Here is a 243793-nt window from a genome sequence, read left to right as displayed (position 1 = left end):
TCGAGTCAGCTGGGATAGATGGGAGTGATGTGTGTCGTCTGTGACCTGACAGAGATAGAAAAACGAGTGTGCGTGTGTGTGTGTGTGTGTGTGTGTGTGTGTGTGTGTGTGTGTGTGTGTGTGTGTGTGTGTGTGTTTTGGAAAGCAGAGCCAAACGAAGCACAACTACAGTTTATGAGGCCGTATTAATAGAAGTGAGACAGGGAAAACGATACTTGATTCATTTAAACACTCGTGCGCGTTTCCAGCTGCCCCGGCGACCTGCAACATTCTGAATTTAAAAGTGACTCCAAATGTGCCTGTTATTAATTTTTGGTGAAGCTTCCATACATTGTAATAACCCAGTCGTACGCGCTTGTTTTGGGGTGTTTCCTCCTGTGCGTATGTCTACAAAGAGAAGATGGAAAATCAGATATTCAGCAGATTCTCGGGCTTGATGACGCCATTGACCTGTCCGGAATGTCACCTTTTGTCCACAGCCAGCAGAAGCATTCCTCGTTTCGACCTGCAAAGACTCGTTTTTGGGGGTTTTGCGTGCATAGCTCTGGGCAGGTATGCCTGAGTTTTAGGGCCTCAGATCTGCCCAGCAGCTGGGAAACTCAGATAAGCGTTCTGGAATCCCATCTGATACGTAACGAGTGACGGGATCCGACACTTAATGGCTTCAGGTTCGGGAAACCTGAATTCCTGCCTAATTTTAAATGCATGTGGACGGCTTAGCTCGATTAAAACCAGCCCAAAAAGGTCCACTGAAGTCCACAAGTGAGGAGAGTAATCAGAAGATCCATGGCAACGTATGTTTGGAGACCGTCGTGATGCTAATTCACAGACGAATTTACCACCATGCTGCCGTCGATTTAGCTGGGGCTGCTAGCTCGCTGGCTAATGTCTCTATTTATTGCTGCTCTTGGGCCACACCTGTTTTTGGTTTGTTTTTTACTTTCTTCAGGGCAACACTCTTTCCAAAATAAGACTCAATGGAACACAGCTGCTCCCCGTGAATCATAGAGGACCAGAGCCGGGTACCGGTTTTTCTTTTAGCGGGCGACTTAGCTCAGAGATAATTATGTCCACAATGAGTGACAGGAAGTCTTCGCCACGCTGACATGAAGATTGCGCAATAAATCCACAACAAAGACTCCGACCTGCCGAGAAAATAGATCTTTGCAGGGTAGAAATGCGCGGCTACATCTACCCTACGCATGACTACTCGGTTATATAAACCCTTTCAAAGCGAGCTCATGGCTCTTGATCATGAAATAAAACTGAGCAACATCTGCACTTTGCCCATCTGGCCGTTCCCACTTGGTCCAGAAGAGTGTCCTCAGATGCCCCATAATACATTTTGATCAGCCGACCAAGTTTAAACTGTTATTATTGCTGCTCGTGTTTATCTGATGAAGGGAAGGTGGCGAGGAAGCGCCTGGTTCTCTGACGCCTCCCTGCAGGTGAGAGCTTTCACAGCCCTTTAATGTTCTGAAATGAAGCCGCTTCAAGGCTCGCGACTCTTCCTGTGTTGTTCATTCTTCTCGCTGAACCACTGCGCGACGCGTCGGGTCCTCCCCCTTCTGTGTTCCAGGGCGGGGGAGTTTGGAGCCAAAGGAAGAGGTCCTGGAGGGGACAGATGAGTATCAGAGCTGCTGCACACAGGGCAGGAGCCTTCGCCTCCTTCTAACCAGCAGTTGTTGCATTCATGCTGCACCTCCGCTGCATCTCCTGGTGAACGTCACTGGTGTGAGCGGTCCCACGCGCGCAGGGAGAAGATCTGGGATTGTACCAGCCGGTAAGTCCAAGTTATTCTTTCAACTAAGGAGCGAATTTGTGCTTTTATCGTGTTGCCTTTGAAGCAGAGGATTAACTTCATGCATGCGATCTTTTTAAGTGACTCTAAATGGCCATTTAAGGGAAAATGGCAGAGACTTGAGCAAATCATCCACCCCCATCCCAAAAAGAGTGAAACTTCTGTTCTTGATTATTGGATCTCAATCACCCACCTCTCGCTGTGGCGTGGTGACCGTGAGGCGTAAAGGCATCGCTCTCATTGATCCCATCACTCACCGCTCCGATGACAATCAGCCTACGTTCCAGTCGTTTTCCAACCCCGGCGGTCGTTCCCACACACGAACAACTGCTTTAATAAGGTCGACAACAAGAAGGACTCGCGATAGCAACTCACAAAAACAGCAATGAGAGAATTTTTGCAGGCTCAAGTTATCGGAGGACCTCAGAAAGGTGACATGTCGTTCACCAAAGATTCCACTTTCCTCCCAGGGTCCAAAAAACAGGTGCATTTGTTGACTGGAAACTTTGAGTTGCTCCTCGGTGTGAGTGTGTGATGACTGGTGCCCGGTCCAGGGTGTGTTCCCGGCCCATCGCCATCCCAAACCCTGCTTTAATTGTTGTTTGAACCGCAGCTGAAGCGGTTTTTCGTCAGGTCAACTTGTTTATACGGAGAGGAGAAATCCATTTGGGGGGGCAGAAAAGCAATTCCAAATGAGCAGTATTGATTTTTACAGCGGCAGGGACTAATGGTGCTGCAAAGTGGTTGTACAGGTCACAAACAAGCCGGCGCCGAGCCCCCGTCTACCTCATCCCGGGTTCCTCTGCAGGGTGGAAGGACCAGAAAAAGCTGTAATTGGCCTCAAGTGCAAGTTTCAATCAATCAGTCGCACAATAATCCAGATGGGAAGCTTTCGTTTTCCATTTTTTATTGTTAAAATTGACATTCGGATAATTGGGACAGGCGCTCAGAGGCGATGTGGCGAGGAGAGTTTGTCGCGGAATTTTTAGCCGTTTTGAGAAGTAAACAATGAATCTAAGTTACTGCGTAGGAGATGGTTTTAATCCAGTCGGTCGGTCAGGATACACGCACGGAAGCATGCGGAGAGATCTCTACTAAATGTACACAGTTCTGATCTTATATAGTTGAAGACCCGCCTCTGAGGCGCGGACGTCTGCACAGGACACAGGACGCCAACACAGGAGGTGTGCACTGTATGCACCTCAGGAGTTTGGTGCCTTCACAGCAGGTGTCCCGGCTGGCGCAAGAAGTTGAATGACTGAGGATGTCCACCCCCCCCCCCCCCCCCCCCGCCCCCGCCCCCAGTCGTTTGACGCTGGTCTTCTTTCAACCTTTGTTTCCTTGTAAATGAATGAGGAACCAAATGGACTTCATCTGCTCTCCCAGTCTCCACCACACCCTTCCTAAATTTCCATTTCAACCCTTCATTTTGCACTCAATTTACATTTCACAATAAAATACCATTTCAGGGATTCACCCTGAACAGGTGGAAACGGGCCCATCCGGGTGTGCAGTTCTGTCCTCCACTGAAAAGGTGGGACAGGATTGGAAATCACAATCTCATTTTCTCCCCCTCCGTTTCCCTGATGTTACAGTAACGCCAGCTGTCTGTTAAGGAACCGACTGCTCTCATTAGCTTGTGTGGCTGTCGTTTCCTGGCAGGAAATGCAGCGCTCGACGCCTCCTCTGTCTATTTCTGTTTGTGTCGGTCTGGCTGTGGCGTGCTGATATAAGTGTGCGTGACGTGTGCTCAGCGTCAACGGCAGTTTACGCAGGTGATAGGTTTTGTGCCCATTTTCAACAACTAACCAACAGCTAGCTTGTTTTTTCTTAGATTTCTCGCAGCTGTAACGACACAGAACCCCCCAGAACTTATTTCCCCTCTTCTCATCTTCAGGGTTTGGGAGCGAAATGAAACACATCACGCCCAAATGATGCTCGAGTCCTCCCACGCCGCCGCCATGAACGCCTCTACCCCCGCCAATGACACCCCGTTCTGCTACTCCATCAACAGCCCCCCCTTCAAACGACAGAGCGTCATCTCCTCGGTTTACTTTTCGGCCACCTTCAGCGCTCTGGGCCTCATCTCCAACTTCGTTGCTTTCATAGTTCTGGCCAAGTCCTTCCACCGGACCCACAACCGATCCCGATCCTCTTTCCTGATTTTCTTGGGTGGCCTGGTGGTCACGGACTTTTCCGGTCTCCTGGTCACGGGGTCCATCGTGATTTCCTTCCATCTGACGGGCTTCAACTGGCGTAGCTTGGACCCACACTGCCACTTCTGCAACTTCATGGGGATGTCCATGGTGTTTTATGGCCTTTGCCCGCTGCTGCTCGGCGCCACCATGGCCGTGGAGCGTTTCATCGGCATCAATCGCCCATTTGCGCGCTTCACCGCCATGCCCAAGAGTCGGACCGTCTCCATGGTGCTGACGGTGTGGTTGCTCGCCGGCCTCATCGCTCTGCTGCCCGTCGTGGGCTTGGGAAGCTACCACATCCAGTTCCCGGGCTCCTGGTGTTTCTTCAACGTTAGCTTCGAGGGGAGCGACCAGGTCTTCTCCCTGCTCTTCTCCCTGACGGGGCTCTTGTCCATCGGCGTGTCGTTTCTGCTAAACACGGTGAGCGTCGTCACTTTGATCAAGGTGTGTTGCAAGCAGGACAGGACGCAGCGTCGCAGAGATCACGAGATCGAAATGATGGTCCAGCTCCTCCTCATCATGGTCATCGCGTCTATCTGCTGGTGCCCTCTGCTGGTGAGTTAGCCGGGTCAGTGCAAGTGAGACGGGTTTGGGGTTTTCTGAAGATTAAACACCGGAACCGCAGATGAGTTATCAGCAGCATACCCGGTGTGTTTGGTAAGCCAAAGGTGCAGTTTGGGAAATCAAAAATACACTATTTAGCTTAATTGCTTTGTTTTTGAGAAGAGAAAAATCCTCCTTCCAGGCAACTTCAAACAACTTTTTCGTGTTTTCTGACGGCTGAATGTGACTGAATCAAATGCCAACGGCAGAACATGAGACAGGGTCTTAAGCTCATTTTCTTTCAGCCATGCTTCATTTATCCTCAGCAATGTGGCATCTCCACTTGAAGTGGATCAGGAAAAAAGCCTTCCAGGCCTCGTTACAGCTTTAGGGAATTTAGAGCCTTTAATAGTCACAGATAGCATCTCCTGCTCCCACAGAAGCTTCCAAGTGTAAAAGGCTCCGTGTTGCTTTGACATCACACACACACACACACGCACACACACGCGCACGCTCAGAGCTGACCAAACACATCTTTCTGCACAGATATATATTCTGATGATGAGTGGGGTGCCCACAGATGCTGCACACGGGAAAAAAGTTTTGTTCTACGTAAGAATGGCCTCCAGCAATCAGATATTTGACCCCTGGATTTACATCATGTGTCAGGTGTCCCGACTGAGGCGAGTAAAATGTAAATCCGAACCTCAAAGTTGTAACCACAACGTGGCTTTTCCCCACTGTGCTGCCCACATGTGTCTGCGCTGTCAGCACGCTGTTGCCGCCGATGTACATCGGGTACATCGTACGATGCAAATTTTTGCATTGGCGTCACGCTTCATAGTCCCGCTGGAATGCTCCCTTTCTGTTACTGCTGCTCGCATGCTGGTGTGATTTTTGATTTTGAACACATGACTGAATCTCTGATGAGTATTTCACTTGTTTTGTCACAACTGATCATGTGGTTTTACTTAGCTGATTCCTGAAAACATCGTTAACATCATCGTTAGCAGAGCTTGACGGTCACCATGACCAGGTGTATAGGGTATGTAGTAATCCTATAGTGGACACCAATGGCAATGTACTTCTCACAGCTTAAACTAGAAGACAATTTGTCATCCCTAAAGGAGCTTGATAGCACATTTTGCCCCCATGAGAGGCTGTAGGGCTAATGCTGAGAATGGGCTAATGCTAAAGCTAATTATGCACCTCTATGTAGGCAGTGGGGATTGTTAGATGGCAGGAACCTCTACATCCAGAGGACCATGACAAATGTAGCTCAACCCTCAGCGGATCATCTGTGCGCATTCTGGTTATGTAGAAAATGAATAAATAAATCTGCTTTTTTCCATCACCACCAGGTCTTTATTGCGCAAGCCGTGCTGTCCAGGCAACCGTTCCAGGTCGTGAGGCTACTGATCGGCATACGCTTCGCCACTTGGAACCAGATCCTCGATCCATGGGTGTACATCCTGTTCCGCAGGGCGGTCATTAAGAGAATCTACCCTCGCTTCAACTGGTCCCGGGACTCCATCATGTCGAAGTACTCGTCTTTCAGTGACACCATCCGCAGGTTTACCAGCTCTTCAAATCGGGGCTCCCTGAACTGATGGACAGAGGACTGAAAGTTCTGTCACAGCAGGCTGGATCTGAGGCTTCAGCGGCATCACACCAACACACCCGCGTTCACACCCGGAAAAGTAGTGACAGACCTGTTATTTGTGCACCAGGACTGAAAAGAACAGCATTTAAATACTTATTTAAATACTTGTTCCTGCTTGAAAATGGTGCTGAATGAATAATTAAGCCCTGATTTAGATACTTTTTTTCTTAAAAGTCCACTCTTATTTGCAATTCAATTGTTTATGCTCTGTTTTAAAACTGTTCTCGGCCCTTTCCTCTGGTTTCATTTTATATCTCTACCAAACGAAGCTGTAACCACACGACAAATCTGAATTCATGTTAAAGTTCGCCCTGTTTGGAATCACATAACGTGCATGTGGGGACGAGCCCGAAAAAAGGAAACATGTGAAACTGGAAGCAACGTTTCCGCCTTCAGTCATCAGTCATGTGACACACTATTTATTCCACTGCATGGAAGTCGTAGCATGTAAACAAACATACCTGATCCAGTCGTATCTGTCAAATGAAGGTTTGAGTTGCTCGAGTCCTTCACAGTATTTAGTCTGAAGGAATAAATTCCTGTTACGTGAAAAGTACCACGAGATCTGGGTGATCCAACATTGCTGAATATGGGTTTGATGTGTGTCTATGTGATCAAATCCCCAACAAAAAGGATGGTCTCTGTTTCTGGTAAAGCACATGTAAATGATGAGGATAACACCTAAGTGAAATAAAAGGATCAATGATTATGGTTTTAAACACGTGACACGCGTGGTTTCAGCGCCCCGCGTCGACCCGGAAACACCTGCCGTGGATGCAGATGAGTCTGATGGATTTCCTTTTCAGGAAAGGGATTATGTTCTGTGCTGTTCTTGGAAATTATTGAGGAACGGCCGCAGTTCCTCCTTTCCAGTAATAAGTGTTTTGGAAAATTTGACACAGACAACACTGGCGTCCTATTTTCAGCAGATTTCCGCACACATTCTAAAAAAATATATGCTTTTTTGACAATTTGAGAGGTCCAGAGTGACTGTCTACAGGTGGCTGAAGGAGATATTTTATAGGAGATATTTCTAGGAGATATTTTATATATAAGTGGTGATGGAGAAGCACACTCGTGACCCAGGATGTTTCTCTTTTCCTTTCCTGTTTCTTTTTCACTGGGTTTTTAACAGAGGAAAAAGCTTGACTGGAGCTTATCTGACTTCCTTTATTTCCAAAAGGGTGGGTGATTGTTTTACAGCTACATTTCCTGATGGATGAAAAGTGTTCACATCCTTAACTTGTAAAATCCAACGGATGCTCTGGAGAAGCAATGCAAGACCTTAAAATTAACATCGGGGAGCCAAGTTCTTAACATTAGTGAATAAATCCCAAAAACAACGAACATGATGTCATGAAAAGCTACAACACGTAAATAAAGCCTCTGTCTGGTTAATGAGCGACATTAAAAATAAGCAGAAGGAGAGGGAGACCAAAATAAAGGCTGCTGTACACACGTCTGTAACCTATGAAATGTTTACATTCTCCCGTTCTTGACATCCCCAATGGCTCCCCACACGTCGTAAAGAAAGACGTCGGGGAAGGCGAAGTCTCCCAGAACCGAGTCCAGAGCTTCTGCAAAGTCCTGGGGATTCTTCTTGTCCTTTCCTGCCTCCACGATGGTGGTTGCTGGGGCGAAGAAAGAGTCGGATCAGAATCCATACATATTTGTAACACTTCATTTACGTTTTGGTTTACTTTCCAAGGTAAAAGGGCACATTTTTGTAAAATTGTGACATCACATATTTGAATTTTCACTAAGGCTGAATGCATTTTAAGTCAGTGTTAAATGGAGACAGTCATAAATTTCTCTTCCGTCTACAATAATCTCACGAGACCTCGATTTTTATCATACAAAAACTAACAGAAGTCAAGGAATTCAAATGTGTATTATTAGAGCAGATTCACATTTTCATGAATTATTCCTGAAGGAATAATGGATACAGGAGCGGTTTCTCAGCTGTTCCCTTGAAACCTGATATTATGACATTTACAATGACAAATTACTCCAAAGAATTTGTAATCTCAACTAGAGGCATTCTGTGATTTGTTTTTTTTGTGGGGGGGGGCAAGGGTTGCAGATGAAAGTACAGAACGTAAACAAGCCAAGGGCTCGAACTGTCATCCTCCTCTAACAGTTCTAATCACTTCCTCCGTTTCGCTGAGGATCAGTCCGGCCGGAGCAGATGCCAGCCCCCACGTCTCGGGGGGAATTCCTCAAAAATGGCAGAGACAAAAAAAGGGCAATTAGCCGCGCTGGGGCTCGTATGCTCGTTCAGTCACCGTTAACCTCAGGCAGCACGTGGTGGACAGCCCCCCTGTGGGAGCGCCGTTTGCTCTTTTAGAGTGGCACAAGTGTGAGGTTACCCAGCTCCAGGTCTCTGATGCCCATGTAGCTCTCCAGCAGGTCGTCCACTTTCTTGGTGGCCTGCTCTTCAAACTCGCTCTGCTGGCAGACGCAGTGGGAAAGTATGCAAATGTTAGTAGAACTTTAGAGCGGCCAACACATCGTCCCCTACCAGGACTTTTTATTTAGGACCTGTGTTTATGTTGGGCACAACTATCATTCCTGGACCTCTAATCTATCAGCGTGTGCCACTCATGGGTTCTTTTTTCATAGGTAGCTGTTGGAAAAGTTCAAAATTCAAGCTAATACACACATCCTGTATTGACATCTGGGAAATAAGAATTACTTCGTTTACAGAGGCCGCTTCCTGTAATCAATCACTGATGTGTGTTCCAGGCACAACAACGTCTTATCGGCTGTAAAAATATGCCTCTCCATCAGTACAGTTCTGTTTGTCTGGACTGGGCCGGGTTCTCACACAAAGCGTGAACTGGGGTCCACACGAGTGGCCTTTTCCCCAGCGGGACTCACCACTTCCTGAACCGTGGCGGCGCCCTTGGAGCGAAGACGCAGCGTCTCTCTCCCGTTGGCCATCTTGCCCTCGCTGGACTTTGGCGCCCTGGTTCTCATGCCGATCATGTCTGACCACAAAGCCCACACAGATGCAGGGTTTAGCTCATCTCGCCCACGTTGACAGGCTCATTTTGGTGGCACGCACTAGCAGGACTGTAAAACTTGCATGAAATCTCTCATCAGATGCTCAACTGATGCACACAAAGATAACCTTCTCCTCAGAGGTGATTACTTCCTCGCTAACCACCAGCTCCGGCGCACCGTGACTCTGATTAGCGTAATAAATCATTTTGCCCACAAAATCAAATTCAGACGATGCAGCGGGCTGTTGCACTTATTAAGAAAAATCCAATTTACATCCATTAAAATTGAAAACGGCAGCTTGATGCGGCGGAATAAGAACGCAAGCTGATCATGGCATGTGTGAGACGCCACCAGAGAAGGATTATTTCAAAATTAGACTCTAGTGTTGCCCTCAGGACAACAATCATTTAGAAACGTGCTTAAAACTGTTAAAGAGAATTTCCTTTGGGTCCCATACTGAACCAGGAAATCCACATCTGAGACACCAGAGGATGAGGATGAGGTGGCAAAGGTGCATTTTGCTCTTTTGTAATTGTTTTGCTGTGATGTTGACAGCCTGTTTGCGGGAAATCAGGCTAAGCAGTCACCAATCAGATAAGTCAGCTTCCTATTTTGAGCACTTGGGCGGACTCATCGACCCTCTTATCGTTTGTGGGATGGAGCGTTTCTTGGAAAAGACGCACAAACATGCATCTCTGTGTTCATGTGCAATCCATATTCCCATTTATGACCAATACTGACAGTGGGGGAAATAGAATTTCAATAAACAACAGCTGATTGGTCACTTGTGAGCCTCTGTTTCAGTGGCCAACACAGAGCACCAGTGTTAAAAACGCTGGAACGCGACCCAACGCTGGAATGTCTTCCCAGAAATAATAAAATGAGATCAACTCTTTTAAGGTCTGTTATGGAAAATTCAAACAAACTGGCCAATATAACACAAATCAGATGGATAAGTGTTTGTTGTTTAATTCGACGCAGGCCGCCGACAAAACCTGCACGCGTTCATATTTCATGCCGATAAATTTACTGTTGTCTAGCAACAGTGAGCGCTTGGATCAAATATTTACAGTTTCTCTGGCAGCGGCTGCTGTCCGCCTCTCTCTGTTAGTGTTCCCATCACACTGAGCTAAACACCCCAGAGACCTCAGATATAATTTATGGGACCTTTGATTCCATATCACAGGCTATGGAAGCTTAACGCGGCAATACGAACAGACGTCCAAGCTGACCGGGGGACGTTTCGGGTTTGTTTTTGGTCTGTGAGTTTCTCGAGTGTTGCCAGTCAACTGCAGCGGTTCAAGAACTTCCCACGACTTCGATGACGCTGAGATTTATGTCGCCACACCCTGGAAATTAATTCTATAAACACTTGGAGTGGAGAGTGACCTCCAGTGTGACCTTGTCCTTCAACTAATGCACACCACGAGCTGCTTTTGTGCCAGTCTTGTGAGGGTGTGCTAAGAGAAACAGGATCTTTCTTTATTGTGCATCTCGCTTGAGTTACATGATGGAATTCACAGGATTTTGCCCAACGCGCCTGAGCGGCTGATTATTCTGCACTCCTAAGGCATCAATGTGAGCCCTCAGCTGGGAGCCATATCACCATCACACCACATTACTGTCTGTTATTGCAAATCTCACTCATTTTTGTACGGCGCACTGAAGCCAGCGCATATTTTCCACTCACCGAAGGCTTTCTTGGGCCCCACCAGGCGGAGAGTGAAGGGAACGCCCCTCGGCTGCTCCTTTAACATCTTGGCCACCTCGTAGTGTCGACAGCCCACGATGCTCTGGTCATTGATGGCCTCTATGTGGTCCCCGACACACACGCTCTTCAGGCGGTCTATGGTGCTGCCCTCCTTTATTCTCTGCAAACACAAACAGTGAATAATGGGAGACATTTCGATGGAGCTCAGTAAGGGAGCCTTCACCTTGATGAAGGCATATCCGGCTCCGTTGTCTGTGATGGTGAGCCCCAGAGCGTCCTCCGTCTTCGTCACCTCCACCTCCTTCGTCTCGCCTCTGACGTGAGCGAAGATGAAGTCTTCCAGTCCGATCTGGCCCCCCAGCAGTTTCTGCATGTCCACTTTATGAGAGTTGAGCGTGCAGAACAGGATCTAAACACGGGAGCAGGGATATAAAAGTTTATGGGGTCTTCTTCACTGCAGTTTAGACTCATGTCAGAATTAAAAAAAATCACAAAATAGATTCTGGCAAAAAAAATGTAATTTTTTTTGTTTGCTAATTACATTGTTACGCCATTTAAAACATATTTAAGTGTGAATCCTGAAATTCCTTAGGTGTGCTTTAAACAGATTAAACAGCAGAGGGCGGTAGAGGCGAACGGTGATTCTGCTGCCTCCTTTGTCAGGAATATGACGTTGTCATGTTCCAGGCTCGATACGTCACTCATGATCCCGCATGCTCATTGAAGAATCAATTGCTTATCTTGATAAGTGGATCAGCCCACAACTGCGGTCCAAGGTCGTCCCAGAACTGCAACTCCCTGCAGCTGCTGGAGCTCCAAGGTCAAGGAAACTTTGCCACCGCTGTCATAACTGCCATTATCATTAACCACTTTCCTTTGAAAATCTCAGACAAGTGGTCTCAAGGTCTTAAGGTCCAGTTAGAGGCCAGGGTTTTTCAGATACTACACTTAACAGGAAAAGGTCCTGCTAATTCTGTTGATTCATTTTTGTAAGAGCCAGTGTTTCGTGTCTACTAGTAATAGAGTAAAGAGATCGTTCTTCACACGCTGGCAACGCTAGGCTAACCTAAGAGTCTTCACACAGAGAGAAGCTCCTATTTTCACTGAAATTTTAAAACACAAATCACAAGGTGCTTTTCTGAAAGGGCTTATTATTAATTGTTTTTTTAAACTTTTAAGTAAATTTTAAAAATGCGCAGCCATCATCAATTACCAAGGATTCATCAAGCTCAGCTAAAATGAAAACTTTGTATCCATCACTGCATTGCAGCTCGGTGACAGACAGATAGGAAAGGTGTTTATGGTGGACTTCATATCACTGCTGATAAGAAGAGTTATTCTTCTGTTGCTAAGTAAATCTGGAGGAGCATCATCTTAAACAATCCTTCTAGGGTTGAGGGAAATGATTAAATATACCATCCATTCAAAATAAACCAATCAATCACATCCAAACCTTTTCAACTGATAACATCTACAATGGTGGTTTTATTATAATTATTTTGGAAGCCTCCTATGTCTCCACCTCCACCTGCCTCCAGGCTGCTCTGAAGGACATTCAATCATAAGAAGACGCTGATAAGTTCTTCAGCCATATCTGATGTGAGTCTTTTCCAACCTGTGGCTTTTGCTCGTGATATCGGTATCTCTCCCCTGACCTGTGAAGAGTCAATGCCGACTTCTCAAGGCTTCTCAAGGTCTTGTGAGCGTCCGATGGCTTTTGATTCTGCACGGTGCTCGACAGAGTGGTGAAACCTGAAGGCCATTTGCAACAGGGCTTAAACCCTCTGTGTTTAGTCTCACTAAAATCCAGACTGGGGACATTTTTAACACAGAGGTGTCGGATCCCAAGTCTCTTTTTTAGCCTTATGGGCCCATTCTGTCTGTAGGATCTGAAATAAATGATGAAATGATGGACAGCGTGTCCTCTGAGGCAGTTGTGTTCCGGCTGCTTGCATCACTGTACCCCAGCGCCTGTTATCTGTTTGCTGTTTTGCAAAGATCAATACGTGTTCGTCCGTAACTGCGTTGCGTGTAGTGATTACTGATAATGCTGTCTGCTTATTTGCTCCCATTATTGATCCAGAGCAGAACAAGTCTGGCCAACAGCGGAGGCTGATCCTCAGAGCATGATGGCAGAAAAAGGAGAAGAACGGATCCTATTTACAGCCGCTGTGTCTGATTGTGAATCAAGAAAGAAAGTCAATCCTTTTTAATTCATTAACCCCCCCACTATGAATCATTCGCACCATATCTGGGTTTGTTTGGTACCTCTGAGGGGGAGATGTTGAAAACTTCAGCGATCTTGCTGTACAGCTCCCTGACGTTAGTGAAGCCGTGGATCCGGCCCGTGGGACTCCCGTGAGCCAGCTGGGTGTGGAAGATGAGCTTCGGCCTCGGGTAGTCCGGCGGCCCAGTCGGCGGGGGTGAAGGAGGCGGTGGCGGAGGCGCCGTGGGCTCGGCGCAGCCCTGACTCTGCCTCTGGTTTTGGGTCTTCTGGTCATCCATGACCTCAGCCCCCGCTACCTTGGAGTTAAGCGGGCTCATAGCCTGCCCGTTCTGCATCAGGCTCCAGCTCAGGTCTCCCGAGAGCCTCGAAGGTGCACCGCAACTGCAACGAGAGGAACTCTGTCCTTGGTCAGCCAGGCGGGCACCCGGAGCGTTGAGGTGAAGACAAGAAATGAATTAGTGATGAGAGGAGCCCGGTAACAGTAGCTGGAAGAGGCCAGTCAGACACTGGCTGCTAGAAACCAAACACCCTCTGAGACCCAGAGATGAGGATTATATGTGTTCTACCTGAGCCTCTGGCAGCTCACGCACAGCACGCACATACACACCACCTGAAACCGCCTTCATAATCCCTCATCTCCCCCACACCTGCAGGATGCCCCACGCCTGAAAGAGGCAGGAGTCCTTGTGATTTGTGAAACAATGCAGAAAACTGTGAGATTTTCATTAAGAGCGGCTAATAAAGTCGCAGGTAATACGATCCCCCTGGCTAAAGTTCACAATCCCCCTCCACACACACACACACACACACACACACACACTCATACCCTACCTCTACCCTTCCCCGCTGCACACCTCACTGACAGATGCTCGCTGATCCCTCGGTGATCCGCCGACCTTTGCAGCCCCGAGGTTCACAGGTCGGTGAACAGGTGTCTCATTTGGATGTTGGTACCAATTTCAGATGCCAGGAAACCCCAAACACCCCAGGTGAACGTCAACATGGAACCATTTTGAATAAAATCCCCCACTCCTGGAGCCAAAAGGTGAGGTGACAAACACAGGTGATGAGGAGAGGCTTGTAAACCTCCTCTTACCCATCAGCAGAGGCTTTTCATGCATGAGCGGAACCAAAGTGTGAATATCCACATTTAGGGCCACTATTTAGCGCTTCAGCTCCCCACCAATGAGTGTAATTGATTTTAATGAATAATTTTTCCACTTTGTTCCACTTTCTGTTTTTTTTTTTTTTTTTAAATCAAAATCAATATGATCCACAAAAGCTCCCTATTTGTTTCTCTCCCACTCTGGAAATTCTGTGGAAATTCCATTTAAAAACCATCTAACGGTGGGTCACCAACACTCTGAGTACATTGTAGATGGCAAACCTCTATTATTGCTGCGGAGAACCCGAGATGCTAAACGCTAAAGTTAAACTGATTAGCAACAGGATTATTCAATTTTTGTTGCTGAAGACTCACGTCTGTTGAAGTCTTTCAGGTTTAGGCTGCTTCTGTCTGTCAGCGAAGGCCTTTTTTATAGGCCAAGGTATTGTTAGCTATACTCAAGGTCAGACTTTACTCCTGCAGCCGATAATGCAGCTCTGTCTCGTGAAACCTCCCATTGTAGATAACAAACGCTCTCTTGAGCTAAGGCGTACCCACCAACACTTATGTGACAGTATATCTTAAAACACACGTCTAGCTAAGGAGAATTCCGATTACAGAGGAGGTCTTTTTCAGCTCAAAACGGCCTTTCCCTCTTCCAGGAACACCTCCTCAACAGTATATTACAATGAAATGGTCAAACTCCTGAAAAAGGAAGCGTTTATGCAGCTCAACTTGTCGAGTGCCTGGAGGGAAAAAACACGCTAATGTTTTAAATTGCTAATTCTTAGCCTTCTCACGCCGTCCAGGTGCAGTTTCAGCATCAATCAGATGCAAAAGCTTTGCTTGCAGATTTTCTAGACAGCCTAAAGAGGCTTTGAGTGTCAGGACTGAGACGAGGGACCGTACACTGGCTAGCTTTGCTAACGGTGCACTCATGAAACATGAAGAATTCATAACAGTTGGTCGCTCCTCCTGACTCTGCAGTGATTATGATGCATGAGAAAATAGTGTAATCAAGCACTGATAGCCACAGAAATGTGGTTTCATAAAAGGAAATTAAATGCGCCCATGTTTAACCCATCGGTGCGCCGAAGAATACGGGTTATTTTCATTCAAGAATGTTGAAGGCCGTTAAATATAGGTCTGTGGTTTCAAAGCATTTGCTGTGACTAATAGAAATTACTGTTCTTTTCTGAATGCTTCGTGTTCACGTATGTGGATTGAATGTAATTCTTTATTTTTAATCTGCTGCGTTACGCTGAACACAGCCACCACAGAAGCTCGTGATATTTACGCACGGCTCATATTCCCACTGAAAAGATGAGCCTCAATCCACAAACTCTGGCCTTTGTGAGCGGTCTTTCCCCGCGTTCTTGGCTTATTCAACCGCCACACTGATGAATCAATTGAGAGACACGCGTTACGGCCTACGCCGCCGCGTCACCCCCTCCTCGCGTCACGGGTTCCCTCACAAAGCGTCATTTCCACCTCTTCATCTGCTTTTGTTTCCTCCCAGAAGGAGATAGGAAGCATGGATCTTGCTGTGCATATTTTGTGGAGGCTGGTGTGTTTGCTGCGTCATTCTTTGTTCTCTCCCAAAGCTTGAAAGCAGCAGGACAGCGACGGTAAACAGGCTGTAGAAACAGCTGGGCCTGGCTATAAAACTATAACAGTTGAAAAGTAGAATAGTTGTCACACTCGTTCAAACCATCAAAAGAGGTCAAACACAATAACAGTGGCCTGTGACATGTTTTCTTTCTTTATGGAGTTTAAAAAGTGACTCAAACAATCTGAAACTTCCATTTTTACATCCTAAAGGGTGCAGCAGTCGGGCATCAGCGTGACTACAATGTGACTCTTTCCAAGCTAAACTTTGGCCCTGCGTCCTCTTCTGTTTGAGCTTGAACCACACGTTGTTTATAGGAGGTGTGTGTGTGGGGGGGTGTGGGTGTTAAATCTTTGCCCGTTGTTGCATATTTGTCACAAGTTTGCATTCATGTAAAAACCCCAAACGGGCAGACAACGAGCTTCACCTCCCTTGTGTGAACACCAGAAATGCAGTTGCTGCCTTCCTCATTTTGAGTCTCATTTCCTACTGAAGGGTGCCCGCATACATTTTATACTGGTGTGCAAATGGATAAATGTATTGGGGACATGGCCTAAGGAAACTTTCTGTGCAAATCTATAGTATTAGCATGCAAAATACAGGCCCAAACTGTATTGCCCCACCCAATAGAATTTTTTTCTGTCATTTTCTGCTAAATACACAGTATGACGTGGCACAAATAAATGCTGTGGGGGTCTTACTAAATCCTTGTTTTGTACATATACTACACGTTTATCTTACGCGTTAATTATTGATTAAAAGCCCTTGTAAAGCAACAATAACAAGGTGCACAAGGTTGTATTGGTTTTTAAAGGGACCACCCCAGTGCCATATAAGGTAATGGGCGGTCGCGGTGGGCCAACTGCTTCCTTCCTATTGGCCAGCTTGTCTGACATGACGGTTTTTCGTCGCGTTGTTCTCAGCGCTGATTGGCTGAGAGACTTGGTCCGATTTGGGCTCATTATGGTAATCAGGCGGGATGTGGTAAGGAGGGGAGAAGGGGTCCAAAGCCGAGGCTACGCAAGAGCGGCGGAGTTTGGCGTGGAGCGTCGTTTCTTCAGGAGCCGACGACTCTGGCTGAGGGAAGGATGCTTGAAAACAAGAGGGAGAGGTTGAAAACCTTCCTCAGGAAGATCGACGAGAAGGCCGTTATCAGGATCAAGCACTTCATGAAGGAGAGGTGAGGGAATGAGTGTGCCTAGCACAGCCGCTATCTGCCGGCGAGCATCATCAACAGGGTGGATGCTAATGGTTAGCACTGCGATCTTTTCACCCTCTTTCCGGTAACTGGGTTGCATTTACATTAATGCAATTTGTGAACCCAATGACTGACATATATATATACGTGGGGGTGTATATTGCGCTTTCATTTTTAAAATGTGTGCAATGGTAGAAAGCGTCTTTCAATTGAAAGCTAGTGTTAGCATGCTACCCGTCCGTACGTCATGTGATGATGCCATTGAAAGGCACTTTAGCTAACGCTGAGCAATATTTAACTCTAGAAGCATTTATAATGGAGATCCAAACGGCGAAGGTCTCAGAATAAAGCCACGGCATCTTCAGATGACGTTTGCTGTGGGTGTCACTGCCATTTTAAGGCTCTTTTTGTTTCATTAAACTTGTTACGTCGTTGGCGGATGTAGTCATTGATCAGGCTGCTGATGACGTCCGCGTTTGATATAATCGATTTAACACGATGACACATGAGCTGCCTTCATCGCACATCTTGCCAAAATTGGAATTAACCCCAGAGTGGGCCACATATCAGGGGATTCTTTTCACGGGTTGTCTATTTAAATGTAGTGCTTGCTACATACGTCTCGATTCTTTGGCTTTTACCTGTTTTAGAATGCTAAGGGCCACTTCTGATCCGGCCTGTGCACAATTCCTCTCATTATCATGGATGATCTTGGCTTTGGGAATCCAGGGCCTGAAGCACCACATTAAGTCAGTCTGCAGGTCCTCTCTCTGGCCTCAGTGAAACCCTTTGGCACAGCATCAGTTTTCTCAGAAAACTCTATTTTTAGCCACCACCATTTGACCACAGGTGATACAGTGTTATAGAGATGTTCACAGTGGGTGCTCTTCATCCTTTGAGCTTTTTGTTTCATTTTCCTCCCCTTAGACAGCAGCTGAAGGACTTTGAGAGCCCCCGCTAATTGGCCGCGGCCTTGTTGTTATCAGTATAGCTGTATTATGGTATGTGAGGAGATTAGCTCTTTCTCCAACAGACACATGAGATAGGAGGTCCTTGGTGAGTGCTGAGTCTATAAATACAGCTGTCGTCCAAGGGGGTGCATGTTGCATATGGACATTGCTTCATGGAGAAGCTAATTCACCGTTTCACGCGGCGTGTGTATTTAAGTAGAGAAGAACCTGGTATTGCTGGACGGTTTGTTGAGATAGAGCTTCCTGGAATAGTCTGGGCGGGGCAGCTCCGCAGGCGTTCTGTTGGATCCAGGATGAGGTTCCCGGACGGGGGAAATTTGCTGCTGTGGGCCCGGAATGTCATGTTTAAAATATGAGATTTAGAGAAGCACGTGTGCAGCGCCACTAAACGAAGCGTCCCCTGCTGAACCGCTGCCCGCGGTGGCTATCGCAGGTCGGCGTTATCGACCGCACCTCTGGCCTTGTCACGCAGCCCGGTCAAAGGTTGCACGGCTGCACGGCGCTTTCACCGGGACAAATGCCAGGAAATATTTCGGTTTCATTTGCCCCGAGCGGTTGTTTGCAATCTTATCTTAACGTGTGACGTGAAGCATGTCGGTGTTCTGGTTGAATAGCATGCTAACGCTTGATATCCTGGTGAGTGGGAGCTCTCTGGACAGGAAGCCGCGCGTGGAACCCAGAGTTAAACACTCCGACTATAACCTCAGTTGCGGTTATCCTGTCTTTTGGCTTGGCCTACTTTCGACTGAACCAAACGCTGTCTGAGTCAGGCGAGAGTTTTCCTGTCTTTGTCAGACCGGATCGGCCTCTCTCGGCTTCACTTTGCCTGGTCGCTTCGAAGAAAAACCTCTTTCAGCGGGCGCAGAGGAAGTGGAGGGAGCTGCTGCGCACACCAGGCCACATGACCCACCACTCAGGCACACACAGTCTCATTTGCTAACACACACATGCACACACACGCACACACACACACACACACACACACACACACACACACACACACACACACACACACACACACACACACACTGTTCCACTTGGCGAATGCACATGCCGATCGAGTCCTGGCGGTGAGTGGGGCACAGAGCCCTCCTTTTTGGACCGCTCTCTTCATGCTGACACACATATAAAGGCATAATCCTGCACAGTCTAGCCATTAAAATGTGGGTTAGCCTCCCTCGTCTGTGTTTGTGGTCGTTTAGGATTCTAACTTCTCCCCCAGTCTGATTTACACAAAAATACGTCAACTTGACAAAGAAATATTCCGCTCTAGAGGGTGGGACCCTCCTGCGAGGTAATGGGATGGAGATTGTAGCAGGCGTACGCCCTTAAGACTTCGGAAGACTTCAGTCTTGCTGACGTCGCCTCAGGGCACCAAATAAATCCATCATAACTCCAGGAAATTTAAGCTATTGGGAGGAACCCCCCCCCCCCCATAAACGAATGATTTTGGCTAGCTTCAGCAATGGTTGTGTGTTCATGTGACCCGGTTCCTGTGACGGGGGTTAGAACCACGCAGGACTTGTGACTGCAGGTCTATATCTGGCACAGCGGCTGGTGTGGTGACGTCACGCGCACAGAAAGAGTTGATGATCTCTCAGCTGATGAAACAAGCTGCACGTAGCGCCCGCAGCGCCAACGTATCGACTGTTTAAGCTTTTATCCACAGCTTCCCCTACTCCCAGTCTAACGCAAACATTCGGCTGCGATGGGCCCATTTACACCAAGCACAAAGACCCTGAACACAACAGTTGTCATGGGTATTGTGCCGTCAACTTTAAAAGCCGTCCCCTGGTTTTTAATGACAATAGGCCATTGTTGCTTCTCCTCCAGTCAGAGTGACCTGGCAGTGTAACCCTTTCCCCCCGCGTTTCCACTGGTTACCCCCAGCTGTTGTAGCATTTAAACGCAAAAAGGGTGAACAAAGCCTGGGAGGGCCTTCCAGGCTCCAACAGCCCCCCCCCCCCTCCGAACCCCAGCCAGCCATTATTTCCTCTCCTTGTTCTCACCCGCATTCCTGCTGCACTTCAGGCACTATCTTTACCTTTAGCTCATCCGGACGTGGAACCCTGGCAGTAAAACAGACCTTTACACCCCGTCCAAGACGGCTGGCGGTCAGACGCGGCTACAAAAGCTCAGCTTGGCGGCTGCAGCGGCCAGCAAAGGCATCATCCAGGCGGCGGAGGATGAAATTTTGATCATGGAGAAAGGGAAGGAGTTGTTAAACAGGGAGAACGCTGGGGCTAGCGAGGCCCACCGGCCCCGGGATCAGGGGAGGTAAGAGAAATAGCCCGTTTCTGCTTTTCATACAGAGCGCCCGGTGTTTGGAGAACGCTCTTAAATAGTTTCTCGCCACCCTGTGGAGGGGCCAGTCTGTTAAAAGCTACTTTCTCTCCAATTGTCACCTGATCCTCTTATAAAAGTTATAAATTATGAAGCTGCAGAGTGGTGACGGATCAAAGCTCACGATCACCAGACCCTGCTTAGGTAATCCAGTTATATCCAGATCTGGGGGAGATAAGGACGCGCGTCGCGTTAATCAGTAAAGGAGAAAACATCGTATGCGGCCGTATTAGCCAAGAATGAGCGGATTGTGATGCCAGCGTGGCCTCGGGGGGCCTGTTTTTGACCCCTTTTCAGACATTTCTCATCTGGCTTCCCGTCAGATGTTGTGATACGATGCTGAATGTGGAAACGTGTCAAAGGTCAAGGTCTCCGCAGGCCAATAAACGTCTGTTCCCGGCAGTCCTCCTCCCGCTGTAAACGCAGCAGCGTCATAGGCGGCCCGCTTTTGTTCTCCACACCGTAAACATTTATGAGGATTTTTTATTTTAAACCGTCCTTAAACATCGGCCATTTTTCTCCCTCTCACTTTTTTCAGCTGTGTTTCAGCATCGTTATATCGCATCCCCGGCCATAAATGACGGAGGACTTTCCGGTGTAATTAGTGTCTGGGTCGGTCGCTGGTGCAGCACAGACGTTTTCAGGTACCAATTAATCAAAGTTCCAGCCTGCGTGGGAAAATCTCAACCGTTTCATTTGCTATTCCTCTGTAAAGAACAGGAAGTGGCTTCGGCGCGACCTTGTGAAGGGTGAAACCTGCTGTGCAGGAAGTCACCAGGAAACGGGTCGCGCCTATATTGCTCTATACGTAAAGTTTTATCAGCAGGCCGAGAGGTCATTGATTATGAAAGACGTTGCGTCAGCGCGTTTGTAAAAGTCAAATCTCCCAGATGAGGTTAATCTAACGCAACGCTAATAGAACAAAGTGAGAGTGAACAAAGAGCACCAGATCATATAACGCGGGTGTGTGTGTGTGTGTAATTTCTCATAAGTCAGCCTGACTGGACACCTGAGAGACGTCTCAGCGGGTCCTGAGGACACTGTCCTGACGCGGAGACGAGCTCTGAGTGGAAGATTTTCACACATCACTGCTTTGTTTTTCTTTTTTCTAACAAGTCTCTGCCTGTGTGTGTGTGTGTGTGTGTGTCACGCTTGTTTGCCTCCGGGGGCGTGGTCTGGAGCTTGACGTCACTCGCTACGGAGTGTCACACCATTCTCAACGTGCAGCAGCTTCCTCTTTCCCTGGCAGAGTCGTGCAGCAGCAACAGGAAGCGTTTTCTTCTGACAGGATGGGAGGGAGGACTTGACCAAGTCTCTTTAGAGGTCCGGCCGGCTGGCAGCTTCCTGCGTCGCGTTTTGCTCAGGTGGATTTCAGACTGCAGATAACAGAGTTTGGGTTTGGGCCCCCCCACCTCGGAGGGAAATGCCTACCGTCAGTAGGTACATGAGTCTGCGCTCATCGAAGCGGTTTAAAGTTACCAGGTGAGCTTGATTCTGCCTCGCTCAGATGGTCGGCTTTCTTCTTTAGTGGGTTGTGTTGTTGTTTGTTGTCTTTAGTGGCAGGTTTGTTTTCTTTTAAACGGTTTTTGAATGAGGGCAGAGTTTGTTTTACAAATGTGGCTGTAGACAAATGGCGTTGTCAGTTTGACGGGCAGGAATGTAGGTCGGCTTACTGGAAACGCTCCCGTTTCCCATCAGTCCGCCGAAACCGGACCGGACCAGTCGGATCAGAGCAAGCCCTGGACAACGTTATGTCTTTCTTTTTTTTTTTTTAAACGTGTCCCCCCCTCCCTCTCTGGGTTCTCCAGCAGCTACCCTGTGGAAAGCGGCGGTGGCGGGCTGCCAGCCAAGGTGAAGAAAAGCAGGACCAGCAATGGCAGCGTCAAGACAGTGGAGACGAGGAAATCTCTGAGCCTGGAGGCGGCCCAGCTGGAGCTCCAGCAGCAGCAGAAAACCCTCAGCAGACAAGTGGCCGTCAGGTAGGACGTCTAGAACAAAGCTGTTTCAACGTCACAAGACCCGACGCGCGCCCCAGCTGCTGTGTTGTGACTCGCACATGATGGCGCATTTCCACATGCTGGAGGAGCGCGTCTGCAGCGGCCCTCGAAAAGAATCGCTGCGCAGCGTGACCTCCGTGGCATGAGATGAGAGTCATGTGACCACCCATTCTTTTTTTTTTTCCGTTCCCATGAGTCTGACTGCAGCCAAATTTAGTGCTGAGTTCACCAGCGTGCAGCTGGACGCCCGAGTCGGGGTTCCTGTGTTCAGATGGAAGCGCTCTCTTCCATTAGGAGACACGGTTTTAAAGTGACGGCTGTTTGTTCTTGTTTACTTCCAGCAGGTCTCAGACGTTCGAAGTGGACAGCAGAAGCTTGGAGAGGAGCGAGAGCACCGGCACCAATAGCGTGAGTCGTCCTCGCCGCCCGCCGGGCTCCTGCTTCTCGCCACGTCTGACTCTTCCGCTGTGTCGTCTCTTTTTAGAGTTTCATCAAGCACCAGAAAACGTTCCAGCAGCTGTTTCCCGACATCGGCAAAGAAGAAGAGTTGATACACTGTAAGTTGAGCGGCGGAGCGGCTGATTTCTGCGGGCGGCGTGACACTAAGCGTCCTTCTCTCCCCTCAGCGTACGTGTGCGCCCTGCAGAAGGAGGTGCCCTACCACGGCCGGCTCTACGTCACCGAGGCCCACGCCTGCTTCTACTCCTCCGTTTTGCTCAAGGACACGAAGGTAAACTGAGGTTTCGCGTGCTGCGATTGAGGCGCCGCCTCCATCTTTGACCCAGGTGACCTTTGACCTGGCCTACATCTTCCCGTTGCCCCCTGCAGGTCGTTATTCCACTTTGTTCCATCCACATCGTGAAGAAGCAGAACACGGCGCTGCTGGTCCCCAACGCCTTGTCCATCCGCACCTCCAACGGAGACAAGGTGAGTTTGGCGTTGCCGAGCAACGGCAGGCTGCTTCTGGTCGCCGTGGCTAATTCCTTCTGACTCCCTTTTGATCGTTTAGTTCCTGTTTATGTCGCTGCGGAACAGAGAGAACTGCTTCCAGCTGCTGCGCTCGTTATGTCCGCAGATAGAGGTGAGTTACCCGCCCGTCGCCGCGGCGACATGTCCCCGACGCTCCCGTGCAGCATGCTCATTCATGAAATTGTCCCTGCAGGACCGCAGCACCAACAGCAGCCCCGTCTTCTCCCCTGAGAACAGCTTCGACAAGAGCAAACTCGTGGTACGAGTCCCCCGACAGTATGTAGCAGAGGGTTCGACCCGCTCGCACGGGGTGACGTCATTCTGTCCGTGTCCCCACAGAACACCAGCCTGTCCAGTCTGGACGACAGCGTGGACCAGTTCGACGGCTCCGAGTCGCAGTCTTCGCAGCACCAGCCTCTGCAAAAAGCACACAGAGGTCAGAGGTCACGCCGGTTGTTTCTAACCCACCTCCTTAATTCATAGTAGTAGCGCGCTAACGCCCCGTCCCCGTCTCGTCCCGTCCCTCCTGCAGTGTCCAGTGCCAACGGCTCGGCTTTTAGGAGCTTCCCCGCGCAGCGGAGCGACACCTCGTCCTCGGAGGAGCTGTCGGTATCAGGTAAGGAGCCCAAAAAGACGCGGCGGTCGAAGGGTCCGTGGACGCGTCCTCACAGCGTCTCCGCTTGCTCCCCCAGGGTCCAGTGGATCGTGGGTTTGGAATGTGACGGAAAAGGCCAAATCCCTGCTGGTTCAGAGAGAGGCCAGCACCCTCAACACTTTACTCTTCATTTACTTGATTCTGTGAGTTGCAGCCGCGTCCTGTCCTCGCCTTCCTGCCCTTTATTCCATCACGTTATCTCCCCGCGTGCTAATCTGCTGATCTGTTTCAGGGTTGTGCTGCTGCTCTTGTCTTCTGGCTACATCGGGTTACGCATCGTAGCCCTGGAGGAGCAGTTGACGTTGCTGGGGGCTCTACCCGAGTTCACCTTACAGAGCGGGTAAAAGCTCTTTTCCCATATTGCCGTGTTTCAGACACACCCTCAACGGCGGTGGCGAGAATGCGAATGTCGTTTAATTGCATCATCGCTGCCAAACAGGGTTTGGTTTGTTTTTGTTAGCCGCCGCTCAGCTGCGTCTCTCCTGCTCTTTGCCCGCAGGTGCCACCAAGACACATAGCAGCGGGGGGGGACGGAAGCAGAGATGGGCTGACTCCTGCCCGGAGGAAGGATCGGGCCTTTTTCCGCCAGAACACAGCGGGAGAACAGTCCCGTCCCCGGAATACCGCGCACCCGGCTCGGCCTCTTCTGTTGGCCAGAGGACAAAGAGCCAACCTGTGCAATTTCAGAGGCGACACGTTAACTCGAAGGGCTCTCCTTCCTACGCGGTTTCGCACGGAGCGACGCCAAAAACGCGCGCGCACACACACACACACACACACGCTGCCTGGCTGCAGCGTCTCGTCTCTTTGAAACCAAAGCCACCTGGCTCTAATGTACGTGACCCGCGCTGGTGTCGCTGTCCCCCGTCCCTGGGACACACTCTCCTCCCTGAGCATGCGCTCTGAACAGGGCTCCACCAACCAGCATCAGCCTGCTTTAGCGCTTCTGATTATACCTCAACACCAGACGCAGTGCGACGCACAGCCAAAGATGCACACGGTGCACGTCTTTTGCACGAGCGCACAGATTCTCTCTTTCCGCTCTGATCTCTGGGGCCTGTACCGGCCCGTCTGTCCTTTTCACCGCTGAGGCTCTTTGAGTCGAAATGACGACGGCGGCTGAAACGTGTCGGATCCGACCGCCTCGATTTTCTTGTTCTTTCTCTCAATGCTTACAATATGCCAGTTTCATGCTTTTGGGGGGGGCGTTTCCCAGCGCCGTCAATGCACAAAAGCGTAGTACACTAGGTCGGAAGCATGTTGCCTCGGAGACGTGTTGTGTATTTTTTATGGCTTTTTTAAAGGGTAGATTTAAGACTCGGTGCAGGCGTGACGTGCGATCCGGCGCCGCACCTGCTAACGGCCGATGTTCCTCTCTGACAGGCCAACTGACCCTTCCAGAAATTTCAGTTCAAGTACTGTAGCACCAATAATGTGTGTTTAATATTTATGTACGTGCCACACTTGCCTGATGCTCGTTCTTCTCGCCAAAGGAGGAGAACATCAGGTCCAAGTCAGGTTCTGAACTAGCGGTCCCGAAATTTCAGTATGCAAGAATTTATAAGAAAATATAAAGTTATGTGTCTGATTTTTTTGGGGGATTTTTTTTAATAGGAGCTTAATGTTTGTGGGAAAGAATAAGTGTGGGCTAAAATATTTGATGGATGAAACTCGAGAAAGAGCGCACTTTAAAAAGAGAATGTGAGGTGCCTGACGCGGTCCGAGAACCCGTTTCGGGTTAAATGGCAAAGCTGGAGTTGTTTGGGTTCCGGTGGTGCTAAAGATTTCTTTTAATGTCTTCACTCAGGGGTGATGGGTGCTGACCCGCCACGCGGTATTAAGTTGTCGTCATTTCAAAGTCCAATGTTCTGCATTGCAGGTTGTACGTTTGGGCCCAGTTGGTTTCCCAGAAGCCCCTTTTGTTTCAGTCATGGTCCATCTGACTTCACTCATTTGCATTTCAGAATCCTTTTTAAAAAAAATTTTGACCTGATAAGCATATCTACATCCAACGGTTCCACTCTAGACCTGACCGTTGGGTTTAATTTTGCTGCATCCAGTTTCCAGAATCACAAGAAGACGTTGAAAGTTTTCGTTGACGTGCTGTAGTGTCAGTTCTCATAGCGCCCCAGCAGGGGGCAGCACACACCCACTGTCATAGCAGAATCTAAATGACGAGGGCAGTATTTGTGTGGGTTTGCACTATTCAAAGTGTTGTAAATAATTTTGTATCGATTGTTATTGTCCTTAATTCTGCTATTGTCCTATATTTATTTGCATTCTGTGACAAAGTCATCTCTGTGAGAGGACTTTGCTATTGTTCAAAATAAATCCAATGTTGAAGTAACAGTTTGGCCACTTGGACTTTCTCAATAAAACCTTCGCAAGTTCAGACCCTAAGAAATACCCCCAATTATTAACACAAATAAATTTTCAGGGTGTTACTTCATTTGCATCTTAATTTTAGGCTATAAGCTAGTTATAAAATTAATTGCATATACGTACTTTATTGGTAACGATTTAAACATTTAGCTCAAAGGTGCTCGAATTTAATTGTGGCGCATTGGCTCCATCTAGTGGCCACTCTTGGTTACAAACGGGAAGACATTGTTTAACATACATATTCAGATTTTTGTTAATTCATTGGCTTGAATCTCGTAAATGAAAGCGTTTGTCGCTTCCGTGTTATGGTGGTTAATTTCTTTTTTTAAAGAAACACCTCCATTAACTGTGATTCTATTTATTGATTGATTTATTCTGCATTCAGTAGCAGCTCTTGGTTCCTGCGCTCCTCGTTCAGCTGTCTGGGCTGTTTGAAGGAGCGGGTTCTGCAGTCGTCCGCTGGTACGCGCACAGCTGGAAAACACCTGCAAGACAGTTGTTAAACTCATTCCGAGTCCCCCCCCCCCCCCCCCCCCCCCCCTTTGAAAAGCCCCAATTACACCCAGCACTTGAATGCAACATTTTTCGGGAAATTGATCATTTTTAAAAATAAAATAAATAAAGAAATACCTGCTGCGAAAGCCAATATGATGGCCACCCAGCCAATAATGTAAGACCAAGAAAAGCGCCAGTCCAAGAAGCGTTTTCCAAAAAAAGTGACGGTCACCCCGGTGTAGATCGCCAGCGCCAGAAGGGCGAGAAAACCTAGAAAGGGGGAGAAAGGGTCATCAGTGATCCTAAAACTGATGACGCAGCCGTCTCGGTTGCTGATGACGGTGCACCAGGTGTGTTACCTGACAGGAGCAGGGCGATGCCACCTGTGCGGACCCTCCTGTTCTTGGTGCCGTTGGTGAAGGCGCTCAGGCCGAGCACCACGCCGGCGAAGCAGCTCAGCACCGCCAGCAGCATGAAGGCCCGGGTGGCGTCCCAGAAGGCTGGACACGACAGAGATGAGGAGCACAAACGCCAAACACACGGGCACACACGGGCTCACCAAAACGGGCCTCCGCTCCTTGCGCATGCGCAAAGGTGCCCGCTCACATCGGTTTATGTCAATAATTTTGCGTTTGATGATTCGATGCCTGTTCTCGGCAACTGCTTTCAAATATCCTCTTTTTTTTAAACATTTTTGGAATCATTCCTTATTTCCGGCTGCAGTTGATCGTTTCTCCACTCACCGACAGTTATGGTGTGAGCGTGGCACTTGTGGTTGATGCAGAACCTCCAGAGCCCCTGGTTGGCGGAGCTGCCCGAGTACCGGTACTGCATCCAGAAGTCCGTTGCCGTGGAAACGATGAGAAGCACCAGGGCAGCCACGCCGCAGAGGGTGCCCCCTCCTGCCAAAGTGTAGAGCATCGCGGAGAAGCCGTGGGGAGCTCGGACCTCCTGAGCATTCAGCAACTGGACGGGACACAAAACGGGTCAAACCTTCACTGAGTGGATCAATCGATCGTCATGGATGATCAGAAATAAAGTGATCAGGGTGCATCAGCCAACGGCGTCAGACTATTCAGTGCTGTAAGTAACAGCGCAGTGAGCGACTCTTTCTTAGAATTCCTGTTTAAAAGTGACCAAACGCCAGGAATCAGCTCTCTTCTGTCCCCTTTGTCGCCGCTGAAAGTCCATAAGAAAGTGCTTTAATCTCCATGTTGTTAGGTGACAGCCATGCAGCGGAGCCAAACCTCTGGAGGACAATGAGCTTGCCCATCAGGCAGTTCGGGGGCCTTTGTTGGTCTCTAATTCCCCGCTGTGCACCACAATCAAAGCTGCCCAACACCGAGCAACTGAGCTGTCAGCAGTGTTGCTGTCACGGAGCCAGTCAGCCGGCCCGTCACTCTCTGCCTTTAACTTTCAGGGAGGAAAAAACACCCCCAAAAAACAGAATCGAATCCGATCCGAGCCAGCAAACTCCCAAATGGGGAGGAGCGGCTGCAGAGATGTCTCCAAACCTCCCTTTTCCGTGTCCACTTGTTCTCCGAAGCGGCTTGTTAGTCGTTTAACACAATTAAAAGCACATTTTGCATCACCCGCGTGCGGGTTTTCTGGTACCTGTGGATCGGCTGGTGTCTCTGCGGGGCTCTGCTGCCTCTAACAGTTCTACTGTCCTTTTAAGCCCCCAACCCCTGACCCGCATTGTCCACATCACAAAAGAGGGAAAGATCCAGTGCAACATGTGAGTTTTACTAAACCCCCCCGCCTCCAGCCCACTATTACCCATCTCTTACTGTCTCATTGTATATGACATTTGTTTCAGCCAAGATGTCAAATATAATTCAAACCGGTCAAGAAAGGACACAGATGCGATGGCACGTTGTAGCTTTATTTAACTTACAATTGGAACTTAAACGCATCGTTTCACCAGTGTGACCAGCGGTGGTTGAACTGGCGACGGGAATTTTGCCAGGTTGCGGCGTAAAACGGAACACTGATACGTCTCCCTCCACTTTCTGCATAGATTTCAGATCTTTTGTTCTTCAGGCTTCTGTATTTTGGTCATTTTTGTGCAGGGTAACATCATTCTGAGGTTAAACTCCGCGTTGCCACTGGAAACCTGCGTGTTAAAACGATGCGTTCAGGGACTCGACCTTTGTGTTTCTTCGTGCAACGTGACCACTGAATTTAGCCTCGGTTTTACAGTGACAATATCCACAAAATATACCAAAAATAAAGTGCAGGCAGTTAATGCATCCAGAAATTCTCTATAAACACTACAAAAAGGCACGTTATGACATGAAAACTCCAAACGCAGGTGCTTTCTAGAGCAGCGCGTCCTTTAGAACCAACAAGTTTTTGCCGTCTTGCGTTACCGTCCCCCTGACCAAAATATAGATATTTATCATGAAAAAGGAAAGAAAGACCATGAGGTGTGCTTGCAGTGAACTCAGTCATGGCTCTCCACACCTGTCAGTCATATTTACACTCCCACCGCAGTGGATCTCTAATCTTCATGTTCTATTTACAAGACCTAAACAAAGAAACAGGCACGGAAGCTCACATCAGTTCTAAACAGAAGCACAAACATTAAAAATATTCAAATGCAACGCTTCTTCTCATGTGTTTGAAAATGTTCGCGTTGGTCTCCGCTGACGCCGCACACGTGAAAACACCGATTTGCTGCAGCTCCAAACGGTTGAAGACAAAAACACAGATCATCTGATGACAGAGGAGGCAGCGGCCTCGCTCGCTGCCCCCTGGTGGCAGAGTGCGGCAGGAGCATAAGCTCCACCCCCTCAGTTATTTCCTCGGTTACGTGGATGGTCCCAGTGGCAGTTATGCAGATGCTATTTTGGCCTAGCTAAAATCCCAGATCAGTGGTTTGTGAGTACCCAGCAGTGGAACGAGCAGCGTCTCTTAGCCTTTAGCGCCCCAGAGCACGACGGTCCGATCGGCGGAGGAGGAGAGGAAGGTCTGATCGTGGGGGTGCCATCGACACTGGATCACCTTATCCCAGTGCTCTCCTGCCACTGTCTGTGGGAGGGGCTTCGTGAGGTCACCTGCGGTTAAGAACAGGTGTATGACCGACGTGTTTTGTCGTGGATTTACAGCTTTTTTTTTTTTTTTTTTTACCTTGAAGGTCGCTGACGACGATCTTGTTGTCGTACGAGCCAGTGAGGAGATGATGGGCTCCGGGGGAGAAGCGCACCGATCGGATGTCGCTACCGTGGGGGCGGTACGTCTGCACAATACGCCCCCCCTTAATGTCGTACAGCATGCAGGTGCTGTCCTCCTGACCCGTGGCCAGCAAGCGGCCGCTGGGGTCCACCGCCACCGAGGCCACCGCGCTTCCTGTGTGAGAGGGGCCACAAAACGGGGATTTTTCAACGCACGTGAGGATCCAGGGGTCAGTCCGTCACTCACCTGAGCCGTGCAGAGACGTGCCCACGACTCGGACGCAGCTGGGCACTCGCAGGTCCCAGAACCGGACCGTCTTGTCCTGGGAGCCAGACGCGATCATCCACCCTCCCCAGGTGAACACAGTCAGGATGTGGCCTGTTGGAACGCAGTCGGTTAACGGAGAACAGCCGCTCGGCTCTGAGCACCGGGGCTCGGCTCGGAACACCGGGGCTCGGCTCTGAACACCGGGGCTCGGCTCTGAACACCGGGGCTCGGCTCGGAACACCGGGGCTCGGCTCGGAACACCGGGGCTCGGGTCGTACCAGTGTGGCCGCTCAGCGCGTGGAGCCCCTGCCCTCGCTGGCAGTCTGTGGTGTAGATGTTGCAGTCTCCGGCGCCCGCACTGATCAAGATGGACCCCCCGCTCTCGGGGCCCTCCATGAAGGCCAGGTCCCTGATGGTGCCGTCATGCATGCTGAACTCCAGGTCAGGCCCTTCGGTGAAAAAACACAAATCAAACCAGTGTGTCTGAGAAGTTCTGGAGCTGGAGCAGCGAGGCGGAGAGGCGCCCAGCGTACCGGTGGCGTTGCAGGTGTCGGCGCTGAAGGGCAGGACCTTGACAAATTTGTCATTGGAGCCGGTGGCCAACAGCTGCCCGCAGGGGCTCCAGGCCACGCAGTAGATGGAGCCCTTGTGGTGTTTGTTCCTCCTGAAGCGGACCGCCGGCTGCTTGGTGGTCCCGGGAGCGCTGATGGAACCAAAACAGGCAGAATAAGCGAGGCTAACGTGTGCACGGGAAGGCACCGACGCGCGATCCCCACCTAGGACTCAGCGTCTCCGGGTAGGCGCAGACTCTCAGGGTTTTGGAGTTGGAGCCCACGGCGTAAAGCGCTCCAGAGGGGTGGAAGGCCACGGCACGCACCGCCTGCGTGTCCTCCAGCTGGTGCACCCGCACGAACGGCGATCTGGGCTTTCCCGACTGAAGACGACCGGAAAAACCCGAAGACGCGAACATGAAACAGGGGTCACAAGACGTTTATGGACACAATAGCGGTGACGGTTCAACAGACCGGCTGGAAATTTCTCGTGACCGAGGAGCCAGAATCATCTTGTGCTTGTGAACGAGACCCCCTGATATGGTCAGCACTAATGAACACACACACACACACACACACACACACACACACACACACACACACACACACACACACACACACACACACATTAATAACAATCCTCCCATTTATTAAAAGTTGTTCCCTACAGATTCTCACCACTGACTGGCAGGAATTGGGGACTCGCTGAGGGGGGGTAAGTCGTGACATCCGGTCGTGAAGGGGGTGCTGCTGACCACCCTGCCCGGCTTGTCTCTCGGCGGTCCGGGGTCCGGGGTGTGGCAGGTGTCAGCTGTCACGACGGCGGCGTTCCCGGCCCGAGCCAGCTGCACCATGGCCTCGTCTCCTCTGGGGTCCAAGCCCACGTTCATCTCCTCCAGCTTCCGAATGGATCTAACAGAACACCTCCTTTAGTCCGTACAGGGACGCGGCTGCAGCCCCTCCCCCCCCGGCTGGGGTCTCCTCACCTGTTGAGGAAAGCCTCCGTCAGGTTGTTCTGGGTTCCATCCTGGGGCTTCACCCCTCCCTCCAGGAGCATCTGCTGGTAAAGCTGCTTCTGCTGCTGCTTCTGCTCCAGATGCTGCTGCACGCGGAGGCGCTGCCTGTGGTACTCCTGGATGTGCTCCGTGGTGTCGGGACGCTGGGTGCACGAAGAGGACGGCCAACGGAATCAATTAGCCCGGCCTGGCTTGGACTACTGCAACCGCTTCAGGTAATATTTAATTCATGCAGCCGATTAAACATGACTCCAAACACACACACACACACACACACTCGCACACTCGTCCTCTACTGACAACTCTTCAACTTCCAAGGCCAGCAACTCCATCATTCCACCCATAAAAAGTTTTCAAGGACCACAGTAGATCAGCAAGTCCCCAACGTCTTCCCGACCCCTGCTTCTCTCTTTCTCTATCACTTCTCTCTCTCTTTCTCAAACACACACACACACACACACAGAGGCTGGATGGAATTCGGGATGCATAAAAGTGAGTGATGATGGGAGCAGCGGGCCATCCTGGGTGTGACCGCACATCAAAAGAGATTATCTGTCTCCTGTGGCCGTGACCCACAGCCTCTTTGGCCAGGAGGGGGGGGTTGAAACGGTGCTAGGGTGACACGGACAGGTGTGGTGGAGAGCCAGAGAAGGATTTATATAGCAATGATGGAAAGGGGACATGGTTCAGGAGTTCAGGGGGAATGTGGTCTAATCTTTGAAATCTGTAGTAATGAGGAAAGAGGACAGACTGAGCAGGCAGGTGACCACCTACCTATTTAAAAAAAATCAATTAAAAAAACTGTTATTTTCTTTCTATTCATCCATTTCTTTTTGTGCACCTCATTTGTTTCTGCGCTGCTGGGGGGTCCTCCGTCTTTTCCAGGGGTCAAAGGTGTCCGTGTGGTGTTGGGTCCCGCCAGCACTTGTGGGTGTTTCCTATAGACATTAAACTTTGTCACTACATAATTACTGCAACGCAGACTGAGATGAAGAAAGCCAAAGTCGATACACTGTATTTAATGTGGCTAAGCATTCAATAAAAACACACAGCAGATGGCGATCATCAATTTTAGGCCACCTGCACACACTGATTTCAACCAGCAGGTGGAGCCAGAGAGTCGTTGACCAGGTTATATAGAATCTGTTCTCACAGATTTATTTATATGATTGTGACATTAGACTTTTGGACTTTGTGTGATGATAAACTTTAAACCTGTGCTCAAGCTTTTGCTCTCACCTCTCAGGTGAATCCTCCTGCTCGTGCACATTGTTCTCCACCAGACTCCGACTGAGTGCGGCTTTTGCGCTGGCCTCCGTCCCTCTCTTATCTTGAGCCGCCAGACCGTGAGACAGCCCGTCCAGAGCCGGGTTGAGGGAGCGAGACATGTAGGTGTCGGCCGAATGGGGCCTCTGCCGGTAAGGCGAGGTGGGGCAGGGCGACAGGCGGTTGATCAAGGGGGTGAGGAGGTCGGCGTGGCCGGCCTTGCCGGGCTTCACCAGGCGGTCCACGTGGATGCTGAGGGTCTTCTGCTGGAACGCGCAGGTGAATGCGCTCGGAGAGAGGTTCTGAAGCCAGGAGAGCAGCGACAGGTCCAGTTCATCGCAGCCGTTCCCGCAAAGCAAATCCACGCCAAGCAGCACCTCGCTCTCGGTGATCTCCTCGCCGGTCGCTTTGCTCTAGAGAAGAAGAAGAGGGTGATCTGCACGGACCAGGAGGGTAACACCCAGAGCTTCAGCTGGTGTTGTACCTGGCAGAACTCCACGCAGCACTCGTAGAGGATCCCTTTGATGAGCAGCTGGAAGAGGCGGTTCCCGCTGGCCCTGAAGCCCGCCTCACTCAGCTTCCTGTCAGCGGGGATGAATTCGGCCACCATGGAGCAGGCCTCCTCGAAGCAGTGGACCCGGGCGGTACTGGGATTCCAGTCTTTGAACTCAGCGTGGTGGGTGAGACGGGGCAGGGTCAGGAGGAGGCACAGCTTGCTGTAGTCCTCCTTGGTCGGACAGAACTCCTCCAGGCTGTGGAGACACTTGACGGCCTCCTGCATCGACAGCTCCAGCTGGGGTCCATGGAACGTTAGAGGTTAGAGGGAGGCCGGAGCTCAGCGTTCAGTAGCCGTGAGGGTGCAGTTACGTACATTCTGAGGGTCTTCAGCTGCAGACATGGCGTTATTCACACAGAGAGCTTCCAGGAACTTCTGTTTCATTATAATGAAGTGGAACCTGGAACCGGACATTTGTATATTGATATAAGACTTTTGCCCTGTGCTGATTTTGCACCAGGTGTCAGACTGTATCCAGGTGTCTCACCTTTTCTTCTCAAACTTCTCCATTCCCTCCAAAGGCTGAATGAACTGCATCACTTCCTCCCACTCGCCATCCAGGATGAGTTGCCTGATAAAAGAAGTCTTTAAATGCCCTCTCGGCCCAGACAAGGCCGCAACGGATCCCTCAGATCCGTCCTTTACCTGAGGAAGAGCATGTCGTCTGAGTAGAGTCCGTTGATGATGCCGCTCTCCTTCTCCAGGGCCAGCATGCTGATGTGCAGCTTCCTGGAGTTCAGGAAGTCCAGCACCACCTTGATCACCTCGGCCTCCTTGACGCTGATCGTCTCCTCGGGCGTCATGGCTACAGATGCTCAGCTGGCTTGCAGACAGACGAGAGACAGCTAAACAAGTGTTATTTCATATCACAACCTGAACCTCAATTTAACATTATTCAATGACACTACAATGTGCATCAGGGGCCACCGGTGCACATACATATTAAAGCAATTTTAATATATTTAGAGCAGAATTTCATTTAATCGCGGCCTCATGAGACGTAAGATGTCGTTCTTGCACCATCCACTGAGGTCTGAGCAGGCGGTGGCACCGCCCTGTTCTACCCGTCATCCATCTCTGCTCCCCCGCCTGAGACAACAGCAGGTCTGCGGCCCGCACCTGACATCCACGGCGGGAGCAGGACCGTCTGCATGCTCACACGCACGCACACACGGGCGTCTGTTGTGGGGGGAGACGTGCAAAAACAAGCACAAGCTGCCACCACATCAGCGAGGGGGTCTGAGCAGGACGCGCCGACGCGCCGCCCGGATTCCGCGCCAGCTCACCTGTCTGTCCGCGCCGCTTCTCACCGCCTGCGCTCCGCGAGTCAACCGAGTCCGCTACGGGTAGCCAGAGGGCTCGTTTCTGCGTGGAGTTGCCGGCCAGCACGAAGGTCGTTTGCGCTTTCTTTCGCGTACACAGATCACGGTTGCCATGCGGACGCGGGCGTGAAGCGCCAATCAAGCGCTGCGATGACGCACCGTGGACACACCTACGGCTCACCGGTGAGAAAAACAACTCAGGGCAGATGAAGAAAAGTTGTGTTGGAAAAAAAAAAAACAGACCACAACGCCGAGAAATTTTCCCAGAGGTAGGTTTTTCTTCTTTACTATAACATTCACTATTTATAGAATATTTATAGTTATTTAAAGTTTTACGAGATGAAATAAACGGGAAGTTATTCGTTTTATGACTTCGTCCGGAAATGGATCTAGACTCAGACTTTAATTCCCATTCCTTAAATTGTAACGTCCATTATGTTGAAGTACCAGCCACTAAACAGCAGAGGGCGTTCGAGATCGTTTTAAACCTGCGTATATAAATAATAATAATAATAATAATAGAGGCAGGATTAAAACCTTCACCAACACTCACAGTAGGGTGCAAATCTGAGTCCACCTGATCTGCAGGTCTTTGAGCTGTGGGAAGAAACCAGAGAAAATGCACAGTGTTGTAACACAAACCTCAACTCAAACCCAGAATCTTCAGTTGTACCACCTTACAGCCGCCCTGCTGCCGACGGATGATCCAACTCGAACAAGCAACCCCTGAGCTCCTAATGATTCCTTATTGATCAGGTCAGTCCAAGGATCTTCACCTCCTTCGGTTTTACCGCAGAACGACTCAAACAGGGGGAGACCGTAGCTGTATCCCCCCCCCCCCCCCGTCAACTAAAAAAGCTTTTCACGCGGTATGAGTGATGAGGCCATGCTTAGTTTTATTAAATGCAAAAGAAGTAAAACAGTTGAGACATTTCCCTACACGTTCATCGGTACGTTGGGTGAGAGCTTTTAACAGGCAGAACAGGTGAGCGGGTCACGTGAGCGCGCTGGACAGGATCACTGCAGGTGGAATCATCACGTCACTTGGTCCAAAGGAGCCCGATCCAGGTAGGCGGAGCTTCTGCACGCAAGTGCTCTCAATGAATAGACAAACATACAAAAGAACCCCCCCGCCCCACACTCTTAGTCACTCGGTTACAGTACATGTACAAAGTCTCTTTTGGTCTTAAATACCCCCCCAGCGTTGAAAACAAAAGCCCTGCGCTGGCAGATGGCTGAAGTCGTACCTGCAAATGGGTCGGAGGCGACACATTTGGTGGCGAAAGCAGCGAGCTGCTGACACCCGCGAGACTCTGGGGCGAGTCTCTACCCGTACTCAGCACGAACCCCGCCTTGACGACAGGAAAGAGTCATTTCTGGCCTCTACACCACCAACACGCTGACAATAGCTCACATTTGTGGTATTCAGGAGCAGCAAACAGTGACAGTAACAGTGTGGCCCTGTTCATAAATACTTGATTGACCTAAATGATGCATTACTCTACTCTATTTGGTATCTTCTTTTACCAAAAGCGCTTTGGAGCATCTTACGTGCAGATTTCAATGGGCTGTGTGTATCTAATTACTACAGAATACTGTCAAAAATGAAGTTGCTTTGAGGAGAAATACTTCTCTACTACGGCGTAACTAGATTCCAGTAATTAGACCGACCCCTTAATGGCAGCATCCGTAAATAAAAAGGAGAGTTGACGCAGAGCTGCTGACTTTGTTCATTAATCTGCTTGGGCAGATCAGTGCAGAGGCCTCCACACGCTTTACAAAGGCCTGAATTTCATTTTCAACATGGATAACGGGATTACTAAAACCGGATTACCAGAAATATGACAAACACGGCGGCATGTTTTCCAGATCAGATTTAAAAATTTGTTCTGATGCAGTCTCAGAACTTACAAAACAAAGGTTCTGCATTCTTAAAAAAAAGGGCTCCCAAAAGCTACAACCGCTTGGCTTTGTTGAGCTCACAGCTGTATGTTACTCTGATTTTGGCCCTGTCGTTACTACCTAACACACCGACCGATCCACCTCCAGGGGTGGAAAAAAAACTGGTTCTTTCACATACAAAAACCACTAAATCTGCCCACGCAGCTTTACAATCACCGCACTGCACTCGGACGCTAAAAGCTAACGCGTGTAAGGCCACGCGATGCAAACACACATCGATCTGTACACCAATTAAAAACATTCAGTGCTCGAGTGTACCCCGAAAAAACAACGTCCCGGCATTCATACTGTCTCTTTTTTTGACTTTTGGCACAGATAAGGAACAAAAAAAGGACTCGCGCATGGCTTCCCAACCTGACTCGTGAGGAGAGTTTACATCATCAGTGACGGACATTCCAGTTATTCCTATTGTTCCATTTTAGGGAAAAATAACCCACGGGAACGCAGCGAGAGGGGGAACACAAAGGAGACAAAAATGCATTGGATGGAAATGGCATTGCAGGTGCTTGAATCCTCATGGGTATCTACAATGAAGTGCAAATTAAAATGGTGCGTGGCTGAGGTCTATCAGGTCTGGGCAGGCACTACTTTTTTCGGAGTTGCTGGCTTCTTGGTTTGCCACAGGTGGTTGTGGATGGTGACGGCGTCCACGCTGGCCGACATGGTCTTGGCTGGTATCTGGCTGAACTGCTTCTTGTCCGAGTTGTACTTGTAGAGGCCGTCGATCATCCTGCGCGTGACGCTCTTGGGGCCGATGCCCGCCAGCCTGGTGATCTCCTCCGTCTCGGGGCAGTAGGTGTACACGGAGCGGAACTGACAGCCAGCGTCTCGGAACAAAATCAGGAAGTTGTTGGCCTCGCACTTCTCCATTTGCTGTTGATGTCAATGGAAGAAAACTCATTAAATGCTAAAAGACAGCAGGAATTATTCAGAATTGCTAAAGCATCCATCAGACGGTGCAAAGATACGCTCGAATGCGAAAATATGTCAGCCTTAAACATAAACGCTATGAAGGGAGAGAGCCTAAAATCTATATTTGGCACCTCAGATTAAAATAATCTCAAACACTCCGTGTTCTCACCTCAAGGATCTTGTTCTTTTGGCCCTCGTTCACTTTTCCTGCCAGGCAGCAGTGAGCCAGAGCGTTCTGGATGATGTGCTTGTTAGATTTGGCACTCGGTTCCTTGTACAGCCTCGGTCCTGATGAGGAATGAAGGACAGCATACCATAATGACACCGTTGCCATGACATCATCTCTGCTTATGCCATATAGCCAAGTTGTGGGAAGATATATCCAGCCTCCAGGAACCCCCCCACCATCTGTACTGACATCACAGGTGTCCTGATTATTGAGGCTACAGCGGCCTACCAGTATATTCTGTGTTAGATGTAACCGAGGACGTCGTGGACCCGTTCTCCCAGTCCTTCTCTCCATTTCTGCTGCTGGAACGACTCGGAGACAGGAAGCCGTCTGCAGAATCCGGTCTGGAGCACAGAGTTAAATATGAGCAAAGCTGGAATATTCCCTGAGCAGGAGCAGGAAGGAATGCCATCAGGAAGAACATAAAAGAGCATTTTCACAAATGCTGGACTTCAGCTGGTATTTTACAGGCTGTCTTTGAGTGGGGAGGACTCTGCATGCACTATTTCAGTATTTTGGGTGTCAGTTTCACAGTTTATGTCACAAGGCGGCGAAGCTCACGAGCACAGGCAGCGTGTGAAGCAGCAGTGAAACAGGTGGGACATATTTAGAGCACCAGTTCACTGGGCTGTTTCGGGACTGCGGCGGCATTTTCATCCAATTCCACCACTGTTGATGAACGGGATCAAAATATATTCAGATTAAAGGCAACACATGTCATGAGAAATGAAACCGGTGCTCTTTAAGGGAAGAAGACCAGCCGGGTTAATAAGTCCGTTGAGTCAAAGCAGTGAGAAACCTACAGCTAGAGATGGAATGTGGAAAGGGGGATGGTTTAGTGGGGGTTGTGTTGCTAAAAGCGCAGCATGTTACAGGTATACTGGTTGGTAATTATCCTTTAAAATGCTTCAGAAGTCCTTGAAAGAAATGCACGGTGGGGGCTGGGGGTTCAGTGCAAGGCTGCCCTTAGCATGAAGTGCGTTAAGATTTAGGAGTCAAGCAGGAACAAACCTCCTCCTTCTCATCTTAGGAGAGTTCAGGAAGTAGAAGAGACTGCCAGAGGCTAAGCTAACGCTTCTGATGCATGTGCAACGGCAGGAAAGGGAATATAAGAGACATGATAGAGGGCTGGGGTTATAAAGGATTGGGTCTGGTAAAATACAAAGACTTAAACCAAAGGAAAGGCTGAAAATACAAGTTTAAAGCCAAAATCTTGGGATTATTTGTTCCAGGAGATGATATAATAGCTGTATGAATTGAAAGGCAGATAAGATTTTTGGTATTTGAACGCATTTTCTCCACAATAAGAAGAACTTGCCTTGGCGATCTCTTCTCTGAGTGAACACTGTCACTGTCTCCCAGGTTGAGCGAAGCCAGAGACAAGCTGCAGACTGAAAAGACATGTTGGCGTTAACATGCGCTGAGATGCTGCACGACGCCGGCAGAACACATCGCGCTCTCTGGGGTCGTCTCCTTGGTTACCTGTGGCGGCTCTGACGGGGGTTTTGGGAGAGTCCAGGCTGTCGCGGTGGATGGACTTGGGCCGACCCCGCCTCTGTTTGGCTCCGCCGGAGGCTCGGGGTTTGATGACGGCGTCCATGTCCTCCATCAGTTTCAGCTGCTTCCTCCTGAGATACTCCTGCTTGATGAACTCCCGCCTGGCCTTGTCTTCCTCCTTCCTGAGTCGCTCCTCCTCTGCTTTTAACCTGACGCAGATCGACAAACATCGATACTGAACATCGGAAAGGGCTCCGTTTATTTACCAACTGTATCAATGAGAGGGAATTATTGGTCTATGATAATAGAAAACTGTAACTTGAACGCCTCACATCAACCCACATATATTCGATAGCAATAAAGAATTGAATAAAATCAACCTGCAATGATGAATTTATCTGTAATGGGGTATTTTTAACATAAATATACCACTTCTATGTATTCCTGCCATACCGTGCCTCCTCCTTCTTCTGTTCTAGCTCCGCCTCCAGCTGCATCTTCTTCTGCAGACTCTCTTTCTCCCTCCTCATCCTCTTCTCCAGCAGCGCAGCCCTTTTTTGAGCCATGTTCTCTTCAGCCTTTCCATCCTCCTGCATCAGAATAATAAAAAAACGACCCAACCATCATCTCACACTGACATAACATTGCAGGAAACAGCTTCAATCCTGCAGACGGGGTTAACTGAGGTTATTTACTTTTATTTCATGTTGTTCACCCCTCAGCATCCACCCTTGCAGTCTATTCAAACGTCCCCAGCACATTTCCACAGCTGCGCCTGAATTATTCACAAGAGCCCCACTTTTATGACCTACATCGAAGCCCGGGCTGCAGCTAGCGAGCAACAAGCTAACGAGCCTCTTAAAACCACAGAAACAGGGAAGGCTCCTTACCCAGATGGTTTCATGAACTATCACATGAATCATTTGTGCACCCACATCTGTCAAACACGAAAAGTCTGGGCCTGAAATTCCGAGTCTTGTGCCCTTTTTACGCTGCCAAATGATGTTTTGCCCTCGTGTGCTCAGTTCTTTCGGCCCACCTTGAAGAAGAAGCCGCGACACATCTTCTGATCGCCGTCAGAGTCTTCCGTGTTGTCCTGCTGCCTCTCCAGACCATCTTCCGGTGTCAGACCCTCCGGCGGTTTCACCACTGAGAGCGGAACCTCGATCAGGCTGCTCTTGGCCTGACCCGAGGCTTCGGGCTGGGGGGGCATCTCTGTAGGCGCCACTGTGAAGGTCTCGGTCACGAGGTGGGACAAGACCTCAGGAAAGGACGACTCCATGGTAGGTTTGAGATCCAGATCCTGGTCTTTTTCCGTGCCGGTGGTCTTGGGTTGGCAGTCCGTGTCCTGGGCTTGTGTACTGGCCGCCTTCCTCTCGGGGGGAAAAAGCGAATCGTCCTCTTTGTTTTTATCTCCATCTGTGGCTACTGGTGCTGGATTTGGGGCTGGTTTTTCCTCCATGTACGCAAAAGAGCAGGCTAAAGGCTGGCACGGAGAAAATCGACGCAGCCGGGGGATGCTGTCCACGGACTGGGGGGCGGTCAGCACCCGATTGTACGGGGCCAGCTTGAGCTCGCTGGGCCGAGCGGTGCGAGGATTGCGTGAGTGGAAAGAGGCGGATTTGCGTTTGATGCTGTTTGGGGAGCGGTGGGAGGGAAGGGGAGAGTCCACGGGCGAGGAGGGTCCCGAGGAACGGGTGACGGCCCCCGCTCGGCTGTGCCTCTGAGGCGACGGGTTGGTGTGGGGTGGAGGGATGACCCACGCCTGCTGGTGCTGCTGCTCCCTCATGGCCATGATGACTTCCTGCTGCTGGGAGAGTCGCTGCATCTCGGCCTGAAGGAAGGCCAAGGAGTGGTTCAGCTTCTCGATGGAACGCGTGTACTCGGTGAGATCCAGCTCGGTCAGCTGAGCGTGACTCTGACCGCTCTCCTCTCCCACCCCTGGCGACTTCGTCCAGCAGCCCGGGCTGCTTTGCTCCGCCCCGTCCGGCGTGTCCGCTTTGCTCCTCCCAAATTTTAAGATGGGACTCGCCGCTTTGCCTTCTCCCTCAGATTTCCGGGCTTCTTCTCCGCTGGCAGCCCCATCGCCTTTTCTCTTGACCACGTTGAGGAACACAGAGTGGCCCATCTTCTGCCGATGCCTCGTAAAGGCGGCCTCCACTTTCTTCTTCTGCGCTTCGATGGCCTTGCGCTTCTCCTCCAGCCGCATCCTCAGCTGCACCATCTCCGTGGCCATGGCCTGAGCCGGATCGCTGGCTGGCAGTTGTACGGGTGAGGGTGCGGCTTGCTGACGGACGGGGCTGTGCTCAGGGGTCGGGGCCCAGGAGACGGATAATGGGGCGCCAAAATCAGAGCCCTCAGGGGTGGTCTTGAGGGAGCTGCTGCTGCACCTGCCAGAATCTGGAGTGTGTTTCTTCAACTTCTGCTCGGCGAAACAGGTCATCTTCAGGCCCGACGGGGATTTGCTGAGACTGCTCGCGCAGGGACTCGGGGAGTCCATGTCCAGATCCATGTTCACAGAGCAGTCTTTTAGAGACGAGTCCTCGTCTAACATGTCTTCTGTTCGGATATGGATGCCAGTGTCCACTTCAGTGGTGTCTGTGGTGCTCAGAGCCTCCTTTGAGTCCGATTCTGAAACTGGCTCCAAGCCACCGGCCCCATGGTCCTGGCTGTGCAGAAAGAACCCATTCTGGATCCCCTCCACCACAGGCCTAGTTGGACTGTGGATGATTTGGAGGGCCTCCTCCATGGATGGAGTCGTTGCCACGAAACTCCCCTGTCCATTTGGGTAGACAGACTCGGGTTCCACGCCGGCCAGACTGTCTGGGCAGCCTTCCTCTGCAATGCCGATGACCTTAGTGCCGTTAACCGGCTGGAAGGAGAGGTTTCGTTTCATTCCGCGAGGCAGGTGTTGGACCTTGAATCCAGAACCATCATCCGTGCTGACGGATCTAATCATGCCACGTGTGGAGGAGAGAGGAACAGAAGTAGAGCTGTCTTTGTCAAAGGGGATGTCGAAGGACACTCCATAAGGCCCCGACCTAAACGGAACCATAACGTTACTCTGACGCAGGAGTGTGATGAGCCAAACAAAGCAGAACTTCTGCACAACCTGCAAGTTACAAACCTTTTCTCTTTGGGCCAAGTGCCGAGGTTGCCCTCAACAAAGGACATTGAGGTTGATCTTTTGATCTCTCCTAAATCAGTAGAAAAGATGAGAATGTTTGGGTGCCAGCCACCGTATTTCTAATTTTATGAGTACATGTTGTGGAACAGTGGTAGTAATTAAGGAATCGCAGATGAATAAATGAATGAAATATCATGCAAATTACCTGAGTTTCGAGGTTGAGGTCGGAGCGGCAAACTGGACATTTAGAGGAGATAACAGAGAAGTTGAGTAGATAAATACACTGCAAATTTGTATTCACGCTTTTTCCGTTCAGGTATTTTCTGCATGATAAGTATTTGCTTTTGGAAGCACCTATGTCGCACTGTACCTTGGTCTTTCCGGACTTGGGGGTCTTTCCATGAAGCTTCTCTTGGTTGCCTTGGAAATAGGAATGACGGGAATATTCTTCAGCACCGACGAGGGATCTGGGGCACAGCAGACGCAAGCAAACAGATTATTTAATTAGTCACCAAATGAACACCAAGAACATCAAAAAAAAAAAGATTGGGGATTTAAGACCTGCCTGCATATTCGTTGCTTAACAATCGCGGTTTCACGAAAGACGGCTTGACGACCTCAAACCACCAGAAGAGTTCAGCCATGAAAACTAGGAAATTGTTCTGCAGAGAGAATAAACACAATAATTATCAGTTATCTTTAAACGTGAGAAAATTGAGGGCACAGCACCATCACACGCCACTGTACCTGCCACAAAACTGCACTGTTTATGTTTCGCCAGTAGGGGTCGCTAACGACACCATAGTTTTCAAATTTACTCTATTATAATAAAATACGTGATTAATAAAAACTTTAAATTTAAACCCTGTATCCATATAAGTTGGTTTATTACAGAAAACATACAGATAATTATCTGACAGAGAAAAATTAAGTGATTCTGACATTCACCTCACTGATAAAATAGAGGTCATCTATTTTCCCATGTTCTGTGGGTAGCACAATAAGCAGCAGGAGGTCGACCTCCAGAGTGGACTCATTGTGTGTTTTATATGTAGTCGCGGCCATCACGTTAAATGTGGCAGTTTTTCCAGAGGACATGTAGATCTAGCTGACGCGTGCACAAGTGCTCACACACCCAAACGCAGGCAGAGACAACCTTGAAGCGAGCCCCCCCCCCCCCCCCCCCCCCCCCCATCCACAGTCCACGGTTTCCCGACAAAGACAATGCAGCGTGGCTCAGCACTAGAGACACATTATTCAAGCCATCAGCAACATTTCAATCTGCAAGCTACACCACATGCACACGCGCATGCGCACGCACAGACACACGCACACAGGCACACTGGTGAAGGTGAAGTAGTCCTTTAGAGAGCACATTTAATCTGTTTAGACTCCTGCAAATCTTACAAATGTATTAGAAAGGAACACACTGTGTTCAGGATATAAACAATTATTTGACCAACTAGGATGAATATAATAAAACAGAGGAAAAACAAGTTAACAGAGAAATACGGTGGGAAAAAAAATCTACTTCTGCTTGTCTGGATGAGGGTGGTGGCAGAAAGCCCAGTCTAACCTCTCGCTTCCATCTGTCCTTCTTTCTACTACTGACACACCAGGTGTGGGTGTTATCACTTAATCCCACCAGTCAGCAGCCCCCCCAGCACACACACGCCACACCACGCCATGTCCAGACTAGGCTGGCGTTGTTCCTCGTGCCAGCTCTGTGGCGTTGCCAGATCTGTTCAGAGATTCCCATTTCAGAGTGTTGGTCTCTTTCAGGTTGAAACATGAATGTGGTGGAAATTGTACCTCAGGGTTCCCCGAGTGGTGGGTGGATGGAGCTAATGTGCTCCAGGGGAATACCTCAGACACATACCATCCATGATAGCTGTACAACGCGCTCTTACTAGTCAGCTAGAGCACAGTGACATTATAATGTCTAATGAAATAACAGGCTTGGGCCAGAACCACAGAGATGCTCGACTAAAGAATGTAGCTCCTGCAGCCAGACAGATGGAGTCTGGTGCCTTGATATACTGCCAAATGTATCCGTCTGCTATTAGTTGCCTCATGCTTTCATACAGCAAGACAATTACACTCGCTGCCTAAATCTGTCCAGTTTTACACCGAAACACACCCGACTCTTGTTGAAAATTTCCATTATTATTACATAAAATGAGCTCTTTGCAGGCTCTACTTGCAGTGAAACTGACTGCAAATTACTCAAAGAAATCACTTGCAAATTATCCAAATGGTTAATGGATATTAAAGCCATCCTTAAACAGGAAGCTGGAGTGCTTCCTCAGGGAAAAATAATGCTGCCTTCAGGACGGTCAGAATTTATTTCTGCCTCTTGATGCACTGAGAGTTATGTAGACATGCTGAAACCTGATTAAATGAAGAGCTCATATCTGGCAGTGGATAAACATGATTTACTAGTCTGGTGTTCACAGGGAGAGCATGAGCCGATGTGGGGGGGGGGGGGGGGGGGGGGGGGGGGGGGGGTCTCCTGCAGAAACACAAAATGAACAGTCAACTGTCTTCACTAAACAAAAGGTTGAGCTTCTTTGTTCATTTCAGCCCACTTATCTTAAATAACGGAGAATAACAGAAGAACCTGATGTTATAGATTTAAAAGAGTGTGTTTGTGTGTGTGAGAGAGAGTGTGTTATCGCTCCTTGGTTCCTCGCCTGTTATCATTTTCGTGCTCATCAACACCTCTCCTGCTTCCTCCCCGTGAGTGCCTCAGCTCGTGCTTCTTAATAAGGTCTCCATTAGTATGAGAAGCCACAATGTGCAGCCGCTGAGGGCGTGACGGACAGGAAACTGGGCCAAGGTGACTCGATCGAACTGGTGCTGCGAGCAGTCCAAGCTGCATCGCTGCTTTCAGGCAGTAACTTTCCCGTGCAGATTTTAGGCTCTGTGTCAGCAGAGTTCTGCTACTGGCTGCTTCCTTTGGATGCGACGCCTTTGCTCAATGATCCCGGTTCAGGGAAGCTTCAGCCGCGACGATGAATCAAATCCAACGCTAAAACACGACGTCCCTGTAAACCTGCTCTGCTGTTTCCAGGTCAGCTACCTGCAGCCTGAACTCGTGCAGCATGTTAGTGTTTGAGAGGATGTTCACTCAGTCTGTCCTCTCAGTGACCCGTTACGTCTGTGCTGATGGTGCAGAGGACGTGCTGAGGTGGTCAAAGCGTCATCCAGACCCACCAGGAGTTTTAAAAAGGGTGGAATGGACATCCAGAAGGGAACAAGGTTTATTGACACAAGTGCTTTGTGGATACAGGCCAGTTAGCCACAATATCAACCAGGAAACACAACTATGCTGTCACACAAGGTTTGAATGGAACATGTGTTCCTCCCAAACGTAGAGATGAGCGCACACTGAAACTGGAGGAGTGAAGACAACGCTAAAGCCTAAAACACAATGGCGATGTCGCAGTACCTTGATGGTGGACGAGGCGTAGAGCATGTCCTCCAGGGTGAAGTGGCAGCAGTCGTTCAGGTTGTCTTTGCAGAATTCCTGAATGAGCTGTAGGTTGTACAGTCGATCAGCCAGCGTCATGTTCTCCTTCAGACACACGTCTGGGTGGGAAGAGGGAGCCGTCAGATATAAGGGTTGCAGCGACGTCACCTAAATGGGTTCGACTTCTGTCTGATCACAAAGCCGAGGTCTGACCGCCCTATAAGAAGGAACTCGCTGTCCAAGAACAGTGATGTAAGTGTTGTGAGACCTTCGGCCTCTAGGGGGCGCTGTGTGTGAATGTGCCTAAAGAATGAAGTGTTGAGTGATCTTTTGTTCTGCTGATGCTCTCAGTTCAGCCGAGTGGCTCTCTGTAGATATCCATTGTGTGTTTATGATGGGCCCATTATCAGCTGATGGGATTACGCTCGACTGCATCCTGCTGGTGGCTGACCTTCAACCTCCCCAATGAACCATCAAATGATAACATACATATAATATATGCATCAGCACTGATTGCATACACACATGTGATGACTCGGGCTATTTTCACTCCTTTTCCTGGCCTGTGCAGCCTTCCTGCTCCACGCTTCCATCATCTGTGTCTAATAATCCCATTAGCTGCTCCAGTATTTAAAGTAACTCTTCACTCCTGGTTTGTCCGATTACCTGAGCTCTCTCTCTGTCAGCTTGTGTTTTCTGTTTCTCTGGACTTTTGGATCACAAACTCATCATTTCCTTGATTCTGGGCCTTTTTCAAATGCCGATTTCTAGACTGCTCGTGAATTTTCTTTCATTTTTTTCAAGTTTTGGGATCAAAATGAATGTACAATTGAGAGCTTTTACCTCCATACACAACTCCGACTGCAGCCCAAACCCAGTGTAAGCTCCTTACCGCTCAGTTGCAGCAGCTGAGGGCAGTAGAAGTGCAGCAGCACGGCCAAGGCTGAGCCATCTGTGCTGTCCTTCAGCAGGTTGTCCACAGGGGGGATCCAGGGGACCGGCTGGGCTGAGGCCTGCTCCTTCCTGTAGCGTGCCTACGTTACGCAAAATACACAGCTGTAAACCAAAGTTTGTTGCGTAACCTCACCCCACCTACACTTAGAGTTTAAGGTCTGGAGTTGTGACTACGGCGACATGATCGTGTGTGGTGGTGCAACCAATGGAACAGCAGTGCTGTCTCTACTCGCTCATTTAAAAGGCTTAAATGAACACTCTGAACATCTGTATGAGGCTGATGTGAATATTTTAACCTCACAAGCAGGTGATGCTGTTGATGTTTTCTCCAGTATTAAAAATAATAACGCTAAATTGCCCATGTGAACAACCTACAATTGGGCTTTGAACCAATTACAAAGGCTTCAACAATCAGTCCGTGAAATTAAATTCTACTGAATTTTTGTTCTTCATTTTCCTTCATAACCTCTCAGGATCTGTTCCGTTTTTTCTCCAACGATGCTGAATACCAATAACAAACCTCAAATCGGGAAACAGACTATTAGAATCTGGCTTTAATGACATGCATTATACATGTCTGCACACCACAGATGTGAAGTCAGAAAACCTGTGAATAAATGCTCAGGATAAAGATACCTGATTTATAATTTAATTTATATTGTACTGAATAATATTAACAGTAAGAATCATTTTTTTGGGTGATTTTTGTCAATCCAACGTTGGGAGGTGAAATTGTGTTTAAGTGACAAAGAAGTCATGATGCAAATGTGAGAAAATGGTGATAATAAGCATAAAAGTTGGGAAATGAGAAGAGAAAATGGCCACGGTGGACACACAGAATGAAATGCGTGATGCTCATTAGTTGACTTACAGGCACAAGCTTCATGTACCACTTGGTTGGAGACTGCAGCAACACACAAAAATACAACAAAGACACACCTGTTAGAGGGATTTGTTAGTAATGCGATTAGTAATAAAAGGAGAGAAATGACGGCTTTAAAGAAGAGAATCTGGGTTATTGAGAATGCACAAGAGGCAGCCCACAGAGCCAAAAAGCAGAGGAATTAAGCTTAACCCGTTCAGACTAGCAGCTGTGCAGGATCCACCTGAAGAAACAACCTCCTCAAGTGCTTCATTTGCATAAGAAAGCCTAAAAGCAGCCAAATGTTGCTTATAACTGGGATGATTCTGCGTCCGTTGCTTTGATGTGTTATGGTAACAAAATCACAATGGCTTTAGGAGAAGTGTTGCATTTTATATTCAACACAGGTTGGAGCAGCAAAAATAAAAATTTATCTTGACTTTTCACCTCAATGTGTATTTAAGATCATATGTGAGAGTTTTCTATTGTTTTTAAGCACCAGAGGACAAAAGCTGAGCCAAACTGATCTTTAAATAACTTTACCAGGACTCCTATCTGATACCCTGATGGCCCAGTTTACTAATAAGGTAGTAGAGATGAAATGATGCTGCAGGAGTATGGCTAACAAATGCATTCAGAATTCTGAATTAACCTCCGGAACATGATGTTCCTCTCCCATCCCCTCTCATCTCCCATCTCATCTCACCCCTCAAAGTGCAGTAGGTTAATATTAAAAGGGCAGAATTGCCCCCCTGTGAGCTGTGCTGGGTTGTTCTGTATTGAAGGGGCACATCACTCTGATGACATGACTCACACTGCAGTCGTACTGCGAAAGTTGGGGGGGGGGGGTGATAAAGATCTGGGGAAATGTGGACTGAAGAGGGAGAAAGGAAGGCAGGATGAAGCTGCCAAACAGGACTTTGATGGATGTGTTTTCCACTGCAAACACTACCTTAACCTTAATCTGCAGAAGCAGACACTGTCGAAACGGAAGGGAATGAGAGACAAAAACAATAGTCTGACCAGGTCGTCATTTTGGAAACTGAAATCATGTGATGTCATTTATTTATGACTCAACACCCAGTGTGCAGTGTGCATGCAAGGCTGTGTCTGCACAATGACGAGTCTGATCAGCATCAAGCCTGCACAAGTCTGAATAGAACCACAGAATGTGTGTGAGAGAGAGAGAGAGAGAGAGAGAGAGAGAATAGTATTTAAACTCAGGGAGGCATGGTTGCAATAGCTTGCCACAGGTATTAATCTAGCAACCCACACAGTACCGATAGCATTAAATGTTGCTGCTGCAGACTGAAAGCCAGGAGAGAAAGGGTTTAAAATGTTGGAAGGTAATGCATCAGCTAATCCATAAACCCATAAGCACCCTCTGTCCCTTTTGTGCCTTTTTTTTGTCCTGCTCAGTGGCTGCAAAACCTCAATTCCAAAATGACAAAATTGTGACTTAAAATCAAATTTATAGTTAAAAAAACATATAAAATATTACACACACACAAACACACACAGACACAGACACACACAGTTGGTCTCAATCACTATTGAAACTAGAAAGTCAGTTACGTAACATATAAGGACCGTGGGCAGACCCTGGCGGGTGACCTCACGAAATTACTGCTGCTCCAATTAGACAACAACACAACTCTCTGTTTATGTCGCAAATGATGAAACGCAGGAAGCCTGAAGGGAGGAAAAAACCTCCCTGTTACCAGCTCGCGCACAAATTCTGTCTGCTGACTCAGCTCCATTCATGTTTTGAAGTTTGAAGCACATATAGTACAAACTGTCTGTGGACAGTTTACGAGGAAGGAAAAGAACGCCACGCACCCGGGGACTCCCGGCGGGCTCGGCGCCCTGTGCCTCCCTCCTCTGCTCCTGAGTCACGATTTCTTTCAGGTACTCATTCACCTGCAGAGGGGACAAAGCGGATTAAAAAGTGAGCAGGCTGCAGCCACAATCGGCAAAGTTTCAATTAAAAGGGACTAAAGTGTGACTAACGCTTCCTCTGCAGCTCCCATTTCACCATAACGTGGAGAAAACTCAGGTATTTAATTCAACGTCATCGCTCTTTATATCACAGTCTTAAAAGTTCAAGGAGAAAATGCGGCGACGCACCGTGTTGATCCAGGTGGTCACCACGTCCTCTGTGTCATACGGAGTTTCCTCTTCGGTGCTCCCGCAGGAGTACTGACGGATGCAGGCCATCACCTTCTCCGCGCTCGCCGTCTCCACCGTGTACGCCATCATCAGCGTGTCGATCATGGCCAGGTGGGCGCTCTGCGTGAGAAAACAAAGCACAGGCGGTGAAATCAGGAGGTCTGACGTGAGGTTTTGGATGTTCTGAACCAGGACTCTGACTCCTCGACAAAGGGGAACGCTCGCCGTTGCCCTGGAAACAAGCATGCTGATCTCTGATGACAAGGCCCGGTTTCCTTTAAGTGGACTTTAAATCCAAACTAGGCCGACCTCGTTCCTGAAATCAGAGTCCAAATGGGGGGGACTGGCATTTTAAGTGGCTGTTCTCATCTCTGTGGTGACTCACTGGTTTATTTGAAGTATGGACGTGAAGGATACGGCCGAGTTCAAAGGGTTTGTGACGCCGGAGAGGCCAACAAGATGAAGTTATGAAGAGGGTCTGAGCGGTCTGCCACATGGGTGGAGAAAAGGATCAGAGCAACTTGAGTTCATTTAACAAGACACATTTAAAACGGTCATACAAAAATCACAAGAAAATTAGGTTTTCTGGCAGATAAGTAAAAAAAAAAAAAAAATATATATATATAGCTTTATACGCAGCCTTTATTTTGATCATAGTTGTTGTAAAAGACACTGGTGCATCTATAAAGCTGCCTCCTCCACATGGGACAGCTCTAAACATGCACTCCCATGTGTGTTGACTGTTTGAGGTGGCATTAGCTTAATGTGCATCTCTGCTCTGCCAACGCAGCCACAAACCAACCCATTTAATAATACGCTGCCCACATGGGTCCCATCGGCTGTTATTTAATCTGCCTGAATGCGGGACAACATTGCTCCATACACACAAACACAAACGATCGCCTCCAGACAAGGATCAATATGAAAAAAGCCCGAGGGTCCAGTATCTTCCCTCAAGGGTGTCTTTTTCCTGCAGGCTCCTCCCCTCTCCTGGGCCATTGGTACATATTGATTTGTATCTGCTGAAGGCCGGATGAGATAAACTGACGAGGAAAACTAATCTTGTTTTCTACGCACAGACCTGCAGGCTCCAATCACACTTAATAGGACCAGGGCCGTGTGTGTGTGAAGGAGCACAACATGCTGAAGACGTCGTGTTGGGATCATGGGGGGAGGGAGCTATGGAGATGGTTCCTTACATATGAAAGAGAAGAAAAGGGCCTCTGCAGGGCAGCAGTTAAATCCAGACCAATAGGAAGCAGCAGTGATGATACTTGACTGGATGGATCAGCAGACATGTTCCAAATGAACATCCGCCTCATTAGTACTGTATTTCTGAACGCAGCTCTACCTCGGAGCTCCGTTTTGTGCTGCCGAGCAGCTGCACTGGAGCGTACAGAGACCAAACAAACAGCTTGGAGTAACTGTTGACAGCTCAGTTGCTCCTTTGCTTCCGGAGGATCCAGAAAGGCGACTGTGGCCTTTGGTTTTCCTCCGAAGATGAGAATGGCACCCAAGTTTAGTCATTTTCATTTATCTGGAGGACTGACTCGCACGCAACCATGCTGCAATTCTGGAGACAAACAAGAGGGCGCACGTGTTCCCAAGCACTTTCTCATCCGAGCTGATTACATCCATAAATCCTGCTTTCATTTCTCCGGAGGCAAGACGATGCTCCTTTCAAGGCCAATATCCTCATCTTATTGTGTTGCTACATAGCTGACTCTCTGTATTTGCACCCAGGGAACCAGAATATCATTTCATTTTTACTGCAGCCACTTGGTGGAGAGGAAAGAAGAAAATCCACCGTGGCGGCCCAATTTAACATCACACAAAGGCAGAAGAAAGCTTCAGTTTTATAACATATTCCACCTCAGCGCCGGCCCGTAAGTCTCTGTGTTGTCACATCTGTTGTAAGAGCTCAGAGCTGCTTGTTGTGGGAAGATTCAGGTATGACAGATATGTACAGATCACATCACTCCAGTTAGCCTACAAGACTAACCTAACCACAAGTAAAGCCTTTAAGTGGCTACACAGGCTGTGGTTGATTATTAGTTTGTTCTTATAGCTTAAAGCTATAATTATATAATGATCCTCCAGGTTTGAAAGGCAACATGTCTGAAAACACTCAGATTTGAGGTAAACCTAAAAATATGATCTGCTTTTAGCGCTGCAGCTCCTCTGCCCAGGCCCCGAGGCTCCATACTGAGGCATGTGTCTAAAAATGGATAGTTTCTGGCTTCTAACTTCACGCCAACTTGGCCGGACACAGAAAAGCTCTCAGCTCTTTATGGATCTTTAGAAGGTCACTGCCAGTACCACAATGTAAAAGGAAATAAATCAGTGCCTGTGAGGGCTCAGCTTAAGCTTATTCAGATCAAAATTCAAGCAAAAAAAAATAAAAAATCCGTACAACAAAACACCAACTGTGAGGTCTGGCATCGGATGTGGGAATGGAGTTTTTAAACACTATACCTCCGTCTGTTCAGATGCTCCAAAACCCAAAGTAGCAATTTTATAGAAACCTCAAAGCTGAGAATTGTGGCCACAAGCCAGCACTAACTTACCCCGGAGGTAGGACTGGACAAATCATTCCATTGCGCCCTTCTGGGTTGAAACTAAGGGCGGTTCAGGAGCGACAGCAGTGCTTCAGCATGTGCTCCATCCATACTGCAGGGCCTGGGAGCTGCCGCTGCCGCTGGCGTTGGCGTTGGCGTGCTCGCTCTGGCTTTAGCAGAGCGAAAAGACAGAAGCACTTGGATGGATTTCTCTACCTCTCTATGAATGTGAGCCCAATGACAGGCTAATGACACAAAATGCTCATTTGTTTGTGTGAATCTCTTGGTTTGCTTTTCTGGCATTAGTCGGCACCTCGCCTGGCGTCTGTTTGCACGAGTGCCGGTGCTGCAGAGCTACAGAAATGCAGCCTGGCCTGTTCTTACGAATCCGGCGCTTCAGCATTCTCTCGTTCCATTCCTCAGAGCGAGCCATGTTCCTGCTGCACATGCAGGCTGTGTACACACGCGCGCACACATATAGCCTACTGGGGTGTAACCATAGAAACAAAGCTCCTGCTCAATGGGGTTGGGATGTAGAGAGCAGAAGGTGGAGATGTATTCTTTTTTGTCACAATGACTTTAGATTCACTTAGCAATAAAGTGACAAACTGCCTCGAGGACTTTTTTGACTAGATTTTATGTGCAATTATCACGATGGCAGCGTATTAACGTGTCATTTTTATAATATGTAGTTTTTATATGGCACAATTTAACAAGAGCTGTGTAGAATAAGTCAAGTGTGGGTCCGTGTTCCATTAACATCCTGTTTAAAAGCATTCTCCAACATAAAACTGTCAGTTTTATGCCTTTATGACAGAACAGACACCAACATAGAAACCATATAGCCAATAAAGCAGCAGACACCATAGATGGTGCAGATGCTGCTTCCCTCAGTATTCACAGTGGCTCTTAGATGCACAGAACATGAAAGCAGCAACATGACCTATTTTTTACAGGTTTCTTGTATAAATGTACAGATTTTCACCTCTTATACAATAAAAAATAATCAAAAGGAAACCTACATTCTTTCGACACATGCCTCTACAACTGTAGCATAAAAAATATTATTTTTCATTCAACGTGTATTCTGTCATTTCTTTTTCTACTTAAGCCTGTCAATCAGTGTCCATGGCAACAGAGAACACTGACTGTGACATCACAGGCGTTTAATTATGTCCTCGCGTGTTATGGCGGGGGATATTAATAGCACCAGCGTGCAGAGAAACTGCTTAAAAAATGAAATTGGTGAAATTCATTTTCATGGGAGATTTCGCTGTTTCCTCCAGATTGGGCGTTCGCACGATTGGGACCGCCACGACCGCAGCGGAGCACAAGAGGAAAACGAATCCCTGCCATCGCCTTAGCAGCAGCGCTTCATCAGGAGTGCTGGAATAACACTTTCAGATCCTTGGCCCTCCTCCACATCCCTCTCAGCTCTACACAGAGCAGTGATGCAGAACGTGTGTGGGCAGACGAGTGGGTGGCGAGCGCGATACTGGTACCGGGGTAAAAGAACAACGTGAGCGGTGACAGAGGCGGAGGTTGTCAGTTGGAAACATCTCAGTGGATGTGCTCTGTTGTGACAGATGTCACAGGATGAGCCGCGCTGAACCTGAGCACTGACTGACTGGGCCCCGCTGCCCGGAACGTCCTTCAAAGTTGCTTATTCTGAAAGTTCTGATGACGCGCGCTCAAATACTGCTTAGCAGAAACTGTCAGGCAGCAGCATTAGAATTTGCCGGTGCTCCTGTCTGGAGCAGCTTACATCTGAAATGATTGTAGATGCTTTGAGTCTGCAGAAAGTTTCGAGCAGATCATCATGTTAACAAGCAATCCTGCTGGGTACCTTCGTGAAATAGCTCTTGTTCCGTCTGCCGGCCGCTCAAAACTCAGCCATCGACCCTGTCAAGCCTCAGCTTGAAGCTGCAGCAGTTTCTTAATTATTAATGATGCTCCATCTGAGCTGTCACTCCGATATGCATCTGCTTATCTGCTTCAAATTCCTCAAGTGGTGGTGAGGGTAAAGGTCAGCAATAGGAAGATGAATGTTTGTCAATGACCTGTAAGCAGACTGGTACTGAGGGATCATGTATTAATAATCAAAGCTAATCCATTTGATTCCTATCATCTAATTAAATCTGTTTTTAATCTACAGAGAGGTGGGGGTAAAGGTGAAGAGATAATGTAAGAATGTAATGGTGTAAGAATATGTAAAATAAGCGTTTGAGGGATTAATGGATGAAAGCTGGAAGTATAGACAGAAAACTGGCAGAATGGCAGAAAGTAGCACCACACGCGCAGAGAAAAACCCTTTAGTCATAACTGTGCAAGCATGAAAGCAGAAATAAAGCCCTTACTCAGCTCTGGGTGGACAGCAACCTACCACCACTAACGCAGGAGTTACCGGTGATGGGCCCAGCAATCCTTCACTTTCATGGATCTGCAGCTTCTGTTTAAGCGCAATTTTCGACTGGTACTAAAAAATACGCTGTCCTCACGCGGCCGACGGGCTCGGAATGACGCACAAAACTTTTATTTAACCAGCGAATTTGCATAGAAAGGAAATCAAAAGCAGCAAGCCTCTGCAAACAGACTGCAGGCACGCTGTGAACTAATTGTAGTTCGATTGTACTTGCACTGAAGCAACGCAGCCTCCTATTGAGAGTTTGCCCAAATAATTAGGATCCCTCATTAGGCCTGTAATGTCACGTCTGGAGCCATACAAAGACTGATGAGCTCTGAAGATGCAGAGATGCCTGGAGGTCCAAGTCAACGCGTGTCGCGTTCATTTGTGTGACAGATCTCAGCTCGCTGTACATTTTCAGCAATCCTTCTTTAATATGAGGTACGCTGATGTGAGTTAACTGAAGTAAATGATTAGAAATATCTCTCCTACCATTTGCAGCGGCCTTTTTCGAAGGTCTCTCTCGGTAACCATCCTATCCTGGTCAGTGACGTAGAGTCCGCGCTGAGCCAGGGCCTGGATGACGGCATCGTGGCCCAGCAGGGGCTTGGCAGCGTCCCTCTTCAGGATGAGGCTGCCGGCTCTGCAGTAGAGGTCAGCAGAGAGCAGGAGGCTGGCCACGGGGGGCTTTAGGTGCTCCTGGTCATACTGGTCTGTGTAGAATGGCTCCTTGAGGTCTGCTGGGATGCAGTCTGGAGGGAACAAAGAGATCACTAAGATTATTCATCGTCGTATACGATTTTATGTAGAGAAAACAACATGTGCTGATTGAACACACAATAACCGACTCTTTTTTATTTTTTTTTCATTGTCTGCTTTGAAAACATCTTGATGTGGTCACAGTATGCGTGGAGAGACCTCAGCGTTGCTATAGCAACTGCAGCAGGGCAACCTGATCGATTCATCTAGTCTGCATCTGCAGCTTTGAGCTCCCTGGGAACACCCCTCACAGAAAGAGAGGGAGCCTCATCAAAGACACAGGAAGGCAAAGAGAGAGAGTGTGTGTGTGTGTCAGAGAGAGAGAGAGAGACGGAGGGAGGGAGAGAAAGAGCATCACCTCAAGCAAGACCTCTACAGCAGGATGGTCCACAAATAATGCAGGACCATGTTTTATTGTTGCTTTTGTCCCATGTGTTGAGTGAGGCTGCATTTCTGCTCGTCAATGAATGACCAGCGGACACAGAACAACATCCAGGACGAAATCAATGCTTGTCTGTCTGAATTAACAACACAATTCTGATCCAACTGCTGGCGTCTGACGCGCCAGACTCCTCTCTGTGTCCACATTTTGAAAACGGGAAAAAAATGTAGCACGCGATGACACTGGCGAACGTTGTTCATCCACCTCCGTTGATGAATCACCTGCTCAATAATCCGATCAAGGCCATCTACAGATGCACTCTTTGTTATTAGGGAGCAAACCTGCACATGGCAGCAGAGGCACAATCCTCACTATTGGGCTTTTTTTTGTATTATTCGTTACTTGAAGGCTTCTGTTAAGTTCTTGTTAAGTGAAAGTGGCCGGAATTACTGAGACCTTCTCCATGCTATTCAAACACGGCACCTTCTGTGAATTCCCTCATGAGCTCTACACAGTTCACCATACAGTGAGCAGTGCAGCCCTACTGTGCCTTTACTGTGTAGCAGCAGATGATCTGCAGCACAGGCTGCACAGATTTGACGCTCTCTTGCATTGATGTGATGATGCACGCGCATGTGAGGCATTCAGAACTGTGTAGGCAGGAATCCGGAGATCTGGAGATGAGCCGGCTGCTATCGCTCTCTCCCTCTCTAGAGGACTGTATTTTTGGAATCCGCACACGTTAGCCCTGATTGAAAACACACAAAGGATCTGGGGAAAATCTCATATTATCTGGACTATTACAACAGCCCAAGAAGAAAATAGGGCAATTCCCCCCCTCTGTGCAACGTTGTGTGTCGATTTGAACACAAAATCCTGATCTGAGATCTGTTTTTAGTTATATTTCAGGGTGCAGCAATGGCGCGATCTGTTTAAAACTGATTGGCTGTGCATGTAAATGTATGATAGATGACTTACAGATGTTATTCCTTTATCAGGAATCATATACACAGTGGGTGGCTCCACAAGGTGATTCTTTGTGAGATGCATGTGGATAAACCCACCATCTGTCCTATGTCCTCTCCACCGGCCTGACGTTTTGTTTTAACTGTGCAGACTGAAAATGTGGGCGTGATTCAGAGGTGCAGTTCCAGATTACTTCCATACAATCAAACACTCATGTGGAAGCCTCTCACTAAAGTGAACCATATTGATTTGAATTTAACTAAATGAATGAAGGGATTTTCAGAACTCAACCACCCGACTCCTGTTTACTGGAAGGTTTTCGGCATTGATCCTGTAAATGATTGGAAATCAATATTATCAGTCACAGGATTCAATGAGGCAAGGCTTCCCGTCCAATTGTAGGTGTGTCCTGGATTTATTATTAATTATCAATAAAATGAAGCACCAAGGCTAATCTGATTTCACCTTGTTTCGTTATGCACAGTATTAAAGGAACATGGTATAATCAAGATGGATAAAATAGCTTTTTTCCTGTAATGTTTCTTCGAAGGAAACGTTTCTGCGAATCAATGCATAGTATTGAATTCATTACAACGGTTAAACAGAAAGACCAGCAAGATTTGGTTATAAATTTCCCACTCAGAGGTGTTTTCTTTGTGTAAATTAGCTCATGTGGTGTTGAAGTGGTTGCAGACGTGTGTGTGTGTGTGTGTGTTGTTAATTAAAATCCACGCATCGTGCACAGGACTACATGGAGATGGAGTATCCAGTAAATCACCTACCTGTCCCATAAGCTTTGGCCACCAGCCACGTCAGGCTGCAGGAGATTTTGGCTCGGGAGAAGTCGTAGTGCTCAAAGGACTTTGTTGCTGGAGCAACAAAGGTTTTCTTGGCATCCCTGACGTCCTGAACTTCGCCCATATTTCTCCCTGAATACTGTCTGCTTGAACCCTAGGAAGCAGCAACGCAACGGTAAAGCATCCCACTACTGGAATTTCGCGGAAAACACAAAAAGGCTGGAAATCTTTCGGGAAACGGTCTTTCCACGGACTATTCACAGCTTCTCCCAGTCATGAAATTCGGGTCGGGTTGGAATAGTTCGTCTTTTTCGTTCTCGTTGACACAATGAGAGGCTAGTCTTGCTGTTTTTCATCCATTCTGCTGTCTACCGTTTGAACTGTGCCTCGCTGGACCCGGTTGGGAACGTTTTCTTCGGCTGGAGAAGATAAAAACTGCTCCCGAGCTGGGTTGTAAGAAGGAATATTTCCATAATTTAGCTTCACTGGAGACAAAACAGCTTCTCCTGGTCACAGCCAGGTATTCTCGTATGAATCCTCGGTGTATATACCATTCTCTCCCACCTCTTGGTGCCGTCGTGCAGTTTTCCTGCAGCCTGTGCGAGCCCCGCATGCGCCGTAGGTGCATTCATGTACTACTGGGAAAGTCAATGCTCTTCGTGAGAAGTTTACTGGTTAAGCCTCTAAGGCTAATGTATTGTTTTGTTTCCAATTATAGTATGCAAGCATAACACATGTATCTTAGTAATATAGTTATCTCCACAACATACGTATTTAAATCTTAATTTTATAATATTGTTCTCAATACAATGATTAGACGTTGCGTTTGTGGTTTCCTCACGAGCATTACATGCAAGGGGACCATTGAATACAGTTATCGAAAAGCAAGAAGCCAGATGGATTTGCTGGTGTTTATTTGCACATCGTAAATTAATTTGTATTTTTTGTAAACGTGTAAAAAAAGAACCTGGGAATTAATTACACTAGGGAGAATACGACAAGCGGCGCCGCAGTACGGAGACTCAGCACGAAATACATTTCCCATCGACCAAAGCGTTGTGACGTCAATTTCCTGCGCCAGTCATTGTTTTCTTGTTTTCTTCGGAATCGTTGGAGAATGTTGCGTGGAGGTACCGCTCTTCATTTTTATGTCACATTTAGAGAATACGTCATTTACTTTTAGTCCTTATTGGGCCAGTTATAGCTGATCTGTGGTGTGTGTCAAATAAAAGAAAAGATAGTCCGTGTCCAGCACCGTTAGCGGTTTACAGTAATCCACAGCTCGCTGAAATGCTAATAGGCGAAAACACATAAAGATAAATGCCTAAAATCGCAGTTTTCGAAAGTTATCTTTACCGCGACTTCCCCTTAAAATTTATTTATTCTCAACTTCTTGAGTGTTAATAAGCCAAACATGTTTATGCCAAGAGCCGTGAAGGTCAAGAGACCTGTAGAGAGCACAAGTCAGGCCAAGAAGAGTAAAGTAGAGCAGGATGAGAGTAAAGATGAGGACAGTTCAGTCCTGCCTCTTCAAAATGAAAAAATGCATGAAACATTGAAACAACAAGGCGATACAGGGCAAACTGGTGAAGGTGCTGAAACACAGGACGAGAAACCAAAAACAACCAGCGACGTGCAAAACTCAAGTGATTCTGAAGAGGAGGAGGAAGAACCAGTTAAATCTTTTAAGAAGCTACAGAGGTGGCCAGAGCCAGGGGAACCTGTCTGCGTGATGTGCGGTCGCTATGGCGAGTACATTTGTGACAGCACTGACAATGATGTTTGTAGCCTTGAGTGCAAAGCTCGTCACCTAGTCCAAATGGGCTTGGGAACCGGAGGAGATGTGTTTAACACCAAGGACAATAATGAAGATAAAAGGACTCAACAGCCAGCAGCACATAGCAGGCTGCGTGGTGGGGGTGAGACAGATTATTCCTACAGGGAAGATCAGTTCATATCTGGGTTAACAGATGAGCAGGTACAAAGAATTAAACAAGAGCTGGGCATTGAAACCCAAGGAAGCCATATCACCAGACCCATTGTTGAGTTTGAACACTGTGGCTTTCCTGCCACGCTGAACAGCAACCTGAAAAAGGCAGGCTATGAGGCCCCCACACCCATCCAGATGCAGATGGTCCCTGTTGGGCTCACAGGCAGGGATGTGATCGCCAGCGCTGACACGGGATCAGGAAAGACTATAGCCTTCCTGATGCCAGTGGTCACGAGGGCACTGCAGGTACAGTAACGCATAATATCTACAGTGTGTACACATCGTTTGAGTTTTACTGGAATCATCATTTGTTCTTTACAGATTCCCATGATTAAACCATTGCAAATGCTGTCACCTACAACCCAAGTGAGTTGTTGTTTGTTTACTTTTAGAAACCAGCTCTCAGTGCGAAAGGTCCTGTGGCCCTCATATTGACACCCACCAGGGAGTTGGCCATTCAAATAGAGAGACAGGCCAAGGAGGTGGTGATGGGCCTCCCTAACATGAGAACAGCATTGCTGGTCGGTGGCATGCCCCTTCCTCCACAGCTCCACCGCCTGAAACAAATCATCAAAGTACAGTCTACTTTCTCACCTAATTCTTTCATTGTTGTTGAGCCTTTATCCTTTTATTTCATCATTCTCTGCTTCTCTTAATCCCTTATAGATTATCATTGCCACACCCGGCCGACTCCTTGAGATCTTAAAGCAGAAGGCAGTGCGGCTGGACAAACTGAAGGTGGTGGTGATTGACGAGGTATCGCAGACATAGTGTGACGTGAAATATTATTCATCAGTGCATTTGAATCATACCTATACTTTAAGTTTATTTTTGAAAAAGCATTCACAGCAGACTTGGTGAAAAGCCCACTTGTGTGTGTGTGTGTGTGTGTGTGGTATATCTTTTAGGTCGACACCATGTTGAAAATGGGCTTCCAGCAGCAGGTGCTGGAGGTATTGGAACAAGTACCCGAAGAGCGGCAGACGCTGCTGGTGTCTGCAACCATCCCTGCAGGGACCGAGGAGCTGGCTGCCCGACTGGTTCACGACCCTGTCCGCATTGTTATTGGAGAGAAGAATCAGCCCTGTGCAAATGTGAGGCAGATTTTGCTGTGGATAGAGGAACCCTCCAAGAAGAGGAAGCTGTTCGAAATTCTGAATGTAGGATTCTTTTGCTTGTAGTCTTTTTTTTTTTTTTTCAAATATTTTAGCTGATATACAGTTAAATTTGGGATGAAGCTCCAGTCAAAAGGCATATTTCTGAAGCAGGTTTCGCCTAAAATGTTACCAACAAAATAGTCCCAACTCAAAGTTCCTTTAAGTGAGGGTTTAGGCTTTGTACTTCCTTTGCTTAAGAAAACAGCCTCCCACTAAACTATATATAGCCGGCCATTGCTGCAGTGCTGGCCCCTGTCTGGAGGAAATGGGTGGGCCCCGATCCATGGCCCCACTCCAGGAATCCTAGCAATGGACGGCACCATTTTCACAGGGAGAGAAGAGTTGTTTTAGAAAACCTGTTAAAAGTGTTTGGAAGGTTATAACTAACTCTTGTATTATTTTGGGGTTTCTCCACCAAACCAAGTTGTCCTTGAGTGCCAGGACTTAACAAGCCCAAGATAATTTAATGAAGACCAAGAGTTGAAGAGCAAACGTGTCTGTTATGAACTGTAAATCAATTTGACGCTTAGACTTTGTTGTGATAAAAAGACAGCTCTTATGACAGCATTAATCAATCCTCCATAGAGTCCAGACATGGATGATGTGAGCTGCTAATGACAATGATGAATCTGTCAAGACTGGATGGTGATGGAGGGCAGCAGCATGAATGTACTTGTGACAGACACTGAGTGGCTAATATACCAACTAAAGGCCCCAGACATCTAGAAATTAACAGACATGCATGGGGAGCAGAGGATTATAAAATCCTTGTGAATATTTCTTTCAAAGCCTTTGAGCTTTTGGCATATTAGATATATTAAAGTGGATTTGGATGAAGACAACCAAAGGTTTTGTATAAAATGAGTCATAAATCCTCTAGATTGAAACTGAGGGGGACATCTAAATTATAGAGGATGAAGTTTGTTTTAATGTGTGATTAAGGTAAAGTAAATAAAGTCAAATCCTATTTTGGTGTGTTAATCTTTGTGGTTTTTCAGGACAGTAAGCTGTACCAGCCTCCGGTGGTCGTGTTTGTTGACTGTAAACTGGGCGCCGATTTGCTGTGCGAGGCGGTCGCCAAGGTGACAGACCTCAAAACTGTGGCAATCCACTCTGACAAGAGCCAGTGGGAACGCAACCGCATCCTCAGGGTGAGGACAGAGGCAATCTGAATTTTTATTAATCTGCAAAGGGTAAACAGTTGCTCCACAGACACACAATAAAGAGCCCAAATCTAATGAAGTCAAAGAGACATAGACATGTGTGCAACTAAAAAAATAAACAATAACCACGGTAATAATGTCACATTTGTCCAAAAAACTAAGGATTTTATTTGTGAAGATTAGAAAGTTTGAAAAAGAAAAAGAAAAAGACTGACAGTTTGTTTGCAGGGTCTTCTGGATGGAGACTTTGAAGTGGTGATCAGTACCGGAGTACTCGGCAGAGGACTCGACCTTGTCAATGTCAGACTTGTGGTGAATTTTGACATGCCAAACACAATGGATGAGTACGTCCATCAGGTCAGTGGTATCCAGAATAGACACTTAGAGAAGTACTTTAACTAGTATCTGAGATTGTAATAATTAAGTCAGAGCTATTTGGGGGGAACTTATCATGAAAAAAGTGACTATAATTTGGACCTTATTGCTCCCATCTAGGTGGGCAGGGCTGGTCGACTGGGACACAGAGGAACCGCCATCACCTTTCTGAATAACAACAACAAGAGGCTCTTCTTGGAGGTGGTAAACAGGGTCAAACCCACCGGGTCCATCCTGCCCCCTCAGCTCCTGAACTCTCCGCACCTCCATGAGCAGCAAAGGAGGCAAAAGCAGAAAGTCAAGCACGGATCGGATGATGTGCTGGTCACTACAAACAGTCTGTTAGATATCATAAAAAAACATGACCGTCATAAAAAGTGATGTATTTCAAGACACTCCTGCACTGGTGGGGGCTCTTTGCATAATGTCTACATATTTAAGTTCTGCTTTATTGAATAAATCCTTTTTTTTTGCATTCTAAATAAATGTCATGTGTTATAAACAGTGCGAAAAAATATCTTCTGCAGAGGGACGGTGATTACAGCTACTGTATAGCCCGTTGTTATTGGTAGAGGAGTAATTTTCTCTATTAATGGAACCTTACGAGCCACCGTATAGTTTATCCTGTGTTTTGCCTCCATCTAGCGTCAGTCTCGTGTATTGAACATTCCATGACGTCATGGACGAGCTGTAACGATTCGTGAGCGTTCGACCAATCAGCTTCCAGAATTAGGCTCAGTTTGAAATTGAAGCGGGCAATTGCGGAAGAGAAGGGACAATAACAAATACTCTGTCACTGGCTGTTCATCTGATTTAGCGAGCTACGCTGCCCCTTTAGGTATGTTTTACGTAGTGAGCTATTAGGTGTTTTAGAACGAGTGTCTTTTTTAAGCGAGCTTCTATTTTATTGATTGTTTTAAGCCGTCAAGATGTCTATTTTTAGCGTACAGGCGAGAAAACACACAACCTATTACGACCATCTCATGCCAACATCCAGAACACCAGGCAAGGAGCGACGGATGGAGCTAAAGTCCACGGATGGACCGTTGGGTAAAAGTCAGCGGACGTCCGGAGACTCGGCCGCTGACGCAAGTAGGTTGTCCGATAAAAGCCAACAGATCAACCGGACTTATGTCGTCTCTGCCGCGTCAAAAAGCGGGAGCGGGCAGCATCCTCCCCACCGTGGCCGGCTTACTCTCCAGAGGAGGTCAAGGAGAAATACTGGAGCTGAGGCACCGGAAAAGACGATGACGGACAGCAGCCAGAATAGCACAGCAGCGCCGGAGAAGAGGCTAACTTTGCAGCGCAGACCCGGGGCACCATCAGTGGAAAGGAGAGGGCATGTGCAGCAGGACCTCCAGCAAACCCACAAGGTGCTCAGCGAACCAAACGGCAGAGAACCCGTTTTATTCAGGTCTGTAAGTCTAAAAGAAACTCGAAAAGACTTTGAGAACGGGGGGAGACGGGTGCACACACCCTCCGCAGGCAGGCAGCTTGAGAGCCAGGCCCAGACCTTCAAAACCCCGACCAAGAAGACCCCGTTTGAGAGAATCGCCGCAAAAAGAGACGTATTCGAGAAGTTGGCCATGAAAGGAGTTGCTAAACCTGCAGCAGTTAAAGCTGGAAACGTGGAGAGGCCCAAACCCAGGGCGCAGCCCTCTGCAGACCCGCCTGTCCCAGCTCCGAGACTCGGCGTGGTGCCCCCAGGTGTGCAGAAGCCTCAGGCCCCTCAGGCCGCTCCGGCCTCGACAAAACTCTCCAACCCGAAGGCAGAGAGCCGATGTTCCACAGCTGCTCCAGCTCCAACATCTAAAGAACAAATCCTGTCCAGACCCAGTGAGGTCCTGGCGAAACAGGATTCATTTAAAATGGAAAACAGTGCAGTGACGGTGGCAGTGCGCGTACGACCCTTCAATGCCAGGTATCTATTCATCTGTCTGTCTGGCTACCTGTCTCTCTGTCCGATCAGTCAGCAAAATCTTCTTTTTCTAGGGAGAAGACGGAGAAAGCAGTGCAGGTCATCTCCATGAACGGTCAGGAGACTGTGGTTCAACACCCCGACTCCAAGCAGAGCTACTCGTTCACCTACGATTTCTCCTTTTGCTCGGTGGATGAGTCGGATCACCACTTTGCCAGCCAGCAGACGGTGTACGAGACTCTGGCCAAACCTCTGCTGCTGAGGGCCTTTGAAGGATTTAACACCTGCCTGTTTGCCTACGGACAAACGGGCTCGGGGAAGTCCTACACGTACGTGTAACAGATTTCCACCAAGTTGCATTTGATTTCCATGAACAAATCTGACCGACGTTAACTTTCATTTCAAATCATTGCTGAATAGGATGATGGGGTTTGGAGAAGAGGAAGGTGTAATTCCACGATTTTCCGAGGAGCTTTTTTCTCGACTGGCCTCGCTGGAAAATGAAGCGGTAACACCTCGTGTTTAAGTCATGCAAAGTACCCAACAAATAAACTGAATGCAAACGAATGTCCTCTCTTGTGTGGGTCTGCTCGGGCTGCTGTATTTCAGGGCAAATGCCACGTAGAGATGAGCTACTTTGAAGTGTATAATGAGAAGATCCATGACCTTCTGGTGACCAGGGATGAGCCAAACCAGAGAAAGATGCCCGTAAGTACCTTACAATTTATTGAAAACTGCTTAGTTTTTTTAACTGATGATTGAAATGTGTTTTTTGTTCTTGTAATGTAGGAACAGTCAGAATTTAAGAGCAAATGTAGCCATCAGTTTTGTGCACTCAGTTGAGAATAGAATAAGGGACTATTTTGTTTTAGTGTACAGTCAAATTCGCCACCTTTGGTCCATGTTAAAGTATTGTGTCTCCAGCTCAGGGTAAGGGAGCATCCAGTCCACGGCCCCTATGTTGCCGACCTCTCTGCGTAAGAATTTTTATTTTCTTTGCTGCCGTGCTTCATTCAAGACTCGCTCTTCAGTCAAGCTTTTCAAAATCACTCACTCCAGAATGTCTTTACAGGAACATTGTCAGCTCCTACCGTGATATTCAGGTAGTGTAAAGGCCGTCGAGGCGTCCTTTTTCTTTTTAACATCATAACAACATGAAAGTAACATCGCACTGTTCATTAAGGGCTGGCTGAATCTTGGCAACAAGCAGAGAGCCACAGCAGCTACAGGAATGAATGACAAGAGCTCCAGATCTCACTCTGTCTTCACACTGGTTTTGACTCAGACACAGGTACGACATCTTAAACAAAACATTGTGGAAGTGTATAATAAACCCTTGCGGTGTTTATGTTATGCTAAATCTATCTTGATATCGTGCTTTTAATCAGACTGAGTTTGTGGAGGGCGAGGAGCATGAGCACAGCATCACCAGCAGGATTAACCTGGTGGACCTGGCAGGCAGCGAGCGCTCCAACTCGGCTCAGACGAGCGGAGACCGACTCAGGGTACACACGCCACCAGTGACATTATAGAACTTCTCTTTAGGTCCGCACATTTCTTTTCTTTTTTTTTAAGTTTCCCTGTGTGGTTTTACAGGAGGGTGCCAGCATCAACAAATCCCTGCTCACCCTTGGAAAAGTCATCTCTGCTTTGTCAGAACAAGCATTGACCAGAAAGAAGGTCTTCACCCCGTACAGAGAGTCTGTCCTGACATGGTTAGAGATCGCTGCTTGTGCTCTTTACACTTTTTTTTAAACTATATTCCAAGTAAAGTAAATAATTTTTTGCGACGCTGTAATAGGCAACAAGACTTTTAAAACTGGACTCTGGTCCGTTTTGAATGTAGTCTATATTTTCTGCCGCAGGTTGCTGAAAGAGAGTCTCGGTGGTAATTCCAAAACAGCCATGATTGCCACTCTCAGCCCAGCAGGAAGCAACATAGAGGAAAGTCTAAGCACCCTGCGCTACGCCCAGCAAGCTCGCACAATCATTAACGTGGCAAAGGTCAACGAAGACACCAGCGCCAAGCTCATCAGAGGTCAGTGAAAGATCCGTTTGTATGTTTCTAAGAGTGACTTAAACACGAACTGCACACTGACTGGATGGCAGGAGACTAAAAGCACTATAGGTGCAGCTAATGTGGATTTCTGGCTTTAATTTTACTGCTGCAACAAAACGTTGGACAGAAAATAATGGCGTATTTTTATTTATTTATTTTTAATACAAGGCCAGGCACAGCTAACAAAACACCGTGAAGCCTTGGGAGTGAAATGGCCTTTTTTCCCGAATGTTGATTCATATCAACAGTGCATTTGTAATACGTTTCATCCTGGCTCAAACTGCATCACACCTGCACACGACAATGAAATCAACTATGGCATTGGCGTATTCAGCAGTCCTGTCCTCACTAACAGTTTGAACCTCAAAATTATAAATTACGGTATGTTACGCGACGTGGTCCGAAAAATTCATCCCACTCCCCGTTTGGTCTCGAAGGCCTCACTTCTCTTTTCTTTATGCTCTGTGTGATTGTTTGCATCCTGGTCTTGATCTTCTATGCTCTCCATCTCGCCCACTTAGCGCAGCTACCCTCCTCCCCGTCTCTCCATCACCATTTTATTCACAGGCAACTTCAATTAAGGCCCAGCCCTAACCTTGCCTCCAGGCCATATTTATGCACTGACAGTTAAACATGACAGATCTTCTACAAGTGTCTATCTGTCTGTCCGTCTGTCTGTGATTTCTATGAATAAATAATGAAACAATTATTCAAAGATTGTTGTACAGCTTTGTAACACACACTTTTCCTTTAGAGTTGAAGGCTGAGGTTGAAAAGCTGCGTTCCGCCCAGATGAGCTCTCAGGGCATCGAACCAGAGAGGGTCAGGCTGTTTCAGCAGGAGATCTCCACCCTCAGGAACAAACTCTGTCAGCAAGAGAGAGAAATGGTCGAGGCCAACCGGTCAGTAACTTTTTCATTTGCACAAGGTTGAGGTCAAGCACACAAGTCTTGATCTGAATTGATACTGTACGCATGGATATGTTTAGGCTGCGCATCCGCTAAATAGTTATATTCATGCTCCTCCCTTTCAGAGCGTGGAGAGAGAGACTAGAGCACGCTGAAGTCCGCAAACAAGAAGAGACCAAAGAGCTGCAGGTACTTATTTTCAGCTTTTGAGAATGTTCTGCTATGATTTGTCCAACTTTCCTGCTCTTAATTCAAGTTTTATCCAAGTTTAAACGATAAACATACTGTATAACGGTCAGATAAACGGATTTGGTTGCCTTCTGATTTCCAGAAAGCAGGGGTGACGTTAAAAGTGGACAATCGTCTCCCGAACCTGGTCAACCTGAACGAGGACCCTCAGCTGTCTGAGATGCTTCTCTACATGATCAAAGAGGGCCGAACAACTGTGGGCAAGCTGAAGAGCAACGCCAGCCATGATATCCAGCTGACAGGAGCTCTCATTGGTGACCAGCATTGGTAAAAACAAAATGACATCTCTGTAATAAAGTCACGTGTTTGTGGTCTCGGGTGCATGATTGATTTATTTATTTTCCTTCTTAGTGTTATAACCAGCATCCAGGGTACTGTCAGCATCGTCCCAATGGAAAATGCCAAAACATTTGTCAATGGAAACCTCATATCTGAATCTACTGTCCTCCATCATGTAAGTTAGACTGTTTACCCAGTTGTACTCGGGAGTCTAATACTTGCTAACCTGATTAAAACATGATCCCTTTAATCATGTTGCCCAGGGAGACAGGGTAATTCTAGGTGGGGACCACTACTTCCGCTTCAACCACCCAGCTGAAGTGCAGTCGGGGAAGCGAGTGTCCTGTTGGACAGGTGCTGGCGAGGGCCATAAAGACTTTGAATTTGCGAAAAATGAGCTGTTGGCAGCTCAGAGGGCTCAGTGAGTGCAAAAGTCCACCTGAAATATTTATTATAACGTAACCACATTATTTCCTGGAATAACTCGAGCCATTTTCGTGTGTCCCAGGCTGGAGGCAGAAATTGAAGAAGCCCATTTGAAGGCAAAAGAAGAAATGATGCAGGGAATTCAAATGGCTAAAGAGGTGGCTCAGAAAGAGCTGTCTGAACAGAGAGTTCTATATGAGGACAGGATTCAAGCCCTGGAGAATGAGCTGGTACACTCCAATTCTTTGAATAACAGAAGCCATATGTTTTCCTTTTTGTTCCAGTAACTGCACATTTTCCCTCTATTTGCAATTTAAACTTTTGTGAATATTTGCTGTGAACCAGAGATCCTTTTTGGCCGTTATTGGAAAGCTTTTCCATCTGTTGTTTAAATATATAAACATCAGTAAAATAACTCAAGCGTTCAGAGCGCAACATGTGTTAGACAGAGTCAACAGATAATATTTTGTTAGCCATGTTTAGTCATTTCAATGTATCATTTCTGTAGAATGGAGAGATTGAGCGGAAGCGTCGGCAGGAGTTGGACCAGCGGAGGGTGGCCAGCCAGATGGAAGAGTTAAAAATGGCCAAGTGGGAGCTGGAACAGGAAGTGGACACTCATAAAACACGCCTCCGTCTGCACATCGAGGCTCAGGTACGGTGAATTTGGTTTGAATCTTAGTTAGTTTTTATACTTTACAGTATAGCAGGATATTGGTATGGTTACAGGCATGTAGAGCTGTGCACGCAACAAATTAATGTCAGTCATGCAGAGCCAATTTTAAAATAAATCTCATTTGTAGATATTTTTTTTCCAGGTTCGACATATCTTTCAATTGGTGTTCTCTTTGTCAATCATCATTTGATCAGTGTCAGGCTTTTTGATGGTCTGGAATCGACCTTATAAATATATTCTTGCAGGATTTTACATTTGATCTGATGGGAGTTTGCATCAGTCTGGCTCGAGGCGTGGCGTTTTAGCCCGGTGGGTTGATATTGTGCACATTTCCATCGTACACTTGCAGGCGATGGAGGAGCATCACGTGCGGCAAGTGAAGATTGTGGAGGCCCTCGAGGCAGAGAAGAAAAAGATTAGCAACGAGCTCATGGAAATGCAGAAGAGAAGAGCCGTAAGAGAAAATCAACCTTCCCGAAATGGTCAGTTTTTTTTTGGGAGACCGTACAGAACACATCGGACTGACAATTAAGCATTTGTTTATTGTGCTAGAATTAGCTTCATTACCAGTTTCTAAGTGTTTCTGTATTACAGATATTCATAACCTGATGGAAGACCATCTAATTTAATCTCCATCAAAAGCTAACAGATCAGGCTAACTGTTGTTTTTTTTGGGCTGCAGTGTCACCACAATGGGATGCCATGAAGTTATCCTTGATGATTGAGGAAGCCAACAAGATCAGTGCTAAACTGAGGAAACACACAGTCTTCAGCAGGTAAGTCAAGAACAAGAACAAGAACAGTCTCAACCCGACTACGATGGAGTCTTAGACACAAATTTGTAAGAAAAGAGTCTTTACTATGTAATAAACAGGGACAGTAATTCAATATTACAAATGCTCTGATGAAATGAAAGAATGGAGCGGTGCAGAGTAAAGTCACATAATGGAGATTGATTTTCAGTATTTCATTGAAGTGCCACATAAAACTGGATAATATTATAACATATGGCTTCAGAGAAATACGGGACATTGACAGCTTTAAAGGAGTCCACATATCACCATATGTCTTACTAAAACCCTCATTATTAAACGGGTATTTGCTCCCTAAAAATAGCCAAATAATATGAGGTCTTGCTTTATACTGTAGACATGAGAGCTCTGAGGCTGAGAACCTGAGGCAGGAGGGTCTCCTACAGGTGCGCGTCCAGAACACAAAGCTTGGAATTTCAACGTTCTGGGGCTTGGACAAGTTCCAAAACAACATGGCTGCCATGAGAGAGCTTGAGCAGGTCTGCTTTACATGTGTGCGTCTGTGTGTGGATCGTTCTCATTCACGTTCATACTTTTTACCTGATTGATTAGTAAAAGGTGTTGGTCTCTAAACATGTCTGCTCAGAGTGTAACACACCTGTATATGTCATTTGCCCAGACTTTCTGGCTTCTCACTCCCTGGCTTTACACTAAATAAGGCTGGGATTCTTCTCTTTCCACAGGGGGAGTCTATTTCCAAAGATGACGACGTGTTTTACGACCCAGATGATGAGTGGGAGCAAGATATATCGGTGTCCTCCGCCTCGTCCTCCTTCTCACGCCGCAGGTAATTACCGAGGTCATCTTTTCCAATTCGCCACCCCCCCAAGCTTCTGTTGTTTACAGTAGATTTCAGGGCCTTAATTGGTGTTCATGTTAAATGATTTGTGTAAGACTTCATAATTACCTCCAGTAATCTCCCCCTGTTGTTTATGGTGCTGCAGCGTGAGTGGATGGTATACAGCGCTGGGGCATTAAAGCCACAGCCCTCATGCTCAGCCGAAGTCGCAGCCACACTCTTAATGCAAACCACATGACAGGCGAATGGATGTATGTGGAAACTCCTGAAGTGTGTGGACGGAACATTGAAAGTCTTTTGCGAGTGTGAAACAGCTTGGAAGGCCACGGTTATTTTCACAAAGGCTCATTCTTTCCACCAATATGGTTTACGACCTGGCTCGTGTTTTTGATGTTCAACCTTCTTTCTGTCCTGAAGAGTTGATAAAATAAACATTTCCATTTTTATTCTTTTTTTATTTATTTTTTTTATTCATTTTTCCTTCAATGAAGGCCAACAAAGCACAATAGAGGAGCTTGGGTGTCAGAGCTGTTCCCTGTACATCCAACACAAACAGGCATCTGTGGTGCGTGCTCGCCCCCCTGACAACTTCTCGGGCGTGTTTTGGTGCTCCTGGCAGTGCCTGAAGTACCAGTAAACTCGGCCAAATACAACACGGCACAGACTCTGTGGTTGTTTGGACCCAGGTCCCAGCCTAATGGTCACCGTTTGAGCTCCTTCTCAACTCCCCTCCATGTTCGTAAAAATGAAAACACCTTCGCTCCTTGAACCTTATGAGCTATTTAATGCCCAAGCTCTGCAACACATTTTCAAAATCACACACCAGATTGTGATGATGTAAATAAAGCGAATTCTTGAAATCCAAAAAGTTCCTTTGATTAATAGCAAAAAAGGGGATTTTTTGTTAATAGTGTAAGATTACTTCCTGTTTAATGTTGTTAAATCCAGGCGTTGCAGTTAAAGCAGTAAAAATAAGTGTTGGATGATGCAATATCCTGTACGTAGGATCTTTTGTTATTAACACTGGCTGAGGGTTCTGCTGGACTGCCCTGATTAAAGGGCTAAAATCTTCCAATAAAAGCGTATACTGATGCCCTCGGGCACATGGAAGCACGTTTTACAGGCACTTTAAAGAGTAACTTTCCACAAAGTGATTCATTTAAACTAATATGGCAACAATTTAAACTAAGAAGATCATGGGTTTAATAACTTGTGGAGTAACAAACTGCTTTTCACAATAAAGTTGCTGTAAAATCAAATTAGCACAGGAAACTGATTAAAACTATTGATGTACATAATGATTTGTGCACCAGGAGCAGAAGCTTGTTGAAGAGTAGGAGAATCTCGGGGCGCCTCTATGAGATCCGGGTCCATCCGATTCAGAGCCTCCACAGTGGCTCCTTGCAGTCTACTGGTAAGCCACTTCAAAAAAATCATTTTGGTAGTTCCTGATATTTGAGTGAGGCATAATTTGAACGTAATTGGAGTTTAATTCACTTATATACTGTACTTTGAGCAACCACTGCACATGGTCATCACTCGTGTCTGTCCCAGGGTTGATGGGTGCGGTCAAGCCACCCTCCACCCACCCAACCAGCTCAGACTCGGCCGTGCCTGGCATCTGCAAGGAGCTGATTGGCCAGTCAGTTTCCCGTCTGAAAGGCTTTTCCAGGACAGAAGAGAGCCTGGCTGACAGGCTGGTGTCTGACCTCAACCTGGTGTACGTAGCAGTCCAGTCCATATCTGACCTGTACAACGGCCTGGATGACGACAGCCAGGAGAATGGTGAGATTCTACAGCTTAAATCACCATTTTTGATTACCAGGTGAAGGTTGTCTGCTGTTAGTTGTGGTTTATGTTCTTCCCCTGTAAATCCTGCAGTGTTTATGTGCAACACAATGGCCCAGACTCAGCTGGTTAAGGCCACTGCAGCAATAGAGAGTGCAGCTTTTGTGACCACGCACTGGCTGTTGAGCGTTAGGCCCACCTCCGGCCTCCTCTACACCATCACCGAGGAGCTCAAAAGCCAGGTTAAGAGGATGGGAGGATTCTTTCAGCTTCTCATACAGGTAAAAAGCATAACCATGCTGTATCAAAGGCCACCAAAGCAATTTGACATCTCTAATTCTGCATGAACAACAGGAGTGATTTTCAGTTTAAGGTAGCTTGACAGGGGGCTGCTAATCAAAATGCACAGCAGTAATTGAAGGCACATCGAGGCTCTGAGCTGTTTGAGCTGTGCGTGGAAAAGACCATGAGGAGGGAATTCTTAACCTTGAGCCTCAAACAGAACATGAATATATGGAAACTAACTTTAAATTCCTCACCAGCCCCAGCACCTCAACACACATATTTTGCACACCCCCATTTTTCTCCCCCCCCCCTCCCCACCAGTTTCTGGCATTCTAATTTATTTATTGACCCTCCAGCCTGCTCTGGTCATTTTGCCTGGTTGCTGCCATTGATTTACTGGTAAATTAATTTTAATTAAACTTGTTTGTGCTGGGGGGTTTCTCTCTTTTTTTTTTTTCTTCCCAGGGTTGTGAATCCGAGATCACGTCAATGGTAACAGAGGCACAGAGGAAGAGCAGTCAGTGCCTGGATACTGCATTGCTCGCACTCGGCCACCTGGCGGCTATGACGGGCATGCCGTTGCACGCTGTGGAGCGAGGTGCCCAGGCCGCTGGCAAGGTAACATCACCATTAATACCACAGCACATTCTATTCATGTGAAAGCTTCACTTTGAAGAGCGAATAAAGGTTCATTTGTGTTGTACAGCAGATGTACACCAAACACATCAGTTCACTAAGATGTTTATGGAGACATGATCAATAATTATTTAGACATATTTCTTATATTGGGTTGCTGGTTAATCTTGGTTAGTTTGTTCTTTTAAAAGCCGCTCTTATCGTACTTTTCCCTCCAGCAATCCACTTTTGAGAATCTGCTAAAGGGGACCAGCAAGGGCATTCACTCCCTCGTGGAAGGAGGTCTCATCATCACCAGAGAAATGCTGAGAGAGGCTCAGCTGGCGTACCCCAGGAACCCCGTAAGAGATCCTGCCTTTACTTTTCCTCGTCCGTAACATTTAAAATCGTGAGCCAGCGCTGATAATCTGTCTCTGGATGCAGCTCCTGCAGAGTCTAAAATCCAAGATGCTTGACATGGCCCGTGCTCTACAGAGCTACATGCGTCACCAGATCTCTGTGAGTTTAAAAAAAAAAAATCATTCTTTAAAAATATTCTCTGTATTTAATCTGCAGATTTACGACAACGCTAATGTGTGTTTGGCGACAGCGTGGATCAGGCCAGAATCATGCTCCCCTGCTTCTGTAAATGTTAAATGTATCACACTTCAGCGTTCCAGATGAGTGCTAATGGCCACAGCAAGTCCCATTAAAGATGCCACTCAGCCTTTATTGCTTCTGTAAAGCTCAGTGCTCTGCAGGCTTATCTCTGTGCACTCGTCTCTTGACAATCGTTCAGGTAATGAATGCGCTGAGGGAAGTGACATCACTCACAGCTAACAGGCTTGTTCACCATTATCTCTACCAGGCAGAGTGGCAGTTATTGTAGAAAACTATACGTGGAAACCGCTAACACGGGGTTGAGTATTTTGTGGCTTCGGGTTTACTGCCAGTCCCGATTTAGAATGAGGCCAAACGCAACATCGACAAGTGACTGAACCAGAGGGTGTGAGAGCAACATACACATGCTGTTCTTAAACAGGAAAGAGAAGTGGACCCAGAGTTGTCGGACCCGGGTGAGGACGGCTCAGCCGTGCACTTGCAGAGTCTCAGGGCAACAGCAACCAAGCTGTTCCAGTTGAATCAGGCGGGCCGTCAGCTGCATTCCTGCCTCTCCGCTGCTCTCCAAGGTGACTTCTGACTTACACACAGCCAGCTTCTCTAGATAAAGGGTGCATCATACAGTATTTTGCATAATGCTACACAGAGATACTTCTTTTAGCAAAAAAATGACATCAAAATGCAAAAACATTTGCTTCGTTTTTCAACTTTTTAGGAAAAGTCTCCAACCTGGCCCACAGCAGAGAGCTGATCGCGTCCTCGGCCCAGGCTGTTGATGAGCTGATCACTGGGCTCTCCAACGGATCGCCGGCGATGCGGCTTCCCTGTCTCCAGACCGTCTTGGCCACGAGAGACGAGCTCCACTCAGCGCTGCAGTCTCTGTGCTCCTGGAACCAGGAAGCAGAGAACAGGAGCTCTGTTGGCTCAGATAAGAGCGGCGAAGAGAGTGCAACCACTCACAGCGTTGTGCGCAATAAAGTGGTTAGTAAGGTTGTGTACACTCTCCCTTCAGGTGTGTCTAAAGGCAGCACACAGTGGGCGTGAGGCTTGTTTTCAAGATTTTCTACTCTTTTACAGGTTCATGCGCGATTTACTGTAAAATGCCAATCCTGAGCTATTATTAAGGTCAACCTGCTTATTGTGTTATGGAGCACACACTGCAGAGATTCCATCTGCTTATTTTCATAAATATTTTATGAGTTACAAAGAACATCCATCCTGCAAGGTGCAGGAAAACCAATACAGTATCTGGACACGCGGCAGTACTTCTATTTTTTTTTTGGTCACAAAATTTTTTAAATTTTTTTTTTAAAGAAAACACAGCTGTCAAGTGCTGTATTTTTCTTTAAGAGCCTTGAACCTTCATTATAGGGACTCAAGAGAAGGTGTGGAATTTAAAAGACTCCTCAATCAGAGTCCAGGAACTGTAAGGGACTATCAAGAAGAATGTTCCATACACACAGAAGGTGCACTTTCTAACCTCTGCTGTTCAGTACACGATTCCTGTCTAAGACCGTATATTTTGGGCTGTTTACACCACATTTGCTCTTTTGTATTTAATACACAATGCCATAATTTGCACTCCGAAGAAGCTTTAATATTTATTGTTTCTTCTTAATAGATGTACTCACTCTTGTCTCTTTATTTTTTTTTTTAATGCTACAGTTTGATATGTCAAAATAATATAGCAGCTTCTGTAATAAAATTTGTGGATTGATTTTGCGGTGGGGGGGCATTTTAACTGCTGTATAAATCTCCCAAAACATCTGAGCGTGTTTAAGGCGTGAGTTTCATTTGCATTAGTATTTGAGTGTCATTAACCTACATACACTACTAGTGTTTACTCTGGAAATGACTTCAAGCAGATGGAATCCAACCTGCTTCATAGGCGTTAACCCCCCCACACCTCATTTATGAGGCCATCACGTCACTTTGCAAGTGTGCAAGCCTTTAGCTCCACTAGACACCCTGAAACCGCCAAAAGGCCCCCGGAGGTCCATGAAAGCTGATTTTTGGCAAGTTTCTGCGGCGCGCCAGAGGTTACACCCACTCTTCGCAGCAGCCTCTTCATCCTCCTCCCCTTCTCGGGAGAAACCACGGATCCCTCTGTTCCTTACTGACGGAAATGTAGAACGTTAAACGCACATTTAGTCCTTTTTTAAAAAATAAAATAAAATCGCGTGGAATTGATGTAGGTGTACGCGGAAAATCAGAGGCGCGCACAGACGCTGCAGCGGACAAACGACTGGAATGAGAAGACGCGCAAAAAAGTTGTGCAGGTAAAAAAGAACCAGCTCTGATCTGTTTTTAAAGGCCTGCTAATGTTATTGAAGGGATTACATATCTGATCGTATTGTTTTCCAGGATGCACTGGTTATTGTTCCCTACAGTGTGGTGGCCTGTAAGTAATTTTTTTAGTCTTTATTAGATATTTTTGACCTACAAATCGGATGCATTAACACTTGTCTAAATGAGCCAAACACACCACATACTGTAGACATGGTCATTAATATGAATTTACAGGTAAACTAACGTCCGGGGGCCGCGTTCCATTTAGTCATGTATCGTGACACAGACACGTACAACCACAGCCTTGGAACACCTTAAATCCTAAATGGAACACGGCTTCCATCGTAGTCACAAAACTCATAAATAACTATTTACTTGCTGATTGTTTTTGTTGCAAATTTACATGATGTTTTATTGTTTCACAATAACTTCTAATGTTGATATATTTACAATTTTTAGTTTAAACGTGATAATTGTGTTGCGCTGTTGAAAGCGCAGCTAAAGCTAACATGAGATTAATTTACCTGTAAATTTCATGTAATTCCAAAAATATATATGTAATCTGTCTTCAATGTCACACTCACAGTAAACGTGTTTTTGGCCCCCGTTTGCCCACATTTTTCTGCATATTTTATGTTGGCTGCTATTTAATATACAATGCATGTCACGCTTTAAGTAATAAAAAATCTTAAATTTGATTTTATGTTTCAGGTGTGTTTGCACATCTTGATATTAGGTAAGTCAATCACTATATAATTATCTTAAAAAAAAACCATTAAGCCATTAGGTTTGCCATGCAATGTTGAAAATCTCTTCATAGACATATTAATGCTTACAAGAAAAAAATAATAAAAAGAAATGCATTTTGTCTAAAACATCGAGCATATTATGAATGTTTTGTCCCAAAAAGTTATTTTAAAAAGTCCCACATGCCAGGGTTAGTCTTCGAGGGACTGATTTGGCCTCTATCTGTTTTTTCGTGATATTCTGCCAATGCTGATTTGCTCTCATCTGTACAGCTTTAACAGTGGAAAGCAGAGCCCAGGAAGAGCCCTACTATGAATACGTGCACAAGCGCCTGCAATGGAACGCTGCAGCTAAAATATGCAACGTGCGCTCTGGGGCGTTAGCCACCGTGTCCAGACCGTTAGAGGACCAAGAGCTCACCAACTTTTTGAACTCCTTGAACATCACCCAGCCCGTGTGGATTGCCAGGAAAGTCATGACAAACCCAACGAGTAGGTTTACTCTTCCCCTGTTCACCGTATACAAACACACCGACGCACACATAGACACATAGACGCTTTGGACTTATCGTTATTCTTCACAGTTAAAGATGACGAGTGATCAAAGAGTGTTGGAATTTAAATTCGCATGACAAATATCCTGGCAGCATTGAGTCAAAATATGTTTTCATTTTAATTAAATTTATAAATTGAGCTTCTTTTTTTTTGGTTTTGCTGCAAACAAAGGTTCCTCCCAGACCCTGGTTCTTGAATTTACTGGGCATTCGGAGAACTACGCCCATCTTCACCCCAGATTCCAACCCATGGACTCATTGACTGTTTGTGTCCGTCTCCGCTTTGATCCAAAGTGCTCGGGTGTTTCCACCATCTACTCTTACACCAGGTCACATATCGGTGTATTCCAGCTCCGGGCAAAAGTGATCCAGGGGAAAGGTGTTCAGTTTGCGCTGCAGATGCACAGTAGTCACGGGCCGTACCAGGACACCTTCGACCTGGATGACTCTTGGCACTCTGTGTGTGTTACTTGGACCCAGGATGGTGGACGGTGGGCGCTTTTTTCAGATGGGCTGGTGGTCGCTCGGGATGATGGTCTGAACAGTTCCAGCAGCATTGGCCCTGATGGCCTCTTCATTATTGGGCAGGACCAGGATGCATTTGGGGACTCATTTCCAGAGAATGAGTCATTCTCAGGGAGTATCACAGAGCTCCACATATGGGACCGGGTGCTCCACAGCACTGAAATCAACTGGATGGAAACAACGTGCTCCCCCTTTTCTCGTGGGCTGGTGCTCAAGTGGAGCAAAGCCGGGTTTGTGCTGGAGTCCTCCCTCACAAAGCTGTGGAGAGATAATCCATGCCAAGGTACGTTTGTCTGCAAGCACATTACGAATACGTTTATTTAATCATGTTTTATTCAGGTCAAGAAGGGGGTTTTAGCAGGCACTCCATCTTAAACTGAAGTCTGCTTCCTCTGTGAATCATAAACACAGATCCTCTGGTTACAGTAGAATCTAATGCACTGCAGTATGGTTCATGGTAGGACTTTGTAATTAATAGTTAAGGATAACATTAATGAGGTTGAAGCAAAGGGGAAATCTATCTTCACTCGCTTTACAAGGGACTCGATATTCTGGCCAAGTTGCAACTTGGCAGAAGGCAGCGATCCATATGGATCTTGTAAATGTTCCATGTCTCACATCATTCCACATCCCACCCTCCGATACAAACTTCCCCCATTCTGACATCATGCCCTGTGGGGAGGAATTACAGCGCAACACACTTGACTTTTCTTGGAAGCAAGCGCGCGGCGGGGACGTTTGCACTTGCGATTTTTAAATGCATTTTTCAGACGTGTCCAAAAACCCCATTAGCAAACCACTCAGACACACACACACAACATGATTTTTGTGTTACTAGCACAGTCCCTTGATTCTGCTGCTGCTTTTTTTTGAGTCTCACCGGCACTGCTGACAGGCTGGGCACAACGTTTGTTGGTGATTATCTTCAAGAAACTCACCTCGCCAATTCTTCCTCCAGGAAACCTGACTGCCCTGGAGCTTTCCTTCGCTGACTCTCTCCTGGAAAGAAACTCATCAGGGAATCAAACTTTCCCCTTTGAATCATTCCGCAGTCCTCAGCCTAATGAGGAATGTGTCATCTTTGACCCTGTTGTCGGGGAGTGGGGCCAAGCCAGATGTGACTCACTCAGAGGGGCCGTCTGCCAGTTTAGGAAGGGTAATAGAAAAAAGGAAATGCAGAAAACTTCATTTATTTACAGCCTGCAAAGTGTCATTTAAATATTGCTGCTGATGTATGGTTTATCTTTCTCTGCAGACACGCCGGGCATTGTAACCGTCCCAAAGACGCCATTCTTCAGTCGATTAAACGAGGATCCTCAGACTAAATCTGTGAGCCAGAGTTTAGTGCATCGTCACTTTAGTGGTCCAAACTTGAGGATATATGTAGAAAAAATGGCACAAAATCCAAACATTTTCCAGAAACGGACTGTTTCAGTGCTGGAGTTTATTTCGGCTGTCTAGTCTCTGTTTGTTGGCTCTGTGCAAGGCAGATTTGACTCATTTTCACTTGGAGTCATTATTTAGAACTGGCTCCTGGTTCCTGCATGTCTCATGGTTCACACCCGACTCATATATATTTTCCTACTTTATGCAACTTTAATCTTAAGCAGCCCAATTCATAACACGTTAGACGACTGGGAGCCGACTAATTTTTCCTGATTAATCTAACAAATACTGTCAATCATATTGAAATCACTGAGTTTTGATCGCGTTCTCTAAAAAACTCTTGATTTTTGGAGGTGATGGAGAAGCTGAGTGCGAACATTTCACGGAATAGAGATGTGACCTTGCTGCAGCACCTGACCCAGGCTCTTCTGCGCGCGCTGGAGGCCGGTGACTCCAACATCCTCACCTCTAACGACGTCCTGTACCTCGCCCAAATGATCGAAATGGCTCGGGCGCCAGTGATCAGAGCTGACACCGCTCAAGCAGCCACAGCAGACATCATGGTGTCTATTGCTACCAACTATGTGAAGATGGCAAGTTTGATGCTGGAGCCCCGTTTGGCTAATCAGTGGACGGACTCCACAGAAGGGGTGAGGGATATTCTGTCTCTCTGAAGGAAATGATGTAAATGTCATGCATGAGACACATTAAAATACACGGTGACTATCGTAACCCTGAGACATTGTCCTGTTTTCTGCTCTGATCTTCAGGTGAAAGTGGGGCCGTTTACTGTGATCAGAAGTATCGACAGTCTCGCTGAGACGCTTGCAGACATGCTGTCTGCTGAAAAAAGAGACTTCACTCTTTCCACCAAGAATATAAGTTAGGAGAAACTCCCTCTCGATACCTTAAGTGATTTGTCACTGACATTAAATTTAGTTGTCTTATTCTAGTAGTTTGCTGCGCTTCAATGTTTTTAATATAGAATGTTATAATTGTATAATATTAACCCTCCATTTAAACTGTACCACAGACTCGTAACACAATGTGTACGTTTCATTCTCATTTCATCTGGGTGCGCCGCGTCCTTCATACCAGATGTATACATCAAGTGGCAGAAGCTGTCCAACGAGAGCTGTCCCCAAGTATTTCAACCATATTCTTCCATCAGCAATGGAGGGCAGGATGAGTTGTCAGTCCCTGACACTGAACTCCGGAGGATACACTTGCTGGGTAGCGACCCCCCCCCCCCCACACACACACACACACGCACAATGGTACTTGAGAATGAGGCACGTATAAAGCGTTGACTGAACAAACTTGTTTTGAATTAGATAGATTTTACCTTGAAACGTCTGCGGAGAGATGGAGTCTTTGTTGGGAAAAAGTAACACAGTTCAACGTAATACAGCTAGTTTTGTACACCAGAGGTTTACAATACTTTGCTTGGATACTGAGTATTGAGAAATGGTAGCAAACTCCCTGATCCTGACCTCTGACCTCCAATAGTCAGACATCATGACCATTATGATCTTTTTACAGTGCTAATCATTTCCACAATATCTTTGGAGTAATTAGAGGATTATAATAAAATATATTTTGATTGCATGCTGTGTTAAGTTGATATACTTGACTTAAAATGTATTTGATCTTGTCTGTTTGTATCCAGGACACAAAGAAGTGATGTTTATTCATACACATTACAGCCACCTGAGTGAAATTATATATGGAGCTCAGGAGCCATCACTGAAGCCCCCTGACAAAGCAAAAAGGTTGCTTGTTTTTTCCTACCCCATTAATGGCACAAGATATGTTGTCTGTTGTTTGGGAAATTATGGTCACAACCATCAGAAACAACTCAATCCCTCCCTTCCATTGAAAAATAAAGCTTTTACTAGCATCTTCCAGCTGATATACCTGATTATTGACATATACTAGATGCTTACCTGGTGCAAGAAAGTCTGAACCGGGTTGAGCCTGTTGAGCCTGGATGTATTTTGTTGCAACTGTGTGGTTGTTACGGAAACCATCTATATGCCACAAATGACCAGGAGTGGTCATCGTTAGGTCTCCGTGCAGTTGGTTTTTGCTTAATCACAAAGATGGAATCATTTCCCTTCCTTCCGGTAGCTGAGCTATTGTAGTCCCCTGTTGCATTATTAAACTTGCATGGGAAACTCTCCTCTGCATTTATAATTGAGTTGTAAAACATAGTTAACTATTAATCACTGTCTGCGTGTTTAGAATTCTCCCAGGTCATCTGAGTTCTGCGGTTATATCCGCTACTGTCCGCGATTCATCCAAGGCCAAAAACATTCCCGTGGCTGTCAAGTACTCCCTGTCAACATCACCTGCGGTGAGGCCCGTTTTACTCATTTATGTAGAACTGCTGTAGAAAGGATCGCGTTCCATAAGACTTTAGCATATTAGATCAAATCTGAAGTGTTAGTATGGAGGAGATATAAAGTAATCAAGTCCACTGTTGTTGTCTCCTTAGATAAAATATTCCCGGAGCAACAGTCCTGTCTGTGCCTTTTGGAATTTCAGCATAATGTGAGTCAAAAACACTGTACTTTTAAATTAAATATACTGGCCTTTCCTTGGATAAGTGTGTATTTGCATGACCTATGCTTCCTCTAGGCAGAATCACACCAGCAGCTGGTCCAGCGAGGGCTGCAGGGTGACCTTTGCCACTCCTGGTGTCACCTCATGTCTCTGTAACCACACCACCAATTTTGCAGTACTCATGAATTACTTGGAGCCAAAGGTAATTTTTTTTCATTGGAGTCAATGAAATTCATAGCATCTTTCCGGTAAAGTCCACCTGAATTCACAATCTGTAGCACAGCATTTTCAAACCTCTGATGTGACAGATTTCTCTCCCATTTTTCCCTGTGACAGTGGAGTCCCGAGGAAGAGCTCATTCTCTCCAAGCTGACGTTCATCGGCTGCGGAGCGTCGCTGTGTGCACTCGTCGTGACCTTAATGATGTTCACCGTCTTAGAGTGAGTGATTTTCATGACCTTTACGCTGCTGGAAAACAAACTAGCAGCAGCAGCCCTGCATTAGACAGCCGTCAGTGCTGATTCTGACCAGTCACTGACCACTATACAGTAGATACTTTTATAGAAATCCTTTAAGAAGCGTTAGAAAGAAGAAGAGAAAAGAATTTGCTTTTGCTCTGTTCTTGGAAAATGAGGGCGCTTCTATAATATTGACCCAGCTTAAGCCAGTAATTAGTGCGGTTTGCATGTGAGTCCACTCTGAAGGTTTATGGTGGCACCCCAAAGCCATTAATTAACATTATGGTCGCTGAGGGATCACAGTCAGCTAGAGTGAGGCAGACCTGAGGATTTATGCCTGTCCTGAAATCACCAAGTGCAGCCATGCATTACACATATGCACACCCGCGAGCACACACACACACACACACACACACACACACACACACACACACACATTAGTGGAAGTCCACTATATTATAGATTCATGCATAATCACACCATGAAATCATTGAATCATTGTGGTTAAAGAGCGATGATAGTCTCAGAAGGCCTTTAGGTCATAATGAGATGCTTTTCAGTTGACCAGGAGAATTTAGACGAGATCAATCTGACTTGTATCATTTATCTGTCATAAATAGAGGTATAATAAGCATGAGCCATGTGAAATTAGCCGCACAAGTTAACAGTTGTAGTCACTTAGCACGGATTTATGAAGAGCAGAATTTTGCTGGGGTCTCAGCCCGTCAGATGTGACTCTTCTGTCTACAGTATTCCCAAATCGGACAGGACGTCCATCCATAAGAACCTGTTCATCGCTCTGATCTGTGCCCAGGTCATTCTGCTCTGCAGCGGCTCAGCCATTCATAATAAGGTAACACAACAAGGCTTCTGTATGCTTAATGAACGACCACTTTTACATTAAGAAGCTATTTCTGTGTGTAGGTTGACAAAATAACTTAATATTCTTCGGTCTAAATTGGTACAGCACAACGCAAGAACGTGTGTGTCAATGTGACGAAGTTCAGTTCTGCAGTACAAGATGGAGCTCATATCTGCCTGGGTCTATGTTTTTAGGTGGCGTGCACACTCGTGGCGGCACTGCTTCATCTATTTTTCATGGCCGCGTTCAGCTGGATGCTGGTGGAAGGTCTGCTGCTCTGGAGCAAAGTGGTTGCAGTCAATCTAAATGAGGACCGGCACATGAAGTACTACTATCTCATCGGCTGGGGTACAAAAATCAGCAAGAAAACAAGCTAAACGAACTCATTTCGCATTCTGGGTTTTGATTTTCTCTCTTTTTTTAATCTTCTCTCTGACCCTGCAGGACTACCAGTGCTGATAGTCACCATTACGCTGGCCTCAGCCTCAGGCAAATACTCAGCAGACGGCTACTGTTGGCTCAGTGTCCAGGACGGCGTCATCTGGGGCTTTGCCGGACCCGTTATTTTTATTATCATGGTCAGAAAATTAAAAACACACTCTTTTGTTGGAGTCAGGACAGTTAATTTTATTTTTGCGAGCAGGCAGTCCATGATTTTTTTTGCCTGTTATGTGTGTGTGTGTGTGTTGTTCCAATTTGACAATAAAGTGAGCTAATTCATTGCATGTGGGGCTGTAAGTCTTACAGCTGATAAATATTTGCTAATCCTAACTGTAGTTCTGTTCAGTGCGCATACGTTATGAATAGGTTGAGAGGCGTTGATATTGAACAGCTTATACATCTATAATTGAAAATCTGGGGGTGCTGGTGCATCACCTGTCCAAAAATCAATCTATTAGAGCAAGGGCTGAGTGAGTATAGCTACCAATGAGAGCTCGAGGATTTTTTCTGATGTTTGAAAAATATTGTATCGGTCTTCAGTTTTATTTTGTCCCAGTTAATATAAAAAAAGATCCTAATTTGACCTTTTGAAAGAGCACAAACAGCTGTGTCACATTGTTGTCTAGCCAGATCTTCTTAGGAGAAGTCAGCAGCCTGTCAAATTTTTCAAGTCCTTGGCGGCACTAAAGAGCTGCTCATCTGGCGCGTTGGCTCAGACAACTGCATGGGGACTTTCACATTTTTGGCAGGGATCAGAAGACAGTTATTGTGAATGTTCTGTCCAGGGACTTCAGTCATTCAGAATAAATCTTCCTTTCCTGTTTGTCTGTGAAAATTAGCTAAACTAACCTTTCAACTCTGTCATCTGGAGGCAATATCATTTGATTAACTTGTGACCTGGGCCTGACAGTGCATATCCAGCTGTTCTCTGTTACTCTAAACTTTTTGTTTACTGAAATCACCTCTTTTATATCTGGCTTTTTATTTCCAATAATGCTGCTCATAAACTGATAGATTGATGACAGATGGAGAAATACGGTGCACTTCTCCTCTTTCAGGTGAACATCTTGGTGTTAACCAGAGTGGTGGTCATCACCATCTCCACAGCCAGGAGGAGGTCCATCATGTTGGCCGCCAGTCCCACAGAAAAGGCCTACGAGCAAATGAGGTAGCGACCACAGGGAGGCGCCATTTGCTCTCTCTTCACAGCCTTTTCACCAGCCTAACAGGCCTTTGAGCACGTCAAATAACAAAGCAGCTGGAAGATTTTACATTGGATTTGTCATTTTAAACATTGGGGCTTTTCAAAACGTCTTCCAGCTTCGGCCGCGTGTTCGTGCTGGAGAATATTTCACTCTTGAGCAGACACGCTGAATATTCACGTGCGGATTTCTGATGCCGTTCTTTAACTGTGCTGTTTTAAAAGTATTGCCAGCTATTAGTGCCACACACAATTATTTTTTTCAATATTTAGCAAAGAAAAGTAGACTTTTTATACATTTTGAAATATGTTTAATAAAGAAATCTTATATAAATCGGTGAAGCTTTTTCAGATTCAGAGCATTTTCAGTTATGTCCTTCATAAAAAACCTTATTGATCAAATACAAACTGAGACATTAATATATATTAGTGTTGAATAAAATATTTAGATGGTATAAAGCATTTAGTTAGATTTTTTTATCTATGATGCAGAATATCATTGTGATTATTTATTTTCTATGACAAATAGAAATGTTGACTGTTGTATAGACAATAATTAGGCATTTCTTCTCACCCCCCCCCCCCCCCTTCATTTTATTTCTCCTGCTCCAGTTTTGTGTCAGAAAGGATCATTTCTATTGTGTGTGATCCTCTCAATTTCCTCCTCGCATTTATGAAGATCCCTTAAAGGCGTATATGTTTTTATTCACCACCTCGGCCCACCGGGGCTCACAGTAGGTGCTTTATGAAGGATTTCAAAGCAGGCCTTGAACCATTTGGCACCTCTGGGTGGCAGGCTGTGTGGAAAGTCAAACACATTCCTCCGCTGTGTAAACTAGGGCTCGCTGCCCCCATGGTACACACGCAAGATCACACACACAGCTGGTGCGGTTTGGCGGTCACCTGAGCAGGACGATAATTCCACTCTAAACAGAATTAAGGTGGATTTAAGGTGGGAAGTTGTCACCCAGTGAGCTTTCCCAGCCCCTCTGTGTTGTATATGGAACATCCAGGCTGCCAAAGCCGCTCATATTTGTTTAAAAATGACCAAAAACCTGAGAAATATAAAAGTGAGCTTAGGGAGGACTAGTCATTTTTAGGAAATAAATCACTTCTATGCGATGTTCAGGATAATTTCTAGTCACCACTGGAGCGTGCACGGCCGTGACTGCGGGGTGCATGCTAAGATGTGTGTGTACATGCTCCCATTACTGTTTCACTGTGTGCGCAGGGCTGCCGTGAAAGCCGTGCTGCTGTTGCTTCCTATTCTTGGATTAACGTGGCTTTGTGGCGTCTTGGTGCCTTTCTCAACTGTCATGGCCTACATCTTCATCACCCTCAGCTCCCTGCAGGTAGACACGGACGCCAACACGCTTCCACGAATGCACACATGTTCACGCGCTTGGTCAAAATCTTTTACTAACCCTAACCCTAACCCTAACCCAAATTTTTAGCTTACGCTTTAAAGGTGATTGATGACATCACTTGTGTAAATAAGAATTTAAACATCTAAACAAATGTTTTAAGTGGATAGATTTTTACTAGCTTTATCATTTTATAGATTATTCTACTGTATTTTTTAAAATGACTTCTACTTCAATATTCCTAAAATAGCCATTTTCCAGTGTTTGTTGTTGTGTTATATCACTGATCAATTCTGTTCAAATGACTGAGCAAAAAAAAAAAAAAGTGTCAACTTTGTGAGAAACTGAGAAAAACCCAATTCTGCTCATCGGTGAGAGCAAAGGCGAGGCAGAACTGCCGCTGTCTCTTCAGCGGGATCGGAGCTGCCGCCGCTGCGATTTGTGGTCGTCTTTTAATCAGCTGTATCTTTAATGGAGCTGTATATTTACTGAGAAAATCAATAGTAGTTTTAGCTGCAATCCGATCATTAAACAAGGCCCTCCGGTTGCCATAAATAGCCCGCGTTTCTCACTGTGATTATATATTTTCAACATCGGCGGTAATTAAAACAAAGGTTTTTCCGGGCCTCTTATTTTAAGACTTTGCAGCTTCGCACGTTATTTTATAATATTGATTTCTGCTCCGTTTCATCGGTCAGTCTGTTCGTTCAGCTGTGTTGTCAGCAGTCTTTCTGTTTGTCTGCGTGCCGCCCGCTCTTATGTGTCTGGTCGTCCTTCCGCAGGTTCGCTTTATTAAATTCAGCGGGAACAATCGTTGTCATCAAAAATGCTGTTTTTTCGTGGGTAAAGCACAAAGATGGTGGTGACACGTGCTCAAAGAGCTCGGGCAGGCTCATTCTGAGCTAGAAAATGTATATTCCTCATGTTTTAGATGCAGGAACAACAAATTGCAGCCTTTAAAATGGGAATGGACGTGTCAGGTATTCTGGATTTCACTTTCCCTTCCGAGAGGAGGTCAACATCAGAAAAGGTAGTTTCCTGTCTGGACTCGCTCCGGGAGGAAGCATTTAGTTATGTGACCAAATGCTTCAGTATTGAAACCTATGACGTGAAGGCTGTTAAGCGTAATAAGATGTTTCCCGGTCTTCCTCCACAAGCATAAGATGAGGTCGCTATCTTGGAAGGTCTTCTCATTCCAGACAGTAAATCTGTTCTTTGGAAGATGGTTCGAGCCCTGCAGCCTCTGAGCTCATTCGGGATGGTTCATGCTGACGTCAGGCCTGATTACATAATGGTCGTGGACCGCAGACAACAACCAGTCAGAGTTCCTCTCGGCGGCTTCAGTCGTTCCGTTAGGGTTCACGCTTTTTTCCAAGCTCAAGATTGCAGAGCTCTGCTGCTGGGCGTCCGTCCCATCACTGAGGCCGTAGATTTGTTGGTCAACTGGGGCACAGGCACAGAGACTGAATGAAGGCAGGGCGGATATCAGTCTGCAGGTCACACCAGGAGCAAGAGGGGACTTTCCCATGTTGTTCAAGCTCTCAGACTCTTTCTCATCGGTATTGAAGACCTCTTTCCCTGTCTGAGCAGACGGGTCCCCTCCTCAGCTCATGAGGTTCATCCAGAAAACATTTCACCAGATCTGGAATCAGAGAGGAGGGCTCAATACAACCAACCTGGGAACAGTTCAGGGACGTCAGCCTCTTTAGCCTTGGTCAGATTGTTTGTTTGAAATAAAAATGAGCAGCCACAACTCATATCTACATTATTTATTTAACTGATTGATCATTTTAAGAATGAACTAATCCATAATAAGACCATATATTCTACTTAATTACCACACGTTTTGCACGACCCTTTTGGCATCACCATTTAGATCCTCCGTCCATGAGGCCTTTGAGAGGAGAGGTACTCAAATTAGATGAAACTAAGTCTTGAGTTGTCAGGAAACTGTTTTTTTTTCTTCTTTTAATTATTTATTTGCTATATTTTCAATGAAGCCAGCCACAGCAACGTGAAGCTTAAGCGACGAGTCTTTACTGTTAAATCAATAAAACTGATAATGTCGACAAGCCTATTTCATCCCTCTCTCCCCAGACTCCCTGTTTGTCACCTGTGTGCTGTCGGAGCTGTCCACACTCTTGTCATTTAGACATACAACAAACATGCTGCAACATACATAAAATCATGCCTGCTGCCAGCCGCTGACGCTCTATCAGCACTAACAAGTCAAACAACCGCGTACCTGTCACACATAAAGACTTAAATCATTTACTTTTCTTAATGAATCCATTATATTTTGAAAGACAGATGTTTGAGGTCCTCCTGCGGTGCCGGTTTTGATCCAATAATTTGTCTGTTTGGGTCAGATAGTCAGAAGGTGTGTGAAAAGTTTGAGTAGTCCGCTGTTGAGGTTAGTCAAATTTAACTCCAAGTCAGTAGTTTTATGAACACCTTCATCATAAATACAACCATGCCTCACCTTTCTTATCAAGCAGTAGAGATAAATAGTAGGGTGTGTGTGTGTGTGTGTGTGTGTGAAAAGGAGGATGAGGGGTTCTTGGCCCATAAATCGCTCCACCTTTGTCATCTAATCTCTGTGCAATGTCATTCAAATCCCCACCATACTATCCATTACCTGGGAAATAATAGGCTCCTGGCCATGCAGTGTCCATCTTATTATTAGTCCATAACTTTAAACTATCAATAACTTTGAGCTGTAAAAGGAGCCCGTGCAGGGGAGGAGATGGTGGAAGGAACTAGGGAGGCGAGGACATTTGGCAACAAAATGTGGCTGCAGACATCCTGGAGGGCCGTTTTCTGCCTTCACATGAGACCGGTGAAAGATATCAGAAGCATGAAGAGAATTTTTTCCGCCCATTTTCCCATTTTGATTCACAGAAACTGGTGACAACTTTTTTTTTTTTCACCTTTCCTTTTGAACGTGAGCGGAACAGCAGGTGATTTATTTAGATGTATCTCTTTTTAATTCAACTTTTCACTCAAGGTTAACCCTGACTTTGGGAAATAAAGGATTAATTTCGAGAGAAAACGCTTCCGTGACCTCACATCAGTTTCTGATGTCGGCAGCTTCGAGGAAGCCCATTTGGAAAGCGTAGCCATTCTTTCAGGACCTTTTTCTTTGAGGAGGCAGAAGAACGATTAGTCAGAACGCAGAATTTACCACCACTTGATCTCCACTAGCTTTATGTGCAAAATCAAACCCACGTGTCTTCTTTTGCATGTGTAATAAAAGAGTCAGCGGGTCACGGTTTAGCATCCAAACCTCCAACAGCGGGGCTGTAAAGTGTGCAGTCTTGTACCGTAGCGCTGCTTTTCCTCCATGAACACAGACACCATCGCAGTTGACTAGTTGAGCATGACATCAGAGCACATTCACCATATAGACGTGATCAATAGTGTGTGCTCTGCTTATTGATTTTTGCCATAAGGAAGATTTTTATCTGCTTGGCTTTACAGCAACTAAAGTGATTGTGAGAGGGTGCTATTTTTATTTGTTTGTGGTTCCGTCACAGCGCAGTTTCCATTTTAGGCTCCTGTAAAATTATGCTGTAATTTAGCCAATTCAAAATCTACTGTTAGGAGTTTATGAACCTTTAATGTTGAAGGTGAAGATAGTTATTAGCTGGCTGGGAGGAAATGTTGATTAATAATTCAATATATCATTTTAATTTGGGTTTTGGGAATTGCTTCATGACGTAGGGCAATGTCAGCGCGCGCTTGCCGATTAATTTTTAACATCAGTTTTGGAAATAATTGCTGTGAACATTCTCGTAATTTCTTTTAAACTCACCAGCTCCGGGTTAAGGCTGGTCACAGACTCGGAGGTGCTGGAGCTGGTCCCAGCGAGACACAGGGGACCCCCGGACGAGTCGCCAGCTCATAGCGGGGCTCTATCTGAGCATTCAGGGATTCGGTACCTTGCTCAAGTCGACGTATAAAAATAAATATTCATTCATTTTAATTTGCATAGCGCCAAAAATGTGGGAGCTTGTGTGAGATCCTCTTCCAGCCTCACACAGGCCCGTCGGAGTTTCTGTTTAGTCCTCATAAGGAATGTAAACGCGCAAGCTTGTGTAAATAGTGTGTGTGTGACCACTTGTCACTATGACCCACAATCCCCTACAGACCGAGGAGCGGGCAGTTATTTTAATTTCTCATTTGGCAGCAGAAATCAAAACAGCCCACGTTAGAAGCAGTTTACAGTCAGTCATCTCCAGGCCAATCATCCTGCCCTAAACAACCGGCCCATTCAGAGGCAACGCTTCCTCCCCTGCTCCCTCGGCCTGGGTCCTTGTTCTGTTATTTAAGGAGTCACATAAACGCCTCTGTAGCTGAGCAGCTACAGCTGATATTTTACTGTCAGTATAGTTTAAAAAATGTTTCATGTTCTGAAATCACAAGGGAGCTTCTGCTTCTTTACTGTAAAAATTCTAAATGAAAAATTTGACTTCTTTAACCCACAGATGCACACACTGTTATTTATTTATTTTAATTCAGTCACATATATAGATTTTAATTTTAACTTGATAAATAATTAAGAGCATTTTTTAATTGATCTTATTAAAGATCTACCAAAATAGTGGTGACCAATGTCTCTAACTGCACTGATTTGGGCCAAAAAAAGGTGATTGATTTGGATTCATCATATTTTGCACGTCTGGTTTCAGTTAGTGGTGAGGAATTTAGCACGGGGTCGACATGTGAGCTTCCATTACTAGGAAATCAGTGAAGTTGATATTTTTTTCTGAAAATATTTCACAGCAACATCAAATACATTATTTTAAATGCATTTTATTCTTAAATACACATATACAAAGATAATATTTTGCTTAAAAACTAAAAAAAAACCAAGTTAATGTAGTCATAGGTGAAATTGTGGAGTTTTATTTATAAATCTTTATTTTAATTAGTGGCTTGTATAATTACTAGATGGGGTAAAATAAATAAATAAAATCTCTATGTAATTGTCTGCATTCCCATTGCCCGGGAAGAAAAAAACTTTCCCTTTGAAAAAGAGTCCACTGTTTATGTTGCATCCTCAATTATCAACCGCGGCATTAAAATGATAATCATACGGGATACCAAGGTCAGCGCCGACTCCCACCACGCTTCTCTGGGATGGCACTTCTAATGAGCACGTTGCGCCGCTTTTTTAAGTTGTATATTTATAGTGTGTTTTGTCTCCACTTGTTCTTACGCTTCAAACCGTTTGTTTTCATCTCTTGCATCATTTTAGCTTGAACCCATTAGAGCTCCGCACATCCCACAGTTCTGGGCTATGTGATTAGTATTTAGTGGATTTATTTATTTGCTTAAAATGTCAAATAAGAACATTGTTGTAATGTTTTGAGGACAGCAAAATGGTCGGTAGAATACACTGTTGGAAAAGGCCCAATAGTGTGTATTCTATTCTTTTGGCTGCCCGGGAGTGACGGTACGGACAGTCGAACCCGAGCGAGGAGCAGTTGTTTGTGAAGTGGGCCTGTTTTTTCATCCTTTATAGGAGGGCTGAAACACTAAAAATCTAGCCTGGGAAAATCAAACTATGGGAATAATAGGCTTCCTGTCAAAAGAGGCAGGAGAATTCCAGCCATTGCTCAGGCCGCCGCCCCCAGGACCTCTCCTTGTGTTAAACCTCCCTGCATTTATTTGTCTTAGAATTATCTGCCAGCTCAATTTAGTAATAGCCTGTGTCATAAGAAAGCAAACCATCCCATCTACCCTTGCCCTACAGTACCTGTGTGTGTGTGCATGTGTGTGTGAGAGACACAATACGTGCCTGTAGGTTTGACTTGTGCTTTTCAGTTTGATAATTATCCTTTCGATGCACTTTTGTCATCTAGAATCTTTAATCCAGACCTGCTCTCAGCTGACACAAGGCAGTGAGCTCACTGCCCCCCCCCACTCACACAGATAGCGACGTCAGGAGCAACTGTGACATTCAAAATTACCCATGTCCAAATAATATCGCTTCTATTATAAGTTGCCGCCCTCCTTTATATTGAGTGACACCCCTTCTCTGTCTCACACACGCACACACACACACACACACCACGTACGCGGGGCCGCGGTGACTCGGTTCAGGTGGTCCTGGTTTCCCTTAGGCTGCCAGGTCGCATCAGATGTGTGGATTTCTACAGCTTTGATGCATACTTTGCAGGTAATTAGCGAGAACTGGGTCAGCGCAGGGCAAGAAAGCAAAACCCTGTTGTTCTTCAAGCGGGTGGGTGGCAACGAGGCGCTGGGATGGGCTGCGGGAGGAGGGCGAGCGTGTCACGGGGTTAAAAGGCTGTCGAATATCGGTTTGCATGAAAGCCGCTGTGGTTTTTGCTACTCTGTTACTCGGTGCAAAAGGCAACATATCCTTATCATTGATTGTTGAGTGTTTCTTTTAAAACTGAGCGATTTTGCAATTGTTGATTGTTGCAAAGTAAATGTCTGGACAAGGGCCCGGTTGTCATGGTGATTTAGGGTCCAAGCCTGTAATCAAGTCAACATTGGCAACTCGTTAAAAGACCGTTTAGCACAATGTAAATCCCATAATGCTGATGCCTCATGGGCAGTGTTATAAGAGGCGGGCGGCTACTCCTCTTATGAGGTTGTATGAGAGGGAAGAGCAACGGTGGTCGGCGCCGGGGAACACGGGCTCTGACATCAGGACGCTGACTGGGATGTTGCACTGGTCGTCCCTGCTGGCTTCCCTCTACGGTCCCAGGCCGATACCCTGGGTCATTCCCAGCAGATATACACTCTCCCTCACAACTGTTTACAACCACACGCTTATTCCTATTAATCTGCTTCTCGTCCCAGACGGATGGAGGGCGGGCCGCGGCGGGCTCGCATCGGGTCGGGCGGCCGCTGAAGGCGAAAACATTCTCACACGCAACCCGAAAGCCCCGTCTGACAGATTGTACCAGGCCTGGGCTCCTTTTTACACTGAGCAGATGTGGTCTCCCACTTGTTTTTCTTAGTAATTATCCCTCATTAACTGAAAGCATGTGCCAATCAAAGAGCTTGAGAGTGAGAGCAGCCCGGGCCAGGGCACCGAGAGCGACGCAGGCAGAGACCCGCAGCTTCGCCAATTTCTTTAAAACTGTAGCGTCATTTCAGAGTCATTACTAGATTAAAGGCTTGACTTGTCCAGGCATGAAAGTGCAGCTGCAATTGCAACACTGACATTATTATGGCTCATTTCACTCAGCAGGGGCTACAAATTTGACGATTATCGCGTTTAACACCTGTCATTTTACTTGTAAATGAGATCAGCGCCGCGCAGGCAGTTCAAACTTGCTCCATTTACACCGTGGAACCCGCGTTTGGGCCGGGACGTCCAAATCAACGCTGAGCAGGAGCGTCGCCAAATCCACCATTTGTCAGTTTATGGTGCCGTTACAAAAAGAAAGCGATCCTCACGACGAAAGAAGACTTTGCACGTGAAAAGAGGAGGGACAAGAACAAAGATATATGGAGTCTTCGTGTCGATGAACCGCCATTCATTTTCACTTTGGGGTCCTGCGAGCTGTAGTGAAGTGTGATTGTGTGTGACAGTTGCCGAGTCTGCCGCTTTATCATGATGGATCAGCCCTGCCACCGCAGCGGTTCTGCGGCACACACTCGCGGACAGACACACACTCGTGGACACAGACTCACGGAAAAGGAAAACACCCCATAGAAAAAAACATTTGACACAAAAGCGGCAATTATTCGCATAATTCCGTGTTCCTATTTTGTGGTTTGGATTTGTTGATTTTCGGGCTTCTAATGTAATCTAAATCTACAAATAAATTAAAACCTGTTGCTTCACCGGCGTGGAATTTGTTTCGATTTGATCTGAATGTATGATATTACTTTTCACATCTTTTTACCCATTTAAAGTGCATCCCTTCCGTCATAAATAATGGATCTCGTGCGCTCCTAACAAATACAAGGTCACGTTTAAAGCACATTAATGCATCACAAGACTCGCGCATTGATGAGTCACAGCACTAAGTGCCCCATTCTCTCTCTTTGGCGCTCGCTCTCTCTCTCTCAGAGGCATTCACGGACACAGCTCGCACACGCTCACCTACACTTTTCTTGATTTTGATGCATGGCGTTAACCTCACATCAACAGTGAAACAACAGACCAAATGCTTCTCGTAATAGTATCCTTTTCCCCACCGTTTTATACCCAAAAGCAACTCTGCATATTGCATCCATTTGTCATTGTTAGTCAAGGGCACTGCTGCAGCCTCGTCAGCTGTTCAATTTTAGGGATTCACTTCCAACATTTCCACTGTATTCGTGGTGGGTGTTTAGTTATAAGGTCATTTCTTTCAGCATGCCTATGAATATATGCATATTTGTAGTTAAATTCAAGTGTACATTGCTTTGAAAACAATATGCAACGCGGGACTAAATGTTGGATTGTTCATTATGACTTTAGTCGGCAGAATTGTGGTTAAGTGAGGTCACAGTGGTTGTATATGTGGTCGATGTAGCAATGTTTGTTTGTGTTGTATTAGCGTTCGGCTAACAGATGAAACAATACTCCAGATTTACAGTATGTGAATAACTTTGAGGTGTGTTCCTGTGTCACGCGTTGTTATTTCTCTGCCGGATGGGTTTGAAAATGGTTCTGTGCTCGTATTTCTGAACGTTGTCACAGTCTATCGCTATGTTTGCGTCCCTGTGCTGTATGTGAATAGCAGGATTATGTGCAGCGTTTATGTCGGCGTCGCCAGTTTGAAAACATGATACACAGTAGATGCTTTATGCAACAGTCTCGGTCCTGACAGTCCAGATAAACCGAACCCAGCCCCCCGCTGCACTTCTGGGGCCTTTGGCAACATCTCCCCTGCTGTCATTGCTTTAAAAGATGAATATAGAAAAACTCCCCGTGAGATTGACAGTGCGATCGCACACAATTTGACAAGCGGGCGCCGCAGAAAGGCCCGCTGGGCGCTTAAGTATTTTTAATTAAACAGCTCTCTGGACAGGCGGCGTGCTTTCCCTCCCCGGTTCAAAGACTCCTGCCTTGACCCATGTGTTAAAAGTTTGTATCAGTTTTCCACGGCCGTGTTTTGCTTGGCGCCCAAGACACGCAACCCTAAATTGTCTTGTTTAAAAGCTAGCTTGTTTACAGTTCACTCCCTCTCTCCTTCTCCCTTTACCCCCCCACTGCATTACCACATGTGTGCGGCGTGATCGGGGGGGTGGGTAGTTACCCGCTCCTTACGGGCTGAGGTTCAGAGGACAGCGTTGTTGTGTAGTTACACGTTAAAACAAGTAAAATAAAGTGCTCATCGCCGTCTCGGGTGCTTCATCTGTAACATTTGTCCGTCTGATGTAAAATCAATAGATATACTGACACAATGCCAGAGCTGCGGCAAATGTGCCATCATTTGTCATCGACGGGCAATAAAGATGTGTCAGAATTGATTTTCACTCTCCCCACCCACCCCAACACTTCTCACTCTCTTTTTGCTACACACACACACACATGCATCTCTATCTTTGTGAGGACTTTCCTGGACATGATGCGTTCCTCAGCCCCCCCAACTTCTAACCTCAACTGCATGACCAAGTCCTACCCTCAAGCAGACCTTTGGAGTTGTGAGAACCACACAGCATGTCCTCAGATCTACGAAGGGAAGACTTTTCTTCCTTTCTTGGAGCAGTATGTATGGCGTGTGCGCTGTACAGGTGCACGTGCGTGTCAGTCACAATCTCAGATTGTCGCTGCTGGGTTGTGTGTACCCAGTTTGCGCCACTGGTAGCGAGCAACATCTGTTTCGGGGTTGTTGTTCCTCTTGGCTGCTTTTCAATTGGATTTCCTCAAGCAGGGCCAAAAGCTGTCACCTCTCCCTGGCTCTGTTAGCAATCACTGCCGGTCCCTATATTAAGTAGGTGCTTCAGGGCTAAGCTAATAACTCTCTCTCCTCGAGCTATCACACACCACTACTGGTGTGGCAGCCGGACTCAAACTGTGCCGGTTGTATGTGTAAGTATGCGTGTGTGTTCCCCTGCAGCTATGGTGTAACCCCTGCCTCGTGAGACTGCATGGGGGGGGGGGGTCCTCTCCTCTGTGACAGCTCATGTGATTTAAAGTATTTGTGGTAAAAGCATCAGAGAAAGCTGCAACAACAACTCTTAAAAATGAGGAAAGCAGTGTGGAATTTGGATGCAAGTTTTGACCTTAGAGACGCTGAACCAGTCATTGTGCTTTAGAATCCTTTAGTTTAATAAATCGTAGCTGACTATTACAATTTTTTATTGCCCTCACAAGGGGAGCGGAGGGCCGCCTGTGTACCAGCCTGCCTTCCGTGTGTTAGTGACAACTTCTCTGGCCAGCTGGAGCAGTTACCCAGAGCTGGATCTGAACCGGGGACCTGCACAGTCTCAACTCCCCGTTTCACAACTTTGACAGACACTTTGATTTGACATGCCATGAGCAGTTAAAGTGAAAGTTATGTATACATGTTAATTAAACTGTTTATGCGTGGAGGGGTCAGAGACATTAGCAAGCCCCAATGCCGAAGTGTGAATTTCTTTTCTTTTCCCCCATCACAGCATTTTAACCTCTTCTGTCTTTCATTCCTGTAATGATTACCAGGTGCAAGGGCAGAAATTTTCCTCCCCTTTTTTGCCAAGTGGGAATGCAGATAGCTCTATTTGTGAAAAGTGTCCCTGTGTGTTTGAATTTAGGCTGAGATATTTGACGTCTGCTTCAGCTTGCTCGAATAGCTCCCACTCTTGGCACTGGGTGACACCGGAGCCTGGAATTTCCTTCAAGGAGGCTGTAGTCCTTAGCTACTTAAGAGAAATATGTAAGTTCCTTTGAAAGATTTTGCCATTAAACTGCTTCAGAGTGAGCCGACTTTTGATGTTTGGTTGGACACAAATGAACGATGTTTGTCACTGAACAACAGCGCTGACCAAACATATGCAGATTGTCCTCTTTATCGCGTTTAGACATATTTACATCGTATTCTCCCTAGATTATAGATCATAGTTGCCATTTAGTAAACACAATATTAGCAAACAAACCACAGTAGATGCTTTGTTTGGCTACTGTTTGGTCTTATAAATGACTTATAAACGAGTTATAACCTGTGCAGACCCGCAGCGCCCCCTGCTCAGTCCAATGAAATAGGCATGCATGAAGAGGTAATGACGGGGTTAAAGCTTCTATTATTGAGATGGGGGCTCCCTTAAGCTTCCTTGCCAGTAGCCCTCACTCTTTAAATAGTAAGAATGTGACCAGATCTGTGTTAGGCTACTACAGCTAACAGGAAAATCAGGAAAACGTCATATAAAGCTCCTGGATGGATGCAGAACTTCAAGCTAGTTTTCTCTTCCAGCCAAGCTAAAAGCCTTGTTTTAATAAATGAATGCTTATATAGAACAATGACATTCAACACTATCGCTTTTTCAATGGGAATAAAGCAGTAAACAATGCTTTCATGTTTTGGAAAAGCAGAAAATGAAACTTTTTAAGGAAATGAATCGGACCCGTTACTCGGTTCCAATCTGGATGTCAGAAAAGACTGTTTATTTAACCAAATGCTATTTTCTGGCTCGCACTGCAGCATCCCTCTAGGGGGTTCATTCTTTTTGGTCAAACATTGTGTTTGTTGGCTTTAACTTTTTAAACATACAATTGTTCTTTAATTAGTTGGATACTAATTAACGTGCGCTCCCCTGTTTGATGTACAGTGTAGCGATACTTTGAAAGAATCCGCGTTCATTCCCTGCATAAATTTGTAGCATTTGCCGTCGAGTTCAAAAGGAAACCGGGCTGGGTTTGGAAATGCGCACATGCATTTAAATAATGTGCCCCATTTTTTTCCTCTCTGTTTGTTTTTACAGGGAATATTAATGAATTAACATATTAAACAATCTAGCATTATTGTTGTGCTGCCGCTTATTTTTAACTCAATTAGATTTTAATGGACCATTTTTCCTAACGTGCACTGTACATTCTCCCCACTTTGTTTGCTACACAACAAAAGATTAATTGCAAATAAGAATGATCAAAAACATGATAATCAAATTGCAACGGCGAGTTCAACATTGCAATTCTAATGCAACACAATAGGGTCTGCGTTTCAAAGGCACCTCCCACTGCCTGTAATTGTGCGTGTGCTTGTTTGCACGAGTGAGAGTGTGTTACGTCGGTGCATTTCCGTGTTGCACGAGGTACAGGAATGCTCTTGTCTTGCTCTTGTCACTCTTGTCCGTTTCTTTAAATCAAAGCTGCTATACATGACGGCGTAGTGGTCGTTCAAAATAGTGGAAATCCACGCGGCCGAGACCTGCAGCTCCAACAGATTGAGGTTCTAAGGTGGATGTTCCAAAACTTTCCAGGTCACGTCTGCTTGTCCTCAGGAAGTGTCCTCACCCTTTTCAAAGAAGCGATCCAGAGGCACGATTTAAAATCTGAAAGATAAGAGATGTCCTTTTAAAAGTTTGTGTGTGTGTTAGGTCGTCATATTGACCGTTGGCTTATCAAAACAAAGTATTTTGTATCTGTCAGCCTTGGAATTTATAGGAATTTACCTGCCTTTTTTTTCTTGTTCCTTGCTTTTGTGGCGCAGTTTCAATCGTCTTTCTGAGAATGTTGTTATGTTTCCTTTGAGCCAATAGTTACATTATGGCCTGAAGGCGAATGCACAGCTTGTACATTCAGCGGATGCCACAATGGATTGGGGGGGTGATCTGTTTTTCTGTGACCAAAAGTGCAGCCTTTATGGATCCAAGGGCATGGCATTCTTGGACCTTTTGTCAAAGAACACAAACTGAACATGGGCACTTGAGATTTTCTATTTCGATAAACCTTGGGTTTGAGCCTTTGATGACTTAGCGGGGGTTGGAATGAGAAACATGGGTATTGTAGACAAAAAGGGAAGAAAAATGCAAGCTGAGCCTTACAGAGGTGGCCCTTTCTATAGAAGTTGAACTCTTTTAAGTTCTGCTCCCTATTTGGGATTAAATATGAATGAAATCTAATCTATCTGGTTTACAACTTTTGTCTCCCACTAAAGGATAAGAGAGAAAGCAACTGTAACAACTTTGTCCTTTCTCTTTCTTCCTTTGTCTGTGTGTGCAGGGCCTGTTCATCTTCCTGATATATGGGGTGTACAACACAGAGGTAAGTCTGCACTGTCTCAAGGCTGTCGCAGTGAATGAGAGAAATGACAAGTTTCTGATGGGCTCCCTGCTTAAAAACCGTGTGGGTGGGGTGTGAGAATGAGCGCCGGCGTGCGAGCAGCGGAGGGGACATCGTTTCCACGCGAGCGTCCCGCTGCCCTTCATGCTTGGACTAACTTATATGCATCCGAGTCCGACCATTAAACACTGACACGCCGCGCTTCTCAGCCACTCATTCCTCACCCACATTGGCTAATATTTCACTGCCTCTTTAAGTTTTTAAACTCACGGCCCTCCATTTAGCATCCTGACACAGCCGCCGGCCAGGGCCCAGCGGGACCCACTGAAACACTGTGTAACTACAGTAAAGGGGAGCGGGTGTCATAGACATGAGCCGGCGCGTTATTACCATTTAGATACGCACACATGTCCGTGAGGGGGAGGTGGAGTTGGTTTGTCTGAGGTGTGATTTAACGGAGGAGACGGCCGTCGTGCTCAAATCTGGATTAGAGGTTTCTGATCAACGAAAGACTGTTTTGGAAGAAGATGGCGTCCAAACAAATGGCCCCCTCGTTAGTTCCAATGAACCAGAGCTGTCAGTTTCTGCCACACTCCTTTATTTCCACCTTGTGCTGTCATCACCTCTTACTGTCTGACCATTTAAGAGGACATCTCTCATCCCGCGCTCGCGGCTCCTCCGCCAGCGTCGTCTCCTCAGCTACAGACACAAGCGCTGACACCGTAGAGCCCCGGACAACTGACCCCTTACACTGTAAAATAAATCAGCACCGCATTCTTGCTTAAGTGGCTTTTTTTTTTTTTTTAGTGCTTTGGAATTCATTTTCTTACACTCGAGTTATCCTTGAACCCGGGGTCTCCACAATTTGTGAGCAGTTCATGTACATGTTCCGCCTTTCAAAAAGGACCCTTCTTCTTTTTCAGTGTTTGAAAAAAGAAAAAATCTACTCATGTTTTTTAAGATCTCCACACTTCCGTTCTTCAACACACTTTTTTTCCCCCTTCACCCACACCTTTGTACAGGAGGCTGCCAGGTTGTCCTTTTTTTTATTTTCATCATGCTTTTGAGATATAATGGCTTTTTAGACTTCAGAATACATAAAAATGGACAAAAAAATACTGGTCGATTTCTGTGGCTGATAGGAGAGACAAGCGGGAGGTTTGTGCTCTGTGTAAGCAGAGAGGGGAGCAGGCAGCGGTCGCCTGGATACGAAGCTGCATCTCGTGCTAAGTTCATATAAGAGCTGTTTGCGAGGCATCAAACTGGTTGTTTAGCAGGTCAGCAGACTGACATCTGTCCCATTAAGATTTTTAATCAACTTCATCAAGCAAATGATTTGGTCTGGATGAAGTCCTCCATCTTGACGGCGCTAGTCAAAGTTTCTGATAGTTGTGAAACCAGGTATGTTCCACTCAAACTAATAATATTTTACTTTGATATGCTAAAACGTAGCATTATCTACTGTCTTAGAGTCAGACTGGGCTCTATTCGTAAGGCTGGGGTTCAGCCTCAATAATTACACGCAGTACATAGAAAATAAACAGTGTCTGCTGCTATTACACTCAAAATGCAGCGTTTTAATTGCTAATTACCTGACAATAGGTTTCCATTATTCATTACAATTAGCTTTTCCTTGGTGGTCACCTTGTAATCCCATGCTTTGATGACCTTTTATTTCCATCAACTCCAAGGATGTCGGCAGGTGTTATTGGCGCAACGCTTTCATATGCTAATCACTTAGCACCATTTACATGGCTAACAGCATTTTTGCATCATCGCGAAACCTTGAGCGTGCGCAAAACCTCTTAAACACCTAACGATCATCTAAAACAATGCCCTTCCCCTCATTGTCAAATGATTAATTAAGTTGTGTCATGTAATTGCTTCAGCTCGCCGGCTCCTTTTGATATCAGTGCAATTCCCCCGTTTGGTTTTCCCCTTTAAGCCGCGTTCGGATCGCCTCTCTCCAGCACCGCGCTCTGAATCAGCTCCTCTGTGGATCAGAAATAAAAGGATGCTGCGGAGTGTGCCTTGTCACAGAGGTCAGATGTTCTCTTCATGAGGTGGCTCGTCATCGTGGGAACATCCCGCGTACACACTCGCTGCCTCTGAGGCCGCGTGCAGACGCGCGTGTGCCATTTGTAACACACTGCAAATGAATGAAGCCATAAGCCGCTATGCATAATCACTACCGTAGTGGGCTGGGCGGCGTGGTGAGAAGTGGATACAGACATGAATAAGAAATGTTTAGAACCGTACGCTCATATAAAGAACAGCACGTACGGGCTATAAAGTATCATTATGAGTTAAAGAATCAGTACAGTTTCAATAGAAACAATAGATTGTAAATCAGATCTAAAATAAAGTGATAAGGATTCTCATTGGAAGGTAGCAGGATCGTGAAATTCCCGGCCGCTATTGTTTGGAACGATTCCGTGCAGTCCTCCGTTTCATCCGGAGTGTAAAAATGTAATCTGTTCTGCTAGGGCAGTCCCTTCTCCTCCAATAGCTCCATTTGTTGATCTCGCCACGCGGCGCTGACGGATGATGGCTGGAAGTCGTCTCCTTAGCGCGCCGGCTCTATGTGTCACTTTCAAGTCCCATTAGCCACTGGGACACACCGGAGCACGCTCACACGTGCGCGGGCACACCAGCATCGCTGCCCTGAAATTATTACGCAAACATTTCTCCTTTTTTTTTTGCTTTTCTCTTTCATCATTATTTATTTGCAGGCGTTTGCTGTTAAAAATACCCTTTTGGTTTTGAACTTGTGTGGTTTGTGGTGTGTATTTGTGAATACTCTACCTTGTACACTTATTTATAGCCACCCCCCCCACCCCCCTCTCTCTCTTTTCAGGTTCGGAGCACAGTCAACAGAATCAAGGAGAGGAGAAAAGCACTTAACTTTTCAGTACGTAATATTTTCTCATGAAACAAATGTGTGTGTCTGACAGCGTTTTGTGTGTCTTTGAACGCGGCACAAGCACGAAAAAGAAAAGCCGGACAACTAGTGTACAATTTCCTCTTAGTGGTGAGACAGAGGTTATAGATCGTAGACATTGTATGTTGGATGCTCTTATACATCAAACATGGAGCCCCTATAATAGCCCTGACACACACACACACACACACACACACACACACACTCTGTGCATAGCAGCCTCTTCATCCTCAGGATGTCACGCTCTGTGGTAGGTTACAAGTTTCTAATCCAGCACGAGAGGTCCCTTGACATTAAAGTGTCAGGCCAGTATTTCTTCCTTGTTGGATGCTGCTGTGAGGTTGGAATATTGTGTGTGTGTGTGTGTGTGTGTGTGTGTGTGTGTGTGTGTGTGTGTGTGTGTGTGTGTGTGTGTGTGTGTGTGACACATAAACTATAGACATCTCCAAAATCTTGAGTTAAGTGGCAAACGATAAGGAATGTGTTTGTCGTGCTTGTTCAAAAATGCTGAAGCTGATTTGATGGTCAGAAGAGAGAAAGGGCAAAGGTCGACTAGGGACACTGCCCATTAATGACCTTCCTCGCCGTCCATCCAGATCCACCGGATCTGTTTTAGCGTCAGCCAACACTATTTAGATGTGATCTCGTTGACGTTAAGTCGTGTAAAATTCAAAGCTTGTGTGACAAAACCAGGAAAAATAAATCATCTGTTAACAAATCTCTTGGATACATTTTTAACATACAGTTAATAATTGTGAAAAGATGCCCCCCCCCAGCACGCTGACCAGCACAGATGTGGCTGTGCTTCATGTCCTTGCAAAAACAGTTAAACAACTGCTCAGGGCAGATAGATTTTTTAAAATAGGGGGCATCCCTCCTTTCCTTTGACCCCCACTATAAGGTTAAGAAGTCTAACAAAGAAATGGATATATTCAATGCATTTGCACCCCCACACCCCCAAATGCAGCCTGATATATTGGTGGCTCGTGTTATCAGCGAGCCTTTCAATCTACCATCATTTTTACTGCTTCCTCTCCCTTCTGGTGGTGGCAATTTTCCAATCTCACCGGGTTCCGCTACCAGAATGCGTTTTTAGCCATCACGGCAGCCTGACAGTTTTTAGCTAATGCTATTTTGTGCCATAAATCCTGTTTGAAATACTGTATCTACCTGTCCTTTGGTTAGAAGACATTTGGCTCTAGATGACCGCACATGCCCCTATATATCCCCTTGTTGTAAAACATAGGATTGTGGAGCGTGCTTCCACAGCTGAGGGATAAAGAGGCTTTGGCGACGTTATTGCATATGGGGTTATTTGAAGACGAATGGCACTGTCTGGAATGGAGAGGTTTATATGTTGTATTATTTGTAGCGACTGAAGGGTTAACCCAGAGGAGTCATTCTGAAAAGCCTAAAAAAGTTATTTAATTTCCAGATTTTTATCCTTTTTATTCCTTAATAACCATCACCTAATGCTCCCAGTATCCAGGAATAGCAGTATATCTGATGGTTAGAGCCACCCTGCTTCTTTATACCACAGTTTTACCATGACTGCAAACTGAACTGGAGCGGGTCAAAGTGTGGAATGAAAATTGTGTTGTAAGATTCACATCAAAAGAGGTAGTTTTTTATTAAGTGAAGCAGCGGAGGATTCCTCTGATAAATATGCTAAAATCTCGTTAAAAACAGCTAAAACGAACTGCCGAAAGTTGCTCTTTTCGGTGCCGCACCGAATCCCTGACCGGTCAGTTATGTAGGTCATCTAAATTGTACGTCTCAGAAAGGCAGCTGCAGTGTTCGGGGAAGACTGTTGTCGTGGGTAGATTGCTCTTGATGCAGGGCCGTACGGCAGCAATGACCTTGACAACCTCTCATATAAATTCCTCCAAACCTAATCACATGCGCTCCCCTCTTAAATTGCACATTTCTGTCATCGTCTTTAGCTGTCTTCCGTCTAGTAACCCTCTGCATGTGCGTGGGTCACTCCTGTGCCTTTTTAGCCACAGGGGTGGGGTTTTATACACACATACACACATACATTGACCAACGTAGCCTGGTTGATACCAAGTACCATCTGACCCACCCTGACCTCTGTCTTGTACGCACACAACCAGATTGCTTTGTGAAATAAAGCTGTCAGTAGCAAGACCCAAATAAAAAACAACCCCCTCCCCCCAGTACTCTGCCCCTGACACCGCTGAAATATAGGTATAAATTGGAAGCAGATTAGATTTCTGATCTTAATTCAACATCTGCCAACAGTGGAAGTGATGAGTTTAGCTTGATTGTGGCTTTTTTTTTTTTTTACCATACAATTAATTGATTTCATTTAAAAGATTTTCTTTTGGATTTATATGGATTTATTTATTTATCGTATGACATGCTACATATTGAGTACCAAAATACCCATTTTGGCTGGTCTACTAATTCAAAGGACCTTTTGAGGGTTAAGACACGATTCTCAGGTTCAGGCTAAAATTGGGTTTAGGTTAGGGGGTTAGTGGCGAAGTTAGGGTAAGGGGCCGGGGAATGCGTTATGTCTATGAAAGTCCTCAAAAGGATAGAACTGCAGGGATGAGTGTGTGTGTTTTACATGGACAGAAAGTGGACATCAAGGATTGAAAAACAGGCAGAGTGACGGGCCTTGAGTGTTTTCTTATGAGGGATTCTTGCCTGATGGATGCACACTAGAACGTTAAACAGACATTGCCATGGGGTCTGGAAAGTACTTGGATACAATGGAGAGGCCTTGAACATGCACAGCATTGTCGAAAAAGGAATGGGTCACCATAATCACTGAGATTGAAACCTTGTGCCCATTTCAAATGTTTAAATATGTTGTGGATCATCAAGGTTGCATCGCTAATGGGAATAAACTCAGCATCAAGCGTAAGGTTGTCAAATAAAAATCCATACTGATTGCTGTTGGAACAGCAAAAAAGACCAACTAGCATAATTATAAGCTTCAAGAGGTTTGTTTTTCAGATAAGTTAAAGAGGCAATTATGCCTGTCTTAAAAGCCATAAAAGAGAAATAAGACAATGCTCTTGTTTTTTTCTCAGTAAGTGAATAAAATGGAGAATTTCATAAATGAAACGAATTATTTAATTATGTATTATTCTTTTAAGGCCATTTTCTTTTATACCTTTACATAACTGTCTACCGTTACTCAAGTAGAGTGGTATGATGGAATGTGCGGGCCTGGTAGGAGCAGGTGTGTTGTTAAAGTGTGTGTGGTGGTGTTCATGGAAGCAAAACACACAAGACTCTGCTTTGAGTTATTTGAATTAGGTCAAAATTGCCACCCTAGTTGTGGATTTTTAATTTTAGATCTCCCAAAATCAAAACCAGGTTTGAAACTTGATTCAGATATTCTACTTATTTCATGCTGGGTTTTAAATATTGTCCAGTTGTGTCCTGTAAAAGTCAGAAAATATAGTCACGGAGGAGATGTAACTGGTCTGAAGAAGCCAGTGCTGCCAGTAAAAGCTGCTCTGAGCGAACCCGTCTGGGAGCTGACGCCACATTTTCCCACTTTTCACAGAACTGTGCCATTTCTCGGCCGTCCAGCTCGGTTACCAGCTCCCGTCCGGTCAGTTTCCCACTCGCATCAACGCCAAGCCACGATGAGGAGACCACCCAAAACAACGCCTGCAGCACCACCTCAGACTCAGAGAAGGAGGAAGTGAGGACCACAGGTGAGTCAAGCTAAAGGCTAAAGGTTTTCCTCCTCTATTTTGAGTTTTTCTGGAGAATTTTGGAGAAGCTACAAGTTTAGGTTCAGCACTAAATATAAAGTAGCACATTTTCAATGCATCTGCTAATTAATTCAATACCTATTACACGTTTATTTGGAGAAAGCTCTTTCCAGTCAACATAGGGACCCTCTCTCCTAATCATTGACGCTACCTTAAATTCTCTACATAGTGAGATGGTGCACAACTATTTCTTTTTCCCTCTGACCTCGGTTTTCAAGAAGGACCGTCGATCCACCATTAAAAATACAGAGAAGAACAATGAAGGCCATTCATTGTGGGAGAAATCAAATATATTCTGTATGCTACGGCAAACTTCCTTCTTTCGCTCTGCACCTCAAGGTGCGCACCAGATGACACTCCGTTCCCACATTTTTTTTCTTTTCTTCCCGAGGGGCGTTGCTCCAAACTCGAAATATTTATGTTTAGAAATTTGTGATTAAAATAATAGAAACAAGGCAGGCCTCAGCGTTCGTTCCCTCACTGTTTCCCCGCTGGTGTATCTGCTATCCATTACTCCAAACCACTGAGAAAGGGAGAAGTGGCTGCCCTGTTGAGTGGAGTCAGACGTCAGAAATCCCCTGTTAAACGTCAACACAAACCAGACACCCTGGCTTCAATCTCGCCGCTGACCCACGCTGCACTCTGCAGGGTTAAGAGCCGATTGATTGGAAAGCATCGGAGACACTGCTTTCACAACAGGAAAAGAAAGAGGTAGAGGTCGATCCCTGGTTTCACATGATCATCTGAAACCGCTCTTAATATTTCTTCCTCAGGGCCCCGTTTGATCCAGAATTCACAACAAAGACCTTTTAAATGTAACAAAACCAGAGAGCAAATCCTAGTGACGATGCTGAATACCCAACAATATTTATAGGCTGGTTAAATTTAGCTGACTGGCATCATCACCTGATAAATTCTGCCGTGCGCCAGTTGTTGTTTACGATCATGTAAAACAACCGTTCCCGGTTGAATCCTGCACGCGTTAACGCTCCTTGTTGACCGTCTGCGCGCCCCCCGCGCTCTGATTTACAGCATTTCCTTCGCAGGTGATTTGCATTTTCCTCAACAATGCTGCTCTCTCATTCGCAGACGGCGCACACACTACTTAAATAAGTCACATTAGCGTAGCCGGAACTGCCGTGGGAGCCTGACAAATCCAGCTCCGCAGCAGGGACCATACGTTACATGATGTGAACTCTGCTGCTGATGGAGTGCAAAGTAACATTGTCCTCATGCAGCAGTGCAGACAGGCGTCAAAGAGCCCTGTGAAGACACCATAATGCCCATGACAAGCCCACTTAGCAGGCTGCTCTCATATGTTTTAAGATTTTAGTCTGCTGCTTCAACAAATTCTTCATATAAATCAATTTCGCATGAGAAAAACAAACCACTGAATACCAGTTTAAACAACTTTTTCCTTTATATAGCTCAAACTGTTTCTTTAACAACTAAAACTTTGTGCCTTCAACTCTACTGTCCAATCCACATGTGTCTTTTCACTATAAAGCACAAACATCCAGATGCTCCCCATTTTTCCAAACAATAACCTTAGCGTCTCTCAAGTGAACGCACTAGTATGCATGCAAGGTCAGCTCCTTAAGGAGGGGGCTGTGTGTGCACGGGAGGGGCAGGATTGTGATGCTTTTCCCATTTCCGTTTGCTCAGGTTGGCAGTCGCAAACGGTGGAAGAAGACACTTGGTTATGTTGAGGGTACAAGGTGAAAAAGGTGAACAAAGTAAAGCACATTTGTCGAGTACAGAAGAGAAGGACAAGTGCAAAATGAATGAATGAGAGTGGGGGCTTTGAATGGAGTGGGGAAATGTTGTGTGGGTGTTTGTCTGGGCTGGATGAGGGTTGCATTTTTGATTAGACGGCTCCACACAACGGCTGAGCGAAAGGTCGCAAGCCCTCTTGAGCGGGAACCACGGGCGGGGTCACACGGGTCGCCTGATATTTGTTCGATTAACAGGGCTGTGTGAGAATTTGAGAAGGTTTGCTCAAAACCCCACAGCAGAAATAGACAGAACACATTGAAATAGCATGCTGTCTTTTGTGAGCAGTTGTCCTCGACCGAAATACCCTTAAATAGGCGATCATCCATTCATCCAAACCTGGGCTGATTATTGAGGGTTAAACACACTACTGTTTATCTCCCAACTCACCTGTCTTCAGTTGAAACGGGCATTTCTTCATCGCCCACAGTTTTAGAGCTCAAGGCGGCGCATTGGTATACGAGGATGTGCCCTAGGGTTACGTTCTGATGGGATATATTTACACACTGGGCCAACAACCCACTGTTGGCAGGTATTATTTCTACCGGGTACTATTTCTCTCGCCTTCACCTTCCAGTAGTTTTCGATCGGGGGGGGCTCTAAGCTTGTTTTCATGGTTAAAAATGTAGAAAGCAGCGCACTTTTTGCTGGAAGCCACCTGTCAGATGCATTTTTGAATATAATATAATATAATATGTGGAATATCTGTCTTGTAGAATTGTTGTCAGTCATATGTTGCACATTAGGTTTTGTGAGAATCTTGCCTTTTATTCCTCAGCATTAATTGCCCAGCTGCGGGTCAGGACGTGCTGGGGTTGTTTGATTTGATGGTTTGTTGGCTAGCCTTCCATGTTAACCACAAAATATGGTGGTAAAAAGAAAATGGCACAGTGCCAACCTTTTTTTGCAGCCCTCAGAAGTTCATCATTGCAAACCTGATTTGTGGTGTCACTTTTGTTTTACGTAACCCAACTTGTAAGAACCACATGCCTGCACATTGCTGACATACGACACCCCTTCCCCTTACGCTCTCCCCTAACATGTGTTCTTCAATACCCCTCTCAATTAGAGGCCTGGAGATAAAGTAGTGCGGCGGCATATTGCACGCATCTTCGACAGATTACACACAGATCCTTTTCTGACACCACCATTAGGTTGATTCCCTCTTACCACCCTCCAGCAATACACCATTGTGTCATGCATGTTTAGCCCCACTCGTTGACATGCAACAGATTCTCCTGTGCCAAAAGAGAAAGGAAAGAGATCCCTTTGTGATGACAGCCTGTTTGCAGCAGGAAATTACCCCACAATTGCTGCATATCACAGGGAAGTTCTCTAAAATTACAGTGTGTTTCACTGTGAGCATACCAGCAAAATTATAGAACCTGGAAATATTTTATTCAATTTTCCTGCATGTCGCCTTTCCAGTATGTTAACTAGAAATGTCTTCATCTGGCCAATACCGTCCTTCCTAATTTAACATTGAGTCATGCTGAGAGGCTGTTTTGTGTTTCTCCTTGTTTCTCTTTTGCTTTGCTGAATCAGCACGATTATGTATCGAAAGCTAGTTTGTTGCTTTGTGAATTGACAATTACCAAATCCCATCCACTGGCAGAGGGATGCAGTGCATCTGCGTGACCTCAAAAAGGCACCTCGTGTTCAACGTCTCGGTGATGCAAAGTGATGTGTACTAATTCTACATCTGCTCAAACCAAACAGGGCCCCGACCATCATCCAAGAGATGTGCACGATTCCTGCATCTGCTCAAACTAAACAGGGCTCGGAAGATCAGCCAAGTTTAAAAAGAAAACCATCTCCTACTACACCCTCTCTGTGTAAAATGATATTCCTTTGAGTGGTTCTATCTCATGGACATCTTTTTGCACCAGTTTAAACCGCTTTTGTACAGTGGTTAGTTTAATAAGGACTAATAAAGGCTTTTATATTTTGGGATATATTCGATCTGGCTCTGAAATTGGTCTGCAGTTAGCAGGAAATTAAGTCGTAGCACCTGTCTCCCACTGAGGAGGTGAAAAATTTGAAAAGCACTCTCAGAACATCTGAAATACCTAAACAGCTGCATTTTGTGCAAATCTGCTCGATCTTGGCGTTTCATATTCATCACAACCAATGAAACAAATCCAAAGATGAAATATTGAGCCCATTTGTTTGTTCTTAAAAGGCTTTAAGCGCCACCGTTTATGCATATTTTTCCAGCCAAAGTGCATCGGGCTGCTCAAATTTGTTTTCCCCTGCTGTTCTGCATAACAGCGCCACGCTATCATGCACAGGCGGGAGTCTGGTGAAGGGAGTCTATTCATAATTCAAAGATGCAACAAGGCAGAAGCTGCGCTGGTGTCAGAAAATAACAAATTGGTGGTGGAGAGAGTTGAATTTGTATCTGCTTACAGAGGTTGACTGCATTATACATAGTGCAGGTGCCTCTCAGTGTGTGGTAATAGGATATATGATGGATGGCCAAGTCAGATGGCCTCCCATTCCTCTGGGTAATTCATCTGTTTATCTGCCTATTTATTTATTCCTTCATCAAAACACCCTGGATTTGTTTAAGGTGTAGTAGCAGCTGAGGTGTTGGTCGGTCTTTTCTCTGGTGTGGATGTTCTTTGTGGGGCGCGTCTGAGGTTCAGGGACGTGTGTGCTGAAGATACTTTGCTGTATCTCCACCACAAGGCTCAGGCTTTATTGGACCTTTGTCAGCTTCAGCTTAAATGCTGTGTGTGGTCTAATTGAATCATATCACGTTCATTTTATCTCAGGTATAAACAAAGCTGCTGGAACTTTGACGCCGTGCAAAGATGTTAGACATCAAACCTTTTGATCGTTGACCTTTAACCTTATAACCGCCACCCTATTAAGGACGTCCCTCAGGTGCCTGCACACGCCCGAGGCAGATCAGTTCCCTGGTCCCAATTCTGGATGATTTCCACCATGTTTCCCAATCAGCCAGGCCAGATTGAAGCTCAACCATCTCTTCTAGATACCCCTTATAAATCCTCTTTTTACAAGTATGAGTTTTACTTTCACTCTGTTTTATGGACAGCTTGTTAAAAGTCTTTGGTTATTTTTATGTTGCTCCCTTTAACAGCAGTCCTCACATACAAATTATTGCTTTATATAGAAGTACCAATGTTGCCTCTACTGTACAGTACGTGCTCACTGTGCGTTTGCACGCATGCATGCACACACCTGCACACCTTTATTTCTCCCCAGTGCCTTAACGCAGTACGAAGGCATTAAGCACTAGTACCATCGTGCAGCTGCCGGCAGCACCTCTAAACCAATATAAGCAGGTCCACCGCCACCCCCCTCTCCCCCAGAACATTTTTCCATCGCCCTCATCTCAACAGCCAATGGCAATGACTTTGCCTCCAGCTTACGACAAAGCAAAGTGGGGAAGAGGAAAGGTATTGAGGGGTGTTGGACCGTAGATCAGGGCAGGGAGGATGGCGGCGCGACCAGGAGGTGACAGGGGAATAACATCCCTTTCTCCTCAATCGACAGGGACCATAACTCCTGCCTCTCCAGGGACAGATTGAGAAAGGCAATAGCCCAAGAGGCTGTGAAGCACGGATGCTTAGGAGAATTGAAAGTTAAAAGAAAAACGCAGTTTGCCGTGTCACTGCCACTGTTTTAGCCAACAACCAGCCACTGGATTGTTCTTTTTTTTTCTTCTTCTTTTTCCTCCAGACCACAGTCGTGAGGCTCAAGTAGTAGACTGCTCATATAGATAATCAACCCATAAATCTCCGTGTGTAGAGCATTACCTGTGGTCTTTAGGGCCATGGGGCATGGTGGTATGATTAAAATAATAACAAATTCCATGAGCAACTTTATACATGAAGCTAATATTTAATTTTGAGGGCTTTACAGTTGACACTGAATTGGTAGTTGGAGAGGGTGGCAATTAGGAATTAAAACGGTTTAAGAAAAGACAAAAGCGTTAATCAAGTTAGGCTGAGTCAGTACTGGAGAAAACAGCTGTGCTCAGACTTGTGCTCTTTTCTGTGATGTTTCCATTCGACAAAATGATACAATACATGTATAGAGTGCTACTGTACATGGAATAATTTGTAAACTTTATTATTAAACCTGCTTTTCTTTGCATGCCTGAAACCTGATGCTAGAGGTTTTACATCTCACTGCTTATAGAGCGCTGTACAATGATTAAACCTTGTATGCTTGAAATGGCAGCCATAGAGGAAAGAAAATCTTAACTAACAGACACAGACCTGAGCTGCACCTCGACTGGTGTGTATAGGCACACGACCTTGAAGTGGTAGTTCTATAGTTTCTGAGATCTGTCTCTGCTATCTTCTATTCAAACTCAGTCCTCGAGGGCCACGATCCTGCCGGGTTTTCTATCCCACTGAATGCATTTTCAGCCTGGTAGGACAGAAAACCCGGCAGGATCGTGACCCTCGGGGACTGAGTTTGACACATGTGTTCTATTGTCTGCAGTTGCAGCTTCAATACCCTGATCCTGAGCTAACCCTGAGGTTTATTGTACACACTGAAAAGCTTTAATCCCTTTCTTTATTTTCACATGCAACCCACAAAGTGTTGCTCTAAACAATGCATACTGGTTTAAAATGTTCCCATGCCTACCCTACAGTTTAAATACAAAGCAGATTATACTGCCTTGATAGTTATGTCTGGTTAATGGTCACCTTTGTAATTTCCAGTTATAGTTGCTGCCTTTTCCTCCACTTTTCCCTCTACTTCTTCTTCTTTCTTTCACCTCCGCTGTGATTTCTCACAGTGAGTGCAGCAAAGGTGAAATCTGAATACATGCAACAAGATTTATTATCTGTATATAAAAAATACAAGGACCATTAAGTTCCACTAGAGTGCTATCAAGCTGATGAAAGCCCACAAACACAGACTTTATAAGGCCCAGTGCCAGGTGTGCAACTTTGTGTGTGTGTGTGTGTGTGTGTATGTGTGTGTGCTGTATACATTTTCTGGGTGGGACCATTCCTAACTGCTGTAGCAGTTTGTAAATGTTTTCATTAAGGTATTTAAGGGTAAGATGGTGAGCTTGGGTGTCAGGGCTGATGATCTCAGTAGAACCCCCCCCCCCCTGTGCACGTGTACCATGCATGGAAGACAAAAATGCACGGCCAGGTCCCCCCCCCCCAACCGGCACCTGCTTCGCTGAAGGTGAAAGAAGTGCTCACTTGAGCTCATTGAAAAGTAGATGTGACAGTAAATTTTTCAGGCCCCTGTGAGATGGGAGATCTTGTTATAGCAGTCAGGATGGGGGTCAGGGCAGTGGCTGCTTGATGATTGAGGAAAAGAGAAGTAAATTCATTCTGCTTCGGGCACTTTGTCAAGTGCCAGTAGCTTACTGTTGAGAGCCACTCACCCATCACCGTGTTACGGCCCCAGAGGTCATCTCCAGCGCCATAAATCTGCCTCGCCTGCTAAACCCACCACCATCCCCTGGCTGAGCATGAGCGGGGGAGAGGGAGAGGGACTGCAGCAGCTGCCGCCACCACTGCTCATAGTCCCGTAAATGAAGGGAAGACAGAGGGAAGAATATAGATTTTCTTTGTGATGGTGTTCCAGCCACACAGGTTTTACCGGTAAAGAATATGTATTTATGTATGTGTGTACAGCTGGTTGGGTGTGTTTTTAAGGGCGGCATCACAGACTACATCACTTCAGAGGAGAGTTTTGCCTTTCAAGGTGATTTGAATCAATGTTTCCACACTGTTATAAACAGGAACTCCACAAAACATCCAGAGAATAGGAAAAAGGCTTTTCAAAAGAAATAACTAAATTTAATGTTGTTTCAATCAATCAACAAAGGACCAAAAAGTTAATGGATTAAACTTTTAATTGCTGACAAAAAAAAACACACTTTATTGCAAATAAATCTCAAATGAATTAAAAATACTTTTTAAAAAAATGAAATATATTTTTTGGCTACAATCAAATCAAATCAAATCCAAAACTATTATTTCAATATTGAGAGACTAAATAGAGTTCAAAAATGTGATGTGGTGTTGGATATCAGGCTTTTCTCTTCGCCGATGTAGGTGGTTTAATGGATGCCTCTGTACATCGTCTTGGGTGTTATGAGGACGGGAAAATCCGCTGAGGTCTCTGGTGTCTCTGCTCCAGTGATGGAATCACCACTGGGACATCTTTGGACTCCTCTTTCACATCTGTTCTCATGGTCGCATCTCTCCCTGTTACTTGTCAGGATCATCACAAGTTGATTTTTTTGCCTGTTGTCAGCCACCGTCGTGAGTCTTATTGCTCCGATGGAACTTGAACTCTGACAGCGTTCACTCTAGTACTGCTAATATTGGCCTCACTTCATATCAATTTAATATTATCAAAGTTGCTATCAACCGGTTTTGCTCTTTCAAAAGCTTTCATCTCACCTCGGCTCTGCACATGCAACCTTTTAGGCTCACCTTAGCGGCAATCATTACCAAAACATCTGAATTAAAGACATTTTTATTAGTCATTCATGGAAATAGCCATCAGTCCTGTGGAATCCAAACTTTAATTTCAGTTTCGATGCTTTTGGCACCAAACCAAACATAACCGCCCATTTTTTAATTGATGAATTACACATCTTCTTTCTCTTAACATGTTTCTCTGGCAGCTCCAGAGGACTAAAACAACATGCATCATCAGCATCAACATGCTGTATGTACAGGATGTGAGTGATTTTGTCATCATACACCATAATTACAGCTACCCTGTATCTGCACACATCTTTAAAATTTCCCACATGTCAGTGCCCAATTGTGTACACACGCTCAAGCCCCGATTGCCTGATCACCAGCCTGCTTCCAATAAAGTCTCGTATTAGATGGTGATTATCTTGCCGGTATCTGGCTTCACTCAGCCTCTGACTAGAATTTGGAGAAGCGAGGGAAAAAGGGAGAGAAAACTTCCTGAACCCAACATTTACCCCCACCTTTCAACTCCGGTGTACGCTGAAATCTCTGAGAACGACCTCACAATCACGCAGTTGGCTTTTTTAAAATGTAAACAATAGGAAATTCCAAAATGGGAGGAGCAAAATGTGGATGTCTGAAGCCTGTAGGATGTCCTGTAATATGTGCCACGAAAATGTCATCATTGCTCCAGTTTACAAGGTCACTTACCCTTTTTCCCCTGAAATGATGTAGTTGAGTTTGCAGCACAATGATTTAAAAAACATATCAAGTACAGTAGATAATTAAGGGAGAATCAGGCAGTAAGCAGGCTGACTTTTTAGGGCCCATACGTTACCTGTCAGCCAATGAGCTTCCAAAGAGGAACACAATAGAGAGGACAGATGGTCCCAAACGGGGCGCTGAGAGCTTGATGCTATTAAAAGCTGTTTGCCTCATGCCAGACGTCAGCTCGTGTGGAAAACACATTGGGATGATCATTTTGGAATGATTCATTGTGCACGTTTGTGTGTTTGACCAGCAGCTTCTGGTGTTGAAACAAACTCTCCGGTGTGTTTTTGGCCACCAAACCGACGGCGGCCTGGGTTTGATGAATGCAGGTGCAGATTTGTCACAATTAAAATGCATTTAATGGCAGCGCAACACACAGATGACGTGAACAGAGAAAGTTCCCAGGCCGTGATGAACTTTTGGCTGCTAACCAATAACCAGACAAATGCAAAACAACCCTCCGACACCCCCCATGCTTATTTTGTCCTCCTCGTCCTCAAGAGCTTCTCTGACACTTGAGAATGATGAACTCCTTCATCGCGCTGACCCCTCTCCCCCGGTCCGCTCGCCCTCGTCCATGTAGATGAGACAGAGACAGATGAAGATATTTGTGCACGTGTGTGTGTCAGTGAGGACAGGAGGGGGAAATCAGTTTTGGTGGTAGCGGCAGGCAGTCGTCCCAGCTTCGGTTCAACATTCAGCCAGGGGAATTAATCTGGACGTGTGAGGCAGATGTGACGAACCCCGAATGGGCCGGATGGGTTCACAACTGGAACTCACACATCGTTTTTATGACTACAGATGGACATCATTCGTGGATGCAAATGATGCCCCCCCCCCCCCCCCCCCCCACCGAGATTTGTGAAAATTCCTTTTTACATTTGGATCTTTCGAATACATACAGGTGTCGCATCAGAAACTCAGTAGTTCTTTAAATGGTTTAAAGATTAAAGATGATTTGAGTACTCTTAATCTAAATGTCCTGTCATTTGAATAGAGGCCACGGGTGAGCATCCTGATCCTGTAATTTATATGCACCGCTTAAATATTTGTCGGATTTCCTTTTCAGCATATTGAAAAAAGGGGTTGTTTGCTGTGACTTCCATGAGTAAAGTTAAGTGTATCTTCTCTGTGTGCAGCTCAGCTCTCCATCCCATGTGTTTCAGCGACACTAGAAAGTCAGCTAAGCCAAACCACCAAAGGCGCTAATCAGCCAGAAAAGGTACGTGACTCTCACACACTCAAACACACACGGCTTCAGTGGGTCAGCACTGACGTTGACCTTTAACCTCACAGCAACATCAGATGAAACTTAAACTAAAATTGTTGCATATTTAACCATTTAGCTAACACATTATTATTATTATTATTATTATTATTATTATTATTATTATTATTATTATTATTATTGCTGGTGTTATCATTATTGTCACCATGGTCATTATTATTATTATTATTATTATTATTATTGTCACCATGGTCATTATTATTATTATTATTATTATTATTGCTGTTGTTATCATTATTGTCACCATTGTCATTATTATTATTGTTATTATTATTATTATTATTATTATGTTTACTTCCATTTGCACTTACAAATTGAAAATCTGGTTCTTTTTCTTTGTCTTGATTTTGTGAAATGATAAAACCTGTTTGATCTTATGTATTAACACGCCCCCCAACCAAAAGTTCCCGATTCCCCAGATGTTCTCTCACTCACTCACTCACTCACTCACTCACTCACTCACTCACTCACACACACACACACACACGCACACACACACGCACACACACACACACACACTCCCTGACTGATCAGCTTCACGTTTATTCCCCCCTAGTGGCCAGCATCTGAACCACATCATTATATTCTGAGGAAACTTTGGTTTTTAAAAAACAAAAGGAAGGAATACATGTAAATCAGTAGTTACAAAAACCACTTCAGTAAGTATAATGTATGTTTGTGTTTTGCCCATATGTTCATCTCTACGCGTAATCATTTATATTCATATATTTATATCAAATCAAAATGGTCAACCTGTTTATTAGATTCTAATATTAATTGAGTTTGTGTTGTCTCATCATCGGCCACAAGACTTTTTAAACACCACTTTGAGGTTATGATTCAACTTTGACTGCTGTCTTAGTCATGTTATTCTGTATTATGTGTACATTGGTGGCCAAAGTTCAGCGTTAACTAACTGTTAATGTTTGTCCAGCACGTGTTCATTTAAGGACACCATAAAACTGACAGTTCTCCTCCTTCACTACTTTTACGGGTTGATTTGGTTCACCTTTAGTTTACTTTTGTAGTCTAGTTTAGATTTTTTTTTTTCCACCTTTAACCCACGTCAACATAAATTCCAAATAAAATGAGTTTGCCTTATTATTCCAAAAACACACATAATGAAGGTTTTATATAAATCCAAAGATTTTAATGGCTCATTTTAATCTAATTGTAAAAAATGTAAAACATTTTGTTATCCACACAACAGTTTAGACTGTCTGGTGATATGAACAAATGTGACTTAGCTCTTCACACAGCTTTATTTTTCTTTGCAGCTGTTGGGTGGTCTCTGTCTCCTGATCCCCACCTCTCTCTGTTTCTCCAGAACTCTCACCCACATTTGACTCGCGTTGCCCGTCTCTCTCAGACTGTTACGGACACCAGCGTGGCCTGTAACTCAACACCAGAGTACACACAATTAAGTTTGCACCAGGGTTATTGGGTGGAAGTGTGGTCTCATTCCATAAAATGACAGATAAAGGACGGGAGGGCGTGTTGATGTGTGGTTGGTTAGTTGGTCAAGGCTAATGAAACGATAGGTGGCGGAGGTGTGTGTGTTGTTCCTCTTGTTGTTTATCTGCTCTGAGAGGCCAATAATGTTTTTGTGGATTAATGATGCGACTTGTGTCCTAGAAATGTTCCTTATAGTTGCAGACTTTAATGAACCACCTGGGAATGATCACTATGGCTTATTTTTTTTTAAATCTTTGAATCGTTTCTAACGCTAATCTCATCCTAGCTGACCCGTTTCATCCTGTTGAGTGTTTGAGTGAACCTGTTAGCCGTACCTCCCTCTTGGTGCCATTCGCACGCGATTAGAGGTCCCTTGATAGACCAGCTGGGCCACTTCACCCCTCCCACGCCTGACACAAGCTGTGTGCAGCCCTGGCTGGCTGTTCACCCCATCAGCCCAGCAATGGGACACTTCTGAACCTGTGCTGCTGGGGCTTCCTGTTTTGGCCCGCGGGCTTCAGAACTTCCTGGACAGATGATGCTGGAGTCATGGCTGTCAGCAGTGACATCAGAAATATAAAATTAAAGAAAAAAGTGTTGTTAGGATTTTGGCTCGCCTCATGACACAATTCACAACAGCGTATTTTAATTTTAAACAGCAGTTTAAATCAAAATAAAATTGAAGCTTTGCTTACACAAATGTGGGTGTCTTGGTGGTGTTGATGATGGCGGTGGGGCGGTACCAGTCATGCTCCATTAATCCCAATCAACCAGTGGTGATTGATCAATTAACCTTGCTCAAAGCTGGGGCTCAGGCTGATCAATAGCACTGATCACCAGCCGAAGGGTTTTCATTAAGATCCGCTGCTCTGCATGAGTGGACTCTATTAGCATGGGTGAAAAAGGGCCGTGTGGACTTCAGTGGTGCCCTAAAAACATAAATATTCCATGTGTGCATTTGAAAATTGACATGGACTCAAACAAAACTTGCATTTTTTTGTTGCAAAGGAGCCGCTGTTGTTGCACAACCACAATGCGTCTGATTCACGACCTCATCCAACTCGCAGGACAATCCGCCGTTTAAAATACCAGCACCAGTCAGCTAAATTCACCTTTCTCACCGTTTCCTAATCCTCGCCGGGGCATGGGTCCATTGTTTTACCCAAACAATCCTCATTGAATTAAAAAAAGCAACTGTGTTCTTTGTTGAGGGAGGCTAATGTGTACTGCTGTCATGGGTCCCATCGTTAATGTGCCATCACTGCACCTCACATCCTCAGCAGACACAGGCAGCGATGGACTTGTTTCCTCCTTCTTGAATGCACGTGTGTGGCAGTCAGACACATCACAACCCTGTTGGTAGCTGATCAAAAGTCGAGGCGGCTTTGGGGAGGGTAATTCCAACTGGGAGTGTATTGTTGCTCAACAAAGGAACAAAGAAGAGAAATTAGCATTGTTGTACACAGCTAGCAGTTGTGAGTCTGAACAAGTAAAGTACTTGTTTTATTAGGTAGAACACTAAATGCTTCATCGGTGCTTTTGTGGAGACTTTGTATTTATTTGGGAAGTTAAACTCATATCTCACTGATATCTGCTCTGGTGAAACCTGAAGGGGTGATTAGTTGGGACAGAATTAATGGCTATGCTAATGTGTGCGTGTGTGTCAATGGGTGTTTTTGTGGTTTAGGGGAAAGGAAGGGAGTTGGTTACAGAGATACTGAGGCGGACAGGAAGAGATCCCACTGTTACCATGGCTGGGGTCGAGCCCTCGTGCTCCCTAGACCCATTCGTAGCGCACGTCCAGATTGCCGCTGACAGGCCGACGCACATGCAAATGGACGAGGATTCCGAAATGAGTCACAAAGGTGAATTAAGTATCTCCTTCCTACACTTCCGTTGACCTCCTCTGTGTAGTGTACATCCGTACCATTTTCTGCTGCTAAAAGTTGAGGTTCCTGTTTAAGGCACCTACACTCGCTTTTAGTATTCAGTCACAAGAGTTTCAGCTTTAGTGTTTCATACTGGCATTGACTGGTAATAAAATATTTCCACCAGAAGTGGATGGGTGGACATGAATGGGATGGATGGATGGACGGATGACACCCGTACCCATCCCCACCAGGGAAAGGAAGTCCCTATCAGAACACAACAGGAAAGAGACCGAGCAAAAACAAGCACATGCCTTTTTGGACATTAAAACGCTTCCTGCATGGGGCTCAGGTCTGCCTCTCCACCGTCTTCAGCCTCTGCCTTACGGCCACATCCAGCCGACCTTTTAGCAGTGGAGGATATCAACCTTATCTGCCCCAGTAAAAAATGTGCCTGGTCTTCAACATGCCGGCGAGGGGGTCAAATAACATCTATAATGAAGATAAGCGACCATATTTTCTCCCCTGAAAGGTGGAAAACCAGTGGGATAAGTATTGTAGGATGCGAGGGCCTTAGAATCCCCACAACCCGAGAGATCACAGGCCCCGTGTCTGAACCAGAGCTTTGATCTGCATCCAAGAACAGAAACAAAGACAAAGCTTCTCACAGGCTGGCACAGGAAGCCGCATTTTAATCCTACCACCAAAAGACAATGACCACACACACATATCCACCTCAAGCTGACCGGTTCTCTCTATTGGTCACAAGTTGCGAACACCTTTACCGGATTTTAAAGGTATGTAGAACACGTGACTGTCCTTGCCTTTGCCATGGCTGTAAAATATATGACTTCCTTCCTGTGGGGAGGTTCCTGTTTACGTCTGGATGCGGGTCAATAGAGGGGTAGTGCTCCCTACTTCAGTCCCAGGCATTCTTTTCCAGAAGAGACCCCAGTTTCGACGCTGCACTATTGGATGAAGCTGTAGACCTTCGAACCAAATGAACACTTTTTCACTCCTGTTCAGAATTAAACTCTTCTTGCACGTCCTAAGTGGCCGGCCTGTTTTAACATACCCTCCTCACAACTGAAGAAAGATGTTGGAATTGCACAGAGGTCTTCGCGCGGCTCCGTGTTTATTTCGTTTTCTGCTGATTTGCCTGAGACAGGCAGTGGTCGTTACTGGGTATGTTTAATTTAAGGGCTCGTGTTCCACCCGGTTCGAGACAGTTGGCAGCATGAAGAAGGCGATCTGATGGTTTGAAATATGGGGAGGGGCCGATAGAGACCCGCGGGGTCGTTAGGATGACTGGTCTGTGTTTGGGATGAGAAAACAGAAGACGCTCACCTGTCTACTCTATACATGCGTTATTTCCTTTTCATTATTATTTATCTTTTGACATATTTCATTTTGGGGTTCGGATGAAAACACTTCTCAAAAGGGCTCAAGTGTGTTTACTTCATCTAAATTTAAAGCGATGGACTGGTGCCTAGACTGGTGTAGGCAAAGTACGCAGGAATGGCCGTAAGTAAGCTTCATCTCTCCACAGATGACCACGTCGACCTCGTCTTTCGATGACTGAGCCCGTATTGATCCGAGCCCTGTTCTGCTCTTCTGTGCTTCACTCGGCCCCATTTCACCTCGTATCACTCAGCCCACATTAGACTCGGAGCTTGATATGCCCCATTAGGCTCTGATACTCTCCCGGAGAGCAAACTCATCAAATGCCAGTTAACTTGAGCTCAACGCCGACGCCGCCCACACTGTTGCTCTAGAAGTGCTGCGGGTCCAGTCGGCAAAGCTGCGGCTTCGATTATAGCGTTTTGTTCTTGCGCTTTGGTTTTTGGACTTTAGAAGTTGTCATCGGAGCTTTAATTAGACTCTGAGAAATCATATTAATACAATTTTATAATCTAATGTAAATAGAGAATGACCCATTTTAATCTGGACCTGATGCTGGGGTTCACAGATAATAACTCTGGCCAGTAGGGGGCGCTTGGCTGTGCTATAAACAAACATTGGCTATAAATAAACATAGCAATACATCCCATGTTCACAGTAGCATTTTTACTAATCATGATGTTTTGGGACATCTTTTATGTGCCATGTAAAATAAAAGTAATTTTTTCAGAACTGAGGCAGAAAAGAAAATTGGACAATTGCAGATTCTTTGTGTATTTATATGAAAGCAATTTAAAATGAAAGGGCAGTGCTGAAAAACTAAACATTTTACCGCTCCAGAATCAGCTGTCGTTCGGAAGGGCGGAGGTGGAGAGTTTAAGATGACAGTTTTAAATCAATTTGGACGGCCTTTCAGCAGTTGGGGAATTTAGTTTGAAACATGTACCTTCTGGAAAACACAGACCATGTAGGGCTTGGCCGTGTGTTTGTTATGAGGGCCGCAGCTGCCTCGGCAACCAAGACCAGGAAAAGAATGATATCCATTAAAGTTCCAGCCAAGCAAAAGCCTGACCTCCAAACTTTCTTTGTGTTAGCCACCCCAACCATGAAGCAGAGAATTGTGATAATCAGATCCTTAAGATCAACAGCAGAACCTCATGTGATACGAGTCGCAGTTTAACTCGTGGCCTCTTTAAACAGGGCCAACTCTCGGATGTTCTCCTCTCTCTGTTTATGGCCGCATTTAGTAATGCGATGATCGCTCAGCCTCTATTACGGTGTTATTACTGCCTCTGAAGGTTCCTGGGAAGCTCATAGAGACTGTTGCTGCCTCCAGGGAGGGACGGCAGACTAAACAATCACTTTAGCATCGCGGTGACAACGCGAGCAGCTGTCTGCATTTGAAGACACGCCAACAATTGACTGACGAGACAGAAGAGACGGGACATGAAGGGAGGAGCACATGAAAGGGAAGGAAGGCCTGGCCGACATATTATCGCAGCAGCAGATGTGCACATGTGTGCGCAGAGACACGCGCAGAGGCTTTCATCACAAGCTAACTGCGTCACACATTAGCGGAGACGCACTGACGCTCATTCGAGTCAGTTGTCGTCCAGTTAAACGCTTCAAACTCGCGTATCTTGGAGAGGAAGTTTCTTTCATTTGAATTTACAGGTATTCTAGTTTTGAGTTCTTTCAGACACGTTGGTTTCTTGTCTCCGTAAAGCGGACGCCATTTTAACCTTAAAGACATCATGAAGCGTTTGTGTTTGTAGGTCTTTTTTTTTGCTTCGTCCAAACCCGTTTTAATGGTCATTTTAGTTTATGCAACGGTAGCGTGATACATCTAGTCTTCCTAAATGCATCTGGGTATTTTCACATTTCTCCCAACACTACTCCAAATTTCACGATAAAATGTTGAGCTGTTATTTAAATAACAACACATCAACTGGAAATGAACATATGTTGTCCTAAAAACGCAGACAAAACCCTTAAATTTTACATGACGGTCATCCTTAAGTGGTGCTCATATATGAATATAGGTTTTATATTAACCCAATTGTTTCATTGGGTTTGAATCGGATCACTTTTGCATCGCTGCTTTGAAGCTTTTGAAGCTTTGATTGTTTTCCCTGGACGTAAAATGCATCTACAGTCTTGTCACATCTGGGTTTTCATGTCGTTATGGGTGCCGCAGAGCCCTTTCACTGCTGTTCCTCGTTGACACAGTGGAAACGGAGGTCAAGATTCTACGTGCTGTCATGCATTCACCTTCGCCACTTGGCTGAGGCCTGGCGAGATTAATATTGTGTGTGTTCACGTGTGTGTGAGTGTGTGTCCTGCTGTCCCTCCATATACCAAGCTCATCTTCTTTACAATGGAGCCAAGCAAACAGGAGAAAAGCTTGTCTGTGTGTGTGTGCGTGTGTGTGTGTGTTTTTAAAGACATTGGTGCAGCCGTTTTAACAGGGCGACTCTGTTTGAATTAGATGTTCTAACCCCTCGCTTGCTAAATGGATTTCTGAAGTGGCTGTAGTTGGAGGCTTTCAATCGGATGCAACCTTGAGTCCTTTTTTATGTGAGCTCTGTAGGATTTAAGTGCCAGTATAACTTGAGCACGACTGAATGCACGCTCCTCATTTTTTTGAAATTGAAAAATCTCCAAAGGCTCTTCCCATTGTGCAGGCAATTAATGGAATGCTGGCAGCGAGGTTCAGGTGCTTAAAAGTTGTGGTTTTTGCTCCCTCTCTCGCTCTATTTTTAATGACTAATAAAGGATAATCATCACAGCAAAAAAAATAAATAAAAAAACATTATAATGCTGTAGGCTTCCTCTTTATGCACAGTGATGTATAATGCATGCTTTGAAATAAAACAGCAACGGCCTTCGAACCATTCCACCAACAAACCGCAGCACATTTGTTTTGCATGCCGGAGCCGGGCTCTTGCATGACAATGCTGAGTGTTCCCATTAACATTATTAGCCCATTAATTTGATCGTTACATTTTCTCAAACTTTGTCCATCAAGCTGCCACACAATACCCCCCCCCCCCCCTTCCCCCCGTGCTCCAGCCCAACACTGTCTTTTCTAAGTGATTAGAAAGTTGCTCTAATCGCCTCTCCGCCGGGTTCAGCCTTCCTGTGGGGCCTTTAAGTGTAACAGATAATGAAATATTGTTGGTTTTTTCATCTATAAGGACACTTTTGTCCATAAAGATGGAGACCTTTGGGTTTGGGTTGTTATTCTTGGGTTGCTATTCTGTGATTACCTATATTACCTATATATATACCGTAATTTCTGGACTACAGGGCGCACCTGATTAAAAGCCGCATAATCTAATTTTAGAAAGAAAATCAATTTTGTACTTATACAAGCCGCAGCGGATTTTAAGCCGCAGGTCCCACGTAGTAATATGAAAAATTAGATCGCAAACATTCAGTACCGTAGATGTTTTTATTACCGTAAGAGACGAGTGACTGACGAGTGACAAACAGACAGGTAAGAAACAACAGCCACTCTTTTCACTTGTATGTTTATACAGAGACCTTAAATCCAGTTTTTATCACGTCAGGATTTTTTAACTTTTCTTTTAATTTAATCCGCTTAGCAACATAAATATATTCTACCAGTAAATGCTTTTTTTTCTAATGGTGTCTGTAACGCAGCTACCTTGAAATATACCTTTGTATCAGCTACACACAAATTACGTTGTTTATGCTTTTTTACTCAAACAATGAACAATCTAAACCTCCCCGATGGCCCACCTCTAAAATCTTCTATTTTCATCGCGGTGGCGATTGCTTTTGCTTTTGCCTTCAGTCTGATTCGTACAGCGGAAACACCGCGGCCGCCTGCTCTCTGTGTGTTCACCCAGTCTTCCAGAACATTTTCAAGCTCGGGCCACCTGCGATGTTTACGTCTAGTAGCTTTTGTCGTCTTTTTGCTTTGGATCAGTTCTTCAGGCAGGCGTCTCCACCTTCTCGCCATTGATTACCGTAATGCCAAGATTACGCGCGGCAGCTCGATTTCCTTCTTCAACTGCCAGAGTGATCGCTTTTAACTTAAAGGCCGCATCATATGCTTTTCTTCTAGTATTTTCCGCGTTGATGAGGGTTAGTAAAAATGACTGATTCACAATAGTTGTGATAGTGCGCCACGAAAAAACCCATAAATAAGCCGCGCCATAGAATAAGCCGCAGCGTTTAAAGTGTAGGAAAAAAGTAGCGGCTTATAGTCCAGAAATTACGGTATATATATTTACTTTTGTTTCATGTAAATATGCGTTTGTTTTTTATTGTTTACTTATTTGGAGCCACTCCGGCTGCCTGAGCTCCTGGACCCACGCTCTCACCCCGGACTGGATTCCTCTCCACCTTTTTGCCATCTTGGAACACTTCCAAAACCTTTTTCTTCCCTCCTCCTTTCTTTCCTTGTGCCCTCAATCTCTTTCTCTTTGACAACGTGGGGAAACATGGTCGCGCATCTCGGTAAACACGAGTGAAGTGGTTCCAGAGTTTAAAAGCTTTACAGAACGTCGGCAAACACAACTTGGGGGTGTTTGTGTGATGAAGAGGAAAATTTATTTAGAAACTGACGGCGCTGCTTCTGTGTTGGTGAGAGGGGAAAAGACGGAATCAGAGAGAGAAAGAGAAGATGTGCAGTTGCGTGTTTATATTGCTGATGGCAACTTTTGGTGTTTTTCCTTTTTCTTTTTTTATACCCTGTGTTATCTCCTCAGACGAGCTGATGTCCACCTTCGGGGAGGCGCATAGCGTGCATTTCTGAGTATCTTCACCTGAGGCAGCTCTTGTTAACGTCTGTGGATAAATGTATATACATTATTTATACACATTCAGGCCGAGCGAAAGCGGGTTTAACGCGTTTACAGACGGGAGGACGGACACTGGGAGCCAGGCTCCGAGTCAGGATTGCAACGGCGCTCACCGGGGAAAGCGGCTCTGGAACCAGCATGCTTATTTCTGTGCTGGAACGCCGCCTGCGCTCTCATCAATTCTTCCCTCAAATCAGATGATTAAGGAAAATGAAAATGAATCGATCGTCAGTTCCTTCGCATTTGAAAAGATGTGTTTGAGAACCTGTTAGCCGTCGGTGTGGATTTTATTTTATTTTTTTATCCTGGAATGTTCAATCAATCCTTCAATCACAATATGATGCTTTTGAAAAAGGAAACTGTAAAATTATAAATAAAAGACACCATAGACACAAACCTGTCTCGGAAGCGTGTTTTGGTCAGTTGGTCAGACTGTTGAAGCCCGAACCTTCCATGCTCACTCATCCGTCCTCTCGTCCAGGAGCCCCCTCCCTCAGAGGCGGACGCTGTGCCAGCTGGTCGTAGCCTCCGTGTTCCTGTGGAGCTGGAATTCACCACTTCCTGTTTCCCTCGCTGCCCTGCGCCCCAGCAAAGCCACGACCTCGTCTGAACAGTTAAATCAAAGGTCCTCTTTGCATGATAGCAATTCATGAATGTGGTTTTCGTGACCTATGACCTGTGTTGGAAGTATCGTGACTCACTAAATGTAACCACGAATGTCGCCTTCTCCCGCCCTGTTTGGATTTGCATGCTGTGGATTTCCTGATGAAAGTGTCCAGTTAATTGAAATACTTTATTATTTTTGGCCAAGTTGTATCAGATTCAAGGTGACTGCACTTTTCTTCACTTTCATTCACTGTTCCTCTCATTCCATTCAGATGTGTTGAATTTAAAGGACGATTTCACAAAATTCATTAATAAAAAATGCTTGTTGACATCGTAAGATCCTTTTTTTTTTGCACTGTTCATTTAAAAAAAAAAGAAATTTCAGCAACTCTCATTCATTACAGGTTTTCTTTAACAAATGTTGGAGCTGTAAATGGGAGGGATCTGCCGAGAAGACGCAAGACTGCAGCGCTAATAAGCATATTAATTATTTATTGAAATATGAAGGGGGAGGAAACAAAATCAGTTGGCTTCAGAGACACAACTTCCGGTCAGCAGGAGGGGCAGAAGGCAAGACGAGCAAAAGGGAAGCAGCATTTTGATGAGACGCTCCTTCAGGCGTGCATGATGTGAATACCGGTACACAGGAGCTGCTGGGGTTGAAGCAGACGTCCTGAGGTTCTTTTAGCGAAGGTTCTGCGAAGCCAGCGTGAACGTGCGGGGCATGAAAGGCACCCATTCCCCACGGAAGCCCAAGCCAGCCCGCGTGGACTCAAGTTGAACAAAGATTGTCGGATCAACTGACCCCAACGGGGGTCAAATCAGAGCTGGGGGTTGATGTCCGGGGGAAACGGTTGCTGCATGTGGGAAAAAGTCAGGATGGAAATCATTTAGATCACTTTTTTTTTTTTAAAACAACCATGAAGACGTTGGTCTTTGGTACAAGCGACTGATGCAGGTAGAGATTCAGCAAAGGAACAAACTACCGTGGCCCAGAAATTCTCACTGGCCATCTTCACTACATGAAGCACATTTGCATCAACATTTAAAGAGACAGAGGGAGAGGCAGAGCCCGGCGGGGGGGCTCCAGACCCGCATCTCTCGAGGGGGAAACAAAGCCAGAACGAGCTACAGTAAACAAATTTATTTGTGGTGCGGACACTTCACGTCATGTAACACATAGATGGAAACCCAGAGATGCAATAAATTATCTTCATTATTAAGCATAACCAGTGACATACTGTACATCAACAAGGTAAAAGCACTGTAAATAAGAAAAGTCTACAAAAAACAGTGAACGGGAACCCTCAAACAGAACTGCTTAAGAAAAGGTTTGAATGCCAGCAGACACGGATAGAAATGAACATTTTAAGAGTGATTTCCTTTTTGATTTTAGTGTCTCACGACATAATTTAAGTACTACTGGAAACAAATAGAAAAGAGAACACTGTACACACACCAAAGAAAGCAAACAAGAGTGATTTTTTTCTTTCATTTTGATTTTTTTTTGTAGGAAATCATTGCTTTGCAATTGACGCTTGATCACAGTTCTCTCCCATATGACCACATGAATGTAAACACCTGTTGAATTATTCTTTTAATATTTTTACAACATTAATACTTTATATAGATTTGTACATATGTCCATTCACATCTGCGTGGTTAGCTAGCATGGCAACGGAATCAGGCAAGACTCACATAAAAACAACTTTTGTTTCCTTTTTTTTTAACCCTCTTATGTTAATACTGATTATTGACGTTTTTGTCTTGTCTTTCCTCCGTCCTGCTGCAGGATTTTGGTCTTTCTGGAAAAAAAAAAAAAACAGGCAAGTTTGACCCTTCTTGGTCTCCACGCTATCCCGCCTTATTTTTTTTGTTCTTGTTGTAAGGAGAAGATAAAATGGGAGGTTTATTTTTGCGGGAGATGGAGGCCTTAAATACAACGGTTTCATCGGACGTGATGAATTGAATTTATTTAACACTGGTCTTCGTGAGGAACGTAGTTTACAATGATCTATTTTTTTTCTCGGGAGGTGAAATAAGAAACGGGAACCACAAGTTGACCACAAGAAGCAAATGACTTCCATTACAAGAGAAAACCGCGTTTTTCTTCTCATCAGCCTATTTAACACATTGTTCATTAATGAATTTTCCTTTTTTTTTTCTAAACCTGGTCAAGCTGCCCTGGTCGACGTCTCCTCCCAGGTCTGGGAATCAGACCTGACTAGCAGAAAGTCTCTGGTCTGCTTTGTCCTTTTGTCTTTCCAGTACCAGCTGCAGTTCTGAGCCGTCAGCAGTGAGTTTTGAAGCGGGCTCGACCGCTGAACTAGTCGATTTGAAGGTCACACAGATTTGAAGCACAAAAACCAAAGTTGCGGCGTTACTGGTGCTGAAACGCTCGACGGTTGTTAATTCTATAAGTTATGGCCTGAAAGTCTTCATAGTCTGCAAGGGCAGAGGCCAACGTCCCTCTTTAAATGTCAGATGCAGTGTTTTAAGTGTGTTCTTTTTGTCTCTGGTTTATGAGAAGTGGCTCTTCAGATTTTGTCTGTAGAATCGACATCCGTACGTCTCTTGTGCACGCCTATCGACTTCTTCGCAGCTCTTTCTCTGTAGCAGAGCTGCCGAGATGTCTGCGCGGCTGCGCGGCGGCCTCCTCTTAAGCTCTCTTGGCGTGCAGCATTTCAATGAGCAGGTTGTTGCAGGGCACGTCGCCGTTCAGGTGTTTGTAGTAGAGGTACTCCTCGGCCTGCAGGCTGATCGCTCGGATCTCCGGCAGCCGGAGGAGCAGCTGGCCGAACTTGTCCGTTTGCTGAGGGTAGTTGCACATGACGTAGTCCAGGAGCGCCGCGTTGACCTGCTCCTGGACGCTTTCTACCAGGTGAAAGTTCTCCAGGTTTTTCACATCTGCAGGAGGAAAGAAGAAGATGAATGTTCCACGAGGAAAAAGCTGGGAAACGCAACTTTATTCAAATAAAACTTATCTGGGTGAAATGAAAATATGGATGGTCGGCTAATTTAAAGAAAAAGAACCACAGCAGAACAGTTTTACAGCTCTGATTGGACAGAGTAGAACAAAGTTCTGTCTTTTTCTGTGGTAATTTAAAATAAAAACAGTTTCGGGGTTGGGGAGGGGGGTGTTGTCCTCAGCAACCTATTATTTTCAATTTGTAGTAAAATGAAGGTGCGTCGATGTGCCGTTAAAGACGTCCTCAAACCATGTGACCAAATGTTTTTACCACCCTCTGAATCCTCCCTTGAGACCATATCGGCAGCGGGGATCTGGTAGAGGCAAAATAAAGGTTCTCCTGAGAGACTCCTTCCCCAGGAGTCCATTAATAATGTAGGGCGGAGTATCCGTCCTAGCGGCACCAGAGCTGCTCCTTAGTCCGACCACTTTCACCCTTTATGTTATATAACCTAATGTTATATCCTGACATTTCAGAATTGCTGTAGATTGTTGGGGGGGGTGAGAGGATGCCTGATTGTTACTTGAGGCTTCAGCATAAGTCAAAATTGCACCGGGAATCTTCCCCAAAAATCCGACCTCTGCGCGCGGCTCTAAGCACTTTTCCTTGACAATAACAAGCTCACTGGGGGGTCGAGCAGATTAGTGCAAGACAAGACCAAAATTTGCTAAATGGATAATGGTGGACCGGAGCGCCGCGCGTACTTGTCATGATTACGAAGGCTGCAGAATATTTAGTAGGTGTGTGCATGTGTGATCTTTTATTAATCTGTTTGACCCCCAGGCTGAGGGTGCACGCAGGGAGCTGATGCGGAGTGATGGCGTCCCAGTGTCCTGCTGGCACCTCCGGTCCAACGTGCACACGAAACAGACGAAAAAAAAAAAAGATTCACACGTCTTTCAGGCCACATCTCTGCCCTTGCAGACACAAACACTAATCCCTGGAATATGCACATTTCTTGCTGTCTCTCACCTTCCCACACACACACACACACACACATCCACCCATCCACCCATCCACCCACCAAGAGCATCAGGAGGAAGGAGGGGGAGATAAATCAGCAGCTAATGAGGTCTAGAGAATGAGAAGCAGGTCCTTCAAGGCACTTCCATCTATGATGCACTCTACCATGCTATTACAATCTGTGTGTGTCTGTCTGTGTTTGCAAGCGCCGCCGCGCGTATGTGTTGCTCACCCTGACCTCCGAGTGACACGGCGGGGGGCTAAATAAGGCCAAGAGGAGGGCAGGAAAAGGGGGGGTGGGCCGGTGACAAAGGAGGCTCCAAACAAACATGACATGTGCTTTTTCCTGCTGCCACTCAGCCATGTCCCCCCCCTCCCTTGCGCCACACTCCCCAGACCGCCTTTCACGCCGCCGAAAACCCCCCCCCGGGAAGCTGTAACGCGGCCCCAGCGTGAGCTCCTGCCCGGTCGGGGCTCTAGGCTTTAGCAGGCAGACGTCCCACGCAGGTCAACGAGAGATATAATGGACGGTTTTCATCTGGGCATTAAATAAATGCAGCAGAGATGTTCTATGGAGGTCCAGCTCAGAAAGGGATCCAAAAAATATGCAGACAACAAGTGGATTTCTTTTGAGAACAAATGAATTCAACGAGTCTGCCGAGCGTCTGAATCTTAAAAGCCCATATTTATACTAACGCTGGCATATTTGGTCTTATTCATGATAGAAATTTGTTTTCTCAGTCATCTGATCGTTGCACGGCACAGATCAAAAAAATCAGAGGCGTTGCCATGGTTTCCTAAAAATGAATCCTACGTTCCTCCGTACTGTACACGTACACGCACGTGTGGTGGAGGTTGATGGGTGTGTGCGCGGGCGCCACGTTTCCATCAGGCTAATTAGGAGAAAGTGAAGCAATAGACGGCATTTTAATTGCTAATTATTACAGGGGCCCCTTTTGAAAAATAATGAAAGAGCCTCCAAAAAAAAAAAAAAAGGCTAAGTGGAGTAATGTAAAGTCAGTGTACAAAAAAAATATATACATGAGAGTTATGTAGGAAAAAACAGAAGAGGAATTTATTCATATTTACTGCTGACCAGAAGGTGTGAAACTGATAAAAGAGGGACAAAAATCAAAGCAAAATCAACAGTGACTCCCAGACTGTGTCAGGTCTGAGCATTAAGTGTGCTAAGCGCTCTCTCCTCTTCCATCAGTGCCCCCCCACCACCACCTTTCTCTCTTTTTCCTCTCACCATTTCATTGTTCAGTCACTGTGGGACTAATTATCAACTTTTTTTTCACATAAAACAGCCACAGTTCGTTGCAGTCTGAATACTCAAATGGAAAACCCCGAGGTCCCGTGGAATACATTGTTTCATTTGACGGCCGATCATGCTTAAGCCAGCGACCTAATGTGAACACACACACGCGCGCGCGTGCGCTCGCACACACACTCTGGTACAGTCTGGTCCCTGCGATCACCGCTGCGCTTTTTAATTAGGCGAGATTTGCTTTGTGTTCCGTGCGTCTGCGTGTGTTTTCTTTGCTCTTTTCCAACCATTGGTTTGCTCCGGGGACACACAGATCCAGGACACACACACACACAGACCCTTCATTACATCAGTCTAATCTCAATAACGCCTCACAGAGTACACACTGATGGGAAAACAAGCAGGAAAAAAACCCCAAAAACAAGCGCATCAACACTTCACTTGGTTACAAAGTTCAGCATTTCTGCAACAGCAAACACGCATCACATGTTTACGACTGAAAGGTGGAGTTCTCGCACGGCCCCGTGAAAATTATTACTGTCAGTAAACACTCGAGTAGAGCAACATTGAAAGCTTTTGGTACCCTAAGCTTTATTAACACCGTTGCCATAACACAGGTCTCACATTCAAACTGTTTAATCAGTAAAGCTCTAACTGTCACGCCCCCCTTCGCGCTTGCTTCCAGTTGGGTCCAAAAACAGCACATATAAAACTAAAGGCCGTAAACACTCTGTGAGACTGTCCAATTAAACCTGAGTGAGATTTTTAAAAAACCCTGGCCACTTCCTGTGCAGGTTTAATCTCTTGGAAGGCGTCAAAACTTATCAAATGTGAGGCAGCTTTTTACTGTGGGCAGCGGCGCATCAAAGCGGGGGGTAGAACCAGGGTCCAGGTTCTTTTTACCGCTCGGCGCTGGAGCACTAACTGTTTCCACCGCTGCTTGATTCATTATTAATCCGCCTCACAGCATGGCTGCGATCAGAGGGAGGGGTGCCGTGAAGCAGAGAATCAATCGTTTTTAAATACAGCGGACAACACATGGAGTCCACCCAGAGACCGTGTGTGCGTAAGGCTGGAAAAACAGGACAGCGGGGGCAATCAAAGCAAATAAAGCTGACGAGGTAGGGGGCAACGGCCACGCGGTTAATGGTGTCATTACGAGCGCTTATCTGAGGGTTTGCACTGCTCAGATTGGAAAGCTAGGGTGGATTTTTGTCTGTAGCGGAAAAATAAACCCCTTTGCCCCCGTTTTCAACCACGCTACAGATAAGACGTGCACGCTCTCACACTTTTCTTTTACACTTTTCTGCTCCTTCAGTCCTCATTTCAAGTGCTCACCAGTTTCCCCAGAGCCCTCCACTCACTTGTTTTTTCTCCCCGTCCCATTTGGGGAGTTTCCTTTCCTCCACGTTACGGGAACAACAAAGGGGAGGGGTAAATCCGGAACTGTACGCTGTTTAACATTTAATGGGGGGGATCTGTTACACCAGAGGCAGGTGTGACTAAATAGCAGCAGAGAGGTAGAGGACGTTCCGTGGAAGCTCGCTGAGGCGAAGGAGGACGCTGGAGGTGTCGTACGCGTTCCAGATTTAACAGCAACGCATCCCGCTGTGAAGCCCCTACTTTAAACCTGACAGTAATGGGTTATGGTGTTACGGTGGCTGTATTTTCAAACTATCATTTGTTTCAAATCTTTTTAATTATGTGGGATTTTGGGAGGGTGTATGTTGTGTATCGTTTAAAATAAGTCAGATGCTTCCAGGGCCCTGGTGCAATGATATGGGCTAATGTTGTGGAATACTGTTAGCATCAGGTTTTGTCTCTTTGTCTCTGTATGACCTCTAAACAAGAGTTGACACCTTCAACAGGACTTTAAACACAACCTAAAGAATCCTATAGGCTTCAAAATTGCTAATGAAATGAACGATTTGGCATTCGCGCTTATTAACTTTCGCTCTGTTCAAAAGTGACCTTTCTATCTCCGCGTGTGACCTTTCGTTTCATCAGCATACAGTAAGGTTCTGTTGCTACATGCCCTCGGGCAAGCACAGAGCCTAATGTCTGGAGGCCGAATATCCTCTTCACCAACAATGCATAATAACATCCGTCTCACAGTTCCTGCCCTGGAAACGTCTCAGCAACGGGGAGGGTTTACTGCCTGCATGTCAGAATAAAGCATGAAGGCTCAATTTGCCCATCGACTCATCAAAACATCCCTTAAGCTACTTGCGGGGGAAAGGGAAGGGATGGTGGGGGTAAATGCCATGAGGCTTTGAGGAAGAATTAAGAAGACGGATTTTAGTCCGGGATTTATTAGGTCAAATCTACAATGCCAAGACCAGCATAGCTGTTGTTGAAGTAGTTGCTAGTTGCGTTCTGTTGCCCAAGGATGGTTCAGTGAACCTGGCAGGACGATAGAAAGGCACCGGGATGTTTTGAGAAGTTGGCAAAAGCGCCTTAGGTCCGATAAAATAAACAGGAGGAGAGGCGCTCCAAGCAGGAAGACGCCAAGCTCGTCTCATTGGCTATGCTAGCTGGAAGGTGCCGGCAATTTATCCTTAAGGTGAAGGGAAAACAAATTTGCATCAGGTATCTGTGGCTGGAGATTTGGAGGTTCAGGTCCTCAACAGAGGGGCAAAAAGGGGAGAAGGACCGTTAATTAGTGCTGAAAGAGTTGAAGTAGCTAACAAGGGCTTTATTAATTCATTTCAGGGTATGCAATGCTAACGTTCTAGCAGGTGGGCAGTTCAGGGGGTTGAGCATGTCTGAATCATGCATTCACTCCCAAAATTAATCATCATAAAAAGGCAATAACATGCTGCCCATCTTTCGGCCAGTGGTCTTTGCTGGGAAAAGCCGGCTGTATTTTTGCTTCTGTATCGTGGTCTTAAATCATATCTGTCAATTGGACTCTCTGGGATTAACCCCAGAAAAAAAACAACATTGTCTCAGCATTATGAAAATCCATTTGCCAGAGGGAGGCTGAGACTTGAATCAGCAATGAACCTCAGCCCACTGTGGTCCCTCAAGGAGCCCCCTCCCTCCCCTCACCCCTGTATTTCCCACCTTCTTTAGCCACCCTGGAGGTGGAACCAAATGCCTTTCAATGAACTGACCTCCGACGGTGCCGTGCAGCCACGGGTCCCTGCTCTCTAACCTTCTTATTGCCGTCTAGAGTCTACAAATGCCCCCCTCCCCACAGAAGACCCCAGAGCCATGTATCTACATACAGCTAATGACAACTGAATGAGCTGTCGCCGTATTGTGTGTGATCTGAAAGGACGATATAGAGAAAGGTGAATAAAAGAAGCTGTACCTGTGAAGCGGGGGGGTTACTGTGTTTTACCTCTGTGTGTGTGTGTGTGTGTTCGTGTGTGTCATCCCGTGTATCTCGTTTACATTCAGTGCACTTTTGCACCCCTTGGCTAATTACACGCAGGGTTTGTTTGGCGGGGCGGCAGTGGTACGGGGAGTAGCAGGGGCACGTCAATGCTTCTTGTTTATGATAAAGTGACAGAAAATCATTGGGGGTCAAGTACCCCTCCCCGCCCGCCAGGAGCCCTCCGCTGCCCCGCAAACTCCTGCAGCAGCACAGAAGGTGCCTGTTGTGGGAAGCCTCCCCTTTAATGAGACCATTAAAGACCTCTTCTCCCCGTCAATAGATTTCTCTCTTTCTTTCTCTGACAAATTTGAATTAATAATTCAGTGCCAGCCGCCTGGGGATGTATATTTTCAGCATGAAGGACAGATAATCCATAGCGCCATTCGCCCCACTCGCTCGCACTCTCCTCTCCTGCGCCGCCTCGCTCTTCATGCGCTCCGCTCCTCCTTCCCTCAGCCTTCCCAGAGCCGACAGGTAGAGCGGCGACACGAGCGAGCGAGCGGCCAGGCGCACGTCCCTTCATGGCGGCGTCCCCTTTGTTCTCTGCGTGATTTCTGTCCTCGTGTGACAAGTGGAGTCGTCTTAAGTGCAAAGCGGGCTTTAATTTATTCCACAGTATCGGATGGTGGTGGCCTTTCTCTGCTCACCCTCAGGGCTAATGTGACGTGACACGTTTGCCAGCTCCCCCCTCCAAAAGCTGGACTTGATTTGGGGAGCATTTCTGCTGCAGCAGGGTTGCGACTCTGACGCTCCGTGTCCCCCGAACTATCGAACAAATAGGACCCCCCCACCCACTGTAGCCCTGAACAGTCTGCATCTCTAAAAGTGAGGGGTTTTATTGCAGGAGGACTGTAAAAGTGAAGTTTCTGCACATTAAAAAGTGACCTCAGAAAGGATTCTGAAAATAACCCTTGAAAGGTCGACAGCCCGATAAGGTGAAACGAATGATGTCTTTTCCCTTTAAGACTCCACACTCAGTGCAGCCAAATATGTTGAAAATGTTGTCCAGGACAGGGCTGAAATCCTAGAATGTTTCAAGTCTGGTGGGGGGGGGTCAACGAGTGGCGTAGTGACGTAGCCAGCCGGAGCACCTGTCGGATCATCTGTGCTTTAAAACGTTTAATCACTGTCTCTTGTTACGCACGCACACATACCGCGGCGTGCAAACACACAGATCAGCCGGGGCTCCGCTGTTCTCCGGCCTGCCAGGAGTATCTTGTAACAGCATTGTCCAAAGATAACACACTCACTCACACACACACACACACACACACACACACACACACACAGGAGCTCAAAGAGCAAAGGCGAGTAGTCCTATATCAGCCACCTGACCACCGTATAGCTTACCAGCACCATAGTTTAAGCTCATGCCACTGCACTGTGCACATTCACGCAGGAGCACAATGACCGACAATCCGCATGCCAGGCAGTTCTGGGATGGCGGCGCGCTCCATGATATCACACCAGATTATTTTTACCTCCACTCCGATGATCTCCACTGATGGATTATTCCGAGCTGGATCACCGGCAGTGTTCACATTCAAATGGACCTAAAGACCCTCCAAATGGCTTAATCCCGGTCATGTTGCCCGACCTTTACACACCCCCCCCCCCCCCCCCCATCCCGTTTGCCTGACATTTTTAGCGATCATTGAGTAATGACACATCACGAGCCGCGGCGCCAATAAACGCCTTGTCGTAAAGACCCGCTTTTGCAACAGTTGCAGCGCCGCCGCGGGTTGTCGCCACCACTGAGCCGTCGATTGAAGCGAGGGGGCTGCTCGTGTTTACGGCCCCGGGAATGATTGACAGGGTGGGTGTGTAAAGCTGGTGGTCCATCTGATTGCATTTGTAAGTATTTTTGAACATTTGACCTGCGACACGTTTGTATTGAGGGGGGCCTCAGCGCTGCCCTTTGGCTGTTTGCCTCTGTGTACATGGATGTGGGTTTTCTTTGCATTCCATGCGCATTTGTGCGATTAACAAATGAATGAAGTTGTTAAATGCACTTTTTAGTAGCAACACAGCAGAAAAAACTGCAAAGGAATGCTGCTGTAAAGGTTTAGCTCAACCGATGAGTGAAATCAACTTTTTTAGGATGTTGGTCACACGATCAGCAAATCTACAGGCCAGCTAGGTGGGGCAGCATGCCCATAATGTAGAATAAATATAAATAATTCCTTTAAATAAATCTGTTGAGTTCACAGCTTGGGGAATCGATTATCTCCAGTCAGCAAACCATTCAAATCAAGAGTGGGAGTTTCTGCTGCATTCCAAAATATGCACAATTTTGCTCTCTGCGTCTGTTTTCCTTGACTAATTTAAGGTTGTACTCCCAAAAGTATGAGGTCTGTCCCCCCCCACCCCAAATAGGCATACCTCAGTCTTTAATTGGAGCGGAGAAACCACCTAGCAAATGCAGTGCTGGACCCATCGCCGCAGCCACAGCGAATGCATTAGCATTAGCATCACAGCACACCAGCCTGTACATAATGATAACCTGAAGCTCTGCCCGCTGGGAGGAGCCCCTGTTTGTGCGCGCGCGCTCACACACACACACTCGCACACACACAGACACACACACGCAGACCAGTGCAGACATGTCCATCTCCCCGTGTACACACCGTCACGTAAACAAGCAAGTGTAATTCAGCCCCAGCAGTGGGCTGCTGCATGATCAGGGAAAAGGTGGGAAGGAGAAGGAGGAAAAAAAAATTGTTGCTCGGCTGGAAAGTGCACGTAAGAAACTTCAGTTCCATTGATCGGGAATGAGAGCACAGGACCGGGGGCTGTTTGTCCCATAAGGGCAGCCGTAGAGCTGCTTAGTAGCCCTTCATAAATGTTTGAGAGGCCTGAGCCGCTGTAGCTTCACGGAGCCGGGGTTACAGCCCACACACATCCAGGATGATGCTGATGGATGATGGATGGACGGATGGCAAGTCACCAAGAGGGGATATTTTAACTTGATTATATTCTTACCAACGGTTTGGGAGGTTTCCTGTATTTTTAGAGAACAACAAACTCAAAAGCTACCTGCGAACATGCTAAATCAGGAGCCCCACCTTCCTGCCCCCTGAAAGCTTCTATATGCTGTCTGTGTGATTAATATGGCTGCAGGTGTTGCTCAGAAAAACACCCGACAGGCCGACCGGACCGTCCGTGCGTCCTTTCGACTGTAAAGTACCAACTTGCGGGAGGTCCGCCACGTTATGCAGCTGGTAATAAAAGTTGAACATTGATTTTCTGTAGCAGCTTGTAACTGTTAATGTTGAGACATCAATAGCCGGAGCAAAGCGCCGGTGCCTTAATAAGAGAGCGGGAGCGCGGAGGGCACGGGCAGAAGCTGAGTGTAAATCACAGAATCTATCCCCGCCGATCGATAGGACAGTAACTGCGAGTGTCCCTCTGCTTTCCTAATGTTTTATAATAAACTGACAGTCTGTAATAAGGCCAAAGGAGAGGGAGAATGAGATGGAGGGCAACAGTTTCTCAGTAGCGGGGCTAGTCTTAAATCATCCCACATGGGAGGAGGTGGATGCAGAAAGGAGGGGGAAGAAAAACTTATAGAGAGACGCTTGGTGTTTGTAGTGAGTGTTTTTTTATTGATGGGGGTAACAGAGGTTTAAGGCATATGTTCAGTGATGCTCTGGCAGGACGGTGAGTTAAGGGTGTATTAAATCCTGCTGCCACTCTGCATCTGTTCAGGACGCCACCCTGGGGGATCTGCGGCGGGGTCGCTGCTCGGTGGCATTAAAGCTGCACGCCAGAAATCCTCACACTAAATACGAGTCATTTCTTCGACCTCAGAAGTCTAAAATACGCCCCCCTGTTGTCTTATCACGTATTTATCACTGGGCTGTTCACACTGTGGTCGATTCATAAATCTCCCCGCCCTTTTTTTTAAAACAGCGTTAGTTTACTTTTTGATAAATCACCTTGTTTGCAAGCCGATAAAGGAGAGTGATTGCAATAGAAATCCTTGTAAGCCTGCGATAAGACCTGGAAACAGAAGAAGAAGAAGGCGAGGCAGGAGCTGTAAATTGGAGAAACTGTTTGGAGATAATGATGGCAAATGTCGAAACTGTGATATAGGACCGAGGCGGCGCTGGGGAGGGGGCGTCAGGTGAAGGGCGAGAGGCGGTGATGGCCGTGTATCCCCGCCGCCGCCACAGCTCAACGCCACCGCCGCTTAATGACATCGTCCCGCCGACCTGGCGGGTAATAGCAGCAGGCTGAAGGCCCGGAGCTTTTATCGCTTGATAAAATCTGAAAGCCTTTTAGGCGGCCTCATTACCTACAAAGTGCCGGCTATCGTCGGGAGGTGGCCGCACGCCGCCTGAGATTTCTCAGGCTGAAATTGCGGGAAAATAGACAGAAGTATGTGGTTCGTTGTTTTAGGGGAGGCTCTCACCCACCGCCGCCGCCACGGAGGGAGCCAGGCCACTCAAACATGATTACAGCGGTTTGTCAGGGACAAAGTTTGGGCAAATTTGTTTGTGTTTCTTCCTGGTGCCGGATTAAAAAGCTTCATTTGAGAGATTTATCTGAAAAGTGAGACGCCAATACCTCTCCATCAGCTCCTATTTGCACAACACTTGACCAAACTTTCTGTGCACAGATCGTGCTTTATGAACCTTACACGTGCATTGGTTATCTGCCCACGCACACACACACACGCATAAACACACACACTCTAGCGCTGCATTTTTCATTACTAGAAAATTGCGGCAGGACCCTGATAGAGCAGCCAGGAACATGGTGGCGGACGCCAAAGACTCTGCATGCTGGAGGAAACGTTTGAGATTGAAGGGGTTTTTCCCCACAGGAAGCAGTTGGAGTTCGGGACTTTTCAATTTCTCCTACTTTGTTGACCCCAGGTAAATAAAGGGGCAATAGCAAGTTGGTGAAGCTGCCTGTTTTTAGCTTGTCGACCAAAACAGCTTAAATCCTGTCAGATTCGGTGTCTCTAGTTTCTCTCAGTCACCTTTGACCTTAAAGCTCCCGTAAGGCCGGACCCTCGCTGCATCGATCAGGCAAAAGCTTCAGTCTCACGCAACAATCAGCACAGAAGCGTCCCTGTTATGTCATTTTTTAATTGAGCCATAAAGCCTTGTTCTGGTTGTATGCACCGCGTTTGACACCCCCCCACCCCACACACACACACACACACACACACACATCGTTCTCAGTGTAGTATTGAACCGTCGCTGCCTCTTGATGTTAATCAATCCCCTGACTGAATTCTAAATGATTCGCTTCATTTCAGGAAATGAATATTTGCAGGGCTTTATTGAGGGGGGGGGGCGCGTGAATTAGACGGCTCTCTCTCGCTCGTCGGCCGGGGATCAGGGCATCGATTCTGAGCCGCCTCGGCTGTTGCTTAATTAGGACGTACCTGTCTGGGAATTATGTGTTGGATTTTTTTCTCTCATTGTTTGGAGAGACAAATATTAGAGAGATTTTCGAGAGAGGGAGAAAGAATGCTGGTCTTTTTTTTTATCAAGGTTGATCACGTTCCCTCTGCCTGCGCCGTGTTGTCAGCAGATCGGTGCGTGACCTCGCGGCACACAAAACCGTCAAAAGTCCGCCTTCAGTGCGCGGCACGCTAAACATGCTAATGAGAGACGATATCCTGGTGAAAGGAGTCTGGCGGATGGCGGGGGATAAAGGCGGGGAGGCCAAGTAGTAGTAGGGTGGGTTTTTTTTTTTATCTGCGGGCTTCTGTGATGCACTTTCACAAATACATTTGCTTAAAGATGTTTATTTTAAGCACAACATTTTAACAAAGTGGAGAGGGAGCTACAGGAAAGGGACGTTCAGGTAAATAACGAGGCGCTTTAGAGGTTGGTGCCGGTGCAGAGCTGTGATAGATGGAGGGGAAAAGACGGATCTTAGGGGGGAAAATGGCCAATGAGAGGAGAGAGAGTGCAGAGGGAATAGATGGATAGATGGAGGGATGGATGGAAGGTGAGGGATAGATAGGTGAGTGTCTCTAAAGTCCCACCTCGCAGCTACTTGACGGATCGCTCGTGCGGCGCCCGTCAGCTCCTGAATCACCGGCTGTCGCTGTTTCTTATGACTGCTGATTTTTAAACCAGTGACCTGAAGTTAAGAGCATCCGCGGAATAATGAAGAACTTCATTTTTCTGTCCGTCCGTGCGTGCACGCGCACGTGCGCGTGTTCTAGTGTTCCATCTTAGGAGGAAGCTTACAAAGGCAAAGCATCAGTCTGTGCAAGAGACTTTTTCAAGTTTTAGCAAAGCAGATTCCCACTTTCTGCATTGAGCTTTATAGAAACACTCATTTATTTATATTATTGCTGTTGTTCTTTCCTGTGGATTCAAAAATCCACCAAAAAGATTCAGATTGCCAACTATGGCGACTGGATCCTTGCCTTGACTGTGGTTCCAGGAACTTTTCACCCCTCAAGGACATAAGGACGTAAGGAAGGCCGTAGGATTGGTCTGAAATGAATCTAGTCTCAATTTGCCACTTTTTTAAAATCTTCTACTAAAGGTTTCAATATGGAGGCGTAATTTTGACCTACATGCACAAACCTGCTCCCTCCGCTGGGAGCGTTTACCACCCTGCACCGGTCTGGCAGCTCCTCTGGTTCTGCTCTTGGCTGACAAGGCCTGGCAGCTTCTGTCGCTCTCAATTACACCCGATGGGGGTCTGACCCGGAGCAACGGGTTAACTGGTGCTGACTGAACACCGAGTGACCTCTCACAGCATCTGCTTTGCCAGTATGGAACCTATCTGTGTGACATTCATCAGACGTGCTCTTGTTGGATTTTTGTGGTGAAAAGGGGGAGTTGAATGTCCAATATAGGACCTATTTAAGTCCTGAGTCTCACGTAGGTCATATTTCATATATATAATCAAGTCAAATGTTGGATTTTGAAACAGTTAACCAAAAGTTTTCTCATTACTCGATTATTAACGTTTACCTTTTGGCTCATTTTGACTTTTAGATGAAGAGAACAGGAGCCCACTTAAGCTTCTTTCCACAGACTGGATTTGAACTTGTGATCTACGTGCCCCCCCCCCCCCCCCCGTGTCACCTGGTCACACATAAAACAAACCTGTCAGTCTTTCTATTAGGCCCTAAAGCCTTTTAAAGGAAATCAAAGGCCCATTAACAGTGCCCTGACACCACACAACGACTAGTAGTAATCCTTGACTGAACTCTGACCCGGGAAGCACTCGCTCTCTCTCTCCCTGCCAATTTCGGAGTGTCTCTCGCTCAGCAGATGACACATCGGATCTCTCGCTCTAAACGCTTTAGAGGTCAATGCTCCGAGAGTGATTATCTCCTCCTTGATAGATAAGACAAACTCCCCTTCAGACAAGGAAAGAGCGATAAGGGGCAAAGGGGAAAAAGGACAGATGGAAAGAGAGAGGTAGGAATAAGATGAAAAAATAAAAGAGAAGTTTATACCCCATGGAAACAAATTGAGTAATACAGGCATCTCCATTCAGCTGGCTTGACTCTTATATCTCTGTCTTTATCGACAGCTGGATTAACTAATAGCTGTCCTTGCAGTGAGGAGGTGACAGAGAGATAAAGAGAGAGGGGGGGTTGAAAAATCAACACCCAGGATAACAAGGAGATAAAGAGAGCGTCGTAGAAAAGAGTTTTTATCAGTGTTCAGTTTTACTTTAAATGTAGCATCTTTAGCTTCGGGCGGCTTCATTAGCTCCAAATGAGCGGTGATGAAGTAAAACTAATAAAGACGGATCAGAGGGATGGGGAATGGTTTAATTCAGGAGGCAGTGTGGGGCTACTTTCATGCATCACTTCCCCACAGTCTCCGTTAATTGTCTTGAGTCTACACGCACGCGGGCACGCACGCGCACGGATGCCTGAAGACACACCTGATGGCCCGCTGCTGTGCTCGCATTATGCACGCCTCCCCCCAGGTGAAACCTGTGTCTCTCATCAGCTTGGCGGGGATCACGCGCACGTCTCCCGTCGGCTGTGAGTCCTATTAATCAGATCAACTGTAACCGCTCTGGCCTTACATTAGTCGGGCCCCTCCCCGTCTCCCGTCCTCACCCCCCCACACACTGACACTGATCCCCAGCCATCTCAACAGCGTCTGTGTCCGTCTTCTTGTGCTGGAGAACAGGCACTGCCGGGGGCGATACACATCCCTCAGGTGAGCGTTTCATTATGGATGATGTTTCTGCCAAATTATTTAGACCCCCGTACAGACCCCCCCCATCCCCTCAACTTGCCCCCACTGTATTTTTCCAGTTGCTGCATGAACACCACTAACACAAATATTAATTCATCCTGATCACCTCAGTGTTTCCTCATAGTTTATTACCCCATCTTTCTTTTTGAAGAGGAGAGTGTCCCCCATGTGTTTTCCTGATGGAAGAAAATATTCATCATGCATTCTCAGTGCCATGAATGTGTGTGTGTGTGTGTGTGTGTGTGTGTGTGTGTGTGTGTGTGTGTCCGTTAAATGTGTGTTCATAAGAGACCATTTGTTACAGACATGTTTGGGAAGAGACAGACATGACATTCTCTTGGCTCTGCCTGACCTCGACTTCGAGAGTAGAGAGCAACTTTCAGTCATGCGCGCGCACACACACACACACACACACACACACACACACACACACACACACACACACACACACACACACACACTCACACGAGCATTGGCCCTTTCCCCTATAAGTTTAGCTGCTCCCCCTACATTCCTCCCTTTCCCAAACTTGGGCTCCCAGTTTTGACTCCATCTCCTCCCCCAGGGTGTCTGAACACATCACGGGGGCCTGTCCACCACTCCCTTTCACTTCATCATCATCCTCCCATCAACACCCCTCATATTCTCCAATTCCATAACTTCCAGGCCATCTGTGCCTCAACCAGCAATAACATTTCGTTGAAAAGATTGCAAATATAGGTTAAATAAATTCCACATTGAAATTTTTGCATTGTGTTCTAAGCATAAAACTTGCTGAACACTTTCTGTTTATTTCCATCCAAATATGTGCGACTCACCCAGGCTAAAAAGGACCAGGAACTTGAGGCAGACAAACTCCCGCTGGTCCAGCTGCAGGGAACGTAGTTTGCCCACCAGCTCCTGGGCGTGGCTCAACAAATTGTTGAGGGTGGCCCCCGCCTGCGACGCTATCACCCCAAAGTCCACCTAAAATGAGAGAAAGGTGTTTAAAATGAAGCAGATGCAAGTCAGCTTTAGAAATTCTCTACTGACTTGTAAAATTTATGTTGCATTCAGGGACCAAAGCTAAAGCGTGTGGATATTTGGGGGGGGGGGGGTTTAGCCAGTCTCACTCTGTGTAAACGTGTCTAAACCCCCCCACAGTGCACGCGCGTGATTGACATCTACACATCCCGTGACAGTGCCCTGAACGCATCACCATTGTGAGCCGTTTGTGATGATTATTTTATCGGTCCACCTGCTCGACTGCACGCCCAACATCAAGTCAAAAGCTTTGGTCTGTCTGTCAAATGTGAAGAAGGGAGCTGCAGGCAGTGTTCCTGCAGTTTAACACTTTTTTATGATGCACTGTGGGTTTAGAAGTGCAGTCACGACACAACTGATTGTTCTCTTGCATTCTCAGACAGACAGGCAGCCAGAGGGACAGACAGGCAGGCAGGCAGACAGGCAGACAGACAGACAGGCGGTCAGACAGGAGGACGGACAGACAAATACGATAGATAGATAGATAGATAGATAGATAGATAGATAGATAGATAGATAGATAGATAGATAGATAGATAGATAGATAGATAGATAGATAGAGTGAGTAATGGATGGATGGATGGATGGATGGATGGATGGATGGATGGATGGATGGATGGATGGATGGCATCATGCACACACAACCTTTCACTTGAAATGTGCAGCTGCAGCACATTAGTCTGGGAGGCAAGTCCTTAGCTGCCACTCAAAGCAGGCAGAACCATATTAAATTTTTATATTTATTGACAATTCATTACCATAATTGACTGCGCTCGGGTTTCCAGGGGAAGGTAGACGTTGGCGTGTGCAACTCCTAAAGCTCAGGGAGGAAAAAGGTCCCTCTGAGGCCCCCATTTGCAATTAAAAACAAGCCTGGTTTTGGAATTTATTTCTGGTGTAAATAGTATGATTGAAGTGGGTTTGAAAAGCTCAGCCGCGAGGGGGGGGGGGGGGGGGGGGGGGGCAGAGTCAAAATGGAGTAGATGACAAGCGTGCTGTATGTGTTTTGGCCTCTGTTTCCCCCCTTTAATCCCTCTCTTATATGTCTCCATCCTTTGTCCCTCTCTCCTCTCATTTCCCAACATCGAGACGCTGAGAGTTATGACTTGGTGGGAAGCAGATCCCCCTCAAACACACACACACCTACACCTACTTCCAAGATGTCAATCAATTTACATAAAATCAACTGTGCATGAAATAACTTCATTGAAGGATTGGACTGTTGACGGTGATGCCTAGGGTGATTGCCTTCTAGCCTTAAGTAAAAAGAGAAGAAGAAAAAAGGCTATAATGTCACTATAGCAGACTGAGTGCTAACCCTGGTGACCTGTATATCAGTCAATCAATCAATACTACTTTATTATCACTGCTGGAGGGACATGGAGAGTAAATATATAAAGAAAGCTTCAAATCTAACCCATCATGAATACGATTAACAATCTAAGCGGAGCATTAAAGATGAGATGGGCTTAAAGCTAACGGGGGGCAGGGGGTGTTGTTGGAGACAGGGAGAGAAACTGAGAGTATACGGCGACCGGCCCGTTTTTGCATTTTCACCATCATTTGAATTTCATGTACACCAGAAGTGCGGCGCCATTGCAACTGGCTGCCAAGCTACAAGGCCGCGCTTAATCATTCAGCAGCCCGGGCCGATCCCGGTCATCTCGCGTTCGGACACGTCGCACTTGATCCTGTCACGGGAGGAGAAGAAAAAGGGGAGACAAAAACGACGACTCACGGCAGTCTCGGCCTGCTCCCGGTGACATCATGATGCCTTTTCTGCCTCTCTTTTCTATTAAAAGACGATGAATGGAGACGGGGAGGAGAGGCAGTGACAGCAGCCAGAGCCGTATCTGTTCGGGGGTCAGTGTGAGTATGAGGCAGAGAAGCCGCCTCGCATCAGTTCCACTTTTCAGCGAATCCACAAATCATGTGGAGGCAGTTTTCATCAACTTGTGTCGGGTTCTGGCCTGGGTGCTTGGGTTCAGTTCCAAGCCAGAGGAGTTCTGATGAAACTCAACAAGAGTCGGACTTGCGCATTATTTCTTTATACTAAAATCTTACAGTGGAGGGAGAAAAGCAAGGCTTCAAACTATGACATGCAGAACATGTGTGTGTATGGGGGGGGAGGGGGGGGCAGCTCTCCCACAGTTTGAGTAAATATCCTTTTCAAAAGCTTTGTCAGGAATTTTTTTTTAAAGAAATCTTCACATTTTTTTTGCTTTTTAGATCAATGTGGATGATTCTCGGTCATTATTAGATGTGCGTGTGCGCGTGCATGTGTGTATGTCTTTGTTTGTATGTGTGTGTGTGTGTGTGTGTGTGTAGGTGTATCGCTTAAGGTGATGTTGCTGCTGTTCTGAATATACCCAGTGTTAATGCTGCACTGTCACCCCTGGCCAGGCAGAAAATAATAGGAAATAATGAACTGTTTCACTCACTCACGCACACACACACTCACGCACGCACGCACACACACACACACACACACACACACCAGCTGTTCATTAACCAGTGTATGCAAACCAAACTGCCGTGTGCCTCCCCTGATTATCAGCTCCTCCTCTTCCTCCTCCTTCTCCTCCTCGTCAGAGCTTTGGGCTCCCTAAACTACCTCATCCTCTGCGTCTCATCACCTCTGTTTAATTTCTATCCCCCCCCCGTTTGCCCCTCACGACCTTCCACCTCTTTCTCTCTCTACTCCTGTTTTCAGTCATTTCTGTCACTTTCCACCACATGTTAGCATACTCTTCATCCTCTTCTTCCTCCCTTTGTCTTTCTTCTCTTATCCTTCCATTTGGCCTCTTTCATTCAAACTAACCAGCTGAGTCAGCCCGGCTGTGCCTCTCTTTTCCAGTCCTTTGTGCTGCTCTGTTCTGTACGACCACTGTGGCCTGCATAACCCACCTGCTGGCCGGTGACTAGTAGGATGGAGCCCTCCTTGGCGTGCACCACTTGCCGGAAAACATGGTCCAGGATGAGCAGTTCACTCCAGCAGTTCTGCAGTAGCTTCATTTGATCATCCACCTGGAAGGACAGACACACACCCCATCAGAAACGTGACAAAAATGGCTACATACAGAAAAAAGTATTTGTTTTTATTTGATGCTTTTGTAACCCAAAGATAGATCAAATAGAGAAAGTTTTAATGCATTTTGTATGTCTAAACCAGCTCCTACATGAGGGATTCGATGACAAGTGCATCATTTACATAGGAAGGCTGATGAATTCAAATTATTTCCACATAATTTGACTAAAAATGCAAGTAATCATGGTCTCCTGTTCTTCTGTGGTTCTTTTCAGTGTATTAAATGTAAACCTTATTCTCTGTGTCCTCTTTAGCAGGTTAATGTAGCCAAAGAAAGCAAAATAAGCAATGTTTAATATAGGGACACACACACAACACACACACACACACTCACATCTTTCTCATGTGAAATTTTCCACACTCAATAAAGCACATGTCCAAGTGCTGGACGTAACAGCGTTGCTAGTTTTATCTGTTTGCACAGCGCCGGTAGTTTCTCAGTGATCCCATTGATGATAATGATTAAGTAGCCATTTTAACCCCTCCACTCCCCCACCCCCCAGCCCCTAGCCCACCTCGTGAACTCCAGGTAAAGCTTGGGAAGCCTGCAGTGGTCGATCGGCGATTCTCCCCACCAAAACAACCGCCTCCATTGTATCTGTCATTCTCTTCCCATGCGTGGTTGTGTTAATCATTACCCCTGCAGAGCCAGGCCAAGATGAAAAAAGGGGCCCCATTGAAAGAAGGAATGAGGAAAACGAAGGACAGAGTTTTTTCTCTGTCCTCCCTTTCCCCGTTTCCTGTCAACAAACACCGTTCTCGTTGGGAGTGATGTATCTTTCAGGGCACGCTGTGGGTTTTTTGCGTGTGTGTGTGGAATACTTTGTTGCTTTCAGTCTGTGAGAACCGTCGGCCGTGTTCAAGAATGTGGATCGATGTTGCGACACAGGCAGGTGCGGCTCAAATGTGTCGGGAAAGAATCCCTTTCAGAGCTATCTGGAAATTGAACAGGGACCCGTTTGTTGAAGTCTACGCTGACCTTAGATACTAATTAGATGTCAACAACTGTCGCTACGGCCGCAAACGTCGCGCGCTTTATGGCCCTGCACCACAAGTCAGTGGCTGTGTCGGCGTGAAGATTATTGCCGGTTGATTATCTGTGTTATGACGGTGATTCGGGCAGACACAGCAACAGCGTTGACCCTGCAAAGACCCCAAAACAACTGGTAGAAATAGCCGTGTGGTAGCTGCACCTACTCCGGTGGCATGTCATTTCAGTGAAAGACTGGGTGCTAATTTATGACCATTATGGCCAAAAATTTGCTATTTGATCTTAAAAATGCACGGCACGTTGCAGTGAAATAGGAATATAAACCATTCACTTCACTGGGAGTCTTGGGATTTCAGATGTTCCAACAAACTATTCCTATATTGAATTAAAATGTGCATCATATAAGAAAAACAAAGTTCATTGTCTTTACATGATGTCACACACTTTAACCGCCAGAGTTTTGGTGCCTGATGACTAAATCTATACATTATTAACACATCTGAGCCTTAAGACCTCCAAAGTTTTCAAAAATGGACACTTGAGGCATTGTCATGGTGATTTGGCTGGACTTCTCTTGTTCCATTTGCTACTATTGTTCCCACTACGAGCTTTATTCTGTTTTTTTTATGTTGTTGTTTTCTAGAAGCCCGACATTTGTGTCAGGTTTTGTGTGTCGTTAGCGGAACGGTGAAATCCACATAATAAAACAGAAAAAAAGTACTAATTCTTTTTTTTTCTCCTTGCCTCACGTCTCCTGCTTCTCTTTTATTAATGAAGGTCACATGACAAATGCAACAAAGCCACCGTGACTCTTTTTTTCTACAGTATGACTGAATTTGTGCCCCCCTCCCCGCCTGGCGGTCTGTTTTTGCGGCCCCCGTTCTCAAGATGTCTTGAGTGCGGGATGAAAAAATTCAAATGCCTTCATTAAAACCATCACAGAGCGAGGAACACACTCAAAGGAAGCACTTCTCTTTACTGTTCCCTGCCCCGTCCACCACTGAAGCACGTGTTAAAGCGCCAGCGGTCCATGTTCAAAGGACCCCCGCAAGTCGGCGGGACTGGAGGGTGTCGGGGTCCTCATCAAAGGGCCGTCCTCAGTCCGCCTGCCTGGAAGCTCTTCTCTGACAAGAGGACTGGGTCATCAAAGGGGGTCAGACGGCAGGCGAGCGCAGCCAAGACGAGGACCGGGATGAGAGCGGGGGGGTGGGGGGGGGGGGGGGGGGGGGCATGGTGACAGACAGACAGACGGGCGTGAGGGCAGGATAGGATCGGGGGGTTCACTCGGCTGACCTTTTTAAGCGTCAGCGACACGAGCTGTTTCCCTGACAGGCTCTTCCTATGCTCTGTGGCGTGAGCGCCGGTGTGTGATCCTGCAGGATCTGCCGCCTGCTCCCTCTGATAATATGCTCCGGCAGTCAGTCAAAAGGCCTCTGTGCACGTGAGAAACCGAAGATAACACCACCGGCCGGTGATTTACTGAACAGGAAGCAAAGGTGGCGTGTTATTGTTCCTGGAATGTCAGTTGCAACGTGCCTGATATCACCATTATCAAATTGCTCATTTCTTTTCATTTATATGCTGTTATAAACTAATTACAAAGCTTTAATGATGGCAGAAATCATGTGATTCTTTTTGAGTGCGACCAAATCTGTCTGGTCACTGAAATCACCGGATTGGCGGCCATGAAACACAGCTGCCACAGGTTGGTTAGATCATTTCTGCTATCATAATCTAACAAAGCTTGGAATCATTCGATTTAAATACGTTCCTTTCAAAAGAAACACTATGTTACAAGTTTCACACAGGTCAGGTGTATCACAGCACCTGGCAAAACCCCCCAATTTCTCCTGTTTTTGTTCGTTTCACAGAATAAAAGTCCGGTCTAATGCGAAATACTTTAGAACTGAATTGGCCTGAGTGAACTTTGAAGGCGACGGAGAAATGCTTATTTATTTTCTGCAATAACATTGAACGTGTTCGACCACTTTTCCCGGAGCTGCGCGCTCAAGGTGAAATTGGTACTGGGCTGAATACTTTTCGAGCTCCTCTTATTGTTCTGCATATGCTCGCTCTCGCGCAAAGCAAGCAAATGTGCTGCCCAAGAACATTGCCCTTTGTGTGTTCTAGGTCTTCCTGCCGAAGGTTTGCATGATAAGATCGAGGGGGCATGAGGTGGGCTCCCACTTTTCCAATCATCCAACGTGAAATCTCAAAAGAATTTTCAGAAACACGAGTGAAGCAATTTTCCAATTTTGCTGCAACTGTAAGCATTTAAACGAGCTCTCCAACTTCCTGTCCTTGGACAGAGCGATCGTCAAAAAAAAAAAGAAGAAGGATTTTGTGTTTGAGTTTCGGGTGAAACGCTCCCTCCCTAAATTGGAGATCATCTTAATATTTTAACGTTACCATCAGCTTTGAATGGAAAAAGTCCTGGGCAGGGACTCACACGGCAGCGGGCAGGCAATGAAAAATACATATCCTCCAAGAAACCAATTTAACACCTTTATGATCGTTCAGACGAGGCGGATCAATGCCGGGATCAATCGCTTAGCCCATAGCTTTTGTTCAAAACCACCGCCCAGGATTAATGGGATTTTCCATCGAGGGAGAAGGAGTGTGGGTGAGAGGTGGGCTGAAAGTGCCATACGGGGAAGGAGAGAATGAAAACAAACTTGGGGGAAATTGAGGAAATAAAACACAGTGATTAAGAGCAGCTATTCCCTCCATTTCTTGGCAAATGTAAATTAATTGGAAATGGAGCATTCAGAGGCTCTCTGACAAAAGTAATGTTTATTCATAGCCCCCCGCCAAGAGTGCAGCAATTATCATGGTGTGTTGAGTCAAAACAGGCCAACCAATGTAGTAGACCCCCCCTTCTCGTGGCCGGGTTTTGGTCTAGTGCCACAAGCATTGTTAAGCTTTGTACAGAGCGGCGGGCTTTAACGAGAGTACACAGCTGGATCTGATTTTAATAAGTACTTCCATTTTTGATGTGGCCTAATGAACAGATTAATGGAATCTCCTTCTGTGGAGCTTTAATGAATGGAGAGACCCGTGCTGTTTTTTTTTTGTTTTTTTCACATGGCGGGGAGGGGGAATCGCGCACGCACGCGTTTTGCCCGCGTACACGCGGCACAAACAACCGCGCCTCTGCCTCGCCGCGCTGGACTGGAATCAATGCTTTCTCTGAGTACAGGTGAGGTTTGAAGCTGCCTGACATCACTGCTGGTGCGTCTCTAGCAGCCGCCCTTTGCTGCCGTCTTGTTTTGGCATCTGTTCGCCTTGAGCCAAACAGGCCCCGTATTCACGTGGGAACAGAGATTAATTCACCTAGCACGGCGCCTGTTGTTCACAGAATGTCGCGAACACTTAATTATGTCCTGCTCCAGCGCACTGTAGCTTCTTTTCAGCTAATTTAATTGAAAACAGTCTCAGTATGGGGCGCTGTCACCAGCAGCACGGTTGCGTTCGCCTAATCGGTCATCTACGGCTACGGCGGTCATTTTGATTTCCTGCCTGTCATTTTCCTCTCCCTATCATATATATACAGTATTTATATATATGCGTGTGTGTGTGTGTGTGTGTGTGTGTGTGCGTGTGTGTGTGTGCGTGTGTGCGCGTCTGTGTGCGTGCGTGTGTGTGTGTGTGTGCGTGTGTGTGTGTGTACATATATGTGCATTTCCCTGCCTTTTGAAACCAGCTCTTGTGTGCTCTGACAGCACATTTGGGTTCTGGCTCGAAGGCGGGCTGGGTGATAAGAATGTTGGGAAAATGAGCAGGTGGTGCTAGCCCAGTGGGGGAGGAATGATAGCACCGCTGATAAGACAATGGCTAGTTTGTCATATCTTTAGGTTTGTTTTTGCTGAACCTCAGTAGCTGCCTGTTTATATAGAGTTTTGCACCAGAAATCATTTCATTTAGGATTTTTTCCAACGATTTTGGAAACATTTATGTGTTCAACACAGTTTTGTAAGATACGCTGAATTCATATTCAGTCAGGCCGAGACATTCTTAAAATGGAGCTTTAGATACCATTACTGTCTGTGCCACTACACATCCACCCAGGTGCCACTGTGAGCGATACGTGCACTTTTGCTGGAGGCAGCCATTAGTAATGTGGCCTGATGTGATAGATATGACAGTCAACAGATGCTATTTCACCCGCTTCTCAGAACTGCGGTGGTCCCGTATCCTCAAATAAGCCACAACTGTAACAGGTCAGCATATAACAGCGCACGTGAACTCGGCGTTTGACGGACAGCAGAAACCAGCTAAAAGAACAAACACAGGCTGTATTGTGCGTGTGTCGGCATGTGAGAGGGGATGGTGACAGTGCGCATCCAATCGATACTGCCGTGGCACTGAGATTGATCGGTTCCCACGGTGGCGGCTTTAACAGACTCTGAGGGCTGACCTTTAACCCCCAAGATCTTCATGCTTTTCAATTTGGCTCTGGTCTGGTGCTCGTCCCAGCCGCACATCTCCTCTCCAGGTCGACGAGACAGAAGAGTCCCTGCCACAGTAGAGGTGCCCTTTCTGCCTCCCTGCCCCCGCCAATTCCAAGCATCCGTTTGTACAGAGTCTTGTCAGCACAAGAGGAAACAAGGCCTAATAAGGTCTTCCTGTTCCAGTTTAGTTCGATTCATCACCGATATACCGATGCAACTGGAGACAGGAAGCGCAGGCAGAACTTAAAAACAGTCCGCTCAAGCTTCTTTAAGAGGTACCCACATAGCTACTCCAAGCGTCATGCTGATTCCTGGCTGTGTCCTGCATGGCTACATTGTTAGCTTTAGCTAGGCACATATCTGCGAGATTTGACAAGTAGCGTGTTGATGCACTCACGAGGCAGGAAAAACAAAGTAACTGTGCGAGCCTGCGTGCGTGGAACGGGAAGAACACCTTATTTCCTCAAGGTCGCCGACGATGACAACAAACCCTCTCCTCTCTCTGATACAAGCCCGTGTGGAGTGGTGAGGAGGAACCGTGCACCCGATTTATTCACATATTCTCCTATTATTTGATGCGGGAGCATTTGAAAGATCACTATAGCTGGACAACAGACCAGTAGGGGGGCCAGGCATGCAGTTCTCACACAAGTGGCGTTCTGCTGACGTCTGCAGTAGACGGTCTGTTCATCAGATTTATTTAGACATCAGTGAGTTGCTGGAGAAAATAAAGGAGCGTACATGCTATTGCCTTTTTCTGAGCATGTGGCTTAAAGGAGACAATGCGTTTGTCTTTTGAGAACTGCTGTTTTCATCAAACCTCAAGAACACGCACAAATACACGCGCACCAGATCTCAGGGCTTAAAGCTAAGAGCTATCAGCTAATTATCCAAAACACAGAGAGGCCCTAATCAATTATTCACACGAGCATTAGAGCGCTAATACACATGCAGGCAAGGGAACGGCATCTCCCAAAAGTAACCCTTCCTCACTCTAGCACTCACTCACACACATGTATATGGTAAGTAATGTGTGTGTATGGTAATATTTCCTGTATAGACAAATGCACGTACACGCGTGCAGCCTCCCGCTGCTTCCTTGCCACTCTGCTCCCAGAAAAAGAACCCAGCGAGGTAATCATAGCAAACCTATTGATCTATAAACACCCTCTAACTCACACACACACTGATTGCTCAGGCTCACCCAAAATACACACACACAAACACACACTCACTCTCACACACAGCTTTGTCTACCAGGCAATTCCTGTGCATTAAGGCCCTGTCATTGAATTTAATGGCACGCAATCAGTATTTGAGCTAATGCTGCAATTTATGATGGTGCGTTTGTGTGCAGCGTGGGGGTAGGAAGGTAGAGGTCATGCAATATTAAAAAAAAGTGAGGAAACGAGTGTGTGCAGTGGAGTGCATGCAGATATGGATGTGAATGGGGGCAGAGTCGACAACGGTGCTTTACATTCACTTATACAATCATGATTACACTGGCATGATTTACACACACTTCTGTGCAGTGTGTTTTTTCCATTGCGTGTGTGTGCATGTGTGGGTGTGTGTGTGTGTGTATGCAAGGCTCATTGACAGAGTGGTAACTGACCCCGTCGTTGTCTGGCTGTCTCCGCATTAAGAGGAAGAGCAGACTGGCTAAAGTCTTCCCCCTTTCTATTATTTAGAATGTAGACCCCCCCACAAACACACACTTAGAGTGACGCACACGGACCGTATAGACAGTGTATTGTAAAGCTGCTGAAGATGACCAGAGTTGTTTTAAAATGCAGAGACGGATGCAGCGATGCTCTGTCTGAGAGCAGATTCCCATTAGTGTTTAACATGCTGGGGGTTTGAGTGCACAGCTGTGAGTCCACAGCTCCACATGGCGCGGCTCCAGAGATCACAAGGGCCGCAGTCATTGAGGCGCAAATTAAATATCTGAATCGACTAATCGAGCGTCGGCGTCGATCTTGTGATGTGCGGAACAGTCGGAGGAGGAGGAGAAGGACGCGTCCAGATCGTAACGCCACGGAACAGATGGAGCCGAGAGTCTCCCCGAAGTGCATCTCCAGGCCTCGTCTGTGTGAAAGTGCCCCGAACGCACCGGGAGCTCCGCTGCAGCTGGATGAGGCCCGCCGATGCCGATGCTGATGGGAAACGCAGTTTCAACATGTGGCCGTTAAAAGAATTGGCCCGGGGGAAGGCGAGACCGCAACTTGCCACCTGACAAATGCTATATTTCACTGGATATTTTTTACTTCTGTGTTCCTGGATCATTTCGGAAAGCTTTGCGTGCTGTCAACACCCGCTCCTTTATGAATCGGGCATTAGTTCGGTCATTGTTTCAGCCTTTTTTATTCCACCACGCGAGCGCACAATCCTATAAGTACGCAGCGTTTAATGGCTAATATTGGGCTAATGCAGCTGTTTTGCACGTGTGGAATCATTTATAGGTGGCTCGTGCCAGGTTTGCAGTCATGGTGAACTGGGCAATATTGACAGGCTGAGGTGAGGAAGGCGGGAATGATGTGAGAGTCATAAAAGAAATGGAGGGAGCTGTAGCGAAATTAATACCAGCAGCGAAAGAACGGTAACAGGTGCCTCCGTGGCCTGTTTTCCTGGGCTGGAGGTGCCGTCGCTGCCCTATTGAAGCCTCCCTGTCACAACAAGACCGCGGCGTCTAATGTTACCAGTGCCAGCAGATTCACTCTGCTCCACGTTGCATATAAATACCTTTCCCCCCTCTGACTGTAAAACTAGCTGTTAACTCTGCTCCCTACTGTCTTATCTATTGTCTACCCCCCAACGCTACCCCCATTCGCTGTCCAGAATAGAGAAGCCGTAAATAAGCATCAGAAATAGATGTTAGGGGACAACTGTTGACAGCACAGTTGATGAAAGCAGACACAGCCAGAACCTCTTGGCAGCCAGGATTACACGCAGATAATTGAGGCCACGCAACACTGGAACATAAGAAGCCTTTTTTTTTTTACTCTACTTCAGCTAAAGGCTAATATATTTGGCTAATAATAACTTCCATAAGTTCCTACAATCTTCTGATTGTCCGTCTACCCTTCGAGCGACGCAGTGTCTTAAATTTGGTCTGCCCTCTTTTGTCGTCTGCCTGCCCATTTGGCAGCGAAGGATCCTTTTCTGAAGACGACACGCAACCATTCGAGGCAGAAGATAGATTAGCTGACAGGTTTGCATTCTTTTGTGTGGTGAGTTTAGTTTGGAGGTTGTGGGTTGGAATAAGGCTGCAGCCGTCACACCGCATCCCCTTTGACCTCCAGGAAACCTTAGTCGGGAGCTATTTAGAGGCAAAATGTCTGTAGATTTAAGCTCTGCCAACGGCACTGAGACACAATTCGCAGCCACAGATAATTTCTATGAGGACGCAATAAGGCTTGTAAAGTTTTACTTCAGAGTTCTTTTTTTAACTGCAGATTTAACATGGCTCGTAAGAGCGACAGAGAGGATCCGGGTGGGAGAAAGTTGTTTGGTACTCTGGCGGAGTGTGTAAAGTGTTTCCACACAGTGGAGTTAAATTGTTAGCAGCCTGGCTAACTAAATCAAGCCCCATATCCACTTTGTTTTCTTTATTTTTATTTGTCTCTTATTTTCTGCCTCCTCACCACCTTTTCCCGCTGATTTAACTGCCTGCTGCCAACTTGTGAAAGAACTGAGGCTAACAGCACAGACTAGTCGCTTGCATCGGCGTCTTAACAAGTGGCATGACCTGCCAATAAAAAAGGCTTTTACCTTGATCGTGCTCAAACAAGACTTAAACGCGACCTGCTCCGTCTCCCGCCGATGCCCAAAGTGCTCACAAATGTGAATCAGGCATTATTAAGTTGCTTGAAATATCTAAAAAAAAAATACAGAGGAGGTGGAAGCAATTTTTGTTATCCTTTGCTTTTTATCAACAATGTTTGGTAAAGGAAGGATGTGAGTTGAAAACAGGGTTCACTGCAGACATTTGATCCTTGCAACAAAGTCTTTTCTTGTTATATATTGAAGAGGAACTTCGAGTAAGTTTTAAACAAGGAAACAAAAACAAAGTGTCCTTTAAAAAAAATGCAAGGAAGAGGACATTTTTGTCGGGGACAGTCCATCAAAACTCCGTAAAAAGCTCTGTAAACTTCACGACAGCCTTTCATCCCCCATCAAAGCAACAAGTAGATGAACAGATTCTTCACATGCTACCGTCTCCCAGCCCCCGTCATCTTCTTACGGCTGCCGTTCCTGTGGGATACGCAACCTTAAATCATCTCTTTTAACAAGTTTCCTGTGCTTCCTTCCGCCCTCCCGGGATCCCCCAGGAGGGACCCTTTGGGACCGTTTCAGCATTGGGAAAGGCTGCACTTTAAAGCTGTCAGAAGAGGATAAAGAGGACGGCGTGAATATAGATTTTTTTTGTTGGATTAATGTATACTTGGAAGAAATCAGGCCGCGTGGCTCTAGAAGAGGTAGCTTACAAGCCGACAGAATCACCGACAGACCTCAATAATGTCAGAGTAAAAACCAGTAACGCTCAGATGTTCAGAGGAAAAACACTGATTTAATTATGAGGAAAACGGCAGCAGCGAAATATATTCTTAAATTGACTCTTTTTTATCCTCGTGTATTTTACTGAATGATTTGTATCACTTTAATTTTATTCAAACTATATACAAAGTAGAGGATTTTTAACCCGACATCGATTATTCACCTGTATTTTACTGCCTTGCTAAACTACATTGCCAGGGAAGAACGTACCTATGACCTCTACAGTTATACAAAATGTATTAAAAAGAAAATGACCTGTGTCTTCATTGATGGCCAATCATTTATGAATGAAAAAAGGGCTCCTCAAGCCCCCTTCCCCTCTTTCCACTGCACCCCCCCTCCAAAAAATCCTCCTGCTACCAAATGCTACTGATCAAATGGATATTGTTACCACTAAAATAGCTTCGAAAAACACGCAGACCCTGACACCACTGACGAAAGAAAGAAAGAAAGAAAAAGAAAGAAAGAAAGAAAGAAAGAAAGAAAGAAAGAAAGAAAGAAAGAAAGAAAGAAAGAAAGAAAGAAAGAAAGAAAGAATTAATTTGGTTTGCACATTTGTATTTGTGCATGTATATGTTGAGAGGGGGGTCTCATCTATCACTGGACAAATGCTGGTCTGTGGGGGGTTGTTGGGTGGAAGTGAGGGTGAGTGTGGTGCAGGGGGGAGGTGGTGGTGGTGGTGGTGGTGGTGGGGGGGGGGGGTCCAGAATGGTGCTGTTCCTCAAATGAAATAATATATCTTTGAAAGTCTACGCCCTGCGCCAGACCCCAGGCCCATATATCAAGCCCAAGAGCGTCTGGTGGATCCGCTCCAGGCCCATTAACCTTCCACCTGTTCCCCCTTACAGCCCACCCCAACACCTCACCCCAACCCGACAACCCCTTCCACTGTTGTCCTTCACCCCCCCCACCACCACACACACACACACACACACACACACACACACACACACACACACACTCCTCCTTCTACTGCCCTTGGTCATTGCCTTGCATAGCCTCTTGTTCATTTTGCCATTTAACGCGCGCACACACACACACCCACCCACCCACACACACACACACACACACACACACACACCCCTTTACCTCTTTCTCTCCATCTCTTCTCTCACTCTTTTGTCTCTCATGGTCAGCTCTTTATTTTCTCACTGTGATATCTATGTGCATGTGTCAGGTGTATGTGCGTGTGTCAGGTGTGTGTGTGTGTGTGTGTGTGTGTGTGTGTGTGCGTGTGTGTGTGTGTGTGGCGGTCTGCCCCTCAACTCCTTGAATGCTCACTTTTTGACTGCAAATCTCTCACTCTGCCCCTCACTTCCCCAAAAGGCTCCCCAACACTTCTTCTGTAACTCATTTTAACTTCTCACCGCCACCATTCTCTTTCTTTCTCTTTAACACCCTGGTCTCTGAGGTCAAGAGCGTTATGGGATACATGTGTGTATGTGTGTGTGTGTGCGTGTGTGTTGAGCTGTGCAGCAGAATAATTCAAATGCAATAGACCAGGGACAGGGTTACAAATCTCTGCCAACATGCACGCAGCCGCCAACCCCATCATGCCTGCAGTTTGTCAGGATCGCTGGGTGTTGGGACAGGGACATTGTGTTGGGGGGTGGGGTGGCAGGACTGTTGACCTCTATGACAAGACAGACATCACAGCCCCAGGCACTGAATCTCCGATGGCCGTATGTGTGGGTCTGTGTGTGTGTGTGTGACTGTGTGTGTTTGTGTGTGTGTGTGTAAGGTGGAATAGGTACTCCCAGGGTTCACAGATCACACCTACACCAGCTTATTAATTTCTACTCATTTATAGGGTGTGTGTGTGGGGGGGAAAGGGGGGGTTAGACGCAAAGGTGCAATCAGTGGCCCCCACCTCACTGCCCCGACACACACGTAGCATAAACAAAAAAACACATATACACCGCTGATTGCACCTTAAAAAGAAATGCCTCCTGGATCGGTCAGGAGAGGTATGGTGTGTGTGCACGTGTGTGTGTGTGTGTGTTTGTGAGTGTGTGTGTGTGTGTGTGGACCCTCCAGTCTGAGGTGGTTGACCTGGTGGTGTAAGTGTAATTTGACCAAAGTAAATTCATATAATATTTATGGATGTGGATGGAGGGGGAGGGTATGGGGGCATATGGGGAAGGGGGGGGGGGGGGATTATGCAGCGGGGCAGAGTGGGAGCTTACATTATTCACTCAGGTAAATCTATAAATGGAGAATATTCAGGTGTGATGTGTGAACATCAGGGATCTGTCATCGTGTCTGTTTGACTGACGTGCTGCAGCACTCGGGATGGGGGGGCGGGGGTCAGACGGACCATCGCAGCGGAGTCAGCATTTTAAATTGAATACCTGAATTAATAGCTTATTTCTACATCTATATAAAACATTTATCACCATTTTATCTCTCCTCTCCTCTCCTCTCCTCTCCTCTCCTCTCCTCTCCTCTCCTCTCCTCTCCTCTCCTCTCCTCTCCTCTCCTCTCCTCTCCTCTCCTCTCCTCTCCTCTCCTCTCCTCTCCTCTCCTCTCCTCTCCTCTCCTCTCCTCTCCTCTCCTCTCCTCTCCTCTCCCCAGCCATCTGTTTATCCAATATGGCTGTCCCATCTCAGCTGGGAGCTTTCCCAAGGAATGGGACTTCTAATACAGTTCCTCCTCAACTTAATGGCTCTCGGCTCTGCTTTTGCCATTGCTGCTGCACACGGGGAGACAAAGCGGGGGGGGGGGGGGCAATGAAAACCCATCTTGAAGACTGAGTTAACAGAGGAGCCATGGTTCTATTAAAATGTGGCAATTTGACGATTGCGTGGTCAGAGTTGCATGTATCGGATTTATTTTGATTAAAGATTCTAAAATTGTTTTTCTCATTTTGTTATCAAATCAAGCACCACCCATTCAGCACGCTAAGTTTTGTAAATCAAATACACCCCTGGTTATGTGAAAGATTGCTTTGACAATAGCTAAACCTCTCTCTACTTGCATACTGTAAAATCAGGGTAAATAAACAGTATTTCAGCACTCTTACTTCAGAACCGCACTGGGCTGTCCCATTCTGGATTAATTTCCTTATGTTATCATCTCCCTGACTTCCTCAACCTCCCCTCACATCCTTTTTATTAAAGGGAGCAGAGAGGAAGGAGCTGGAGAGAGTGTGGGGGAAAGGGAGTATAGAGGTAGGAAGGTAAGATATAAACATATGAATCATCAATATTCCCGATTGCCCTGCTAAATCCTCCCTCTCATTGTGTTTATGGTGGGAGCCAGGCCAGCCATCCCGATGCTGGAACAATGGAGGAGGGGAGTTCTGGAGCGGCTCCAGCATGAGTCACACTCATAAACATGTTTGAGCATTCAGACGCTCATATTAAACACAAAGAGGAGCTCGGTTTTCAAGAGGCGTGTGCACATCTCTGTGAAGAAGCTTGACATTTAATTCTGAACTTTTTAGAGAAAGCATCCTTTTGGAGGAATCAAGATCACGGACACGATTTCCAGTCAACGTGCCTTTGACTGCTGGAGTTGTCGCTGGACGGTTGGTACGGGGGTGGCGGGCGGTTCAGAGCAGGACAGGGTAGTGATGAAGGGAGGGGGATTACAGAACGCTGGCAATTGTCACTGAGAAACACATGTGTTCCCCCCCTCACTCCCCCAAGAACTCACTTAAACGCTGCCAAACACCCAAAAGTTGGCAGGAAAAACTGTGAAGCTCACTCAGTGTACGACATATTTCTGACCGCAACCACATTTTCATCATACACAAAATAATAAAAGGGAGCTTTATCTGATAGCCACATGAATGTGCAGCAGTCTAGAGAATACACAATAGTCAAATAGCTTCACCACACACACACACACACACACACACACACACACACACACGCACGCACACACCTGTCTTCAGCTGGCTATAGAATAACCACAAGTGTTCGAAGCCAGTGCACCAGAGCTGACACAAATTTCGATGTGTTAAACTAATCAAAACTCTGGGTGTGTGCTCCAACCAACCTTTTTGGATCTAATGTGTTAAGAATAACAGGCCCTCGCGTCATGTCTCATTCCCCAGAAAGAGGTGAAGCAAAATTGTGGCAGTATGCCACGCTGGAAAAGAATCGGAGAACTCTTTAGAAGGTAGTCGGCTAAATATTAATGAGTCCCATGACCGAGGCCAACTTATGCAGACTAAACCTTTAAACGCTTTTTTTGGCAGCTGCCTTGGACACACACTCCCAGCTTGGCTCTATTACCAGAGAGATTCTTTTGTTCTTATGGAGCTAATAATAGTGAGGGGCTTGTGTTGTGTGCGAGCAGTGTCTGTCTTTTCACGCGTGCGCGTGTGTTTGAAATGAATGCGTATTTATAGCTAGCTACAGAAGCAAACTGCTCCTGTGACAAACGCCTAATGCTGCTCGGCTTCCTGGCTTTCTGCTGCGGAGGCGCGACCTTCCATCAGCAGTGAGGTCTGTATTAACAGATGCCACAGGTCAGGTGGACTCAAAAATATCTTCAGTTACGCGAGTGTTGCTTTGATTCAGGAAGACAAATGACTTAGCACAAGAGTGAGGGGGAAAAAAGGATGTTTGCAGAGGGTTCAAAGGTCATGGATGGTGTTTTTACGCAGTAATTAATGCTGACTCTCACACACTCTATGATGAGCCTAAGCTGGAAATGCCGCCTAACCCAACAATTGAACAGCCTATGGCATTATGATCACATTGATAAGATTATTCATTCCACTCAAAAACATCTTCCTGACTCTCAGATCCTCACACCCCTCAATGAAGAACAGCCCAGAATGTGAGGATTGTTTCAAAACCCTCACAGCAGTAATGAACTTATTATTTCACACTCCTTCGTGGGTTTTAGATTTCTGATGGAGTTGGAAAGTTGTAAAAAAAACAAAACAACAACAACCAAGCGCTCTACTTATCATTTTAAGTTGTTTTTTTAATTGATTGTTGTCAATAGAAATATAATACACTATTAGAAAAAGTGCTTTTTATCACGCATATTTACATTAGTGTGTGAAGCACTGTGTTTCTGTTCACTTAACATAAAGATATTTATATATGTTTTAGCTAATATTCAATTATTTTTGTAACGTCCCTGCTGGATGCTAGAACACGTGCCTAATATTTATTTACACTTACATTTAATTGAAAACAAATGTGGATATGCAACAGGAATATATATCAATCATAATTATCATCATTATAATAGAAATAGCAGATCACTCATTCAATTATCTTAGAAAATCTAAATAAGCCCATCCTCCCTTTCACTGCTGTGCAGCAGGAGCGAAAGAGGCTTTTGGGAGAAGTGTGTGGGTGTTCCTCTGTAATCACAGGTCATTTTCTACCTTTGTAACAACCCCACAGCTCATTTCCCATTAAACTCTGGTAATACGAGTAGCCATCGCTCTAAACAGAATGACACTTTATTCAGCAGCGAATGATGGACACAAGTGGGTGAGATAATTAAATTTGGATGGAAGTGTGAGAAATAGAGCAAAAGAAAAACCATTATTGAAAGCTAAACCACATACAATTATGAGCTGAAGCCCCACCCTTAGGACGAGCTTTATGTGTGTGTTTTCATGAGTGCGTGTGTATTTTAGGAATTACACCCTGGATTTAAATATAAATACAAACCTGAAAAATGTCAATAGTGGTGGTACAATGTGTTGTAAATGTCAACATGCGCTTTTCAAGGACTCTTGTCTGGTTTGTAATTGGCTCTGTTTTTTTTTTTAAATATTGGATTTTTTCCCTTTGAAAACAAAATGAATCTTTATTTGGAGGGAATTTTGGGCCCGGGAAAAAGAATATGCACCTGAGCCAATGGCGAGGCGATGTGAAATGAACAAAGGAAAGAACAGCCAAAGCGGAGACTAATCAAATGCCTTTCATGTCGCTCCTAACGTTAACCTTCATTCAGAGGAAATAAAGCTGCGAGCGCACCAGAAACTCGCCTTCAGTCTGTTTGATAAATAAGTGAGAGCTATAGTGATTTTACTGTGAGGTGCAAGGTTACTATTTGCCAGTGGAGATGGACTGTGGTGCAAACATCACATCTCCTGTAAGTTCGAATGCACTTGGAATCTTATAGATGCAGCTCTAGATTCTAATGAAGTATCTTTCAATTCAAATGAATTGCACATCTTCTTCCATGAAGCGGATTTAAATCGCCATCGACCCGAAGAATTAGTAGAGGAGAGATCGCTCTATCGTGAGAGTCTCAAAAGTCAAAAGTTTGACATGTCCCTCACGTAAGTAAAGTAAATATGAATGAATTTTGATCAGGCACTAGAACAGACAGCAAGTGCCCCAAGTTTGCATTAATGTTGAGGCATAAAAACGAAGATTAAAAGCCTGTGGAAGATAAAGTAGTGCGCAGCTGATATCCAGGACCCGCATGAAGCTCTGACAAAATAGGTGACAGGATGCTGAAAGCGGATGAAGTAACGGCAAAAACAATCACAACAAAAGCAGTGGCGATGCTGCCTAAATCAGCAGAATGCGATATGAAACATGAAGCACGGATTGTGTGCACGTCACGCTAACTTACCTTTAGCTCGCGGAAAAAGATGCTGCTGCGCGCCCACTCCACGATGGAGAAGAGCGTCTGGTCTGCCATCTTGCACATGAGGCCGAAGGTGTTGAGCTTCTCGTGTTTGCCTCGGCTGGCCTGCTCCTGCTGCAGGTAGGCCAGGATCTTGGCCTGGACCTGCGGCTCGTCTGGCTCGCACTTGAGCAGCTCTACAATCAAGTGAGGGAAGCTGGGCGGCGACCCCGTCTGGTAGGCATCAACGTACGCGTAGCCCATGATGGACTCGGGCGAGCTGGTGTATGGGTCGGGGTACTCGGACTTGATGGTGCGTGTACCCTGGAAGTGTCCGTAGGCTGTCTGGTAGCCCTGAAGGCTCCCGGCGTGTGGCGGCATTGCCATGCTGACCGGCGAAGTGACAAACGGGCTGCGGTCATAGTCTGTGGGGGGCAGGGCGGTTGCGTGATGATGATGATGGTGGTGGTGGTGGTGGTGGTGGCCGCCGTGGTGGCCGCCGTGGTGGCTCAGGGGGAGACCCTTGGACGCGGCCGAGTGGATGTTCTGGATGGCTGAGGAGATGGTGAGGTCTGTGGGCACGGCCTGCATCACCTGGGTCATGGCCTCGATCTTCAGGCCGTTGGCTCGGATCAGCGCCTTCTTCTGCTGCTTGAGGGCGCGGTCGCGTTTGTACATCGGGCCGAATTTGTTGCGACCACCACGCATGCGGTCGGCCCGGACAGCTGACGGACAAAGAGGAGAAAGGATCGTGGAAAGAGAGAAAAGATTATGTTAACTCTTTTCTTTTACAGACATTATTAACAGTAAAATCATTTAATCAACAAAAAATGCAGTGTTTTATGTCCAACGTGGGACAAATCAAACCAAACAACAGCTTTTTATAGACTTGCAGTCTAGTTTTCATTGTTATCCTGGCAAATTAGCCTTTGTTTCCTCTTTTAATTAAAACAGGTCTTTATCTCAGTCACCTGACCTAAATCCTCATCAGCATCTGCACATTGCGAAGGTCTGAGCTGCATGTTTTAGTGTTTTACAGACAATAATTTAGCTGAAGATTAACCAGCTTTGGACTAGTTGAAGTTATATCATTCATGGATCTCAGCGAGTTCCAGCACTTTTATTTTGGTCTAATTTAAATGGGACAAAGGTTTTCCTGTGCTGATATCACTCCACTTGTGTCTGTTGGCTCCTGGGGCCCACTGCTCTACCAGATAGTGCTGTTACTCATTCACCACAGAAACAAACTTGTGTGAACCCCTCCGCTCCTCGTACAGCTGTGTGTACAACCCTGTCCGGCTCCCAGGAGATACACCCCCCAAATGAGCTCCGTGATGGTATCACTCCCCCAGATCTGCTTTTTAAAACGCCAATATTCAGAAGACATGCTTTCTTGAAAACAATGGACTGAGAAAGGTTGGACAATAACAACCGCGGTGGACCAAATGCGTGTCCACGATGCCCCCTGCCCCCCCCCCCACCCCCACCCCCCTCCCCTGCAGTGAGGATCACAACTGATCTGCCTCAGTTAGTTCTAATGAATGAGGGAGACGCTGAGCGGACGCCACAGCAACCATGTGTGATCTGCGGACTGCTGCCATGGGGAAGCCGCTCCGCCGTCTCCCAGCCAGAGTCTGCTGGTGTTAATTATTCATATTTAATTATCTCTTACCCTGACCAGACTCACAGAGCCAGGCCAGCGTCTGAGACAAAACCGCTCGCCGATGTTGAAAGTGGACGTGGAGCCAGCGTTCGGGCTGCTTTAAGCCAAACGTGCAACTACGTGAATAAATGAATAAACACGATGGTCCTGTTGATGTGCTGTAAATGGACCGTTGATGCGATGAGTGGGGGGGAGCTGGCTGGAGCTGGAGGGTGACACACACACACACACACACACACACACACACATAGATGCACAAGTGTTCCGTGCTGCCTTGGGAGTGATTTTAATGACCTCCATCACAAAATGTCTGTCACTGATCTGAGCGAGGGGAAAAGGGGAGAATCAAGCATGCATGCACACACACACACATACATGCGCGTGCACACACATGACTGCTGGCGAACATGGTAAGCATCATCATATAACTCCAGATCACAGAGCAAAGTGGCAGCAGGCCAGACGCTCTGCCACCCTGGAGTTCCAGTGTCTACTTAACAGTAATTTACACACACACCCACACCCACACACACACACACACACACACACACACAGACATCCCACCATATGCACGTATTACACCCATATACATGCGCAACCATGCTCAAGATGGATTCTAGTGCCCACCTTATGCAGACTCATCGAGGTTATCATAGAAAATAAAAAATAAATCATTTGACATCACTTGGATCCATTATACATTATCGTCAGGCCACTTTAACTATTAATGATTCTTCCACAACAGTATAATTAATGAGCTGAGAAGCTAATAGTTGGCCCTGCTGGGAAAACAAAATTAGTCTCGCCTGCCTCAGACCTGGACCCGGATAACAACATGAATACTGGGATCAGGGGAGGATTTGCATGCATGTAAGGCAGATTAATATGGGCTCAGTTTGTGCACGTGTGAGTGTGGAAGACAAATGTGTGTTTGTGAGATGTCAGCGACAGCTAGGATGCTGCAATGGGCCACATAAGGGTACAGTTAGGGCAACTGTGGGCAGATAAATAAAGCAGCAGTCTCAAAAAGGCCGGCAGAACAAAAACAGCAGATGTAAAAGAGCTTGTCTGAGGCGATATTCCGGGTGTGCTCGGAAGCTTTGGCACTAAAACCCCACCTGGCCAATACGCTGCTGCTGCCGTCATCCACACTAAACTCCCTTATGTATCTAAGTCCGTTCAGAGACACCACACACACCCATAAATTCACAAAGTGACCCAGTGAGACCCACACTCCTGATGAGCACACTCCAACATATCACACACGCCTCTCACAGCTTATATCCTCTGATTTATGGTTGTTTAATATACAGGAATATTAAGCGCGCGTAGGTGAGCATCCCTGTCGGCCAGCAGCATATTAATGGGCCCCGCGGAGCATTGCTGACACCCAGTTTTTCATGTCGGGGGCCCGGCCTGTGCTCCAGATGCACCCCATCCTATGCACACACATGAATACCTATGATACCTATGCATAAGTAATGGGACAGCTCCCTGGCTTCACCGTGGGTCCAGGAAGGCTGACCGAAGACAGATCAGAGCAGAAAAAGATGAAGACAGGGTGGAAATAAAAAAGTCCAGGAGAGGATATGGATACGGATATATAACCCCCCCCCCCCCTCAATGATGTCCATAATCTGTGCTCAATGACAAGTAGGATCATGTACACTGATTAAATACAGTTGATTGCTAGAAAGCTGATGGAAATAATTATCCCCACTAATGTTGACAGAACAGCATTAAATGGGAAGCCAAAGTTGTATTTTATTTACCGGTATTTTTTTGCCATCAAAGGCTGCTTATGACTCAGTCATGCAGTCGGGGTACTGAATACCCAGAACAAAAGTCAAGAAATAATTATTTTGTACAGATTTCTGGCAATAAATAATTGATAATCGGGAACAAATATTCTCCTTTCCTCACATTCACTGTCACAGTCTGTTTAAAAGGGCTTTGTTTATCGGCGTGCGCGGTGTGTGAATTACACCCCTTCCCTCACAAACACCGCCGTTACGCTATCTACTTAAGATGATACATAAATGAAGTAGATATTAAGCCGCTCAGTGAAGCATATGATGCAAGGCAACTTCCAGCGAGCATAAAAAAAGAAAAAATCATGCCGGTGGGAGCTGTTCAGACACGGCACGCCTCATCAGCTCTGCTGAATGACATGCTAATGGCTCAAACCTTAGTGGGACGCTACAGCGCATGCCAAGGAGATTGTTACACAGTGGCAGCAATGTAGCTGCCATCTTTATGTGTGCACGTGGTGTGTGTGTATGTGTGTTTCCAGACCTGACCTGACAAATGAGCAGATTAAACATACCTGTACTTGGATCATATATATATACTGACTGACACTCGGCAGCTGGTCCTTTTTCCTGTTTTTATTGTCGGCCGTAATTGGAAAAGATGATTTGTTACATGGTCTGAAAAGTTTGCGAACCCCCAGGTTAAATGAAACACATCTTTAACGCTGAAACCAAGGTCGGAGCACACGAGGTGGAACTAGATACGTTTGAGGAGCCCGATTTTCCATGCAAATGCTGCGTAACCGGCAATTAGGTGTGGAGAAACGGGGCTAATTTTGTTGGCAATTGCCAGGGAAAAAATAGGCTGCGATCAAAAATGCAAACTGGAAATGAAACGGGCCAGTTTGACCTGTTATGTCTGAGACCACAGTGAAAGAGATTTGGTCCACTCTAAGTGCCTATTAGCCTGATCGTACACGTGGAAATCTGAACATCCAAGACACGTGCGTTTCTGGAATATCTACCGATTTACCCCCCCCCCCCCCCCACGATCAATCTCCAGGGCACATGGACTGTGCCACTGGCCGGAAGCCTTCTCCAACAAACAGGAAGGCCAAAGTAAACAGAAATAAATGGCAGAAAGAGCACAGTGTGATGAAACTTTTGAGCTTTCCCAACATTTCTTTGGTCCAGGTTGGGCCTGAGCCCCACGTGCTGCTGTGGTCTGCAGACTAACGCAACAACAGAACGCGTGACCCTAAACCTCCTTTCCTCTTTCGTGGCTTTTGTGCCCACTTTTCTTTTTTTTCTTTCCCCCCAGATCACATGACAGCTTCCCCCTTTTGCCCGTGGCCTTCTGAACACCTTTTCAGTCTTTTCATGAATATATTTATGTGTTTGCCGGAGAGGAGCGCGTCTGCTGCGAGGGGTGTCGGGCTCTTTGCGCGGGACGTCTTTACTGGTTGTGGCAAGAGTCGCCTCCAGCCCCTGGCAGAGTGCTGCAGGGCCAGTCTTGCCCCCAAGCCCAAAGCAACCAGCGGCAAAGCAAATCAGACACCCCCCCTCGCGTCGGCTGGAAAATGACAGGCCAGGACATTGTGCCCGGCGGCCATTTACAATTAACGGCAATTAATGATACCACACATGGCGGCTGAGGAGGGAAAGATTTGATCCTGTCTTTTCTCTGCTTTCACTCTCTAAAGGTCTTATTTCTCAAACTGTTTGCTTTGTATGTGGCCGTTTTGAGGACCAAAGGGAGGATTTTAAAAGAAAATTCAGTTTAAATTAAATATGAGGTTTGTCTCAAAATTAAGCAGAAACTGCATTGTGTATTCTTAATGAAAGGCTGCTGGTGGAATTTCTTTTTAAACCGTCTCAAAACTGCAATGCTGAGAAAACTTTTGGATTTTTACTTTTAAGCAACTGCTGAATGTTTTATTCTGGCTGTTCTGCCGTTTCTGCTTTGCAACCAGCTGACGAGCCACATTCAGATTAACCAAAGCAGCCTGGAAACGGCCGGCCAAACGTATCACCATTACCTGTTTCACCCAGCCGCCAAGTCTAATATTTTATCCGTTACTCCATCTGGCAGATTCAAGCGCAGAGAAGCTACCAGATGCCTCCAAAAACCCCAGCAACCCAGTCATATTGTGAGAAAATGGATCAGACTGAGATCTTAACTGTACCATGTTTAAGAAAATCTAATATTTTCCTTTCATACTGGCAATTATCATGTCAGAGCAGGAGTTGACCTCTCTGGTAGACGTCTTGGTTTCGGAAGGCAACCATTCACATGCGCCGTCAATTGTGAATCCATGGAAAAAAAGACTTGTCGTGTCATTTTCTTCCCTTAAACATTAACTGTAAAACCTCCGACTAGTTTAAAACCAGTGATCCTCCTAAGAAACATGTTACAAAAACAGTATTCACATAAGCTATAAAAAATATCCAGGTTAGCTTATGATGCTAACAAATTTTTAAGTGAAAAGCTGTTGTTTTAATGATAATTCAAGCCGTTTATTTTTAAAATAAATGGCAGGATGTATTGATGATCTACATTCGAAGAGCCTGTAAAACACAACCTGCACCATTAATCTTTATATCAAGCACTATTATTGTATATAAAATTTCCAACATTTGCTTCCACTGAGGATCATTCGATAACACATTACTGGCAATTTACTGTATTTATAAAAAGAAAGCACATTTACACTCTAATGATTTATCATCCCTTGAGGCATCAAGAATAAAAAATATTCTATATCAAAAAGCCCTTAAGTCTCTTTACTGCAACTGGGCTACTTTTAAAGAAAGCTATACACCCACACACAATCTCGTCAGGCACTTTGAAAGACTTTTCCCTCCGCCTGAGTTTTGATTTCATATTTAAGAGCCCACCGATGACACGAAACCAGCAGAGAAACATGTTCAATAGGTCAAGCTGGATGATGAAAAGGTTTTTTTAAATGCTGCTGTACAATACCTTCTAGCTTCATGCCAACGGTGAGGCACTTCTGGAAGCGGCAGTAGGGGCAGCGCTTCCTCTGGGTCTTGTCAATCTGGCAGCTCTGGTTCTCTATGCATGTGTAGCGCTTGTTGTTCTGGACGGTGCGCTTGAAGAAGCCCTACAGAGAGAACCAATTAAGACGTCAACCCGACTGACCCTTGCAGTGAGATGGTAATTGGCCCATTCACACTCATAGACAGATTGAGAGGGACAAGCTCTCTCTCTCTCTCTCTCTCTCTCTCTCTCTCTCTCACACACACACACACACACACACACACAAAAGTTTTAAAATATTTCAAAAGCTCTACTCAGTTGCAATTGCACAGGGCATGAATAGACACTTTTTACACCCTTTCTTCTCTCACATTTTATCCACAACACAAGCAAAATTTTAAATAAAATCCTACATGCTGACATTATTTTATGCTTTAAGTTTGGGATTTTATGCTTGTCAAGCACTGGGTAGCCACTCTAGATATTCTCTGTTTATGTTACGGCTCAGACATTTACAAGGGAAAACATCGTTTTGGTTTTCCACTGATATTTATTTTATTTTATTTTTTATGAAGAATTTGAGCGCAGAAACCCAAAAGAGCCAATAAAATATGTCCATAAATCAAAGTTTCAGGATTACAGAGAGAGATTCATACCTGAAATATGGAATTAATTAGAAGCACCAGCAGCATAAACTAAATGAGAGGAAGACAGTATTGACACATTCCACATCTATAACCTTGGAGGAGAATCTTTAAAAGTGCACTTTTGTGTTTAAATAAATGAAGGTATAGAATATTTTGATCCACATACGCTCTGATTTAAAAAAAACATTGAGTTACTCGACACTTCTTCACAGAGAACTTCCTTTGCTCCAGTTTTCCACTGACTGCGCGGCGCGTGCTATAAATATTTGAACCAAACCGGATCCTAGCATACTTTCAAAACCAAACATAATCCCGACTGGAGATTACGGACGATGTTTCACTGGAAAGCCCTAATTTGAAGGGCAGTGTTTGACCAGCAGTAACAACTTTAATGCCCGGGTTAGTTAGCGTGAACAAATGGCTACTTTACCTTTCAAAGACACAAAGTCATATGCAGATATGAATTTGTTGCTATTGCATGTTTGATCCGTCCCATAAAGAGGAAAGTAAAAATCCTAGTTTATCTTAAAAAGGCCCAGTTTTTTTTTTTAATTATTACCTTATTGTCATTACTGCTGGGTTGTTATTACAGCAGATAGGGAACCAAGTTCACTTTATGCTGTGTAAATATGAATAAACTGGCATTTGTGCTCTCCAGGAGGAGGACACAATCTTTACCTTTCTTCTCTCTAGAGGGAACATTAAGAAACCTCAGTAAATTTGATGTCGCACTTTGATACCCAGCGGGGAAAAAATCCGATTACTGTGCTGCCATAAACTGACAGATATGCATTTCCATGCTCGTCGAATAAATACAGCAGCTTCTTTTTGACTGGGCATCGCATATTTTTCTCCTCCCCACCCACCCTGGCACGAGAGGCATCACCATAACTCCGCGCGGAGATATTTAATGCCAATATAAGCTTGTAACATGTCAACAGAGTGATCTATCAGTGTGGCCCTGGCAAAAGTACTTTTACTGAAGGGACCAATCAATGACAAGCTTCGAGTAATTATCAATATCATTCATGTTCTGACAAGGATAAGCAGCACTCTGTTAAATTGCCTCTTCATCTGCATCTGCACGCATCCCAGAGTGTTTCTGAACGGTGGGGGGGGGGGGGGGGGGGGGGGGGGGGGGTTAAAGAACCTGTGCTGAGGTTGAAAAACAGCCGTGAAGCCACCGACATATCCCTTCAAGCAAGTGCTGCATCTCAAGGTCAATTATAGGGGATGAAATCTATAACATCTGCTTTGAATAATGACCACATAGGCAAGAAATGCAGCATCAATACTGCGAGCTGCAGCTTTGCGCTGAACGGTGTTAACACAAAGGCGTTTGTCTTGTAGCTTAATTTTGTGCTGACAGCTTTACTGAACTCACTAGAAACCCGGCCGTGCCTCAGAGCCGAGCGTCGAGGAGACGTGTGGACGGGGGGGAAAGCGAGGGGGACAAACAGGTTGTTGACTGAGCTCAAACAGCAGCACCGTTTCCCCCTTTGTGAACCTTCTGCAGACAAAGCTGCTGCCGGCTTAATGAACCCGCGCTGAGAGTTTCAGAGAATCTGCACGTTTGTTCAGAGCGTCCGAATTATTGCTCGTGCTGAAACCTCCCGCTTGCTTGTGCTCTGCCCGAAAATGACCAAGATGAAATTTAAGCTCCATTTTGATTCCCAAACAATTGCAATACTCACTCGCTTTGCCAGTATTTGACCTCTGACCCATGTCCTTTTGATTACCAATTTTCACATTTTCACAGATGACCTGAGGCGGGTCAGTGCGCTGAAAGTAGCCCCACTGCTGTGTCCCTGAAATTTACTTTTCAAAATGTCAAAGTTCAAGACTGACTTTTTAAGATGCTCTGAAGCAATTCTGGCAGTAAATTCAGTAATCACAGCGAGGATGATATTATACTAATGTAATAACAGGGTAGCATCACATAATTGGTGCCTGGGGACGGTGAGGGGTCCACTAACCTTGCAGCTTTCACAGGTCAGAAGCCCGTAGTGATATCCTGAAACCTTGTCTCCACACACTGGACACATCTCGTCCAAGTCTTCGTCATATGAGTAGTCCATCATTTTTAACTGGTGTGCTGCAGATGAGGAGAGAGAGACAGAGAGGGGGGGAGGTTTGTGTCAGTGCTGAGCAAGCTCCTTTCCAAAAGAACACTTTCATCCATCAATATGAGCCACTGGAACAAAATGAATTTGATTTTTTTTTTTAAAGTTCTGTCGGACTCCGGGGAGGGATGGACGATAGAGAGGAGAAAAGTTGAGAGGAGGCAACCATTTATTGCTCCTTGTCGCCGTTTGTCTTTGGTTCGTTGCAGCCGAAGAGAGGAAAAAAGGACCAAAAAGGGCGCATTAAAGTGAACCTTATAAATATGCATGCGTGCAAGTCGTGAAATCGCTGGGGGGAAATGGAGAGATATTAGAGGTGAGGAAAAAAATGTTTCCGCCCACAGACAAATGAAGACACGAAGGAAAGCCCTTATCTGCAGGCGCGGAGGAATAAAACAAACGCGCGCGCACACACACACACACACACACACACACACACACACACACACACACACACACACACACACACACACACACACACACACACACATCCTAAACCAACACCAAAGAACTTTTTCCCCTCTTCTTCCAAACTGTGCGTGCGCTTTCGGTTGTGTCCGTCTGCGCAATTGTTTCTTTTAATTTAAATCCGTTGCGTATCTCATCCCAATCGGCACATTCCCCTCTTTCCCGGCCCTGCTGCTGCGTTGTTTGAGTAATCTGGATTTGTTGCACCCTCCGTGCGTCTCAGAAACACTTGCACTGATAAGTTTGTATGACAGCGCTGAGCAAACAGGCAAGAGGACGTTTACAACACTTACAAAGCCTTTATGGCTGAAATCATAAAACGCTGCCGCGATCAAATAGGAAAAGCAGGGAGGACGCGGCTGTAAAAGTGGAAATATTTTTTGTCAACCGGAGGCGTTCAAAGGCCTTGGCATAAATTAGGGGTTTGATTCCAGATCCATTCGTCTGCCCGGTCGAATCGTTTAATTAGGCGTGATTCCTGGTTTGTTAACGCGCCGCCCTGCTCACATCTGCACTGCATATTCAGCTGAAGCAACAAGTTTCACCATTTCCCCTGAAGAAGCTCTGCGCAGCCCCTCAGCCCATTTCCAAAATGCAAATAAAAATGGTTTGGAAGGCCTGCTCTGAATACGCGGCGCGGCAGCGGATTTTTACGCGTTCACTAAAGGAAATATACATGTGCGCGGCGACTAAGTGCGCGTAAATCAGTGATAAAGCCGAGCTGAACGTCCCTTTCATGGTGCAACCTTTCACGGCCCGTGTGCGGCTCCCTTCTTGAAGCGCGGGGCCGAGCGGCATAATAAGGCGGATTATGTCAGGATCGCGAAAGATAATAAACAGGTTTTTGGTCAGTAGATTGCGTCTGGATCGCGCACAGGCGGAGGTTTGTGCCAAAAGGCCGTGCGCACGTTAAATGTCATTACCAGTCTGCGCACTCTCACCTGCTGGCTCTCACGCACAGCTCCACAGCTCATGCTGAGAGCTTGCTACCTGAAATTGTTGGACGTTTTTGGCGAAAGATGAACGAGGGTTCCAAACTTAGAAAACGTCTTTCAAGCCACAGCTGCCCTTCTTTTAGCCCCGCATAAATACAGATAAGCCACTCCCTACCTGGTCAGTGTGTTATCAGCGTCTCATAAAACTGCATCGATCTGATTGATTGAAGTGATTGCTGCTTACAATAACTGTGAAATGACACGAAGTGAGCATTATTACGACTTTAGTGTTTGCGCAGTCAAGCTATTTCTTTTTGAAAGGAAAAATCTTAAAATTACAAATTTGTGGTAAGGAAAGAAATATATTCTAACAACATTTTATAAGTTACAGGACGTGAGGGGCTATTATTACAGCTGCAGAATTTTAAAAACACTATATTTAATTGTGCAATAAACAATTTACGTCTGAAGTAAGAGGGGATATTTCCTAAAACACTGAGAATCGACAAATGTTCAATCTTTCATTTAGGCCCGTTTGAACTCTTGAATGCAATTTCCTCTTAGGCCACATTTTTAAAGGCAAAAAACATGCATTCACAACAAACCAAATTAACGTATTTGCAACTAAACTAAATTGAGTTTTTTGTCTTTTCCCCCCTTTCATTTATTTTTTAGTGTTTTCCAAAATGTTAATAAATTAGAAAATCGATCGTTTAATTGGCCCCGGGATGAATATAACAGTGGCTTCTTTTCTCCCAGAGGAGATAAGCACTAAATATTATTAGATTTCGGCATTTTGGTTGATTTGCTCTTTTCGATCCTGCCTGTTTTTGCTTATGTATTTTCAAATTCATAAATGACAGCTGTATATTATAATTTCTTAAAGAAGCGCTGATTTTTCGGTTTGGACTCCCAATAAAATACTGAATATAGCAATGCAAGTGTGTAGCCAACTAACGCGCAACTCATTTAAGCCACACACCGGAAATTAGTCTATTTTATCTGCCAAAGTGTTGATATCAGCGTGTTCAAAAGTTTTGGTTGGTGGCACTGCGGTGCGCACCGTGGACTTCGGTCCTTCGGCGTCGAAGCCCTGGCAGCCTGCGTCGTGATGTTGCGCCATAAAATTAAAAGATTGTGACAGTTCTTACCTTGCATGTTCCTGGGCATGAGCCCTTGTTCTCCATACGACCGAGAGAGACCCAGGGATTCAGTCTCGACTTTAGGCAGCATGTCAGCGCTGCCGGCCTGAGCTGGAGACTCCGCAGCGCTCGGCGGGACACCTGGACCCGAGCGGCGGGCTGTTCCCCCTCAACACGCCGCGAAGTGTCCCGTCTGTTTCACCTCTCAATATCTCTCTTACAGTGTCTCTTCAATCCCCACCATGCTCTGAAAAAAGCAAACTGGGTGCCTCCATGCGGCGTGACCCGAGCCGGTGCGCGTCTGCTGCCAGTTAACTTATTTGACTCAATAATAATAATTACAAAAAAGAAGACCAGAATTACGTTTGTCGTGACGCGGGACAAGAACACAGCCCCGCGTTACTTTTTGGACAGTTGCGCGCTGAATTAAGGGATCTGTCTTTTCAGCCAGAGGAGATTAAACTGCGCCGCGTCCGGATATGAAGACGGTGGTAAGTTTCCCCTTTGCTCTTCCAGAATTCACCAATTAAAATGGGGCTGTCAGGATTTCGCTCTCTGTCTGTGGCAGGCGAGTACGCACGGACGGGGCCGCCCTCTCCTGCGCGTAAAGTCGAATTTGGTGTGTCGGACTGTCTGGAGATGTGGAGACCTCTCCTCCCCCTCCTCCTCATCGCGCCTTTGTTTACTCTGCCCTCTCCAATCCGGAGCTCATGCGGCCGTCTGACATCACCCCTCCCTGGGCCAATCAGACGGGGAGACGAGTAGAGCGTCGCCTCAAACCCTCCGGTTCCTTCTCTCCAAAATCTCAGCTGTATAATCTCGTTAATGATGGACTTTAAAAGCGACGGGAGAACGAGAAATCCAGGCGAGCTGATGCAAACGCCAGTGAGGGCACACGCACGAACGCGTGGAGGCTAAGGCAAGCGCGTAAGGTATGTCGCTGGTGCGTGGCACCGCTGGTGCGTCCCGCAGCCTCGTAGAACTTACAGACGAGTGTGGAAAGAGTCCTTCACAACTTTTCGCCTAAGAGAACTGCCGTAAATACTTTATTACAATAAATATAAAATATATTTAAATATTATTGTAACCTGTCGGAAGACCTGGGTCATTAAAATCAAAAGATATAAATATACTCCATAGCTGCTTCTGCTTAGTATGAATAATAAAAGATAATAACCACTGGTGGTATTGGTTACTTTTGTATCGTAAAGATGAGCAACTCGGCCTGCGGCTCAAAACGGCCTCTATGTTCGGCTCAGATCAAACCCCTTACGCAATAAATTATACCCGCGCTTCTGAATTATTATCAGTAATTGGCTGAGCAGGGATCAATTAGTGATGTGACGTCAAGCTATGGATGTTTGGCCCAATCCGCAAGAAAAGCGCACGCACACACACACACACGCATACGCAAAAAATGTGCGCCTTTTCACATAAAGCTTTGGACACACACACACACACACACACACACACACACACGCACGCACGCACGCACGCACGCACACACACACACACACACACACAAGCTTACACGCGCACATTTACTCAAGTTTTAATTGGGCCACCGTATAAAATACTTCGTGGTTACGATCAAATGGAAAGAAAGGGTTTCAGTCCGAGGTGAGAGGCGGGAGACGGCCAGACGCACCTGAAGGGTGGCAGATGGTGAGCCACACGCAGGCATGCATGCACACACGCGCACGCCGTCCCGGCCAGTACCAATTTAAAACTACCACGGATAATTACACATTTCCAACATGTAATGTCCACTTCTGCAGCCTATAGACTGAATAAACAGTATAATATGACATAGGATTAAAACATACCTCCAGGCTCAGTGGGAGCATAAACCTACACACCCACACTTTCCATCAGTCTTTGCCCTTAACTTTTAATAAAGTCCTTATAGCGCATTTTATTTATTTAATTTTAGTATAGTTTCCAGAATCCACATTTGCAAAACAAATCAAGAGTGAATTATGAATTCACTTTATTTTACTTTTTGAAAAATATCCTTGTTTCTGCTACCCTGACTGATGACGTATTTAATTACGTATTAAGTTAGAATCTGTTTTGTTGCGGGTTTTTGACGGTGGATTCTCTTTTTCGTTGACAATATCTGAACTGTAGTAAATCCCTGTTGTGAGCAATATTGTGGTCTAACAGCACAGCTGTCATTCAGAAACTGAAATAAAATGGGCTTCCCGTACTGTTGTAAAAGATGTGTCAGGATCACACACACACACACACACACACACACACACACACACACACACACACACACACACACACACACACACACACACACAGTGCCAGCACATTGAGATAAACCACTTCATCAAATAAAAGAGTGGCAGCGTATTAATAATGCAGTAAACCCAGATTTTACAGTAAATGAAGTCATCCTTTAATTGCACATATGGACGCGCGATAAAACAATAAAATCAAAACTAACTAACCTCAAACGTGACAGGAGCGAGGGGTGGTGCGCGCGCCGATCGGTATTGTCATCCTATTGGTTGAAATGAGGGACCTAAATGACAAAGGGCGGAGCCAAAGACATGACAGCGCGGGGGGGGCAGGTTAAGTTATAAAATGACACAGACTGATAAGGTTTAGGCAAGATAGTACTGCTGCAATGATTAACTTGGGGGGTGGGGGGGGGGGGGGGTTACTGAAAGACAGGTCAGTAGGTTTGAACATAAGACAGAGATGAACAGGCAGGACAGTTTGTTTGGACACAATAAAATAATTGAAACTGAAGTGTGTGCATATGTGTGTGTGTGTGTGGGGGGGGGGGGGGGTATCATTTATTTATGTCAAGAGAGTGTAAGGCTATAAAAGACACAACAAATTAGGGTCATACACATGTAATGACACAAACTTTGGACTAATCCTTGACAACACACACACACAGACACACACACACACACACACACACATACACACACACACACACACACACACATACAACTAACAACTAACTTTACTTCCAGTGAAATGTTGCCTGGTTTCTGAATGTTCCCTGCCTGCTTCTCCGTACCCTTTTGACTTTCTATCGTGCTCCAGGTCAGCTGCCCTCACCTGTTAGTTTACAGGTCTTAGGATGTGGATGGTCATTGGATTATTGGAGGAAACAGAGTATGTCAACAGCCAGTGTTGACATTTGGACTTAGGAGATAAACCTCATAGGGGATCAAACAAAAACTGTCCCTTTTGACTGAAGAACTAGTGCGCGAGATGTCTGCATCGGGTTATCTCCACTTCAAACGGCAAAGACAACACACAAGCACTGGGCTTTTGGACTAGGACAACCTTAAACCAAAAAAATAACCACCCAAGAGCCCTTGCGACTTTTTCACAAAGTGCCCCCATAGTCTATCGAAATGTCTTCCTGCAGAGACCTATTGGGCTTCTAGAGGCAATCACCAGCAAAAGGAGAGTTCCAGTATGTGCTGATGCAACCATATTCCATGGAATGAATATGCAATGTTCCTTATTAGATGACATAAAGCATGCTCATTTTGTCATTAGTTATGTCACCAAACTGGCTGTGCAAATGTAGCATGGCCATACAGGAAATAGTTCTTTAAGCTCCCCTAGTGGCCGAGTTATGTTATTGTACCTGCATATTTATTCATCAGAGCTACAGCTTAATACAATTTCAGAAAGATGTCAATCAATCCCTCCTATTTTCTATAGTTAATTTAGCATTTTGTCCAGTGGACGGTCTGTATGTCACACATTGTGAATTTCAATGAAGTTTTAGTTTAATTTGAGCTTTATTTCTATCGCACACTTTATTTTGCATCTTAATTTTAATAAACATAAACTCTCTCTCTCTCTGTCTTTTTTTTTTAAAGAAATGCTTATCTTTTCTGGGAATATTAACACCATCACAGTTTTAAAACCTGGCTGTGTGCCAAAGAGGTCTTTTTTTAAAATCATTAACAAGGTTCTTTCCAGCTAATACGCAGCAGCTGTGACAGTGGTTATGGCGTGCTTGGTGCGGACAGGCAAGAAAAGGTTAATAAAAGCACTGCACGCCACCGTGTCACAGTACAGGTCAAGGCTCAGCACTTCCACACGTCTGATGAAGTGTCAATCACAGCAGGATGATGGATGGTAAACAGGACAGCGAAGAAAAATTGGGGAGGGACAGAAGAACACCAGAGGGAGGGGAGAGAATGAAGAGGTTCTCTCTTAATGTTCATGGCAGCAGCAGCGGGGCGATGAAGATTAAAGGAGATCTCCACAGACTGATGTGTCCTCCTAGTAAGGAGTGACAGGAGAGGTTTTTATTTTAAAAATCAGAATTTGTAGAATTGGACAGGAACTTAACAAGAGTACAAATTTTGGATAAAGGAGACACTTTTCCCACAAGAACACCAACATTTAGCATTGAAAAAGGATAATCAGTAATTTCAGGACTGAATATCAAGGATTTTAGGAAGCAGCAGGTTTATCTGATCACTGAATACGACTTCAAAGGGCCGGTCATAAAAAGTGGAGGGGGAGGAAATATAAGACGAGATTCTATAATGGGCCCAGTGATGTGAAATGGGAAATACACACAGAGGTTTGTGAGAAACCAGCATATGCACACACACACACACACACACACACACGGTCCGAGATGATAAGTAATCAGTCTGTTTGGATCTTTTCCAACCACTTCTTTGGAACAGAGGTGTAATTGTTTTATCCACAGCAGTTTTGACCTGTCGCTTCCTCTCTCCTTGTTTCTTCAACATGATCTATTTAGAAGTTGCTCCAAGTGGACATAATTGCTAAGGACGTTTAGGTCACATTCGACCAGGCGTAGATTTCGGCTGATGCCCTTCTGTGGGATGTTTAAGATCGGGACGCTCTGACGGCGTGCGCACCCACATTTATCCACACATGTACAGTCACCGAGACACTGGTAGACCCATTAAGGGGTCGTGCAGGAGTCACTGTGTGAGCTCGAGGCAGCAGGAAGAGCAGTAATAGTTGTCAACACTGTCAGGCGCCCGAGTCACAGCATAAACCAAAACAACTGTACGATAAGTTCTCAGAGTGTGTGTGTGTGTGTGTGTGTATGTGCGTGTGTGTGTGTGTGTGTATGTGCGTGTGTGCGTGTGTGTATGTGCATGGTTGGGTGTAAATAACGTTACACACATTATCGGACCCTTGCACTCCCTTATCTGTGGCTGTTTGTTTACGGAAGTCAGGGTTTGCTTTTGACGGTGAAATTCCGAGCACAGCCGGCCTAGACATAGTTTCCATACCCGAGGAACCGTGTGCAGAACTGACGGCAATTTTCAGCTTATACCTTTGTTCTGCTCAGACGGGCTCATTGTTTTTTAGAGTTCTTTACTTTGTATAACAGAGGAATGCTGGACTGTTCAGCTTTAGTAGAATGAAGGACTGATAAATGCTGTTTATTTCTTGCTTTGCAACATAAGAGCGAAGTGTGACCAATTACCCAGACACCAATCTAACAAACAAGTTAGACACAACCACACAGAACCGGATCCTTCAGAACGAGAATTGATAAGTGCTAGACCATCTTTCCCCTCTGCACAGGGTACAAAAGATGCCCCCTCCTCCCCAAACTTGTTGTAGTGAGCAGGTGAGTGTGCGGTCACTCATGACAGAGGCAGGCAAACACACACAGACACCTGACTCTATAAAACCTGCTCTTTTCACATCGCAGTATTGGTGAACCCAGCTGATTTTATGGGCTGCTAATTGCTTTATTCTTCTGGACGAGACGCACACACACACACACCCATACACGGGACGGTGACCCCGGGGTCAGTGTCAGTTGGCTGTGACGGGGTGCACAGTGAAAGAGCGTGACTGTGACAGGACGCTCTTACTCTCTCTGCAGTCGTGGCTGCTCGGCCATTGTCTGCCGTCCCAGAGCGACCAGTTGTGACAAAAGCACTGACTGACCTTCAGCTGACCCTTAGACATATATACAGTACAGGTTACATACATATTAATACTGCAATGTAAAACACTCAATATGGAAATAACATAAATTCCCATTATATACTGGGCCAGTTAATAATATGGTGGTGATGTAATATCCGCTATGAATAAATGATATTACTCCTACTTGTGATTACTTTAGGGATTATTTTAGTATACCTGAAGTCGATTTTTCTTTTTTCCTCCAAGCTGCTGTGCAATTAATGGCGAACAAAGCCGTGGGAGTGAAATCAGCTCAAGGATTATGGCCACTTTGCCTCGTTATCATTCGTGAGACGCGGACGCCCGAAACAGTCGGTCCACTCTGCTGCAGCCCGGTTTGAAGTGCCAGGACCTCCGATCAATGTGTTGCTATTCAATTAGGGCAACTATTATGCTGTGTCATTCAATGAATGGCTAATAAAGCCTAATTGCGGTGCAGAGATCCATAAAGTCAGGCAGGTGAAGAGGCCACGAGAGTGGCTTTATGGGTCTAAAAGAGGGGGTGGGGTTGGGCATTGTTCCCTCATGATAAAGCCCCACTCTAGGCTCCCTGTGTACATGTTTACCCACCTCCCTGAGCAGGTCTGCAGGTATAATTTTTGGTGACATGCGTGTGTGTGTTTGTGTTGCTGCATCTTAATGGATAGCAAATACGACTATCGTAACCATTAACTGTGCCGTGATGTTTGGCTAAGAGGACACTAGAAAACGTTATCTATGACCAGTTCCTTTCTTTGACTTAAGGAATTTGGTTCGGGAAATTTATGTCGTTTTTAATCTCCTACGACTGAAACGGAAAATCACACAAGAGGATAGTGCCACAGGAAGAGGCTTCCACTGTCAAGACATCAATCACCAGTGAGGTAGTTTAAAAATAAGACCCGGAAAGGACATGGTCTGCAACTAGACAATGTCACAGCAATTTATTATATTTTACACTGTTATTGATAATATGGACCAAAAAAACAAAATAAAAAAAATATCATCCATGTGATCTAATGAAAGATATGAGTTATAATAACAAAGTAATAAACACATTCATATAAGGGCAAATGGCTTCATTTTTACAATTTTGAAAAGAAAATCTATCAAGATGTTTCATTTAGGAAAAAAAAACACCTAAAGCGTAAATTCAAAAGCTTTAACTTTCTGATCTTACTGTGTTTAGAAATGACTTCTTATCCGTCTTCTTAAAGTCCTGCACAGAAAAATATGTAGAAAACAGTTGCTGGATGAAAGAAAGCATGCAGCTGGCGATTTTCTCTGACAGTAGTTTGGAGCGGAGGGCTGCGATGTTGGTTTTGGTCGGATGGAGGATGTTCTGCACGGAATTATTTACTGTATCAGAGAGCCATTTGCTCCCAGATTGTCTCTCGGTTAATTAGCGAGCCCAGCCGTCAAGATTGTCACTCATCCAACCAGAAAATGATGTGGGAGATACATGTAGCCTTGGCCAACTGGCTACTCGGCCTGACAGGTAGCCAAGAAGCTTGTAAATCAGCCCACCAACTGACTCACACTGGCTCGGACTGGTGTTAGTCACGCCTGGTTGTCGCATTTTCAGCTTGATCTTCCTTTTATTGATCATTTTTACAGTTGCTAGACACATGTCCCATATCTGATCCCATCTTGTGAATGAACAGCGTATGTAGAACTGTTGGCTATGTGGAAAAGCCATTAAAATTGTCGATATCGCCTGGAGTGTTCCTTTTCCAGACAGTTTTCATGCAGAATAATGTATTAGAAAGGTGATTACTTGAAGATTTGCGTGCAGTTTTCATTTGGAGGCCAGACAAATGACGTGGGTTTTTTCCTGGTGCGCTGCCTCAGCAGTCATGAATAGATATTCCATTTTGGTTTTTTTGGATTGGCATTAAAAAATCAGCAATCAGGTAGCTTTGACAACTGCACATCTGTAGTTGGTCAGCCTGTTGCTGTGACCGTTACTACATTCAACATTTGTAAGTCCGTCACTTATTAAGGGTTTCGTATTTATGTTACTCTGACATCAATGCAGTTCTGAAATCAGTCCAGATATTATCTCTGATGGATAGAAGAGACGGGTTCTTCATCCAGCTCCAGCTAGTGAGTCCGCTATAATATATGAATCAGGCAGCAGTGGGCTACCTATGAGCGTTCTGTCAGTCTGTCATTTAAGAGACTCGAATTAGGGCTTTTGTTTATTTTGAAAGCTGTTACAGCAGCTGTATAGGAGGGTGTGTGTGTGTGTGTGTGTGTGTAAGTGTGTGTATGGGTGTGTGTTTTTGTAAAGGCGAAGGTGCGTTTAATGTCTCAGGTGCGTTGGGAGGCTGTTCTGATGCAGCATGTGGATGTGGATGTGTTTACATTGTTATGGACCACCCATGGGTCTGAAGCATCTCCTGGTGAAGCCTGGGCCTGGGTTAAGCATGGTCCTCATATGAACCAGGATGGTGGGTGGTTTTGGGGGGGAGCAGGGGGTTTGTTACACCTGTGAGCCTTGTCACTGTATGTCTGGAGCCAGATAACTGACATGGGGCAATAGGTATGCACACTGGCCAGAGTGAAAATGACTCGCAGCTTTCCCTCCATCAGGCCCCTGTGTGTGTGTGTGTGTGTGTGTGTGTGTGTGTGTGTGTGGGGGGGGGGGGGGGGTCTCACACATATGGTTCACATACTCATTTGTCCAGAAGTGGAGAAACATCATGAAAGAAATCCAGATATGTTTGAAAGAATAAAAAAAGGCTTTCCAGATGGACAGAGAAGTAAAATGTAGAGCCGTGCAGGATAGATATATAGGAGCTGCCCCGTCCGGGGTCCCCAGCAGATATAAGTGGCGCTTCAATCTTGTCTTCCTGGCAGTGGCTCTCTGGGTGTGACTGAAGGTTTGAGGTGTTTTACCTCTTGCTGATGCCACTAAATCTGTCACCAGGTGGAATCCTTCCCCTGGCCCCTGTGAGAGGAAGCAAATTGTGGTTTCACGTTGGGGGTGGCGGGGGAAGGTACCAGAGAGAGAGGAGGAAGAGAGGACAACACAGAGAATGAGAGGAATAGAGTGAAAGAGAGGAGCTGAGAGAGAAGTGACCTGTTAGCATAGCCCATTCATCATCCGGACAAAATGGCCGCCATCGTCCTTTTCCGCTGACCAGCCAGAACATCTAGTGGTGAGCAGGTTTTGGGAATGCTTAGTGTCTGTATTACTACTACTACTACTATTATTATTATTATTATTATTATTATTATTATTATTATTATTATTATTATTATTATTATTAGTAGTAGTAGTAGTAGTAGTAGTACCGGTAGTAGTAGTATCACCTTTGAGTGCAGAAGTAGTAATCCTACATTTTCTTTATTTTTGATTCAGTCTGGAAATTTCTTGCGCAGATATTTAAGAATATGTGCAAAAGCTGTTTAACATTCCATTGTTATTATTTATTTTGAGTATAATAAGCTTAATGTTGTAAATATAGTTTTTACTCACTTAAAAGTTAGATATTCATATAAATACTAAAACTAGAAGCCCCCAAATCCACTAGACCTTATTAAAGTAAAAACAAATAAAATTGACCATCACATTCATATGAAACCATATTCACTACAACCTTACCCCTCCTGGACAGACGTTCAAAGTCGATCTTGTACCTCTGAGGATTGTAACGGTCTCTGGGGACCACACTGGGGCGCATCCTCTGAGAAAATTATCAGAGGAAATCCAGAACTGTTCAACTCTCTTATTCCAAACGTATTAGTATTAGTATAACATTGAAATGACTAGTAATTTCATTTCCCCCTTCTTTAATAATAAAAATGTTACCCTTCCTATAAATATGCTGGCTATTAGTATCATGGAAATAAGATGAGGTCATTGAAGGCTGGTGAGTGCATAGTCAGAAAATGAGTGTGTGGTAATTATAGAATAGGGTGAGACAGATTCCCTGGTTGTTCCTAATTATTACATATACAGGCAGGAGGCGCCGTCATGTGATGTTTTACCGTTGTGCAGAGCTTTTAAAAGTTGGCATGCTGCGGACCACATTAATGAAGACCTCCAGCTGGAGCGGTCAGGTAGAGTTGGGCCTGTGGCAGCCAGGAAGCTGACAGCTTCATCCTCTCGAGTAAATGGTTAGCCAGTTGGGGTTTGGCAGGGCCGCGTGTGGAAATTGCTCATAATCCGTGTTCAAAATAGAGACACGGAGCAGATGAATGAATGTACGTGGATTTAAATCTGGATGCAATTTTACAAGAGAATGCAAACACAAAGCCACAGGCATTAAACTTTGTTGTTCTTACACAAAGGCAGGAGAGAAATGCGAAAAACAGGCCCGGGTCACCCTCAAGCAGACGGATGCTCCCATCCCAGCTCAACAGAAGGTTCATGGAATTTTCTCAGATAGCGTTCCCCAGTGTGCTTGCATGGCATCATCATCATGATAGCTGACCAAACATGCCACTTTCTTTAAAAGGTGCAACACCTGAAGGCTAATCAGCCAACACAGTAAGCCTGGGATGAGCTACAGGGCAACAAATATGGGTTTCACTCAAAAGCTCTTAAATGCCGACACAGGCATGAAAATTTCAGTGGAACTGAATCATACATGCTCAGGATGAGGGGGGTGGCCATTTTTCCTCCCTGGATATCATGTGACAGCAAAGTAACCTTTGACCTTGCTGGTAAAATAAGTTAATCTACCTTATTTTGTTCGAACTGTTTAGGAATGGCTTAGCACCCAAGTTCACGTTTCATGTAAAACCGAGTCAGAATTCCATCAAACACAGTATGTTTAGAAGCACGAGATGGATGGAAAGCCTAAAAATCCATAATGCTTCAGCTTCTAAGATCTCAAAATAAAAGTAAATTAAATGGTCAGAATTTGAGAATTACAGAAATCAAATGCACGCATGAGCTCAAAGCCCTCTGAATCCTATATGCATCCGAAAATGACGCAATAGATTTCCACATTGGTGCACAGCCTGTTATGACTGATGGGCTTCAGTGATGGCCTGTCAATAAGCAGCGCGGGCAGGAAATAAAGAGGACCCCTCCCTCCCCCCCCCCACACACACACCCCACACACCCCTTTTCCCAATAGGCAACATAAAGAGATGTGGGGTGGTGGCGAGGGTGGGGTTGGGCAGATAGATCATAGTAACAGCCAATAATAAATGGATCATGGTTCTATGTTTTTAAAGCCAGTGGCAGCTGTATTGAATGGGAAACCTTGTGTGGGAGAGAAAATAGAGGTTTATTGATCAGAGACAGCGTGTCGGGTGGTGGGGCTGAGGGGATGCAGGGCTTTGATGCTTGTCGACCTCAAGGCATATGATGTTGCCCCCCCATCCCGACCACCTCCACACCCTTTCCACAGACGCATGGTGGCCTGCGCCGTTCGCTGTTGGCAAACACACAAAGACACGGCATTTTAAAAAAGCTCTAAATATACATATACAGGACAGCGCTGCTTAGCACTGTTCAGTTTATTTAGAGTTTGGGGGTTCTGGTTTTGGCTTTCACTCAACTTTTGCTCACAAAAATAGCACAAAACTTGACAAACTGATTAGAATATGGATGGATGGAAGCATAGATTATCCGCTCAGTTATTTGTGTTGTCAGAAATGTCGGGTAAAGATGTAAAATCCATTTGTCAATGACCTCAGTAAATAAATAGATTAACTTCTCCATATGGCCAAATTGCTTAATGTGCTATAACTGGAAATAAATACAATTTTCACCTCTACTGGATTTAATTATTATAAGGTGTTGTTTTCTTTTCCTTGCTCAGCTTAAAATGGGAAAGAGACTGTTCTTATTCTGAGTCTCCTTTCTTTTCCTGGTATTATTTCACTCTTTTTTAATTCTCTGCCCTTCCCCAGAACCCCGGTCGCACATAAAATCTAGAGAAGAGAGTTTTGACGGCTGCAGAACCTCGATGAGCAGAGGTGCTGCGGTCTCAGCAGCACTTTGTCTGTGGCCACACAATTAAGGATTTAGGTGTGGCAAAAAGAAAAATGTGGAAATTGGATCCTGGCAGCCCACACCCTGCTAACACTCTCTCTGCTTCTTTCTTGCCCTTTTCCCTCTAACACTTCATCTCTTTTTTGCTTTTCTTTGGCTCTTTGTCTTTGTCACGTTTCTTTTCATAACCTAATCCTCTCTGCTCATTGTCCTCTCACCTATTCCCTCTTTCTGAGGAAATATTCCACCATTTTCCTGTCGCAAACTGATGGTGCTTTAGGTTTGCAGTGCCAGTTTTTCCTCTTCTTGATTGTAAGTGACTGGTAGAGGTCATCACAATGTACCAGGATAGAACCGATGCGTTTGCATCCCTGGTGCAGCCAGTCTATGCTACCGCTACAACAACTTTTAAACAGAAATCAAGGTAACGTCGACGGTACGGAAGTTAAATCCCAGAAAACACTGGCTCTGTTAGCACGGGAGAAGCTTCATAAATACCATACTTGCATGTTAAAATAGCCAAAAATGTGATTTCTTTCAGAGCAGGAGTTTATCTCATCTCGGTTCATGTCAGCTCTCCCTGGTTTGGACGTCTGCAACATGCACTTTTTTTCAGACATTTAAATTAGGGCATATTAAAACAGGTTTCCTCTTTCAAGGTTTTATGACTTACATCCTGAGATAAAGCTGCCAAACGTCTGCCTGCTGCACACAACTGCTAGCCAAACCTGTCATTTAGTTGTAAAAAAAAAGAATATTTTTATTCGGTATTGTATAAATATTCTTGCTCTATTATTTCATTTCACACACACACACACACACACACACACACACACACACACACACACACACACACACACACACACACACATGCAGACATACTTTGTGTACCTTGTGCAGCAGCAATGGGAACCTATCCATCAACCAAGACTTCATTGGGGCCTTCCTGCTACAGGATTTTTTTTTGTGTTCAACACAGTCACGCTGTGTTTAAGCGGATGCAGATTGCTTATTTAACGGCAGTTGGGAAAAAAAAGAAAATGCATACGAGCACAAAAATAGAAGCGTACACAGTATAGGTAAACATATGCTTGTGATGGACCATCTCGACACAACAGAATTACAGCACAAACTAGTTCAGACCGCAGTCAACACAACAGTGGCCCGACTGGCAACGGCGTCACCTCCAGATGAACAAACCGCTCCAGTTACGACTTCACAAACCCACAACAGCAGCAGTCCAACCGGCCCATAAACTTTGAACATTACCCCCAACACTGTCAACAACTTCTGATCCATGCCTCATGAAGGCCCTTCATTCATCACCTCCAATTAAATCAATTATCGTTCCTGGGATCAGATCCTGACAAATCACAGCAGCTGATGGGCAGGCACGCTGGGGCCAGTGGGGGCATTTGGACACGCGAAATGAGACAGCAGACAGATAGAGTCATCCTTCATGCTAAGTGGGATTGTCCTGACGCGGGGTGAGATAGACCCCGAGGTGTAATGGACCTCTTTGCCTTGACTTCCTGTGGCCTAAGCGACAGTCTAGGGTGGAAAGTAGACCTGGGTCAAACATTGGCTGAACAGTTTTGATCCAAAGTGAAATAGCTGCCATTTTGAAATTACAAAATGATGGATAGGCAGAGTGTGTGTGTTCATCGTTAAAGCTACAGTGTTAACCCCTGTAACAGGCTGCGCAGAGCACAAACAGGACAACTTCGTAAGGTGCTTTCGATTTGCACACATGTTCATGATGTTGGTCTCGCTTTGCCACCTTCCATGTTTCCTCCATTTAATATGTTTCTTCACCATAAATCTACATAAAAATCACCCACCAATCTGAGAGACCTCAACAAACCACAATGTTGAACTACTTTTTACCTTGTCTAAAGCTAATGCAAAGCACTGTAATGCTGCTGAATACTTTGCTGTATAATACTGGAAGATGAACACCTAAGAGAGAGGCACAGAGGAACAAAGGGGATTTCCTGAATTTGTGTCCTTTTTTTCTACATTTATCTTCTGTACAACTGCACTCCTGACTACTTTTGTGCTTATAAAAACACACCACACCGGATTTTATTAAATTTCAATCTTGAATGGACTTTCTTGGGGAGCCTAACAGGTTTTACCCTCCTGGGAGCTCTTTTAAATGTGGTTTCTATGTTGTGCTGTAATGACTGTGTAATAATCTACTCTGTTTAGGAAGCATTCTAGAGGGAAGACAGAGGAAACACAATGTCTGAAAATAAGAAGCAGAAAAAAAATGAGACCCCCTCAAAAAATGAGCGAAAGAAAATGGAGGGAGTGTAAGGTTGAGGCCTGCGGTGGATTGTGGGCTGGGGTTGCTGCTGCCTCAGCACAGTCAGTCGACCAGTCTCGCCTGAGGTGATATGTTTTCCTCAGGAAATATCTGTGGAGGCTAGTGGGTCGAGTACTGGGAGAACTGCCGGCTGTTTGCAGCCAGAGATCATGGGGGTGGGTGGGGGTGAGAGCGAGAGCAAACCCAGGAAAAGACTCCCATCCTGGCTTAGAGATAGCGAGGGTCGCTGCCGTCCAACATGACCAGTTCATCCTCAGCACACGTTATAAATAATCAGCTCTGATTTGTTGCTAATCTGGTTAACTGTGTCGACCCATGTTGGAGGAATGCTTCTGCTTGCATTTAAGCTCTACGAAAACAGAAGGAATTGCTCGATTTCATGAGAACTGCACGAATCTGCAGTAAAGTATATTGTTTAGTAGAAAGGGTTTTAAATATAGAATTACAACATAGCATGTGCGACTCAATCAGTGAGCAAAGGAGAACGTTGAACAGCTCTTGCTATGCTTGGCTAGCCCCCATTCAAAAGAAATAAACTTTAAACATCTCAAATGGGAAGATTTCATGTCTGCCTCTGTTCAAACAGAGTTCTTATGGCGAGGAATAATCTGAATTTTATGTGCACGTAATTAGTTTTTTCGAAACATTTCATTGCCATCATCATGGGAGGCGGCCGTGTCTCTGCTTACAAAAGAAATAATATCAAATTAGGAGGAAGGCAACCCTCGGCCGACGGGATCGAGGATCCCGCCACTGAGACGATTCGGGCACAGAGACGCTGAACAGTAAAAGTCCAACGCTGATTTGTTTTCATTTGAAATGATGTGAACCACGCGGCTTTCGGTGTGATTAAGGTGATTTATTTATTTTAATCTGAGGAGGGAGTGTCTAGACTACTCAGCATTATCTGGGTTTTGCGAAGCGATGTTGTACATTTACAGGAAGTGTTTGAAGGGTTTATAGCCCTTCCCACAGACCGAAGACCTATTAATCAATATGTAACAGATACACGGAAGAAAAGCTACAGACCTGATTAAGATTGTAAACTCTGGTCCGAGCCTGCAAAAGTGTTTACGTACTGTAGCATGGCTGCGCATACGCCGTGTTTATGTGTGGTAATTGTTTGTATAGTGTTATTATGTTGTATATACGTGTAAATTTGTGTGTTTTAGTCTGCAACATATGAGAGATTATGACTGTAAAATGAGAATTTGTGTTTGTTTAACGTGACTTCCAGGACTGTTGATAACTGATGGATGGGATGGGGGCTTAGGCCTGGATTTCCATGTTTCAAACTTCATTAAAAAGTCCGAGCAGAAAAGGAAACAGGACCCAGATGGAAACTAATTAACACATCCACTAAATCACACAAACGTACAGAACATCCAGTGGACGTGCTCACCGTCAAGGAAGCATTCGTGTGTTTGCCTTTTGAGTTCTGGGTTAAAATTGTAATTTGCTGAGAGAGGAACCATATGAGGAGTTCTGCTCATCAGCAGAGCTGCTCTTGAAGGAAAGCAGGTGGCACTTTAGTGTGTTGTAGGCGAATATTGTAACAACAAATCTGGTTCAAATACTCACAGAGATGCGGCGCCTTTATTGGCAGTGTCTAAACCAGGCTGTACTCAGTGTTTTAAATCTTTTGATTGTTGCCATGGTAATCTTAGTCGAGATTTACGTTGTGTATTTTAAAAGGAAGGGGATGTGTCCTGAGCCCCCCCCCCCTTTTTTAACCAACATTTCCAGGACCCTTTAATATGCAGGTAAATAAATCCTCTCATAATCTTTGTGGTTTCAGATTCTTACCAATTTGTTTAAGATTCTTTCTTTTTATGAATTAGTTTGAGCTCATGTCCTACATTTAGCTCTACCGTCTCATTGGCTATTCTTCTCTAGGCTGGTCATCAGCATCTGTGCATTTTCCATATGATCAAAACGTTCCAAGAGATTAAAATGCGACTAGATTTTTTTTTCCAAATCCCCAGTAAATGATAAATCCTGCAATGGAAAACAGGATGTTGTCTCAAACTATACAAAAACTTTTAAAATTTCAAAAACTGGCCCCCTTTATGGCATTTAAGGAAAAGAAGGGCATAAACTTTTGTTATCATTGGTGTAACAGAGTGTTAAGTTTCATTTCCTCTTTAAATAAGTGCATACCTTTTTTTTTTTCTGGGGAGCGTTCGTGGAATAAAAAAAAAGTTGAGAGAGCCAAAGCACACAACATAACTACAGCCTTCATTGTAGACTCATGATACTTTCGGGTTGAAACCAGCTACCAAGCCTCAAGATTCCTGGTGCACTCTAAGATTAAATTTGTTAACCTAAATTATATGAAGCATTCTTGTGTTTCCCTATACGCTCGTTGCCATGCACTTGTGTTGTAGGTGTTGCCTTTGAGGAAAACAGTTTCTCCATTAACGGGCTGCTTGCTGAGGTAAAAGTCCAGAGCCGATTTGACGTCTTTGGCTTCCTCATGTGCGAGTGGATTCATTTAGCAGAATTTGCACAAAAAATGTAAATCATTTCATGTGTTTATGCACTCATGGAAGTGAATTATCCAGATTTTCTTTGTGTTTTTCTTGTGTGCATGCCTGAGTGTACCAAGGAGTGGGAAACAAAGTGCATTTCATCGTTTGTTTATGCCTGTGTGTGCATGCGTTGTTGCTCCACTTCCTCAGAGCTATCTCAGGAAGAGATAGAAAATCCAGGTCCCGGATGGGTCCGTGTGCTCCTCCATTCAGAGGAAGCAGCAACACCATCGTGCGCTCGAGTGCGTGTGTGAGAGTGCGTATTTGTGCTGGTGATGACAGGAGGTGCAGTTATTGTGGAACTATCCACAAGGAAACGCACACGCACGCAAACCCCCTGGTTTAAAACAGGACAGGTACGAATATCCTGCAGGGCCTTTTTCAAAGTAGGTGGCTGATATTCTTAGTTCATTCATGTGTTTTTTATCTGCACTAAAAGCCATAAATCTCTGCATGAAAAGTCAAACTGGAGGGTTTTTCTTCTAAAAATACTCGGTTTTCCTCCTCCGGGTGAGAGGGCTTCACGTGTGGTCTCACCTTAAAGGAAAGAGTTAATATCACAGCTGGAAGGTGGCAAATCTTGTGGTTTGAAACAAAATCTGACTTTACCTCCCGAGAAAAGCTTGATCGTTAAATGTCGGACGAACCTTCTTGTACTTCTGTAAGTCTGAACAAGCGCCTGTGGAGAGGGTTTGCTTGTAGGTAAACCCCTCACCCCTTTATTTGTTGGAGAATCCCTCCGCCACCTCCTCGTCTCCTAATGTTCAGTGCAGCCTCATAAGTGGTGGTCAAACCACAATGTTTTCACTGGGCGGTTAGTTCCACTGTTCTCCTCCTATGGTTGCTAGACCGTGGAAGGGGAAGGAGCTTGTTCAACATGTTTCCCGTTTCAAAAAAAAAAAAAAAAAGCATGTACACTCCCTCCTTGTCCAATACCACCCAAGTGTTGGGGAGACTGTTCTGCCAAGGGTTTGAAAAAGAAAAAGCCGAATTTAGTGACATCACATGTTCTAGACAGCTTCCAGGGCCGACTGCCAGTGGATACCATGATTCCTAACAAAAGGTAGTGAAGCATAATCTGGGATACACTTAAAATATCCAACACTGGACATGGAAAACTTCCTCAGAATATATTCTGAAGATTTTTTCTTGTTTGCTTTGGATTTCACGTATTAACTGACATTTCCTTACACAAAATCAGTGTCGATGGCGAAGAAAAAAAGACCACGAACAGCAGCACTCACGCTGTGGAAAAACACTTTTTGACATTTTAAAATACCCAGTGGTTTATGTGGATGTGTGTTTCACTGCGATGGTGCCGGCAATTTTCCAAGTACCGGCTGAGTTTCCCAATAAAGTGCTGCAGTATATCAACTGCTGGGCCCAGAATGCAAGTTGTGTCCTGCACACGAACACCTGGTCAGTGTTTGCATCATGTTTACGGGTTTCCTGTGTACGGGTGGCTGCGAATGGCTGATGGCAAATTTTTAAGGTAAACCATTTAGAGTGGCCGAGATAAAGAAGGTGCGAAATGCTAACAGTCCAGTAGGTAGGAAGGGTACACATGGCAATATTGAAATTAAAACAGTGTTCCTGCTTGAGATTTTTAGTCGAACAGAGGCAATATTTCAGTTTTTTAATATGTCATGTGACCTATTGACTGGGTGCTGGGTGAAACGGAAAAGTGGAACTCATGTGATGTTTCCAACCCCGTTAACTCGATCTTCAACACTTTCAGAAATGGACCGATGTCGCTAAGCTTTCAGCAGAGACAGGGCCTTCTCTCCACCATTACTGATTTAAATCTAAGTCCTTTTAAGCGCTGCAAACACAGAAATGTTCAGTGTCCCTTTCAAGGCTGAGGGAAGGAGCCCACAGAGGCTAATACCGTGCAGCATCTTTGTTCATTGTAGGGCTAAAATGTGTCTCTTGCGCGCTGCCACACTTCAGTGACACAGGCGGCGAAGCAGTGCAGGCATTAAAGATACACTCCTCCTCCTTGTTCAATTTGTCACCGCGGTTATTACAGTCTTTGGCCACAATGGGACTGACCTTCACCAAAACTCAATGGATCTCTGTGACACACACAAACCAATCCATCCTCAAAATCACCAAGCTTTTCCATCAGCAGGCTCCTCGAGCGTATCACCCAACTATTCCATGAAAAAATATATATGAATAAATAAATAAGGAAATGGACCTGCCCCTGCAGTGAACAATCACCCTTAATAATGCATCCGCGGATGTTTATAGTCAAGAAATGCACAGAAAAATGAACAACTTGTTAAAAGGCTATCTATACCTTTAATTCATAAAAACAAAATAGGCAAGCTATCCCAAAGCAGGCAAGCAATCCCATCATTTGTCACTTCATCAAAATTTAGTCTGCGGTAAACACCAACCCCCATTTTCTATTTATTACAGAGAGTGTCTGTGACCTCCACACCACAGGTCCGGAGATGCTACTAGGTGGGTTCCTCTCATTTGGCCAAAGGAAGTCAATTAATTCATAAATACTTTAGCACGTTTACAGTAAAGCGAGGGGAAGATGGCTATTGATTGATCCCACTAACACAGCAGCTCTCTCGCTCCCTCCATGTTGAGTACCTTAATGAACCAGGCTTTTCTTAACCGAGAATAATGCAATCAAAAAAAAACAACCTAATGATTTTTGCCTCTGTTAAGTGGGGAAGGACTTGGAATATGAATCAGCTTGCCTTAAAGAGGATGTCCTCCACCTGTAATTGGTAGCGGGTGAGTATTAACGATGCGTTCAGCATAAAATCAGGCAAAACTGTTCAAATAAGAAACACAAATTAGATTTGGGCACTCACGGAGGCATATGTTCAGTGGGTAACAAGGGAAACTGGATGACTTTGGATCCGCTGTTTCGACCTTTCTGGAAAATTTGGTGAAACAGCAAAAAAAAAAAGTGACCTCATTTCTACATCCCAGAGACAGTCGAACCTGCGGCGACCCAAACAAGACCTGAGATCTCAGCACATTGGAGAAGTAATTTCCCCTTTCTGGTGAGCGGTAATGCAGAATCTGTGAATATAGCTTTAAAAAAAGAAAAGGAAAAATAATCCCACTCTTCATTTTATCATGGGTGGAGAGAAAATTGCTGCCATATTTCACGGCTGCTTGACGGAGAATTTGGTAATTGATCGGATTAATCTTTCAGCTCAGCTGTGGAAGAGAAAGAAGCTACTTCCTCACTACAAAGAGACTTCCTTATCAGTAACGTCTGTGCTTGTCTGGCCATTACCCCTACTTAGCGTCAGGATTTACCGGCAGCCCATCGGCAGCATCTCCATGGAATAAAATATGAATGCAACACGAAGCCATTTTAATGCCATTTAAAAAGGCGTGTGGATGAATGGAGTTGAGGAAGACTTCTAAGGCGGGAAGTATTGAGTTAAGTAATTGCAGCCGTTTCATCGATAAGCGTAGTGAAGACCGTCATTACGGAAAACGGTGATTAAAATGGCAGAGAGGAGGTGTGAAAACATGGAAGCTGCATTATTTACAAGATAAATGATTGATTTGTTTGTTTCTTTATTTCACCCTACTCAGACAATCAAATGACTCTCCCTCGCAATAACATTTAACCTAATTAAAGATTTCCTTTATTTGAAAGTCCATTGGGACGTTAAAAAAGGAACCGATTTTTGTGCTACCAGTAAACTGTTATATAGATTTTATCATTTTTTTTACCACTTCATGCTGTTCTGAAGGCTTTTCCTGCCATCATTTCAGAGATATGATTCATATTTTTCCTGAGACTTTAGGGGAAAAAAAGTGATTGTTATGAAGAAAGCCATTTCAAAACTGAGCACTAAAACAAATGCTCATAAAGTTATAAATGAATTAAGTCGTTAAAAAGAGAAATGCAGATTTGCACCAACATTACCAAAAAAAATGAAAACAAAAAGTGTGGAGAACATATAAATAAGCAGATATGATTTATAGCATGTGTGTGTGTGAGTGTATGTGTATGTGCGTGCGTGCGTGTGTGTGTGTGTGTGTGTGTGTGTGTGTGTGTGTTTTGGAGGTTAGACAGACGGGGCCATTTGTTCTTCCCAGCGCTCCAGTAGCAATGAGTCCGTCAAAGGTGGAGGAGCCCAGCTAATTTCCCAGTCCCCCCCCCCCCCCCCCCCCCCGCCCCTTCCCCCCACCCCCTCTTGGAAGACGGATGCTTTAGGTAATAAGACTAATCAATACACTTCCTCACAGGCCTCCCCACCCGCCCGCTCCCAAGACATTATAAGTCGTTTGTCATCGGCATTGTCACTTGTTTTTATCAGGCATCACCATCTTGTTTACATGGTGGTGCTTCCTGTCTGACACACACACACACACACACACGCACACACACACGCCCATATACACACACACAAGCCATTGACGGGCAAATTCATGTAACATGTAAATATAAAGCCAAGCAAAACAGACATGGAAATGCAACTGTAAGCGTGACATAGATTAATTTATCTGATAAACTCCTAAAGCTGACATTGTTCCTGGTGGGGACTGTGCAACAGCTGCCACAGGCTGGTGCCCTTCTCTATGTCCCTGGGACCCAAAGATGTCCCTTAACCACCACCATAACTGCCCCAAAAGACCCTAAATTCATTATTTCCATTCCTCTCTTCATTCTTTTAAAATCAAAAAATGTGTTCAAATTATAATAAGTGACTGAAAAGAAGCTAATGATGTTAGCTGGTTTAGTTAATCAAAAGGAACAAACTACATTAACAATAGATAATTATATTCTCACATGATAGTAGTCTTTCTCTCTCTCTTTCTCTCTCTCTCACAGACACACACACACACACACACACATCCTACACACATATACAGTGACAAATAGATTATTCATGACAGGTTACACATGCACAGTGATGACAGGTAGAAATTAATCACCAATGACAACAGCGTCAGCGGCTCCCTGCCCACAGCTCAACATGCTGTAATTTGCTCTGTATGATTACCCAAGAGTCCTGGGGGCAATCGGCATCCCCCTCTTAATTAATTAAGCATCTTGCCAGCAGGGATTTATCTCAGGAGGCCTCCGCAGAGGCCCAAAGACGGTGTCTTCCTATGACGTCTTCTACAAAACGGTGATAAGACATCTTGGAAACATGATGTTCGCTCCTTGGTGATTCATGCTGCTGCCAAGAAATAGGAATGTATTTATATTTGAACAGATTGTACTAAAGTTTCTGGTGCGCTGCCAGGGATTGTGGCTTAGAATCCTATGGGAATATGATACTCCGAATCAATGGAAGATCACCTTCATATATGCAACAAGACTTTTGGTGTTCTGTTGTGTATATAAAAAAAATACTCCTCTTTGATTTTTTTCCTTTGGTAATTCCCCGGAGACACGTGTCCTTATTGGCTCTGGCATTTTGTCCATTCCCACGAGGACACGCAGATGAGAGGAGGCACCAGCACCAGGTTGACAGGGTAACATGTGACACAGTTGTTTGCTTCCAATAATGACCAGAGGCCTCCAGATGATATGGGAGCCTTTGATGGATGACTAATTTATCAGTAGCTGTCTCGGGCTAACGATGGTTAATGATGCCACTGGTGGCATGGCCGGGGTTAACTGTCACAGGGATGGGCTGTGGGATTTTAAGTGTTCCTGGGTCCATTCTGGGCCATGAATCCAACCAGAGATAATGACTGCGGAACACCATCAAAGTAAGTTAACATATTATATAGAAGCTGAAGATTCCTACTATTCGAGACAGCTCCTGAAGTATGCAGAATTTTCCAGTTGAAGTACACGTGTTGGGATTTATTTAGATTTGAATTGTTCTTCCTGAAAGATTAAAACACTATGAGTGCTGACAACACAATCATAATACACAATAATAATAAAAGCAGAACCGAATTTAAGCCAGAGAACACATGGAATATCTAAAAAAAGTTGAAGTCTCAGCAGTGAGCCTTTCATCGTACAGATATTCCAAGGCTGATGTCCCATTGTTCTCTTAGTTATTCCTCCCCTAATGGTGGAACCACACTGGAAAACAGGTGAGCCAAAACAATCCTGCAACCTCCTGTTACTTTCTTCGTATTCTCCGACACTCTGAATGCATCTTTCAGTGGCGAGCAAAGCCCTCACATGCAAACCTCGGGTGAGCGTCGCTCCGGAAACAAAGACATTGTCAGAGACCGAGTGGGGAAATAAAAGACAGAGGCCAAAGAATTGGAAATCGGAAAACAGCCCTCTCTTCCCTTTGAAAGAGTCCCGGCGATGAAAATATGTAATATAAATAAAGCTGTGGATGCTTTGAAAGCCAAAGCCTTCCTTCCTGGCCCATTCCTCTGTGGGGGGAAACGCCCACTCCTGAGCCCTTGCTCTTAAATTCCCAAAGACCACTCTGTCATCAGGGTCCCAACTGCAGCTTTCAAACATGCGATGGCCAGACTCACTTTGCCATCTCGCTGGCTCTATCTGCCTGGCCCTCGCTCACTTTCACCCCCTCAGCCCTTTTATGTCTGGTCCCCTCCCCACACAGGATCTCTCCATGTAATAAATGCCCCCAAACAAGATCCAATTATTCCACTCGTGGCGTGTTTGCGGCATGTGAGTGTCACGACTTGCGACCGACCTCTCCGTTGGTGCTTTAAAGTGCTTTAGATACTGGAACCGGAGTGGCGGATGCAAGAAAAGGCGCAATGACAGACGGCTGGCTGATTGGCGGCAACTATAAAACAGCTCGTTGAAGCAGACAGTCCGCTGTAAGTTTGTTGTGAAAGTCGCTCTGGCTGCTTGGTTTCAGCGTGCTGTTGAATCACTTAACTGTAGCCACTTTCATGTTTCCTGCAGGAAACACCTGCTGTCTTCTCAATGTTTCTTGCAGCCCTCATCCCATAGTAATGTTGTGTAGCGCTGCTAGATCAACAAAGAAGAGCGTGTCATCACCTGAAAGCAGAGATCTGGTAATCAGGACATGATAGCAGCCTGTATCTTTGCGAGCAGAGAAAACCAGACAAAACATGCAGGGCGTCACTCATCGCTAACGCTAGCTATAAATATAAGCATCATCACGTCTGCTTCAGTTTGGGGCAGGGACATAAATAAAGAACATGAAGCTCTGCTGCTTCCTCCCAGTCTGCATTAAAGCTTGGGGTACAGGTGCCTGCCATCTTTTACTGGTGACATATTTTCAGTCAGTCTGTGCATCGGGGGGAGCTGTGGTGTTGATTTCTCACCCTTACAGGTCATTACCCAGTTGTGTACAAGACACGTTTTGTCCTAGTTTTAGTTTGTCCAAGTCCTGTTAAAATGGTGGGAGTAGTCAAGGCTTATTCCTGTACTGCACCTGGTCAGGAGGTGCCTCACACTGGCGACACTCCTTTTGTCTTCCAACCACATTGGCACATTAAAGTTAAGGTTTTGGCTACAATTAGTTGAAACACACAATCATCCTTGTACTTCTATAATTGTGAGGACCTTCATAGACACAAGGCATTGCCAACCTGCCTACACTAACCCTAACCCAATTCTAACCTTAAACCCATGTTTTTGAAAACCCATTATTAGTCCTTTGAAGTTGTAGGGACCAGCCGAAACATCCTCACTTCACAAAAATATACTAACTTTGCGAGCTGATTGCAAATTCTGCTACTTAATTTGAGTGAGTACAAGAAACACACCAATATTTCATATTTCATTTCATATTGAATTCAACGTTAATCACACAAAAATCAAGCTGTCTTAGCTGTTATCATGAATTGGTTAATTAATGAAACTGCTATTACATGAAGCTAACTGATCAAACAGGAACCACCCATGCAGCCATAAACTACAACTACGCGTAGGTTTTATCCGTGTTTACGTGCAACGCTGACCAAAACTCCTCAAGACATCATACATCAAATTCAGCGTGGGACACAAACCAGGCTGTGCCATGACCCCGGGTCTTAGGGTCCCTAATGACATCTACCAGCTTTGGCTTGAACGGTGCAGTGGTTTCCACTGAGGACAGGGCTTTTTGATCTATCTGCTGAGCTGGTGGAGAACATGGGTCAGGGTGAGAGACCTGCTGCAAAGACCTGTGGTGAGCTGAATTACGACTGGAAATTGCAACTGGATCCATGTTCCAGGTTTCTCCCCCTTTTTTTTGGTCTTTTCTAAAGTAATTTTTCCTCCTTTTCTGCTCCTTACGTTCTGCCACCTATAGCTCAGAGGTGGTCTGGAAGCCGGCCTTTAATTTCAAACCACGTACTTGGATGATGCAGGTTCAAATGGATTTCTGGGCCAAATACATACAGTATGTTGCATATGTACAGTATGTGGGATGAATTTGAAGTTGACAGTGTTGTAAAATAATGGCAATAATAATGCCTTTTTTAAAAGACTGAACATTTTATTCAGCTACTGAGTTGATGTGTGTCAGCCATGACTGATGACTCAAATTGAATTTAAAGGTTCCAGGTTATTCCATTGTTAGCAGGTAAGGCTCAGTTTATGATATGGGTTCTTTAACTGTGGATTTCAGAACACAGAAAGCAGTAAAACCCCTTTTTTTCTCTTGTTCTTCCAATTGTTTCTATTAATATAATAGGCAAATTTATAAAATTGGATGCACTCTAAATGCAGACTCATAATCCACGCCCATATTGCTGGTTTGTCAAAATCAATTAAAAAAAAGGGCGGGGGGGGGGGGACTCGAAAGGCCTTTATAGCTTCCTGCAAGACGAAACTATTAAAGTGGGAACATTGTCTGGAGGTCAGGTTGAAAATGTGTGAGGAAGCGCTTAGTAATCAAGTGAAAAGGGCAAAAAAAAAGCTTCGTGAGAAACAGACGTAAATAATGGACCAGGAAACGAGAGATCAAAGCTCGCCGGCCGGGCCAACGTTTGTTTTTATACTCACCCAGGCCTCGCAATAAAACAGTCCCACTTCAGAGGGGGGTGGGGGGTAATGCGAGGAAGTGCTGAAAGCGCTTACGTCCCATCCTGAGGATCCCGTGCCACTATCCCCATGCTAGGGAAAGGCGTCAGGTACAGCAGTGTTTACCAGGAAAAGGGACAAGCTGCACAAAAACGTCGACATCAGAGGCGAACATCAGCGGCCTGCAGCCATCTTGTTAAACACAGACTTGTGTTTATAGAGGAACCTTTTCCTTAGCCGTTACTGCTCCGTAGGTTGAAAAGACAATGTGCTTTAAAAGGCGAGGGGAGCCCCAACTCCGGCCAATCTCCGATCGCGTGCCTTCGAGCCGGCGCGGTGGCGTCATCAGGTTTCTAAGAATTGGCACAGGATAGGTTTACAGCCAGGACAACAAAGCACAATGAGTGTGTGACAATAACGCGCTCCATTTTTGTCTCTGTCAAATAAACACGCACACCTACGCTTCTGGGACGTGACAAATTGTTTATTTATGTTGAGTTCTGGCTTTTACATCTTTATTGATTATTTTAGCAGGCGTTCACCGCGGACTGCCTCTTGGCAGTAATCTCCTACGTTTCCAGGTTTTGGGGGAGTGAAAACCAGGGTCAGAGTTGGAACTTGTGTGTTGTTTACGGATAAATGCCTCACTTGCACCTCCAGCCAACCAAAAAGATGGAGAACTGTGTTACATAATACCAGAGCCAAACAGAACTCATCATCATACTTCCTTGAGAACAATAGGTGACTCATCCTTTTGGGGGTCAAATTCTAAATATAGACATCCAAGCTGGCAGGTAAGAGACCAAAGCAACTTTTTCTCTGCCTCCCCATTGCTCCCTGCCTGTATGTTAATATATGTGGTCTCATGTTTAGCACGTGATCACATTTGCAGCATTTTTCTCCCCCTGCATTCATCAGCTGATCAAAAGTCCAGGACGTCATGTCTAAACAACCTAAACATGCTAACATGTGTTGTTATGAAAATGTGCATGAAGAGTTGATATAAATGTACTATATTAACGAGTCGTCGTCCAGTTTTACGCCCCTTTCGCCACGTTATTTGCTCATGTCTGTCTCTAAATGGTCCAACCTTCGATCGTTTAACACTGTCCTGTAATTGTCTGTGTGGTGACTGCCATTTCTTTCATTGACACCCAAAATCAATAGTGTTTTGGCCTCTTACTTGACTCTGACCTCAGTCCTTTAATAGTGTTTTTGATATGCAGACAAATTAATTTCCTGTATTGGAACACGTGGAGGGGTCAATGGACTCTGGTCCCATTTGGGTTGGAGGCTGCAGGAATTCCATTTAAACTGCTTTGGACCTGAATGAGTGTGTGTTTGCATCCCTGCGTGTGAGAGTGTAAGAACCGTGCTGCGGAAACTCACTTCTCCTTGCAGGACCTCCTGAATGACCCCCCTGGGTTCAATCCATAAAGACTAATAGCTTTATTATGCACAATTTAGAGATGGGACCGGTAACTTAGATTAATTATTTTGCCATTATCCCGCTATACAAATGCATAAATATCCATCTCCCGCAGCTCCCTTTGTCCCGCCTGAAACAATCTGTTCAGAACAAGCAATCGCGGGTTGAGAAGGCAGGTTGGATGGATTCCGTTAGAAATCCATTGGCATCCAGATAAATTCAAGTTTAGGGCAGCGCTTCGGATTGCGGTGACTCTTGCTCGCCATGCATCTCACCTTTACAGTCCATTCGCATTGATTCCAATCTCTCAGACTTCCCTGGTGAAGTCGAGTTCACGAGTTCATGATTACGTGAATGGGGGTGTAATTGGCTTTTTCGGGGCATCTCAACAGCTATTTGCACTAATCTATGTGCGCGCGTGTTGTTAATGGCCGCTCTGAGTGGCACAGCGTGAGCCGACTTTGCTTGGCGACCCTGTGGTTTTCGGGGCTGTCTTGTCCATCATTAAGTGCATCAGTCTCAGAGGCAAACTCCCAAGTCTCACTTTGATTTGTGCAAAGCCTCGTATGGAACAGCAGTGGCATTTTTAATTAAGAAAACACAGAATAAATCATATGCGGTGTGTATATGACCAGAAGCTAAAACCTGTGACTACAAAGGAAAAAAGAGAAGATTTTGATTGGAATAGTCACAAATGTGACAACTTGAACACCCAGAATAACCTTTGTACAGCATTGCAACTACTTTTGCAAAGCATTTCTACAGTAGCCCAGAAGAGACAAAAGGATTAGGAGGAGCTGTGCTATTTGTCATGAGTGACCAATTCTGATTACATTTGTAAATGCTCAATTTTCACTTTTCATGCTCATCTGGAGTGTGAGGGTGGATGGAGGAGCGCCGCTGCAGGGAGGCTCCGGTTATGGAAACTTCCTTCAGTTAAAGGCTGGCAACACCTGTAAATCCAGCAACTAGAAGAAGAACGACAGCCAGGGGAGGGAGAAGTAAGGGGTTTTTATGCTTAGGCAGCCCTCCGGTGCCTGCACCGCTTCACAAACACACACACACACTCACCCAGAGTATATACTGTAGATCTTGTGATGACATAATCCTGTCTGGGTTTAATTCTTCCTGCCAGCAGAAGCATGAGCCCCAGTTCTTTAACAAACCCGTGAAGTCAGAAGCTAAAATGACGCCTCTGCTTCACTGTCTCTAAAACACTGACTAACAACCTACTGAGGTTCCTCAGTAAGACTTTTAGTGCAGCTTTGCCATTAAGCGCATTCACAGGAAGCTCCCTCCCCCTTTTTTCTCCAACCGTTTTTTTGCATTTTTCTCCAAACTTGCTGCGTAAAATATTGCAAAATCCCCCCTTAACCCGCAGCACGCGCGCACGTGGAGGATGAATTACAAATGCCAATGTGAAGCGTACGGTGGGGAATATATCGCGTTTGCTGTCAGAAACAGGACGTAAAACATACAGTACCGCTCAGAAATATAAAATAGCTGCTGCTCCTGCTGCTTCTGTGTGTGTTTGAGTGTTTGTGTGTGCGTATATGTGTGTGGCTGTGTGGATTTACTGCCCACCCATCCAGGACAGCTGGTTGGTGTTGGGAAGAAGAGAAAAAAGGCCCAGTCAGGTCTGCTTCCTCCTCCTGTAACCTAAAAGCACCCAGCTTGTTGACAGACACCTGCCCTCAGCTGATAGAACACTTCCTCCTCTGAACTATTTAGCTGACGCGCTCAACGCCGAGTGATTTAAGCTACGCGGTGGAAAAACACAAGCACTAACGGTTGAAACATAGTTGTTGTGGGAAACAGTTTGGGCTTTTATAAGATGAAAACGCAGAGTAAGTCCCACCAAAGTGACGCCTGAAAACGCAACTTGATGGGGACAATCTTGTGTCCGCGAGCGTTTCAGAGTGGTTAAGCCACCATTTTGTGATTATTGGGAGGGCTTCGGGATATATTACAATTGAACCTAAAATAAATCGACACCGCAACCCCCAAATTGATTGCTCCCATGGTCCAGTTCTGTTTTCACCCTATGAAATAAAAGCTTTCTGATCCGTCTTCACGTGTCGGTAACGGACCGATATCAATATCAGATCAATGCCTGCGAAGGGAAATAAAACAGCTTCATTCATTAGAGCATCTCCATCATAAATTCCGCTAATAAAAAAACAGACAGACGTATATTGTGCATATTGCTCTTCTGCACCCCCATCAAAGAAATTGAACCAGATTGGACAAGATGGATTCTTAACCTTGTGGGTGTACATGAATCTGCCCTGTTATGCTTCATTTGATAATTGATAGAGAGGGTTAATTGCCTTGATCAAAGGTCATGTGATTTAGCATTCAGAGGTTAGGCTTCAGGATTCGATTTGGGCGGAATGTTTATGAGATGAAAAACCCAACGCGGTCGTGGGACTCCGGCCAATTAAGAACATTAAGAATGTTTTATTCTAATCGACAGCGATATCAGTTGCCGACATCCACATTAAGCCTGATGAATATTCATCAAGTCTCCTCTCTGAGCCCATCGAGCGCATGTTAATATCCGAAACGGCGTGTCTGCAGTTCACGGACGTGATCACATTTCCCACCTGCGCCGGTCCTAATATGCAGATGAACGCTCCTTTCAGCCCAACACGGGCCACCGAGGTGCATTTGATATTTCATTTCCATTTATGTGACTTTGGAGGGGGGGGAGGAAGGAAGGAAGAAAGAAAGGAAATGGTTAAAATAAACAAAAATACCCACAATGCCCCTGTGTAAACTCTCCTGAGGTTGCGCATAATTACCCCGCGGAGCGCCTCACCTGCGCGCTCCTCGACGCGCACACAACCACAGGCGCCGTCTCCTCGCTCCCACACTCACAGCACGCACAGCAGCGCATCAGCAACGAGCACTGCGGCTCTGCGGCTGACCACAGCGGCCACGGGGGAGGGAATCTTCAGCTTACTCCTGACCCGGGCTGCCGAGGCGCTAATTGCCCTCCTGAGTTGGCAGAATTTTCAGGGTAAAAGGTGCTACCCTTGATGGATCAGCACGGTTGCCACCAGTGACTGATTCTTTTAGCGCGGATGTGCGTCGTGCATCTCATTACAAGCAACTCTGCAGAGGAAGAGTCTGGACGTAGCCGCATGATGATGAAGCCATTTATTTGCAACTAAACACTTGAGCACGTATTAATTTAACTTTGATATAAAAACTAGAAAAACTAATGTAAACACGCCCTGGAATTGTCTGCGGCCTACACGGGGCCTGTTTACCTCATCAAATACTCCAATAACTGGGTGAAATCCAATAATTCTAATATCAGATCTGACTAAAGGCTGATATGTTGTTGTCCATTTATTGGATATCTTTTGGACACTGCTATAAGATTTAAACTTGCACCTATTTTCAAAACAGCCTTAGCATCAGCTGTGCTAATATGGGGGCTAACGGCGTCTTGTTGTTGCCTTTTCCCTTCCTCACACTGTGACTACTTCACTTGCGATTTTAGTGTACGTACAAGGTCAGAAGACCGGACCTCAGTGTGTGTCTGAAATATCAAATGTGTGTATTTAGGTTGAAGTTCTCTTGTGTGGCATGAACGCACCATCAAACAGCGACGTCAAGAGAAGGCGAAGGTTTATTTAATATAAATCTGTAACATTTTACGTCCCGTCCTTTTGACCAACCTCTGAGCAATCCAAGGTTTGGCAATGTCATCGGACGCGTTCGACGCGAGGCGCTGGAGCCGTTTCCTGTTCCAAGATGTTCTTCCACTGCTATGAGAGTAACACGCACTTCACACATGTCTGACATATTTGCACAGGCCGCCCACACACAAACAGATGTCATTATGCAAACATTTGTGTAAACACAGAACCCAGAAAGACAGAAAGATTCACAGATGTCTGGATTCACACACTTAAACACACACACCCACACACACACGGAATAACAGTTTGGATGGGCAGTGTTATATACAGTTTGAGTTTGAAGGATTTATCATACTGGAGGAAAACTTTTAACCACACATTCTTTATTTTTATATCAATTTGTAGGAAAACATTTGAGCTTTCAGAGCTTCAGTTTCACTCTTTTTGTTCTCCAAAAAAAAGAAAAAAGAAATCACACTAAACCAGTGAGTGACAACCTTTAATTTAGCTGGAATCGGGAATAAAATCCAGCTGCAAAACAGCCCCACTGTTTGCGAAAAAGCCTTTCCCACCACCGATGTCAAATATTAACTCTTTTTTTTTCTTTTTCTGCTTGTTTTTCCCCAACTTGACAAGAATCCCACCCTGAAAGTTGCCCGGCTATTATCTGGAAGGCAGAACCGCCGGGTCATGTAACTGGCTCAGGATATTCTGTAAAGCTTCGGATGACTCCCCCAGTCAGAAGGATTCAAATCAAAGCTTTAAAAGTGAAAAAAAAGTGGGGAGATGGGGGAGAATGAGAGAGCAAAGGCAGGCAGCACAGCTTTTATTAGAGAGAACTCCAAAATATGATCGGTGACAACCAACATTTGCATCATCAAGGGGTCACAAAGAGACGATTTTCCCCACAGCCGAGCATATTTGCTAATTTTGCAGGGAGGAATGAAGGTTTCTTCACAGAATAAAGAATTTCAGAAGTGATTCTTATCCAATATTTCATTTAACACAGGTGAGAAGGCGTTCAGTAGCTGATATTTATGCACGTCACCATGCTACGATCAGGCTTAAAGCTTGTGTTAAGGCCGACATTTTAATACTGGGGTTTTGTTTTTTTTCTAAGAGTCTTATATCCTGCTAGTTATCGCTAATTTTGTAGAAGTTAGCAGCTTAACACAGAGAACAGATGAGCAAAAATGTTGCGCAACAGGACTCGTCTCTTTATAAAGAAGCTCGTAGAATCCCGAAGAGGAAAATCCATCCACTGGTTCTCAACCATGCAACATTGATTCAGGCCTCCAGGATATCTTTTGTCGGGTGGGATTCATTTAAATCAAAATGAATCCATCGGAGCGCCCAAGTTTAAATAAACAGTTGACAGAAAATCATGAAGTCTGAAAGGAGAATGCAGTTTTTATTGGATGTAATCATCCAGACAGGATCATTTTATTCACATATCATCAAATCATGGTCCACTGAAAGAAAAAGAAAATGAAAAAGGAAGGAAGAAAACTGTAGAAGAGAGGAGAAAAGACTCCTGCAATCAGTCAGATTTGTTTTGATGTGTGAAAAACAAACCACATGGAAGCTTTTGTAAAGATTTAAAGGCAAAGAGGGATTTACGTAGTTAGTTGGCCATTTAGAAATCAACGTGTGAGCAGGGCAGCTGCTAAAGTGCAAAGCCAAAACTGTGAAAGTCATCAGGTGGCTGTTATAAAGGTTTAACTTGTTATGACAATAACTGCTGTCAGATGATCTATTTTTATTACGGCATATTTGATATCTATTTCTGAGTGTAAGAACTCAACTGGGTTAACAGCGATAAGAGTTTAATATTAACTTCATCTGGATTTTAGTAGTTTTTTTATTGGTTAAAAATTTACCCAAGTAATAAATAAATAAATGCAAACGCATGCGCGCACGCACAGCAGGGGGTCATGTGAACAGAGGCTGATATATGACTACAGGTCCTCTCCCAGGTTCTTAGAGCTTTGGGGACTTCACATACTGGTTTCCAGGCTTGCAGCTCCCCTGTCACCAGTAAAAGAGGGGGGAAATGAAGAGTCCAGTAAAACACCTGTTCTACACATCTACAGAGCAGAGAACAGGTCTGTCTTTAAGGCCCTCGATCAGGCAGACTGAAGTTTGAGAATGAAGTATTTGCTCCTCAGATCCACTTCATTCAACATGGATAAGAATAACTTTAAAAAAAAAAAAAACAACCTTATTTTAATGCCTTCGTTGTTCATACAGCATTGAACCACCTTTAATTAAACCTAGTTCAAAACGTCTTTCACATGAATGATGAATCTTAAACGCTCATACTTAGAAAAAAATTACTATCGCTCAGTTCCGATATATTTTTGGTCACATTAAATAAAGTAACATAATCGTGCGGTGACCATACAGCCGATTATCGGGGAATGTTGTATATCGACACAATACTGCCATCTCGTGGCCAATGGTAAAAGTGCAGATTCAAAACCAAACGCGTCCTGTAAAAATGGCCGAGTTCAATTGGCTTTGATTGATCATCTGTGGGTTAGCTGATGTGTCTAACCCGTCCTTGCTTCGGACAAAGCAAACCCTCTCAAATCTAATTAACAGGGACCACATTTTCCGTAAGTACAGACACAAGCAGACATGATATGATATGAATCTTTATGGAGGAATGTTGATAGAAGATTCCTGTTTATGTGTACTGGTCAGGATGTGACAGTATTGGTGTCTATCAGAGGTGGACTAGGCTCTCTCTGCAAGGGCATGCGCAAATCACCGCAAATGGGAGCCTCCTGGCAGAGCTGAGGCGGAGTCACGGGTCACCGGCAGGTCACCCGCTGGACCGTCTTCCTGCTCATCAACCCTCACCGATCCTATTTGCCATTGACTAGAGGCAGATTTGGCTGTGTTGAAGCATCTGCATCTCAGCATCTGCTCAGAGATGTTATTTAGAAATTTCTTTGTTGCGTTAAAAATGTTCATTTGCGACAATATTCCCCGAGTTGCCACAGCAAATCTGTACGCTCTGCACACTTCCCCATCCTGCAGCCTGTGTCACACTGCTTCACAATCCTGTCGCCTCCATCCCTCTTTTTCCTCAAACGGACGGCCCCTCTCCACCAGCTGTGTCCTGAAGGAGCTTGGACACCCATCGGGGACCCATTTGGGTGGGGAGGCGGAGGGCAGAGGAGCGGGAAAGACGGTGGCGGGTCAAATGGTTTTGTGGCCGGGGAGGACTATCATTTACTGTAATTCAGGCCCTGTCAGGCTGAAGGAGAGGGAAGGTGAAGTGGCGTGGCGCGCCCTGACACTCATCTGTCTCTCCTCCCACCCCTTCCTCTACCCCCACCCATCATAGACAATGGCTGTGCTGTCTGGTGACTGGTGAGGGGGGAGGATGGGTGCTGGGGGGAAAACTGTGACGTGTATCTATTTTCTTCTGGCGGATCACGCGTCTGTGCCTCGCCGACTTATTTATCCCTTACAGTGAGCAGGTAGGGCTCCAGTGCCTTGCTCAAGGACACTCTGACAAAGACTGAGGTGGGAGTCGTCCCGCTAATGTTGCGTTTGACGTGCATCATGCCGCAAATAAGTCAAGCCTCAAAAAGATGCACTGTAGAAAGATCCAATTGAAAACAGTCAAATGTTGGATCATGATATAATTGTTTAAATAATCTGATATAATTTAGATTAAACCCTATTTATTATTCTCATATTCTAAGAAGCAATCAAATAAACTTCGCAGTAAACATAATCGTGACGTCTGATAAAAGAACATCTACAACGTCTCACTATCATGGCAGCTGCTTCCATCTGCATGAAGATGGGCCACCATCATCCGCCCCAAAAAGCACCACGGTGACGGCAGGAATCAAGAGGACGTTAATGACCCAAATCACTGTGGTGTTACAACTCCAGACCCTTGGACGTCGCTCCTCCATCTGAATCTGAGCTGTCTAGAGTCAGGCACCTGGATGTTCGCCTCACCAGGGACCTCACATGGAGCAGTAACAGCTTCTGCCATGTTTGGAAGCTGCTCCGGCACCTCGATGTTATCAGGAGGCTGAGACGCCGCAAGGGAAGAGAGTCTGCTCCTCCAGAGAGGAAGGCCCTGCCCAGGATGCTGAAAGCTGCAGAGGGGATTGCCCCCACCCCCACCCCACCACAGACATACACGTGCAGGCAGATGCAGAAAAAGAGGGGCCTCAGGCATCATGGCCCACCCACCCTGCACACAGGCGGTTTCCCTCCCTCCACTGAGGCCGGAGGTGGAGAAGCATCACTCAGAACCAGCTTCTATCCACAGGCAGGTAGACTGTTGACCTCTGATGGTCCCCGTTAACACAAACACACATTCTTGTACGTCTACCTTTGTGAGGACATATGTAGCAAGTACAAATGCACACAGTTCTTAACTTAACTCCCACCTCGTGTGCAAACATGTTGGAATGATAATAAAGCTTCCTCGAATCTTTGAACAATCATTTGAAAGCATTTTTAGGGTGAAATTAATGAGCAGTTTTCAGCTTTCTGGATGACTTTTGTTCTAATGTTCTTTTCGATATCTTAAAATGTGTTTTAATTGTTTTTTAAACTATATTTCATTCATATTTGATAGCATGTCTGACTACTTAAACTAAATTTTACTAACATCTGTCAATGTTTGCTATGGTAATTCCATAAATGTCCGTGACTGATTCTTCTGAAATCAATTTTAATACGATCATTCTAAGACAGATCTTCCATTCTCACATGAAAAGAAAATAACTTAAAACAAGATACAGGCGTATTTAAAGCAACTGTTGGGCCATTTACACAAACGCAGCTGTTGTCGTGGCATCTGTCGCTAGAGGGCAGCATCGCCCTCTTTTCTCCCGAGTGTTACAGGATACGCCCTGACACTTCAAAGGCCGCTGGAGCGCTTTCATCTTCTGCATTCTGCAGCCAAGATGATAAATCCCTTTTTTTTTAAAAAACAAACAAACAAAAAAAACAACAATAATGATGATATACTCTATTTTTTAAGGTATATGACAGGGCAGGAAAATCTTTAATGTGTCGGTCCGCGTGTTAACTTTTTAAAACAGCGGAATTATACAACTACGGTTATGAAACAAGTGTGCGTCACAGTGGCCTGATAATGTCAGGCTGCAACTGCAGCAAATCAGTGGACACTGTCAAAACATGCATGCAAATGGTGACTTTTTCCCTTACACGTCATCACCACGTCGAGGCTGCATTTCATAACGTTTGACCTGGTTTAGATCCAACCCCGGGCACGATGGGATCAAATAATAACGATGAAACAAGTCAACCTGTCTGTCCGTCCACCAGGGGGTAATGTCGATCTCAACATGGAAAGTCCCCCCTCCCACCATCTCCCTTCCCAAATCACCACTTCATTAAATAAAGCCCGGCACGACCGTCACAGCGAATCACTCAGCGTTTCAAGAGTCACACGGCGACGCATGAGAGCGCGCTCTTTGTTCCATTCCCACCGTTCGACCGCACCAAAAAAGAAAGAAAAAATCATCCCCGCAGCGTCACGTCGAGCTGTTTTGTCCATCATCAGGCGAGTTAATGTCTGAGGAGAAACCGACACGTTTCCCGGCCCAAAAAGCCCCTCCATGACTCTGACTTTGAAATTGGATCTTAAAAACAAGCGCTCGGCCCCGGCGCACTCTTTAATTAAAGAGGCCCACAGACGCCTGAGTACCCCAAACACCCCGCACACCCCCAACACACGCACGCACGCACACGCAAAACCAACCGTGCGTACACACAAATTACAGCCACATCAAAGAGATCAAAGAAAACGACCCCGCACGGTAGTTTATACATTTACAGCGCCCCTTCAGACAAATGACAAGACCCAAAAGCTTCTCTGTTATTTATGATCAGCCCTCGATGTCCCTCCATCATCGGCACACTCGCTGTTTTCCGCGTGCGCGGATGGAGTGGCTGTCATTTTCTTTTTGCGCGCTTTGCATGCGCGCGTCACATGATCGCTCTTTATAATGCCGATGTTTTCCAATGTCGCCCCCCCACAAAGAGCATACATTGCTTATACAAAAGATGGTTTGAGACAGGGCCCGTAACACTCCGTCTCTGTCTCTCTCAGACACACACGCACACACACGCGGACAGAGTCTCATTTCAGCGGCTGCGTACAGTCATTTATTTGTCCGTCGCGCACACTGACGCATTGAGGTGCACCCACAGACCAGGGAGACACACACACGCACCCAAAAACAACCCATGGACGTATTTTAGCAGCAGCCACAGCTGGCCTTTCTTTCTTTCTTTCTTTCTTTCTTTCTTTCTTTCTTTCTTTCTTTCTTTCTTTCACACAGAAATCTAAACATGATGAATGCCCTTTTCTTGTCTGTTCCTGCCTACTTGTCACATAGTTTTAATATAAAGACATGGTTAGGCAGGTTTACTTTGGTTACTTGAACGCATCGTCAGTTCCCTCTGGGCTGTGAACCCATGAGCAAACCACTGAAATGTTTACATTCACAGTGACTTTGGCACCGTTTACTGTGGTGATTAGGATTTAATGGAATGTCTCACAGCAAGTTTCGTCTCTCTGTGCTATTAAATCAGACAGGGACTCCCGGACCTGTAATCCAGATAAAACAAACCAATAAAAACGGGGATTCTAACTTCATATTTTGCCGCCTGTCTGATCTGTGAAGGTGAAGCTCCGTCATCTGTCAGCGTGCAGCCTGCTGACGGTCGACCTCGCTGCAGGCCATTGTTGCATCAAATAGCCCACAATAAAAACACAGATGCGCACTTACATACACTGACCCCCCCCGAATAAATCAACACATGACACATATAATTCTCCTTTTTAGGGCCATTTAAGGGGGTATTATGGCCCATTTTAAAATCTCATTAGCAGGGCAGCTGCACTGTGCACCCCAAGCTTGTGATTGGGGGTCTCTTTTTGTTTTGATTTTTTTTGGAGTGGAGACCCCAACCAGAGGCCTGACACCCCCCTCCACCACCACCGATCAGCGGCACAGGTGATGGGGCACGCTTTTGGATTTTTTTTCTTACCTGATAATCACTTTAGTTTATATTCATTATTACGAGACAGTAAATGGGGCACAGCTGACCTGGGGGAGGGGGCACAGATGACCCGAGTTGCTTGTGTATGGTTAAAAAAAACCAACACAACAGATTTCACATTACTGTATTTGCTGCCACATGTGTGCAAATTCCCAGAGTGCAGAACGCCGACAGTTACCGGAACGCCAAATATGTGTGCCCCCCCACACACACTAATTTTACTGAATCTTAAACATGATAATGACAGACAGAAAGAGCGAGGACGAGACTGTCTCAGAGTGTGTCTTTATTCCCAAACACAGCGGCCATCTTAACTCCTCTCCTGTCGTTAGTTGTGACCCTGTTGTTTCCTGTTGGACATCACGCTTTCAGTCAAACTTTAACGCCTCGTCTCCTGACATTTCCGCTAGTTTTCTTTGCATGTTTTTGTAAAAAAAATAAATAAAAAAAACTCCCCCTGCAGCATGATTTTTCTTATTTTTCACACCTAAAACTCTGCAGGCACAGAAATGTGCTTGTTTGCACACCTTCAGCCATATTTCTGCCACTCTGTCCATATAATGCACACCGACGGGTGAGGTGAAAGTGCCAGTGTTAGCAGGAAAAGAAGAAACATTGTCCGAATGACTCAGCATAGCTTAGAATTTAGCAGCGGCTATTTTAAACCCGGGGAAAACCTCAGAGCCTGTACTTTAGGAGAAGGTCAAGCGAGGCAAAAATGGAGAGGTGCCATGAAGGAGGTTTTCTCCCCACGGTAAACACAGTTAGTCAGAGGGACCTCTGGAGTTTTCTTTAACTTTACTCTGCCATGATAACGAATATGTAACAGCTATATTTGATCTCTGAGAGGAGACAACTAATAGAAGCACTCATGCATCGGAAGTATTGCGACAAAATTGCACATTCACAAGGATCAAACAAGGAATAGAAAATATTTTGTACAGATTTCCATTCGTCAGATCACGTTCATGTTAAAATTAAAGTGATTTACTTGGCGACATCTGTGACATAATTGATATTTCATGATTTATTGTATGCAATTTAATTTAAAAAAACTGTATTTTTTATGCAGACACACACACACACACACACACACACACACACACACACACACACACACACACACACACACAAAGACCGGCTTTGTGTTCTTTAATCATTTTTGTAAAATACCAACCCTGGATGTTGATGAATGTAAACATAATGCCATATTTTATTTCAGCTAATACAACTATTGTTATTTCTATTTGTTAAATTGCTGAAGGGCCAACAATGCGACACTCTTCGGATCGCTCCCCCTCCGATTCTTAATTTTCCCTGAAGACGGGTCTCCTCTCGTCCGTGTTGAATGTGGAAGGCGAGGGGGACCGCGGAGAACATCAGATACCAGTGCGGCTGCATCCTCCCAGCACCAGATCCAGCCAGATCCACAGATAGACGTGCAGGCATACGCTCCAGACAGGATATTAGAATGGACGCTTCCGCCTTCCCCGGGCAGGGCCCTCCACCACTTGTCTTCCCTGTGGAAAGACATGGGAAAAAGATAAAGACTTGAGCGGAGCTGACAGGCTGCCGGAGCCACGGTTCCCTTCGCTGTTCGCATCTCGGGCCGCTTTCTGATTTGATCTTGAGAGGATGACTGTGAGGAAGGCTTTCTTTTTATTTTTTTTCCTTCCAGGAGGGATGATGCAGATCTTTATGTATGAGGTGGTGGGAAGCTAGTCGATGGCGAAGAACAACATTGTCTTGTTTTTAATTTAACCTTTATATAACCACGTAGCCCTCCGGTGAGATAAGGAGGACTCTGATTCTAGGAGAAAAGGTTAAAAGAGGCGTATCATGATACGTCTGAGGCCGTATAAACAGTGCAAGAAAAAAAGGGGGGAGGGATAGAGCTGGTGGGAAGGGAAAGAAAATGCAAATAACACATGGCAAAGGTTAGCACCCCGCTGCTTTTTTTTTTTTTACCTAATGTTCGTACACAGAGGATTGAGGACATTGTGGGGCTGATTACTGATGTCAGAAGTCCCGTGTGCATCAAACCGTCGGCGACGCCGCTGGCGCGCCGTATCTGCAGCGCTGCAACGTAGAAAATGTTTCTGACACAAACGGAGGCCTTCGTTCTGTTCGTCCCAAATTCTGCTTCCCGTTGCCTTTAGAAGCATCTCAAGAGTTTACAGATCCCTTTTAAAGCTCGCGTGGCTCCAGCTCTGACCTATTTATCCAAACTGCTGACCCCACAGGAGACGTCTTGCGGCGTGACGTGCACGGATGTGGCCCTCCAGGCTGCTCCAAGGTCAGGCCTTAAAAAAGGGATTTGTGATAAGAGTCCCTCAGCTTTGGAAATGACTCGCTATGAAGATTAGACATTGTTTGTGGTTAGTTCTCAAAACCCACTTTTAAAGACTTGCTCTCATGTGATTATTCCAATATTTTAATTTAGAGCCATTATTTGTTTAATTATCATTTAATGAGTTATTTTTCTAATTAATTTTGTGCTCTTTTCACCAGGGATGCAAACGGTTGTTAGATCCTGGCATCTTAGTCCGTTTAGAATTTTTTTTCCAGGCTTTTATTTTTTTATCATTTTTATTTAAGGATCTCTTTGACTCAGTTCTTTTGTCGCGTCCTCCTTTTTTTCCATTTTTACCTTTTGCCCCCACGGTCTGGGTTTTGTCATGTCACGTCACAGGATGTTGCGTTGCTGTTAAATTTTTCATTCTAGGGGTGTGTGTATTACATTTGACACATTTTGCATGTACGGAAGCAACAAATCTGCAAACTGTGTCCAGGTAACGTTGCGTTCATGTGCATCGGTGCCTGTTGATTGACATTCCATATGTCTGACGGCACGCGTGTGCACACGGGCCGCCGTACTTCACGTCCACGCGGGTGGAACCATGATGCTTCCCCTTGCTCGTCTTTACTGGCCTCGTTAGTATTTAAATGAGGAGCGCTCACCCTCGCCGCGATATCAGCCCTGACCGTGATTAATCCACCGCAGCTCGAATCTAATGTGACCTCAATAACACGTAAAAATGCATCCATATGTGCTAATCGGCCCGAGCATGTCAACTGACACATGATTTACATCGTTAACAAGCATGAATAAAAGATGTGAAGCGTGAACAGCGTTCGTCAACATATGTCCCAATTGGACGGAGGCGCCCTCTTCCCCCCCACCCCGTTCAGGCCTGATGCTGAGCACCTTAATGCCTGGACTACACGTGTGGGTTGACTTTTTTAACTCAAACTGGGCGACTCAAACTGATTTTAATCCGGCGGTTGCGGGGGCATGAAATGTCCCGTGAAATTCGATGGCACTTTTTGCGGCGGTGTTGGTGTGACAGGGATGGTTTTAACTCGGTGTAAATCAAAAGTGGAGCTGCGCAGGATGGGGGTTGCTCAGGGGATAATGTACATGCGGGATTACTATCTGTGGGATACTGCAGCGACTAAAGTGCTTAAGTATAAACAGGGTGGACTTATTTAGACAAGTGTGAATTTATAGTCGGCCACAGTCGCAACTGGCCTTTTCTTTCTCCCCCCCCCCCCCCCCCACATCTTCATCCGCTAACCCTCAAATGCTACGTATGTGAATTGGTAATTGCCTGATTCACTGGGAATTTAATGAGAAAACGTCTGGCAAAGGCAATCACCAGTTCCAGGCTATTTGCTTTCGGCACAGATTATTTCAGTGAGTGAGCGCACAAAATAGGATCATTATGGAGTGGGCTTTATAACATGGCAATGACAGGGAGCTTTAGGACGGATGGGCACGACGCTTTCCTTTTTTAACCGTTTCAGACGCTTTAGATTAATCAGATGAGTTCGAGCCCTTTCCACACGGTCAGGATGTCACATTTATCAGACATCAGAAAGGAGGAAAATGGAGGTGGCCAGAAGAAAAAGGATGATCTTTATATGATAGTATAAATATTCCAACCGTTCTATATAGATTTGCAGCAGGGGGTCAGGAAACAAAAGTTTTGGACTTGGTTTTGCTTGTGTTTCGCTGAATATGATGAAGGTTGACCTTTCATATATGTTGTATTTAAGTACTAAAATAGCTAATATTAAATGCCAATTTCAGGTTTTCAGGTCTGATTCCTCCAGCGAGCTTCAAATGCCTCCAGTAAACAAACAGGACTGTATAATTTGGATTTGGATTATTTGGATCCAAATACATGCGTGTCCTGATAGATTCCAACAATGTACACAGGAACCTGTCACTGCTTGACATTTCAGGGTGGATTAATTCATGAAACACATGCTCCCTCCCTGCTTCCATCCGTAAAACAGCCATAAAACAAACCTCAGGGGAAATGTGAACCTTCCTTAGGTTGTTAGGAGGGCCGCGGTGTTTGTCTTGAGTCCCATTTGGATGCTATTTCTCATATATACCGTTTTAAACGTATGTCCCGGAGTTGCACGCCGCCAGTCAAGCCACTTGAACTCTAAATCCTGTCAATGTTTCCATCCTCAGAGGAGCAGGGAGCACTCCTACACTCCTGATGACTTCACCCCGGGACGACCTAATTGGGGAACTGTCACGACATTAGCGCTAAATCCCCCTTAAATAAAGCTTCCACTTTGAATTGTGTTTTTTTGAGGAAAGCGACTGTGGGGATTTTTTTTTTGGGACGGGGGGATTATTAGTGTCAGAGGGCATGTTATGAAAAATTGGAAGGGGCGATGGAGGGGATTTGTGGTGCTGCAGTCCTGGGCGCTGCTACCTAATACTCAGCCAAGGGTCCAGGGTAAACACAGCTGAGCAACTGCACAAATAATAAATCTGCATGGGTGTCGCGCTCGCCCATCTGTCCGTCTGTCTGCCCATCGGATGTGTCTTCCTTGGGAAAACGGCACCCATAATCGGGCAGCAGGACGCAGTGACTGTGTACAAATGGAGAGAGGCAGCAAATCAAGATGGATGACAAAAAGGGCAACACACACGCGCTCTGGAGGTATTGCGGATTTTGCCTCGGCCGTCTATCCTTACCTATTTATATTTCAATTTGGACAAGCTGTTTGTTTGAGGCACTGTGCTGCTTACGAGCGTGTGAAACACCATGAGACAGAGTTCAGCCATGTGTTGGCAAGAAAATGTCCCGTTTGCGGTGGAATCGGGGGAGGTGCTGAAAAGTGCTCCGTGGAGGCAGGAAGTACCCGCCCACTTCACCCTGTTCAGAAATCAGAAATTCTGATTTTAAACCATTTAAGCAGGTTTTAGAGTCTCCCCTGTCAAGACCTGTCACTTACGAATTCAGCAACATGGGAGGTCCACGGCGCCAGTGTTTACCAACCATATTATCATCATTCGTTCCAAAAAAGTGAGATCTCCTGAGGGGGAGGGGGGTGGTCCTGTTCAGGTGTCGGAGCACCCGCTCGCCATACCTCGTACCTTCATGTCAACTCGCATTAAAAGCCCTGTTTGTGTCCCCGAGTGTTGGCAGAGGAGGAGGGCGGCGAGTTTTCTCCCAGCCGGACATCTCAGACATCCCGGGCACCAACCGGACACATCGGTGCTGTCTGTGTCAATGATGTCAGACGTAAACACCGGTTTGACTGGCCAAGAGGAAATTCAGTCTGACCAAATCCCGGGGCGAGTGGACTTTTCAACTCTGGAATATGCAGATGTATTCACACGCCTGCAGATAGTTCCATCTGGACTGAAACAAAAGTTCTGACGGGTTTTTTTTGACAGAAATAAAGGCTCCTCTAACAGTATGTAAATCAAACTTCTCTAACCAGAGGCCCTTGTGTTTAAATTTGAATCACAATCGCCTGTAATGCATATTTTTATTAGCTTAATACATCGTAAGATGAACAAAACTTGCCACATCAAGGTCGCCTTCTGGTGGCAGAAAACAATAAGCTCCTCCCCCTACTATGGTTGCTGCATGATTTGGCGGGAGATATTTAAAAACTCTTAAAAATCGGTGTATGTATATACATATAAATATTTTGATTTCCAAATGTGAAGCAATGAAAAGGAGTGACAGCTGAGCTGCTGTGTGTTCGGACATGAAGCCATATGGTCGAGAGCGGAATGATGTCACCGAGGGAGCGATGATGTCATTCACTTTGTCCTTTTCCTTCGTCCCCACCGGAGCAACAAATCCGCCGGCACGCATTGAAAATTTCCTGTGTTTCCAGGAAAGAATGGAACATCTATGTGAAGCTCTTGTTGACGACCCCTTTAAGCAGTAAATATCAAAAGAGAATTTCATTACTCGCGCCATAAGGGTTAGAACATTCTTCCCGGGTGCGATTGCAATGAAACTTTGTCGAGGTGATATATCATCTGACATAAGTGTTGTTGCGGGTAGCAAGTTCCCTTGTGTGACAGCCAACTAAGCACAAATCGGCCCTCTTATATCAGTGTGTGGCTTTTCCATTTGAGAAATGTGCTTCCTTTAAGGCTGCTCAGCAGATTAAACCACTTCACACGGGGAGACGGTCGCTCTGCCTGCGGAAACAGTTGTTCGTCAACACCTCGGAAGAATGAAGAGATGTCCCTGTATCTATTGAAGCCATTTTGCTGCTCATTGCCACTATCAACATTTGGCTTTGTGCATGTTTCTAAGGTTGCGAAGACGTGTTTGGGGGCACCGTTGTGTTGATTGAGTCACATCCAGCAGTGCCGCTGTGGGTGCAAAACAGCCCTCGGTATTAGCATGTATAAACAGGCTTATAAATGGAGCACTATTTGGCTCCTCATTTTCATCCTCTTAACAGTAAACAAGGCGGAACAGGCCTTGACACCCTCAAATAAATAGAGAGCAACATGCAGGAATTCAGCTGCAGGAAAGCGGGGAGGGCGGTTTGAGTTAAGGTCAGTGCAATGCCGCTTAGCTTGTGCTCTTTTTCCAATTTTTTTAACAGAGAAATCGGGTATTTGTGTTTTCGGAAATTAGATGTGATGAATTTGACGTTGTTCGCTCGGGTTGTGCCGATTTCGCTGCAAAAATGTGCGCGCGTGACTGTTTAATGCAGAGTCGGGTGGGGGCCCACTGGGTGCACGAGTACGAAAATATATCGCATTTTAATACTTAAAGATGTTTGTGAATGGGATCGGTTCTGTCACAGGAAGATTTTAAGTGTTTGTTTTTAACTTTAGAATTATCTTTGTCTCCTGTGTCTCACCAGGTAAAAATCTGCCGGTTAAACAGCAAATTGATGTTGTCAGATGTCACAACTCAGCAGCGCTGCTTCGTTTAGCTAATAGGTTTGAGGTTAACGTGGTATGAGCACTGCTTGATAATATAAAATACATAATGCAGCTTTAGATGCACACACACCATTAACTCGGTGTTAATAGTAACTCAGTGTAACCGCGTTAATAGTGAAAACAGCAAACTGGAACGCTCCCACTCCAAAACTGGGTCTTGAAAATCAAGACTATTACAATAAATTACAAGGCTGAAGCTTTAATAAATAATGAATTCTGAGTTGTTTTTTTAAAAATGCATTTATGGCTGCAAACATTCATTTGTTCAAGTATGGTATTATTCATTTAATTTGATTAATCATTTCACATTTATCTAACATAAATGTGCAAGGACAGGAAGTCAAGCTCTAATGAGGTCATTAAGACGTGCACAGTTTTTGTATATGTAATTTTTTATTCCTGATTCTTCCCAGGGGGGAAAAAATAGGAGTCACACGTTGGTGGTGTCCCCCCTTCTGGCTTTGCAGTGGGTGCTGAGACAATGACTGGATTAAGAATTTAAACTTGAAATGGTTAATCCAGAGTCAAATACGTTTTCTCCCCCTCTCCCTCTAAAGTGGAATGTCTTTAAGTTCCCTGTGGTGACCCGCTAACGGTTATTTATGATGTTGAAATTAATCTCACTTAGTGCGATGGGCTCTCGAAGAGGGGCCCTCCTTCTAAGTCTGCTGCTGAGCGAGGGATGAGGAAGAGATTGAGGAGAGAGAGAGAGAGAGAGAGAGAGAGAGAGCAGAGCCACCGAGGACTTATTCAAATCCTCCTTCGTAGATTAGCAATCGCAGCTTGACAAGCCGCCCTGCAAGTTATTTATTTATTTATTTATTTTAAAATCGAAGCGGTTCCTTACCAACGTGTCAGAAGACTCTGGTGTGGGTGGGTGGGGTGTGGTGGTGGTGGTGGTGGGGGGGTAATCCGTTTGGAATTTACAAGTGATGAGACGGGAGACAAACTGGCTGGCATGTCACACAGCACCGAAGGATGCAGGAAGTGAAGGATGCAAATGAGGTCTGCGGGCTTTAAAGCAGCTGTCTGCTGGATGGCTGTTCTGTGGCATTGTTGGCCTGTGATGGATGGAGGCTTTCATCACAGGGGCCCATTAGGATTATAAATATATGATTTATGATCATACGTGATGTTTGATTGTGGATTGGGCCCTCTTTTTTGAGCACGCTGTCCGATATTGTTCGCGGATATAAACGCAGGTATGAAAGTCAAAAGGATTAATTGGTCAATGGTAAAATACCCGGTAAATCAAGCGGTCATTAAACGCGTCACGGCCAGGCCGCTCTCACTTTCTCTCTCTCTCTCTCTCGAGTGAGACTTAATCTATTAAGATAATGTTTCTGCGTATACAAACCCAATGTGACAGGGCTGTCTGAGGGAATAAACACAGCTCCTTTTGTTGCAGCTTCCTCACTCAGACATTTGCTTTAAACAGACAAACAAAGCGTGCCAGTGGATACCAGCCACCACTGGCACCTCGCTCATCGCAATAGAATCAGAGGGTCTCCATGGCTGTAGAGAAGAACCACGAACACTCCACATTAGCACTAGCACACTATATGTTTAAACAGGGTTTTAAGAATACAAATCAAACATGCTCTACGCTATCAAATGTAGCAGTAGTAGTATTACATCTGATTTTCTGCAGTGCTTTTTTTGTGTGTGTGTGTGGGGGGGGGAGCATTTCCAGCACAGCTCCTGCTGTGATTAGTATGTAATTACCATCAATAATAGTCATTACAATCATATTACAATTGGTGCAGGTGTATTTTTCTTTGAAAGGCGCCTACATTCATTAGACCTGAATTCTGCACAATAACGCACAAATGACGCCGCTTATCGCCGCCTTGTTTTCATTGCTCAGGGACGTAAATGGCAGAACTGTTCGCAGGGACATTTATGGACACGTTCACAGTGTTCGCTGCCTCACCCCGAGTAGCTAATCACATAAGCCACAAGGTGATTTCAGCCTTTTAAAGATTCACCGCAGTTTCTCCCACTGCCATACGTTTACTAAGGGCACTAAAATAACACACATTCCATCACATCATGCGCAAATGCAATAAGACCTCTATTCATATTACAATCTCCTTGTTCTCCATTGTCTTTTTTATTTATTTGATTGTGTTTTTAACGTAGAAGATGAATTTTATGACTGTAGCTTGACCATTAAAACTGTTACACAGTTTAAAATGATGAGTTAAAAAAAATCCTGCACGTGTTGTGAGCCGACGGTCCAAGCTACTATAGTAGTCACAGAATTAGGACTGTCAAAATTAACGCCTGAATGCAGGATGATTCATTTTTAGAATTAACGCCTTCGTTTTTGTAGCGCAATTAAGGCGTGCACAACATGTCACGCTAATGTTGTAGCTGGGAGCTCATGCTTGGAGAAGAGGCGGGTTCACACCCAAGGACCTGCTGGCCCACACAATGGGCTCAAGGGCATGAAAATATGGCGAGGACTAGTAAGAAGTACTGTATGTAGAGAGATGCTCACGGGGCAGGACGGAGTTTCCATTTCAGTGCTGCCTCAATGCTCATCACGTGTTGGTCAGGTCGCGTATTTATTTTTAAACTGAAATTAATCTGATTAATAACATGGTAGCTGTGGATTCATCAGGATTAAACACATTTGAGACAAACTATCTAAACTATCCAAACTATCTAAAAATCCGATCAATCTTGACTTTGAATAGGATGACTGCGAAGGAACCAGCTGGCCGAGAGCCACCGAGAGAACAGGAGCATAAAGGCCCTTTGCTCCATAACATTTGTACATACTTGATAAGAGACGAGAGGGCTCACGTGTGAGAGGCCTCTCAAGCACCCTGATACGTCTGCTCATCAAGTAAAGGCCAGCGACAGCTCCTGTGTTGGGGAACACGCTTGATATCCTCCTCCCAGGAACGCAGTCCGCCCGGTTAGCGTGCTGAGGCGCACGCTCTGACCTTGGCACAGTGCGTGCATGCACTTCATGCCCCGCACAAACACTATCAAAAATAAAGTAAATATTGTTAATGAATCCTGACAAGTGAACTAATTCTGCTGATGTTTGCAAACCATTTTTATGTGATTTCTTACTTGTAAACGGCGAGGTCAAAAGCTTCCTGCCCCTTATTGTATTGAAAACAGAGCAAACTCCTGGTCTCCATGACAATCACTGACCTTGACAAACCAGACAAACGCCACAATGGCAAAAACATTTGGAGACAAACAGAGAGGTTTAGGAAATGATTTTTGCCTTTACAATGGTTCAATGACAAATGATAAACTTGTCTGTTAGATTCCCACAATGCTTCACTTCTTTGATCTTCTCCTGGACCTTGTCCACGCTCCCCCGACACCCAACAGTTGTTTTGTGTCATCTGCATCTGCTGATCCAGCTCTGGGTTGCAGACGTTCTCCACCCTCATCCAGTACCAGACCAGTGAGAGTGTTGGGCTTACTGGATAATGGACAATAGGCTGAGGCCACTTCTGCTTCTTCTTCTTCTTCCTCTTTTTCTTCTTCATGTAATTAATGCAGCCTAGAACAGCTGTGATGAAGAGTGATGGCAGTTTCTCCTCCCCACACTTTCATTTCCCCCCACATCTTTTATTCCTACATTGTCCCGCCACCCTTTCATCTGCGCTCACATTTCTTTTGTCATCTCACTCTCCATACCTCCATCCCCCCTTTCCATCCGTCCGTCTGTATATGTCGCTCTGCCTCCATCCGCCAGCACGTGCAACACTTTTTCCCCTGTTGGTTCTTGGCAAGCTCCCCGTCTCTTCTGTTCCGGCTCTTGTTCGCCCACCCCCACCTTCCTCCTCCACCTCCTGCTCCGCTCATCTTCCCGTTTTCGCATGTGCGCCAGGGTCCGGGGGGCTCGACACTGTGTACGGCCCAATGGCCTAAAAGTGAATGCTTACGTAATTGCCAACTGTCTCCAATCATTAAGGGCAGCCCTTAAAAAAGACAGGCCTCGCCGACAGCTGCGTCTCTTCGCCTTTGCCAGCCTTTCAGATTGCATTTGCTTTAAAGGCTTCGTCTGCATTATATTTAACCCCACAGCGCTGTGAGCACTGTGCGCGATGGCGAGGAGGATACACAATTAAATAAGCTGCACAGTTTCCAGTGTGACACAAAAATGGATGAAAATGGGCTTTAGATGCCTCCACAGTCTCAATCTTTTATGTTTAATAGTGAACTCCACCATTGGTGCTATTTTGTTGCTGTGTAAATACAAAAGGAAAATCCCAGGGAGCAAAAATTCTGAATAGATCTCTTCATTTTATAACACAGAAATAGCTAAACACATTGTGACGGCCATCAGTTCGTGGAATACGTTCAGTTTTCAAAGAAGCAATGCTGCGCAGTTCTAGATTAGAGACAGAGTGCTCTGCACTTTCATTTTGCAGGGATTAAAATGCTATTTCTATACTTCCGAACAGTCACCGCAGTAGTGCGCGACTTGGAGAAAATACGCAGCCTGCCAAAGAAGCTTTATTCCAACGTCCAATCTCATTTAACGTTACCAAATACTATGAGGAATTAAAGTTGATACGGGTTCAGAGGGGACTCACATAAATTACATTAAATAGTGGCAGTTTCCTATCAGATCCTGTTTGGAGATGAATGTATGCATTTTATTCCCTGCTCTCAGAGAGACCTCCCACAGCATGGGTTGTGACAGCTGGGTCAGGTCCCTACATATCGAGGACACAGCTGCCCCGCAGACATGTGCTTACGCACGCACACACACACACATGCACACACGCACGCATACACCAGGCAAACAGGAACAGGAAAGCGGAGCATCTGAGCAGCCTCGGAGCAAAAACATATGACCACATTTCTGCAGTTTGACAAACCCACGTATCTGTAAATAGAAAGTTAAGAGAGGAACAAACGAGTAGTAACTTTTTCAATGATCCCCATGTGCTTCAGATGAATCTGCCTTTGCTGCGGCAGCGATTTCAAAGCAGGGGTCCGGAGTGGTTCCAGTAAATCACCTTGGGTTAGGAATCGCTGCTATTTTTGATTATGCTGGAGTTTCCGTGCAGCAAATATTTGACAGTTTAAAGGTTAAATGAAGTTAAAGTAAAAATGTTGGTTAAGAGTTATACAGGCTCTATGTTGCAGTTGAATTGAGCTGTAATGAAAATGTGTCTGTTGGATAGATCAGACAGCATCTGTGTTTGGACCATGTCCAGAAAATTAAAAACAACCTTGCAGGCCAGGCCTTCACATACAGCCATTCTCCAATTTTGTATTCAGCATTTAATCAGCAGTAGCATTTTTTTTCTGTCCAAAATGGTTAGAAACCAATACTGATGAGACAGAAATGTCACTGGTGATCCACGGTTCATCTCCAGTATTCATAAAAAGTGCACGGAGAATGACATTTTACTGCAACGACAGGAATATAAGAGGTGACCACAAAGCACAAAGAGATTTTCCATAAACAACAGACTGGACACTAATGTACTTCATAGAAATTACATTACATGCTGTTTGCTTTCTATTTTTTTGCACTTATAAACTTACACTGATTTGCTGAGGGTAAAAGTCCAATCAGTGAGCGGCCTCTTCATCAAGGTCATCTTTGAAATACTGGCTAATTACAGATGGGTAATCATGATGCCACTAATGTGTAATCTGGTGTTGGTGTGCAAATGGCTTAAGGATGGTGTGTGTGTGTGTGTGTGTGTGTGTGTGTGTGTGTTCTGGTATTTGCAAAACATTGAGTAACAAAATGTCCATTCCATTAGCAAAGTAAATACCTATTGGGGAAGTGAGGACATTCTGGCTTGTCCTCACAAATTCGAAGGACGTGATTTTAGGTTGGGATGAGATTTGGGTTTAGATTCGGGTCAGGATTTGGGTGAGGGGGTGAGTTTTGATGGTTGGGATTACGATAAGGAGCTGGCTAGTGCATCGTGTCTATGAAAGTCCTCACAAAGAGAAAAATACAATGATCTCTGTGTGTGTGTGCATGTGTGTGTGTGTGTGTACGTGCGTGTGTGTATGTGTGTGCGTGTGCGTGCATGTCTGTGTGTGTGTGCGTGCGTGTGTGTTTGTATTTTGTCCATTAACAGACTGGAGAACTCTCCAGGGTGTGCTCCTTCCATTGAATGCAGACATAGGCTCCAGCAGCCCACCACTATCATGGAAACAATGTCCTAGAATTATGAAAACTAAGTTGGGAATCAAATTTCCAAACTAAATGGACAAATTTTGGATGAAGGCAGTCCTGTTTGGAGGGGAATTACAGTATCACCTTTTCATAATGGTAAAAGCGATACTTAACGTTACCAATGGAAGCCACTACGCATTGTTCCAGGTTATGGTAATACTCAAGGAATTCTGTTTCTTTCAGAATAATATGTGAAGCACAGGTTGTCAAGTTGAAGGCTTCTCTAAACGGTCTCCCAACAGAAGCGGCGAGGACCATGTATCAACCATGAAGGATAATCAAATCAAATGCAAATGTGCTTGGTGTGATTCTTTATTTCTGTTGCTAGTGCTTGATGCCCCGAGGGGCCCTTTCATTTGTAAGGGGAGTGTCTGTACATAATGAGAGGTCACGCTTGAGGGGCCCTTTTAAAATACTGTCTGTGGGACCCTTTTCTTGGGGACAAGATTGTGGAATTAGTCCAAGACAAAGGAAGTGTGAAGGAGGAGAATCCTCGTCCCCTAACACACACACACACACACACACACACACACACACACACACACACACACACACACTCGCACATCCATGCTTGCACCCTGCCGACCACCTCCCAACACTCTTGTCTTTTCTTCTTTATCCTTGTACAAACCCCTTTTATGCTTTCTTTCTTCCCATTGTGTGTGTGTGTGCATGCAAGTGTGTGTGAGAGAGCAAATGGGTGAGAGAAAAGGCTTCTATAAAACAACACAGTATTAAATAAAGAACACAAATCGAGGAGATCTGAGCCACATTTAGTCTTCATGTCTTTTCACATCTTTCACGTCTCGCTCATATCATGTCGCAACCCTGTTGCTGAACATACAGGAAGGATAAAGATGGCGTCTTCGCACCATCTGTGTCTTTTTTCCGCCGCTGACCTCGTCTCTTCCAGCGCTTGATGTCCGACAGCATCACCTGTTCACTATATGTTTCTGCATAGACACAAAGGGAGCTTCGGCACCATTAGCAATCCTTCAGCGTCACACAACGTGCGAGACGTCGCCGAATTCATGGTGATGTTCGCGGCTGCGTAGACGTGGGATGACAGGCGTTTTCCCTCTGTTCTCCATGAACATGAAGGCATCGCATGAACCGCCGCGGTGGAGCACAAACAAAAGTCATCAAACGGTTTCCTGTCACAAAACCTCCCCGGAGAGAATCTGAAATGCCCTGATAACAGTCCAAACAAATCACCGTGACAGAGAATATTGCAGCGATAAGTAATGAAAGAATCAATCCAGGTAGAAGAAACCTGACAAAAAGAACAAGAAGAATTCACCCAGTCTTGTACTTTTCTCCTAAAAATCGTGACAAGATCAGAATTGTAAAGGCCAAAAGATTAAAAAAAAAACCCAACATTTTTAATGAAAAAGCTGAATGAAATTGAATCCTTTTTTTTATACCCTTTGAATTATTTATACATAGCAAGAGAACATTTTAAAGGTAACTTCAGCATCTGAACATTTTATTAAAAATAAAAAAAAAACATTAAAAAGGATTTGGGCAAATCATTCACTAAAATTTCCTTTATTAATCGAAAACAAAAACCCCTATAATACAAGCAGTTAGTTTGTCCTCAAATGAGACCTGTATGATTGTGGGTATCTACAAAATCCGGTAATGTTTTATACTCACCCATTTTTCTTGTTCTGTATTTGGTTTTGACCCCTTAACTCTCTCCTTTGCACCTGTCATTAAATTGGACATAATAAGAACATCTTCTCAGTTGAAATCTACCTAATATTTAAAAAGAACACAGCCGATTCAGCTCTTATAGCTAAACAAAAGCTGATTTTCACTACTTCATGCGATTCATATGCAAACGGAGGGACTTTTCAGAGCACGCTGGGAAAAAAAAGCCTTGTGTGTAATTACAGGAGAGGGGTCTCAATAGCACTGTAATTGGAGGCAACGCCCCGAGCCAGAGAGACGGCGTGGGGCTCTAAACTTGTTGAGAGCTTTATTGCAATGGGGTCCTCAGTCTACTACCAAAAAAAGAGGCAAATGACAAAAGGACTGGTGTTGCAAACAATTGTGGCTTACATTGATTGTACTCGTGTTTTTGACTGGGCCCCAGAGCTCCTGTTGAGGGGGGAAGTGAGGTGTACTGGTGACAAAAGTGTTGAGTGCTTGGGTGCGTAAAGGGCTGGTTAATCATGGCTCTTAAGGACAGGAAGTGTCTATTCAATGAAGACTCAGGGAGCCAAGCAATGACGCAATCTCAGCACTGGAGTGGGCCAAAATTTAGCACTTGGATGATGGAAGGTCGATTTAAATAACATACAGAACCCAAATTTAGTTTAGATACAGCCCTGCTGCCATGTATGTGCAACAGTTTTGATTATTTAACTCGCAGTTTGCAGTTTTACTTGTTTACTGTAGCCTAACAGCAACATGTTCTGAGTTGTAACAATGTAATGTGTCAGCACTGTCTGACTTAAATAGAAAAGGTGCGGCGGTTTGATGAGTTCAACTCCAAAATTGCCATCTAAAGCTGCTGATTGATGGTACTTGCTCCTCCTTTGCCACTGTTTGTCCGAGGTCCGGGTCCCAGGGGCAGCAGTTATTGCAGGGAAACCCAGAGCCACTTCCAACAGGTCCTCTGGGAGGACACAGCACCGTTCCTGAGCCAAAGATGTAATCTCTCCAGCATGTCCTGTGTCTGCCCTTGGGTCTTCTCCCTGTTGGACATGTCTGAAACACCTCCCGAGGGATGCATTGTGGAGGTACCCTGAACAAGGGCCTGAGCCGCCTCAGACAGCTCTTCCTTATGTGGAGGAGGTTCCTCTACTTTTGTTCCCGTGTTTGAATGCAGCAGCCTGGGCTCAGCCCCCCAGCACTTATTTCTGCCATTTTTCTTTTTTTTATTACTAACTGGCCACAGCTAGTGATCACGTCAGAAATGCAAAACAAAATGTCCGGAGGTCTAAACCTGAATTAATGTTAAGATCTAGGGCCTAGAAGGCGTTTCCATAGCAAATTATGTGTCAAACAGTTAGAAGCTCTCGACTAGTAACATATTCTAGAAACAAAAGTAAAGATGACTGATCACAATTCTGAACACGACTTAGAAATAAAAGCAGACATTGATCATCGAACACTATAAGTGGTTGAAAGCAATTTTAAATAGTTCTGAGCTGTGATTTAAAAAGTCACAGGTCATTTTTTTACAGCTCCCAAATCAGATCAGGTGTTCCAGAGTCACAATCACCACAACCAGCAGAGCTCTCCTGTTAATGGCCTTTAAAATTAATCAATACAAATGTCAAAATCTAACCTAAACGTACCAGGAGCCTGCAGGGAGAATAGAAGAAGGCATTTATGTGATCTTGTTTAATTGGCATAAATCCTCACTTTGTCCTACTAAATTGGTGCAGTCGAGGAGATCAATACGTTAATACCGGAACCCATCGGGGTTAATGCTGAGCTTGGAATATTGCACAAATAAACTTGGAGTTTCCCGCTGATGCTAAGCCCAACAAATGTATAATCCAAATGCGTATTTCTTTCCTCCCTCAGATCCCTGGAACAGTGGAAATGACATACTTCTCCATCTTCGATGGCGGCATTTAAAATTTTATGCAGTTTTCTGTCATCTCTCTGAGCAGAGAGCAACCAAAGCAAGTGTTTATGGTCCCGTTAGGGAACGCACCCATCCTGACTAACCGGCGAACAGAACGCACAAAAACATCTTTGTGATTCTGCTGACAGAATTGGGGAATTTTTGAGGATGAATATAATGGCGTGCCGATGCCTGTGTACACAAATGAATCTCTAATGAATAGTGTCCTACTTGTTCAATTCATTACAGAGATTTCTGACGCTTTCATCTCACACAGTCACATACATTAAGCTGCCCGTACTTTTGCGTGTGCCTGTGTGTGCAAGTATGTGAGTGGAGGTAGGGTGGTTGAGGTGGATTTGGGGGGTGAGGGGAGTTTGCACACATCCATATTATCTCCTGCTGCTCATCCGGTTGAGAAGCTGGCCTTAATTACAACTGTCTGCCTGAGTCACTAGCACGCTCCCCTACCCACACCAATAGGGAGTAACGACAGGGAGCATCTCAAAGGGGGGGCGGCAGGAGCGGTTCCATACATAGCCAGAGGGCAAGCTCCCCCTGCCACCAAGACACAGAGGTACTGTGGGCCCACATCCAAATGGATCCCCAGACCCTCTTACCCCAGGCTCTTACCCCTCTTACCCCTAGAGCCTTGTAGACTTCCAAATTCTGTGCAGGCGTGAACAAAAATCTACTGTTTATTTTATGTTGTTTTTAAAAAGCTGTTAGTTAACAGCCATTGTTCTACCAACTCTGCCTAGCCTTTTAAAATCAACAATATCAAATTAACATTTAGCTTTGAAAGGCCGGCCCAAGGGATTATCTGGGAATTAGGCTGTGGAGCAGATACCTCTATCGAACTGTGACAGTGATCATCCCAGAGGCACTGAGCTCTATCTCGCCTCAGTGCTCTGATAGAGTCTATGTGTGGGCAATTTGTTCTTTTTCTTTACTTGCTTCCACCGTCTGGGACTGTCAAGTCAGTTGAAAAAAGAAAAAAAAAAGAAAATATGGGAACTGACTTGCAGCTGAACATCTGGAAAGACGGAGCGCAGCACAGCTTGGGTTTGAGCTGCAAATAAATTCCATACATTTTTTGTGGCCAGATCTTAACCCAGCTTGCAAAGAATTTCATTTGATGTTTCTATAAAGTTATAACAAGGCATGGACGCAGGCCAAGAAACCTTGCTGCTTTCTCACTGTGGACGACCCCCATGCATAGTGTTATATTTGCTGGCATCAGTTCATAACAACCCCTGGATATAACGTTCCATTACGAGCTTTGAAAAGATGAGAAAATACATCATTTTATATGTTGCTCTTCGAACTTCTTCCACCTATATAGCGACTGAAGGCAAGCCGGTGCCACGCTTCAACATTCAATGAAATTTGGCTCGAGATTGAGTACTGCGATACTTCAGCAGGCACGGAGAAAGAATATAGGCCACTTCTTCTATCTGAAATATGATACTGAGCACAAAATGGCATTACCTATGCCGCTGCTCGCTCCCCAGCGTTATGTGATTATTGCACAGGATGGAGTGCGCTCAGTCAGTCACCTGGTGTGAGGCAGCGGCCGTCTTTGCTCGCCCGGCCACTCCGCTACGCCTCTCTCACTGCATTAACAGCAGGAACTCGACTCCCAAAGCATGGAAAAGACACACTCCATTAAGTCTCCTGTAGGACCCCGAGAATCCTCAGATACCTGACCAGGAACCAGAGAGAGAGAAATCCAACTGTAGCGTATTTTCTAAAACCTTCTTTCTGCAAAATATACTGTATAACTGTATTTTATTATATAGAATCAAAATGTTCTATGGATCATCCAGCATTTTGTCATATAAACTGTGAACCCATGCTCACTCCCAAATTGTCAAATAATAAAGCTTAGCAATGCTAACGTGACCCAATTGATGAAGTAGTGACCCTAGAGGTACAGAACTGTCAGTTTTAGGGTCTATGTGTTTTGATGAATCAGCGTCAACGGTGTGACTTGCAAGACATACAGAGGAGATGTGGCATGATTCTTCTTCAAGATGGGAGCACAAGTTTGCAGATAGCATCAGTCAACAGCTAAGACAATGACTGTGACATCTGGGGAAGTTGTGCAGTTGGTGGGAGGAATTGCTGTAAGTAAAGAATGAAAAAGACGTGAGTATTACTGCGCAGTTGAAGAATGACGACTGAAATATTCGATGGCTGTTTAGTGTGTTAATAACAGCCGTATAAATGCGCTTAACAAATGCACACATTAGTTGTTGTTTTTTTTCTGGGGAACAAAACAAAATGCTACAACGCTGCAGTTTTGACTCCAAGCTTTAAAACAAAGGCACTTTAGTCAGCAGCACAGCGACAGTTCGTTCTGAGCTCAGAATTTGCATTTTTTGCAGAAGCTTGTGTTGAAGCTCAGAGGAAATGACTTTTGCTGTTTATTCAGCATTGGTGGATAAAAACTGGCACACTGAAGTTTGCACCCGGTCAGTTCGGTCTTTTAGACTGTAAAAAAAAACAAAAACAGGGTAGCGCTGGTGCTCAGGAGGTGTTATGGGATTCGTTAGCACTCCTAGGTAGACTTTTTTTTTTTTTTTTGCAAGGTGCTCCTGGCAGTGTCCTTTCTGTGAAGGTGTCTCGGTGGCAGAGGCAGTTTTTAGAGACCTGACAATGACCTTGCAGCACCATCTGAGCAAAAAAAAGCAAAGAAATTATTCATGGTCTAAATTATACCTGTGTTCTCCGATAGCAAATGGTTTGCATTTGACTGTGACCATTTTCAGATGGTTTACACGTGTAGAAGATATTTAAGAGACCATACTTTTAACACTGAACAACAGGCATCGTCCTTTTGTGGTGCGGTATAATGATCCGATAGTTCACTTCACAGAGACTTCCTTCTCGGCCCTTTTAACCTTGTTTTATCAGCTTTCAGGGCGTGCTCATAATGACCACAGTTGTGCAGGTATTGATTTGGTTTGTAGTGTCAGCAGAGCTGGAATCAACATCTTCCTCATCACGTGTGATGCATCAAAATAATTGGCTCTACCCAATTATCCTGTGATCCGTGTACAGGAGGTCTGACGTACCGCAAAGCTCTCAAATGAATCTGTAATCGGGACGCCTCGGGTATGAATCACAGCTGCGAAGCCAGCAGGTCAGACTGTGAATAAAATGGGGCAACGCAACTGTCAGAACTTCAACTGAAGATGGCCAGTTGTTACTCTACTCTTCTATAACATGCAAAGTACTAAAAAAAAGGCCTAAGCTGAGTAGAAAGGCTTGATCATCAACAGATGATTCTATTAGATAAGAATTTTCAGCCGTTGCTGATGAATGCTGCTTTTATCCGGATCTGCGTTTGTTTGGAAGAACGTCCTGACGGCCGATTTCTGCCCGACATTAATCGCTTTGTGCTTCCATTGATGGTGAAGTGGGAAAATTGAAGGACGCGATACAGATTCATTTTGACAAGTTAAAGAAGATAAAGAAAAAGAAAGTGAAATGAGATATGCTCAGACATCTGTTGGTTAGAAACACAGGCATACAAGAATGTGTCTACAGTTATTTCCAGAGAGAAATTAGACACTCACACAATAAGTGAATAGCTGGAGTTTAGTCATTTGGAATATTTTAACTGTAAAACCTCTTTTCTGCAGGTACATTTATCATTTGCCTGGTTTTTGAAAAACCTTTTCTCTGACACCAGACTTTCCCTTAAAAAAGGGCCAAGTAAGGGACTAGGGCCAAGTAAGGGACTTTTCAGATTCCCCGGAATTCTTAAAAGGCCAAGGCTGTGTGCTGAAGAACCCTGATTGGTGGAACACTCTAGCCGAAGCTACGAGAAACGGCTCCTTGGGCGTATTTGCAGCGTAAGAAATTTCAGAGGGACTTAGACGATAACTCAAAATGGCCAAGTCTATGAAAGAAAAAGACCACAACAGTGGCCGTGGGCCCGACAGCAACGTTGCTCCCCCATACCTCATTAGCCTGGTAACCACACAGTCTGCCAGGAATTCTTTATACCCAGGTAAGTAAATTTCCTGGAAATTTTGACCATCTCGACCCTTGCCGACACTCACACTTTTGTCTCCTTCAGCATTTTCCAGCACAGCCGCAATCAAAAGCTTTTGTCTGTGTGTGTCATTTCATAAGTAGTACATTACAGCGGCGTCCTACTGTACGGCCGTGATAACAAGCTTCAAGATGGGAAGAGGAAAAGGTGCTTTTAGGAGGTTAAGATTGATCTATCTATCTATCTATCTATCTATCTATCTATCTATCTATCTATCTATCTATCTATCTATCTATCTATCTATCTATCTATCTATCTATCTATCTATCTATCTATCTATCTATCTATCTATCTATCTATCTATCTATCTATCTGTTAGAGGTAGAGACATTTGGAAATGTGCGTTAGTGATAATATATACCTACCAAATTTAATCAACACACCTGAGGCATCAAGACCAGTTATTCACACGTCACTTGACATGGTAGCAGTTGACATGATATGAACGGGGCGTATTTATCTAAAAGAGGACGCAACAATGCGACGGTGCATTACTAAAGGTCCTCTCGCACCAGAACCACTGACCACATCGATAATCGGTGCCAACTTCTTTTGTGCCGTTCGTGGCCGATGGGCATTCTCAACACTGGCACGAACAAATGTTTAAAGTCAAGACTCACAGATGGCTTGAAACATCACGGAACACGTTGGCAAAACTTCACCCCCTCCTCATCCCCCCTCCCCGTGTAAGGACACCATGACAGGTCAAGCTTGAGACAAAGCTCTCAGAACAAATGCCTTCAAACCATTAAATGTCGTCGCTGTCAATCAGACGGTGACGGAGATTCAGGATGGCACCGCTCATGTCGAAAGGTGGCCCCTGCCTCCGTGAGTTTTTGTATCACGCCGCCTGAAACAGTAACAAACAGTGAACACCCCGACAGACTGTATGGTTCACATAACAATTGTTCAAATTGTTCTGCTCTCCGAACGACAAACTCGATACGTGAGACAATATTGAAGCAATCCCAACAGCGTGATGCGTCCGTTGGGATTTAAGAAGTTGCTGTGATGTCCTGAAGAGTGACGTGGCTGCGTTTGAGCAGGGTTTATGGTGGTGTTGCTCAAGCAAATTGGACCAGAGGATGGAAGATAAGCATGTGACATTGTGATTAAAGAACTCCATCCTCTCCAATTAAGTTGTCATGCAGTCATACTTTCATCACACTTTGGCCAATTTGCATTTGTAAATCATTCTGAGTGGATGGTATGACCTACTTAGAGGATTGCAGAGATCGGACAGGATAGGATTACGTGTTTATGGAACAAATTGAGCATTGATAGGAATATGATGTCCTTCTCCGAGCAGTTGATGTCAACTATCAGGAGTTAAAATTCAGGAAAGAGCAGAGAAGTTGAACAAAGATTAAATGGACATTGGTCAAAATATCTAAGTTCTTCTACTGTGCAGCTAATCAGTCTAAAAAAAATAGAAAAATGCAGGTCAGTCTGATTAATAATAGAGAAATATTTGTTTTCCTTTAACCAGTGACTCAGTTCTCTGAGAAATAATTGATGCCTTGTGCCTCCCCCTCCCTTGATATTGCCCTTCTTCACTTTGTCGCTTCTGCTTAACCTTCCGTATTCAAAGCTAAAGCATACACTTTCCAGATATAGACTTAGATGTTTATCTGCTGAGAATAGCACGCATTGTTGGAGGAAACATTTCCATTCAAAGTGGTCAACTCCTGGGCGCCCAGTGTATAAGTATCTGTTGTAATCGCCACCGCGCGACCCTCAGACGGAAAACATTACATTTTCTTCCAGCACGTTATAAAAACCCATCTGAGATAAATGGCAAATTTTGCGATGCAGCCCCACGCAGGCGGAGGCTACATCGGCTTCTGCTTGAACGAGCATGTAGGCCATACAGCCTGGATGCACCACACACCCTGAGGTGAGTGGAGTGATTTTTTTATACGCGTCAGGCAAGCTTCAGTGCGTCCATGTGACACAACCCCTGCCTCAGAGAGGAGTCAGCTCTCTGCTGAATAAAACAGGCCCTCTATCCGCACGTAACATGCTAAAATGTTGGCTGAGATGAAGCACCTGCCTCGGTGCTAAAAAATGAAAAAGTCATCTATTTAATAGAACATTTCTATGAATTTTTGTATTCAGTTCCATTGACATTTTTACTTCTTGTTACTTGCAGCGTCTCAAATAACAAGGCTTGGTCTGTTGCTGCCCGAGGATTCTCACAGACGTCACAGGTAACCCAGTTGTGGTGAGCTGGTGTATGGATGATCTTGGTCCATCCTCAACAAGTAACTAGCTAAATATTTGATGTGCATTGACTTTGTGTTTTTGCTGACACAGAGGTCACCTTAAAAAACCTGTTTTCCTCCTAAATGTTTGTGTTTGTGTTTCTTGGCCACTGTTCCAAAGAAGGGAAAGAAATGTAGAAGAAATTTGGTGTGAATCAGATATAAAATATGAAGCTGAACCCTGTTGAGACATTCAGCTGCTGAACACGGTACAAAATTAAAAGAAATTAATGTTCCGTGTGTTTGTGACTGATGCATGCACCTAAACCAGATGACCTCTGGGTGTCATTAGTCTTTGATGTTAAACGAGAGAGGAGCCACATGTTGGGGGGGTCTGTGCTTTTCCTCACCACTGACACGCTCTGCCGTGTTCTTTTGCAAAAGCTGTGTCTGCTCCTGCAATTAGACTTGCACATGTTCCATTAACAATAGTCTATTGACTCAAATATCAATATGCTTCTCCGCAGCATGAGCATCTTTCAAGTCAGTGATTGGACCGTATATGAAAATAGACAACGTGACTTCGGGTCACAGAGGGGAAACTTCAACACCTGTACTGTACTCACAATTAGCTCTGCTCACCCTACAGACTCTGCAAATGATGCACAAGATGTCACCGGTCAGTGAGGGGAGACCGGGTCAGAGGCCAGAAGGCACCTTGGTAAAGGCCCAGACGTGCACTCAGGCTCAGTAAACGCAACTAAACCCCAAAACTCATATATTTTAAGCTTTTGTGCAATTCTTGTGGATTATATATGGCTGTGAAAGACACTACACTTGCCCACCTCTTAAGTGTTTCCTTTACAGTAAAAAAAAAAAAACGAGACAGAGAGAGAGATTCTAGATGTATTTTGAAATTGGCCATACGGGAAACAGTGAATATATGATATAGTGAATCGCTGCCCTGCTGCTTACGTCCATTAAACAGAATTTGAACTCACTAAAGCTAAAGTTAAATGACAAGGAAATTAATATGTCAGGACTCTACACTGTTGCTAGGGTGTTGCTAGGCTGGTAAGATGTGACCTCTCTCATCTTTTGATGGGAATTGAGAGGCCAATCCGATTTCTTTATTAGAAATCTGTGGCGAGATTAAATGAGAAATCTGAATTGAGCGCGGATGTGCGCGCTAATTATAGCTCCTCATCCCGCTGCCTTGTCAGCACTAAGAAGCATTGAATGGAGTAAAAAGATGTGAGATGATTGGAGGAGGAGGAAGGAGGAAGGCAGCGGAGAAAGGAAGAAAGGAGCCGGAGGGGGAGGAGTCCAGAGATCAATCCCTAGTTTGGGATTACGTGTGTTCAGATAACATCCTCCACCTCACCCACTTCTTCCTTTTTGGGCAAGTTTTTCATGGCTTGTGGAGTGATTACTTCACACACACACGCACACACACACACACACATGTGCGTGCACACACGTGTGCACAAAGCACATTCACTCATGCTTCCAACCCCCATCCGCATTATGCCGTTGGCGAAGTTTACACCTATAGCTCTGCTGCCACGGTCCCCAAATGCGATTAGCGCTTATCTGAAGGAAGACCAAACTACCTTCATCATCGAGTTCATCATCATCACATCCATATTCATGCCGTCTAAATCCCCTCTGGAGTAAAACTAAAGGGATTCAAGCACCTGAGAACGCCGAGTGCTTAGCAGAAGAGGTAGGATTGCAGTTTTCTCTATTGAGGTCACAGCACGTAGAAGAGCAGCGTTTGAAGAGCTTTCTTACACAAAGAGGAAACCAAAGTGACGAGAAAGCGACCGCTCCGCTCGACAATGACATTAGACCCTGTTACTGTAAATCAGTCATTAAACAGAATAGAATCCATTGCATAGAAAATGGATTCATATTGCTATCAGATTTTCTATTGCTTGTGAACTTTCTGTAGGCAAAGTAGCCAAGAGTTCATAACGAGGTCATCGCCTTTTCATAGCGCACGATTGCTAACACAAGTCGCTGAGGTGCTCAAATGAAACGCTCATCTTTTTTGATCTCCAGGGTTAGCATTAGCTGGTCTGCTGGCTGGCTTGTGATTATAAATAAAAATATACAGTAAGCTACTGTATTCATTGGGTTTAATTCAAGTGAAGCCAAAAGCAAAATGTGTACTTTTTGTGATGATCATAGCTTAAGCTAAATGATTCAACTGTGTCAGGAAATTTCAAACTTTTCCAGATCGTAGAAGGTTCCACTTGGTTCGAATTCACAGATAAAAATAGATCAAAATTTCTAAAGAAAATTAATAAATGAATAAATAACCCATCCTGCTTGATTGCCTTTATCGATGTCCTTCTTAATTCTCCATTTCAGGGTCAACATGTGTCGCGGCTTTGCATTTTTCAACTCTACTGTAACGACTGTTTCCCATCATCGGCCACATAGGCCTACCTTTAAAACCACCACTTTAACGGTTTTTCACCACTTCCGCCTCTGCGTGTGTGTATGAGAGAGAGACAGACAGACAGACAGACAGAATGGAAGGCGTTGTACATGGCACGCAGCTGCCAAAAAGGCAGTCAAAAAGCTGATAACATCGTAAGACAGGAAAGAAGCTTGCAAGCGCCACGCTAGCTGGCACCTCTAAATGTGGAGGAAAGGGGAGAAGTGGCTTCAAGTGCTTATCTGTCTCTCGGTGGATAAAACAGATGTTCATGAAGCATGGGAACTCTAAAAAAGCATCTTTCCAGCCACCCTAAAAACAAAAATCATACAAAACTTCAAGGACGACAAATGTGCAAAGCAATAAACATAATACACACATTTATTAAAATAAATCTCATTTCCTTAGACATTTTAAACACGTTTGTAAATGTGCTGTTTTCTTATAGCTAAAGTCATGTGTAATAATGGATCGTATCTAGCAAGTAACTACTGGGAAATTCTGAGAGACCATCATGACCCTGACTGAGAGATGAGGCAAATCCATGAAGGTGCAGGAACGCTTGATGAGTTACATTGTTATTACAAATAAGTGAGTTTGTGTAGTTTTGATGTTGCCTTTAGGTTTCACTCATTAATGGAAAGTTTTCAATCTTAACCAATGTCACCCTGACTTCTATAAACTTTTAATAATTGTTCCCAAGGCAACAGATCCATATCTGTCCACAATCTAGTTTACTGATCAGTGTAACGAAATCGTTGCAAGTGAACTTTGTTCACGGCCCACATGTGCTGTCCCCTCCTCCCCGTTTCCTTGTTCCACTCCTTTCATCACTCCATATCCACAGGGGAGATGTAAAGCTTTTGGCGTAATTCAAGGCTTTCCTCCTTCATAAATGCCGTGCAATTAACTTAGCTCCTTCTCCCATTGATTTATGGTGGCCATGTTGGAGCCTGGAATCAGCCAGGCCCTCTGGGTTCCTAAAAGAGAGGGTGACTTGGCTAAGTTCCGTATTTCTCTCTCTCCTTCTCCCTCTCTCTCTCTCCCTCTCTCTCTCACACACACACACGCACACACACACACCCATTCACATCTGCTTCTGTGAGAAGAAAATGACTGAAAAGGAAGGGGAAAAAAGCAGTTAGTGAAACAATCAGACATAATGGCAGAATGATTGTAAGCGGTGCTGCGAATTCATCTGACATCGGCCTCCTTAAAAGGTGTGTGTCTAAAGTAGTGAAACATATTCAGCCAGGCACCTGAGCCTTTATGTTTGTTCATTTAATCACGACAAAAGACACATGTGCAAGCTCAGACGGAACGGCGCGGCGGGGGAGTGGATGGCACAGGTAATTTGGAAAAAAGACACCGCATCATTCTCCAAGTGGTTGGGACAGGATGGAAAAACGGGGTTCATTGTTTGACCCAGAACTTTCCCACACAGCCACGGAAACAATGGTCTGGTTTTTTTTATCCAGTCCCACTCAGACGTTACACAGCACAGCTGTTTCCAGAACACCTGCACAATAGTGGCTTCTAATAAAAGAAACCAAAACATAAGCCATATGTATCACTGATGTAACGCACGTATAGTATAAGCGGACTTCTGTCGCTTTCATTTGCATAATCTTAGAATGAGTAGAAATTTATGCCACTGCATGAAAGAGCTAAACCTAAATTTGGTGTGCAGACCCCAGAAATTCACCGACTTTAACAGGGGAAGGAACCCAAGTAGATTTGTTCTGTGAGACTGGGCCCTCCGAAGTGTTCTCCAGTAAAAAGCAGCGATGTTTCACCTGCTCAGTAAGTGTAAGCAGCTTCGGATTAGTGTGTCAGCTAAATGGCTTAAAAGTTAAAAGAAACACTGACATAGTAGAGTCAGCTTTAGTTTCATAATCTTAATCACAGTTAAATGTTTGAGTAAAAGTGTGACTGTGACAGGTTAAGAGGCTGGCTTTAAAGTACCTCTGAAATTGAAGCGGAGGGGGGGACGGTATTAAAGGCATAGTTAACTATGACACTTTGTTATGATGTTTAATGTAAAGAAATGTAAATTTTCCTTTCTTGAACTTAACAGTGATGTCCCAAGTAGCCGTTTTACATTATGTATGAGTAGAAGATACATTTCCTACATTTGATGGGCTTTTATTTAGTTTGGTCTCTCTGCAATGCTTTGATCTTCCTGTGTGTTCTTCTAAATTTAGTGTGGAAACATCCTCAATTTAAAGAATTTATGCCAAAACTGGTCCCTAAGATCATCTTTCTCATCCTTTCTGCTTTTATCTGTAACCACAAAACTGGTAGGTACTCATCATATGGTTCCCAGAAGGTCTCTAACTCTATTTAAGGGTCTTTTTGAACCTATAGCCTGTTAACATTGTGTTTATGATTTGCTGTTGATGCAGTTCATTTTACAAAAGACAAAAAAATTTATGATTTAATTTCACGAGACAGCTCACAACATTTAATTCCAAACAGTCAGTTCAGTTTTAGTTTTCCCTTTCAGTCTAGGAACTGCATTTGTCTGCGTCTACAAAGGTAGCTAACATTAGCTACTTAGCATCTCCCTCAGCCACTGGCTAAAGAAAAAAAAGCACTTCTGCATTTTTCCAAGTGAACCGTAACTGCATGCTTTGCAGTTAATTACCAAGCATGTAGCAGTGTTGACACGCCTTGTCCACCCATAATGCACCATGTAAGAGGCATTTCAGACATATAGGCACATTATAGACACACACATACACACATTCTGACACACGTGCCACCACAAAATCTGCCCGGCCCCTGTCTGCTGGCTACCCCTCTCCACACTGGCTCCATTCTTCCAGGCCACAGATTGGAAGGGGTGGTGGCATGCATTTTTGTAAGTGTGTGTGTATGTGTGCGCGTGTGTGTGTGTGTGAGAGAGAGAGAGAGAGAGGCCATGAATCAAACGCTAAAATTTGTGTGTGTGTGTGTGTGTGTGTGTGTGTGGGGGGGGGTGAGTATGCTGTTAACATGTGCACCATGCATGTGGGCGGCTAATGCGTGCGCATGTGTGTTAGATCCACTGTGTTTTTGGGCAGATTATGCCCCCCACCCCCACCCCCCGTAACGCCATGCCTAATCCAACCCACCATGCTTTTCCCACTGTCCTTCCACCCACGCCGACATCACCACCACCACACCGCACTCAGGCCAGTACACAATGTCCTCGCCGAGGCTGGTCTGTCATTTCAAAATGATACTTTGTAGCTGGATAATTATACACTATAAAACAACTTTTATTTGTCTTTTGTTGTCAGTAGCCCCCAGAGCGTAATTCTGCCTCTTTCCTGGGGTCACTGGGATAGGCTCCAGCTCCCACTTGACCCCGATGAGGGCTAAGCAGTGGTTAAAAATGTATGAACGGTCACGGACTAGGCCGGTTTGATCCACAGCTGGAGTAGGCTTTTGATTATTCCATCATCACAGCCTGTTTCAACGTTTATGCCATGAACATGCTGAGATCATACTTGCTTGCAGTGTGCTGTGAATGTCAGAAAGGAGCTCATTTTGTAAAATACCCACAATCCATCTTGTCACAATGACAGCGGTAATCCTCCAATGACATTAAAACAGTTGATGAGGAAGAAAGACGCGCCTGTGTGTTTAAGGTTTAATAGGATCCAAACAGACACTTGATCTGACACTTCTTCTTCTTGTTTAACACATTAATGTGACGCTCATTTTATTTTTCAGCGCAATGCGGTGGAGTTCAGCAAAGTTCACGAGTTCATAAGCTGTGGCAAATTATAATGCAAATACATTTGTGCTTCCAGTTTTTAATCACTAAGTGACACTAAACCAGTGATGTAGTTCAGCGTAAAACCCAAAGGAATATCACAATGTGGTGCAGGAACCTTCAACTTTCCCTCGCTCTCCACTTAATGCACCACATGGCATTAAATCATGGGGACAAGAACATAACTGCAGCTTACCTGCGTGTCAGGCCGAGACCCGGCGCTCTTCCTCTCTTCCCACATCTTCACTTTGTAGCTTGTGCCAAAGTCTGTCGCCTCAAATCTCATACCGACCTGCCTCCTTATGGCCACAGTCCTCAGAAGGTGGCACGAGAGCTGCACGGCCACCATCTGCTTCGGTGGGGAGAGGGATGCGTCTTCTCCATGCCCCCCCCCACCCACCCCCCCCG

The 243793-nt window shown here is 45.4% G+C and overlaps 11 protein-coding genes and 2 long non-coding RNA genes across 32 annotated transcripts; 7 read left to right on the top strand and 6 right to left on the bottom strand.

Annotated features, from left to right (window-relative positions):
- The first annotated feature begins 1569 nt into the window (after positions 1–1569).
- Positions 1570–6924, top strand: tbxa2r (thromboxane A2 receptor). 3 transcript variants are annotated; one of them, XM_029827827.1, is made up of 4 exons: positions 1570–1783; positions 3699–4554; positions 5089–5236; positions 5904–6924. In XM_029827827.1, the coding sequence occupies exons 2-4, from the start codon at positions 3733–3735 to the stop codon at positions 6035–6037; spliced, it is 1104 nt and encodes a 367-aa protein (XP_029683687.1). In that variant the 5' UTR covers positions 1570–1783; positions 3699–3732; the 3' UTR covers positions 6038–6924. The 3 variants fall into 3 exon arrangements, with proteins under 3 accessions (XP_029683687.1, XP_029683688.1, XP_003974353.2); XM_029827828.1 differs by having other exon boundaries at positions 1580–1783; positions 5089–5225; positions 5904–6101; XM_003974304.3 differs by lacking the exon at positions 5089–5236 and having other exon boundaries at positions 1580–1783.
- Positions 6925–7599: 675 nt separating this feature from the next.
- Positions 7600–14045, bottom strand: gipc3 (GIPC PDZ domain containing family, member 3). Of its 2 annotated transcripts, XM_029827829.1 has the most exons (7): positions 14004–14045; positions 13191–13530; positions 11146–11331; positions 10902–11082; positions 9086–9195; positions 8575–8656; positions 7685–7836 (listed from the first exon to the last, which is right to left on the bottom strand). In XM_029827829.1, the coding sequence occupies exons 2-7, from the start codon at positions 13482–13484 to the stop codon at positions 7685–7687; spliced, it is 1005 nt and encodes a 334-aa protein (XP_029683689.1). In that variant the 5' UTR covers positions 13485–13530; positions 14004–14045. The 2 variants fall into 2 exon arrangements, with proteins under 2 accessions (XP_029683690.1, XP_029683689.1); XM_029827830.1 differs by lacking the exon at positions 14004–14045 and having other exon boundaries at positions 7600–7836; positions 8575–8653; positions 13191–13667.
- A 2805-nt stretch (positions 14046–16850) lies between these two features.
- On the top strand, positions 16851–26345 carry LOC101066519 (GRAM domain-containing protein 2B). The gene is made up of 13 exons (XM_029827826.1): positions 16851–17043; positions 22187–22354; positions 22714–22780; positions 22857–22929; positions 22999–23102; positions 23201–23299; positions 23382–23453; positions 23535–23600; positions 23681–23777; positions 23874–23957; positions 24034–24139; positions 24229–24336; positions 24496–26345. The coding sequence occupies exons 1-13, from the start codon at positions 16952–16954 to the stop codon at positions 24512–24514; spliced, it is 1155 nt and encodes a 384-aa protein (XP_029683686.1). The 5' UTR covers positions 16851–16951; the 3' UTR covers positions 24515–26345.
- A 374-nt stretch (positions 26346–26719) lies between these two features.
- On the bottom strand, positions 26720–28526 carry lim2.2 (lens intrinsic membrane protein 2.2). The gene is made up of 5 exons (XM_011614987.2): positions 28488–28526; positions 27617–27839; positions 27233–27373; positions 27009–27143; positions 26720–26863 (listed from the first exon to the last, which is right to left on the bottom strand). Exons 2-5 carry the CDS (start codon positions 27792–27794, stop codon positions 26793–26795), a joined length of 525 nt encoding a protein of 174 aa, XP_011613289.1. The 5' UTR covers positions 27795–27839; positions 28488–28526; the 3' UTR covers positions 26720–26792.
- A 212-nt stretch (positions 28527–28738) lies between these two features.
- LOC101066289 (WD repeat-containing protein 47-like) lies at positions 28739–35131 on the bottom strand. 3 transcript variants are annotated; one of them, XM_029827823.1, is made up of 16 exons: positions 34993–35131; positions 34352–34551; positions 34194–34277; positions 34022–34106; positions 33635–33943; positions 33124–33563; positions 32726–32822; positions 31855–32027; positions 31547–31780; positions 31343–31418; positions 31094–31251; positions 30851–31020; positions 30596–30766; positions 30297–30428; positions 30006–30224; positions 28739–29932 (listed from the first exon to the last, which is right to left on the bottom strand). In XM_029827823.1, exons 2-16 carry the CDS (start codon positions 34507–34509, stop codon positions 29790–29792), a joined length of 2649 nt encoding a protein of 882 aa, XP_029683683.1. In that variant the 5' UTR covers positions 34510–34551; positions 34993–35131; the 3' UTR covers positions 28739–29789. The 3 variants fall into 3 exon arrangements, with proteins under 3 accessions (XP_029683683.1, XP_029683684.1, XP_029683685.1); XM_029827824.1 differs by having other exon boundaries at positions 34352–34525; positions 34993–35127; XM_029827825.1 differs by having other exon boundaries at positions 34352–34529; positions 34993–35123.
- Positions 35132–35154: 23 nt separating this feature from the next.
- On the top strand, positions 35155–39629 carry LOC115247166 (uncharacterized). The gene is made up of 3 exons (XR_003886218.1): positions 35155–35297; positions 35617–35784; positions 39494–39629. It is a non-coding gene; the product is annotated as an uncharacterized lncRNA (long non-coding RNA).
- On the bottom strand, positions 35901–58740 carry camsap2a (calmodulin regulated spectrin-associated protein family, member 2a). 4 transcript variants are annotated; one of them, XM_029827813.1, is made up of 19 exons: positions 58064–58740; positions 55667–55926; positions 50171–50332; positions 49883–49963; positions 48053–48085; positions 47120–47261; positions 46207–46346; positions 43321–43417; positions 43126–43222; positions 42961–42992; positions 42756–42825; positions 40668–42669; positions 40082–40218; positions 39614–39837; positions 39450–39522; positions 39143–39208; positions 38360–38475; positions 38072–38190; positions 35901–37863 (listed from the first exon to the last, which is right to left on the bottom strand). In XM_029827813.1, the coding sequence occupies exons 1-19, from the start codon at positions 58200–58202 to the stop codon at positions 37558–37560; spliced, it is 4296 nt and encodes a 1431-aa protein (XP_029683673.1). In that variant the 5' UTR covers positions 58203–58740; the 3' UTR covers positions 35901–37557. The 4 variants fall into 4 exon arrangements, with proteins under 4 accessions (XP_029683673.1, XP_029683675.1, XP_029683674.1 ...); XM_029827815.1 differs by lacking the exon at positions 39143–39208 and having other exon boundaries at positions 58064–58202; XM_029827814.1 differs by lacking the exon at positions 48053–48085 and having other exon boundaries at positions 58064–58202.
- A 395-nt stretch (positions 58741–59135) lies between these two features.
- On the top strand, positions 59136–63245 carry ddx59 (DEAD (Asp-Glu-Ala-Asp) box polypeptide 59). Its single transcript, XM_003974300.3, has 7 exons — positions 59136–60314; positions 60461–60643; positions 60735–60824; positions 60977–61228; positions 62224–62376; positions 62617–62745; positions 62884–63245. The coding sequence occupies exons 1-7, from the start codon at positions 59493–59495 to the stop codon at positions 63142–63144; spliced, it is 1890 nt and encodes a 629-aa protein (XP_003974349.2). The 5' UTR covers positions 59136–59492; the 3' UTR covers positions 63145–63245.
- A 48-nt stretch (positions 63246–63293) lies between these two features.
- kif14 (kinesin family member 14) lies at positions 63294–75973 on the top strand. Of its 2 annotated transcripts, XR_003886216.1 has the most exons (30): positions 63294–64684; positions 64756–65010; positions 65102–65189; positions 65291–65389; positions 65606–65658; positions 65754–65784; positions 65865–65972; positions 66070–66186; positions 66278–66396; positions 66547–66719; positions 67495–67642; positions 67774–67837; positions 67980–68164; positions 68249–68351; positions 68440–68597; positions 68685–68832; positions 69111–69257; positions 69628–69760; positions 69961–70054; positions 70428–70569; positions 70774–70877; positions 72203–72303; positions 72444–72674; positions 72771–72958; positions 73428–73580; positions 73817–73939; positions 74022–74096; positions 74620–74767; positions 74914–75664; positions 75711–75973. XR_003886216.1 is itself a non-coding variant. In XM_011614984.2 (29 exons), exons 1-29 carry the CDS (start codon positions 63693–63695, stop codon positions 75240–75242), a joined length of 4809 nt encoding a protein of 1602 aa, XP_011613286.2. In that variant the 5' UTR covers positions 63294–63692; the 3' UTR covers positions 75243–75973. The 2 variants fall into 2 exon arrangements, 1 of the variants encoding a protein (XP_011613286.2); XM_011614984.2 differs by having other exon boundaries at positions 74914–75973.
- An 88-nt stretch (positions 75974–76061) lies between these two features.
- On the top strand, positions 76062–127040 carry LOC105417951 (adhesion G-protein coupled receptor D2). 7 transcript variants are annotated; one of them, XM_029827821.1, is made up of 26 exons: positions 76062–76477; positions 76563–76599; positions 77199–77223; positions 77507–77725; positions 77960–78595; positions 79271–79468; positions 79568–79641; positions 80052–80348; positions 80469–80580; positions 80797–80931; positions 81368–81470; positions 81943–82054; positions 82196–82251; positions 82339–82465; positions 82600–82703; positions 83472–83574; positions 83778–83931; positions 84028–84161; positions 85083–85192; positions 86457–86577; positions 99704–99745; positions 102621–102674; positions 106249–106402; positions 116583–116665; positions 117288–117390; positions 126313–126761. In XM_029827821.1, the coding sequence occupies exons 1-25, from the start codon at positions 76449–76451 to the stop codon at positions 117363–117365; spliced, it is 3297 nt and encodes a 1098-aa protein (XP_029683681.1). In that variant the 5' UTR covers positions 76062–76448; the 3' UTR covers positions 117366–117390; positions 126313–126761. The 7 variants fall into 7 exon arrangements, with proteins under 7 accessions (XP_029683681.1, XP_029683680.1, XP_029683679.1 ...); XM_029827820.1 differs by lacking the exon at positions 126313–126761 and adding an exon at positions 118059–118134; XM_029827819.1 differs by lacking the exon at positions 126313–126761 and adding an exon at positions 118009–118133.
- Positions 127041–128669: 1629 nt separating this feature from the next.
- nr5a2 (nuclear receptor subfamily 5, group A, member 2) lies at positions 128670–176742 on the bottom strand. Its single transcript, XM_003974281.3, has 7 exons — positions 176086–176742; positions 173385–173503; positions 170744–170885; positions 164353–165071; positions 147612–147731; positions 144500–144647; positions 128670–129800 (listed from the first exon to the last, which is right to left on the bottom strand). Exons 1-7 carry the CDS (start codon positions 176165–176167, stop codon positions 129553–129555), a joined length of 1578 nt encoding a protein of 525 aa, XP_003974330.1. The 5' UTR covers positions 176168–176742; the 3' UTR covers positions 128670–129552.
- On the top strand, positions 176430–179917 carry LOC115247167 (uncharacterized). The gene is made up of 2 exons (XR_003886219.1): positions 176430–176567; positions 176645–179917. It is a non-coding gene; the product is annotated as an uncharacterized lncRNA (long non-coding RNA).
- Positions 179918–214386: 34469 nt separating this feature from the next.
- Positions 214387–225567, bottom strand: LOC115247345 (uncharacterized). 5 transcript variants are annotated; one of them, XR_003886416.1, is made up of 4 exons: positions 224437–225567; positions 224227–224305; positions 223951–224135; positions 214387–215425 (listed from the first exon to the last, which is right to left on the bottom strand). XR_003886416.1 is itself a non-coding variant. In XM_029828792.1 (4 exons), exons 1-4 carry the CDS (start codon positions 224990–224992, stop codon positions 215124–215126), a joined length of 774 nt encoding a protein of 257 aa, XP_029684652.1. In that variant the 5' UTR covers positions 224993–225567; the 3' UTR covers positions 214387–215123. The 5 variants fall into 5 exon arrangements, 3 of the variants coding, with proteins under 3 accessions (XP_029684652.1, XP_029684649.1, XP_029684651.1); XR_003886417.1 differs by having other exon boundaries at positions 224227–224310; positions 224809–225567; XM_029828792.1 differs by having other exon boundaries at positions 223927–224135; positions 224809–225567.
- Positions 225568–243793: the final 18226 nt, after the last annotated feature.

The sequence above is a fragment of the Takifugu rubripes genome, chromosome 20 (assembly GCF_901000725.2).
Source record: "Takifugu rubripes chromosome 20, fTakRub1.2, whole genome shotgun sequence".
Taxonomy (NCBI): domain Eukaryota; kingdom Metazoa; phylum Chordata; class Actinopteri; order Tetraodontiformes; family Tetraodontidae; genus Takifugu; species Takifugu rubripes.
The sequence above is the reverse complement of the archived record's forward strand: the minus strand, read 5'-3'. Positions and strand labels throughout refer to the sequence as shown.

What these genes read in the sequence shown, in the direction of transcription:
- tbxa2r (XM_029827827.1), top strand. Translation starts at nt 3,733, where the DNA reads ATGATGCTCGAGTCCTCCCACGCCGCCGCCATGAACGCCTCTACCCCC. An exon ending in TCTGCTGGTGCCCTCTGCTG is followed by an intron (nt 4,555 to 5,088) that starts GTGAGTTAGCCG and finishes CTTTCTGCACAG; the next exon opens with ATATATATTCTGATGATGAG. An exon ending in CCGACTGAGGCGAGTAAAAT is followed by an intron (nt 5,237 to 5,903) that starts GTAAATCCGAAC and finishes CATCACCACCAG; the next exon opens with GTCTTTATTGCGCAAGCCGT.
- gipc3 (XM_029827829.1), bottom strand. Translation starts at nt 13,484, where the DNA reads ATGCAGAACGGGCAGGCTATGAGCCCGCTTAACTCCAAGGTAGCGGGG. An exon ending in GGGGCCCAAGAAAGCCTTCG is followed by an intron (nt 9,196 to 10,901) that starts GTGAGTGGAAAA and finishes CTTTGTGGTCAG; the next exon opens with ACATGATCGGCATGAGAACC. An exon ending in CCGCCACGGTTCAGGAAGTG is followed by an intron (nt 8,657 to 9,085) that starts GTGAGTCCCGCT and finishes TGCGTCTGCCAG; the next exon opens with CAGAGCGAGTTTGAAGAGCA.
- LOC101066519 (XM_029827826.1), top strand. Translation starts at nt 16,952, where the DNA reads ATGCTTGAAAACAAGAGGGAGAGGTTGAAAACCTTCCTCAGGAAGATC. An exon ending in TCGACAAGAGCAAACTCGTG is followed by an intron (nt 23,601 to 23,680) that starts GTACGAGTCCCC and finishes GTGTCCCCACAG; the next exon opens with AACACCAGCCTGTCCAGTCT. An exon ending in CTCTTCATTTACTTGATTCT is followed by an intron (nt 24,140 to 24,228) that starts GTGAGTTGCAGC and finishes GATCTGTTTCAG; the next exon opens with GGTTGTGCTGCTGCTCTTGT.
- lim2.2 (XM_011614987.2), bottom strand. Translation starts at nt 27,794, where the DNA reads ATGCTCTACACTTTGGCAGGAGGGGGCACCCTCTGCGGCGTGGCTGCC. An exon ending in CGCTCACACCATAACTGTCG is followed by an intron (nt 27,374 to 27,616) that starts GTGAGTGGAGAA and finishes TGTCGTGTCCAG; the next exon opens with CCTTCTGGGACGCCACCCGG. An exon ending in CATCGCCCTGCTCCTGTCAG is followed by an intron (nt 27,144 to 27,232) that starts GTAACACACCTG and finishes CCCCCTTTCTAG; the next exon opens with GTTTTCTCGCCCTTCTGGCG.
- LOC101066289 (XM_029827823.1), bottom strand. Translation starts at nt 34,509, where the DNA reads ATGACGCCCGAGGAGACGATCAGCGTCAAGGAGGCCGAGGTGATCAAG. An exon ending in CAGGAGGATTCACCTGAGAG is followed by an intron (nt 32,823 to 33,123) that starts GTGAGAGCAAAA and finishes TAATGTCTATAG; the next exon opens with GAAACACCCACAAGTGCTGG. An exon ending in GCAGCGCAGAAACAAATGAG is followed by an intron (nt 32,028 to 32,725) that starts GTGCACAAAAAG and finishes TCGTGCACCCAG; the next exon opens with CGTCCCGACACCACGGAGCA.
- camsap2a (XM_029827813.1), bottom strand. Translation starts at nt 58,202, where the DNA reads ATGGGCGAAGTTCAGGACGTCAGGGATGCCAAGAAAACCTTTGTTGCT. An exon ending in GGCCAAAGCTTATGGGACAG is followed by an intron (nt 55,927 to 58,063) that starts GTAGGTGATTTA and finishes TGTTCCCTCCAG; the next exon opens with ACTGCATCCCAGCAGACCTC. An exon ending in ACTTGGCCCAAAGAGAAAAG is followed by an intron (nt 42,670 to 42,755) that starts GTTTGTAACTTG and finishes GGTTCCGTTTAG; the next exon opens with GTCGGGGCCTTATGGAGTGT.
- ddx59 (XM_003974300.3), top strand. Translation starts at nt 59,493, where the DNA reads ATGTTTATGCCAAGAGCCGTGAAGGTCAAGAGACCTGTAGAGAGCACA. An exon ending in AGGTGGTGGTGATTGACGAG is followed by an intron (nt 60,825 to 60,976) that starts GTATCGCAGACA and finishes TATATCTTTTAG; the next exon opens with GTCGACACCATGTTGAAAAT. An exon ending in TGGATGAGTACGTCCATCAG is followed by an intron (nt 62,746 to 62,883) that starts GTCAGTGGTATC and finishes GCTCCCATCTAG; the next exon opens with GTGGGCAGGGCTGGTCGACT.
- kif14 (XM_011614984.2), top strand. Translation starts at nt 63,693, where the DNA reads ATGTCTATTTTTAGCGTACAGGCGAGAAAACACACAACCTATTACGAC. An exon ending in TATGTTGCCGACCTCTCTGC is followed by an intron (nt 65,659 to 65,753) that starts GTAAGAATTTTT and finishes ATGTCTTTACAG; the next exon opens with GAACATTGTCAGCTCCTACC. An exon ending in TGGCGTACCCCAGGAACCCC is followed by an intron (nt 73,940 to 74,021) that starts GTAAGAGATCCT and finishes CTCTGGATGCAG; the next exon opens with CTCCTGCAGAGTCTAAAATC.
- LOC105417951 (XM_029827816.1), top strand. Translation starts at nt 76,449, where the DNA reads ATGAGAAGACGCGCAAAAAAGTTGTGCAG. An exon ending in AGGATCCTCAGACTAAATCT is followed by an intron (nt 79,642 to 80,051) that starts GTGAGCCAGAGT and finishes TGATTTTTGGAG; the next exon opens with GTGATGGAGAAGCTGAGTGC. An exon ending in GGAGGAAGTGAGGACCACAG is followed by an intron (nt 106,403 to 116,582) that starts GTGAGTCAAGCT and finishes CTCTGTGTGCAG; the next exon opens with CTCAGCTCTCCATCCCATGT.
- nr5a2 (XM_003974281.3), bottom strand. Translation starts at nt 176,167, where the DNA reads ATGCTGCCTAAAGTCGAGACTGAATCCCTGGGTCTCTCTCGGTCGTAT. An exon ending in TGACCTGTGAAAGCTGCAAG is followed by an intron (nt 170,886 to 173,384) that starts GTTAGTGGACCC and finishes TTCTCTCTGTAG; the next exon opens with GGCTTCTTCAAGCGCACCGT. An exon ending in TACTAGTCACCGGCCAGCAG is followed by an intron (nt 144,648 to 147,611) that starts GTGGGTTATGCA and finishes CTCTCATTTTAG; the next exon opens with GTGGACTTTGGGGTGATAGC.
- LOC115247345 (XM_029828789.1), bottom strand. Translation starts at nt 224,657, where the DNA reads ATGAAGAAGAAAAAGAGGAAGAAGAAGAAGAAGCAGAAGTGGCCTCAG. An exon ending in TTTGACCTCGCCGTTTACAA is followed by an intron (nt 224,136 to 224,226) that starts GTAAGAAATCAC and finishes TATTTTTGATAG; the next exon opens with TGTTTGTGCGGGGCATGAAG. An exon ending in GCCCTCTCGTCTCTTATCAA is followed by an intron (nt 215,426 to 223,926) that starts GTATGTACAAAT and finishes GTCTTTCCACAG; the next exon opens with GGAAGACAAGTGGTGGAGGG.